The sequence below is a fragment of the Salmo salar genome, chromosome 11 (genome assembly GCF_965601325.2).
Source record: "Salmo salar chromosome 11, fSalSal1, whole genome shotgun sequence".
Taxonomy (NCBI): domain Eukaryota; kingdom Metazoa; phylum Chordata; class Actinopteri; order Salmoniformes; family Salmonidae; genus Salmo; species Salmo salar.
In genome coordinates this window covers 87,492,382-87,745,512 of record NC_138301.1, presented here as the reverse complement: position 1 = coordinate 87,745,512, position 253,131 = coordinate 87,492,382, and the positions used below count along the sequence as shown (strand labels likewise).

Sequence of the window (253,131 nt, the reverse complement as noted above, 5' to 3'; positions counted from 1 at the left end):
CTTCCCCTCTCCCCGGCCTCCCTCCCTCCACAGCGGCCTGATAGTGAGAGCCAACTGCCTGGCTGGCTGGCTGGCTGCTGGGCTGACTGGAACCCGATCGATTCTCCCAGCAAGAGGTTATCTATACGCGGTATTTTAATGTCAGGGAGTCAGCCAAATTGATAGTGATAAATATTTGCCGGAAGATTAGGTGAGGGGAGTGTGTCGGTGGTGCTCTATCTCAGACCTGTAACCTCGGCAGAGCCGTCCCTCTCTGTGGCGGATTAGCCCCATCCATCCAGTGTCAATGCCTGTCTTGTTGAGAAAATCAGTGAGTAAACACGGCTGACAGAGAGGGGAGGGGGGGATGGGGGGCGCTGATTACTCATACAAATAGACTGCAAACTCCGCCAGGACGCGCCTGCCTGCCCGCCCCTCCCGAGATGCGTTTTTTCCTTTTCCCCTGTCCTCTCTCTCTCCCTCTCCTCCTTTTTTTCCCCGCGTGTTGACAGCGCGCGCTGTCTCCAAGGGTCCCCCTGTCCTGCTGTTCCCACTTTGTCCGCCATCAATCACTCCGTCATTGTGTCCTGGATGTTATATAGAGTCACTTAATATCCCCTCCTTCATCTCTATTCACTCCCAGAATGATTCTCCATAAGGGCCAAGCGCCGCGCGGTCTGGACTGGGGGAGGGGGAAGAGGATTGACACCCCAAGAAACAGAGACAGAGAGAGAGAGAGAGAGAGAGAGAGAGAGAGAGAGAGAGAGAGAGAGAGAGAGAGAGACTCAAAAACAGTAATATCAGATATTGGACAAGACATGTAAGCCTATCTGCGCTTTATTGAGACGTCATGGACTAACTGGATAGGGGGACCACTGGCCCGGTTCCTCTCGAGCTTCATAAAAATGAAAGACAAAATAAAGTAGAACATTTTGGCCCACCACAGTGAAACATAACTTATAAAAATCTGTTCTCTTCCAAAATGGATTATGGGTTGAAGAGGAACATGGGGATATAGGCCTATGTGGTTAGTAAAGGAAAAAAAGAGAAATTATTCATGCAGTGAAAATGTACATTTTACAAAGTCAATCAAAAGGCAATTATTCCTATTAGTATCAAAGTGGATTTATAATTATTGACCTATACCAAACAACGCTAGATCAGTGAGAAGCAGTGACAAACGGCCAGTTTTATTTGAATAGGCCAACATCTGAAATATTTCTAACAAATAAAAAAATGTACCTTCTAATGAAGAGAGTAATTTCTGAACGTATGCAAACACTTAAGTCATTAAGAATACATTTTAGTTCATTAGAACTCAGTAATTTTTCAATTAGAAATTACTTAGCGACTATGGTGGTGAATTAAAATGCACGTGCATGCTTTTAAATGTCTATATGTGAAAGGATGATTTATACTCCTACAGCTTGAGAAGTTTTGAGTTCTTAAATTGGCGGTTAAAACCTTTGGCCTATTACCTCGCGCCTCAGTCGAATCCAAACGCGTGATTATTTGGGCATACAGGTCTACATACATGTCAAGCCTTGGAGTTAAAAACACATTAGGCTATGACTGATTGTTGTTGTTTTTTCCCCCTATAACATACTGCTAGGCCTATTACAAAAAAAAAATGATGGTAGGCCTATATTTCCCAGTTAATGTTGTCCTCTAACCGTCTACCCTCTGAGCCTCTTCGTGCCCTCTGCGTAAAAATAGAGACGTCAACTCTCCAATCCAGCCGACTATTCTATGAAGGTTCTCTGACAAATAGACCTCGGCGCTACACTTGGGTGGCCACCTTTATTCTGCCCTGGTCTTGTTTACATAGCGCCAGAACCATTCCCCTGGATTAAACTAATCACCGCCCGAGGGGGAGACCCATAACCCGCTAACGGGTCACCAGCCAGACAGTTATAAATGCTGGTGTCTGCTGGTTAGGTGGGATAGATGTCCGTGTCCAAAAATGACCTTCCTCGGCGCACAACACCGGCGCTTTCAGGTAAAGTGTGTGTGTGGGGAGGGGGGGTCTGTTCTGTTGCCTCTTGTTTCTTATTTCAATATTAGCTCTGCTATAATTTGGAACAAATTGCCAAATATGTGTAAAAACGCCAACTACGTTTCACCGTTAAATCCATGCAGCCCGGTTCAGAGGAGAAACCATAACTTGGTTATAAAATAAAATGTGGGCCATCATCTTTAATCAGCTTTAACGACAGCCAGATCTCAGATGGGAGGTCTATGACACCTAAAATCATAGCAGGGGATAGCCTAATTTTCCGCAAATAGAGAGGCCGAGGAAAGAAATCCGGAAAATATTGTATAGATCTTGAACCTATTAATTTCATCATTCTGCATTAGGGCGTTATGAGTTGTTCAAATTTGATAACAAGCACTCAATTCACTTCGTTAGCTATGTAGCCTAAGTTAAATTAGACTTCAATAAAAAAATATTGCAGTGGCATTCAGTGGCTCCTTGAATAAAATGTAGGCCTAATTTGTGTTAGAATTTGTTGTATCTGTCACAAATATCCCCAATTAGCTGCAGTAATTATTTGATAGTTTCTGCAATTACGGCTTAAACGGGTGAATTTGGAACTGTGCGGGACCGTAATTGGTCTAAATGTGATATTTTGCATATTTGCATAATGAGGAAATTGGTATAAAATTGTGTTCATTCATTTGTGAAAAATCCTATGAATTTTATGAATTTGAAAGGTCTGTTCCCGCAGTCTGTGACTTTGGCTGGCTGATCCCGGAGGAGTCAACTGGAAAGTAGGGCGCAGGCACGTCGCCAAGTGTGGAGGAGGAGGAGAATGAGAGAGGGAAGAGAGAAGAGGAGAAGCGCAAGGAGTGGAACATGACAATCTCAACTTACGATCAAGAGGGAAATGCGTGCGCACCGTGAAGCTATGTGAAGCGGGCCTTTTCTCGCGTCAAGCCAAGAATGTCTTGCCAGGTGGAACTTTTAAGTGTCAAAATAGTAGGGCCTATCGATTTTAGGTTTCATGATTTGAGCTATTTTACGTGAACTCCGGGTTCTCTGGAACGTTCGGATATAATCAAACTATTGTGTGAAAATGTTATAAACAGGAAAATTCAAACATCCTTTCTCGCAGCACAAAAGGAATGTTGTTTTTCTATCACCCCGAAAAACCCGCGGATCTATTTTGATTGAATACGGTCCTTCTAGACTTGGCTACATTGTAGGGGGGGTTAATGTGCGAGAAGGCAGGTATAGGCCGTTATATGGTTATAGGGGCAGAGCGGAGACACGGTCACTTACGGTGCAGTTAAAGTGGTTTCAAAACCGCATACGGCCAGCTCTTAAACGCCGTGGTATAAATGGTCTTAGGAACCTCAATTACTTTTTAACATACTGCGATGAATGACACTGTAGTGAATGAGACCATAGGAGGCTAAGTGAGGTGTAGGTAATTGGCAATAAATAATCTAATTTCAGTCATTTGCAAAATCACAGTATTTTTCGTTCAACTAAATCCTAAATTACGGTGCTATTAACCTTCCTTGCCTATTCTCTCCCACGCTCTGCTAGAATGACGGATAGTAGTAGTGGGTTACAGCAATGCACACATTCTTACCTCCAGCTGAGTGATATTGAACTTTGTAGGGAGTAGATTTGTTCTACCTTTTTAGTTTACCACGAGCAAATTAGAGCAAACTTAGTTTAGAATACCTTGCCATTTTTTGGACTATTTGAAAGGAAATCAATAAAAGGCTACTAAATTGCGTAATCTCTCAGCGAGAACACACACAAAACATCTGATGTACGAACGTAACAATTGGCTGCATGTTTTGAAATGTAATAAGGCTCAGCAAATCTTACAAAAAGACGGATATACTGTCTTCATTTACATATCTGGACACCTACTTATTCTCCATAGTGAAGTGTGTTCATGCAAAGACAACCTAGCAGAAGTGTTGAGATCAAACTTGCCTATATATATATATATATATCTAGAAAGCGCGCCAGAAATACAAGTCACTTCTTCGTAAGCATCGTAACATTCTTGTTTTAGTCAAATTGTGTGAGGAATGTTATTTTTGCCTCATTGCAGAAATGGGAGAATATCGTTTTTGGTTGAATGTGTCGACTATAAGCAAAGCATTGGCTGATATTTCCATTATCTTACACATCTCCAGGCTCGTAATTCTCTTTTTAATGAGTATCCAGTTGTTTCATGTTTTTGCTTTGAAGATGGTCCACATTAATCAGAATTTGAAACGCAATTAAAACAGTGGCTGCTGTTGATGTGATGGGACTACCACCAGGGGAAACGCATAAAAATGCACAACACTAGCTTAATGCAAAGGTTTATAGTAACACGCACACACACACGCACGCACGCACGCACGCACACACACACCTCCATCTCTCTTTTCTATACAGCCTCTCTACCACGCCCCAGCAGCCCATAAAGCTAGTAGATGATAATGTTGCTGCCATAGACAGTAATGATCCAGCCATTTCATGGGGTATTACACTATAATGATGATAGCCCTCCACATTTGCATCCCATCCTGCCTGCCTCCCGTGGCTGCGGTGAAGAGAAGCACCTCTGTCTTACCTGGCAGCCTGGTGGATTTATAAGGCTTGAGGACATGAAGACGCTGTCCTGGAATAATACAAGCCATTCTTACAGTCAAGCACCTAGATTTATTACAGTGCTCTCAAACCCAAAACGCAAACAGAGCAGCCGTGTGTGTGTGTGTGTGTGTGTGTGTGTGTGTGTGTGCGCGCGTGCGCGCGTGCGTGCGTGCGTGTGTGTGTGTGCATGGAGACAAAGCAGAGATGAGTTGAAAGGATAGACGGCGATAAAGACACACAAAAACTCACCAATGACAGCCCATAAAAGATGACTGGGGCGTGGGTCTGGGTGGAGGGTGAGTAGGAGGGAGGGTGAGGGACTGAGGGAAGGAGGAAGGGGTGAGGGAGGCAGAGAAAGAGGAAGGAATTGGGGGAGGGATAGTTGTTTGGAGGGATGAACAGGCCCTTGTAGAAACGTACCTCCACAACGACACCAAAAAAAACGACCATAAATGTGTTCTTTGCCAGATACATTTTCCACCGCCAACCTGTACAAACAAAAACACACACCACAGCACAAAGAAAACACACACACACACAATCACAAGCAACAACAACACAGAAAAGCCCGAACCCTGTGCGTATTTTACTCTGAGAGTTAATGGGAATGAAATACCTCAGTGGATGAGTGCAGATGTGTTTGATACAAATAGTCATTTTCCTATTTGCTGCCTCATTGAGCATGATGAATGATGGGAGTCAGGGAGGCGGCATGATGAATGGCAGCACCTTGGCTCCATTGCATGGCCTATTGATTCTCCTTCTTTATTACTCCTACAACCCAGCTGGTTGCTCCTGCCCTCCCTACACTCCCTCGCTCCCTCTCTCCATATACTCCCTCTCTCCCTCCTTCCGTCTCTCCTTCGCCCCATCTCTTCCTCTCTCCCTCTCTCCCTACACTTCCACTTCTGTCGCAGGTCCCTCATACAGGAAGAGGTGTGTGTGTGTGTGTGTGCACACGCCTGATTGTGTGTGTGTGGAAATGTGTTTTCTGATTAGCACTCATACTCAGGGCCAGCCAGCCGGCCAGCCAGCCAGCCAGCCAGCCAGTAGTCTCTAACAGGGTTGTGTCTATTAGAACCCTGGTTAGTTAGTTTGTTAGAGGAGCCTCTCAGAAGACCAGGACAGAGACAGGAAGTGAAGGTGCTGGGAACAGGATATGATGCGGCTAGAGAAGCCACAGGAGAGACACCCCAGCGGGCAAAATTTGGCATGGTACATTTCTTGGTTAAAATCTGTTTTGGATGGACATCAGATGACAAGATTACAACCAGGTTAAGACATATTTTTCAAGCCTACAAAAAATACGTTTGATTTAACTAAAACATGCCTAAAACAGTTGCCTACTTCTTAAAAATACAAATCGCCACAAGAGGCAAGTAAAGTACACAAAGGAGAATCAAACAACTTCCCAATGAGTCTAGTTTTCATCCCACACCCAACACAGTTGTCTCTGTCATAAGGCTTTCTACAGCGTGTGTGTGAGTGACAGTACTGTGTGCAGCGGCTGACTGATCTGTTATGGGGAACAGAGAACAGAGAATAACATCTTCCCAGAGATTGTAACCCTGGTCCCCAAGGCTCCGTCATAACAAAGGCCACTCGTTCTGTCCTTGTCCGTCCTCTTGTCTCGTTCCAGATCCGAGATACACACATACTTGGCCAGGACAGAGCGACATGTTGTCATTTCTGGCCCGGTGGTCTTTTCATACATACAGAAGTTGTCACTGGTCTGTCTGACTGTCTGACTCTGAGTGTGACCAATGACTGTAAAGAATAAGTCAAAGTATGAGAATGAGCTAAAGAAGGATTAAACAGAGGTCATGTCATTGTAGACATAAACACCTAGACCTACACCAATATGCCGACTACTTAAGTTTGTACGAAATAACTAAATGTCACACTGAATTAATAATAAACAAATCATATTATTGCTATTCAATATCCCTGACCTATCGTGAATTAGTCCTATTCAATAATGACTACATTTCGAGCTCTTTTACATACCCGCTCTCTTCCTACCCGGCTTGGGGTCAAACAACGAAAATCCAATTCCTGAGCTGAAAAACAATACTCATTGAAAATAATGGGCAATCTCTGCAGCTGATGAATTGCATTTCGATTCATTTCCTAAATGGGCTGAGTTGAAATAGAAGTGATCCAACCCCTTAATATGCATACACACATTACCCTGAGAGGTAAGGCCCCTGCTGATGCACACACACACACGCACGCACGCGTACACACACACGCACACACACATGCACACACCTCCTCCATCTCCTGGTCTGTGTGTGGGTGTGTGCGCGCTAGCTGCTTCAGCAGACTAAATTAAAGATGTTTCAGTGGATTGGAATAGCGGGACATAATGAAGCAGCGCCGCGCTCCGAGAGGTAATTACCCAGAAGCACCCTCTCCCTGCGCCCGCCCGCAAGCCCCAACTATGTGAGGGAGAGAAGATGAATAGCCAAAGTACAAAACCACTGACCCCTCAAAAGTTTCATTTACCGTCTCCCCTCTCCCCTCTATCTCCCTCTGGCTCCCCCATGCCTCCCCCCAGCCCTCCTCCTGGTTCTGGGCTGGTTTGGAAGAGGTAATCATCTAGGGACAGTTTTGGTGGCTTGATGAATGGTGTGTGTGGTTTTGGCGTTCGTACACACACACACAGCTATTTATCTGCTGCTGGTCCGAACGCAGTCGAGCAGCGCCGGGAGGTATGGAGCATGCTGGGACTTATTGAGTCACCAGGACCAGCAGAGCGGAGAGACAGACCAGGGAGGAGAGGAGAGGGGGGGGGGGGAGAAGGATAGGAGAGAGAGAGAAAGGAGAGAGGAGGAGAGGGGGAGGGTGTGAGAAAGAGATGGAGGGGATGGAGCGATGAAAAGGAGGACAAACTGGTTGGCCATGGAGGAGAGAACAGGGGGAGAGGAGAGAGGAGTTGGAGGGATGGATGGATGGAGGGATGGAGAACCAGGGGTTGGCCAGGGGACGTGGGAGCCGATCAATTCACTCTCCCAGTCTATCAGTCACGTCCTCTCACTCTGTCTGTTTCTGCTGATGACACACTTTCTATGGCCAGCCACCCATTTCCAGGCCAGGAGCTTAGGGGAGGGGAAGGTGTGTGTGTGTGTGTGTGTGTGGGCTTTCATGCATGTGCTAGCAAGTGCGTTTGTGTGTGTGTGTGTGTGTGTGTGTGTGTGTGTGTGTGTGTGTGTGTGTGTGTGTGTGTGTGTGTGTGTGCGCGCGCGCCATCCAACGGGACTCTCTGCCTTGTTTTATTGGTTCTGTCAAACCCTCCCCCCCCAGGAGAGATTGGGCAAGGAGCTGAGAACAGTCCAGATCCCAGTTAAGGCCCCCACAGGTAAGAAGGCCAATCCAGCCCTTCTCCTATCTCCCCTCTTCTCTCCCAGGCGTGCCAGCCAAGGTGGCAGCAGCATCCAGGTTCCAGGGCTCTGTCAATGCATAATGCATTAGAGGCCTCCTCTCCTCTGCTGTCTGACAGGCCCTCTGCCTCCCTCTGCCTCCCTGCTCACTCCAACAGCCTGCACACTAATCAAATACGACACATCCGAATGTCCAGACACACACACACACAGAAATGTACTAATCAAAAAGTGTATTTCCTAGAGGCCGACTCCCAGGAGAAATCCAGCTGGAAGAAATTGGAATAATTGATTAGCTTACAAGTTTTCGTTGACAGTTAGCGCGGGGCTATTTATCTCAGTAATCGAGATCAGCTCCAACGTGGCAAATTTGACCAAATCAAACAGCTTTGATCAGAAAATGAATCTGGCAAAAGCTGTCTGTTTCAAGGGTGTCCCGCGAGGCCAGAGAGAAACAAACACGACTGAAAGAGAGAGGAAGGAGAGAGCGGAGAGAGAGAGATTTAACAAGTGGCCAGAGAGAGTGAATGATAAGTTTACATTGCAAGTGAAATCTCTCAAAATGGATTATTAAATCCACAAAGGGTTTTGTCATTTCAAATGGAGGAGAGGGCTTGTGAAATGACGTGACAACATCAAACTAACTGGCGTGAGCTCAACACGCTCTCTCTCTTCATTGAGTTTGATGTGACAAAAAACGGTCCCGCTTTTTCACATTACCACAAGTGGATAACTAATACATTTTGTCATCCGCAAAAACAATGTTGCGAAACAGAAGAACCAAAAAGAACCTGTCTGACGGAAAATGAAACAGAAAGTGTTTTACACATAATTCTCTGTAGAGCTCTATCACATAGCTGGGGTAGCGAGGAAATGCCATGATGATCTTTTCCCCCGTCACATCCATTCTCATCTAATTTAATTAACAGGCCAACTACAGTTTGTTGAGACAGGAAAAAGTGACATGATTTGCAAGTTACAGCCGCAGGTTACAAAAAAATACACCTGGATTGCTGGCTAGATATAACAACGCGTTACGTCACCAAGTTCCCTCTCAGGAAATAACATATATTTGATTTGTATATGTTGCTTCCATGTTGCTTCCTCCTATTCCAAAACCTCTGGACATCCAGTTTGAACGAATAGGTCCTTTAGTCCCACCACATATAGCGTTTGTGAATATAAATGTACTGCTTTTCTGATGTTTCTTTGCAATGCGAACCATGACACCGATCACAGAGAGAACTGCTTCGCTCATTTTCTCTTCTCTCCTCTCTCCTCTCCCATCTTCTCTTTGTGACAAAGACAGTGAGCGGTGCTGTAGTGTAGAACGTGTTCTTGACATGTTCCTCCCTCAGTGCCTATCTGTTTGTTCCTCGGACTGACGGAGGGATTACAGGGTCGTCAGGCTGACACTGAGGCGAGACGTAAACACACGCCACAGCCGTCTCAATTAACAAGCAGCCCTCTTATCCACATTTCAAATACACACACATCACACTTTTCCCCCAGGCCCAGCTATCACACCTGACTCCGATAATCAACTATCTTTATTTTCAAGTTTAGAATGAAATTAGTTCAAATCAGGTGTGTTTGCTAGGGATCGGGGGGAAAGTGGGACACCAATCAGGCCCAGAGGACTGGAGTTGCCCAGGCCTATTCTAGCAGGACATACACGCCACACGTTTTTTTTGTCATTTGTAAACCGATGACAGCCCAGTCTTTATGACCTAAATACAGTTGAAGTCGGAAGTTTACACACACTTAGGTTGGAGTCATTAAAACTCGTTTTTTCAACCACTCCACACATTTCTTGTTAATAAACTATAGTTTTGGCAAGTCGGTAAGGACATCTACTTTGTGCATGACACAAGTCACTTTTCCAACAATTGTTTACAGACAGATTATTTCACTTATAATTCACTGTATCACAATTCCAGTGGGTCAGACGTTTACATACACTAAATTGACTGTGCCTTTAAAGAGCTTGAAATTTTTTTAAAATGACGTCATGCCTTTAGAAGCTTCTGATAAGCTAATTGACATCATTTGAGTCAATTGGAGGTGTACCTGTGGATGTATTTCAAGGCCTACCTTCAAACTCAGTGCCTCTTTGCTTGACATCATGGGAAAATCAAAAGAAATCAGCCAAGACCTCAGAAAAAAATTGTAGACTTCCACAAGTCTGGTTCATCCTTTGGGGCAATTTACAAACGCCTGAAGGTACCACGTTCATCTGTACAAACAATAGTACGCAAGTATAAACACCATGGGACCATGCAGCCGTCAAACCGCACAGGAAGGAGACGCGTTCTGTCTCCTAGAGATGAACGCACTTTGGTGCGAAAAGTGCAAATCAATCCCAGAACAACAACAAAGGACCTTGTGAAGATGCTGGAGGAAACAGGTATAAAAGTATCTATATCCACAGTAAAACAAGTCCTATATCGACATAACCTGAAAGGCCGCTCAGCAAGGAAGAAGCCACTGCTCCAAAACCGCCATAAAAAAGCCAGACTACGGTTTGCAACTGCACATGGGGACAAAGATCATACTTTTTGGAGAAATGTCCTCTGGTCTGATGAAACAAAAATAGAACTGTTTGGACATAATGACCATTATTATGTTTGGAGGGAAAAGGGGGATGCTTGCAAGCCGAAGAACACCATCCCAACCGTGAAGCACGGGGGTGGCAGCATCATGTTGTGGGGGTGCTTTGCTGCAGGAGGGACTGGTGCACTTCACAAAATAGATGGCATCATGAGGAGGGAAAATTATGTGGATATATTGAAGCAACATACTAGGATTAAATGTAAGGAATTGTGAAAAACTGAGTTTAAATGTATTTGGGTAAAGTATATGTAAACATCCGCCTTCAACTGCAGCTACACTCTCTCATCTAGCGACACAATGGAAAACCGTAATTAGAGCCTGTAGTTCAGAGGAGATCTCTGTACCTGTAGACCGACATTGGAGTTGACCCATCCTCCCTCTCCTCCTTTCCTCCACCCTTTTTCTCTCTCCTCTTACTCTCCGTCTCATCCTTCCTCCTCCTCTCAACCTCTTCCTCCATCCTCCCCCTTCCTCCACTCCTCTCTCAACCTCCTCGCAACCTCCTCCCTCCTCTCCTCGCCCCCTCCCTTTAATGAGTTTTTACCTGGCACAGCCTGCTGTAAACTCCATTTGGACCTGAGCCTACAATTACCTCCTCAGAGTCTCCAAAGTAACTGCGGCCGGCCTAATTAGTATGCATTATCAATTAACAAACTTAATAGCTGGCAGATTGATTAGATCCTCTGTAGTGGAGGGGGAAGAGGCTGGAGCGAAACACAGTGAAAAATCATCTCTGGTCTTGCACACTATTTCTCTCTTTCACTTAGACACACAGAGAAACACAGAAAGGCAAGCTTGCACACACACATATGCAAATGTGAGCGTATAGAGTGCCTTCGGAAAAGTATTCAGACCCCTTGCCTTTTTCCACATTTGTTATTCTAACTTTTTATTTGCATCCCTCATCAATCTATACACAATACACCATAATGACAAAGCTAAAACAGGGTTTTTAGAAATGTTTTCTAATTGATAGAAAATAAAAAACTGAAATATCACAGACCCTTACTCAGTACTTTGTTGAAGCACCTTTGGCAGCAATTACAGCCTCGAGTCTTGGGTATGACGCTACAATCTTGGGAAACCTGTATTTGGGGAGTTTTTCCCATTCTTCTCTGCAGATCCTCTCAAGCTCTGTCAAGTGAATGGGGAACGTTGCTGCACAGCTTTTTTAGGTCTCTCCAGAGATGTTCGATGTCTGGGCCACTCACAGACATTCAGAGACTTGTCCCGAAGCCACTCCTGCGTTGTCTTGGCTGTGTGCTCAGGGTCGTTGTCCTGTTGGAAGGTGAACCTTCTCCCCATTCTAATGTCCTGAGCGCTCTGGAGCAGGTTTCATCAAGGATCTCTCTGTACTTTGCACCGTTCATATTTTCTCGGTCCTGACTAGTCTCCCAGTCCCTGCTGCTGAAAACATCCCCACAGCATGATGCTGCCACCACCATGTTCCACCGTAGGGATGGTGACAGGTTTCCTCCAGACGTGACGCTTGGCATTCAGGCCAAAGACCTCTGTCAGAGTGGCCATCGGGTTCTTGGTCACCTCCCTGACCAAGGCCCTTCTCCCTGATTGCTCAGTTTGGCCGGGCGGCCAGCTCTAGGAAGAGTCTTGGTGGTTCCAAACTTCTTCCATTTAAGAATGATGGAGGCCACTGTGTTCTTGGGGACCTTCAATGCTGCAGACATTTTTTGGTACCCTTCCCTAGATCTGTGCTCTGACATGCACTGTCAACTGTGGGACCTTATATAGACTTATATAGACCTTTCCAAATCATGTCCAATCAATTGAATTTACCACAGCTGGACTCCAATCAAGTTGTAGAAACATCTCAAGCATGATTCATTGAAACAGGCTACAACTGAGCTAAATTTCAAGTCTCATAGCAAAGGGTCTGAATACTTATGTAAAAAAGGTATCTGTTTTTAATTTTTAATACATTTTCTGAAATGTCTGAAAACCTTGTCATTGCTGAGGATTTTTTTTAAATCCATTTTACAATAGCCAAATGTTGAAAAAGACAAGGGGACTGAATAATTTCTGAAGGCACCGTATATTTTTTGTATTTAACTCGGCAAGTCAGTTAAGAACAAATTCTTATTTACAATGACGGCCTAGGAACAGTGGGTTAACTGCCTTGTTCATGGTCAGAATGACAGATTTTTACCTTGTCAGCCCGGGGATTTGATCAAGCAACCTTTTGGTTACTGGCCCAACACTCTAACCACTAGGCTACCTGCGGCCTTTCAGGTTATGTCGATATAGTACTTGTTTTACTGTGGATATAGATACTTTTGTACCTGTTTCCTCCAGCATCTTCACAAGGTCCTTTGCTGTTGTTCTGGGATTGATTTGCACTTTTCGCACCAAAGTACATTTATCTCTAGGAGACAGAACGCGTCTCCTTCCTGAGCGGTATGACGGCTGCGTGGTCCCATGATTTTTATACTTGCGTACTATTGTTTGTACAGATGAACGTGGTACCTTCAGGCATTTGGAAATTGCTCCAAAGGATGAACCAGACTTGTGGAGGTCTACAATTTTTTTTCTGAGGCCTTGGCTGATTTCTTTAGATTTTCCCATGATGTCAAGCAAAGAGGCACTGAGTTTGAAGGTAGGCCTTGAAATACATCCACAGGTACACCTCCAATTGACTCAAATTATGTCAATTAGCCTATCAGAAGCTTCTAAAGACATGACATAATTTTCAGGAATTTTCCTAGCTGTTTAAAGGCACAGTCAACTTAGTGTATGTAAACTTCTGACCCACTGGAATTGTGATACAGTGAGTTATAAGTGAAATAATCTGTCTGTAAACAATTGTTGGAAAAATTACTTCTGTCATGCACAAAGTAGATGTCCTTACCGACTTGCCAAAACTATAGTTTGTTAACAAGAAATTTGTGGAGTGGTTGAAAAACGAGTTTTAATGACTCCAACCTAAGTGTATGTAAACTTCCGACTTCAACTGTATATACGCTCGCGGATCACACAAACACACACTTTTTTGAAACGCATTATCCGTACATATTCCATTAATCCATTCTCTGAAAGAAGCAGGAGTCATGATAAGATGCTTTACAGAAAAAAGGCCAATGGTCAGGCAGTAAACATACACACACACTGGCTTCAGAGGCCTCATTATGTTGGTCTATACAAGTCTCCCCATTCAGGAAATGTAGTTCCTAGTGAATGCACTGCACCATTTCTGTAATTCATAGGACTTTTAATTTGTAATTCACACAAATGATTGTTAAACAAATAAGAAAATATGAAGTGGAAGGAATAACTTGTATTGTGTTTGCAAAGGGTCCATCACATAATGAGCTTGTGTTGTTATGGCTTGCTTCACAAATACTGCAAAATAGAGAATAGAACCCTGCTCCCTAGAAGGTAAGTGGAGCTGTGGGAAGCATGTTAGGAAAAGGAAGGCAATTTGTCAGGGAAATGAATATTACAGTTAAAGCAAGCATTCATTTTCTGGACATTGACGTCGCCTTTAAATTGTGCTGTCTGACATAAATGTCTCTGAATAGATAGGAATGTCTAAATTTTTCACTCTCCTACTCTCCATTTATCTTTTTGTTGGCCTACTGTTTTTTTCTGCAATTACATTTTGACAAGGTGATGTCTTTTTGAACACCCGTTGGGGACAAATATCATCATTCCATGTTCAACTGCTCGATTAATTGGTTATCCTTCAACTGCTCATCTCACATTAAAAGTTCCTCCATTTTCATTACGCAACATAATAGGCCTGGCATGTAGATATAGCACCTTTATCGAAATATTGAGAAAAGAAAAGATTTAGAGAAACTAGAGAAACGAGAAAATAGTTCCAGGTTGGAGGCCAAGAGTCAGTCCTATTTACATCTAGGTTAAATTCATCATTACAAAGAATAAAAGTCCAATAATTCAGCCGAATGATAGAGCGTATGAAAGTCCCGTTACTGCGGAAAATCAAAAGCATTCAAATAACACCGAATGATTTATGACTACACAATGCGAGATTTGAGTGAGCAAATTTAGCCGAATGCGTCTCTTTTTTTGACGCATGTTGTCCATGGTGCTGAAAATTACTGTCGCCCTCATTTTCCACAAGCTAAATGAATTCCTGTGTGCTATTCAAACGTTTTCATCTATCTTAAATGATTGAATTAAGAATAGTTGATTATTTACATAAATATCAATAACAAAATATTACGCGAATTACCCGCCATACTGGCCACAAACCTTGTACGCCTGAAAATATACTTTATTTTCATTAGGAAGCATGAAATGCGATCATTATGCATTCATTAAAGGCCACTATAAACAATTACCCAGGTTCGCCTTTCCGTTATCCTGTAATGGGTCATTGTGGTGATGGAAGAAACTTCACAGTAGGCCTATCATTTTTAAACATGTCCACTAATACAGAGGCCATTTTAGCATAGTTAGGTTACCTTAAGGGGCAGAGATGCAACAAATGGAATACAAGTCTGCCTTTTGATGGGGCCTGTATCATTTCCGGCATGTGTGTATGCGTCTTTCTCTGATATTTTCCGCACAGCAGACGGGTCCGGCAGATCCATTACCTGGGCACAGTGGGCAGAGACTAACTAGTTGTCCAGATAGCTCATAGCGCGGTAAGAATGGGCAGGAGATTCGGGGAAGCAGCGGAATTGAGGAGTCACATACAATGAGTGTCACACCGCACGGAGGACAGTGGCGGAGGGGGAGAGTGGACCCCGCCGCGTGCTCTTTGGTGTCTGTCATCATGGTAACAACATTCTGAGGTGAGGGGGGACAGACAGAGAGAGGGAGGGAGAGAGAAAGCGAGTGTAGGCCAGGGGATCGACCTCAACATCAGTGACAAATCTGTAGTAGAGGTTTAGCAGTGTGTTTGTGCTGAGTGTGTTATATTACACAGAAGGAAACTGCACTTCTCTGCGGATTGTATCGTTTTACTGAAAAAGGGAAAAAGCACTGTGCGTTAATGCGGATCCATGATATTGGACTAACATGTTATTTGTTTGTTGGTATAAGCCTATATCTGGATACATTATTTCAGGGCTCTATAGACATTCTCCAATGATAACGTTTTACGCCATTTGCATTTCCCTCTCCACCCCCTGCCTGTAACTCGGGCCTGTTTGTAGGGACCGGCCTCACAAAAATACGTGTTGATGCTTATGCCTTAATTACGTAAATAAATTGCAATGTAAATGAATGAATTAGGCCAAATACAAAACAGCTGGATTAATAGCCTTCTTTTATCTGAAACGTGGAGGCGATTCAAAGCATCTGAACTTTTTCTGTGGTGTAGTTTTCTAAAAACTCAACCCTGCTTACCATTAGATGTTTTTTTAAATGTTTAATTTGACCTTTCGCCTATTTTAAGAGGGAGTCCCATTTGATATTTCAGTAAGCCTAATTAATGTCAATATGCAATGACATTAACTTTCCAGATATATTGTCACGGTCCCTTACAGACGTAGGTAGGACTAGGACCGCAATAACCTCCTAGTTTAACACAAGAGTTTCAAGAGAAGCCATCTGCTCCAAGGGAACAAGAGTGGCCTCGGCATACAAGTGTATCCACACAACAGAACAGAGTTCGGCTCAGCTCACACACAGCTTGCTACCACAGAACAGAGCATATGTTCCCGCTGTCTCCGGGCACGTTGCCTATATACCTATGAGCTTGCTTCAGCGTCAGTTTGCACTGATGTATATTTCGTTGTCCGCAAGCTTAATTTTGATTTATCGTCCGTCCATAAATTAGAAAAATATGTTTTAGAATTCCATGCCGCGGAAAAGCGGCGCGTGATGTCAGGGGATTGGGTGATATTTAATATGTCAGAAATACATATTGGATTAGCGCGTTTTGTTTCCTGGCAACAGCAGGTGTTTAATCACGGTTGATGGCTGAGGCGAAATGCGTTAGGACAGCGCAGGCCCAACACCGGAGCTGCCTTCCCCGGATTGCGATAAATCATATGGCCGAATGTTGCTGTTTACCCCCCCCCCTTATCAACACACACACAAACCGTGCATGGCAAGCTCTTGGAACAACAATAGCCTGTTTTAGAGGCGCGTTTTTTGTCGATGTGAAATATACCAATAGGACTACACTAGCTATCTCCACTGAGAACCACGCACAGCCCCCAAAAAGTCTCTCCTATAGGCCAAATTCACATTGTGTTGCTTGAATTCACTAACCCATGTCCGCTCGGGTTAAATCAATTGATATCACCAGTGTAATTGTTACTAATATAGTAGGCCCATCCATTATCAAGGCCTGGAGCCTGGGGTGATAACATCGGTGGAACAATTATGGCGAATATTAATCTAATTCTTTCTGTTAATCATGATTTATGTAACATAAATACATGTAGATAACTCGATTAAACTCGCGAAATGTGGACCCGAGGCACTCGGGCTCAAGGTGTGAATGAATTCTGGTTTCGATATGGCACTTTAGTTCAGGCAGGAGTCTGTTACAGTCTGCTGCAGCGTCAGTGCGCTAGAAGTTTCTCACACACAGCCAAGCTTTCTTCCCCGCGCACCATCATCGTTATCATTATCACCTTATAAAAATAGATGATTTTGCCAATACACGCTCTCCCCCGTTTCACACGGATGTGTATTTCCCCGGTAAGGCAGAAATGGATGAGAGGTTTGGAGGGGATGAGGGAGAGGAAAAGGGGAAAAGGGGGGGAGAGAGGGGAGAGAGAGAGAGAGAGAGAGAGAGGGAAGGAGCGGGGGAAGACGTTTAGGAGAGCAAACATTTTCAAGGTCACTTGGTGAATTGGAACGAGCGCGAGGAGATGCATTGCGAAAATAGCGCGTTTTGACACGAGCGCGCGGTTTGATTAAAAGGCAAAGTAATGGGTTTAAACACATGCCACGAGCATGCCGCCAGAGTCCATCGGCTTTTTTTCCCTTCTTCTCGCAAATTACTTAACGGTGCAGTGATGGAAATACGAGTGTAATGTTTGGTAATAGAAAATAAAGCCCGTATTCTTTTTCTTGCCTTCTTGTTTTCTGACATACACAAAATAAATCACCCAAGCTAATAGCCATGGTGAATGGGATTTTTTATTTATTTATTTTGTTACTCTTCTCCCTGAAACCTTCTGAGGGAATTCGAACGCGTTCCTTGCGGTTTCATTTTACATTCGTTATCTGGGAAGAATATTGGTTAAACTGATGAAATATCAAACACCCAATGTAACATTAACAGCTATGACTGCTGAGACAAAAAAAAAAGCTGGTGTGGCTTTGCACAACAAATAAGGCAACCTTGGAAAAATGAGGTTTGGAGCCTTGTTACAGAGCGCCTTAAATATCCCTAATAGTGGAACCAGAACGATGGGAACCCTCATGAGTGGAACCCTCCGAGCAGAACAAAGGGGGTTGCAAAACAAACTGCGGGATGATTTAATGCTGTATGCGTGGGGAAAACAACTAGGACCACATTAGCCAGCAGAGAAACGCGCTAATCATGATTACCTGCAAGTGGGAACGCTGCCAAGCACGAGCTCAAGTCACAATGGATATGTATCCAGGATTCTGAAGTAGGCTATGAAAAATAGACTATACCTGCAGGCCTAAAGTCAATGAATATTTTTTTTAGCTTTATTTAACCAAGTCAGTTAAGAACAAAATCTTATTTTCAATGACGACCTAGGAACAGCGGGTTAACTGCCTTGGCAGAACGACAGATTTGTACCTTGTCAGCTCGGGAATTCGAACATGCAAACTTTCAGTTACTAGTCCAACGCTCTAACCACTAGGCTAGCCTGCCGCCTCCATATAAGTCGATTGCTAATGACATAGGCCTATGTAGGCTATTTGAATATATTACAGGTGGAGGTTATTCTGTGTTTGACACCCAACCTCTGGTAAACCCTGAACAGCCATTCAGTCTCCTCCTCTCTGTCTATCGCTTTTCAAATCAAATGCGATTTGTCACATGCGCCGAATAAAACAGGTGTAGATCTTACAGTGAAACGCTTATCCTCCTCTCTTCTCTGTCTATTCTTCCTCTGTGTTTATCCTGGAACCACCTCTTCATTGAGGCTCTTAATTCGCCTCTAATTCTGTGTGTCAGAACAGTGTTCCCCCGCTGTCCCGCCATCGGCCCCTTGTCTCCCCGTTTTCAACCCTCTCTCTCTGCAGCGCTACACAGCCCAATGACACAAGGCAAATTGCGTTTAATAAATTAGCTTAATGGATCCGGCGATCGGTTAGCGGCAGCGATGTTTCCTCTAGTTAAGCAAAACATTTATATCCGCCACATTTCTCTCTCTCTCTCTCTCTCTCTCTCTCTCTCTCTCTCTCTCTGAGTGTGAGGGGAAACCGGGGAACTGGGCTTCGGGAGATGCACGTGCGCACAATGAGGGCCAAAATAAGACCTGAGTGCGGCACGCTCTCACTGCACTTTATTTTGCAGGGATAGGCTAGTTAGTTTGATCTTGTTCGATGCATCCTTGTCCGTTCATGGCAGTTAGAGCATGTTGATGGTAATCAGGCATAATGATTCATTGATTAATGTTGGTTTGGATAAATGTTTAATGCTGCTGTGCCAAACAGTTTAGATTCATGTATAATGGGGGGGGGGGGGGGGACATTTTCATGACATGTGCCATTTCATCATCATTACTATCATCGTCATAACCATCGTCGTCATCATCATCATCTGAGGAAGACGTCACCTTTAAAATCCTACCCTCTTCAACGTTAATGGCTAGGTGGCCTTATGCTGTGGGTTAAACGTCAATGACGATATGACACCCATCTCTCCATTCTCTCTCTCCCCCCCCCCCCCTCTATATCTCTCTCGCTCACCCGTCCCTTTCTCGCTGTCCCCCCCTCTCTTTCTCTCCCCCCTCTCTCTCGCCATCCTTTACGGCCTCTGCATGTTTGGTTGCGCAAAACAATCTCATCAGACATTATTGATGTTACAGATGTTATAGTAATCAAATTATCGGCGCGTGAAGGGCCTCCCTGTCACCGCGGCGCCTGATGAATTACGGTAAAGGTCACAGCATGCCGCGACTTTATGGGAGCCCTCTCCGGTTTGCACAGCAACGCTCAGGTGAGCTCCTCCAGGGCCGCGCGCCGCAGACACATTTCCGTTCAGGTTAACGGTGTTTCTCACTCGGAGGGGCAGAGACAGGCAGGGTGCCCTGAATGGCTTCCCAATGAACTTGAGCTATTTGTAGATGCAGTTTCACTGGAGAAGTCTGTTGCAATTATTCGCAGATACAGGCCTATTCCCTTTTCACAATTCGGAGGTTTAAACCAGTATGGATGAAGATAGTAGCACCGGGCGCCAACTCCTGGCTGTGTAGGCCTCTTCTCCCATTAAATGGGGTTTTCCAGAGAGGCCAGTAATTTGCAGCTTCACCTGAGACCGTCGCTGTCCACTGCCTTGTGTTGCTGAACATCAGACAAGCCACCAATTCTGTCGCTGGCCGTGGTTCTGAAATGGTAGCCTACAGAAACGTTTCAATGGAAAACAACGAATTGAAAGCAACCCCGCTTGCCTTTCTTGATGATTCAATACACCAAAAAATGTACCACTTGGGATCTCCACCATGTGGGCACAATAAACAACTCTGAATCAAAAGTAACAAAATAACAATATTGCACGTGTAAGCCTGCAGTCGTTTTGGTTGGCTCGAGCTCTGAAGCGAACAATATTCTAAGTTGATTATGTAATTACGGTAGTAGGCCTGCTTTTAATTATCTTGTTATAGATTGCTGAATTAATTAAGGAACCTGTCATAACAGTGGCGGGTCAGAGTTTGATCTGAACCGCCGTTTCCCCCCCAAGTGCTGTTTATATCACCGTCTTTTAAAATAAATGTAGATAGAAAAATTTACTCTAACCATCTGAGCATTCAAGTGTCTCCTGCCACTACACCTGACATTGTCTTTTGGGAAATGTTTTCGGATAGGCCATTCAAAGAATTTGGCAATACATGGGTCTGTCTATGGCCTATATTTAAAAATGTTCAGAATCGCTTCTCAAAATGTAATGTAGCCTAATCAAAGAAATGACCAATCGGAGATGGATTAATCGCTTTATTAAAAGGTCCGGGATCTTTGGGACGTCCCTACCCCATTGAAATTAAAATGTAAAGGGTTAGGTAAGGGTTATTGTTATGGTTATGGTTAAGGTTAGGGTAAGGGTAGGGGTTAAGGTTAGGGTTTTGAGTATTGACGTCCCAAGGATTAGCACATGTCCTTTTCAAAAAGGCCAGTCCTCGATTTAGGGTCCTGCTGTCTGGCTGGTGGTTATTGTGTCCGAGCGAGGGGTGGAGAGGAGGGAGGGAAGGAGACTGAGGCTTTACCGCTGTCACTCTCGACCACATTAATCCACACGCAATTAGGTGTCAGAGCGCGCGGGGCTTCTCTGTTTGATGATAGCCTTGGGCTGCGTGAGGCCCTAATCAGGAGAGTAAACTCCGCTATATTTCAATTTGGGAGAGCGCTCTTCCGCTAAGGGGGGCCCTGGCACGGCGATAAATAAAACGCCCATTTACTGCATCGCCTCATGGAGACATCCAAACTGCACTCGGCTCCAAGCCTCGCCACCACCAAGCCCCCTAATCATAGCCTACATTTAGAGACCCAACATAAATCATACAATTGGAAACGCCATGATTAGGGATGCCATATAAACTAAACCCGATATAAACGACACTGCCTGCTGTTTCCGCTTTTCCTTGTTGTTGTTTGGAAAAGTAGATATGAAATCATTTGCAATAAAAACTAGATGAAATTGACGATTAGTAACATTTTTCAATATATGGCTACTGTTTTATTTAGGCTACAGTGGACTTATTTTCTGGTAGTCCATTTATATGTGATTTGGAAGCAGGATTTATAGGCGTGATGAGTGACACAATTACAACTATTAAAGCGAGTAATCCCTGGTAGGCTATTATGACACATCTGTCATTCACCACGTGAGACGGTCTCTACCGAAGTGCCCCGAACTCCTTTCAAATGTTAACCAGCCTGTTCCTGATCTCGTTAAAGTGTTAATTGTCTGAATATAGTCCATTTATATAATCCCCTTGGCTTCGCCGCTGCCCTTCCAAATAGGTTACTTCTAATTCTCTAAACGGAGTGGATTTGAGTGAAGTGCCGTACATAATCTCTATTCAAATATTTCCATATGACAACTGCTTACCGACCACTTCAATTAAAGGCCAGTCACTTTCTATTTGAGCCGTTCTATGGAGAGCCAGGCGGGTGCGTGGAGAGAACAATAGAACCCTTTAAAAAGCGTTTCCAAAACTGCTGATCGACTGGACCGTCCCATGAGCCGCCTCTGAGATCCTCCAAACCGCAGGCCATGGACCTCAGGGATTAAGGGGTGGATAGGGAGGGATGGAGGGATATCAAAACTGTGCTTTTTTTTCTCTCTCTCTCTACACAAAAGTGCCTGGCTGTGCGGTGCATGCGTGCTCATCGCGTGAAAATGAGATGCGCATTTAAATCTGAGAGCGCTAGCAAGTCCACCGCCTGTGGCCACCGCAGGAGTAGGGTACCTGCTCGCCCCGCGGGTTAATTAATTGGTCCTGAATGCGACAGAGCACGAGGAGGAGCGGCCAGCAGCAGCCAGGGTTTGATACTCTACATCTGTGGTTTCTAGAAGAATCATTCCGTCCCCCCTACACACCCCATCCCCGCTCGCGAGGGTGGATTATAAATAGGAAATTAGCATTCAGATGAGAGCTGCATGGATGGAGGGAGGCACTGGGACGGGAGGCCCCACGCCTCTGAAAAGAGAGGGAGCAGGGAGGAGGTATATTAATGACTCTGCGCGCACTTCCGTGACATAATCTCCAGCCCCTCCATGCTAAAAATGGAGTTCTCCGCCATGGACACGCTATACAGCCTAGTCCCCTGCTGGATCGGTTTTAAGTTTTCACACAAATAGGCAATTTGTAAAACATATTCTGATCTGGCGAGGTTGGTGGGTGGTTGTGCTTGGAATGGGTTTGGCACTGTTTGAGCTGGTTGTTCCCACAGGCAGTTCAATCAAGAGTGACTTCGAAATTGGACGTCTATCCATGTCCTGAGGACGTCGGTAAATGCCTTCAAAACCGGCCACTAGTGGCAACAGTGAGCGCAATTACCATCAAGTAGGCTTGGGTTTTGCTAGGGTGTTGTGGATGGGGTGGAGGATGGGCGTAATCTCATGACTCTGGATCTAATCCCATGACTCTGGATCAGAAGGTTGTATGTTGGTTTACATTTTTTTTGTGTTAACCTTATCACAAACCTTAAGCCTTACCTTAACCATTCTGGATCAGAAGGTGGACAGCCTAGCAGTTAGAGCGTAACTGAAAGGTTAACCAAAACCTTACCCTTGTAAATTTGACATTTGGAGAAACGTGGATAAACGTCTAATTCTGCAGTGAGACTGTGAGAGCTTGTTGTGTTCTAAATTATAGCAGGCTAATGGTTTGTTCCCAATATAATTTCTAGTAATCTTCTCACCATTCATAGAGCGACTAACTCAAAATGTCAAATGCTCTGTCATATTGACCAACGTGTATCATCTTTACACACGATTAATATGGAACGAAATATCATGTTGTCCCTCATTTCTTGTCGTGTTGTATAAATGATAGACCATGAAACAACTTAAATTTGGTTAAGAAACATGTTAAAACATTTAATGCAACCCCATTTGAACAGTCCATGGATCTGACTGCACTGCTGCTTCCAGTCACGCTATGTACAGTACACAGTGTTCTCAGTTCACAAGACAGAAAATACACACTGAATTAACATGTGCCTTACATTAACATAGACATGCGCTTCTTTAATAAAATAAGCAGCCCATTTCCTTTTTCCTTTGGTGCAAATTAAAGTATTCTGTACCTTTTGTAGCCACTTTGTATTTTTTCATGCTTTTACACACACACACACACACACGATAACACACACTATACACACACACACACATGGATTTTGTGTTGTAGATATGTGGTATTGGAATAGGGTATTGAAATCTGTGGTATTGAAATCTGTTGTGAAATGTGATGTAATGTTTCAATCATATATAACTGCCTTCAAGGAAAACTCCACCCAAAAACAATCTTTTGGTATTTGTTTCAGTAGTCCATTGTTGACATGCTCCCAAAATATTTTGCATGTCAGCAATCACGTTTCCAAGATATGTAATGTTCAAAATACAGAAATCGTCCCTGTATAATGTATTTTGCATCATATAATGCAAAACGTAGCACCATATGATGCAAAATGCATCACATGGAGATGATTTCTGTATTTTGAAAGTTACATATCTTGAAAACTTGACTGCTAACAAGCAAAACATTTTGGGAGCATGTCAACAATGGACTACTGAAACAAATACCAAAATATAGTTTTTGGGTGGACCCCAGGAAGAGTAGCAGATGCCTTGGCAGCAGCTAATGGGGATCCATAATAAATACAAATACACCAGACACACACACACACAAACAAGCTCTCACAGTCTCACTTCAGAATCCAACGTTTGTCCATAAACGTACAATTTCGAAGGTTAAGTTTAGGCATTCGTTCCGAACGGTTAAGGTAAGGGTTAAGGTTTGGGACAGGATTAAAACCCCCAAATAAAAATGAGTGCCTAGGACTGGGAAACCGACCCTCAGAGCCGGAGCGCGCATCTTATGCCCATCTGCCATCCCTGTTCACGACGCCATCGCAAACCGCTGGTCTGCTTGACAGTAATAGCGCTTACCGATGCCCCTAGTGGCCGTTTTTTTTAAAAGTCATCTCCTGATAAGGAGAGAAACCTGGGAGGACGTCGAATTTCACCTTGCCTCTTGAGCATGTGAGCGCACGCACACACACACACTTTGGTATCTCAGGTCAGAGCTTTAACAACCCTAATTGTCTATCAATGAGTCCCATAATTTAAAAAGCAACATGGCGGATCAACCCAAATAGATATTGCCTGGTTGTGTCTTATCGCTCTCCCTGCTGTGGCTTTTAGAGTCAAGAGTGAAGAGGGAGGAAGAGGCAGATGCAAAGTGCTTGTATAGGTCGGGCAGAGTACCAGCCCTGAGCACTCCACTCCGCTTTATTGTGTAGGTGCTGTGAAATACAGGTCTTCATTAGGGGCCTGCCTGGACAGGAGAAGCGCCAAGAGGCTTTTGTGAGCGTGAATCACAGAGGTTTATGTCTTTTGTGTCGCTAACACTCCACTACGTCCGACGGAGTCTGTTTTAGTGCAAGCCTTTATGGGCCCAAATTGCTCCTGAATAGGACAGGCAAGCACTTTAAAAGGCACTCACCTTCCTCTCACCCCTTTTAACTTATTAACTTACATTAACTCATTTTAACCTGTCAGGGGCCTCGTGCCTGAGATCCCCGCTGCTTGCAAATAAATGATGGTCGCAAGAAAATAAAGTGAGTGTGTAGGTGAGGCACAAAATGTGTTTACCTCGGCTTGAATCAACACACTCAAGCTTTTTACTTCCCCCATCCGTGTTAATGAAGCCAGTCTCCGTTTGGACTGCGTTGATCCCTCTTTAATGCACTCCGTTGGTTTTTACAGCACAATCAAACGCTAATTAAGAACTGGGTAGGGTGGAGGGGGGGGGGGTTCTTACAGAGAGCGATCATAAAGGCGTTCTGTGTTTCCATGGTGCAGTCACTTAGAGAGCAGAGAGAAGAGACACGGGCAGGAGAGGAGAGGAGAGGAGAGGGAGAATGCACCTGGCTGCATGCTGCTCCTCAAAAACCCGGGTTTGGTAACACTTCACATGAAATTGTACTTTCTAAATGGTTTATACGCCCGTTATAAAAGGAAAGTCGATACGCTACAGTAAAATAAAAATGTAAAGTTAAAATGCAACTACTTGGATTTTGTTTTTCTTCTACGTTGAACGTATAGCTCATGAGACTGGGTTGCTCTATCACTTCATGGACATTTCCATCAGTGTGTGAATGTGTGTGTGTGCGTGCAATGGGCCGCCGCGCACAAACACGTGCATGTGCACACATTCCATCAACCCCCCCCCTTATTCTTACAGAACATGTTCCTCCCCTACTCGTCTCCACACGGCAGACAGATATATGCGAATGCAACGAAAAGTAACAGCGGGAAAATCTAAAGTACTGAAAGCCTGAATGTGTCTTGTGGCCCTAACAAGGAGCTGATTGAACATTTCTGCGGGGGGACATGTAGTTCATTAGGCTCCACGCTTCAGAGCAGCATTTAAAATAAACTTCAGTGCAGGGAAGAAAAAAAAAAAATCTAATTACAATGAAAGGAGAGACACAATAAGCAGTGAAGCATCCATTTAAGACTAATCACCACAATCACCATCCCCAGGGGTCCCCTGGTTACAGACAAGAGATGGGTTTGGGGCAGAAGATTGTATTTGGTGTAGATATGTCATTTTCCACTTACCTCCAAACACACAGTATTCATTACACCCTATTCTGTTATCGCGCTTCTGTTACTGTTCCACTTTAGCTCACAAATGAATAAAATCAACATTTAAGTATTATGGTTTGTAAATTGTCCACGTATTGCCTAAAAGTGTGAGTTGTTGTTTGCAACTATTTCCCTTGGTTTGTTATCATATTTAGGAGAAATCAATGTGGGGAGTCTGGCTAAAACAAATGCAATTGAAAGAGAGGGACATTCAATGTACAGCTTCAAATACAGTTGCTGTAATAGATGGCTTGAGGTAGAGCTAGAATAAGTGGATGGAACGATAAGGAAACGCTTTGAAGTTGGTGACGAAAGAAGAGCAGGAGGTCTGACTGTGAGGAAGGCGTCTGGAGAGGAGGCCCCGTTTCTGTTAGTGTACGGATGAAGACCTAAAAAGGTTAAAACGTCACCTTTCAGTCCAGGTTTAGGCTTTGAAATGGCCCCATATTATACCGTATATTACTTATATACAAAGGTGCGCTAGTGCAAGCTGCTAGTGAAGGTGTCTTTGAATTGTAGTGTGTGTGTCCGCACATCTGTCTCCCTGTCATCAGATGATGAAGGCAGAGGGAGACACTGTGGTTAATTAGAAGTGCCTTCTCTGCTCAGGTCAGGCAGCCGTTTCCTTTACTGTCTGTCCGGGACCCTTTCTAGCCATCCTTCTACCCCCCCCCCCCCCCCCCACACACCTTCCCTCCATCCCTCCAGCAATAAGACAGGCGTTTCTTTTACCGGGACCTTTCTCTTTCCATCCTTCTCCCCCCCTCCCTCTCCTCAGACACCACGAAGAGTCCATATTAACAGGCCCATCATGTCACCGCTCTGCCGCCCTGAGAGAGCACAAAATCAAGCTGTCACCGCCGACCAGAGGGGTCGAGGAGGAATAGCGAGGCAGCCCCCCCCCCCCCCCCAGCCCATTATAGCTGGTGCCAACCTGGGAGAAGGATCAGACACACAGGGAGAGGCTACACACGCATCCACACTGCCACTGTAGCAACCCCTACAAGCTAGACTAGCGGTTGTACGTGTGTTCGCTCCCTCACGACGCCAGGACAGCGGAGTCAATCACCACCTTCCGGAGACACCTGAAACCCCACCTCTTTAAGGAATACCTAGGATAGGATAAAGTAATCCTTCTACCCCCCCCCCCCCCCCCCCCCTCCCTTAAAAGATTTAGATGCACTATTGTAAAGTGGTTGTTCCACTGGATATCATAAGGTGAATGCACCATTTTGTAAGTCGCTCTGGATAAGAGCGTCTGCTAAATGACTTAAATGTAATGTATGTAAATGTTCGCTTAGTTTGTCTACCTCAGCCTATATACAATTTCTTACGAGGGCTAACACTCAGTCAAAGGCATTGAATACAAGACCACGAGGGCTCCGCGTAGCTATTCTCCGTGTCGTTTCCATTCCTCTAGCTACAACCACACAACTCAGCCGCTGCCTACGTCAAATTAGGAAGGCGACTGAACTTTGAGATAGTAGATGTGGCGCTGTTGCCGTGGTGATCACAACAAGTAGACAAACAGCCACCGACGCCCGGTATAATTAGGACTCTGTTTACGTTCCAGTAATCAGTCAGACCATGTAGCCGGTCAGATGAAAACCATTATAAAAAAAAAAAATGTACAACATTAAATCACTACTTAGACTGTGACTGTTTGTAATACTGTTTGTAATATGTCATTAGAGTTACAGCAGACAAAGAAGAACATGCCTTTCAATGTATAGTAGCACATGTACAGAATGCATGATAATTTAAAATCGGGAAGAGCAGCCATTCTGAATAATTAAACAGAACACGGGTGTGGTAGTCGACCACCATGCTAGTCGAGTTCGCTTTATTTGGTTGTTATCACATGATAAATGACTACTCTCTTTCTCCCATATTTCATGATTTGTGTTTTAATGGGAAATACCAATCTAGTCAATGTACAGATGAAAGGTCCTCTCAAACACACAGACACACACTCCATTAGTCAAACAACTCTACCACTAAGATGCTCTTTTCTACACCGCACCTAATGACTGAATGTGAAGGGAAATTGTGTTCACAGTACTTAAGCGGGCTTACACAGTGTTGTGACCCGCAGTCAATCCCAGTTCAAACTCAGTCGCTCACACAAAGCAGATTACTATAAATTACTAACAAAGTGAATTTGAACATGAGAACATCTTAAAAACACATTCATCATAACAATACTGTGACTATCTTCATAGTGGGAGAAATATGGAAGGCAAACATACATGACTTCGGTTCAGCCTCACTAGGTCCGTGTACGTAACCAGCAGTCTGCCAGTGTTTGAAGAATACCGCTGATTTATAGAGCAACTCTAACACCAACTATAAACCGACCGTGGTGCTTATAGTCCGGATAGCATGCCTAATGTTCGACAGGATAGAATGGGTTGTTATGTGTTCCAGCCTAATGGCCTAGTTCCATTAGGACCAACAGAGTGGTGATGGAGGTGTGTTTGTGAAGACGACGGCAGAGTGAAACATTCGTCCCTCGCTGCCCGAAGTCGGTGTGTATCAGCATCAGACCGTTCCCTCTCTAAATGTGACATAAAAACGTCACCATGCCGGGAGTGTAAAAGCTCCAGATTTATATGCCAACGCGTGTGTGTTTGTAGCTCTGTGTGAGCTGGAAGTTACGGCTGCAGTAGGCCTTAACGGCTTGCGTCATAATGGAAGATCAAGCCTTTTCCCCCCACAGTTGCCAGCTACAGTAGCAGCACCCAGGGTGTCTGTCCGTGCAAGGGGACGACGGCATTAGGGTGTGTTAGTACGTTTATATTTTAGTGCATATGTGTGTACGTGCAACGGGGTATACTGTATGTAGAGGTGGGAATGCGGCCTGTCGTGTGTGTATCTACTGTCGAGGTGTGTGTGTGTGTGTGTGTGTGTATGATGTGCCATGGTGTGTGTTTGTGCTGGGAACAGCAGGCAGGGGGAATGGGTACGTAGGGAGAGGTGATGGATGCTAGCGGTGCAGTGCAGCACTGACAGATGATCTGACAGGTGTTCTCTACAGCCCTCGGAGACACCGCAAGCCTACCAGAGGAGCTAAATGCCTTCTATGCTCGCTTCAAAGCACGCAACATTGAACCATTCATGTGAGCACCAGCTGTTCCGGACGACTGTGTGATCACGCTCTCCGTATGCCGATGTAAGATTTTTAAACAGGTTAACATTCAGACAGACTAACAGGATGCATACACAGAGCATGCGTTGATCAGCTGGCAAGTGTCTTCACTGAGACTTTCACCCTGTCCCTGTGCCCAAGAACGACATGGTAACCTGTCTAAATGACTATCGTCCTGTACCACTCACATCTGTATCCATGAAACGCTTTGAAAGGCTGATCATGACTCACAACACCATTATCCCAGACACCCAATCGAATTCGCATACCGCCCCAACAGATAAAACAGTCTCTATTGCACTCCACACTGCCCTTTCACACCTGGACAAAAGGAAAACCTACTGTATGTGAGAATGCTGTTCATTGACTACAGCGTTCAACACCATAATGCCCTCCAAGTTCAGGACCCTGGGACTAAACAACTCCTGATCGGGTGGTGAGGGTAGGCAACAAAACATCAGTCACACTAAACCTCAACACTGGGGCCCCCTCAGGGGTGCGTGCTTAGTCCCCTCCTGCACTCCGTGTTCACCCACGACTGCGTGGCCGTACACGACTCCAACACCATAAATTAAGTTTGCCGACTCTACGACGGTGGTAGGCCTGATCACGACAATGTTGACAGCCTATAGGGAGGTCAGAGACTGCCCGGACACCAATCTCTCCCTCAGCAAGACAAAGGAGCTGATCGTGGACTACAGGAAATGGAGGGCAGAGCACGCCTCCATTCACATTACCAGGACTGTAGTGGAGCGGGTTGAGAGCTTCATGTTCCTCGGTGTCCACATCACTAAGGACCTATCATGGTCCAAACACACCAACACAGTCGTGAAGAGGGCACGACAACGGCTCTTCCCCCGCAGGAGGCTGAATGAATTTGGCATGGGCCATCAGATCATCAAAAAGGTCTACAGCTGCACCATTGAGAGCATCTTGACTGGCTGCATCACCGCCTGGTATGGCAACTGCTTGGCAGCCGACTGTAAGGCGCTAGAGAGGATAGTGAGTACGGCTCAGTACATCACTGTGGCCGAGCTCCCTGCCATCCAGGACCTCTAAACCAGGCGATGTCAGACAAAGGCCATAAAAAGGGTCAAATATTTCAGCCACAGACTGTTCTCTCTGGTACCGCATGGCAAACGATACCGGAGTGCCAAGTCTGGGACCAAAAGGCTCCTGAACATCTTCTACCAGTAACCCCAAGCCATAAGACTGCTGAACAGTTCATGAAATGGCTATCTGGACTATTTGCACTGACATCTTTATTTTTGCACTGACTCTATGCACACACACTACACTGTTCATTATCTATCCTGATTGCCTAGTCACTTTACCCCTACTTACATGTACATATTACTTCTACTTCGTACTCTTGCACATTGGCTCGGTACTGGTACTTCTTGTATATAGTCTCGTTATTGTGTTACTATTTTTTTGTAGCAAATTTGACTTTTTAACTCTGCATTATTGGGAAAGCGCTCGTAAGTAAGCATTTCACGGTAAGGTCTACTACACCTGTTGTATTCGTTGCATGTGACAAATACAATTTCATTTGACACTGCACACAAAGCCACTACACAGTTTTACTGCACCCTAATCCAACCCACACAGACAAACCGCTGCACAATCCCAAGATACAGCCAGTAACACTGCACTCCAATGCACCGCAACACACACACTCTATAAAGTAACCCTACACACAAACACACACCAGCATACGCACCGCCATCAAGAATCAAGAGACAACCACTGTTCGTTCACTTAACCATTTTAATAAATTCAGTTCTTTTCACCAATAGTGATACATACCTCAATGATTGATGAACACATTTTTGGTTACCTAAAAAAACATAACTTTCTTCATTTATAAAGGCACTTCACAGGTGTTGCTCCGTTGGAAACAATATGAGGGTTTGGAATGGATGAGGAACAGTAACAGTGGATTTTTTTTTTATATTGTCACACCAGATAGGTGGGGTGAAATGTGTTGTTTTACAGGGTCAGCCATAAGAGTACGGCGCCCTAGGAGCAAATTAGGGTTAAGGGCACATCAAATATTTTTCACCTTGTTGGCTTGGGGTATTCCAACCAGCGGCCTTTTGGTCAGTAGCCAAACGCTCTAACAGCTAGGCTACCTTCAGCTAAAAAGAAAAGCACTATCTTGTTTATATCAATGTCATACACTATATAGCATCATGGTAGTTCATTCGTCTTGGCTTTTGGCTCTTGAAACGCTTCAGGAGGTTTCAAATTCCAATAACAGTATTTAAATAAGGCTATAAGGAATCTAGGAGTGCTTTTCTCTAAGCAATACCATTTTTTTTTTTTCTGGAGACGATCTAAGATCTCCTTGCCTGCATGTAAGTGGGTATTTGTGTGACAGAGAATGCAAGAGAGGAAGAAAATGAGAGATCGGGAGAGAGAAAGACATTGCGTGTGTTTTTGGATGAATGAGTTTGAGATGTCATCATGGCAGCAGTATTTTTCTCTGTGTGTTGGAGGACTGGGGCTGGGGGGGGCTCTAGGCCTGGGCCAGGGCCCGTTTCAGGTCTCGGAGCAGCATGGGGCCCATGACACTCTTCTCTGTGTTGATGGTGATCAGAGCTGTAGACTCCTCCCTCAGCTCCACCGTCACCAGCACCACAGCTCCACTACTGGCCGTCTTACCAGCAAACCTACAGGGAACAGGAGATCGGAGACTGGGTTACTGACTGGATTACAGGACTGACTGAATAAAGGGTTACAGGGTAGCACGACCAAGTAGATATATGAGAGAGGGTTACAGAACAGGTAACATGGCGGACTAGATATACAGTAGAAGACAGGGTAACAGGACAGACTAAATACATGAGAAATGGTTACAGGAATGAGTAGATACAGGGTAAGATGACTGACTGGATACAAGAAAGAGAGAATTACTGAACACACATTTAGTCTTTAATCTGGGGCTAGTACTCCAAGTTCAGGGACCAAAGTAAAGGCTGAATAGCTGAATAGCTGACCTATAACTAAACTGCATGAAATGAAAAATCAATGTGGGGGCCAGCTGCCTATGCACACCGAGCCCGTCATAAATCCTCAACTAAGAAACATTCCAAAACATGACAAATCCTGCAATTACACAGCATTAATAAGAAGGTGTGTGAGTGAGTGGGAGGAGAGAGAGAAACAGGAGAGAGAGAGAGACAGTCTATTATCCAGCTAACTAAAAAGCCATTAGGGAGGAGACACACCATTCTGTCAATCAAACACATTCACCCCCTTTTTCCCCAGTGTGGGGAATCTGAGAGCAGGGTGTGGGCCCCTGAGGAACAGCCCCCACCCTTCCTTCCCCCTGGGAGAATTCTCAGCAGCCCAGTTTCCTAGGACACCAGCCCCGCAGACAGGGGACCAAAATAGGGTGCACATGGTGCCCATTGAGGGTGCTAACAAGAGCCAAGCAGGGGCCCTGACCCGGGGTGACCCAGCCCCTATTTAGGGTGACAGGTCTGGGCTGAGCCCCTTCTCTCCTGCTCCCTCTGGTCCTCTGGAGCCCCACGTGGCTGACAGGCTGACACCACCCAGCCATCTGCCTCCGTTTAGCACTACATCCCTGGGACAAAGACCCCCTGCGTGCCCCTGGTTAGGCCTCACAAATAACCGTTCTTAGGACTGACAACCAGGCCACAAAGACCCTCCTTCAGGCCTGATAATACCCCAGTAAAGAGCAGAGGAGAGAGGAGCCCCTCACAGCAGATCGAGCTGGAGCAGAGCCTGTAGGCTGGACCAGGGGTCACCAGCTGTCACCGTCTCCGGGTACAGATAAACGGCACGACCACCAATTAACACACACGGTGGCACGCACACACGCACACAGTAGTGTGTCTGGCTGTGCCCCTGGGGAGCGGCTAAATTACCATCAACAGAGGAGAGGGAGTTTATCAGGCAGCGCTCAGTCCTCTCAGACCTAATTAAAATATTAGCCACTTCAACAGGATACACACTCCACTGAAAACACCACTAATCCCTCGCCCCTCTTTCCCCTCGCCCATCTTGCCCCCTCTTCTCTTATTGTTAAATATTAAGTATTAGCCAAAAAGTGTGATGTAAGTTCAGCAGTTGTATAGGCCTCAATATGTAATTTTGCCAATTTTGTTATTCATCACAGGACATCACATGTAATTGCACAAACGAGCGTTTAAAAAAAGTCATACCTCGCCACTGTGTTCTTTGCTTTAGCCTCTCTCCATGCAAGCAGCCTGAGGTGTGTGTGTGTGGTGTGTGTGGTCCCTGTGGCTTAGTTAATGGGTTTAGGATATAAATCTATCATTAACACTAACACTGCCCCGAGGCTGCTCTTTGAGGCTGGGGGCTCTCTCTCTCTCTCTTTCTGGAGACACTGATTGGAACACTGCAGCCCAGGGAAGACTGTGTTGGAACCGGGGCAGACTGTGTTGGAACCGGGGAAGACTGTGTTGGAACCGGGGAAGACTGTGTTGGAACCGGGGCAGACTGTGTTGGAACCGGGGCAGACTGTGTTGGAACCGGGGCAGACTGTGTTGGAACCGGGGAAGACTGTGTTGGAACCGGGGCAGACTGTGTTGGAACCGGGGAAGACTGTGTTGGAACCGGGGAAGACTGTGTTGGAACCGGGGAAGACTGTGTTGGATTTGTCACTGGATGGTGTGCACTTCTAAGAGAGTTTGGTTTGTGTGTGTTCTCTGTACTTCTAAGCGAGTCTGTGTGTGTGTGCTCTGTACTTCTAAGAGAGTCTGTGTGTGTGTGCTCTGTACTTCTAAGCGAGTCTGTGTGTGTGTTCTCTGTACAGGTCAGTTTGGTAGTGGTGGACAATTACTTGATCCATTAGTTCTGTGCTGAAGGCCTCAGGGCAGGATGCTGCCTGGTTCTGATTTCTCACACACACACACACACACACACACACACACACACACACACACACACACACACACACCCCCCCCCCCCCCCCCCCCCCCCCCCCCCGACTAGAGGAGAAAAATCATAACGGGGCACACAGTGGAGACCCGAGGAGCATCCATTTACAAACCAGACGTGACCCAACTCTTTACTTACACACACAACCACAGAGAGAGCGATCAGCGGCGGTGATCGTGGTCTAAACCAGGTCATTGGTATGCCCGTGCTCTCTTCAGGCAGGCGTGTGTGGGGCTAAACACTGGATTAATTGCAGCGCATGAAAAGAAAATCATAACCCCTGGACTTAGAGGGGAGATTGGCATCGATCGCCAGGCTGCCGCTAAGCATCACTCTCCAATTATCTGCGTTTCTCCTCAGTGGAAAGAGCCTCACCCTGTTGCCATCTGCCTCCTACACCTCCATCCCTCCCTCCCTCCCTCCCTCCCTCCATTCTCCTCCACCATGCAAACACTAAGTGGGCTTCACCTTTACATTCAACCTTAGGCTGGGTGAGGAAGAACAAGGTTCAGTCTGCCACCCACCACAACCAACTGGCTTTGAGATGCTTTACAATTATGCCTGGTTGGATTTAGAAAAGCTTTTCCAGGTGCTCAAAGCACTTTGCATTTTGTGGACATATTCAACCAAAAAAACAAACATATGGTGTTTTGACTGGTTAGTTAGTGGTCAAACAGAAATCTATCTTAATCATGTGGTCAGACAGACAGCAGCTGCCTGGTGGACTAAACTAGGCCCTGCCTGGTGGACTAAACTAGGCCCTGCCTGGTGGACTAAACTAGGCCCTGCCTGGTTAAAACCCTTAACGCGGCAACGCGCTCCCAGCAACCCCACACTCTGTCCTGAATGAGCTTAGGTGGGCTTCACTGGCCACGTGATCCGACGAGTGTCCAAGACCAAGTGTCCTTCAGCAGGGTGGTCAGATCAGACCAGCTACAGCCAGACTCCTACTGTTATTAGCGCCTATTAGGAGAGCAGGACACTTCACAAGACACTGCCAATACGGTCACTGACTGACCACACTACGGCCCATATGGACACACCACTAGATGGAGGGAGGGAGAGGAGGGGAAAAAGAAAGTAGTGTCCACTTCACAAGGACAGTAGACAGATGTGTTAACTAATGCAGAGCTGGGGTTGGGGAGAGAGAGTACTCACACATTGTTATTGGTTATGTTCATAAATAACCATTGCTACCAGTGTTTTTAGGGGTTCACAGCAAAGCTGTGAATACCTATTGTTATTTTCTGTGGAATTTATTTTCTTTACACGGTCAAATAACTCATTAGGAACACAGAAAGTAGAGGCCATAAGCAATTTGGTCAAAAAGAATGGCACTGATTGGCCTACAGGGGGAGCTGTTACAACAAGCCTCACTTAAACCCTCATATCCGTCGCATCGTTTGACCTAAACTTAAAACTTTGTATGTAGGTGCTGAACGAACTTGCCTCAAGGTCCCATAAGGTCTGCCAGGATAGATTATCCTCCATCTTTGACATTTTTGAAAACCTTTGGAAAAACGTCTCATGAACCGTAAGTCCAAATAACACAAATTTGGTATGTAGACCCATGGTACATCTCTTAACTTAGCTTATCTCTAAGGTATTGATTAAATCAGATTTCACATTTCCATTCAAATCCTTTGTAAATCCCCTCCACAATGTTCTACAAAACTTGAAACGTTTTAAGGTCATCAATACATTATTATGATGAACCATGATAAGTTTGGCAATGATACCTTTAAAAAAAAAAAAATGAAGGAAACTATGACAGTCTAAACTATCTAATGTTAATGCTTAAAATCACATTTTTCTACTCATTGACTGAAGGTCAGATTCACTCCATATTTGGTATTTTGACTCATCACAACGCATTCAAAGATGGTCACACTATACCAGCAGACGCATATTAGCCATATGGACCTATGGTTCATGAGAATAAGGATTTTTGTATATTTAAGCACATTAGCACATTTGAGCATATTAGCATATGGCTAATATGCGTCTGCTGGTATAGTGTGACCATCTTTGAATGCGTTGTGATGAGTTAAAATACAAAATATGGAGTGAATCTGACTTTCAGTCAATGAGTAGAAAAATGTGTTAGAGTAAATAGCAGCCAGAGTAAATATGAAGTTGGTCACCCCTTTGTCGCTATAATAGCATCCACTCTTCTGGGAAGACTTTCCACTAGCTGTTGGAAAATTGCTGCGGGGACTTAATTCCATTCAGCCACAAGAGCATTAGTGAGGTTAGGCACTGATTCAGGAAGATTAGGCCTGGCTCGCAGTCAGCATTCCAATCCATCCCAAAGGTGTTTGATGGGGTTGAGGTCAGGGCTCTTTGCAGGCCAGTCAAGTTCTTCCACACTGTGGACCTCTCTTTGTGCACGGGGGCATTGTCATGCTGAAACAGGAAAGGGCCTTCCCCAAAATGTTGCCACAAAGTTGGAAGCACAGAATTGTATAGAATGTCATTGTACGCTGTAGTGTTAAGATTTCCCTTCACTGGAACTAAGGGGCCTAGCCCGAACCATGGAAAACAGCCCCAGACCATTAATCCTCCACCAAACTTTACAGTTGGCAATTTGTATTGGTGCAGGTAGCGTTATCCTGGCATCCGCCAAACCCAGATTCGTCCATCAGACTGCCAGATGGTGAAGCATGATTCATCACTCCAGAGAACGTGTTTCCACTGCTCCAATGGCGGTGAGCTTTACACCACTCGAGCCGACGCTTGGCAATCTTAGGCTTGTGTGTGGCTGCTCGGCCATGGAAACCCATTTCATGAAGCTCCCGACAAACAGTTCTTGTGCTGACTTTGCTTCCAAAGGCAGTTTGGAACTTGGTAGTGAGTGTTGCAACCGAGGCCAGAGGATTTTTAACACGCTACGCGCTTCAGCGGCCCTGTTCTGGGAGCTTGTCTGGCCTACCACTTCGCAGCTGAGCCGTTGTTGCTCCTAGACGTTTCCATTTCACAATAACAGCACTAACAGCTGACCAGGGCAGCTCTAGCAGGGCAGAAATTTGACAAACTGACTTGTTGGAAAGGTGCCATCCTATGATTGTGCCACGTTGAAAGTCACTGAGCTCTTCAGTTCGGCCATTCTATTACCAATTGTCAACGGATATCTATAGATATTTTTTTGTTGATGCAGCATTCAAATATGGCTGCACTGTACCTATAGATTTAGCATATACACTCAATGAATTAGCCTCTAAAGAACTTGAGAATCATTAGTTGCCGCATTTAAAAAAATGGCCACGCTACACCACGAGACGACACCATACCACACCAGGGCTATAAGAACTGAACCAACGGACATGGGGCCAACAAATGTGGTATGTAAACCTTATGTATATGTCCTTAGAAGCTGTGCGAATATAAAAAAAGGTCTCCGCAACCTTAGATTGGCACCAGTGGCATAACATATTCACACCCTATAAGAAATTAACCATAATGTGTGTTAATCCCACCTCGTTGCCTCTGGACGAATTGCCTTCAGAAATTCTGGAGAATCTCAATTGCCTTAACTAATTTTATTTTATTAAAGTCCCATAATTGAAAGATGACCGCAATACAGTGCCTTTGGAAAGTATTCAGACGCCTTCACTTTTTCCACTTTGTTACAGCATTATTTAAAAATGGATTAAAATAGTCCCCCCCATATCAATCTACACACAAAACCTCATTAATGACAATGTAAAGACAGGTTTTTAGACATTTTTGCAAATGTTAAATATTTTAAATAAAAAAACCTGATAACATTTACGTAAGTATTCAGACCCTTTACTGAGTAGTTTGTTGAAGCACCTTTTGCAGCAATTACAGCCTTGAGTCTTCTTGGGTATGACCCTACAAGCTTGGCACACCTGTATTATGGAGTTGCTCTCATTCTCCTCTGCAGATCCTCTCAAGCTCTGTCAGGTTGGATGGGGAGCGACGCTGCACAGCTATTTTCAGGTCTCTCCAGAGATGTTCGATCGGGTTCAAGTCCGGGCTCCGGCTGGGCCACTAAAGGACATTGAGGCTTGACCTGAAGCCACTCCTGCGTTGTCTTGCCTGTGTGCTTAGGATCGATGTCCTGTTGGAAGGTGAACCTTCGATCCAGACTGAGGTTCTGAGCGCTCCGGAGCAGGATTTCATCAAGGATCTCTGTCCTTTGCTCCTTTCATCTTTCCTCCCTTGATCCTGAATAGTGTCCCAGTCCCTACTGCTGAAAAACATCCCCACAGCATGATGCTACCACCACCATGCTTCACCGTATGGATGGTGCCAGGTTTCCTCCAGACGTAAAGCTGGGCATTCAGGATAAAGAGTTCAATCTTGGTTTCATCAGACCAGAAAATCTTGTTTCGCATGGTCTGAGTTCTTTAGCCAGCTTGGAGTTTGCCAAAAGGTACCCGTCATGTGCCTTTTACTGAGGGCTGGCTTCGGTTTGGCCACTCTACCATAAAAGCCTGATTGGTGGAGTGCTGCAGAGATGGTTGTCCTTCTGGAAGGTTCTCCCATCTTCACAGAGGAACTCTGGAGCTCTGTCAGAGTGACCATCGGGTTCTTGGTCACCTCCCTGACCAAAGCCCTTCTCCACCGATTGCACAGTTTGGCCAGGTGGCCAGCTCTAGGAAGAGACTTGGTAGTTCCAAACTTCTTCCAATTAAGAATGATGGAGGCCACTATGTTCTTGGGGACCTTCAATACTGCAGAAATGTTTTGGTACCCTGCCCCATGCTGACACAATCCTGTCTTGGAGCTCTACGGACAATTCCTTTGACCTCATGGCTTGGTTTTTGCTCTGACAACTGTGGGACCTTATATTGACAGGTGTGTGCCTTTCCAAATCATGTCCAATCAATTTAATTTACCACAGGTGGACTCCAATCAAGTTGTAGAAACATCAAGGATCATCAAATGGAAACAGGATGCACCTGAGCTCAATTTCGAGTCTAACCTGTTAGGGCTAGGGGGCAGTATTTGCACGGCTGGATAAAAAAAATGTACCCGATTTAATCTGGTTACTAATCCTACCCAGTAACTAGAATATGCATATACTTATTATATATGGATAGAAAACACTCTAAAGTTTCTAAAACTGTTTGAATGGTGTCTGTGAGTATAACAGAACTCATTTGGCAGGCAAAACCCTGAGACATTTTCTGACAGGAAGTGGATACCTGATGTGTTGTATTACCTTTAAACCTATCCCATTGAAAAACACAGAGGCTGAGGAATATTTTGGCACTTCCTATTGCTTCCACTAGATGTCACCAGCCTTTACAAAGTGTTTTGAGTCTTCTGGAGGGAGATCTGACCGAACAAGAGCCATGGAACGATGATGGCCCATTAGACACCTGGCGCGCGAGTTCATGTTGGGTACCCTCGTTCCAATACGTTATAAAAGAGTATGCATTCGTCCACCTTGAATATTATTCATGTTCTGGTTAAAAAAGGCCCTAATGATTTATGCTATACAACGTTTGACATGTTTGAACGAACGTAAATATATTTTTTCCCCTCGTTCATGACGAGAAGTCCGGCTGGCTTAGATCATGTGCTAACAAGACGGAGATTTTTGGACATAAATGATGAGCTTTTTTGAACAAAACTACATTCGTTATGGACCTGTGATACCTGGAAGTGACATCTGATGAAGAGAATGAAAGGTAATGGATTATTTACATAGTATTTTCGATTTTAGATCTCCCCAACATGACGTCTAGTCTGTATCGCAACGCGTATTTTTCTGGGCGCAGTGCTCAGATTATTGCAAAGTGTGATTTCCCAGTAAGGTTATTTTTAAATCTGGCAAGTTGATTGCGTTCAAGAGATGTAAATATATAATTCTTTAAATGACAATATAATATTTTACCAATGTTTTCTAATTTTAATTATTTAATTTGTGGTGTTGACTTGACTGCCGGTTATTGGAGGGAAACGATTTCCTCAACATCAATGCCATAGTAAAACGCTGTTTTTGGATATAAATATGAACTTGATAGAACTAAAAATGCATGCATTGTCTAACATAATGTCCTAGGAGTGTCATCTGATGGAGATTGTAAAAGGTTAGTGCATCATTTTAGCTGGTTTTATGGTTTTGGTGACCCTGTCTTTGAATTGACAAAACATTACACACAACTCTTGTAAATGTACTGTCCTAACATACTCTAAATTTATGCTTTCGCCGTAAAACCTTTTTGAAATCGTAAAACGTGGTTAGATTAAGGAGATGTTTATCTTTCAAAGGGTGTAAAATAGTTGTATGTTTGAAAAATTTGAATTTTGACATTTATTTGGATTCAAATTTGCCGCTCTTGAAATGCACCTGCTGTTGATGGAGTGCACCACGGGGGGGACGCTAGCGTCCCACCTAGCCCATAGAGGCTAATAGCAAAGGGTCTGAATACCTATGTAAATAAGGTATTTCAGTTTTTTTTTATTATTAATACATGTGCAAAAATGATTTAATCAATTTTAGAATAAGGCTGTAAAGTGACAATTTGGAAAAGGGTAAGGGGTCTGAATACTTTCCAAATGCACTGTATACCAATACACTAAGATTGAAATATTTTCACAAATCTTAACCTAAACCATCAGTCAAATTTACCCCAGAATTGGTATATAAATGCAATACTTTAAGAATGATTACCTGCTTCATCAAACCTACAGACTAAACTTCACTTGCATCATCCTTGTGGTATTGAGAGAAACGTAATGCTTTCACTGATTGCACATTAAGGAAGATAGTTCCTACATGATAGTGCTTGCTTTGTTACCCGAATAATATTTTTTCCCTTTGTCATCCTGTGAATCCCATTCATTGCAGCTCACAGCTATAATTATTTGGTTGCACATTCAGCAATAAAGTTCACAAACCCGACACAAATTGGATGCCGCAGAATAATAAAACAAATAAATATTATTACGTCATGAAAGTTCTTTAGACTGCAAATTGTTGGTATTAGAAGTGCTAATCAAATAACAATTATGACAGTTATAATGGTTATTTAAATAATGGAATAACATATTCAACATCCTCATTCATTTAAGACTAATGGAACAAAAAGTTTACTTGTATTTAACGTCATATATCAGTTATCACCAAATGGAAACAAAACTGGATATATGAATAGATTATATTGAAGCAAAGCGAAAACATAGCTCACAATTCCAAAGGTGCACTTTTAAAAATGAAGGTCTCTAACCAACCAAAGCATACAAATACAATCAAATTTGCTTTCAAACTGAGTGAAAAATAGAGCAGATTTATTCTATTCCTCCTGTTTAGACATAAACAAGAACAGCTTTTTCTACATTTGCTTTTCTGCTTGATTTATTGCCAGCCTCCTTTCCAGCAATCAATTGGGCTGTGTTGAAGTGGTGGTTAGGGTTTCCTCAGTTACAACAGGGCTGCACCCTGCTGGTGATCAACGGGACTACATGTCTGAGAGGTAGAGGTGTTGACACACACACACACACACACACACACACACACACACACACACACACACACACACACACACACACACACACACACACACACACACCAAAGATAACCGGAGATATGCAGTAAAGCACCCCAAAATAATATTCAAATAGCCACAACAAATGTAACATAGTTTTGTAGCTAATAGCACCACACAATATAAATGGTATCACATGATACCATTTTCAGATCATTATTTCTACATTAAGTCTGAACCTTGACCCCCAGGCATGGATGTGCTGGTGCCCAGGCCAGAGAGGCCTGTCCCTGGGGAGAGGTGGTGAGGAGATGGGGTCCTAGTGGAGGTCACCTCCATCACAGTAATATTAATGAAAAGTGACCTCCACAATGAGCTCTCTGTGTGTATCCACTCATATGGATCCCTCTCATTCCTACTGTGTGCGTTTGTGTCAGCATTAGTCTGTGGTGTCTGTGAGCACTAGTAGTTGTGCAGCATCGACATACCTCACCTATGAGATACCACCACCCATGTGGGATTTTTACATCTGAAGGAAACCGTAGATGGCTCCACCTAACCTTCCAGTATATACCTAACCCCTTGAGCTCTGCAGACACAGAAGGGGAGGCTCTTCAGTAGGATTTGGTGGTATCCAGATTTTCATATTGTCATACCATGCTTCTCCCATACAGGAATTGATGGTATTACCGGGATAGCACCCAAGGGGGCGCTAAAAACGCTAGAAAATCCCATTAGGCTTCTAACAGAATACTATCCAAATCAGCACAAACTAAGAGCAAAATCACAGACGCTGTTAGTTAAAGAATTTGCAAAGACAAGCAAATCCCGCTCATAAATTTATACAAGAAGAGCTAGTTGCTATCAAATAAAATATTCGGTGAGTATGGCCATTTACAAGAAAAAGTGAATGAGTGAAATTCTGCAAATGAACAAAGTTGTGACGCATGCTTTTCTGAAGGAAGGGCAGCATGTGTACACGAGAACAGAGGAGAAGAAGAAAAAAACACTAGTTGGAAGTACAGGGGAAAAAATGACAACTCAACCAGAGCTCTTTGACTTCTGGCAGAAAGCCATAAGATATGATGGCAAATATTTAGTAGTGACTTGCATACAAGTGTAACGTCATCATCTCATGTGCGCCGCACAACAGAGACTTGCAGATAGAGCTTCAAGTTCCTCGGCGTACACATCACTGACAAACTAAAATGGTCCACCCACACAGACAGTGTGGTGAAGAAGGCGCAACAGCGCCTCTTCAACCTCAGAAGGCTGAATATATTTGTCTTGGCACCTAAAACCCTCAAACTTTTACAGATGCACAATTGAGAGCATCCCGTGGGGCTGTATCACCGGCTGGTACGGCAACTGCACCACCCGAAACTGCAGGGCTCTCCAGAGGGTGGTGCGGACTGCCCAACGCATCACCGGGGGCAAACTATCTGCCCTTCAGGATACTGACAGCACCCGATGTCACAGGAAGGCCAAAAAGATCATCTAGAACAACCACCTGAGCCACTGCCTGTTCACCCCGCTATCATCCAGAAGGCGAGGTCAGTACAGGTGCATCAAAGCGGGGACCGAGAGACTGAAAAACAGCTTCTATCTCAAGGCCATCAGACTGTTAAACAGCCATCACTAGCACATTAGAAGCTGCTGCCCTATATAAAGTTGATGTTGGAAGTTTACATACACCTTAGTCAAATACATTTAAACTCAGTTTTTCACAATCCCTGACATTTAATCCTAGTAAAATTTCCCTGTTTTAGGTCAGTTAGGATCACCACTTTATTTTAAGAATGTGAAATGTCAGAATAATAGTAGAGAGAATGATTTATTTCAGCTTTTATTTCTATCACATTCCCAGTGGGTCAGAAGTTTACAGACTCAATTAGTATTTGGTAGCATTGCCTTTAAATTGTTTAACTTGGGTCAATCGTTTCGGGTAGTCTTCCACAAGCTTCCCACAAAAAGTTGGGTGAATCTTGGCCCATTCCTCCTGACAGAGCTGGTGTAACCAAGTCAGGTTTGTAGGCCTCCTTGCTCGCACACGCCTTTTCAGTTCTGCCCACAAATTTTCTATAGGATTGAGGTCAGGGCTTTGTGATGGCCACTCCAATACCTTGTCGTCCTTAAGCCATTTTGCACAACTTTGGAAGTATGTTTGGGGTCATTGTCCATTTGGAAGACCCATTTGCAACCAAGCTTTAACCTCCTGACTGATGTTTTGAGAAGTTGCTTCAATATATCCACCTAATTTTCCTCTCATGATGCCATCTATTTTGTGAAGTGCACCAGTCCCTCCTGCAGCAAAGCACCCCCACAACATGATGCTGCCACCCCCGTGCTTCATGGTTGGGATGGTGTTCTTCGGCTTGCAAGCCTCCCCCTTTTTCTCCAAACATAACGATGGTCATTATCCGGTTCAAGTCTGGGATCTGGCTGGGCCACTCAAGGACATTGAGACTTTTCATCAAGGATCTCTGTACTTTGCTCCGGTCAGCTTTCCCTCAATCCCGACTAGTCTCCCAGCTTGCTCAGATTAGCCAGGCGGCCAGCTCTAGGAAGAGTTATGGTGGTTCTTAACTTCTTCCATTTAAGAATGATGGAGGCCACTGTGTTCTTGGGGAAATTCAATGCTGCAGAAATGTTTTGGTACCCTTCCCTAGATCTGTGCCTTGACACATTACTGTCTCGGAGCTCTCCAGACAATTTCTTCGACCTCATGGCTTGGTTTTTGCTCTGACATGCACTGTCAACTGTGGGACCTTTACATAGACAGGTGTGTGCCTTTCCAAATCATGCCCAATACATTTAATTTAACACAGATGGACTCCAAGTTGTAGAAACATCAAGGATGAAAAATGGAAACACCTGAGCTCAATTTCAAGTCTCATAGCAAAGGGCCTGAATACTTAAGTAAATAAGGTATTGCTGTTTTTTATTGTTATATTTAAATATTATTATTATTATTATTATTATTATTATTATTATTATTATTATTATTATTATTATTATTAATAATAAATATATATTTTTACTCCTTTTTCTCCCCAATTGGCAGTTACAGTCTTGTCCCATTGCTGCAACTCCAGTACGGACTCGGGAGAGGCGAAGGTTGAGAGCCGTGCATCCTCCGAAACACAACCCTGCCAAGCCGCACTGCTTCTTGAGACACTGCTCGCTTAACCCGGAAGCCAGCCACACCAATGTGTCGGAGGAAACACCGTACAACAGGCGACCGTGTCAGCGTGCATTCGCCTGGCCCGCCATGCCACAGGTGTTGCTAGAGCACGATGGGACAAGGTCATGTTTTACACATTTGCAAAAATGTCAACAACAACAAAAATATTTTTGCTTTGTCATTACACAATCAACATGTAGACTGATGTGGTAAAACATGATTTAATCAATTTTAGAATAAGGCTGTAATGTCACAAAATGTGGAAAAAGTCAAGGGGTCGGAATACTTTCCGAATGTATACAGTATACTGCACAAGACTACCGCTAGGCCTTGGGTCGTATACAGGAAGCGTTTCAGAGTCGAAGTGATAATAGAAACATTTTACTCCCGACTTTTACGGGTAAAAAATAAAAGCTACGCAAGCCTCTTCAGCCACAAGAGTCTCACCTAGTCGGTAGGTAATTATGGAGACCTCATGAGCCATACTAACCAGTGAAAAAGACACCTTCCAGGCTGGAGTGTGATGAGACTATGGACATGTTCTGAAATGTGGAGGGGTTGGATTGTGCACCGCCTGCCCTTTAAATACGTCACTCATCGCTTCAACTCACACCCACCAAACGGAGCAAACGTACCAGTATGTTCAAGAAAGCAGAAAAACTCTGGGAAAACTGCCATGCAGTGTAGAAAACGTTTAAAATCCTGCTTGTAACAACCATTATACTGTATGATTCAGTACAATATGCCTCACATTATTCTAAATATTAGAATTGGTTAAAAAAAAATTAAAAGGTTATGCATGCCAACATATTAACCAAAAATTAAGAGTAGGCAAAGTGGTCGTGTCAGGTGAAAACAATATCAAACGGTTTACCATCGCTACATTTGGATGTACATTCACAATCAAGCTGGCGATGCCTCATCGGGATTGGTTATTCCCCATCATTTGCAACAATGTCAATTAGCACCACTGATTCTATTTCGATCAGAGAGGGAGAAGAATATAGATGCTCCTTGTATCTTTGGTTGTCACCTTTCCTTTGCGATACCTAAAAACTGTCGTGATGACCAGCTGAGATAATTTTAGGAGGTGATTTTACTCCTGGCTCAGTGTCTGAACCGTTTGTCTGAACATCCTAAAACCTACTCTGAGGTGGGATTCCTTTTGTCTTAAAAAACAGGTTAACAGGATTCCTAGGAACTTTTCTGAGACCCTTTGTGGATACAAGCCCAGGTCATCATTGTGAGACCAGAAGAGAGCGTGTCATCATTAAGGGACGGTGAGTAGAGTGCAGCTTCCTCACCAGTCGTCAGCCAGCCAGGAGACAGAGATTGATAGTCCAGAGTCATTTGTCCTATTGGTTATTCTAAATGAAGTATGGGGTTATTGGAGGCAGGCCTCTCCCACCGGCTAACATTGATTTCCACTGATTCTCCTCTCCTCCCAGCTCCCTGTAACCTTGTGCTGGTGTCTCCTATCATCTCCCTCCCACTCTCCTCTCTTCTCCTTCTCACCTTTTATACCCCCCTCTATTTTTCCATCCACTTCTCTTTCTTCTGCTCTCGCTCTCTTATTCATCCTCTCCCTCCCTGTTTCTCATCCTCTCTCTCAAACAGAAAGAGACGGGGGAGACAAAGGGAAGGAGGGAGAGAGACGGACATTCAGTCAGTGGGATACAGAGACAGACAGGGAGGTAAAGATAAAGTGAAAGAGGGACAGAGTGGGAGACAGAGGGAAAGATAAAAGGAGAGACAGGAAGAGGGACAGAGAGGAAGTGAAAGAGACATAAGGAAACAGAGAGCGAGAGAAAGAGGGAGGGGTAATTATCCATCAGGTGTGTGGGTGTGCGTGACAGAGGAGGACGCTCATTAGCACACCATGTGTACACCAATTACACAACAAGCCTTGACACGCACACACATCTCACCTGTGGATGTCGTCTTGACCGGATGGAACCACTCCCAGGTTGGCCACGGTTGCCACCTGTCTGCTGATTGGTTGGCTGATCGTGTTCTCTGCTGCCATGGTGATGGTTGCCGAGCTCTCGTTCATGCCCAGCAGTTTCCCTGATTGGGTGAGAAACAGAAACAAGTGAAATGATGCACTCGCATCACATCGAGGAGGTTGCGCTGCAGGTGCGCTGAAGAAGAATCCTCACTAACTGTTCACTGTGCTCAACACACACAGCCAGTCTGATTGTGACAAACGACAGGAAATTAACATAGTGCTGAAGAGCTTGACTGTGAAGAAGACGAAGAAAGAAAGCGCACTTTTGGACAACACAAGAGCTCCCAACACTCCAGAAAGAGCATTTAATGAGGACCGGGGGAGGGAGGGATGGAGTTTAGAGTGAGTGGGCTGGTGGGGGTACAAGTTAGCTAAGGGAAAATACCCCATTCAGGTCGAAATAACAACAAATCTGTTTCTAAAGACCACCTGAAGAGAAGTAAAGTGGTTTGGTTGAAATACTCTTCTTTTAAAAGAGAAGGGCGGGTTAAATCTAGCCGTTCGGTCTCCTATCCTCTTCCCTCTGATTGCTATGAGGAGGAGAGCCCAGAATAGGACTAGAGTGAATGAAGATTCGTTAATGAATTAACAAGACGAGGAAGGCATTTAGCAGGCACTTAAGAGCGCTGCATTCTCTCAATGCCTCTTATATTCACAGGAGAGTGAGGTGTGTGTGTGTGTGTGTGTGTCTGTCTCTCTCTGCGTGTGTGTGTAAAAGATATTCAACCGCTCTTGGGAGGCGAATCAAAGCTGAATGTTTCTTATTGATTCAATTGATAGAAAGCCTCCATTGAAAGCAGGCCAGTAATTATTGGCCCCACTTATGAAGCCATTACCTACATACTACATATGTTGCTGCTTGGACTAAGGCACACATCTTTAACAGTGACTAATCCTAAACACCCGTGATTGGTCACGGTGACGATAAGGCAGCTAATGTTCTGTCTGATTGTGCAAGATAAGGATTTGGATATTTTTGGGGGGAGTTAACAGCGTATGATAACTTACCTTGCTCCTTGAGGAAGTCCTGTTCAGTCATGGTGACGGGTAGGAAGAGCTCTCCTACGGCAGGCTGGATGGACACACTGAACTGGTCCTCCTTCGTACTGATGGACAAACAGGACGACAGACCAACAAGTCCCTCTTTGAAATTAGTGGTGTGTGTGTGTACAGCTGCGTGTGTGTTTGACGTTTTCTCCATCTCTGTTGCGATTGTCATGCAAAACACACTGGGCAATTGGCATTTTAGGAAAGATTGATTGGCTCGGTCCCAAACAGGTTCTCTGATCAACCTATTGATCAGCAAGCAGAGCAGAGACATGGATAAGAGAAGAGGTTCCTTCTACAGCTGGAAGAAAAGCAGGATAGGAACAAGGAAGAAGAGGCTATAGCTGTTTCAGCCTCACTGTCTAGAACGACTAGACGCCAGAGTATCTTACCACAGCTGGAAGTTGGCCGCTTGTGTTGAGTCGTTGAAGTCGACGCCCAAAGACACAGTCACCGAGGCCTCTGGCAGCAGACACTCTGAGAACGGAGAGAAGGAAGGAGAGGAGGATGAAAAGAGAGGAGTGAGCGACAAGGGCAGAGGAGGAAGGGGCAGAGGACGAAGAGAGGGAAAGGGGGAGGTCATTAGAGTGAAACAGACAGGCATGCAGACGCCACTAGTGTTTTCTACTTCACAAAGCAAGGCCACCGCGTGTGACAAATCCATCCTTCAAATCTCACCCTCCACAACGAGACGAAAGACAGAACACAAAAAAAATGAAGGAGTAGCATATTTCCAAAACAACAGGGTTGTCAAAGAGAATGTCAGGGTCTAAAGAGGAGAGCGAGAAATAGTGAAAGAGGGGGGAGATGGATATGTATAAAGGAGGAAAAGAGATTGGGGGTGAGAGAGATCTGAGAGACTGAGGGGGGAGAGAAAGACATGAAGCAGAGAGAGAGAGAGACAGAACGAGAGAGAGAGCTGAGAGACTGAGGGGGGAGAGAAAGACATGAAGCAGAGAGAGAGAGAGACAGAACGAGAGAGAGAGATCTGAGAGACAGAGGGGAGAGAGAAAGAATGAGGGAGAGATTGGCTAGGAGGAGACAGAAGGATCCTCGACGGTCTCCTGAGCAACCATGTGTTTCCCTGTGTCTCTGCGGAGTGGAACTCTGTCACACAGAGGAGAGGACCCTGGACACCAGAGCCATCATACACTCTCTCTCCACTCTCCTCAAAGCTGCTTTCTATCCCTCCATCACCCCTCTGTCTGCGTCTTCCCATTTCTCTCACTCTCCATTTTAGTTTAAAGAGAAACGTGGACTTTACTCCAGTAGGTGCTGACATGTAGAAGAGACAGATCTATTGTAACACACTGTGGGCTATGCTGCAGTAGGAATAGCCAAGTGCTAGTCTAACATGTCTTTATGAGGTTAAATACACTGTGGGGTAAAGTAAGGTATTCTGTCTGCATTCACTTTCTCCTGCTCAATATGAAAAGCAACTCCACTCTCACGCACACCCACACTCTAAGCTCAATCGATCCCAATTACCCAGTGTTTGGCTGCCGGAGTTCCTTCAATGCCCAATCAATCCACAGCCAATTGATGCTTTTAACGCGCTTGAGTGCACACCTTTTCATTTTGGTCCCCCCGTTTCTTTTGCTTTTCTTTAATGTCTGCGGTCAGAGGGATGTGTGTGTGTGTGTTATGAATGAAGACACACTATATAGACAAAAGTGTGTTGACACCCCTTCAAATTAGTGGATTTGTCTATTTCAGCCACACCCGTTGCTGACAGGTGTCTAAAACCGAGCGCACCGCCATTCAATCCCCATAGACAAACATTGGCAGTAGAATGGCCTCACTGAAGAGCTCAGCGACTTTCAATGTGGCACCGTCATAGGACGCCACTATTCCAACAAGGCAGTTTGTCAAATTTCTGCCCTGCTAGAGCTGCCCTGGTCAACTGTAAGTGCTGTTATTGTGAAGTGGAAACGTCTAGGAGCAACAACAGCTCAGTGGTAGGCCACACAAGTTCACAGAACGGGGCCGCTGAGTGCTGAAGCACGTTAAAAAAGGTCTGTCCTCGGTTGCTACACTCAGTACAGAGTTCCAAACTGCCTCCGGAAGTAACGTCAGCACAAGAACTGTTGGTCGGGAGCTTCATGAAACGGGTTTCCATGGCCGAGCAGCCACACACAAGCCTAAGATCACCATGCACAACGCCAAGCGTCGGCTGGAGTGGTGTAAAGGTCGCCGCCATTGGGCTATGGAGCAGTGGAAACACGTTCTCTGGAGTGATGAATCACGCTTCACCATCGGGCAGTCTGACGGACGAATCTGGGTTTGGCGGATGCCAGGAGAACACCACCTTCTTGAATGCATAGTGCCAACTTCAGTTTGGTTGACGATGAAAAATGGTTTGAGGCTGTTTTTCATGGTTAGGACCAGGCCCCTTAGTTCCAGTGAAGGGAAATCTTAACACTACAGCATACAATGACATTCTAGACAATTCTGTGCTTCCAACCTTGTGGCAACAGTTTTCGGAAGGGCCTTTCATGTTTCAGCATGACAATGCCCCCGTGCACAAAGAGAGGTCTATACAGAAAGTTTGTTGAGATCTATGTGGAAGAACTCAACTGACCTGCACTGAGCGCTGACCTCAACCCCATCAAACATCTTTTGGATGAATTGGAACGCCGACTGCGAGCCAGGCCTAATTGCCCAACATCAGTGCCTGACCTCACTAATGCTCGTGGCTGAATGGAAGCAAGTCCCCGCTGCAATGTTCCAACATCTAGTGGAAAGTCTTCCTAGAAGAGTGGAGGCTGTTACAGCAGCAAAGGGGGGGGATCAACTCCATATTAATACTCATGATTTTGGAATGAGATGTTCGACGAGCAGGTGTCCACATACACTACATGACCAAAAGTATCTAACTCACCTATAGTATTGAAGCATTGAATTACCAAAACATTTATCCAGCATTGAAGGTCCGCAAGAACACAGTGGCCTCCATTTTTAAACGTTAGAAGTTTGGAAACACCAAGCCTCTTCGTAGAGCTGGCCACACGGCCAAACTGAGCAATCGGTGGAGAAGGGCCTTGGTCAGGGAGGTGACCAAGAACCCGATGGTCACTGACAGAGCTCTTGAGTTCCTCTGTGGAGATGGGAGAACTTTCCAGAAGGACAACCATCTCTGCAGCACTCCACCAATCAGGCCTATATGGTAGAGGGGCCAGACGGAAGCCACTCCTCAGTAAAAGGCACATGACAGCCCGCTTGGAGTTTGCCAAAAGGCACCTACAGACTTTCAGAGCATAAGAAACAAGATTCTCTGGTCTGATGAAACCAACATTTAACTATTCATCCTAATGCCAAGCTTCACGTCTGGAGGAAACCTGGCACCATCCGTATGGTGAAGCATGGTGGTGGCAGCATCATGCTGTGGGGATGTTTTTCAGCGGCAGGGACTGGGAGACTAGTCAGGATCGAGGGAAAGATGAACGGAGCAAAATACAGAGAGATCCTTGATGAAAACCTGCTCCAGAAAGCTAAGGACCTCAGATGTGGGCGAAGAGTCACCTTCCAACAGGACAACGACCCTAAGAACATAGTCAAGACATCTCAAGAGTGGCTTCGGTACAAGTCTCTGAATATCCTTGAGTGCCCCAGCCAGAGCGATCAAACAAGTCAAGGGGTCTGAATACTTTCTGAATGCACTCTATAGTATTGAAGCAGTGTATTATGCTGTTATCTAACACACCTATAGTATTGAAGCAGTGTATTATGCCATCATCTAACCCACCTATAGTATTGAAGCAGTGTACTATGCTGTTATCTAACCCACCTATAGTATTGAAGCAGTGTATTATGCCGTTATCTAACCCACCTATAGTATTGAAGCAGTGTATTATGCCATCATCTAACCCACCTATAGTATTGAAGCAGTGTATTATGTTGCCATCTAACCCACCTATAGTATTGAAGCAGTGTATTATGCTGTTATCGAACCCACCTATAGTATTGAAGCAGTGTATTATGTTATCATCTAACCCACCTATAGTATTGAAGCAGTGTATTATGCTGTCATCTAACCCACCTATAGTATTGAAGCAGTGTATTATGCTGTCATCTAACCCACCTATAGTATTGAAGCAGTGTATTATGCTGTCATCTAACCCACCTATAGTATTGAAGCAGTGTATTATGCTGTCATCTAACCCACCTATAGTATTGAATCAGTGTATTATGCTGTCATCTAACCCACCTATAGTATTGAATCAGTGTATTATGCTGTCATCTAACCCACCTATAGTATTGAAGCAGTGTATTATGCTGTCATCTAACCCACCTATAGTATTGAAGCAGTGTATTATGCTGTCATCTAACCCACCTATAGTATTGAAGCAGTGTATTATGCTGTCATCTAACCCACCTATAGTATTGAATCAGTGTATTATGCTGTTATCTAACCCACCTATAGTATTGAAGCAGTGTATTATGCTGTTATCTAACCCACCTATAGTATTGAAGCAGTGTATTATGCTGTCATCTAACCCACCTATAGTATTGAAGCAGTGTATTATGCTGTCATCTAACCCACCTATAGTATTGAAGCAGTGTATTATGCTGTCATCTAACCCACCTATAGTATTGAAGCAGTGTATTATGCTGTCATCTAACCCACCTATAGTATTGAAGCAGTGTATTATGCTGTTATCTAACCCACCTATAGTATTGAAGCAGTGTATTATGCTGTCATCTAACCCACCTATAGTATTGAAGCAGTGTATTATGCTGTCATCTAACCCACCTATAGTATTGAAGCAGTGTATTATGCTGTTATCTAACCCACCTATAGTATTGAAGCAGTGTATTATGCTGTCATCTAACCCACCTATAGTATTGAAGCAGTGTATTATGCTGTCATCTAACCCACCTATAGTATTGAAGCAGTGTATTATGCTGTTATCTAACCCACCTATAGTATTGAAGCAGTGTATTATGCTGTTATCTAACCCACCTATAGTATTGAAGCAGTGCATGTTGAGTCCTGTGGGGCTCCTGTCTCCGATGTGGATCTGTTCCAGAGGGTGGTCTGAGGTGTTGGTCAGGCTGATCTGGACTGACACCATGGTGGGCTGGTAGAGACAAGGCTGTCTTGGGAACTGGTACTGGGCTGACAGACCTTTACCTGTCATACGGTGCAGCAGGTCATGGCTCTTCTCTGGGACAAACGCCGGGCCGCTCACCTGGAGGAGGAGGGCGGCACAGGAAAGGAGGACAGGGGGTGAGTATACAGAGAGAAAACAGAGAGAGCGAGACCACAGATAGAGCACAGGCACTATGAAGAAGGTATAATCTTAAAAAAGGTTGGTTGATAACTTTCTGACCGACATGGTCTTTGTAAAAAGGTACACGTACAAACACTTATTTACTCTTTTCATTTGTTGGTTGATAGCTTTAATAGCGTAGGCCCAGCACTCAATATTTATTCACCATCTACAATTCAGTGGTTATGCTATTCGATTTTTTTTTCGACCGCAAAAGAACTGAGGGTTTGTTGACAACTTAAGCTTAGCTCTGTTCATTAAAACACAACCTTTCTCCCTTGAAAAGGGCCCGTTCCAATGTCCTAGAAAAGCCCCATATAAACCCACTGTATTATTATTGGTATTATTCCCCAATCAGGCAGACTAGTAGTGAGTGGGTCTGATGGCAGGCTGAAGGACTGCTCAGGCTTAATGAATGGGAACACTAGAGGCCTGCCATTCAACTCTCCATTAAACAGAGCTTTTACCTTTTCACCAGCAGAAAATGGAATTACCATAGCACAGAAAGGCAGGACAAAACACCACGCCAGGAGGAGAAGAAACTTAGAGAGACATTCTTGGGTTTAAGTGGAGTGTTTTTCTTTTTCTTTATTTTCCCGCTCCCTGCATTAGCATGGTCCCGCTCTTATTCTGGTCCTTTCATAAACCGGCTCGACTCTTCCCTTTCTCTCTCGCTCTCTCGACTCATCCGTTTGACAGTGGCGACGGCCTCCTTTCGACTCAAGAGGACCTACCCTACATTAGCATTGTACATGGACTTGTACCAAAGCCGACGTGTTGTAGTACAAGTCATCTACTTCACAGACGAAGACGGGTGCAACAACAATTAAGCTACATGCAAAAACAAAGAGACCTAAGTCTGCTCGGTGGTTTCCTAACACTTTGCATAGGCACAAAACCACCCTCCATTGCAATATCCCCATCAACAACTGTTACAAAAATCAAAAAACTACTTTTTAATGAGGATTGAAAAGTAGCATTTTGTAACATTGATGTGTAACCCCTCATGTCGCATCCACGTGCAAATAAGGAAGTAAACTCATACAAATGTGACGTTGCTTTGTGGCTCAATCCTCATGAGCAGTAAAAGGCTGCCCTGGTGACACTCAGCCCAGCCATGCAGTATACACATAACTGTCAAACTATCAGGACGCGAAACAAACGCACACCTGTTTCGGCGAGGTGCTGGCTAACGGAGTAGAACACTTGAAAAATAAATAAGGGAGAGAGAGTCGCACACTCTAGGAGCTCAGCTGCAATAATTTTATAACCAACATTTCGACAGCCAAGCTGCCTTCAGAGTGTAAAGGCTGTCAAAACTAAATATGAGGACTGTCATGGCCATATATACTAACTAGGCTATAGAACGCCCATAACTCTACCAGCTTAACATGAACCTCTGTCAAACAGACACACAGATATCAACTGTGTTAATGAGAGTAAAGTGACAGAACGCTAAAACGAGTAGTTAACGCCCGAATCCCTCCGTTACACCTGTGGCTGCTGGTGCCACGCGTTCACCTCGACAAGCTGAGAGATGGAGAGGAAGAAAGGGGAAGGGATGGAGAGAGAGAGAGAGAGAGAGAGAGAGAGAGAGAGAGAGAGAGAGAGAGAGAGAGAGAGAGGGATGGAGAGAGAGAGCGCTCGAGAGAGAGCGAGAGAGGAACAATAGAAAGAGGTGAGAAATCTCACAACAAAACGTCAAAAGTGTCAAAAAGCAAGATAAAACGGGCCCAAGAAAACAAACGTGTGAAACGGTGAGAGTGAAATGAGGGGGCGAATATAACTCCTCATTTCTGAAATGGGAATACACACACACACGGTTCTGAGAGGTGTCAGAAACACGTTGTTTGACAGGAGATAAGGCGGGTCAGACGAAAGGAGAAGGGAGAGAAGAGATGTGTGTGAAACATTTCTCAGGGCTGTCATGGCGTGTGGAGAATCAGGTTTGAAATACAACAGGGTGCTGAAGAACTGGAAGCCAAAAGTGCCGTCTCTGGGGCGTTACCGCCCTGGATCCCTAACTGACTCAGCGTTCAATGACACTGCTTACTTTAGTAAAACAGAAACTGGCTAATCACAGTCAAAGGGTCTTCTTAATACAGACGGCAGGTAGCCCAGTGGTTAGAGCGCTGGGCCAGTAACCGAAAAGGTTGCTAGATCGAATCCCCGAGCTGACCAGGTAAAAATCTGTCATTCTGCCCCTGAACAAGGCAGTTAACCCACTGTTCCCCAGGTAGGCCGTCACTGTAAATAAGAATTTGTTCTTAACTGACTCGCTTTGTTAAATAAAAAATATACACAAAAAAATACAGTAGGAGAGGTGGTAATCTTCATACGACGACACAGAAGAGGAGGTTCTCAAACCTCCTACGGTAACAGTCAGCCTTGACGTGACGTTTCTGTGTTGCGTACCCTCAGACATCCTGGACACACAGACAGGAAGGGGGGGGGGGTCAAACAAACATTTGCCAGCGCCCTCACACTCGCCCGTCACGCCAACGAGGGAAATTTATCGGGCCACTTTTGCCCGTGTCAGAGCAGTCGCTGTCGATAAAGCTGGCCGTAACGTCTGCCACCCCGTCACAAAGCAGATTTACCTTCCTGACAAGCACATCCTTGCCTCCAACCCGCGCTCAAGGTCCTGTCTAACACAACCCGAGAAGAGGGAGCGATACAGAGAGGAGGGCAGGATAGGACAGGGCTTTAAAGGGCTTATCATCACCAATTTCACACAACGGACAGTGACGGCTTAACGCACACAACCCCCCCCCCCCCCCGGAGGCATCCCCCGGACCCAAAGTGTAAATAACAGCAGGCTAGGAATGTAACCTTGACTCCCCTGTGGCGTACACACAGGGTCTCTCTTTCTGGCTCTCCTGGACTTGAGGGAAGCTGACAATGGGGGGAGGAAGTTGATTGAGAGGCTTTATTATGTCTCAACTTAAAGGATGCTACTGTGATGGATGATACACACACGCCAGTCACCTTCAGGGCCCGGATACACACACACACACACAACGCGCTCACTCCCTCCCGGCATCCTCTCTGGTAAATGACCTGAAAATCCCGCTGACATATTCAAAAAGGGGCTAACCGTAACCGGGCGTCTGGCGAGCATGTGGACGCATAAGATGTCCAATTTAAAGAGAAAGAGTGCGTGTTAGGAGATGTACGAGGACGTATTGAAAATCCATTTCTGCTTTTGTGACATTGGCGGCTTGTTACTTCCGAAAGAGGATGTCATTACGTTGTGAGACTGCGAGAGAGAGAGCGATGGGGAGAGAGAGAGAGCGATGGGGAGAGAGAGAGCAATGGGGAGAGAGAGAGCGATGGAGAGAGAGAGCGAGCGATGGATGGAGAGAAAGAGCGAGCGATGGAGAGAGCGAGCGAGCGATGGAGAGAGCGAGCGATGGAGAGAGAGAGCGAGCGATGGAGAGAGAGAGCGAGCGATGGAGAGAGAGAGCGAGCGATGGAGAGAGAGAGCGAGCGATGGAGAGAGAGAGAGCGAGCGATGGAGAGAGAGAGAGCGAGCGATGGAGAGAGAGAGAGCGAGCGATGGAGAGAGAGAGAGCGAGCGATGGAGAGAGAGAGAGCGATGGAGAGAGAGAGAGCGATGGAGAGAGAGAGAGCGATGGAGAGAGAGAGAGCGATGGAGAGAGAGAGAGCGATGGAGAGAGACAGACGAAAGGTGTGTAAGAGACGTGTGCCCCCCCCCCCCTCAGTCAGTCAGGAGCTGACAATTAATTGAGTCAGTCTATCAGAAGACCTTGACTAGAAGGAGTCAACTCGACAACCATATTAAGCCAACAGGAGTTAGTTAGCCCAGAGCCCAGACAGAGGTTAGCTCATCTGGGGTAAATCATCACCGAATGTGATTTTGTTTTAAGTGATTCATCTGGTTACTTTCAAACCATCATGGATAGTTATGGTACAGTACACCAGTTTAATTGAAGCCTTTGCATCAGGGACTTGATTCAGAGACAGACAGAGAACCCGACACACTCACCCAGCCACATCCCATCAAAACCAAACGATTGCATATTGCACTATTTCCTACAGGGCATTTAAACCTATTTATACCCAGCCAGTGTGTGTGTGTGTGTGTGTGTGAGAGAGAGTGGCAGGTAGGGGTGTGTGGAGGGCAGGGCTGCTATATTCCAGCCTTTCCCAGTCCACTGCTGATTCATAATTAGACCTGAACCCATCGCGCCCACACCGGGGGAGGTCAGAGTGGGGAGACGGGGGAGGAGAGGCCCGTCTGATGGGCACCAAATGAACAAATTATGATGGCCCCCTCTGGGTGTGATGGGGTCAAACGGCCCGCGCCCTGCTGCTGACAGTTCAATTTCCCCCCAACGCAGCCCCATTCGCCCAATGCTAATTATGAATGAAAAGTTATCAGCCTTAGTCAACCCCCCCACACACACAGACACGGAGGGTGTGTGGCAGGGTGGGTTGGTTAAAAAGGCATTTGAGAGATTCTCTAATGTCAAAATGTTATTAGAGAGAGAGGGAGCATGAAAGAGAGAAAAGAGAGAAAGGGGAGAGAGAGAGAAAGGGAAAAAGAGGGGGGGGGGGGGGGGGTCAGAGACGGTGACCAGGGTTAATGTAAATATCTTTGATAACCAGGCAGTAATTCTCTAAAAAGGGCCGAAGCGCTCAGCTGAGACACACACCGCTTCTGCGGGCGGATTGGTATGATATAGAAAAGACACAGGGGTAAGTGTGTGTGTGAGAGAGAGATAGTGAGTGAGTGACACTGCGCGCGTGTTTGTGTGTGTGTGTGTGTGTGTGTGTGTGTGTGCGCGTCTGTTCGTACGCTTTTGAAAGTAAGTATCAATAGAGGGTTTTGAGGTTATTTACCCCCCAGTCTATGAATCCTGATGGCCATCATGTATGTATGCATAGGATTGACTCTCAAATCAGACGCTGATGCACAAACAGCCCCCTGTTTAATCTGCAATTCTATTCTCCATTACTGCCCGGGCTTTCACCTTTCAGTACACACACCACTCTGCATACAGACAGGCCTGGGAAGGGCTGTCAATCACACACGCACACACGCCTTGGACGAGTCATGACAGAACAATTCAAAAAGGACACAAAGACTGGCTACATGAGGGAACTTCTTCCCCGAGGGAACTTCTTCCCCGAGGGAACTTCTTCCCCGAGGGAACTTCTTCCCCGAGGGAACTTCTTCCCCTCTAACGGATTAGCTGATTGGTTGGTCACGCACGGTCCTCAGCTAAACTAGCGCGAGGCCAACGCGCACACAGGTGGAAAGAGACGGATGGACGGAGGGTGGCATCGGAGGCTGTATGAACAGGGCAGATAGAGAGACAGAAAAGCACAGGCATTGCACCTGGATGAGAAGGAGGGACGGGGAGGAGGAGGAGAGAGGAGTACTAAATATGTTCAGGGAGGAGGAAAAAAAAAAAGGTCAGTAGCCAACCTCAGGAGACATCTCAGCCACCGGAGAGACCCGACTCATTCAGAGACACTACTGGATGCTGTCTCTCTCGAAGCTCTGTCAACCAGACACACACAGGACCCAGTGGACTTACAGAGGGAGGGATAGACAAACCAACACAGACAGTACACACACCTGTATGGTGGAGGAGATGTTGGAGAGAGACAGGCCTTCCAGGTCTCCGAGCAGGCTGGGGGAGAGGACAGACATCTTGGGCCGGGTCATTGGTGTAGGAGTGACTACAGGACAAAGAGAAGGCCCGGGGACCACCCTTACGTAAAATGTATGCGCGCATTACTGTAAGTCGTTTAGGATAAAAGTGTCTGCTAAATGGAATATATATATAAATAAATAAATGGGAAATATATATTTTTTTTTTATTACGGCAGAAATAGGCTTAATTCCCACTGGAAATATTGTGACGACAACAGTTGATGTTGATGTTACGTGCTGTTACGTGCTGTAGTGCAGACAGAAAACGTACAGTCATCCAAATCCAACAGGGACACCTCCTTCGTTGACTTCACCTCCATCTAGGGGAAGAACAGATACCTACGTGAGAAACAAACTCTAGAGCATACAGATATCCACTGGCTTGGAGCAGGTGCTGGAAAACAAAATAAATACTCATTCAAATGTGCGACCCTTAGGTCTTTGTTGGATTGGGAAACAAATGTATAGTAAAACACACTTGGCAGAGGACAGAACGGTATATCATAACATATACAGTTTCCCTTTTTAGCTAAATGTTTCAACGTGAACGGCGAGACGAATGAAGGATATAGATGAAAGAGATAGAGGAACAAGTGGAGGAGAGAAAAGATGACAAGCAGAATATTGGAAATAAACGCCGTATGTATTGTTTAGGGGTGGGGGGGAGGGGATGTGGCCTACGCTACCTAATTTGACTGACAGCGTCAATCCAATGTAACATGACATTTCTAAACATATCTGCTATGTACATAAAATTCAATTCGAGATCAATTCTATTTCGCAGGCTGCTGTGCATGCACACAGTACATCTGAAGCGTGTCTCTGATCTGCATGGGCCAGCAGTGAGGCGTGTCCCGTCACAACCCGATGCACTCTAGTGACTACCGCCAACCGCCAGGCCAGGCTTGTCAAACGGCGACTCGGAATATTAGGACGTGCGTCGCCAGATCTACACTACAAACGGGCAGCATTAAAAACGCTCTTAAACATCCGAGCGCTTTTACGGCCCTCTCTCGCTCTCCATGCCCTCCTAACCAACCACGGCCCTGTTCACATCTTATAAAAAGAACCGTAAAATTACACTCTCCTTACTGCGGGATCCACTAACAGACAGACAGAGCGACAGAGAAGGTGTAATCGTGAAAACAAACAATGAAGTTCGAAGGCGTATCTTATCAAATCGTCTCTGATTGACGCTTGGTGGCGGTATAATAGAGAAGGAGCCCTTGTTTGCAGGCGGAGTGAGCGAGGTGAAAGAAAGTGGAAGAGCAAAAGAGAGATGCATAGGTCACAGAAGCAAAGTATGCAAAATGAGAATTTCATAGCGGAGAACGAAAGAGAGAGGGAAGGAAGGATGAGTGAAGGAAAAGAGGGGGGGGGGGGGGGGGGGGGTTGAGGTAGAAGCAGACCAAATCCTATTCCACTGTGTAGAATCTGATTTCTCGGCCTCCACTAGCTCGGAGAAAGACAGTGGGAGAATCTCAATAGCATACTCCCTCGCGTCCTCTCTCCTCACCACCTTCTCAAAACCCATTGGATGACAAGGCCAGAAGTCCCTGCCATCGGACCTTCTCCTCCAATGGGATTTGAGAAGGTGGTGAGGAGAGAGGATGCAATTGAGATTCTCCCACAGTTCACGCTAACACATTATATAGCGCTGTACTATGACAAACAGAAGGTTGGTTCAAACAGTCTTATTTACAGTGTGGAGAAGAGCTCAGATTGGCCACAAGTCAACAGAAGTTCAGACTCAGACCATGGCCTCAATTCAATCAGCTGCAGGTAAAGGAAAACCCCACTAGGGGTTATTTCTGAGGTGTTAACCATGTTAAAACTGACGCACCCAGCAAGCGGTCGCCCTCACGGTTGGTTGTCTCACCTTGGGTTTGGCTTTAGACTTGGTTTTCTTCTTGCGTTCGGTGCCTGAGTGGGAGTCTGCGTCGGAACCAGATTCGGAACCAGACGAGGTCTCTTCTGCAGACGAACTGCTGGCTTCTTTAGGTACGTTCCCATTCTCATCCGAATCACTGACACGGAGGAGAAATAACACGAAAGGGTGTTAGAGAGCTAAAACTGCCTAATCACAATACAACTGGGGGGCTGGTACAATTACCGTATAACCGACGGTTATGGATGAAGACAGTCATGAAAATAAAATAACCGTCGTGACTTTTGTGTTGTTGTTGTTGTGGGGACGACGGGATGGACATTCTTGTGGTTGACTCCGTTGTAACAATTTGTTGCTCCTAGCTGAAACCAGCGAGGTGTTGGAGCAAACAAGTCTTCGGTTGCCTAGGCAACGCCCCCCTTACCGCAGCAACAGCACACAGAGATAGAATGATTAAAAACTGGCTTGGTATCCCTTAACCCTGGCAATTTGACTGGTAAACTCGCAATGGCTGCCCGGTAATGTGATGCAATAATTTCCATGTAACATTTTCATTCAAATTACGTTTACTGATGCGGCTTGTGCAATGGAATGCATTTGTTTTGTTTCGTCAGTGGAGTTGAATCAACAAATCACAGCACAGATTGATGGGTAAACTTTTTGCTTTTACTTCCTGCTGTGCTCTTATGGGCTAGGTGGAAAATCTATAATTTCGCCTATGGGTATGCTTGCAACGGAGTAAACTGAAGTAAGCTTTATGCAATATGTATTTTTTTTGGTGCGGAACCATCACACCATTTGTTTGTCTGGGTTCGCGGGGTTTTTGTGCAGCGCCCAAGCTTCTGGGACAGCTCGGTGGTCCCCTTTTTATTACACTGGCAATGGCCGCCAGTCCACCCGTTATGCCATTAAACCATTATTAAACCATTATTAAACCATTGACTTTCTATGGCAGCACATGTAGCCAGGAGTTGCAGCAAAAAATTAATTGGCTGGCCAATAACCGTCATCCAAAATTCCATGAGCGTCTTCTATACGTACCTGTGAGATTAAGGAGTGCATCTTGAAGGCTTATTCCGTGGATGGAAAACAAAAAGAGTAATATTACAGCGTCAAAAGATGGAATCCTTAGTGGTGAAAACTGCCACTACCGTTTGCTATATAACAAACAAGTTATGGCAAACAATGAACACTGGGTTTTTCCCCACTCCGACATCATTGCACGCGTGATCAAACAGGAGAATATGTACCGAAATGACATTTGGATATGGCGTTGTGCGATGCTCCTCATCTCCACTTCGACAACAAAACATAACGGCCTTGGGGCAGACGGTGGCGCTGTTTCCCCTACCGCGGATTCCATCTACAAACACACATTGAAATATAACTAACTTGGGGTTTTCCTATATTAAAACATGAAAAGTTTCATTATAAAAAGGGGAACACGTTATGAATCTATCCATTAAAGGCACTCTAACCAAAACCCTTTCCACCCCCACCACGTACTGCAGTCTGCTGGAGCTCATGCTAAAAACTCTGTCAGAACAACCAAGATCAATCTGTTTTGGTTTGCCCACTTAATTTAATATCGCTTTCGTTGAAACTTTTTTCTCCTCCTCCCTCTCGCTCGCTCTCCTCTTTCCATCTCTCTCTCCAATTTGTCCTGATAATGAGTGTTTACTCGGGCTGCCTGGGATTTTCAGCTGTTAAATTAACGAGCAGAATTGTGACGGTAACTGGCTTTTTAACTTGGCCGATGATGAGAAGCCAGTATTAATTTGGCCTACAGATTTCATTTGTTGCGAACAGGAAAAAGCGATATAAATCAGAGCGGGCCTGATTAAGCCCTGCCTGGAATGACTGGGCCGTAATGAGGGCATTATGCTGTGTTTGTTGTGGAAGCACTGGGGTGAGCTGGGATAATTACTGTGGGTGTGTGTTTGAGAGCGAGATAGTGTGTGTGTGGGATAGTGGGTATAGCATGTGTGGGTGCGTGCGTGTGTGGAAGCACTGGGGTGAGCTGGGATAATTACACCCTCTAATGGAGGGAACAGGGTCAGCTGCCGGCCTGTCACACAGCGCGAGCAGGTAGGGTGTGTGTGTCTATGTGTGAGAGAGCATTGTGTGAGAGAGTGAAATAGAACGTGTCAGGAACAAAATTTGCCAGTGTGTGTCTGTGTTCAACAGTAATGTCTCAGATCTCATTCATTGCTACCACCAGGAAGCTAAATGACCAATCCACAGCTGCACTGCCGTATGAGAGCACTTTACAATGGAGCACAATAAAGCAAAGTTCCTCTTTTCAAAACTAGTTGAACGGCTATTTACCACAGGGGAGATGAATTACACAGTAAACAAATATCACTTGCCTCCAACCAAATTCATTTGAATTTCTTGGTCCTGTGCGGTTGTAAATCAAACAAAAACACCAAAAGTTTGAATTTCAACTTTTGAATTAATATTGAGCTGTGCGATTAGCTGAAACGTCGTTTTATTTCCTGTAAAAAAAACAACAACAAAAAAATCGACCAATGAGTCTAATGCCATTTAGTTCTGGTATTTTCTGTGAGCTCAAAGCACTGTGTTCGGACTTAGTAGGAAGTCGTCGTTTTCAAAAGGTTTACCGCAGAAAACGTGGTACTTAACTACAACGGCCATTACGTAGCCTTCTTCACACACTCAAGAAAGAGAGAAAAGCGTGACATGAGGGAGTGGGACAGAAATTATAACAGTTGCTTCATGAGGTAGCCCCATCTCTAGCCAATAATACATCTAATTGACTGATAGCTGGCATTAAAAACAGGTTTGAAGGTATGCCTTATGTACTTTGAAGAACTACTAAAATAGTGATTTCGTCCACCAGCTAGCTAGCCTAACTAGGATGACTCATTGGGGAGCAGAGCAATAGATGGTGGCTGCTACTGCCTGAGCAGAGGTGTGATGACTCGGCATGAAATACCAAAGTCATATGAAAATAATGGAATATTACACAACTGAAATGTGTTAAAGTCATGGGATAACAGATGGGTAGTCATTAGCATTGCTTTCATTAATGAAACTGCTACTAAAGTCATCATACTAAAACAAATATTTAACATACCCAACTAAAATAATTTTTTTAAGTCATGTGAAAAACCCCCCCCCGAATAAGCGATAAGCAGCAATGGGCTTTTATTAATAGTTGTATTCTGTGTTACAGAATTCAACTGACTTCATATATTTTTTTGCAATAAATGCATTAATCATAACCCAAATCAAAAACCGTGAGGAGTGTTCAAAGACTGAGCCGACCTCAGAAAGCACTAGCCCCTCAGCACTAAAATAGTGAATCGTACAAGGGTGCCAACATACCTAACCGCCACTGTACGTGTTGAATATTTCATTATAGTGTGGTACCTGTCTTTGACTGTCTTCTTCTGTGGTTTCTTCTGTTCAGAGTCGGACTCACTGGAACTCTTCTCCGATTGGCTGGAGGACTTGTCGGACTCTTCACTGCTCTGACTACTGCTCTTTTCCTCATCGCTCTCCGCCTCACTGCTTGACTCTGTAACACACACAAACACACAGGTTCATCTCGTACGATTATGAATACAACCTTGACTGGCATTGCAAACACTTACAAAATAACATTATACTTTATGGTACACACATGGACAAACACAGACCTTCACTACTGCTGCTGCTGCTGTCATCACTGCTACTGCTCCCTGAGGCCTTCTCCTTCTCCTCTCCAGAGTCAGAGTAGAACTTATCATCTGATGACTTGGACAGCTTGGACTTTCCAGTCTTCCCTAGCGACGGAGCCCACTCCTTCACCTGGCAACGGATTAGGAAGTGAGGTCAGAGGAAGGGAGGTACAGTAAGAGGAAGTAAGGAAAGATTGAAACAAAAAGTACAGTACCAGTCAAAAGGTTTGGACAAATCTACTAATTCCAGGGTTTTTCTTTATTTTTACTATTTTCTGCATTGTAGAATAATAGTGAAGACACCAAAACTATGAAATAACACATATGGAATAATGTAGTAGCCAAAAACGTGTTAAACATATCAAAATATATTTTATATTAGAGATTCTTCAAAGTAGCCACCCTTTGCCTTGATGACAGCTTTGCACACTCTTGGCATTCTCTCAACCAGGTGCACCTTGATAAAAGTTAATTTGTGGAATTTCTTTCCTTTGAGCCAAACAGTTGTGTTGTGACAAGGTAGGGGTGGTATACAGACAATAGCTCTATTTGGTAAAAGACCAAGTCCATATTATGGCAAGAACAGCTCAAATAAGCAAAGAGAAACATTACTTTAAGACATGAAAGTCAGTCAATTCGGAAAATTTCATGAACACAGTAGGTGAATGGATGATCTCCGCATGTGTGGTTCCCACCGTGAAGCATGGAGGAGGAGATGGGATGGTGTGGGGGTGCTTTGCCGGCGACACTATCAGTGATTTATTTAGAATTCAAGCCACACTTAACCAGCATGGCTACAACAACATTCTGCAGCGATACGACATCCCATCTGGTTTGCACTTAGTGGGACTATTATTTGTTTTTCAACAGGACAATGACCGAATACACACCTCCAGGCTGTGTAAGGGCTATTTGACCAAGAAGGAGAGTGATGGAGTTCTGCATCCGATGAACTGGCCTCCACAATCACCTGACCTCAACCCAACTGAGGTGGTTTGGGATGAGTTGGACTGCAGAGTGAAGGAAAAGCAGCCAACAAGTGCTCAGCATATGTAGGAACTCCTTCAAGAAAGCATTTCTCATGAAGCTGGTTGAGAGAATGCAAAGCTGTCATCAAGGCAAAGGGTGGCTACTTTGAAGAATATAAAATATAGTTTGATTTGTTTAACATTTTTTTGTTTACTACATGATTCCATAGTTTAATGTCTTCAATATCATTCTACAATGTAGAAAATAGAAAAATAAAGTAAACCACTGGAATGAGTAGGTGTGCAAACTTGTGACTGGTATTTTATGTGGACACTTGCTCATCAACATCTCATTCCAAAATCATGGGCATTAATATAGAGTTGGTCCACCCTTTGCTGTTATAACAAAGTTATAAGACCAACAGTCTTCTGGGAAGGCATTCCACTAGATGTTGGAACATTGCTGTGGGGACTTGCTTCCATTCAGCCACAAGAGCATTAGTGAGGTCGGGCACTGATGTTGGGAGAGGTCATTGTCATGCTGAAACAGGAAAGGGCCTTCAAACTGTTGCCACAAAGTTGGAAGCACAGAATTGTCTAGAATGGCAGTTTTGAACTCTGTAGGGAGTGTGGCAACCGAGGACAGACAATTTTTACATGTTACGCACTTCAGTACTCGGTGGTCCCGTTCTGTGAGCTTGTGTGGCCTACCACTTCGAGGGCTGAGCCGTTGTTGTTCCTAGATGTTACCACTTCCCAATAAAAGCACTTACAGTTGACCTGGGCAGCTCTAGCAGGGCACAAATTTGACGAACTGTTGGAAAGGTGCCATCCTATGACGGTTCCACGTTGAAAGTCACTGAGCTCTTCAGTATGGCTGTTCTATTGCCAATGTTTGTCTATCCTTACCGGCTCAATCACCTCCACGTTCCTCACTGATTGGTCAGGAGCCACGGCAGGCCAATCAGAGAGCTCCAGGTAGCCGCTGGCTTTGGTGTTGATGGTGTGGGACAGGGTTCCCAACTGGTAACGATCACGGTCTGACAGAGAGTGATGGAGGGGAGAGGAGAAATGGAGAAGACGGAGAGAGGGAGGAAGTAAAGGAAAAAGGGTAGACAAAGAGAGGGGAAAAATGTCAGAGGAGAAACATAATGAGTAACATTGGAGGAGGGAGAGGGGGTGAGAGGACGAAGGGAAAATGGTGGGGGGGATAGAGGGGAGAAAAGAGGGACGAGAGAAACATAATGAGTAACATTGGAGGATGAGAAGGGGGTAGAGAAAGAGAGGCAGGGGTCTCAATGTCACAGCAGTGCGCTCTCAATCAACAGGACAGAGTGTAATTGGCATTAAACACTCTGAAATGTCACTCTATACACACACACACACACACACACACTGCTGTTTAATAAAGGGTCCAGGAGCCCACACGCACAAGAGTAAAACGATTCTCCCTCCCTAATGGTCAATATAGGAGGTGTAATCAGTCAAAGTGCCTGGGGAGGTCGGCCTTCTCTAACGAAAAAGAGAGGGAGAAAAGAAATCAAGAGTTAAAAGGGCGAATATTAAGAATGACAGGAGTGGTAACGTTTTCCATAAACATCTAGTAGACGCAGAGACCACCGCAGAATAATAATGTTTCGGAGGCGGCTTCTGTCTTTCTCTCATTCAAGTTAACTGTGTGTGTGTGTGTGTGTGTGTGTGTTATCTGCATCTCAAAGGTTATCATTAGCCAGGTAATAATTCACCCATCTCATCAGAGCCGGGAGAGAGAGAGTGCCCTGGACCCTCTGCCATTCACAGACTCACACCAGCATATTAAAAACACCCTCGTCTCCTAAAGGGCACCCTATTCCCTGTTTAGTGCACTACTTCCAAAGGTACCTTTGTATGTGGACTCGAGGACGGGCGCTGGTTTGGGCGCCAGCAGGATGCGGCGGGCGTACTTGCCGAGTGCGCCGCTCTTCTCATTGGGCACGATGAGCTGGCGGATGAAGCGCGTGCGGTCTCTGATGTCATAGTTCTGGTCATATTTCCCCAGGTTCAGAATGTACTGGGTCAACAACTTGGTCTGGATGTTGGGAGAGACAGAAAGAAAGAGGGAGATATGGTGGGGGAGAGAGGGAAGGAGGAGAGGGAGAGAAAGATGGAGGGGAGGAAGCGGGAGAAGGAGCAGAGGGAGATCGGGAGAGAAGACGCCGCCAATCCAACATAAAACAAAAACACACAGCTCCATTAAGGTAAGCTCATGAATCAGTACGGCGCTTCACGCTACATTTTCTTCATACAAACACTGTTCTCCTCTAGCCTGCTCCCCCTCTCCAGCTGTATGAGTGACAACCTCTCTCTGTGCCAGGTGGGTTTATGGTCCGAGATGGGGAGCGCTTGCCTTTAACATATATTATTTAGGGAGGTATAAAAACAAGTTACTACCCCCAGAAGGACGACATTAGCACTCTCTCACACTCCCTCTCTCTCTCTCTCTTCATCCCTTTTTTTTTACCTCTTCCCTCGCCGTCCACCTCGAATCTCTCACCATCCCACTCCCTCTTCCCCCAGCCCTCCCTCCGTCCATCCATCCTCATCTCTCTGAAACATTAGCGAGGGGAAAGAGGTCTAATAACGTGCTCATTTGAGGAGGCAGCAGCAGCATCTGCAGTGTGGTCATAAACCCAGCCTGGCCACCATGTTGCTTTGCATCTGATAGAACGGATCTGTAGTTACCAAACAGAGGCAAGGCAATGGCACGACGCGCAACATTAAAGCTTGCTCTTAAGGAAGCGGGGAAAACTAGATCGCAGTAGCCAAATAACAAGAAACTGGAGGCTAATGACGTTTTGTTTTCTCCTCCACCATAATAAAAGTTGAATAAGATGAATTGTTTTAGGGCAGAATAATGCTGCGACGTGTACTGCTGACTCGACTGTTCTGTGTAGCTCCTGTTTAGCGTAGGCTAATGTACCTGTTTGGAGTTGGTGAGGTAGAGTGTGTAGCTCCTGTTTAGCGTAGGCTAATGTACCTGTTTAGCGTAGACTAATGTACCTGTTTAGCGTAGGCTAATGTACCTGTTTAGCGTAGGCTAATGTACCTGTTTAGCGTAGGCTAATGTACCTGTTTAGCGTAGGCTAATGTACCTGTTTAGCGTAGGCTAATGTACCTGTTTGGAGTTGGTGAGGTAGAGTTTGGCAGCCAGGTTGACAGTCTGCAGCTTGACGATGTCCTCCTCGGAGGTGAAGCTCTTGGCCATCTTGCGGAGGACGTCGGGGGCGATCTGAGGGACCCTCTCACAGTACTCTCCCATCAGCCACAGGATGCTGGCCCGCGCCATCGGCACCTTGACACACAAGAGGGGTTAGTCCTGTTTAGTTTTTTTTTTTGTGGGGGGGGGGGGCGTGCATTTTGAGTCCCGACTCGCTCGGGCGCAACAGCAAGTCCACAGACGCACGGAGGTCGCGGTAGACGTACAGCGATGTTGTCGAAGAGCTTGGCCATGTGTTTGATGATGTCACTGTGCTGGGTGGGTTGGGTCTGGAGAAGCTTCTTGATGACCACCACGCTCTCAGCCACCACCGTCTCTGTGAGGGGACAACACATTTCCAGTTCAAAACGTAACTAAAGGTAATGTAATATATATACGGAATCCCCAAAAAGTAGTTATTAATCATGAGGAGGGCCATAAACAATTACTAGTTATTGTTTATGGCCCTCATGATAAATCATAACTTTTTGGGGATCGTTGCTGCATACTCCAAGAAAGGTTCAAATCTCACCTTTCTGGTCATTTTTATCAATTGCTGGGTGTAGTCACAAGGAGGACACAAGCTGAAGTACACAGTACAAACATAATACAAATATTGTATATGATGTATTGCCTATTCAACAAAAGTATGAAAAAGGCTTGAAGTTACATATGTTTTCTAAATATAGTATAATAAATGTATAAAATGACTAACAATGAGATTTCACCTTCCTTATAACTGTAAAATACATATTTGTATATTGTGTTAGAGAAAATGTGCATAAAATGTGCAAAACGTCTGCCCCCATCGCGTCTCACAGAGCTCTAGCTTGGCTTCCTGAACTCGTCAGGGACTCGCCTTTCATCTCATTAATCTTGTCCCTGACAAACAGAAAGTTGTTTGTTTCAAAATCAATGAATCATTTTTTGATTACTGGCTATACATTTTTTTTTTTTTTTAAATCGATCTCTGAACGTGCCACAGCTACAAAACCAATCTCTCCTGCTGCATTACAATGTAAGGATTCCAGGCATATGCAATGTTAGTGGCTGTGAAGTAGTGTTCAGCCAGGTGTTGGACACTGGTGTTGGACACTGGTGTCAGATTTCACACCTTGCTTCACACAGGTAGAAGAGACATATAATCCTCTGTCCATGAGAAGCAGGGCTACCGCTCAATGCAAACCACTTCAAGCTATGGTGTCCACATATCCATTTAGAAGAACTTGTACCAGAACCACGCAAGTGCCTAAAACTGGAGACTTTACATCTAAGAGGTGAAAACAATACATACAAAAGAGAGGGTTTGACATATAGGTCCAACTTTGAACAGGAGCTGGACAAAGACAACCGATGGACTGATTCTCTGGACGAAGAGGACCAATCAGTCGGTCAGTGGTTCCGTACCGTCTCGGTTGGAGAGCAGCAGCACCAGTCCTTGGAGGCAGGTGTCTGTCACCTCAGAGATGTTGGTGGCACACCTGCCGATGGCCTGGATGGTACCGGCTGCAAACTGCTTGTCCTGGCTCTTCACATAAGTCTGTTCAAAGCACAAGGTGGAGCCATTCATTGTAGCTAAAAGGTGATAATATATGTGGAACTGCTGCCAGTGACGGAACGGGATATTGTGTATGGAGAGAGAGAGAGACAGAATGTAACAGAGAGAATCATAGAGAGAGAGAGAGAATGTAAGAGAGAATAAAAGAGAGAGACAGAATGTGACAGAGAGAATCAAAGAGAGAGAGAGAGACCGAATGTAACAGAGAGAATCAAAGAGAGAGAGAGACCGAATGTAACTGAGAATCAAAGAGAGAGAGACAATGTGACAGAGAGAATCAAAGAGAGAGAGACAATGTAACAGAGAGAATCAAAGAGAGAGAATGTTACAGAGAATCAGAGAGAGAGAGAGAGAGACAGAATGTTACAGAGAATCATAGAGAGAGAGAATGTAACAGAGAGAATCAAAGAGAGAGAGACTTACCTGGAACTCTCTAAGGATGGTTGAGATGTTGGCTTCGTTGGCCAGGCTGGTCAAGATCTCCAGCTGGGGAGACAAGATAGGTCTGATCACACACTCACACACACACACACCTGACCTCATGGTTTACTTTTACATTCACTTGGTCATCACGAGGGAGCTTACCTTGAGTGATTTGATGTGAGTGGCATCTGTGGATCTCACATAGAAACTCTTCATGTAAGGCTCAAACATGCCCTGGCAGGAGAGAATAAAACCAGAATGTTAATTCATAATAAAAGGCAGAGGCCGCGCGACTGGATTGAACTGCTCTGCCCACCGCTTTGTAATACTGCAATGTTATTCGTTCAAAACCGACGGCCAAGTTTGCCCAACGTGTCGTTTATTAGTCACAACAGAAGGTAGTAGTCCACGTCGTCACAATCGTGACGTTTACAACGGACAAAGTGCGTACAACATGTCGATCATGTGACAGGTAACACACACACCATTATCTGTCCCGCAGCAGACACTGAAGAGAGGAGCTTACCTTCCTCTGGATAGACATGGTGGCTATGTTCTGTAACACAATGTACTGCACCTCTCTGACAGGGAGAGACAGAGGGGAAACATTATGGAGTACCTTTTTTTTTTTGTCCTCACAATAGAGACAGACACACAGAGACGGAGAGAGAAAAGAAACAACAAACGTAAAGAGAGGGTTTGGGGTGTACCTGTGGCTTCGGAGCAGTCTGACCAGTGACTTGGTGATGACGCCGACCTCGTGTTTAGGAGCCAGGTGCCAGTACAGCTGAGCTACTGACACCACCACCTGAAATGACAGACGTCAACAGGTTTTTTCCCCCTCCAACATGGCCGCCCAGCCACGCCTCAAATACAGGCGGTTGTTTCTCAACTCCAGTCACGCCCTTCTAGCCTGGTCCCACGTTGAATTGGTGCGGTCTTGCCGAGTCCTGCGGTTATTGTCATGCCATTGTTTGGCGTCATAGACCCTAGGATTCGGCAAGACGATACAAACAGACCTGGGATCAGGCAGTGCTGTATCTACTCCTCGTGTAGGACGGGTCTTTCATCCTCCCTCAGGACACAAAGCTCTTTAGAAAGCTCCATATATCAAATAGCAACACCGAAGTCATGCGGTTTTTTATTTTTTTTACGTGAGGAATGTCATTTAGAAGGTAACAGACAGCCAGAGTAAGAAGGTAACAGACAGCCAGAGTAAGAAGGTAACAGACAGCCAGAGTAAGAAGGTAACAGACAGCCAGAGTAAGAAGGTAACAGACAGCCAGAGTAAGAAGGTAACAGACAGCCAGAGTAAGAAGGTAACAGACAGCCAGAGTAAGAAGGTAACAGACAGCCAGAGTAAGAAGGTAACAGACAGCCAGAGTAAGAAGGTAACAGACAGCCAGAGTAAGAAGGTAACAGACAGCCAGAGTAAGGACTGAGGAGTCACATTTGGAAGACGTGACGGTAAGTGTTGGTAAGATGGAGAGCCGCATCGCGTTCTCTCTGTTAAAAGACACAACACGTCACATTTTCAATCAACAAGCTCATTTGGGACCATTTTTCCTCCCGCTGCTACACAGCCGCACAGACCTTGAGTCTCCTGGGTGATGGAGACCTGCTCAGTGTGTGTGTGTGTGTGTGTGTGCGCGCAGCATCAGTCGTGGTGTAGCCTCGGTTCCGGAGACAGCTGTGCGGAAGGAGTGACAACAGAACCACATGCTCAGACGCCTTCATCAAGGCTGCCTGTATCCCTCACAGCCAGCAGGTTGAACAGTAGTCAACACTTTCACACACACACTTTACTGCTGCATGCGTGTGTGTTTATGCATCTGTTTGTGTGTGTGTGAGAGAGAGAGAGACTCGGACCAGTGTGCTTCAAAGCAGTGTGTGTGTGTGTGTGTGTGTGTGGTGAGACTCACAGCAGTGTTTCTACTCTGTAGTAGAGGCTTGGTGTTCCTGAGAAGCAGTCTGTGGTCGGGGTCCATCACGTAGGACTTCTTTTCGTCCCCATTTTTCGTCTTCTTCTCATCAGACTCATAGAACGCCGTCTCACTGTTCTCATCAAACAGGCCGTCCTGAAACACACACAGGTGTCTTTCATTCTGTTATTCACCGCAGACATGCCAATCTGATAGCACATCACCCGCATATTTACCTTCAGGTGCTATTTACCAACGCCTGCTAGCCAACGCCTGCTAGCCAACGCCTGCTAGCCAACGCCTGCTAGCCAACGCCTGCTAGCCAACGCCTGCTAGCCAACGCCTGCTAGCCAACGCCTGCTAGCCAACGCCTGCTAGCCAACGCCTGCTAGCCAACGCCTGCTAGCCAACGCCTGCTAGCCAACGCCTGCTAGCCAACGCCTGCTAGCCAACCCAAGCCAGATGCATACTCGCATCTAGAAGTTGCTTCCAGAAGTGCGTTTGCTAACTATCACTTTTTTACTGCGCTAACGTTTTGCTTTTCCGACCTTCGTCAAGTAACGACAAACAGATGGATACTGAAAGCACATCTTGAGTAGAGTTTTTGTTTATTATTGAAATAAGTTAATAGTAAATAAAAAATAAAAAAAACACACTGACTGACATGTCTACTTAGTCTTTTTTGATTCATTTACTGTAGGCTATATTTGACTCGTCACACTGAAGCAATAATGACATTATTACTTCAGTGTTGATGTTTGATAGATATCTGGTGTTTAGTCCCTAACTGAGCCCTTTCCTTGTTCGCTGATGAGACGTTCAAGAGAAGCCACTACATCTCAATCATCTCAAAACTAAATGAAAAAAAAAACGTTCATTAGAGCTCACGCCACACGACGCCGCTCTGACACAAACCACACATTCGCCTGCCTCGCGCTCGTTCGCCATCCCTCCATCTCGCACCACAGGCTGGGGCGCTGTGTCAACATGGAGCCGATGACCACCCCCCCATCTTTCTTCCTCCCATCTCTCACCTCTTTCCAGGGGCTGGTGAACTGCGTCCTGGCGTAGCGGGTCAACATGGAGATGATGACCACCTGACCCCACTCCTCCACGTCCACCAGCAGATTGCAGAGTTTACGGTAGTTCTTATGGATCAGGTCAATACGGTCCGGACACACCTCCTCAAAGGCCATCACCACGCTGCCCGCTACCAGCTATAGGAGGAGACGTTGGGTTACTGCTGAGCTAGAGTAAAAGCCTGCACACCCAGTAACTCTCAGGATCCGTCTTGAGCAGCCCTGCTTTAGCCAGAGTCCCATTGTATGTGTATTTATTTAACTAGGCAAGTCAGTTAAGAACAAATTCTTATTTCACAATGACGGCCTATGGAAATGCCTGGTTACGTCTTGGTTAGAAAGACAGTGTACTTCATGATCTAAGAGCAAGAATTTTGTTTATGAACAGTTAGCTATAATCTAAGAGCCAGGCACCAAACAGGACAGGAGTAACTGGGTGGAAAATGACCACATTTAAAGTCTTTACTGAACAAATCTAATTTGGCATCACCATGGTAAAAGGCAGCGTTCTAAAATCGCTCATACACATCCAAAACATTTCTCATATTTCACCACAGACTTTTAATTTTTCCTTCAGCTCATAACTAATTGAATGTTCTATTCGTGTGACAAGAGAAAGGGGGAAACGGGAGGATGGAGGGAGAGAGGGAGGAAAGGGAGGCAATCAAGTACATTTTATTGGGAGAAAAATCCATTTGTCTGGTCCGTGTTCTATTCCTATAGCGCTGCTGGCTGGCAGACTGACTGATTGACATGGCTGTGTATTAATATGCAAACAGCATTAACGCAGAGAGGCAAGGGGGGGAGGGGGGGACTAGGAAGGAGTAGGCGAGGAGAGGGGTAGCGGAATCCGGTCTCTCCCATCAGAAAAGACTGGCCCCTGGTGGCCCCTGTGGAAACCCTGTACATTTACCCATCATCCCTGCCGTGCAGCTGCATTGATTATGTAGGTGTGTGTGCGTATGCGTTTGAGGCCCTCTGACAACTGGGGAGCTGGGAACCGAAGCGCTAATCATTCAACAATCTGGACAGCTTTAGGGGGTAGGCTTCTAAATGACTGGTAAAACCATAGAAAAGGTGTGCGAGGTAAAATACGTGTTTGGAATTGGCCTAACTTGGCAACCAAAATTACATTTTTTTTAAATTAAAAACAAGCTGTTCGTTAAAATTATTATTTTTTTTTTAAATGGGCGAAAACAAATCAAAACAGAGGCAAGGAACACATTGTTTAAACACTTGGTTTAGCAAGCAATTAAGAAACCCACAGGCAATAAGAAACCTCATATAAGCAGAGTTTAACGGACGTGCTTGTGGTTTATAATTGGAAAGGGGCCTAGTTGGGAAATGTATGTGTGGATTTTAATTGTTATGCACAGCGTGGATGGTCTCAGAACTAACAGATGCTTGATGTAAAGTTCCAACTCCGCAAACCTCATCTAGTGCATAGCCCTTTATATTGGAGTAAAGTACTGACAGGAATGAACAGGAATTTTGCGAAAATTGTGCCTGTGTGAGTCAACGGATACACTGAGGTTCCTAGTATCTCAGCCCTGTTTTATGTTCCCTTCGACGTGTCTCTCTCTCTCTCTCTCTCCCTCTTAGCCTATTACAGTGTCTCTGGGCCTGCCTCCGCCTCTCTTTGTGCATTATCCCTCCATCCCCCACCTCCCTCTCAACTTCCCCCATTAGACGCAGGTAAACTACATGCGCCATCAACAAAACTGACACCCCAATCTATGGAGTCCACAACCATCCCTCCCTCCCTCACCTCCCTCCCCCATCCACTTCCACCGTATTATCTACACTACGTGACAAGCCAGTAATGGAAAAATCACACTAAGCAAATGGTTCCTCTAATAACAATAAATTTCGTATAAAATTATGAAGGGCCCAAACCATTTCCTTGCATCTATTTTGTCATGAATTCTAATTAGGGCGCCAGGGAGGCGGCGAGTGCTGGGTCATCACGCCAGAGACGGCGCGCCGCCTTGATTGATGGCACGGCGCAGGGTCGGTCGGCCTACCCTCCCTGCCTTTTCCATCTCCTCCCTCCTCTTTCTCTTAAATGAATGGGCATCCCACCTAGCCCCTAATCATACCACACACTACCACACACACTCCTCCCTGTTCTCATTTCAATTTTGCAGGAGGTGCAGGGAGAGGCAGGGCGGCGGGATGGGAGGGATCGATCATTTATCTTGTAATGGCTGGATAATAGATCCATCACAGTAAAACAGCTGCACAACCTCCTGTGTTGTGTTTCTCTCCCCCCCCCCCCCCCTCTATAGCCCTTCTCTTCATCCTGTCTTTAACCAGGGGTGTCATACTAATTTAGCGTAAAGGGGCCATCACCGTTCAGACCAATGTCACGAAGGCTACAACAGAGACAGCTAAATATATATATATTTTTTATATCTCTCCAAATATACTTACATTGTAACATACCCAACATAACTGTGATTTCCCCACCTTGGTGATAATTCTTATTTTTACAACGCACAATCATTTCTAATAATCGTGGAGGCTAGTTTTGGGGCACAGGTAGGGGACACATAAGATCTGATGGTGGTGGGCCACACTTGGCTCCTGGGCCGCATGTTTGGGACACCTCAGCTTTATATACTGCCCTAGACACTCATGTGACACAGTCCATATCTACATGGTCAGCCTGTGATTCTCACTCTCCAGAATGATAGGAAGTTGCCATCTCAAAGTGAAGGGGAATATAAGCTTAAAGCTTTATTTTTCCTCCAGGCAAAAAAAAAAAAGCCTAGTCTGCCAAGTGTATATTGTATGACATCTTGTGTAAATGCACTTAAAAAAAAGTTTGATTTGAAATACTACTGTGGGATGAACGGTGATAAAACAGGTAATACAAGGCATTTGTAAAACACATTCAAAGATGGTTCTTATGATGCTCTGGTCAAGATCAAGGGAATTTTATCCATATAAATGCAGATGTCCTTTGAATAACAGGACAGACACAACACGATGGATCACCGACAGAAAGCAAAGAGCTAAAACTGGCAGTAAATAAATTGGTATAGAAGCTCTCTGAAATTCTAATAACAAATCATAACACAACAACAACTATTCCAGAAAAGACATTAGCATTCCGGTCTTATTAATCTTTTTCTTCCAGTCCAAAACACAGCGCACGGATTGTGTGACTGTGCCCTTTCTCAGTGTCCCCCCCAGCCAGCCAGCCTCATTGAGAGAGTGTTTCAATGGGGAGAAATCATCCATCTTCGTTAGTGACTGAAGCTAAATATGCTATGCATCTGGTCCTGGGTCCCCCCCCTTTTAGTGCTACGGGTTATTTTATATAATGAGAGATGCATGCAATGAATACCTAATTGCAAGAGAGAGAGAGAAAGACCGTGTATGGCTTGTATTTACTAACATGCACAGGGCATTCTATATGCTAACTTCAGCACGTGCACAATTTTCATTATTTTAACTAGCCTTTATAGGAGCATATGCATTTATAGTGACCTTCTGGAGAATATGCGCCATCTATTAGCCTAATAGTGGAAGGAGACACTGTATTTGTGCTTCAAAACACTGGACTTGGAGAATGCCATCAGGCTAATCTAGGAAGAAAAAAAAATAACTTGCCTTAGAAAGCAAATTAAGGTGACACCAGCATCAGTGAGAGAATGCCTTTCTAAATCGACAGTTAACTAGGAGCATCTGAAGATGTGTGGATTTAAGTGGGCGCTAACAAAGCATGGCATTGGTGAATGAGCTGAGAGAGAGAGGAGAGAGAGGGATAATGATGAGGAGGGGACTGTTCTGTTGGACTGGACTACCCTCTGGTGGCTGGATGGGATTACTGCACCTAGTAGACCAGTGACATCATGGATTTGGTTTGACTGAATGCATTGAGTACTGACTGCTGAACCCGGCTGATATCAAATGAATGAAATGGACGTAAACCTACCTATCTGATTCAGAGTGATTACAGTTGAATCCATACTTATTACTGCTTTGTTCAGATTATGCGGTCTCCAGTGTTTCCCACAAAGATTTTTTTCCAGCAGCGGTGGCAAAGTTAGCGTGGGGGGGGGGGGGGTTCCTCTTGGTAGCAGAGACAAAATGTTGCTGTTTTAAACCTAATTTCCTGCAATTCTACATATTTTGCCATGGGGCGGAGAGAACATTTAACAGTTTTAAAATTGGTTTCCTAGGCTCCTAAATTTTTTGTCATGTTCTTTCACCATCTGAGTGACTCAAACAATGAGGGCCCCCACGTAATGACATTTGGGGAATTTTAGATTCTCCCCGACTGTCAAGTTTTTATTTCGGTGATCGTTAGTCTCAAAGATAATCTTATAAAAAGATATATAGCTCCATTATCTTTCTACATACTTTATATCTGGTTGTAGTCGTTTATGTTTACAATGAAAACATTTGACCATCCCAAAACTTATTTGGATTAGCTGGTAATGGGAGCTGGTTTTACTCACAGTGCTTTTGTCCTTCAGCAATTTATCAATGACTTCTATCAGGTGCTCCTTCTGATCCGGATCCAGGCTGAGGAGAAGGAAAGCTTTGAGTCAACGCCCAGTTCCAGTGCTTTACACACACACACACACACACACACACACACACACAACCTGTAGAGTTTCTGGATGGCGTGGGCGGATGTTTTCCTGACGTAAGGGGACATGTCAGAGGCAGCCTCCTTGATGGCCAGCATCATGATGGGAACGATGATGGGGACTCTGATACTGGACAGAACCCTCAGAGCACTGGCTCTGATCAGCTGGTTAGGGTCCTGGTAGAGGACAGATAGGGGATATAAGGATAATATTAACACACATTCACGAGCGCACACACACACACACACACTTCCACAAAGATGTACACATTGAGACAGAGTGAGGAAAGTAAAAGAGAAAAAAATAAAAGGACTGGGGACATAAATCTCATGTGGTTTGGGTTAAGAGATACTGAAGATATGATACAGTACCACACACACACACACACACACACACAGGGAGGAAGTGAAGCATGGTGTAGAGCTAGCAGGGGCTGAAATGGGTTTTCCAGCTCTGGGTCCTGAGACACATCAGGGTGACGGGGTGGGCTGTCTAAAAAACAACTCTGTTGTCCATAGAACTTACACAGAGACAGACAGCCTCTCTATAAATGGCTCAATAGTCCTACAGACACACACACACACACACACACACTCTCACACCTTTATACATGTACATACCAAACATGACACTTTCCTCCAACACCTGTATGAGTGTGTGGGGATTCAAAATGGTAAAGAAAAAAAACGCTCTGCATCAAAGCCTGCTGTGCACACACACACACACCACGTGTTACCTTGAGCGCCCTCTGAAAGGTGCTGATGGACAGTAGAGCCAGGTCCTGCTGCTCCTCTGCATACCTCACCAGGTACACATACACCAACTTCTTCAGCTGGAACACACACACACACACACACACACACACACACACACACACACACACACACACACGTTGAATTTAGTCAATGAAGAAATCCCAAGTCTATTGATTCACTTCTGGGTTGAGCTCAGTACACATTCCAAAATGTTTCGGTAACACTATTCTTTCACACAGTGGAGAGAATGGGGCTTTGGCTAGACCACGGATGTATTTCTTTGGCTGGTTGTTTTAGAGGGGGGAAAGCGGAGGTTGAAAGTGTTCCTGTTGGATATTATTACAGTCTAGATGGCATGTTGTTTCGGGGAGAGCAGAGAATAAGCTAAAAAATAAAAAAAATTTAAAAAAAAAATAAGTTATTTGACTTCAGAAAGTTTCTGAAAGTTTTTGTTTGACTTCCTCCCCCTCTTCGCTCCTCACACGTAGCGGAGACTGAGCTAATATTAGTCCAGTGTCCGACTGAGTTAAAAAGGATACTTCTGGATTTTGGCAATGAGCCTGAGTGCAGCCCCCGCTCTCCTCCTGCCAGCTCCTTCAAAACACCCATGCCCTTTATCTACTTCCAGAGTCAGATGAACTTGTGGATACCATTTTTAATGTCTCCAAGTCTAGACTCTAGTATGAAGGAAGGTGCTAACTAGCGCAACTGCTAACTAGCGTTAGCGCAATGACTGGAAGTCTATGGGTATCTTGCCAGATACCGGCTCACGAAATGACCTCTTACTTCCTTCATACCGGACAGACACAGACAAATGGCATCCATAAGTTCATCGGAATCTGGTGGATGTAGATAAAGGGCCGCACTGGCAAAATCTCTAAGTATCCCTTTAAAGGTTGGCCCTGATTCACTTCAGTGTTATTCGGTGTACAGCTGTGGTTTTCAATCATCATTGCTGTAATTAGTGGGTGAATTAACATCATTACCGAGTCTAAGAGGGGACATAACCCATCTGGCCTCGTCTGAGGGGAATCACGTCTTATCGAAAACGTCGCAGAAAATAGATGCTCAAAATTAGGAATAGTAATCAAATATGCTAGTGATCTCATTTCTATTATTTGATCAGTTATCAAATGCCAATAACCGTACTCCGTATAGCCCTCCATCCCTCTCGCCCACACACCTCAAGGCTTTCAAGTCTCGGGTTGTTGTTGCTAGCGCTGGTTGAAGTAAACAAAGCATCCTGATATTAAATCACACTAGTCCGTCAATACTCTGTGTCCTCCAGTGCTGCTTTCTGATTAGAGACAATCAATAACACACAGCACAGCAGCAGAGGGGGGGGCAAGAGAGACAGATTGACTGAGCTGCCCGCAGAGAGGTGAAGAGAGACAGAGAGGTAGAGAGAGGTAAAGAGAGAGAGAGGTAAAGAGAGAGAGAGGTAAAGAGAGAGAGAGAGAGGTGGAGAGAGAGAGAGAGAGAGAGAGAGAGGTGGAGAGAGAGAGAGGTGGAGAGAGAGAGAGAGAGAGAGGTGGAGAGAGAGAGAGGTGGAGAGAGAGAGACACACACACAGAGAAGGACCTAGCACTACCCTAGCAGCTGGTATGTGTGAGGGGAGAGAGAGAGAGGAGACGTGGCCACGGGCTCTCCTCTGCCAATTACCCCCACCCACATGCTCCAGTTCCCTACCATGGGCTGCCCTGCCCCACACACACACACACACACACACACACACACACGCCCCTCGTACAGCCTGTTTATTCTGCTGATCAATATTACCAGGCAGTGGTTCGGTGGTCTCCTCCTGGCAGTGGGAGGGAACTCATCCATCTTGTCTTAGATAGAATCTACTAAACGTTATGCAAACAGAATGGAACTCATACCTCTATATTCTTACTGGCCACGTTCTTCACCACAGCTGGGAACAGCTCGGAGGCATTCTTCCCCTTGGCGATCAGCTGTTGACACAACATCACTTGCATGTTTCACAGTATTCAATGTGTTATTAACAATGTACCGCACTGTAAATTGCATTTTGGAAATTGTCCATCAATTCTTCAAAAGGAGGAATTTACAATTGGCCTAATTTAATTGAGACGGGAACACCGAAGTACACTTGAACTGAGAATGCACGGCACTGAGCGGAAGTGCACTCATCAGGCCTGGAATGTGTGTGCAGGTGGTGCTCACCGCAATGATCCTCTTCATGGCGTCCAGTTTGAGGGAGTCCTTATTGCTCTCCAGCATCTCTTTAAGGTCATCATTCCTGGTGGAGAAGAGAAAGAGATCAGAACATGTGCTGTAGGCTGTTTAATATCAACACACTGCTTTTTTTGTTGCATAGCGGACTGCCTTCTTTACGCCTGACAAACTTCCACCGGTGTAAAATCCATTAGGCTAATGGAGTTGAAGAACGTCATTGAATTGGGACTGGAAAACTGCGGTACACTTATAACAGAGATTTGAGTTATTTGATCAAATTACAATCCTATCGCACAAAAAAAAGAAAAGAAAAGAAGAGATGCAGCCTGACTTGATCGATCTCTAGCCGTGTCCTTGGTGGGAGACAGGCCAAAGGTCTGCCAAGACCCAGACTAATACTGATCTATGGAGAGCATTATGTCCTGCATTAACTTGGCTCCTGCTAGAAATTGGTAGTCATGTGGAGAACCTCTCCGCAATAAACAGCCATTTTCAAGAGAGTGTAGCTAACACATACCGGTAGGAGAACGATTCTAGTTCCATCAACGTCAACATAGGGTCTCAGATGACCTATTCTCTGAGGATACTCTTCCACGCGGTCTACGAAGCTCAAACTATCAACAACCGCTTCAACGGTTCATCCCTTTACCGTACCGCCACATCTCAAGTGGACGCATTGAAAATAGCACAGCGTCGCTATGGAAACGCCGTCAACCAGGAGAAAGAGCAGAATCTCACGTGATGTTCACCCAGCCAGGCCTACACAACCCTTACACAGAAGAACGTGAAGCCACACGGCAGGTCATTGTTTGTATGTATGTATGTATGTATGTATGTATGTATGTATGTATGTATGTATGTATGTATATGTATGTATGTATATATATGTATATATATATATATATATATATATATATATATATACATAAATACACACACACACAAACAATCAATGACCCTATATATATATATATTGCTCAAAAAAATAAAGGGAACACTTAAACAACACATCCTTGATCTGAATGAAATAAATAATCTTATTAAATACTTTTTTCTTCACATAGTTGAATGTGCTGACAACAAAAATCACGCAAAAATAATCAATGGAAATCCAATTTATCAACCCATGGAGGTCTGGATTTGGAGTCACACTCAAAATTAAAGTGGAAAACCACACTACAGGCTGATCCAACTTTTAATGTAATGTCCTTAAAACAAGTCATAATGAGGCTCAGTAGTGTGTGTGGCCTCTACGTGCCTGTATGACCTCCCTACAACGCCTGGGCATGCTCCTGATGAGGTGGCGGATGGTCTCCTGAGGGATCTCCTCCCAGACCGGGACTAAAGCATCCACCAACTCCTGGACAGTCTGTGGTGCAACGTGGCGTTGGTGGATGGAGCGAGACATGATGTCCCAGATGTGCTCAATTGGATTCAGGTCTGGGGAACGGGCGGGCCAGTCCATAGCATCAATGCCTTCCTCTTGCAGGAACTGCTGACACACTCCAGCCACATGAGGTCTAGCATTGTCTTGCATTAGGAGGAACCCAGGGCCAACCGCACCAGCATATGGTCTCACAAGGGGTCTGAGGATCTCATCTCGGTACCTAATGGCAGTCAGGCAACCTCTGGCGAGCACATGGAGGGCTGTGCGTCCCCCCAAAGAAATGCCACCCCACACCATGACTGACCCACCGCCAAACCGGTCCTGCTGGAGGATGTTGCAGGCAGCAGAACGTTCTCCATGGCTTCTCCAGACTGTCACGTCTGTCACGTGCTCAGTGTGAACCTGCTTTCATCTGTGAAGAGCACAGGGCGCCAGTGGCGAATTTGCCAATCTTGGTGTTCTCTGGCAAATGCCAAACGTCTGCACGGTGTTGGGCTGTAAGCACAACCCCCACCTGTGGACGTCGGGCCCTCATACCACCCTCATGGATTCTGTTTCTGACCGTTTGAGCAGACACATGCACATTTGCGCCTGCTGGAGGTCATTTTGCAGGGCTCTGGCAGTGCTCTTCCTGCTCCTCCTTGCACAAAGGCGGAGGTAGCGGTCCTGCTGCTGGGTTGTTGCCCTCCTACGGCCTCCTCCACGTCTCCTGATGTACTGGCCTGTCTCCTGGTAGCGCCTCCATGCTCTGGACACTACGCTGACAGACACAGCAAACCTTCTTGCCACAGCTCGCATTGATTTGCCATCCTGGATGAGCTGCACTACCTGAGCCACTTGTGTGGGTTGTAGACTCCGTCTCATGCTACCACTAGAGTGAAAGCACCGCCAGCATTCAAAAGTGACCAAAACATCAGCCAGGAAGCATAGGAACTGAGAAGTGGTCTGTGGTCTCCACCTGCAGAACCACTCCTTTATTGGGGGTGTCTTGCTTATTGCCTATCATTTCCACCTGTTGTCTATTCCATTTGCACAACAGCATGTGAAATTGATTGTCAATCAGTGTTGCTTCCTAAGTGGACAGTTTGATTTCACAGAAGTGTGATTGACTTGGAGTTACATTGTGTTGTTTAAGTGTTCCCTTTATTTTTTTGAGCAGTATATGTATGTATGTATGTATGTATGTATGTATGTATGTATGTATATATATATATACACACACACATACACATAGACATACATACATATATATATATACACACACACACACACACACACACACATATATATATATAGACATACATACACACATATATATATAGACATACATACACACACATATATATAGACATACACACACACACACATATATAGACATACACACACACACACATATATATAGACATACACACACACATATATATATATATATATATATATATATATATTATATATATATATATATATATATATACATACATAGATACACACACACACACACACATATATACATACATACATACATACACACACACACGTGAGTGAGAGAGAGAGAGTGAGAGAGAGGGTTAAGGCCACTCAATGAGAGAGGTATGGTCAGAGAGACAGAGACAAAATGTTTCTGCATCAGAATGGACTATTGGGTTCAACAACACACCAGGCAGATGTTTCACATTGAACAACAACACGAGGACGCATGGGTAGAGAGCGAATGGAAAAACAACACAAATTAACCATATTGGGAGTTGTTGCCAGGCACAGAGGAAAGAAAGTCACATTATGACTCAAGATAATGTCACAATCAATAATCAGCTTAGAGAGATGAGGAAACTAGGCGAGTTGGTATACTTGAAAAGACACACACAAGCATGTGATACTACTGTAGAGAACCCTTTGGCGAGTGCCTCGTCGGGGCCTCCGTTGGCGTGCGCTGCTCCTCCTGGCGAAGTTCGGTCTTTAAGGTGAGCTGGACGTTCTCAGCAGACACCAGAGCTGTCCTCACAGTCCCCGCGAGTCCACACACACGTTTCCTGACTGTCAGCTGGCAGTAACGATCGCTGTGGCTACTTCCCTCCAACCGCTTTTGCACTTCACAGGCAGCCTCAGCACCGAGAAAAATCACGGTGACCGTTCTGCTACAGCATCTACAGGCCCGTCTGTTGCTCTCCTCTCTCTGTCCATCTTCCTCGCTCCCCCTCCTCCTTTCTCAGCTGATAAGAGAAGTCACAGGATGCCCTCTCTGCTGGCTAAAGCTCCGGCCCTCACCCTGGCACAGACAGAGCTCCCCCTGGCCAGCCGGTTGTACCCGCGAGTCCACACACACACACACACACACACACACACACACACACGCACGCACACACACGCACACACACACACACACACACACACACACACACACACACACACACACACACACACGCACGTTTCCTGACTGTCAGCTGGCTGTAATGTTCGCTGTGGCTACTTCCCTCCAACTTCACAGGCAGAGACCAACTGTAGTGGTCACAGGATACCCATTCTGCCGGCTAATGATCTAGCATTAGTGGTTCTGCTACACACACAGACAGACACTAGTCATGCTCTCTCTGGTATGCTCTCTCCCTCTCTGTAAACTGAAGCTGTGACTGACAGCACCTTCTCCTTAATCTAACGTATCAGGCTACTAAGCAATTAAGGGACCACCACATCCTTAGCTCTAAGATGATAACGGGAGTGGCAAGATGAAGTGGCCCTCTTTTGAAATGGCTACTAGTAGGCTTTGAGTCTTCGTTGCTTGTAAATGCAATCCAGAGACGGGTTGAAGTTGCCTGCCTGATGGATCTGTAGCTCTCGGACAGGAGCTACTTTCTCCTTCTCTTCTCTGACCGTACTGTAGTTCTCTGCGTCTGTGTGTAGCTGGGTGGTAGTTTGGTTCTCTCTGCCTGTGGCCACTTCCTCCAGGGGAAACAGGAAGGCCTTATCAGCCTCGGGGGAAACAGTGAGCAGCTTTCACCACCTCTGTCCAGTCCACAGCACAACGCTTCACACCTGCCCAGGGCCCTTCAAGGGAACTGCTGCCAGGTCTAGATAAAAAAGGCCCTGCCAGCCTCACACACCACCAGAAGAACCACACAGAGTTAGAACGACACCCAACAACTCTACATGTCTCTCTTCATGTTTAAAACCAGCCTAGTCTCTTTTTCCAGGTTTTCAAGACTGGCAAGCAAGTCTACTACCAACCAGCCCGGGAAGATTCTCTGGTCATTCATTCACATAATGACCAGTATGGTAAAGCACTGTAAACAGCTCCAATCAGCTTACACTATTTAGCCTACTACTGTGTGCCATGTCCTCTAGTGTTTATAACCAGGATGATAATGTTGTCGGACATGTCTCAGGTGATATAGCCTAATAAATAATCTGACTTCACGTGGAGGCCCTATAAAAACATGGCAAACTGAACCGCAGTGAAATAATATGGCGTTTTAGGAAGCAGGTGATCACTTGGGGACAACCAGCCAGTGACATGTTGCTGTGCTTCTGTCAAGGCCAGAGCAGTAAAGTGGACCGTGAGGTAACAAGAGCCCAGCCAATACAGGATAATCTACAGGAACGTGACTTTGACTGACTGTGTCACATGACATTATTCAAACAGCAAACTGACTGTGGTTTCATTTCATTGGAGAAAGCGGACTAACAAAAAAGGCCACCTATCGATATCTTTATGAGCAATAAAGTGCAAGAGAGGATTAAGCTTACGGGTGTTACATGCATATACGTCAAAGGCAAGTAAAGTAACATTGACGATAGCTTCATTTAAAAGAAAAAATGAAAGCTCCATCAGCTCTTCGCTGCTTTCTGACTTACCATTCAAGGCTGCCATCTAGTGCTATGGTGCAATCACAGCAAGATAGAGAACTACACAGAGCAACATATTCTCAGAAATCAACCCCATGACCCTCCTCTGAAGCTATTCCTGAAGAAATAATAGGATTGAATGGGTGTACCCAATATGATAAAAACCTCCACCATACCTTAGGCTTACATCCAGCCATTTAATTCAGATCTACGAGCGATGTGGGACTACTGGGTTGATTTCATAGAACAACACTATCAGTCACTGACTTGAGCTTGGGGAGTACAGAAGAAGAAGAAAAAAACACTCTTCGTTTGAAAACTATAATGGAAAGGGAATTAGGCTCATGGTGAATATAGAGCGAGTGAACTTATGAATGCCTGACAAACACCTAGATTATGTTAAGATGTGATACTGATAGGACAGACTCCCTACTATATCTCATAGTACTGCCGAGGTTATTGTATGTCATAGTTTGTGTGTGGACAGTGGAATCATTCACACACACACCCCCCCGGCAGGCTCCAGCAGCCCAACCAAGAGTCATCTAGTCTCCATTACCAGACCTGGCCTACTGGCCCTGCCTCGCTGCTCAACAGACCAACCATCTGATCATGTGAGAGGCCTTAAGAGACTGCCTTAGGGCCAAACCACGTTAAATATTAGGCTGACGCAAGTCACTGCTCGACGGAGACAGATGGTTGAAAGTGTTCTACTGCCCGCTGCTATGAAGAGCAGCACTAGACTACATGGAACAGACATACCAGTAAACATTCCATTGTATAATGATGACACGAGCACAATGCAAACATTTTCAATGAAACCTTTCTACGGGTGGGCTACCTCTTAAAACTGATAGAACTGATAGATAAGGGAAACAGACCCAAGTGTAGAGAAAGAGACAAACTAACAGTAAGTGGATAAGTCAAAGCTTCCATGATAAATCAGGTTAAATAAACTTTCATATGATAATGGCTGACTGTTGGGGAGACTTTGCGGGAGAAAATGGCCTTCAGAGAAGACAGTGCCTTGAGGCCTTGTCTGGAGCCAGCTGGGGAAAAACTAACCTACTGATAGTGAAATTAGAACTGATCCCAACTCCAGTTTGGGAAACACTGATTCACAGTAAACCCAATCCTACAGCTGAGTAAGTCAACTACTGGGCATGTATTCAAAATCATAATGAAGAAGATTAGGCTATATGTACCTGATCCTAGGTCAGCACACTTTCTCTGAGATCCAACATGAATACAGGCCCTGATTTACAGTAAGAGACACATCATGACTACAGGATGAGGATGGCCGACCTAGTGATGGAACTGCCCTCTAGTGGTATCATAACGTGATGTTGATTGATGACATAGAGCACATTTCACACGTAATCAGTTCCTTGTCATCTCACTTTTTACCATTTATTTAAAATGGGTTGTTTACAAGGATTTTAAACAATATTTCAATGATATGCTACTGTTTGGCACTTATCCTAATCACTTGAGTTTATGACAGTGAGGGGGAAAAGATGGGGTATTTTTTTTACCTGCGTTGTACCGAGGACCTTGGAGGACCACGTCAATTGACTTGGGTAGCCAGACCAACTACAACAGAGCTTAGCCTATGTGCATAGCACAGCTAGCATTATGTCCGTGTAGATGTTCATTTAGAATACATTGACCTCGCACAACTCTCGCACAAACACAAAACGACGTGGTGGAAAAACATTGAATGTAAAATATATGTATGTTAGAGAAAATGTCTGGTGGTGTCTCTGTCAACGTGTTGCTTTTTTGTTCATGTAAACATGTATTCCTTACACACGGCATCTTCGATAAATGAAACATTGCTTGCTGTCAACAAAAGCGTTTTAAACCGTGAAGCTACCAGCTCCATATCTAGCCAACTAGTTACCACTAGCATCCATCTTAGATAGAAAATTAAGTTGCAAACACAGTTTACACACAAGTAGGTTAATAAAATGTTTCCTTGCTAGCTAATTTACCTACTTTTTAAAGTTGGTGCTGAACAGGCCAAATCCAGCTCCAGCATTGGAGGAGGTCGGGGTAGTCTCCTGACCAACCTCCACCGCTGAATCCGATCCTCCTTGGTCGTTATACGACAAGTTGTTCGTCGACATGCTCAACATTTGACGTTTCACAAATGTACAGAATGTTTTATTGTATAAAGTAAAACTATCGGAACCAAAATCCCAGTCGTTAACAGTTTGTTGATGCCAATTACAAAGAGAAACGCAAAACAAAACTTTGTCCTGAACGTGCAACTTTTTTCCGCTTATCCACGCAGTACCGGAAGTATGAGTTGGATACGTTGTGTCAGAGTCACATGACAGGGGGAAGAGAAATCTGTCGTCCCTAGTTGCTACAGTCACAAAGTCATAAACCCCGCCTATTTCTTCAATTCTCTACTTAAAATTGTATTTTAAACTTAACCCTAAGCTTAACTTAACCCCACTGCTATCCGTATGCCTAACCCTAAAATGAAGACCAAAAGGCTAATTTTAGTTTTCATACATATTTACGATAGCCGATGTTGACTTTGCAGCTGTGGTAGCCCCGTTGCCATGGCAACTTTGGCCGCAAGCCAATCAAATGAGTTATGGGGGTATACTCAGTGACGCGCGTGCGCGCTAAACGAAAGCGTCCAGTACTTTTGTTTTAGCGTTGTCACAAGTAAACGTCAGAGCTAGATGGTTAGCTGTGTGTCTAAATACCTGCATCTTGCTTCCACATGTAGCTAACGTTAGGAGCTTGGACTGTGAGTGGGGCTGAGAAAATGGCTTCATGTTCCAGATCATCTCTTCCAGAGGAAGATTTCACCTGTCCTGTGTGCTGACATCTTCAAGGATCCCGTCCTCCTACCATGTAGCCACAGCTACTGTAAAGTCTGTGCGCAGCACTGCTGGGAGTTGAAGGGGTTTCGGGAATGCCCCTTTTGCAGAAAGAGATTTTCAATGGGTAATCCTCCCTGTAACCTGGCACTATAGAACCTGTGTGAGGCCTACCTTGAGGAGAGTCTAAAGTGCTCAGCAGTCTGCATGGTGAGAAATTCAAGTACTATTGTCTGGAGGACAGGCAGCCCATCTGTTTAGTGTGTCAATCTTCTAGAAAACACAAGAGTAATGACTGCTGCCCCATAGAGGAAGCTGTTCAGGACCTCAAGGACAAGGTACAACGACGTAAAGACATGCGTTTTACAGAGTCACGTTTTTATTGAACATAATACATTTTCTATGTGAGGTGTTTATAAATACTGTATACAGATTATTCTACTGTAAGATAAGATGTCCTTTCGTTTCAGGGTGAACTCCAGAGAGCACTAAAACCCTCACAGGAGATGCTGAAGGTGTTCAAAGAAGCTACAGAAATCTGTACTCCCACAATGCCTCACATTCAGGTAGGACGACATTGAGTCTAATATAAGAGAAAGCAGCAATAATGTATTAGATCAATATTGAATTACGTTTGCATTTGGTTGCCAAATGTTTGATAGAGATGGCTAAATCATAATTTTGCACAGCTAGACTCTGTAGTAGGACTAATTAATTCACTACTGTACTGATGGCTAGCTAAAATCAGACCAGAGTCCGTCAACCAAACCAGGGAATTGGTTTTCTGGATGAAATGTGAGAATTCCAGTAACGTAATGTAATAACAGTTCTCCCACTGTCTCCAGAGACAATTCCAAGACACAGAGATGGAGATCAAGCATGAATTCAAGGAGTTTCAGCAGTTTCTTAGAGATGAAGAGAAGGCCAGGATTGACACACTGAGGCAGGAACAGTTTGTGAAGACTTCAGCAATGGGTTAATAGGATTGACCAGTGGAGACAAGAGATGTCATCACTTGTAAACACAATTGAAGCTATAGAGGATGAGCTGTGAGATGAAGACACCTCATTCCTTCAGGTCAGGACTGCTCTAAGTTAACATGATTTGTTGGTGCATTTATACTGATAAATAGTGATAGATAAATATCGGAATTGAATCTGGTAGTTTGTTCTTCTGCATAACTACAATACTATAATGGAAAGGTAAGTGAGCTGCATCCTGTCTCTCTCTTCTCTGTGTGTTCGGAACTGCCACAGCACAACCCCCACTGACTCCTGAAGATTCTTCCAGTGCACACTGCCAGATCCAGATACACAGCTGGTCTCAGGAGCACTGATTGACATGGCTAAACATCTGGGCAATCTGCAGTTCAAAGCTTGGGAGAAGATGCAGAGGAATGGGATTGTCACTTACAGTTTGTATACATTTTTTTATCTTAGTAAATACTGGTGGTGGACACCAATATTGATAATTCGATATGATATTGATATGATCAAGGCATATCGTGATAGGTTTATTATTCCTGTTAACCTGACCTGGCCCAATGGGCAATCCGCAAGCAGTTGTCTGGACTTCACAGAGCTGTGGAAGTGAACAGAAAAGTGAAAATGTTATATAGGGCTGTTAACGTTAATAACCTGTTAAGGAATTACATGTTTTTTTGGCCGCAATTTTTTTTAATGCCATTAATCACGTCTCCATTTCTTCACCACACAGAACTTTTTAAGCGCACGTGTTTCCGCACGGGCCCTTTTAGGCGCAGAACACGACACGGAACACAGCTACAGCAGAGAGGAAGAGAGGTAAAAAATTATGGATATACTGACAAGATTCATGTCTCTCCGCCCTAACGATGGGAGTTGTTGTCCAAAAATCTCCTGCCTATCCATTTTTTGGATTGGTGGATACATCTCATTATTGTAAAACTTTTTTGAATACTCAATGAGGGTTGTTGAGGTCAACCGCCTGTATTCAATGGAGAGGTGCTTTGCTACTATCCTCATACCAGATTTTCGGCGGAAAGCCTGTTACCCTCCAACAGGGGGCGTTTTTTCTCTCATTTTTTTGCCCACCAGGTAAGGAGTTTTTGTATGGAGATCAATGAGAGTGTCGAATTTGGTCAACAAAAAACTGAATGGCTTATTTGCCTCATGAGGTTTATTTGATCGAATAGAAGTTTCTTAATGCCAAAGTTGTTACGAGTGTACTGATGTGTGTATGTGCAGTACCGTGGTCTGAATATTTTCTGAATGCACTGTATATATACAGTGCCGGTCAAAAGTTTGGACACACCTACTCATTCCAGGGGTTTTCTTTATTTTTACTATTTTCTACATTGTAGAATAATAGTGTAGACATCAAAACCAAGAAAAAACACATATGGAATCATGTAGTAACCAAAAAAGTGTCCACCCTTTGCCTTGATGACAGCTTTGACATTCATGAGGAATGCTTTTCCAACAGTCTTGAAGAGTTCCCACATATGCTGAGCACTTGTTGGATGCTTTTCCTTCACTCTGTGGTCCAACTCAACCCAAACCATCTCACTTGGGTTGAAGTCGGGTGATTGTGGAGGCCAGGTCATCTGATGCAGCACTCCATCACTCTCCTTCTTGGTCAAATAGCCCTTACACAGCCTGGAGGTGTGTTTTGGGTCATATTGTCCTGTTGAAAAACAAATGATAGTCCCACTAAGCGCAAACCAGATGGGATGGCGTATCGCTGCAGAATGCTGTGGTTGTCATGCTGGTTAAGTGTGCCTTGAAGTCTAAATAAATCACAGACAGCGTCACCAGAAAAGCACCATCACACCTTCTCCTCCATGCTTCATGGTGGGAACCACACATGCGGAGATCATCCGATCACCTACTCTGTTTCTCACAAAGACACGGCGGTTGGAACCAAAAATCGCAAATTTGGACTCATCAGACCAAAGGACATATTTCCACCGCTCTAATGTCCATTGCTCGTGTTTCTTGGCCCAAGCAAGTCTCTTATTATTATTGGTGTCCTTTAGTAGTGGTTTCTTTGCAGCAATTCAACCATGAAGGCCTGATTCTCCCCCGAAGATGTGTCTGTTACTTGAACTATGTGAAGCATTTATTTGGGCTGCAATCTGCAGTTAACTGTAATGAACTTATCCTCTGCAGCAGAGGTAACTCTGGTTCTTCCTTTCTGTGGCAGTCCTCATGAGAGCCAGATTCATCATAGCGCTTGATGGTTTTTGCGACTGCACTTGAAGAAACGTTCAAAGTTCTTAAAATGTTCTGCATTAACTGACCTTCATGTCTTAAAGTAATGATCGACTGTCGTTTCTCTTTGCTCATTTGAGCTGTTCTTGCCATAATATGGACTTGGTCTTTTACCAAATAGGGCTATCTTCTGTATTCCACCCCTACATTTACATTTACATTTTAGTCATTTAGCAGACGCTCTTATCCAGAGTGACTTACAGTAGTGAATGCATATATTTCATACATTTCATTTAATTTCATGCATTTTATTTATTAATTTATTAATTTATTTTTTGTACTGGCCCCCTGTGGGAACCGAACCCACAACACTGGCGTTGCACACACCATGCTGGCGTTGCAAACACCATGCTCTACCAACTGAGCCACAACACTACTAATTGGCTGAAACACATTAAAAAGGAAAGAAATTCCACAAATTAACTCTTCACAAGGCACAGCTGTTAATTGAAATGCATTCCAGGTGACTACCTCATGAAGCTGGTTGAGAGAATGCCAAGAGTGTGCAAAGCTGTCATCCAGGCAAAGGGTGGCTACTTTGAAGAATCTCAAATATAAAATATTTTTTTATTTGTTGAACACTTTTTTTGGTTACTACATGATTCCATATGTGTTATTTCATAGTTTTGATGTCTTCACTATTATTCTACAATGTAGAAAATAGTCAAAATAAAGAAAAACCTTGGAATGAGTAGGTTTGTCCAATCTTTTGACGGGCACTGTATATATACAGTGCATTCAGAAAATATTCAGACCACTTTACTTTTTCCACATTTTGTTACATTACAGCCTTATACTAAAATTGATTACATTCCCCCCCCCCCCCCCCCCCAATCTACACACAATACCCCATAATTTCAAAGCAAAAACAGTAAAAGTAAAAACTGATAACATTTAAATAAGTGTTCAGACCCTTTACTCAGTACTTTGTTGAAGCACCTTTGGCAGCGATTACAGCTTTTAGTCTTCTTGGGTATGACGCTACAAGCTTGGCACACCTGTATTTGGGGAGTTTCTCCCATTCTTCTCTGCAGATCATCTCAAGCTCTGTCAGGTTGGATGGGGAGCATCACAGCACAGCTATTTTCAGGTCTCTCCATAGATGTTAGATCGGTTTGAAGTTCGAGCTCTGGCTGGGCCACTCAAGGACATTCCGAGACTTGTCCCGAAGCCACTCCTGCGTTGTCTTGGTTGTTTGCTTCGATTCAGTCTGAGGTCCTGAGCGCTCTGGAACAGGTTTTCATCAAGGATCTCGCTGTACTTTGCTCCGTTTATCTTTCCCTCGATCCTGACTAGTCTCTCAGTCTCTTCCGCTGAAAAACATCCCCACAGCATGATGCTTCCACCACCATGCTACACCATTGGTATGATGCCAGGTTTCCTCCAGATGTGACACTTAACATTCAGGCCAAAGAGTTCAATCTTGGTTTCATCAGACCAGAGAATCTTGTTTCTCATGGTCTGTGAGTCCTTTAGGTGCCTTTTGGAAAACTCCAAGCGGGCTGTCATGTGACTGAATAAATTTGACTTGGCACCTAAAACCCTCACAAACTTTTACAGATGCACAATTGAGAGCATCCTGTCGGTCTGTATCACTGCCTGGTATGGCAACTGCACTGACCGCAACCGCAGGGCTCTCAAGAGGGTGGTGAGGTCTGCCCAACGCATCACCGGGGGCAAACTACCTGCCCTTCAGGACACCTACACCATCCGATGTCACAGGAAGGCCAAAAAGATCATCAAGGACAACAATCACTCGAGTCACTGCCTGTTCACCCCACTATCATCCAGAAGGCGAGGTCAGTACAGGTGCATCAAAGCTGTGACCGAGAGACTGAAAAACAGCTTCTATCACAAGGCCATCTGTTAAATAGCCATCACTAGGCGGCTTCCACCTGGTTTACATAACCCTGCACCTTAGAGGCTGCTGCCCCATATACATAGACTTGAAATCACTGGCCACTTTAATAATGGAACACTATGCCACTCCGACATTGCTCATCCTAATTTTTATGTTTTCCTTAATTCCATTCTTTTACTTTTAGTTTGTGTGAATTGTTAGATATTACTGCACTGTTGGAGCTAGAAACAGACGCATTTCACTACACCCGCAATAACATCTGCTAAGCATGTGTATGTGACAAATAAAATGTGATTTTGATTTGAGGAGTGGCTTCCGTCTGGCCACTCTACCATAAAGGCCTGATTGATAGAGTGCTTCAGATATGGTTGATATGAAATGTGTCTGAATACTTATGTAAATAAGGTATTTCTGTCTTTTTCTTTTTAATACATTTGCAAAAATGTCTAAACCTGTTTTCACTTTGTCATTTTGGGGTATATTGTGTGTAGATTGATAAGGAAATAACATAATTGTATCTATTTTAGAATAAGGCTGTAACGTACCTTGAATTTTTTTTCACATTTTTGTTGTCTGAATAATTTCTGAATGCTCTGTATATGACACGTGACATCACGGCAACTTTGAGAAAAAAACACTTTATATTGGAGTTGTCTCCAGGTGGCTATGCATATTCGTAGTATGAGGCTAGTAGGATAGCGTTTATCTCCATTGAATACAGGCGGTTGACGTCAACAACCTTGATCAAATATTCAAAAAAGGATTACAATAATGAGATGTATCTACCAATCCAAAGAAAGGATAGCCGGGAGCTAGACATCCTGCTGTTCTGCTTTGTGGACTACGATTCCCATTGTTAGGGCGGAGAGACGTAATCTTGTCAGTATATCCATAGTCTTTGCCTACAGTCAATGCTTGCGCCTTTACATGATTGTGTCTATAGTTACCACAGCCACAAAGTCAAAATTGGCTTAACCACACCGCTAACCTTATGCCTAACCTTAAATTAAGACCAAAAGCAAATTTTTGTTTTCATTCACTTTTACGATATAGCCTTTATATCGTAAAAAAATGTTTGATAACAAACATTTGCTTTCATGAAAACAAAAAATTGAAATAGGTGGTGTTTATGACTTTGTGGCTATGGTAACTAGTGACAACCCCTTTACATTTCTGAAGACTGTGTGCCTCTTGCCAAAATCATGTAAAAGTTATGCCCAATATTACCGGAGATATGTTTTTTTTCTTTCTGTCATGAATTCATGAGCATGTCGCGGGCCGTTTTAAACTAGTCGCAAGCCGGTATTTTTGAGTTTGATAATAAACATTTTATCTAGCTAGTCATGTTACCTAGCTAGCTAGCAACCCGATAACTTGACCACTGACTAGGCGATGCACAAATTTGGATGGCACAGGAAGAACTGAAAAGGAATAGGCTACTCAAAAAAAAGGAGGGTGGTTTATCGGGGTGGATGTATGACGCGAATGTCTAGCAACCCAAAGGTTGTGAGTTCGAATCTTGTCACGGACAACTTTAGCATTTTAGCTGATTAGCAACTTTAACTACTTACCACTTAGCATGTTAGCTAACCCTTCCCCTAACCCTTTTAGCTAACCCTTTAACCTAACTCCTAAACTTAACCCTAACCAAGCTAATGTTAGCCACCTAGCTAGAATTCGTAACATATTGTACATTTAGAAAATTTGTAATATAAATCATATATATATAAATGTGAATTGTAATTTGTAACATATTATACTAAAAGGGTGATGGACAACCACAAGTGAATACAGACCATACGAAATGTAACGTATCATACTAAATGGAGTGTATTGGGTTTACTTACAGAATAATGAAAGCTAGAGTAAGTGAGAGAGCGGGTGTGGGAGGGAGGGAGAGAGTGTAAGACTAAAATGATCGGAACAGTACAGATTGCTACAGAGTTTTCATAACATTGTTGGACAAGTTTAAAAGCTCCTGGTTCTTTTGTATCCATATAGCAATTTCTTTTTTTTCTCCTATAGTCACACTCATTTAGAATGCCTAAAGCTTTAACAGTACTTAAAGCTGTGTGTGTGTGTGTGTGTGTGTGTGTGTGGGGGCTGTGCACAAGTGTTCAACTTCAAGAACATTGATAAGAGGAAGACGGCCTACTTAAACATTGGGAGGATTAATAGCTGTATGTTACAGTGACATTTGTGTTGTTAATGGTAAAATTCTATTAACATTTAGATGTAGATAATTTAGTTGTTCCGTCCCTTACTGTCAAAACATAGTATGCCTGTAACTCAATGCATTGCTTTTTTAATGGGAAAAATTTTAGCAAATTCTAAAATTGCGACTAACTAATGCCATTAACTCGACAGCCCTAATTTTCTACAAACCGATATGATCTTGATATCGATTTTTTTCTTCTTCCATATCGGTGCCCATCACTCTTAAATACTTTTCCCACGGAAGTTTATTCCTTCAGAAAAATACTATCACTGGTATGTGCCTTGGTACCCAGGTGTACACATTAACCAACAGCTATCTGTGCCTTTGCCTAAGGCTTAGGGCATACAAATGTTACTATGTAATGTACACGCTAACTCCATCACTGAGAGTAGGGAACTACCCTGAATTACACAACTACTATGAATTTGACTCGTTCATTGTCGCCTCAACAAGAAGACCGAAGAGGGTGCAAACAACGAGAAAACCAACCACAACAAAAATCACGCACTGATTTAACACTAAAGTATCTCTGATCTTTCCACTCAGCTCCTGTGATTCTGGACCCCAACACTGCCCACTCACAAATTGTCCTGTCTGATGATCTTACCATTGGCACACACTTGGAGCACAGCATGCAGCTTCCTGACAACCCAGAGAGGTTTGATAAATGGCCCTCGGTCCTGGGCTCTGAGGGCTTTGACTCAGGCTTACACACTTAGGATGTTGTGGTTGTGGAAAATGAAGAGTGGATGGTGGGTGTTCTATCAGAGTCTGCCCTGAGGAAGGGAGAAATAAAGACTAGAGACCAGTCCTGGGATTTAACACACTTGTATGGTACATACAAAGCTTTTCCCCCACCAAATGACCAAATCCTCCTCACTGTAGACTATACCAGGACAATTAGAGTGCAGCTGGACTGTGACAAAGGAACACTCTCATTCTCTAACCCTGATAATGCCACACATAATATACACACGTTCACACACACTTTTACTGAGAGAGTCTTTCCACATCTTGGTAATAACAGCAAATACCCTCTGACGATCTTACCTGGGGAGGTAACGTTAGTGATATCACCTGTCAAGTGTAAAGCTGATCCAGACTCTGAGAATGAAGATGAATTGAAGAAGAATGCTTCTTTGTCTGTCATTTTCAGATCACGAAAACTGGTGTCTTTTGATGTTTTTTAGTGGAACTGCAGTCAGAACCAGCTGATACAAGTTGCATTTGTTGTAAGCAAAATGCTCTGTTCATTTGGATTTTAGTTGATGTTTCATGTTGATATGTTACCAAGATATATTTTCATTGTGCCATTTTTTTGTCTTGAGAGAAGAGAATATTTTATGTAAAGGTTAATGAGTCCATTAAGACATGATTAAAACAATTCATTTTTAACCGGACGCAAGTCACTCTTTATTAATATTATTATTATTCTGATAAATCTCTTCACGCTGCCATCTGGATCTGAGCTCAGCATAATACTGTTTCACTGTTTCATCAATGAAACTGTTTGTTTCCTGAAGAATGTCTGTTACTGTAGATGGCAGCAATGGACCAGTATTTGATTAGGCATGACTGCAAACTGCTGACTTAATTTGACTGTGAAATAGAAGCACATTCAGCCAGCCATGTTCACCAACATCATCAAAAGGAGAACAGAAGATACTGACCCTACCATTATGCTTTTTTAGTGAGCTGCACTGTGGTCAGAATGCAATCATGGTTACATTAAGACACCGTGAAGCCTGGCGTGAGATATGGGTCGGAAAACGTACTTCAGTGCAGGAATGGGATATGCCTCTGTACTCAATGTTACCTTTATCCACACTGATACATCGAGAAGCTTGAAATACTGCTGGTTTTCCCGGAAACTGCCCTTTTTGTCCTTATGCTAGCTAACAGTAGCCACCGCAACCATTTTGGAACATTGTTCGTTGCGACGTGCTATTCCATAATGTCTGCTGTGGCTACTGATAGCTAGCAGTATTTCAATCTTCTGGATGGAGCAGTGTGGATAAAGGGATCATTTTTTCGGAACATATCTGGTGCCGGCTCCACAGTGTCTTAATGTAACCATGAATGCGCTACGACCCAGTGCAGCTCAGTAAACAAACGTACTGGTAGTGTCGGTATCTTCTGTGCTGTAACATTTGGATACTCATTGATTTACCCAGTTTTTTTTTTCTTCAGTTTCCTCTTGCTTGAGGCTAGCTAGGACTTTCTTGGAGATAGCCTGTGGTCACCCTTCTCTTGTGACCAGGCTGCATCTAGATAGATTGGAAATCGCTTCCTTGTTTCCTTCTGAGAGAACTGAACAGATGATGGTAATTTCATATTAGACTTCCTGTCCCATGTTTCCAGATCAGTGCAGATGAAGGAAATTAGAAAAAATTGGTATTGGGATTGCGTCATCAAAGATACAGTACATTGCTCATATAGAGATTACTATTTTGTTATATTTCATTGCCACTGTTTAATGCATTTAATAATTCCCTGAAGAATACTCCATGTAGCCCTCAAAATAACCCTACAATTATGATGATTCAATGATTAGCTGGCCAGTGATTGAGTATGTTTACATGCACACTAATAATTTGATATTAAACTGATTATGGCAGTAGGCAGAGCATGGCAATAGTCATTAAACCACTTTACTCTGCTTATCTTAATCGGCGTAAAAGGTCAGAAACAAAGCAAGCGTACGCTGATTAAAGCACCTGGTTTTCTGAGCAATCTTTAGAATTATTAGGACATGTAAACAGATGAATCAGCATTCTAGCTGTGTATTTGATCTGCGCATGTGCCAGCACCGGTAGTGCATGCCTCCCTCTTATTAGCCTAAGCAGCTGGTAGTGGGCGCTAGAGCTGCACTATTGTCTAGGATTTATTGCCGGTAATAGGTGTCGCCGTAATGGGCGCCCCCCCTACACTACCTCCTTGCCTTTCCAAATATAATATTGAAATATTTATCATTTATTTGACTGAGACGCACAACAACAGAAAGATGCATCAATCTAAGATAAAGCATTGAGCGTGCGAAACAGCACCCCTTTGTCTCAGTGTGTGTAGACCATGTATCTGATGCTCTGGTGGACATTCCTGCAGTCAGTATGCCAATTGCACGCTCCCTCAACTTAAAACATCCGTGGCATTGTGTTGTTTGACGAAAATGCACATTTTAAATTGGCTTTTTGTCCCTAGCACAAGGTGCACCTGTGTAATGATCATGCTGTTTAATCAGCTTCTTGATATGCCACACCTGTCAGGTGGATAGATTATCTTGGCAAAGGAGAAAAGCTCATTAATAGGGATGTAAACAAATTTGTGAATAATAAGCTTTTTGTGCGTATGGAAAAGGGGGAAAAAATTTCAGCTCATGAAACATGGAACCAACACTTTTAGATTTTTGTTCCATGAAGAATTGATGAAGAATTGAAGAATTGATCAAAATACAAAAGTACAATTAAAGGGCAAACAATTCACAAAATGAATGCACAAAAGTGTCAGGGCTCTGTGCTGGCCAGCCAAGTTCTTCCAAACCGATCTGAACAAACCATTAACTTGTTTCTGTATGGACCTTGCTTTGTGCATGGGGGCATTGTCATGCTGAAACTGGAAAGGGCCTTCCCCAAACTGTTGCCACAAAGTTGAAAGCACGGAATCGTCTAGAATGTCATTCTATGCTGTAGCGTTAAGATTTCCCTTCACTGGAACTAAGGGGCCTAGCCCGAACCATGAAAAACAGCCCCAGTTGAAAGTCACTTAGCTCTTCATTAAGGCCATTTTACTGCCAATGTTTGTCTATGGATATTGCATGGCTGTGTGCTCTATTTTATACAATTGTCAGCAATGGGTGTGGCTGAAATAGCCGAATCCACTAATTTGAAGGGGTGTCCGACCTCCGAATCAAATAGGCTTTGCAAAAAATAACATGGTCGCTGTGGTGGAATGTTTATTTTGATCAAGTGGTCTGATTTCAGATGTGTCCATGTAAACAGCATTATTAATAGGGAAATCCGTCTTCTTGCAAAGCATGTACACGAACTATTATTTTAATCTGACAATCCACAATAATTATATTATTCTGTACATGTAACCGTACTCATTGATGTTGATCACATTTTACAGGGGCAAGCAAAGCAGACATCACTTCCGAGATCCTGCCATTTTGCTGCTGATGCTCAGAGCAAGCCGCGTCCAGACTAGCTGGTGCTGGCTGCAGCCATTGTTTTGAAGTACAGCCGATTTTTTTTTTTAACAAGACTAAATCAGTTTTTAACAATTGAAGACGTCATCAAAGTAGAATGTCAGATTTCGACCACAACCCGTTCGCGGACCCTGAATTCAATAACCCTTTTCAGGTAAGTGAAATAGCTAACTCACAGGTCTGTCATTTGTCTATGCTAATTTGTTAGCCTGCTAATGTCAGTTATGTTTAATTGAATTTAGCTCGCTTTCTAGCGATGACAGTGTCAAGCCGTTTCCTTTGGCATGACAGCAGTTACGCCAGCGGTGTAATCATTAGTTGAAACAGTTGCTTTTGCATTTAAAACGATAGTTTCTATTGAGAAAATGCAGGTAGATCCCTCCCGGTTTCGTTTGCTTCAAAACGTTTTGTAACAGAAGCGGCGTAATGAATAACTTACGCCCAAACTAACTAGCGAACGTTCATTATAAACGGAGTGGTTCGAGCCCTGAATGCTGATTGGCTGACAGCCGCGGGTATGACAAGTATTTTTACTGCTCTAATTACGTTGGAAAGCAGTTTATGATGGCAATAAGGCACCTCGGGGGTTGGTGGTATATGACCAATATACCACACCCCCTCGTGCATTATTGCTTAACTGTAGCACTTGCTAACAAACGTTTAATGTCAGCAAGTCGTTACTTTCAACAAAGAGAAAGTTGTATCAAGCAATTTATTTACAAACTATAGCTAACTAGCAAGCAAGCTAGCTGATGATGTCGCTTATTGCCATTCAATTGTGGAGTTATCACTTTGTGTCCTGTTCAGCCAGGCATCATTTTTCTAGTTGCTACTTCTAGCAAACGTTAGGTATTTTATGACTTGTCACCCATCTCTCTGGGTACGTCTTGACACCTGAAGTTTAACATCTGATAGTTAACTAGGGTCTGACATTACTCACACAAAGGTAACGTTAACTGTTGCCTCATCTCTTGATGATTCATTCACTAACGTTTACATGTGAGTTTTTCAATTTAAGGAGGACAACTCATTGACATTGAGGTTGGTAGGCAGCTAGCCCAGGGCCTACATGATGAGACTTCATCAGACCTAATTGTAGCTTGTAGTGGACTGTGTGCCACTGACAAATTGTATAGTTATGGGGCAACAATGTAGCTTTATACATGTCCAAAATACACCCTTTCCCGACTGACACAATGCAGGTTAATCTTCAAAATCAAAATTTGTCACATGTTTTGTAAACAACAGGTGTAGACTAACAGTGGAATTCTTACTTACGGGCCCTTCCCATCAATGCATGGAGAAGAAAAATAGAAAAAATAATAACACAATTATTACACAATGAGTAAATATAACTTGGCTATAAACACGGTGTACCAGTACCGAGTTGATGTGCAGGGGTACAAGGTAATTGAGGTAGATATGTGCATATGGGTAGGGATAAAGTGACTGGGCAAGAGGATAGATAATAAACAGTAGCCGTATTGTATGTGATGAGTCAAAAGAGTTAAAAAAAAAAAATCAATGCAGATAGTTAAATAGTGTCACTGGACAGCTCGTGGCTGGGTTTCCCTTTGTAATACGTGATAGTTTGCAAGCCCTGCTACATCCGACGAGCGCCAGAGCCAGTGTAGTAGGATGCGTTCTTGGTCCTGTATTGATGCTTTGCATGTTTGATGGTTTGTCGGAGGGCGTAGCTGGATTTCTTATAAGCATCTGGATTAGTGTCCAGCTCCTTGAAAGCGGAAGCTCTAGCCTTTAGTTCAGTGCGGATGTTGCCTGTAATCCATGGCTTCTGGTTGGGATATGTACGTATGGTCACTGTGGGTTGATGTCGTTGATGCACTAATGAATGATGCCGGTGACTGATGTGGTAAACTCCTCAATGCCATCAGATGAATCCCAGAACATATTCCAGTCTGTGCTACCGAAAAAGTCCTGTAGCTTAGCATCTGCTTCATCGGACCACTTCCGTATTGAGCGCATCACTGCTACTTCCTGTTTAGAGTTTTTGAATGTAAGCAAGAATAAGAGCTATGGTCAGATTTGCCAAATGGAGGGTGAGGGAAATCTTTGTATGCATCTCTGTGTTTGGGTCTAGAGTTTTTTTCACCTCTAGTTTCACAGGTGACATGCGAGTAGAAATGAGGTAAAACGGATTTCAATTTTCCTGCGTTAAAGTCACTGGCCACTAAGAGCGCCGCACCTTGGTGAGCGTTTCCTTGGTCGCTTGTGACCCTATACAGCTTGTTGAGTGCGGCCTCAGTGCCAGCATCGGTTTGTGGTAGTAAATAGACTGCTACGAAAAATGTTGATAACTTTCTTGTTAAGTAGTATGGTCTACAGCTCATCATGAGGTATTCTAACTCAGGCAAGCAGAACCTTGAGACTATCTTTATATTAGAGTTCACTCACAATGTGGCCTGTCCTGGATCCCCGGCGCCACCGTTCTGTCCTGCCGATTTTATATAGACAAACCAGCTAGATTTTTATCTTTACCATGTTCATTTACCCTGTAAACAAGTCTACAGATTAGAAGTCTGAGCACAATCCTCATGCTATGGCAATGTGTGTGTGATTTATTTGAAATAAATAATCCAAGGGATTTGAAGAGTGGGTGAATGGAAGCATTGCGGGGAGACGGGCTTTTGTTGTCAGTGGTTCTGGGAATGATAATCCCACTTTTTGGGACATCAATCGTCCCAGCTGTTGTCTTGGAATCCAGGACAGGCCACATTGTGATTGACAGGTGAAATACTCTATTCCAGTCTCAGCCATTTCTTCAAAACAACATGATGTGACGGATGCCAACAGTCATTTGATGTTCTGTCATAATGTCACATCATATTCTGTGATCCCACCACATTTTCTTTCCAGGAAACCACGCTTTGATACCAGCTTCTGCGGCGGTTGTAAAATGACATGTTGCATTGGTTTCATTATGAAAATGGTATTACTTAGAATGTGTCTTTGTAGACAGTGGCTCACCGGGGAGAAACTGTCTTTGATCCTCATAAACTAAGCTCCCCCTGTCTGCTTTGTGTTGTTTAGGTTAGGCTACTTTCCAGGCTCGTTGGTGTTCCTTGTTTTAGTATCCTTTATCTCTTTCTCGCTCTGTCTCTCTCTATATCAATTCAATTATAGTTTTCTCAATGCAAGGTTGCTCGCTGGCTCTCGCCCTCTGACATGCACACCTTTGCACTTTCTGGTCCTTTAATCACTGCTCTATCACTCCAGGAAGCTGCGGAGTTGCCCTCAGGAAAATGGGTCCCCTCCTCCTTGCTGTTTGGATGATTATGGCTCGGTCTGTAGGTTGATGTTTATGTGTAAGGATTATCGATAATTGATCGTAAGCATGGGTTTTATTGTTAGTGAATGAATGAACAGCTAGCCTGACTGTGCTGTATAGAAATGTGTGTGTAACTCAACACTAGAGCTGCCGCTGACCACCGCACCACGTAATTATTTAGGAACCCTACGTGTGTGTGTGTGTGTGTGTGAGAACAAACAAGATTGGTCAGATATTAGAACCGTCAGGTTTCAGAGCTTGAAGGCCGTCGTGTAACCATCTGAAGTCGTTCAGTCTGTTACTTCAGTGTCTTGGAAAAAGGACATGGGTGTCTGCCTGACTCCGGTCCTAGTGGGTCGCTGCCCTGTTGGTTGTTTTGGTTCCTCCCTGTCACTTCATGGGTCAATAAATTACAAGAGTGCACAGCACACACCTAGTTTCTCTGAAAGTGATTGAAAGGCATGTATGAAAACCAGCAGACACTGCAGTCCTCAATGACCGGATCTCTGTATCCCCTGTATTGGGTCTAGGCTAACCTATCAGGGGGAAAAAAAACATTTCTGAAACTGTCTGTTAAGTAGAGCCCTATAAAATCTGCAATGTGGACAGGATCACGGAATCCAGACATTCAAACGAAATTCAACAATATTCCAAAATGTATTGAAGTTATTAGAAAATGAATATGCCCAGGATTATCATAAAACATTAACAAAATGCATCAGTGAATCGTATTTTCCTTAAACTTTTTGAAGATGCAACGCAGGAATGCCCATGTCTGTGTTTGAGCGATTGTCTACCACTTTGTGTAACCTAGCCGTTAGCGATGATGCTACATTTACATTTTAGTCATTTAGCAGACGCTCTTATCCAGAGCGACTTACAGTAGTGAATGCATACATTTCATTTCATACATTTTTTTTCTCCGTGCTGGTCCCCCGTGGGAATCGAACCCACAACCACCATGCTCTACCAACTGAGCCACACGGATAATGATAAGCATCTTCCGGTAGTTGGAAAGGCTTTCCCAAATACCTTCTAAATGAAATGTTAACTACAAAGTAGCCTATGCCTACCTGGTATCATGATTATTTGCATGAATTCAGTGGCAATTTGTTTAGCAAACTGCTACATGTGTGCTACACAAACACTGCCAACCAAACAAGTCTCTTGCTGGTGCTCATGTGAATTGAAGGGTATCGACACCCAAAAATGTATTACATTTTTTCCCCCAGACCTCAAACTTGGTCTCCTGATGTAGTTTAAGCATTTTGGGGACTTAGAACATCCAACTCTTGTATTTCTTGTGTGATTATGAGAGAAAACGGAATTTGGGGAAAAATTTAACTGTTTTTTAGGGCCCTAGTTATGGCATTGTTAGTTGACTCCCCGTTTCAGCACTGCGGCCAGTAGCCTAATGATTCATGCATTGCAACTCCGGGCTCTCTTCAATAGTTCATGAAATCATATGGTGCTGTCATGGCGACAGCCGGTGCTTAGTGTTACATCAGCTGCTTTCCCCTGAGTTACTCTCTGTTCCTTCCTGGTAGTCTCTTATCAAATCAATTGCGCTCATAAAACCTATCTACCGGACATTCAGTACACACAGCAGTGTCCGTGTCACAGCGAAATGGTTGTGGAGGGAGAGAACTTGTAGGCCTATCTAACACACACACACACACACACACGTTTGTCTTTCAACGTTGCTGTTTTCTCTTTGCGAGACGCCCCCCCCCCCAGAGCAATAGATCTACTAACAGCTTCTAGTGGAGCCCCCTCCTTTATCTCTAATATTAACAGAGCGAGTGTTGTTGTTCACATAAACTCAACAGGTTGGCCTAGCGCATTATTGGCCCAATCTATATCGTAATGTAGCCTATCCTGTAGTTCCGTGGGGTGTACCGAGCTTGTACGTGAGCACTGTGTGTCAATCTGGCTGTGCATCAGGACCATATTAAAGTTGCATCACGATGCACTCTGAAGTATTGATGACATGCCTGTCCTCGGGACAAGGCACAGCCTGCCTCCTGTTACACACAGACATGAGCCTCCCAGTCAGAACAGAACCTCACAGCCAAGGAGAGAGGAGAAGGGTTGGACTGGGACGGACTGACTGATACTGGAGCGTACTGGCTGTAACTGGACTATACTGGTCTACGCTGGACTGCTATACTGGATTTATTGGACAGGCCTTCTTGGGCTGCACTGAACCGAAGTACCGTCTGAGTTGATGCTGCATGCGTGAACTAGTCATGGTGAGCTAGCCACCTGAAATACACCTCACACACACACGTATCCATGTGCACAGTACGCACACACGGCGATGATGGGCTACACCACTGCAAGCCACACCTTAATTCTCCGTTTCAGAGAGGACGGCATCACACACACCTGTAGACACCGTCGACACACACTAGTTAAACAGTGCGTCAGTCCCGGGAGGTGCACATATAGGCCTACACTTTCAAATAGCTTACTCGTAGCCTCCCGGATTCACATGGAGATTGGAAAGTGGCCTATGAAACGGAGATTTGTACTCGCTGATACCAACCTAGAATCTGCATAGCTTGAATAAAGGTTGATTTTAAATAAAACAATTAGCCTAGCCGGTGTCTGTACTTCAGCACAGCGAGTCCTTTGTCCTAGCAGAGGAAAGTGTTGTCTTTAACTCGTGGGCTCAGCCCTATTTATAGCTCTGTGTGGCGGTGAAAATGATTGGAATCATCTCGTCTTTGCCAGTTTCAGAGTATTGAGGCCTAATAAAATCCACGAAGCAGAGAACGCGGACATTAAAACGCATTTTAACAATATTAAGAAATGTATTGCACTTAGTAGGAAAACAACTACATGTATTGAACTGATTAGAAAATGTATTAATATGCCCAAGATTATCATAAGACATGAACAAAATGCATCAGTGATTCATGTTTTCCTTCAACTCTGTAACGAAGGAAAGCCGCTGTCTGTGTGCGTGTTTGTCGACCACGGTGTTGCCATTAGCGATAATCAAATCGAATGTTATTTGTCACATGCGCCGAATACAACAGGTCTAGACCTTAGAGTGAGAAGCTTACTTGCATGCCATTAAACAACAATGCTATAAAACATTAAGAAAAATGTGTTGGGTATAAAAAGTAACAATTAAACAGCAGCAGTAAAATAGCAATAGTGAGGCTATATACAGGGGGTACCAGTACAGAGTCAATTTGCGGGGGCACCGGTTAGTCGAGGTAATTGTACATGTAGGTAGAGTTAAAATGACTATGCATAGATTATAAACAGAGAGTAGTAGCAGTGTAAAAGAAGGGTCTGGGTAGCCCTTTGATTAGCTATTCAGGAGTCTTATGGCTTGCGGGTAGAAGCTGTTAAGAAGCCTTTTGGACCTAGACTTGGAGCTCTGGTACCGCTTGCAGTGCGGTAGCAGAGAGAACAGTCTATGACTAGGGTGGCTGGAGACTTTGACCATTTTTAGGGCCTTCCTCTGACACCGCCTGGTATAGAGTTCCTGGATGGAAGGAAGCTTGGCCCAGTGATGTACTCTGTAGTGCCTTGCGGTCGGAGGCCGAGCAGTTGCCATACCAGGCAGTGATGCAACCAGTCAGGATGCTCTCGATGGTGCAGCTGTGGAACCTTTTGAGTATCTGAGGACCCATGCCAAATGTTTTCAATCTCCTGAGGGGGAATAGGTTTTGTCGTGCCCTCTTCACGACTGTCTTGGTGTGTTTGGACCATGTTAGTTTGTTGGTGATGTGGACACCAAGGAACTTGAAGCTCTCAACCTGCTCCACTGCAGCCCTGTCGATGATAATGGGGGCGTGCTCCATCTTCCTGTAGTCCACAATCATCTCCTTTGTCTTGATCACGTTGAGGGAGAGGTTGTCCTGGCACCACACGGCCAGGTCTCTGACCTCCTCCCTATAGGATGCTAATAATGTTAAGTCTTCTGGTAGGTGGAAAAGCTTTCCCAAAAATATTGTCAATTAAATGTTAACTACAAAGTATGCCTACCTGATATCATGATTATTTGCATCAATACATTGGCGATTTGTTTAGCAAAATGCAATTACATGTGTGCTACAGAAACGGCGTGAACCAAATGAGCCTCTTGGTGGTGCTCAGTTCAACTTTTTTTCTCCTCCAGATCTTAAACTTGGTTTAAACATTATTGTGGACGTTTAAAAAAATATATATATAAAAAAAAAATACAAAAGTTGTTTTTGAGAGTGAAAACCTGAAAAAACGGAATTCAGGGGAAAAAACACAACTAGGCAAAAAAAAAACATTTTATCGGCCCCTAGATTATAGACCATGAAGGGTTGACAGTGAAGGGTAGCCTGCTGTTAGGGTCTTTCTGTCTGTGGAGGTATTCTCTTCTTCAGATGAAAAGTACTTGTCTGTCTGACTTCATGTTGGCTTTTAGTGCCTATTATTTCGACTTGGGTTACTACATGGGAGTGTAGCCTGTTGACGGACTCTCTCAAGGCTCCTCATCCTTACTATAGAACGGTGTGCCATATGTAATGAAGACTGAGTTTCTCTCGTTCCCTCTCCTCTCAGGATCCGTCGGTGACCCAAGTCACACAGAATGCTCCTCCGGGGTTGGAAGAGTACAACCCCTTCACAGATGCCAAGCCGGTGAGTACAGTGTAGTGTAGTAATATTTGACGTGTGTATGTGTGTGTGTGTGTGTGTGTGTGGGATACTGTAAAACCTCACATGCGACTCGTAATTAGCCTACTAAAATGTGTATCTGACTCCATAAAGATCATTTTAGCAATATGGAAGAACACTAGGGTTGCATTACAGTAACGGAACGCTAGGGTTGCAATACAGTAACGGAACGCTAGGGTGGAGTTACAGTAATAGACAATGGAAAAAATGTCTGAGGATGGAATTCTAAATAAAAGTCTATTTAAGTACTTTGCTAAATGAATGGATTCACATACAAGGCATATAGCTTAACTTGCAAATCATTACAAGGCATTATTCTAAGCATGATCAGAGAACGAAAGCCAGGGACGACAAAACCCTGGCTTGTGCCATGGCCCAAGGTAGCCTAGTGGTTAGAGCGTTGGGCCAGTAACCAAAAGGTTGCTGGATCGAATCCCCGAGCTGATAAGGTAAAAGTCTGTTAACCCACTGTTCCCCGGTAGGCCGTCTTTTGTAAATAAGAATTTGTTCTTAACTGACCTGCCTAGTTAAATAAAATGTAATGAATTGCTCATGGGAGAAGGGATCTCACCACAGAAAGTCAGCAACATGTAATAGAAAGAACAATGAATCTAAGACCCTCTTATAAGCATTTGAGTTGTTTGGATTCAGTCTGAGTTGTTGACCAATAGCATTACTATAAAGTTAACCTCCAATCAGATATCAGACCTACGGGATGGAAGCTCTGCTTCTCAGAGGTGAGACAATGGGGGTTGGTGAGATCAACACAGAGGAAAATCCTGCGTACAGTTGATAAGTCACAGTGTGAGAGGAGAGGTGGCGGGTAGGTGTGAGAGACCATTGATGAGAGCAGTCTATGTACAGACTCAGTGAGCATAGCCTTGCTATTGAGAAAGGGTATGGTTTGAGACACAGCCAGCGTGGGATTGTTAAAAGATGTAGCACATTTCTTTCTCTCCCAGGTCCACCCTGGCCCAGCGCCTAAAGTACCGGCCCCCACCACCAACACACAACCAGCCATCATGAAGCCTACTGAAGAACCTCCTGCATACTCGCAGTCACAGGTACCCCACACGTGCCTCACATCCTGTTCTACCCTTTCACTCCGTGCTATTCCCCCCCCCCCCCTCTGAAGAAAGAGGGCTCAATGTAGCGTTGCATTTCCATAGAAACACCATGCACGCACGCACACACACCCTGCTCTGGTGGGTTTGTCAGCAGGCTCTCCACAGAGCGTGGCGTGCTCCAGATAAAGCTGTTTGTGACAGTGTGGAGATGCTTCTAAGCCACAGAGACACTTCATAAACATGAATGTGGGCTCCACGCCTCGGCTTTCTGAGGGACATGTGTAACTTCGTGTTTGCAGCTGAAAAGAGAGCGATAGAGAGACCTCAGCAGACAGGTAGCACAGGAAGACTATTCCTTATTCTACTTCCTCTTTTTCTACCTCTACTGAAGCATATACCTTCTTTTATGTTTGGGCATACACACACACACACACACACAAAGATTATATCAGGATACTGCAACCTAGATCGGATATACAGCTTAAGACAACGCCGTCGCAAATCTGGGACCAGCGCCGTTGCTAACTACCAGCGCCGCTGCAAACTAGCATAACTCCTTGCAACAATGGAACTATGGGATATTAGAATCCCTTTGTCTTAACCGTTGTCATCTTCAACCCAGGCTGCAACTAGGAAGTTGGCAATAAGGCATGTGACTACTATCCTGTCCCTTGCCCTATTGAAAAATCTTCCTACCTTTTTAACGATTGGGGCCTCCCGAGTGGCGCAGCGGTCTAAGGCACTGCAGGTCAGTGCTAGAGGCGTCACTGCAGACCCTGGTTCAATTCCAGGCTGTATCGCAACCGGCCGTGATTGGGAGTCCCATAGGGCGGCGCACAATTGGCCCAGCGTCGTCCGGGTTTGGCCGGGGTAGGTCGTCGTTGTAAATGAGAATTTGTTCTTAACTGACTTGCCTAGTTAAATAAATGAATAAAGAAGTTGCATTGGGCAGCATTTTTGTCAGTAGTTTGGCTAGTGACATCAAATACAGCCATTGCTTCACCTGCAGTTGTTGCTTGCTAGAGGTGGGACGGGCACACACACACACACACACACACACACACACACACACACACACACACACACAAACACTAGCGAAGCCTGCACAGCGATTTGCCTTTAGTCAAATTAAAAGTGGAGTGTAAATTATTCTGAATCGCATGGAAAGAGAGGAGGTAGAGACGACTACTGGGACTGTGCTGTGTGCTGGTACAGTAGTCTGCCGAGCGCGCGCGCGCACACACACACACACACACACATTACTAAAACAAAAAGTCAGCTGCCTCAATGTCAGTTTCAAGTTGACTTGACGTTCACTGTTTTCGGTCAAATCCACCTTGTCAGCCATGTGGAGTGTGATCTAGCCTGGATAACATCTAAAACATCTCTCTGTACTGTATATCACTTGTTTGTTTAGTGTAGTGTTAGTGGGCACTGTTTGATGTGTGTGTGTGTGTGTGTGTGTGTGTGTGTGTGTGTGTGTAGGAGCAGGCGTGGGCGGCTACAGAGCTGCTGAGGAGACAGGAAGAGCTAGAGAGGAAGGCCGCCGAGCTAGACCGCCGCGAGAGAGAGATGCAGTCGCTCAGCACATCAGGAGGTTGGCACCAACCTTCACACAACATTCAATCAATGGTCTTGCGCTCAAACTACCTAGAAGCTTTGTCAAGCCCAAACCTTCACGCAACGTTTGGCAGAATCATTCAAGCGTTGCTCCTTTCTCTCTGGCTCAGGTAGGAAAAACAACTGGCCTCCTCTTCCGGAGAAGTTCCCCGTGGGCCCATGTTTCTACCACGACATCACAGTGGACATCCCTGTGGAGTTCCAGAAGACTGTGAAGATCATGTACTACATCTGGATGTGTGAGTGACCTCTGCCCTCTTGTCAAGTCATCTGCCCCCTCCCCACCCTCACCCATCCCGCTCAGTGCTTGTAACGTCGGAAAACGGACACTAGTATGGTGAATGTACACTTTAGAATTGTTCTTTCAATATGCCTGAACCTTTGTCTTGAGTTTTGTTGTCAGCTTCGGAAAATACTATTTTTTTTGTTGACAGCCAGTCTGTTAAATATGAAAAGGCCATTGAGAGGGATTCTAAAGGAAATGTGTTAGACATGGGCCAATCGCACAGCTTGCAATTCCATCACCACATGGTTAGGTCATGTGCGGTTATGCGGCCGGGTCAGGTGACTCTGTCTTATCTTTCACTCGTCCTCGCTCTACCCTCATTGTGGCTCTCACCCCCCCTCACTCACCCTCTCCTCTACCTACACGTGATGTATTCTCTCTCACCCAGAGTGTGAGTGTTAGATGCCTCAGTATGGTGCAGAATCCTGCCGATCTAGCTATATGCCAAAGTGACTGTGGACTGCAGCACACCAGACTCTCCACAATGCCCAGAGGCCTGCCATTATTACAGCCCCAAAGTAGAGTTCTGCTCAGTGTGTGAATTATTTAATTGACTGTGCGTACGCGCACCACCAGGCTCCGTGGTGTTCAATTATTAAGCAGCCATCTTTCCTTGTCCTCCTATTCCTAACCTCCTGTTCTTCGTTAGCGTGACTTGGCAGGACCCTGACGTAGCCTATCAGGGCCTCCCTTTCAGATAGAGATGGAATGGGATGCGGCATAGGACCTGTCTCAAGTACTCTCTCTCTCTTTCACATAGAAATTTAACTTAGAGAGCTGATGCACATCTCTATTCTACTCAACTGGCATTTCTATCTGCAACGTTTTAATTGAAACTAATCAGAGGTATTGTGTTTGTCGTTCCCCTCAAGTCCACACGGGGACGCTGTTCGCCAACATGTTTGGCTGTCTGGCCTGGTTCTGTGTGGATGCGACCAGGGGAGTGGACTTCGGTCTGGCCATGCTCTGGTTCATGATCTTCACCCCCTGCTCCTTCGTCTGCTGGTACAGACCCCTCTATGGAGCTTTCAGGTGGGTGTACAAACACACAGACACACAGACATACACACACATGTACCCAAAATACACATATGTACACACACTTGGATGCCGTTCATTAAACGGCAGTGTCTTTCTCTCTCCAGGAGTGACAGCTCGTTCCGTTTCTTTGTATTCTTCTTCGTGTACATCTGTCAGTTTGGCGTTCACGTGATGCAGTCCGTCGGCATCTCCGGCTGGGGCGCCAGGTGAGGACAGTCACTGTCACAGACATTAACAGGAAGTGACGTGGCCACACGGTTCTCTGACATCACCCGGAATCGACGTTATTCACCCTGTTTATGGATAGAGATTCAGTACCTAGCATCCTCTCTCTGGTTGTCCTCTCTCTCCAACAGCGGGTGGATCTCCGCTCTGACTGGTCTGAATAAGAGCATCCCTGTTGGCATCATCATGATCCTCATCGCTGCTCTTTTCACCGCCCTGGCTGCCATGTCGCTCATCATGTTCAAAAAGGTACTCCCACACACACACACAATCCCTCATCATAATCATAAAGGTGTGAATGCAACTCTGCCTTTCAGCAGGTTTGTGAAGATTAGACTCAAAGGCATCAGAACATCAGGCATCATCTTTGAGATGACGAACACTTGGGGTATTCATAGACCTCATTTCAATAATCGCCTCTCCTCCTCTCTCTTCGTTGCTCTCCCTCTTTCCCTCTCCTCTCCTCTGTCCCTCCTCTCCCTCTTATCCCTCCAGGTCCATGGCATGTACCGCACCACAGGGGCCAGCTTTGAGAAGGCCCAGGCCGAGTTCGCCACGGGCGTCATGGCCAACAAGACGGTCCAGACCGCCGCTGCTACCGCCGCCTCCAACGCCGCCAGCGGAGCCTTCAAGCAACAGATCTGATTGGCCCCTGGAGCTCGCCCTATTTCTTCACTCTGTCTAATCCAGCCCCCCCCCCCCCCCCAGCCAAGCTCAAGCTTCCCTGCCCTCCTAACCTAGCTCTATTCGCATGACTAGGATGAGACCATAGAGAGAGGTAGAGGGCTCGTCTCTGCATCTGTGGCGTTGTAGTCGTCTGTGACAGCATGGGGCAGTGCCATTGAGGCTACAACCCATTAAAAAAAAATACCGACCCAGTTGACTACTTTTTGTTTTCTTTAACCCCCTTATGTCGCTGTCCGCGCCCCCACGGAAATGTAATTAGCATTAACATAACAAGCGTAACAAAAGAATCCCCGTAAAAATGTGTCAGTTTAAGCCAGGGAGATCGTGTATTGGCTGCGTCTCAGTCCACCGCATGCGCCCATGCCACACTTCCGCATCTGCGGTGAAAGGTGACGGAGCTAGAGCGGTGTTTGTCAGACCAAGAGACGTCCTGAAAAATGGTTCACCTCACAAAATCGTCCGTAGCGTCCGAATGGTTTGGCCTAGAAAACTATCTATGGAAAGATGGGACTCTCACGAACACAATGTTTATTTTTTTGCTCTACGACCCCCGTCACAACCATCTTGGGACTCGTCTTGAGGTCGGTACAGCCGATCTGCCAACTTCTGTCTGTAATTTCCGAACAGTTTGGGCTACACATTAATACCCCTCTGTGGAAAAGCGGTACTCTCATGATCACGAACATGTCGGTTGTTTTTCTCTAGGACGCCCACAGGCCTCACAAGACTCGTCTGAAGGCCCCGGTACAAGTTTAAAATATTTATGGACGTATATATGGAGACTGTTTAGTGCCAGAAATAAGGGGTTAGATGCATGTAATAAAAAAGAACATATTTCCTGATCTTTCTAATATCTCTGATATAGGACAGACACAACAAACTTCTGTTAGATTTTTTGGGTGGGACTGTTGTTCCATGTAATGAATGATATTCAATGCGTTTGTATGGGCTAAGAGCACTAAGGCTCAAAACATTTAATAAAAATTATACTTCAAGGGGTCTTCACATTTAAAAATCAAATAACAAAATCATCCTTGGTATGACCTCTTAAAACAATTCCATATAGCTTAGTAGAACCCCCCCCCCCCCTCCCCTGGCTTAAAATGGCAGAAGCACTCAATGGCGCTGCCCATGCTAAAACGGGCTCTTGGCCAATAGAGGCCTCTATCATTCTCTATGGATGAGACCTAGAAGGATGAGCCCAATGATGTCATAGTAGTTGGAAGCAGGAAGTAGACATGAGAGGCTTGTGTTTAAGTGGTTTCATTCAGTTCCGTCCAGCTCCCAGCGCAGATCTACATCCTGTGGAATCTAGAGGTTTATGACATCACCTTCTTATCCTTCTCCTCTCATCCATCAATCCCCGCCTCTCTCTTGCCCCGAGGGCTGTAACTCCGCCCACCCTAGTGGCTTTATTAATACACTCCTGTCTCTGTGTCTGTCTGACCCCACACCACTTAGTCATGTCACCATACAAGTGTTTGCAAACTTTCCTTGAAGTGTGTGTGTGTGCATATGAATATTAGTGTCTCTCTATATGTTAGTGCCGAGGCCTATACATTGTGTACATTCCACATCCAGTTTCTGTCACTCCCTCTGATGCAAGTCAATTCCCTTCACCAAGACTCTAATGGCTGTAGCTATCAATAAACGTACACGACTCATTTATTCACTGGATTTATCCAAATACCGTTAGAAATGTTTAACCCTTAATGAAAACAAAACACTTGTTCTGAACCCTGCACCGGTCCGGTGGAAATGGCCACCAGTCAGTGGTCAGTCTGCTCTCTGGTGGTGAGACCTGGTAGTGTTGATGAGTGCTGCGCATTCCACAACGTTGTCACCTCGGGAATCGTCTAGACTGATTCATCTCAAGAAGTGAGTGTAAACCCATCCGTTTTCTAAACAAGGAAGTGTCTCAGAAATCAGGTTTGGCGTCTTGGTTCGATTTTTTTTTCTTCCACGTTCTGTCTCACAGCCTTGTGGTAGCTTTTAAGTCTGGCCTTTTGATAACATCATTTGTACTCAAAACACCTTATAATATAAACAAAGAGCCAGATGACAGCGACCTAAATGTCAGCCTCTATCCTTGTCCCTTGCTTTAGTGGTAACGTTGCACTTAACGTAGACACCGCATCACACACGGACGTCTGTATACATATCCACCCACTCCCCCAAAAGCCCTATGCTCTCAGACCTGCAAATGCACGCTAGTTGAGCTGTATGCTAACAACTGACTCCAGTGAGAGAGAGCTAGCTCGTCTCCAGCCTTGGTTTTCTAGCGGGGATATATACAGTACCTCAGTTACAGTTAACACTCCTTAGGATAATATCAAGATATTCAGTGCTCTTTACGTGCATGACCAAGCTCGCTGATCTACAGGACACCGCTCTGGTCTAGGCCTCTCTGTATTATATAAGGCTATGGTTTGTGAGTGAACTGATTGTCTTGTTTTGACGTTAAAAATGCTGTGCATTTAACTGAACCGGTCCAGTAATCCCTGTTTCTCCAAACGCCCCAAGAACAGGCGAAATCTCCCAGTAATATCATTGGTCTATGCTGTATGGATGTGTCGACGCTGATAGCCTGAGTATTCGTTGTATGATTGAGTGAAAAGCAATTCCCCCACCCACCCACAAGTGTTTTAGGCCTTCTGATCCCGAGAGTGGCTTGTTTATCTTTTTGTTCTGTGTGTCGTCCTCTTAGTTGTATTTTATTCATTATCGTGTTGGCGAGAAGGTCCTGCATAAGCTCTAACTTCCTTGTTTTGAGTGTAAACCGTGAGCCTGCCTGTGACTTTCACCCTATTGAGTGTGACATGAAGAGGGGTTGGGGGGTCGTTAGAGAAGGGTGGATGCACGTGTGTTTCAATCAAATCAAATGTATTTATATAGCCCTTCTTACATCATCTGATATCTCAAAGTGCTGTACAGAAACCCAGCCTAAAACCCCAAACAGCAGGTAATGCAGGTGTAGAAGCTCGTGAAGTCAAAGTGAAGTCTTAACAAGGATAACTGGCTGTTCATTTGAATACTATTGTGGGCAAGGCAGAGACAGGTGAGATATTCCTTTCTGTTGCTGCAGGATACCTGTTGTTTTTCTGCAAATTTTTTTAGGCTCCTTTTTTAAAATATATACCTTCTTGTTTTCCTTTTAGACTGATAGTCAGTCATCTCTTTGTGGTTTGTTAGTGTCTTGAGTTTATGCCTGTGAAAGTTTGTGTGCCTGCATGTGAGAGAATGTTTGTATGCTGAGCTACTTTGTTGTTCTTCCTCTTTTGAAAATCTAAACGAATGGCACCTGAATGTTCCTGTTAATAATTTGTTGGCTTGAAAACAATGGAGAGCAAAAAAATGCATCAACTGCTAAATGTGAGAGAGTCAGTCGGTGGAATTAAGCGTCGTGAACTGTGCTTGTTTTGAGATGGGCTGTGGCTTGAACTTGTACTTTTGAATCAATGACACAAGTATGTAGTAGAAAACACTGAGAATCAATATGAAATTGGTCTCGCTCATTTCTGACAATGGTATAAATTGAAGTTATTTAAAGAAAGTGAGCAGTCTTTAAGGGATGTTTGTATATTTTGTAAAGTTTGACGGCTGGTGCCCTGAATTTCATTTTACTGTACAGAAGCTCTGTCTCTCCTTCAAGTTGCATGTTGAGTAGTTTGTTTTGTATATTGTATTAACGCTAAATAAAATTCTAAAGTCAACTCCACAGCCTCCTTTGTTCTGAATGGTGTTTTTCTGGAAAGGTGTTCGAAGCTGCACTACTAGTTGTAGACAAGAAGAGGTCAGTAGAAATCAAAGGAACTGGAGGAGAGTTCTGAACGTAGTTGATCAGCTTGTTGTGGATCATAATCCATCATAATTTATCTTTTGATTGACCCAAAATTTTTTTTTTTTGTCTTTAACAGATGCGAGGTACAGACTTGGAGAAACAAACAAAAGGACAGAGCGAGACTGGGACAGATTGGCAAGTACCTCAACTCCTCCACAGAGTTGATCGCAGACTGAACCAGTATCATCTGTACGATGCGACCTCTCTTAACGCCCAGGAAGCTGAGTCAATCTCACTCACCAGCTCGGCAAGCGCTATAACAAAATACGTTAGTTGATCACCAAATATGGTGTTTCGCTAGGCAACTATCTTCATTTGTAATCCTGTTAGGGACTGAGCCTTATGATAGGGGATACCTGCAGAAAATCTGATTTCTCTTCAGTAAAATATATTTTTACCCGACCCTCCCCTATACCCAAAATAATAATGAAATCAAAGTGGATAGCAGAGAACCTACCGTTTTTACTCTTACTCCTAGGACAGACACTAGAGCCTTAGATATGCCGTTTTAGAAACGGTTATTTCTTTTGTAAGCATTAGAAGCCAAAGTAGCCAGAAGGTTGTGGATTTACAGATGTGGATCAGAGAACCAGTCAGTATCTGGTGTGTGTGACCACCATTTGCCTCATGCAGCGCCGCACATTTCCTTCACATAGTTGATCCGGCTGTTGATTGTGGCCTGTGGATTGTTGTCCCACTCCTCTTCAAAGGCTGCACAAAGTTGCTGGATATTGCCGAGAACTGGAACACACCGTTGTACACGTTGATTCAGAGCATACCAAACATGCTCCATTTCTGGCATGTCTGGTGAGTATGCAGGCCATCGAATTGTGTACAGATCCTTGCGACATGGGGCAGTGCATTATCATGCTGAAACATGAGGTGATGGAGGTGGATGAATGGCACGACAATGGGCCTCAGGATCTCGTCACGGTATCTGTGCATTCAAATTGCCATCGATAAAATGCAATTGTGTTTATTGTCCGTAGCCTATACCTGCCCATACCATCACTGCCACCATGGGGCACTCTGTTCACAACATTGACATCAGAAAACCACTCGCCCGCACAACACAATACACGTGGTCTGCGGTTGTGAGGCCGGTTAGACATACTGCCAAATTCTCTAAAATGACTTTGCAGGCGGCTTATGGTAGAGAAATGAACATTACATTCTCTTGCAATGGCTCTGGGGGACATCCCTGCAGTCAGCATGCCAACTGTACACATCTGTGGCATTGTGTTGTGACAAAACTGAACATTTTAGACTGGACTTTAATTGTCCCCAGCACGAGGTGCACCTGTGTAATGATTACGCTGTTTAATCAGCTTCTTGATATGCCACACCTGTCAGATGGATGGATTATCTTGGCAAAGGAGAAATGCACACTAACAGGGATGTAAACAAATTTGTGCACAAAATTTTAGAGAAATAAGCTTTTTGTGCATACGTAAAATTTCTCTGTTCTTTTATTTCAGCTCATGAAACATGCGACCAACACTTTACATGTTGCGTTTATAACATACTTCACAATAGGTTTCTTAAATGACAGGTCACAGCCTTGAAATAATAATAATTCATTTTTGTTCTTTCTTGGCTACCTGGCTTGCTCCTGACTGATTTCAAGTTAGACATTTCAATAAGCTATTAAACAACATACTAACATCAATTGATTGTGACAGAATCGCACATTAGGCTACTTCCCAAGCAAAGTCAATGTTGTGTCTCCTATAGAAGGTAGCCTCTGAATATCATAGACATTTGCAGCTTGTTTTTAGCATAAAGCATTGTAGACTAAAGCCTTGTTTATAGATCAAAATCCTAAGCTTTCTGTAACAAAAGCCACACTACCCTCACATACCCCCTCAATTCGAGCTCTGATTTTTAACATGACACACCAAGCTCTTCACTGACACAGATATTTAAGGAGTGCATGGAGACTAGGGTTAAGTTGCGGAACTGGGTTACAGAGATTTACCAAGATTGCTCGCCCAAACCCACTCCCTTTTCCAGGAAAAAAACAACTGAGAAACCGGTAAATTATGAAACGTTATTTATATGAACAGCATGACATAAAACGGAACTGTTTAAATGATATACACGTCTTAATCTGGCTCCTCTATGTCCTCCTCTCCGCTATCTGCATGATAAATCATCAATGATCAGGCTGGGGACAGACGGCCCATCTCAGTATGGAGCGCAGTTCACAATGCATGTAGACCTTTCATCTCGTCATGGTAACTGTTTTTCTAGTGACAGGTAGGCCTACATTTGCTGCAGCATAGCCTATGATACAGTAGTATAAGGACTGAATGCCAGTCTAATTTACATACTGTATATCCATCTGGCTTTGGGGGGGGGGGGGTCTCATTTTTTAATTGGAAAGATTATTATTTTAAATTGCAGCTGCAGAGTTAAAAAAAAAAAAACAGCCTATCGCTCAAATATCATTGCTTTAAATCAGTGCACTCTCTCGCAGCCCTTCTTTCTCTCCATCAATTCCATTCAAATGGCATCCTACTACAGTATGTAATCCTGTTCAGGTTTAATATATACAGTACATGTCCTAGACTACCTCTTTCAGATAATAAATTCAATGCCGTATTAGCCTTATGTTTAGCTAACGTAGTACAAAAGGGTAGCAAGAGGAGAGCAGGCCGGGGCTCATGGTTGGGGACGCCATTGCAGTGTGTAATGCAGTGTAGCCTATATAAACCATCCCAGCAGTGCAAAAACTCATGAATAGAGGTACATTTTCTTATATATAAAAAATAGGGGGTGGATCAGCTTTAATATTACAGATAGATTGTTGCTTCCATCAGTGTAATTGTCTGCATCATTTCCAATCCCCCATATATTTCTGGGGTAAGTATATATACACTGCTCAAAAAAATAAAGGGAACACTTAAACAACACAATGTAACTCCAAGTCAATCACGCTTCTGTGAAATCAAACTGTCCACTTAGGAAGCAACACTGATTGACAATACATTTCACATGCTGTTGTGCAAATGGAATAGACAACAGGTGGAAATTATAGGCAATTAGCAAGACACCCCCAATAAAGGAGTGGTTCTGCAGGTGGGGACCACAGACCACTTCTCAGTTCCTATGCTTCCTGGCTGATGTTTTGGTCACGTTTGAATGCTGGCGGTGCTTTCACTCTACTGGTAGCATGAGACGGAGTCTACAACCCACACAAGTGGCTCAGGTAGTGCAGCTCATCCAGGATGGCACATCAATGCGAGCTGTGGCAAGAAGGTTTGCTGTGTCTGTCAGCGTAGTGTCCAGAGCATGGAGGCGCTATCAGGAGACGTGGAGGAGGTCGTACGAGGGCAACAACCCAGCAGCAGGACCGCTACCTCCGCCTTTGTGCAAGGAGGAGCAGGAGGAGCACTGCCAGAGCCCTGCAAAATGACCCCCAGCAGGCCACAAATGTGCATGTGTCTGCTCAAACGGTCAGAAACAGACTCCATGAGGGTGGTATGAGGGCCCGACGTCCACAGGTGGGGGTTGTGCTAACAGCCCAATACCGTGCAGTACGTTTGGCATTTGCCAGAGAACACCAAGATTGGCAAATTCGCCACTGGCACCCTGTGCTCTTCACAGATGAAAGCAGGTTCACACTGAGCATTTGACAGACGTGACAGAGTCTGGAGATGCCGTGGAGAACGTTCTGCTGCCTGCAACATCCTCCAGCATGACCGGTTTGGCGGTGGGTCAGTCATGGTGTGGGGTGGCATTTCTTTGGGGGGCCGCACAGCCCTCCATGTGCTCGCCAGAGGTTGCCTGACTGCCATTAGGTACCGAGATGAGATCCTCAGACCCCTTGTGAGACCACATATTGGTGCGGTTGGCCCTGGGTTCCTCCTAATGCAAGACAATGCTAGACCTCATGTGGCTGGAGTGTGTCAGCAGTTCCTGCAAGAGGAAGGCATTGATGCTATGGACTGGCCTGCCCGTTCCCCAGACCTGAATCCAATTGAGCACATCTGGGACATCATGTCTCGCTCCATCCACCAACGCCACGTTGCACCACAGACTGTCCAGGAGTTGGCGGATGCTTTAGTCCAGGTCTGGGAGGAGATCCCTCAGGAGACCATCCGCCACCTCATCAGGAGCATGCCCAGGCGTTGTAGGGAGGTCATACAGGCACGTGGAGGCCACGCACACTACTGAGCCTCATTTTGACTTGTTTTAAGGACATTACATCAAAGTTGGATCAGCCTGTAGTGTGGTTTTCCACTTTAATTTTGAGTGTGACTCCAAATCCAGACCTCCAGGGGTTGATAAATTGGATTTCCATTGATTATTTTTGTGTGATTTTGTTGTCAGCACATTCAACTATGTAAAGAAAAAAGTATTTAATAAGATTATTTCTTTCATTCAGATCTAGAATGTGTTGTTTAAGTGTTCCCTTTATTTTTTTGAGCAGTATATTTATTTATGTACATACATACAGAGAATGTGAACCCTTTGTGATTACCTGGATTTCTGCATTGGTCATCAAATTTGATCTGATCTTCATCTAAGTCACAACAATAGACAAACATAGTGTGCTTAAACTAATAACACACAAATTATTGTATTTTTCTTGTCTATATTGAATACATCATTTAAACATTCACAGTGCAGGTTGGGAAAAGTATGTGAACCCCTAGGCTAATGACTTCTCCAAAAGCTAATTGGAGTCAGAAGTCAGCTAACCTGGAGTCCAATCAATGAGACGAGATTGAAGTTGATGGTTAGAGCCGCCTTGCCCTATAAAAATACTCACAAAATTTGAGTTTGCTATTCACAAGAAGCATTGCCTGATGTGAACCATGCCTCGAACAAAAGAGATCTCAGAAGACCTAAGATTAAGAATTGTTGACTTGCATAAAGCTGGAAAAGGTTACAAAAGTATCTCTAAAAGCCTTGATGTTCATCAGTCCACGGTAAGACAAATTGTCTACAAATGGAGAAAGTTCAGCACTATTGCTACTCTCCCTAGGAGTGGCAGTCCTGCAAAGATGACTGCAAGAGCACAGCGCAAAATGCTCAATGAGGTTAAGAAGAATCCTAGTGCCAGCTAAAATCTCTGCCCCAATGGCAAAAAGTGTAGAATTGCAGGAAATTAGCTTTAAAACTGCAACATTTCAAATAAAATGTGTAGAACAGCGTTATAAAAGTGATTATAACCCTTGCAGAGCTGGTGAATATGAATCAGCTTTCTGGGCGTTAGAGAGCTGGTTTAAGCCCGGATACTGGTTTAAGCCCGGACTAGAGTTTAAAGAAAAAAAGATTTTATGATCCTTGACTCATTTGAGTTACTATGCACAGATACTTCAAAAATTTCAACTTCAACACTCGCTGTGTCGTTGTTTGTCCTCTGTTGTTGCATTGCGTTGGTTGCTGAGATTCATACTTAAAACGGTGATCAAATAATGAAATACAACCACCGTTTGCTCATTGCTGCTGCTCTAAAATGGCAATTCGGCGTGAATGCGCACGTGCCAATTTAATTTCAAGGAAACAGTCGGTGGTTGTATTTGATTAACGTTGTAAAAGTATTGATTTCAGCAGACAAACAAAGGCACACAATGACAGAGCTACATGGTAAGGGTTTAAGAATTGACATTTTTTAAGTATTGACGCATAACGCCTTGAAGGGGTCAGAGGTTCATTTTAAATAAATAAAGTGGTAGTCTGCACTCAACGTTGAGGTACTTGGCAATGACAGCGACGAGAGAGAGAAACAAAGATGACCGGAGATCATATTGCCTCGTGGCAAACTGCATGCAGGATTCCTGTTCCACCTCACAGTGATAATCTTGTGCTCCATTTCTAACCAGTGGATGAATAAAGGTAATCTGGAGCCCATTAGGATGTGTCCTCTCTGTCCGCTATACACACACACACACACACACACACATTCATGGCTCCTCTTTTACGGTTCTCGGGACCAGTTGTGCAAACACATCTTGTGTGGCAAGATAATCCGGGAAGAGAGTTTTATGTTTGTATGCCGTCTAACCTGTGCGTCTAGAAACAGAGATGTTACTTTATGTTCCTTGGCTACGCACGTGTGCGTTTTGTGACTCCTATCTCTGTCTGTGATTCTCCGAGTCTTAGAAGGCCTGATTTGACCTCCTAAACCACACCTACTGACCTACAGTACTGTGTCAGCAACACTCTGGGGTCAGGGGTCACCTAGTGTTACACTCATCATGGCTTAATAAGGAAGCGGAGCTGCCTTCACAAAACACACACACACACTAAATGTTGCTCAATTGCTTACAGCAGGTAACAGTTAAGTTTAGAATGGGGATCTATGATCAAAGTTTATCCTCAGTTGAGTTGGTCATTTTGCCATTGTCATGCACTTTGGAACTAGAATGTTCAGAGCCAAGCCTGCAGAACCAATCAGACTTTAATATCCGATTAGAAATAAACTGGACTGAATGTTGCTGAATTGCTCAGAGTTGTTCATGGGTCTCAACAGTATCATAATGCGGCTATAAAGAAGTACAGGAGTTCCATTGATAACCGCCTTCATGTTATCTACAGTTCTCTATTGGACATGCATGGAGGAGAGAGGCGTGATAGAGAAGAATGACTTTATATGAGGCTGTATCTGGTTTAAGTGAAAGTCTGTAGATTTCCTGTATAGGCCTGAACTGCGGAGTATTCAACGAAAAGGTTGTGAATATATGTCTGTAAAAATGGGTTTGTGTACAGTATATTTTTCATGAATAGTGAGGCAGTGTTGAATGTAAATCAACTTTTTTTTGGATTCTGAAGTGGAGGACGTGAAGACGTGTAAAGGTATGGAGAGATCTCAGTATATTCTAGTCTAAACTAGACACAACACTCCTGTTTTAAAACCATTAGGACTGGAGGAGGAATAGATGTGTGTATCTTTTTAGCTCGAGAACAATACATATAAACTTTCTGATGAATAAATGGTGGAGTTGTGTAAGTATAAATGTTTTCTCTTTTGATTGCAGGTAAAATGTCCAGAGTTCATAGTAAGTCACCGTGCTCAAATTCATTTTGAGCTTTTCGTACACATTCCTCTGACAAAAATACTAAACCAATTCTGTAAAGTGAAATGAGTTTTATGTGTAAAAATGTAATTGGATGAAATGTGCTTGTAAGATCAGGAGTTGACGCTGCGCGCTCCACAGTGACCTCTACCTCCAAACATTTACTTTCAATTCCCGTAGTGTATTCACGTTCTGCTATCCTATATTTATCATTTCCGTCAGATAAATAAGTCTGCCTGGGATAGTGTCTTTGTATTTTAGAGGTTAATATTGTCCCTGTCATTTTATGCCTATCTTTCTTTCTTTTATTTTGCATGAATATACTGATAGTATTTGTGTACCTGACAAAGATGACATTAAGCCAGAAAGATGACATTAAGCCAGAAATGTTTTCTCTCTCTCTGAACAGCTGACTTTAAACTTACCACCGCTGAAGACAGTGAGAGGGTTGGTCCTGGTGATGATGTCACCCTCCACTGTCACCTCTCCCCCAAGACCAGTGCTGTTGTCATGACGATCCGGTGGTTTAAAGGGACAGAGTTCATTTACCTGTATAAGAATGGCCAGGTGACAGAGAGCATTGGCTACGAGGGCAGAGTCAGTCTGACCGCGCCGGAGCTGGAGGGAGGCAATGTGTCCCTGAGGCTGAGAGACTTCAGGAGGTCAGACGTAGGACGGTACAGATGTCAGGTCATCCATGGAGAACAGAAGGAGGAGGCTGCAGTGGGTTTAGAGGTTGCTAGTGGTAAGGGCTCTGTAACCACAGTACATGTTAATATACACCTAAGTAACAATAACAACCAGTCTGTTTCCCTGTACAGCACACTGCTACTTCCTCATGTAGTTAGGAGTTCATAGTAAGAGTTAGAGATTGGACTAGATGGATTCTGACCATCAACTCATAATAATGCGTATGATAATCACTCTGAGCTTTGAGCTTGATGTCCTAAACTAAAGCGCTTGAACCATTCCAGCGTAACTGGTCACGTCCCTTCCTTCTGATTAGTAATGCATGTGACGAACACTCATGACCCCTTTGATGCATATCACATCATCCTGGAATTTGATTGGATAATCAATGATTTGAAGGTATTAATAATAACTAATCCGTTCATTTTTTTTAAATCATTACTCATGACTCTCCATCTTGGATAATGAAGGATCACGATTGGACTTTGGTGAGTGATTACTTATTTGGCTGCTTTGTTTATTGACACCCAATAAGACAAAACCAATAGACCAGAGTGTTTCAGTCTGATACCATACAGAAGGAGTGGCCTTGTAAACAGCAGTGAGTGCATAAATTCTTCAAGGCTCCTGAGTACTCTACACTTATCAGCACTCTTCCCAATTGTTCCATTTATGATACATATCTAGATAATATCTAGATGTCCTGCATTTACATAGCCCTGCCTCCTCCAACACGATCTCTGCCTTAGAACTCAACATTAAACACTTCCAAATGAATATAGAATCAGCTTGAATTTAGCTTGATGTCCTAGTATGAAGCATTTCAGTCACTCTAAGACTGCTCACAGTCACACTGCTTACATCCCTTTCCCTTTATGCAAATTAGTAGTGAATTTGATGAACAGTCATTCCAATTTTATGCATGGTATTTGATCGAATGATGTAATTTATCAGAAATGGAATTTAACGAGTGTAACAATGATAACTAATAGCCTGCATTCTGTTTTACATGATCATTATTCATGGATCGCCATCTTGGATAACGGAACGATTAGCTAGGTTATATGGTGAGTAATAATGTATATATGTCTGTTCTGATTATTGATAACAAAGAACCGACCAGTGTTGCAGTATGATGCCATAACGAAGTAGAGGCTTTGTGAAACATTCAGTCATTCTAAGACTGCCCATATCCCTTTCCCTTGATGTACAACATTAATAAACGTGATGAACACATTCCAATATGATGCAGGAGCGGCTTGGGGACGGGTCTCTGAAGTGGCCCAGCCAGAGCCCGGACTTGAACCCGATCAAACATCTCTGGAGAGACCTGAAAATAGCTGTGCAGCGATGCTCCCCATCCAACCTGACAGAGCTTGAGAGGATTTGCAGAGAAGAATGGGAGAGACTCCCCAAATACAGGTGTGCCAAGCTTGTAGCGTCATACCCAAGAAGACTCAAGGCTGTAATCGCTGCCAAAAGGTGTTTCAACTAAGTACTGAGTAAAGGGTCTGAATACTTATGTAAATGTGATATTTAAGTTTTTTATTTTAATACATTTGCAAAAAATTGTAACCTGTTTTTGCTTTGTCGTTATGGGTTATTGTGTGTAGATTGATGAGGGGGGAAAAAACTATTTTAATAAATTTTAGAATAAGGCTGTAAAGTAACAACATTTTGAAAAAGTGAAGGGATCTGAGTACTTTCTGAATGGACTGTAACCCAGCAAGTCAGAGAGAAAGAGAGACTACTGGAGGACACTACCAAAGGGGACGAGAAGAGTAAGAGAAGTGGGTGCATTGGAAAAGGACCTGCAGGACTCGAACAGCCAAGTAGAGAACTTCAGAGTCCAACTGCAGCGTCATTCCCCCTAAAAACAAAGCACAAGAAAGAGGATTTCTGACAACCACCATCTCAGATTGTTCTAAAATCCTTTCTGTAGTTAGAAACAGATGAGATTAGCATTTCTGAAACATTATTTTGTTGAAATATAATTTGATCTCTGAGAAATGAAGCTAATTGATTGGCCATTTTTATTTAAAGCGTTCATATAATCTTCAATAAATATTGTACCTAACATCCAATTTGGACAATAATTATTCCTAACAATGAGCAAGACACGAGGAATCCAATAAGGATGATCAAATGCCACTCACAGCCCCCCCCCTCCCCCCACACACCTCATGCCAATCCCACCCCAACAACCAGTATACAGCATCCCACACCTTCCTTCTGTTCCTACCAGTGGAGCACTCCAAAGGGGACGATAGAGGGGTGCTGGAGAGAATGGAGGAGCTGTTTGGGGAGGGTTGTTGGGAACACACTGTGATTCTATTCACCCATGCTTGATGACCTGAAAGAGCAGAGCATTGTGGAGTTTCTCCAAGCAGGGAGTCAGGGACATCCAGCTGCTTGTACAGAAGTGTGGGAGCAGGTACCATGTCCTCAACATTAAGGACAGGGCCCTTGGCACTCAGGTCCCAGAGCTGCTGGTGCAGGTAGAGGAGACAGTGGTAGGAAACAGAGAGAGCCAAACCTACCAGGAGGCAGAGGCCCAGGTTAGAGAGATGGAGGGAAAGATCCAGAGGGGGAGAGGAGAGGAAATACTCTCAAAACTCTGTCGTCAGAGAGAGACGACAGAGAGAGTTTTGAGAGAGAGATGCGTGACTCTCTGAAGAAGATAGAGGGAGTGATCCAGGAGCATGAGGGCGGTATCAGAACACACAATGAAGTAACCACTCTACTGGACAGACAGGAGGAGAAAGAGGCAGAAGAGAGGATGAATTATAGAGCGAATGAGTACTCTTTCATTGAGGGGTTAGAGAGGAGAAAAGGTAGAGAGAATCAGACTGGATTTATCCCACAATGTAGCGGCAAAGTGGGAGCTTATTTGACCACACCCACTGGGGACAGACGTCAATTCAACGTCTATTCCACGTCGGTTCAACGTCATTCCGTTGAACTGACGTGGAAACAACGTTGATTCAAGCCGTGTGTGGTAAGTGGGCAATTACTCCGTTTTTTTGCCCCCTTCTATTTGTTTACCTTCATCCCAGAGAGATGAAGGGACTGAGACCGACTGAGTGATCTTAGTGGAGATTTCTTTAGAAGAGGTCTACATAACTAGTCTGAGACGTAGCTCACATTTATGGGGAAAGGTAGCAGGAGAAGGAAGAGAGGGAGGGGATGGTTAATTGGAGGAAGGGTAGGTTGGAAAAGACAACTCCTTTGTTAAAGGGGTTAAAGGAGAGACAATTTAGAGAGAATCACATTGCATTTATCCCACAATGTTCATTGTAGATGTCTTACTGACCAAAGAGTCCTTCCATTGTTTTCAGTTAGTATATTTTCAGTAAAGGATCTATAAGTAATGCATGTTTATTGTACAGTGTTTGTTATGTGGACCCATTTGTAGTAAGAGATGTGAATGAAACGGTTGTCTTGTCTTTTGTTCATTCAAATGATAGGTCCAGTGCCATTTCCTGTCCCACCCAGATGATTTGAATGATTTTCCTGCTGTTATTTATCCACACGGCCAGAAGATGGCAGTGTTTATTCATCTGAACTGATTTAAACAAACTCAACGTTGTACAAATCCTCTTACAGATTGTGTGTGTGTGTGCATGTGCGTGCGTGCATGCGAACTCTGTTATCAGGTTACCTTCCCCACACAAAATGAAATAAGCATCGACTCTCGCTTTCTCTATGTCTCAGTCAATAGAGGGGTAAACCCAGGCTAAGCTGACTTGCTGACAGTAGACGAGGGGCTTGGAGTCTCATACTGCAGCCCTCTGGAGAAACAGGGAGATTTGTCAAGTGACATGGAAACACTGTCCAATCTGGAAGTCATCAACTGCTCTCTCGCTCTGTTTGTGAACATGATGAGCGACATGGCAGCCAACAGGGATGCTCTTATTCTCTCTCACACACACACACACACACACACACACACACACACACACACACACACACACACACACACACACACACACACACACACACACACACACACACACACACACACACACACACACACACACACACACACACACACACACACACACACACACACACACACACACACACACACACACACACACACAAAAAAAAACTCCTCTTTCACTGTTCTCCTATCAAGACCAGTAGGGCAAACACATGATGTGTGGGAAGATAGTTCGGGAAGAGAGTTTGTTTGTGTGTTGTTGGTCTGTGTGTGTGTCATTTTGTTATTCTTATCAGTCTGCGATTCTCCAGGTCTTAGAAGGCCGTTTCTAAAGCTCCTATTCTAAACCCCAACTACTGACCTACAGTACTGCGTCAGCAACACTCTGGGGTCAGGGGTCACCTAGTGTTACACTCATCATGGCTTAATAAGGAAGCGGAGCTGCCTTCACAACTCTGTTATCAGGTTACCTCCCCCACACAAAATGAAATAAGCATCGACTCTCGCTTTCTCTATGTCTCAGTCAATAGAGGGGTAAAACCAGGCTAAGCTGACTTGCTGACAGTAGACGAGGGGCTTGGAGTCTCATACTGCAGCCCTCTGGAGAAACAGGGAGATTTGTCAAGTGACATGGAAACGCTGTCCAATCTGGAAGTCATCAACTGGGGGGGGGGGGGGGGGGGTGAGAGTGACTCATGCACATACACACTGGCGGTCTGGAGTGTGGTGAGGGGGTAGGTTGGAGCTGGCGATAGTGAGCGAAGACTCTCACCACTTCTTTCCCTCCCTCACCCATCCTTCCAGACAATTCATTACATAGAGCCCCACAGATAGGAACTTCGCTGGAGAAAAACCCAGAACACCTTGTCTTTTTCTTTCTGTTTTTATTGGTTTGGCAGAAAGACAGACTGAGGAGCTGGGAAAGTGGGATGAGCATACAACAACGCACGTTTCAACAGTTTCTCTCCAGCGCTGTGGCTGGTGTCGCAGGAATAACAGTCCTCCCCTGGTGTTGCCGGAATAACAGTCCTCCCTTGGTGTCGCAGGAATAAGAGTCCTCCCTGAAACAAGACACTCATCTGAATACTAGTGTGTTGTTGTCCAAGTCTTTGTCCATAGATTATAGGGAGTCGGCTGAGGAGGACCTCAACGAGGCCAGGCTAGGGTCATTAGAGATGGGGGGGGGGGGGGGTCCAGGCAAAATCATCTCAATATTCGAAAAAGGAACCAAGCACGGTCTCTCACACAATAACAAACACACACACAAACACACCACAGCTCTCTCTTAGCAAGCTCATGCAGTCCGTGTGAACCATGGCTGGTGTAGGTGTCCCATCAATACATTTCAAGGGTCCAAGAAGACATACATTGGTCATTTCAATTGACAGTACATTCTGTAAGCTTTAAGGACATCATGATTCCATGCTAAACTAAGGCCATGTCTGAGAGTAGTTTACTTGACTGAGTAGTGGTTCCCTTGTAGAGTTACTCACACCTGGCTTAAGTTGGCGCTTGTAGAAGTTCCCTCTAACCGCTGGTCCAGGGTCAGATATTATTTGATCCTCCCCAATAGGTTCAGGTTATGATTTGGGGTTGGGAAATCTGATCCTAGATCTGTAGCTAGGGGCAACTTCGATCTGGAATTTTAAGTTATAACAGAAGACTAGCACCAGGTAGGCGGATCTTCAGGTAGTGACATCATCACACCAGGATCCAAGGCGAGAGTGACATCATTTAAAACACAGCCTGAACAGAGCTGAGAGGACCACCATTCTCAGATCATCATCATCATCATCATCATCATCATCACTCACTCATCCCCGTACAGTATATGCACACTTATTTACAATACAAACTTACTGGTGTCAGGGTAGCTGGTACTGGCACACATTACAAATAATAACACACAGAACACAGACAGCACCTCTGGTGGCGAAGAGTGGAAATACACTGAAACACACGTTTGTGAAAAGCTTGGCACTGTAGATTTCTCCCACATCAACAATAACAACAATACAGGGTCAAAGGTCAGAGAGTCAGTCTTAGTGGTAAACAATAGGGGGGGGGGGGGGCTCCGTTTGATTGACAGCTGGGCCCCAGAGTGGAGACGAGGGGGGAAGGACATGACATTCCTCCTCGTCAGCCTCAGAGCAGGCAGATAAGGCTCTTGCCCTCCTCAATCTCCTCCTGCACCTTGTCTGAGGACGTGGCGATCTCGGCCTGGGCGGAGAACACAGCACAGACGAAGGTGAGCACGGTGCCCCCCATGGCTGTGTAGAAGGCCCAGCCCATGGTGCACAGCCCCGACCGGTAGGGAGCCGCGTCCTGACCACAGTACAGCTGCACCTTGTCTGAACCCCAGCCTGCAGGGTATAGCATCAGACCCAGGATCAGAAACAGACCTGGACCACAGAGGGGGGAGAGAGAGAGAGGCAGCATTAGTTCATCAGTAACAATATAAAGCATTAAATAGACCTAGAAACAGCAAACATATGTGTGTGACTGATTGAATGTGTGTTTTAAATTTAGCTGCCGAGAAGCGTGGAATGACAACAGCACATTCTCCAAAGTCCATCCACAGAACAGCTAACAGCTACATTCTCTGGTATCAAAACACTTCCTGTTTCAATAACACGTTAGCATTCTGATTTCCCGTTGGTCAAAAATATTATACTGGGCTAAAATGATTTCCTTCACCATCCCTTTCAGATGGGACTCCTACTCCATTCCATTCTAACAGTACACCTGGCCAGTGTCAACTCTCATTGCAACAAAAAGGCCTGATGCCCATCTTTCCTCAAACATGCCCCCGCATCGCGACCCTGAGGTTACAGCACAATGTAACCCTGGGGTTATGGCACAATATGACCCTGCTGTCAGCTCTGGATCCCCGGGTGGGGGGTAGTAGGGGTTTACAGCAGGAACAACAGGAAAAGGTAGCCAGAGGGGTTTCCTCCCGCCAAGTCACTGAAGTGACCGACCGACTAACCCTGTCTCAGATTCCTGTATCTCCCGCTGTTGGAGGATGGAGCCACTTCCTGTGGGGGCGGGACCGACTTCTAACACCACACCGATTCTGTTACAACACCCCTGCACTGTACAATATTCCACTTTTAACAGAACACAGATTCTGTTACAACACCCCTGCACTGTACAATATTCCACTTTTAACAGAACACAGATTCTGTTACAACACCCCTGCACTGTACAATATTCCACATTTAACAGAACACAGATTCTGTTACAACACCCCTGCACTGTACAATATTCCACTTTAACAGAACACAGATTCTGTTACAACACCCCTGCACTGTACAATATTCCACATTTAACAGAACACAGATTCTGTTACAACACCCCTGCACTGTACAATATTCCACTTTTAACAGAACACAGATTCTGTTACAACACCCCTGCACTGTACAATATTCCACTTTTAACAGAACACAGATTCTGTTACAACACCCCTGCACTGTACAATATTCCACATTTAACAGAACACAGATTCTGTTACAACACCCCTGCACTGTACAATATTCCACATTTAACAGAACACAGATTCTGTTACAACACCCCTGCACTGTACAATATTCCACTTTTAACAGAACACAGTCGACCGATTTGCCTTTTTAAAATTATTTTTTTTATACCTTTATTTAACTAGGCAAGTCAGTTAAGAACACATTCTTATTTTCAATGACAGCCTAGGTACGGTGGGTTAACTGCCTTGTTCAGGGGCAGAACGACAGATTTTTGGCACCCCAATGGTGGAATAAGCTCCCTCACGACGCCAGGACAGCGGAGTCAATCACCACCTTCCGGAGACACCTGAAACCCCACCTCTTTAAGGAATACCTAGGATAGGATAAAGTAATCCTTCTAACCCCCCCCCCCCCTTAAAAGATTTAGATGCACTATTGTAAAGTGGTTGTTCCACTGGATATCATAAGGTGAATGCACCAATTTGTAAGTCGCATTTAAGTCATTTAGCGTCTGCTAAATGACTTAAATGTAATGTAAATGTAAATTTTTACCTTGTCAGCTTGGGGATTCAATCTTGCAACCTTACGGTTAACTAGTCCAACGCTCTAACCACCTGCTTTACATTGCACTCCACGAGGAGCCTGCCTGTTACGCGAATGCAGTAAGAAGCCAAGGTAAGTTATTGCTAGCATTAAACTTATCTTATAAAAAACAATCAATCATAATCACTAGTTAACTACACATGGTTGATGATATTACTAGTTTATCTAGCCTGTCCTGCGTTGCATATAATCGATGCGGTGCGCATTTGCGAAAAAGGACTGGCGTTGCTCCATCGTGTACCTAACCATAAACATCAATGTCTTTCTTAAAATCAATACACAAGTATATATTTTTAAACCTGCATATTTAGCTAAAAGAAATCCAGGTTAGCAGGCAATATTAACCAGGTGAAATTGTGTCACTTCTCTTGCGTTCATTGCACGCAGAGTCAGGGTATATACAACAGTTTGGGCCGCCTGGCTCGTTGCGAACTAATTTGCCAGAATTTTATGTAATTATGACATAACATTGAAGGTTGTGCAATGTAACAGGAATATTTAGACTTAGGGATGCCATCCGTTAGATAAAATATGGAACGGTTCCATATTTCACTGAAAGAAAAAGCATTTTGTTTTCGAGATGATAGTTTCCGGATTCGACCATATTAATGACCTAAGGCTCGTATTTCTGTGTGTTTATTATATTATAATTAAGTCTATGATTTGATAGAGCAGTCTGACTAAGCGGTGGTAGGCACCAGCAGGCTCGTAAGCATTCATTCAAACAGCACTTTCGTGCGTTTTGCCAGCAGCTCTTCGCAATGCTTCAAGCATTGCGCTGTTTATGACTTCAAGCCTATCAACTCCCAAGATTAGGCTGGTGTAACCGATGTGAAATGGCTAGCTAGTTAGCGGGTGTGCGCTAATAGCGTTTCAAACGTCACTCACTCTGAGACTTGGAGTAGTTGTTCCCTTGCTCTGCATGGGTAACGCTGCTTCGAGGGTGGCTGTTGTCGATGTGTTCCTGGTTTGAGCCCAGGTAGGAGCGAGGAGAGGGACGGAAGCTATACTGTTACACTGGCAATACTAAAGTGCCTATAAGAACATCCAATAGTCAAAGGTATATGAAATACAAATCGTATAGAGAGAAATAGTCCTATAATTCCTATAATAACTACAACCTAAAACTTCTTACCTGGGAATACTGAAGACTCATGTTAAAAGGAACCACCAGCTTTCATATGTTCTCATGTTCTGAGCAAGGAAATTAAACGTTAGCTTTTTTACATGGCACATATTGCACTTTTACTTTCTTCTCCAACACTTTGTTTTTGCATTATTTAAACCAAATTGAACATGTTTCATTATTTATTTGAGGCTAAATTGATTTTATTGATGTATTATATTAAGTTAAAATAAGTGTTCATTCAGTATTGTTGTAATTGTCATTATTACAAATAAAAAATAAAAAAATTGGCTGATTAATCGGTATTGGCTTTTTTCCCGGTCCTCCAATAATCGGTATCGGCGTTGAAAAATCATAATCGGTCGACCTCTAGTTACAACACCCCATGCACTGTACAATATTCCAGTTTTAACAGAACACGGATTCTGTTACAACACCCCTGCACTGTACAACATTCCACTTTTAACAGAACACGGATTCTGTCACAACCCCCCTGTACAACACCAGAACCTAGAGGAGAGCCTAATCGAAGCCTGGACTGAAGTAGCAGTTGAAACGTTTGCCCGAATCCCACACTTGACCAGTGAAGTTTCGATGGTGCAGGTCCCTGTAGTGTCTTGTGTTCAATATCTCTGTATCCTTGCGCAGACCATCTCCATCCAGAATGACGTTGTAGGAAAAGGCAGTGATCCTGTTACTGGTTCCCCCGGCTTTGACACACACCAGGAGACGTTCCGTCACGCAGTTGGCAGCTGGGACTGGAACTACAATATCAGAAGTCTACTACTAGAAGTCTACTACTGGGAGCTCTGTTAAATGGAACTACAGTAATACTGGATGTCCACTCGAGTCTAGATTGGGAACAGTGTAACTACGATATGTCTACAGGCACATATCACTACCGTAAGGCCACTAGTGCAGAGATTTCAAGACTTGTCTTGCATGCCTCTCCTGCTCCTCTCCCCTCCCTACCGTGGGAGCGGATCACTCAGGCAGCCTGAGGGTCTGCAGCCGTCTGCATCTCAGTAGGAAACAGTTAGAATAATACGATTAAAATGAAAGGCCAGAGAGAGAGCGATGGAGGGAGGGAGGGAGGGAGGGAGGGAGGGAGGGAGGGAGGGAAGGGTAGGGTAGGTTAGGGTAGGGAGGGAGGGAGAGAGAGAGAGATGGAGAGAGGGGGTATGGAGAGAGATAGAAAGAGAGAGGGGCCATAAATGGCCTCTTAGGTCTCCTGCACCTCTATATCAGACCAGCACTCTAAGCCTCCCTCCCTGCCTCACTCCCTGCCTCCCTCCCTGCCTCACTCCCTGCCTCCCTCCCTGCCTCCCTCCCTGCCTCTGTCTGCCCCAGTCACTCGCTTCGCCAGGAGATGAAAAAAAAGTGCAATGCCGACACCAGCTTTCCTCTCTCTCTCTTTCTCCATCTCCCTCAGAGCAGACCAAAATCGTATTAAATGCGGAAATGAAAAGTAGGTCATAAATTGCTTCCACATGTTGCTGCGTTGCCTTGACAGCCAGAGCAGCTCTGGTGACGGACTGGAGGTATGGTTTCAATTCTACTACCCCTCTACCCCCACACTACCCCCCTACCCCCACACCCCTGCATCCTTTTTCACCCCTCTTTTTCACCCCTCTCTGTGTCGAACCAGTGTTTCCTAACTCCAGTCCTTGAATACCCCCAACAGCACATTTTGTTGTTGTTGTAGACCTGGACAAGCACACCGGACTCAACTTGTCAACTAATCATCAAGGCCTCAATGTGTTGAATCAGGTGAGTCTATCCGGGGCAACAACAACGTGTGCTGCTGGGGGTACTCCTCAACTGACCTACACTCCTCAACCCCCTTCTCTACACTCCTCCACCCCTCCTCTCTTCCACCCGGCCGTTCTACTCCTGGTTCCCAGAAAACCGGGGCGTTCACCTCCTCTCAACTCCAGGAAATGGTGTGAACGTACCGCGACAGAGCCTGAGGTAGAGAGGGAGTGGTCTTCCCTGTGGCTTAGTTGGTAGAGCATGGTGTTTGCAACGCCAGCATGGTGTGTGCAACGCCAGGGTTGTGGGTTCGATTCCCACGGGGGGCTAGTACAATTTTTTTTTTTTTTTTTTAAATGCATGAAATGTATGTATTCACTATGTATTCACACTATGTAAGTCGCTCTGGATAAGAGCGTCTGCTAAATGACTAAAATGTCAAATGTAAAACTGAGTGAAAGTGGGACAGAGCCTTAGGAGAGGGCGTGAGAGTGGGACAGAGCCTGAGGTAGTGAGAGTGGGACAGAGCCTGAGGTAGAGAGGCAGTGAGAGTGGGACAGAGCCTGAGGTAGTGAGAGTGGGACAGAGCCTGAGGTAGAGAGGCAGTGAGAGTGGGACAGAGCCTGAGGTAGTGAGAGTGGGACAGAGCCTGAGGTAGAGAGGCAGTGAGAGTGGGACAGAGCCTGAGGTAGAGAGGCAGTGAGAGTGGGACAGAGCCTGAGGTAGAGAGGCAGTGAGAGTGGGACAGAGCCTTAGGTAGAGAGGCAGTGAGAGTGGGACTGAGCCTGAGGTAGTGAGAGTGGGACTGAGCCTGAGGTAGAGAGGCAGTGAGAGTGGGACAGAGCCATGAGGTAGAGAGGCAGTGAGAGTGGGACAGAGCCTGAGGTAGAGAGGCAGTGAGAGTGGGACAGAGCCTGAGGTAGAGAGGCGAGTGAGAGGCGTGGGGGACTGAGCCTGAGGTAGAGAGGCAGTGAGAGTGGGACTGAGCCTGAGGTAGAGAGGCAGTGAGAGTGGGACAGAGCCTGAGGTAGAGAGGGAGTGAGAGTGGGACAGAGGGTGGGAGAGAGAGAGAGAGATGCAAGAGTTTGTGTAGTCTTTCTCATATTTCTTGCCTCTCCACACATTTAACTCTCCACAAATATTAGAGTGTAGCTTTCCAGGAAAAAGGGAAGAAAAGGGAGAGAGGGAAGGAGGAGGTTGGGACTCTTACTGGAAACTTCCAGGCTGCTGTGATTGCCAGGTAGAACTGTGAGCCAAGAGTGTGAAGAACTGGGTCTCCTCACTCTCCTAAAGACACTCTCTTCAATAACTACACTGACTCTACTCATCCGCTGCTCCTCGGGAACCTTCATCAGCTGAATCAGGTGTCTTAGAGCAGTGCTGGATCAAAATCCTGCATACCTAGTATCCCCTGCAGGAGGACGGTTGGCCACCGTTGCCTGCTAGAGTTAAGAAAATGGTTTCAGCAGTTAGACATGTTTTTTTTTCTGTGGGAAACCTGGGGGAGTTTTGTGTTTCTCTGTGTTTTTGCTCCACTGCTCCACTGGGGACTGTAGTGTAATAGGAGAACAGGCAATAATAGGGACAGATATGATATCCTGATTCTTTCCACACAGTCATACTGGAGCTGTTGCTGTTCCGTTGGTAGGAAGGCCTGATTCAGGATTACAGTAATATGCACCGTGACCGTAGACCGGACCTTCCATTCATGTCTATCAGCCTTTATCTACAATACACTGTCTTTCACCTGACTCTCCCCCTCTTTCTCTCTATCTCTTTCCCCCTCCCTCTCGCTTCCTCTCGCCCACACCTCTGTTGTAAACCCGCTCTCGCTCTCTATCTCTTTCACCCCTCCCCTTCTCTTCCTCGCACCCACACAGCTCTTTTGTAAACACTGCTCGTGATCGGTCAACATCTCAGACATTTGATTGGGTAATGAGATGTGAGTTCCAGTCAGTCCGGGCCAGTATTGTACTTTGGCTTTCTCTGTTTGCTCAACAGTAGAAACATCTAGACTAGTCGTCACGATCAGCCTGTTCCAATACAGTCATTATCATCTGGCCTGTAACAGTCAGTCACACTTTATCATATTGTATTTCCTCGTCAGCCATCACTCAGCCCAACCCTAGCACCCAGGTCAAAGGTCACCAGTGTGACAGTACTATACAGTTGAAACTATTTCTTAGAATAAAAAATACAAAAATAAGTTATAAGTAATTAAAATAAGTAATATTTGTAGCTACTTTTTAAGCAAATACCCGCAGTCCACTTGCGCAATACGTTAGGCGATAAAGAAGACCACGTTCTTCATTTCACCGGATTTCCCCAAGTCACATGGTGTTTGTTTACAAGCACACAACGAGGAGAGACAGGAGCCTTGTGAGTCACTCACTGTTGTGCAGCACACGCCAGGTGATCTAGTTACAGTATGGAATTCACAACTAAATGTTTACCAGCTAGATATCTTATAACTATTAAGTTGACTGTCTAAAATGTGCTAAATGCTCTACATTTGTGCATTTGGTTTTCTAATTTAGTAGCAAGTTAGTTAGCTATCTAGCTAAATGGTTAGCTTCTTCCAAAATCAAGCTTCGCTAGGTAACGGCAGAAAATCCCCTCCTGGATCAAGAGCTTTGCTTTCTAATATTTGTTTTCTGCATGCAGCAAACTGCGAGTAGCATTTTTTTGTTAATTGTATAACTTCTTTGGACTAGGGGGCGGTATTTTCACGTCCGGATGAAAAGTGTGCCCAAAGTAAACTGCCTGCTACTCAGGCCCAGAAGCTAGGATATGCAAATGATTAGTAGATTTGGATAGAAACCACTCTGAAGTTTCTAAAACTGTTTGAATGATGTCTGTGAGTATAACAGAACTTATTTGGCAGGCGAAACCCCGAGGACAAACAATCCAGGATTTTTTTTTGAGGTCACTCTCTTTTCAATGTGTTTTCAATGGGAATCTAGATTTCCAAGGCACTTGCTTGCAGTTCCTATCGCTTCCACTGGATGTCAACAGTCTTTAGAAATTGGTTGATGTTTTTCCTTTGAGAAATGAAGAAGCAAGGCTGTCCAGAACGAGGGACGAGTGAAGTGTACTGTTTGAAAGAGGCACGTGACCTGAAAGCACGCTCCACTTTGTTTTCGTCCTGTATTGAACACAGTTTATCCCGTCTTAAATTCTATCGACTATTTACGTTAAAAATACCTAAAGTTGTATTAGGAAAGTTGTTTGAAATGTCTGGATCAAGTTTACAGGTAACTTATTAGATACTTTGTAGTCATGTTGCGCAAGTTGGAACCGGTGTATTTTCTGAATCAAACGCGCCAAATAAATGGACATTTTGGGGATATAACAACAGAATTAATCGAACAAAAGGACCATTTGTGATGTTTAATGGACATATTGGAGTGCCAACAGAAGAAGATCTTCAAAGGTAAGGCATGAATTACATTTACATTTTAGTCATTTAGCAGACGCTCTTATCCAAAGCGACTTACAGTAGTGAATGCATACATTTCATACATTTTTTTTTTTTTTTCTGTGCTGGCCCCCCGTGGGAATCGAACCCACAACCCTGGCGTTGCAAACACCATGCTCTACCAACTGAGCTACAGGGAAGGCTATTATATGTTATTATATGTTATTTCTGATTTTTGTGTTGTGCCTGGCAGGTTGAATTATGATATTCATGTGTATGTTTGATGGGGTGCTGTCCTCAGATAATAGCATGGTTTGCTTTCGCCGTAAAGCCTTTTTGAAATCTGACACTGTGGCTGGATTAACAAGAAGTTCATCTTTAAACCGGTGTATAACACTTGTATGATTTATGAATTATTATTATGAGTATTTCTGTTTTTGAATTTGGCGAGCTGCTATTTCACTGGGTGTTGTCAAATCAATCCCGTTAACGGATCACTAAGAAGATAACTTTATGAGCTGGGATGTTGGTCCTGCAAATACTTTCATTTTTGCTAGCATTGCTAACCTTCGAAATACAGAAAATCAGTGGGGTTTGAAAATAGCGCCCCTTGTGTTCAGTGCCAGTATTACTGAACATCCCGTTATGGCACAAGGTCCGTATTATGGTCTGACAATCTGGATCTCGCCCAAGCCTTTCTAGTTATGTTACATCTCCAATAGATTTCGATCAGAGACACACAACCTTCCCAGTATGACATCAGTGTGTGTGAAAATTAGCTGAATAGAGTCAGGACCAGTCTCATGAATCCAGGTGGGATGACGTGACCACCGCTGGCTACACAACCACAATCTCTCCCTCTGAGGTCAAGCCTTTCACCAAAAAACATCTGCCACCTGATCCCAGTCTTGGTCACATTACGGTACAGTCGGTCTGCACACTTAGTGGAAATAATGATTGGAGGAAAGTCAAACTGGTGGAAAGGAGAGACAGATATATATATATATATATATATATATATATATATATATATATATATATAGAGAGAGAGAGAGAGAGAGAGAGAGAGAGAGAGAGAGAGAGAGAGAGAGAGAGATACAGAGAGAGGGATACAGAGAGAGAGATACAGAGATATACAGAGAGAGACAGAGAGAGAAAGAGAGAGATACAGAGATAGAGATACAGAGAGAGATACAGAGATACTGAGAGAGAGAGATACAGAGAGAGATACAGAGATACTGAGAGAGAGATATACAGAGAGATATACAGAGAGACAAAGAGAGATACAGAGAGAGAGAGAGAGATACAGAGAGAGTGAGATATACAGAGAGAGTGAGAGAGAGAGATACAGAGCGATACAGAGATACTGAGAGAGAGATACAGAGAGAGACAGAGATACTGAGAGAGAGAGACACACAGAGAGATACAGAGATAGAGATATAGAGAGAGATATACAGAGAGACAAAGAGAGAGATACAGAGAGAGAGAGAGAGATACAGAGAGAGAGAGATACAGAGAGAGAGAGAGAGATACAGAGAGAGAGAGAGAGAGAGAGACACATATAGAGAGAGTGAGAGAGATACAGAGAGGGATACAGAGAAAGAGATACAGAGAGAGAAAGAGAGAGATACAGAGATAGAGATACAGAGAGAGATACAGAGATACTGAGAGAGAGATACAGAGAGAGAGAGATACAGAGAGAGAGAGAGACAAAAAGAGAGAGAGATACAGAGAGAGAAATATAATGAGAGAGAGATACAGAGAGAGAGAGATACAGAGAGATACACAGAGAGAGAGATATACAGAGAGAGATATACAGAGAGAGAGAGAGAGAGAGAGAGATGCAGAGAGGGAGATATATACAGAGAGAGAGATATACAGAGAGAGAGAGATATACAGAGAGAGAGATATACAGAGAGAGAGAGATATACAGAGAGAGAGATATACAGAGAGAGATATACAGAGAGAGAGAGAGATACAGAGAGAGATACAGAGAGAGATACAGAGAGAGAGAGATATACAGAGAGAGAGAGAGATATATACAGAGAGAGATACAGAGAGAGAGAGATACAGAGAGAGAGAGATGATATCCCAGAATGCTGGCTGAGAAATGACCGCGTTTTCCATCCCTCTGGTCTAGGATACACGTGGAGGTATCACTGTCAATAGGAAAGAAATCTGAAGGAAAAACACCAACAGAAAAACGGCAACACAGACCGACTGCTTGATATGGTGTTGCTGTGTGTTTTGGTCCTTATCTCTTCCTGTAGCCAGGGCATTAAAGGAAAAATCCACCCAAAACCACCTATAATTTACAGTGTTAAATAACACTAGCATGTGATAACAATATTTTTGGTGAATATATGTTTCATTTTGTCGTTCTAATAATAAGGTTTGTAGCAACACGTTAAAAAACATTGTGAAATTCTGTTGCAGCTCAAAACCCACAACGCAATGCTCTCTCTATGGGCTATCTATCTAGGTAGAACACTTAGCTACACGCAATAATACCAAAGACGACATCAGCATGTGAAGTAGCTCGTTGGCTGTAAAGTCACCTAAACAAACTGCACTATCAATGTAGCAGTCTACAATCTCACCATGTTCAACCTGCAGACCGATGTGCCTCGCAGAGTAGAGTGTAACATTCACAACGACCAGGCAATGGCACTATGTAATGCACCGTAGACTGACGAGGCAGACAAATGGGAGAAATGTAGTGGACCCTCTGCTAAATGACACGTTTCTCAATGTAGGAGTATCGCCAAAAAATATGATCGATGGCTCATTCGAGAGAAGACGTCCTCCCGAGTTATGACATTGAAATCTGACATGTGTGATGGACGTTTTCGTAAACTAAATGCTGTGTTCCTATTCACTTCCAGTGTAGCCAGCAGTTCTAGCTCAAACCGGCTGTATTTCTACCTGCTTGAACAGCAATAACTCAGATACACATGAAAACATGAAATGACCCCGGGAATCGATAGAACATCACTCAGAGATGCAGAAAAGCAATATAACGTTCAAAGTTGATTCATCTGTCCTTTGGGTTAATGACCTATAGTCAACTCAGACGGGGCTGAGGGCCGGGGGCATGAAGGAAACGTCTCCCTGCTATTTCTGGTTTCCCCCTCGCCCCCTCTCCTCATCCTCATCCTCTTCCTCCCAGCGACCCACACGGACCCATAACGAGCAGCTCTGCTTTTCTAATCAGTCCAGTTGTGGAAGTCCTCTGACTACGGCTCAATAACAGCTACAATAACACTGGACTGTGTTTGACACTTCCACTAGGTCTGAATGTGGGTTACATTCTGAGGTGGTAACTGTCCACCGGTGTAGCAATCAACTCAATTCATTTCGTGCCAGAAAGTTGTCATCATGACCAAATTCTAACCTTAACAAATAGTGGGGAAAAGACATCAGATTAATCTTACAGTAGATATGTGTCTGTAGGGCGACTTCACCCTGACCGTCCCTGACCGTCTAAGGAACGAGTACAGGGGAGGATAGGAGAGAGGGATGAACGCTCAGGGAGATTCAGTCGGAATGACCTCACCCTCTCCTATGACTTCCTCCCATAATTCACAGCAGGTCACAGTGACTCCAAGATTCATACAGATACAAACACACACAGACGCCACACAGGTCACATGACGTCACCCCAGGCTGACTCAAGATGACAAATATTTGGTACCTTGTCACTCATGGCAACGACCTCGAGAGGGAGGTGAAGGTTGCTGTGCTTCCCGGATACCCGACCTATAGGGTTAATGGTCACCTAGAGCACACAGAGAGCCAGCTGAGAGTAATAGTTAATACACTCTCGGGGGCCTGTGTGTGTGTGTGTGGTCAGCGGGGTCTGATTGCTCTAGTAAATGTTTAAACTCTGAAGGTTAGAGATGGGACAGCAGCACTAAAGGTTAGATAGATGGGGCTGAATGTTGGCTGGTCAAAAGGCACCCACCCCTTCACAAGCCCCTCTCTCCCGACATTCCAGGGGTTCAACAGTCAGCCAGCTGTGTCTAACTACTACACTGCATAATGAAAACTACAACCAACCCACTGGCAACGCAACACTTCGCACAGCAACACTGGAGCAAGAGGGCCTGTGCATTTGTCTCACCTGCGATGGCCTGCAGCAGTCCACACACGTTGAAGATGCTCTTCTTCATGATGCTCTGGAAGCACATGGTGAAGACGGAGATGAAGGCCACGGCACACAGCAGCAGGATCCCCGCCGCCAGGAAGATGGACGCCGCCTGCCAGAACCCGCTGGCGATCTCCCCAAAGTGCACGGCGTACGGCCCGCACAGCACGCCGCGCTGCAGGTGGGGCAGCTTGATGCAGCGGCCGTAGATGCCCAGGGTGGGCCGGTAGGCCTCGCCGGCTGCAGTGGCGCCGTGAGGGCCGAAGACGGCGTCCGGTATCCGGGGGAAGCCCACCAGCCAATCGGTGCTCATGAAGGCGATGAGCTCGCCGAAGGCGACCACGATGCTGAGTAGAGTCCACAGCATGGAGCGACAGGTCACGATCACGTGACACATGGTGGTGGTGACGTTTGCAGTGCTTCTGAAGTGTTCCTGGTGTTGTCTGTTCAGTTAAGTTTGATGGGGTTGATTCCGGGAGAGGTGGACTGTCATCCAGGGGTCACACAGGTAGGGTCAAAGGTGAAGGTTCAAGTCCTCAGGGGTCTTCAGGAAGAGGGAAAAGGGTAGAGGGAGAGAGCAGAGAATGGGTTCCTGTTGTGACAGAGGTGTGGGAGAGAGTGAACAGTTCCAGCGCAGGGAAAGGAGGAAGGAGGAGGAGGAGGGTGGGAGAGGCTGGTTTGGAGGCAGGGCCTGAGGTCAATGATTCACAGTGTCCCTCTCTTCTCTGTTCTTATCTCCTCCTGGTGTCGTTCTGGCACTGCTGTTGATCTTGTTCCTTCTTTCTGCTCTGTCACTCAATCTTTTCTTTCCGTCCTTCCCACTGTCTTACTCACCCGCTTTCACTTGCGCTCTCTCTATCCCGTCTTGTGCGTAAGCGTGTAAACAGTATCGCTTTCGTCTTTCTCTCTCTCGTTCTCTCTCTTCTGGACTCTACATCGTAGTGAAGGAGTGTCTCCAGGGCCAGCCAGCTGGCTTCTCACCAACTACACACCTAGAGAGAGAGAGAGAGAGAGAGAGAGAGAGAGAGAGAGAGAGAGAGAGAGAGAGAGAGAGAAGGGAAAAGAAAGTGAGGATGTGATCATAATTTATGACAGACCATGGTAAAACTAATAGCTGTGACAAGCTGTATTAACAGTGTTGGCATCGAATGTTTCAGAAGTAGTGTTTAACTCCTCCCAACTCGCATAAAATGTAACTTTAATCAGCAAACACAAAACTGGGTCATGGGCCAACACAGCAGTTTTAAACAACCAACCATACTTTAAGACATGTTGTGTCAAACACAAGGCCCGCGGGCCGCATCGGGCCTGTGACACATTTCTATCCCGCCCGCGCAACGATTTGGGTTGTCAATTCATTTAGGCGCTGCACTACAAGTCACAGCAAGCGCTGCCAACGTGCTGCACGCCAAACGGCAGTGTATTGCCACACACCCACCCCTCCTCCCAGACCCCCCCCCCCCCCCCCCACACACACACACACAAACACACACAACTCAGCCAGTGCACTGGATAATTAATATCATCACTAATGGCACTGAATGAATCTTCTACCAGACCGAACGTTTAAATGTGTTGCAGGCTAAATGGCCATGCCACGTTTCAGTTCCAACAGGTCATTGCTGTATTCTACAGTACACGTCATCTTGATTGTCAATAAGTTATAAGATAAAGGATTCACATGCCAGTATAAATTACTACTAAAGGACAATAAGACACAAGCGAGTATAAAAAGAGTCGACAGTTGAGTCATCTACTTTATGAAATGACAGCCTGACGTGACCGCACGGGTGAACTCTATGTCAATTGAGCAGCTTTCGTGTGTCGGGTTTAGCGTGCGCAGCGGAGGAGAAGTGAACACAGGCACATGCCACCGTCCTAGCTAGGACACTAAAATGTTGCGACAAATCACCACGCTAAAGGAGAAGCATGTAGGTCTCGTACAGCAACATTTGAGCAGTAGCCTAGGCTGGCTACTCCACTACAAGACCTTAGAGTGAACCACACAGCAACGCGGCATTCAACCGTACTGGCGATGCGTGCAGTGCGAAACAAAAATGAAAAAGAGGTTTTAAGTTTAAATGTTACAACAACCTAGCCAAGTTTTTGTTATTTGGAGTTAAATACCTTTTGATTCGGGCTGCAGCATATTACGCACACCTGCAAGCATAGCAGCAAAGGCTGGACAAATAGCATTGATCTCTTCTTTTGTTTTAATATGTATTAAAAAAAATGCTACATACAGAATCTTATTGTAAAGGGATATTTTTTTTTCAAATAAAACAACGGCCAGTTTGGGTCGCAGTTTGTGGACACGTTTTTTTCCCGGTTATGTCTGGCCCAAGAATTCGTAGTGTTTTTTTTTTTCTTCCAATATGGCCCTGGTGCTGATTGAGTTCGACACCCCTGCTCTAAGAGTTAGTGGCGTAGCGCATGGTGAACGGGAACAACGGTGAATAAAACATACACAGACAGGGGGCTTGATTTTAAATGAGTCAACAACGTCCTTGTCAGGCTTAAACAAAGCCAGACCTGGAGAGGAAGAGAGGAAGAGACGAGGAGGTCGAGAGAGAGGTCGAGAGAGAGGAGGCCTGGTCACACAGATGTCTAGATGTGTGTCAGTGTTCGTTTGAAGTGGGGCCTCCTCTCCTTTCTGAGTGTGTTCATGTCTGAGAGCCCGGAGGAACCCGGCTGCTCTGCTCTCTGTTTTGGTTTCCCCCCGCGGAGCTCTGTGACTCACGGGGTCAGAAAGGAGAGATGTGGAAAGAAGGGATGATGGATTCTTTGACAAATGGATGCAGACGGAGGGGAAAAAACAAACGGCAGTCTCAGATGAAACAGCCCGCGCCGCTGACCTATGGTCAGTTACCAGCTGATAGCAGCCTGGCTTTCCAACCACCGCGGACCTAACACATAACAGATCTAGAATCAGCCTGCTTGAGATAACCCTGCTGACACAGCCATTGTATAAACACCAGCACTACAGAACTCACAAAACCCCAGTGTCACCATCACATAAAAGCTACAAAAACACTACCAGCATATATCCCAGTTACATGAACATGTCATAAGCTCTATCGATGTCGGGGGGGGGGTAACCCTATCTATCTTACACAGTCTGTCGCTCGCTGGAGAGTTGAATAGATAACCTAGTGACACTCTGACTGTCTCCATCTAACAACGCACCATTCACTACCGTCACTAGAAGGCTGTGGGATAACAAGCCGTGACATCATTTCACAACTCGGCCAGTCCACACACCATCTCTAAACAGGAACTAGATAGCTGACCCACACGGCTTGGTTTCACAGCATGGCCTTTAAAACAAATAGACAATAAATAAAGCGTGCCAACAGACGAGAGCTGAGGGATTGGTGTTTTTTGAGGTCGGTTCTGTTTCGGGTTTGGTTATTTAAAGCATTATGTGGGTTGAATGCTGTAACAACACTGAATAAAACAATAACCAAATAAAACAAGTCCTGTGATGGTAGTGACTGCCCCTTTCTGCGTATATCTTTTATTAACTACAATGTATTCACATTACTTTACTTTAATAAAATATGTTTTATTTGATGACTTTATTATTTCAGTCCAAGTCATCATCTCATGCCTAAAGAGCTGCTGCCTATGCTGTCTGCCAAAAATCACTATTTTAGTAGTTCTTCAAAGTAAATAAGGCATACTTTTATGACTGCTGAATACCAACTATCAATCACTTAGTTCATGTATTTTCAGGCTCGTGGAGCAACTGCTTTCTATCATTCTCTCCTCAGTCTCCTTGTCTGCTCCTCACAGACCGGACAAGTTTAAGCGGGTGCGCAATGGATTATGGTCATTGTAGTTCATTACCACGCTTTCTGCAGAATATTGGCCTGTTGGAAACTACAACTTCCCATTACATCATACAGTTCAGGCTTGACGTGATTTATCTCTACAGAAAAGCGCACAGTAAAAAACCCGAACTGGATGGACTAAACCGACGTTGGTCAATTAGTTGTTTAAAAACGACAAATAACCAACATTTCGGTTAATCACTCAGCAGTACAACAGACCTTGGAGAGATAACCCAGAGCAACATCAGTCAGAGAAATGATATACCCAATCCCACTGGCATTACTTCAAAAGCCAGGCCTTTTCACAAACATTTGTCTTCTATTATCTAACTGTTAGTTTACCTAAAAACACATGTTCATTTACAGTCCAACTTGGCACATAGACACTAACATAAGGCAGCTTAGCAGTTCATGTGAACCACCATATTCATGTAATAAAGCACAGCAAGGAGATCATGCTACAGAACATCAATGCAGCAGTAAATTACTAGAATGTAAAAGCTGCTGGCTTAGAAACCACACGTTGTATAGTTGATGAGACCAACGGCTAGATCACGTGTTGATGGCCTCCTACTCAGGTCAGGCTGAGGTTGTGTCTCTCACTGGGCCTCTGGATCTCCATGAAGTATCTGGGTCTACTGGGAATCTCTCACTCTCTCATAACTCATCTGACAGCTGAGTGGATCTTTCCAGGTGACATTTCGGCCTTTCACAGGAGTGAATATGGGAATGTTGAATCTGGAGCAAGAGCTGAGTTCATAACTTTATCTGGGTGGAACTTTTAAAGGGTCAGAGGAGAACGCACCTTATCACACACACACACACACACACACACGCACACGCACACGCACGCACGCACGCACACACACACACGCGCGCACACACACACGCGCGCACACACACGCACACGCACACACACACGCACACACACACACAATCCCTCATCATAATCATAAAGGTGTGAATGCAACTCTGCCTTTCAGCAGGTTTGTGAAGATTAGACTCAAAGGCATCAGAACATCAGGCATCATCTTTGAGATGACGAACACTTGGGGTATTCATAGACCTCATTTCAATAATCGCCTCTCCTCCTCTCTCTTCGTTGCTCTCCCTCTTTCCCTCTCCTCTCCTCTGTCCCTCCTCTCCCTCTTATCCCTCCAGGTCCATGGCATGTACCGCACCACAGGGGCCAGCTTTGAGAAGGCCCAGGCCGAGTTCGCCACGGGCGTCATGGCCAACAAGACGGTCCAGACCGCCGCTGCTACCGCCGCCTCCAACGCCGACACACACACACACACACACACACACACACACACACACACACACACACACAGGACGGGGATTTTTATTTATTTTGAAGTCGTAAACACTCTCCTGAGTGTGCTGAAAAGGACACCACTTACATAAGGTTCTACCTTCTCAGCAGGCTCACTAACTAGCGCTGCATTTTCCATAAAACAACTCCAGTCATGAGTTGACTCCTGAGCACATCAGTGTAGTAAAACTGTGTCTGGTATTGTGAAGCATTGTGACCGGAGAGATGGTCACACACACAGAGCTTTTTACTCTGTTCTCTGAACCACTACCTTCCCTCTCTCCCTCCCTCCCTTGCTTCCACCTTCCCTTCCTCACCAGCTCATGGGAATCCCTCAGCCCGTTCCTGGACAGTGTGTGGGGTGTGGGAGGGAGGCCCGGCGTGGGGGACATGGGGCCAGGCAGTCATCCAGTCTGGGGAGCATGGTAAGGAGTGAGGCTGCTCGTGGAGTAGTTAGGCTTCTCCAAGCTCTGATGTTACTGATGGTCATTAGTAGCCTACCAAACTTGCTAACTGCCTGGTACTCAGCACTCTATTGACCCTCTAATCTCTCTGACATCAATGCAAATGTAATCGAAGATCCAATCAATCACTTCATGAGAGTCCATGAGCTCATGTTGCTACAACATTTCTATAGGCTATGCATTTGTGCAACAAAATAGAGTGATGGCCTCTATTAGAAAGAGGAGGATCCCATCAGCTTTCTATAGGCCTGGCCTACTATTTATGTAGTAGAGTTAAAATGGTTATTCCATCAAACTTCAAATGATTACAATAGTACACAACGCAGAACAGAACAACCAGGTTGAGGGTCAGTGGCCCAAGTCCGCGAACAGGAACATTCCAAGTTCAGACAGAAGGGGGGAGTCAGATCGCTATGATCGCCAGGAACTTTACTTTTGGTGTCAATTTGAATTGTTGCGCTACTGGTGCTGCCTGGTGATGTTAGGTAGGAAGCTATAGTAGCTGAATGATGTTAACATCTTCGGGTTTTGTTTCATTAAATGTATTTTATTTGATCTGGGTGCTTGTGTCACCTACTAACACCCTGGTACTACCCGTAGCTCCCGTTCTCCTCAGTCCGAGAAAACACTGAGAGAGAAAGGTATGTGTTGCAGATTACTCCTTTGTAGAAGTCCATAACGTGAAATAAATAAAACATCCCAAGGTTAATGCTGTAGATATTGTTATAAGGGAGTGTGAGACTATTAAAACATGTAACTTTCAGAGTTTTATTGTTGTTATTAATATAGTTTACAGAGTGCTAAAAGTGTTGCTAGCTGGCATGCCTTTCTGTGATGCAGAAGGTTAGCTGAGCTGCCGACTGGTGCTGGCGTTGCATTATGGGAGATGTAGTTTGCTCCTCTAAGGTCTGAATGGGATAGAGGCGATTTCACGTTGTAACTTGTTTGTGTTGCAGTGTTTTTGTACATGAGTTGTTGTATTTTGGTACTGTCAACACTGAAAGCACCTAGCGATGTATTGGGGATGTGAGACAGGATATGTGTTTTACCTTTCTTCATGCTCCTGTGTAGAACAGCTTGTCAGATGGTGCATTGGAGACTGATGTGTTCCTGTCCTGTCTTTTCACAATACTATTGCAGATCTACATAAAAGCCTAAAAGACAGCCGTGGTGTCGCTCTTCATTTCCTGGTTCTCCTGTGGTACATAATAGACCCGCTACATTTATTTCTCAACTTAAGCAAATATTGAGCACATTGCTTATCTTCACAACAGGAGTATTGCCTACCTGGCTGGTATGAACATGAATCATGGGAAAAGCGTCCTCCATTTGCTATTTAAGTGCATAGATGACAGGTTTATGATAATAGTCCATTCTAAATCCTAAGAAATTTCACACATATATTATTTAGTATATGTAAAGACAATATTAAATCAAGAATAGTTTGATGGGTGACAATATTAGCCTATCACTTATATATATATATATTATCACTTATGAATTCCATATATATATTATCACTTGTGAATTCCATTGAAAATAAGAATTTGTTCTTAACTGACTTGCCTAGTTAAATAAAAAGGTAAATAAAAAAGTGACACCTAAAAAAGAAACAAAGTATTTTACATTTTTTTCGAATAGTCGCTCACCTCATGTAGCCTAGCACATAGGCCTATATGTTTTAATAAGGTTTGTATCACCCCTCATGTAGCCTAGCACATAGGCCTATATGTTTTAATAAGGTCTGTATCACCCCTCATGTAGCCTAGCACAGAGGCCTATATGTTTTAATAAGGTTTGTATCACCCCTCATGTAGCCTAGCACAGAGGCCTATATGTTTTGATAAGGTTTGTATCACAAGCAAAGTGGCCAAATAACTAGTAGGCTATGTGTGGAAGCCAGGAAATGCCAAGAGATGCTAAATGGGTTTATGTTAATTAACGGTCAATTACCCTGAGACCGACAGTTATTTGCTTGACAATCACCGGCTGATGAAACTTCATGACCGCCACAGCCCTAGTGGTGACGCGTGTGCTGCCTACGCTCTGAACCTCCTGTTCGTTTCGGTCACACGGCCCAAATGGAGAGGGTTAGTCTGCTCTGCTATGAGGTCACACTCCCTTTAGGGGGATTAGTGTGTGTGTTTAATTCATTATGCGTGAGCTAGGGAGATAATACAATGACAGCATACTGACATTTTGAACTCTGTAATCCTGTTGAAATATCAACAGCCCCCTGGCTTTCCTCCCTCAGTTTCATTCTCCTCTCTTCTTCCACTAAAGAGACAGAATGACCCAGATCTGTGGGTGGCTAGCGACTGTGTGTCGCGTGGTGCGTTTCCAAGTCTGGTGAGGTCATAAGAACAGGCGTAGGATTAGAATGACTTTTATTAAATCACAAATGTGCTTATTAACTAAACACACGCAAACAGTCCCAACGACCTCAACCCGGACAGGATTAGTCACTGTCTTGACGCAAAACAACCTTTCCAGTAACTCTTTCTACTTTTCAACACACACACACACACACACACACACGCCAGGTCGTTCTAGTTCCTAGTTGAGTCAGTCTCTTGAAACAAAAATCCATAGATGTTCTGACACCTGTGATGTTCCACAGACTCCAGTTCAAACAGCACCAAGAGGAAGGATTCTGGCTCAGTCATGCACTGAGACAGAGGTCAAACGTTTGCCGGCCAGTTGCAAAGACTAATTCCTCATTGGCGCACACACACACACACACACACACACACACACACACACACACACACACACACACACACACACACACATGGATGTTGTTTAAAAACACTTAAAAAGCAGAAAGGATCTGAAGCAGCTGGAGGTAGGTACACAGAGCAGAATCAATTGACCTGCTTTGAAGCTTAGGCCACTTGGCCTTTGACTCCAACCAGCAGGGGTGCCTGATTGCAGTGTGTGTGTGTTTGTGTGTTTGTTGGAGGGGATAGATAGAAGAGACAGATAGAGCATTGAATTGACAGAGACAGGGAGACAGAGGGACAGAGAGAGAAATGGAGAGACAACAACAGAGAGAGAAACAGAGAGACAGACAGAGAGACAGAGAGAGAGAAACAGAGACAGAGAGACAGAGGGACAGAGAGAGAAACAGAGAGACAACGACAGAGAGAGAAACAGAGAGACAGACAGAGAGACAGAGGGACAGAGAGAGAGAAACAGAGAAACAGAGACAGAGAGACAGAGAGAGAGAAACAGAGACAGAGACAGAGAGACAGAGAGAGAGAAACAGAGACAGAGAAACAGAGACAGAGAGACAGAGACAGAGGGACAGAGAGAGAGAAACAGAGAAACAGAAACAGAGAAACAGAGACAGAGAGACAGAGAGAGAGAAACAGAGACAGAGACAGAGACAGAGGGACAGAGAGAGAGAAACAGAGAAACAGAGACAGAGAGACAGAGAGAGAGAAACAGAGACAGAGAGACAGAGACAGATGGACAGAGGGTCAGAGAGAAACAGAAACAGACAGAAAAGTGATGAGAGGAGAAGAGGACAAGTCTGGGCATGTCTGGTCTAGGGATGGGCATGAGTAGTCAATTACTCTATGTCAAAACTCGATCTTTAACCAGAGATGAAATATTTTTCAAATACTGTCAAACTATTTGATGGAATGTGCTTTGTGGCTGCCCGAACTGGCAATTGAAAATGTGTCCCGATTAAATGAGTAAAAAATTAAGACAACGTTAATTTGGTTTGATTCTAGTGTTCCATTTGTACATGTGCATTTGCGGGTCACAACAGAAACGAAACCAAGCCAAGCGTCACACAGTTCTCCTCCCTAAGTTCCGACCGCTCCCTCTACAAACGCTGCTTGAGCACGCACACAAGCTCCCGTTAGGCCTACAGAAATAAATGCCTATAGAATCTATCGAACTGAAGGGATACACGAGCTACATTCTATGCCAAATGACAAGTTTTATCACAAATTCTAAATGGATTTTGAAGTAGGGAAATACATTGCCGTGGACAATTATTTGCCCCCTTTCCAGTTCTCTCTACTTTTGCATATTTTTAATACTGAAGGTTACCAAATCTTCAACCAAAACCTAATATTAGATAAAGATAACCTGAGTGAAGAAATAACACAACAATTACATACTAATTTCATTTATTTCATAAACAAAGTTATGGAACACCCAAAGTGCCTGTGTAAAAAGTAATTGCCCACCTTACACTCAATAACTGGTTGTGCCGTCTTTAGCTGCAATGACTCCAACCAAATGCTTCCTGTATTTGTTGTTCAGTCTCTCACGTCGCTGTGGAGGAATTTTGGCCCACTCTTTCATGCAGAACTGCTGTAACTCAGCGACATTTGTGGGTTTTCACGCATGAACTGCTGGTTTCAAGACCTGCCACAACATCTCAATTGGGATTAGGCCTGGACTTTGACTAGCCAATCCAAAACTTCAAATGTGTTGCTTTTTAACCATTTTCATGTAGATTTGTTTTGTGTGTTTTGGATCAATGTTTTGCTGCATGACCCAGCTGCACTTCGGCTTCAGCTCACGGGCAGATGGCCTGACTCTCTCTTGTAGAACTCTTTGATACAGAGCAGAATTCATGCTTCCTTCTATTGACCTTTCCACGTGTTCAAAATATCTCTAATGGTCACCCCAGTGTGAGTTGTTATATGAGCAGGATGTCAGAATGAACTCACTGTTCCGAAATGTGATTTTTACCCAACAGGACAGTTAACCTGCGCTGCCCTCAAACCAAGACACATGCTGTCTGCTAATTATCTATAGGCTAATATCAACTTGTGGATTTGAAATCATTTTCAAACAAGTTTTATTTTCTAACAACAGTTTGAATTGAGGTGTGTTCCGCCTCCTCATTAATTCACATAGAAGTAGGCCATTTTACTGTTGCGGACAATTTTCAGTGCATTCGGAAAGTATTCAGACCCCTTTACTTTTTCCACATTTTGTTACGTTACAGCCTTATTCTGAAATGGATTACATAGTTTTTTCACATAATCAATCTACACACAATACCCCATAATAACAAATCAAAAACACGTTTTTAGACATTTTTGCAAATTTATAAAAAAATTCATACAATTAAATATGACATTTACATAAGTATTCAGACATTTTACGCAGTACTTTGTTGAAGCACCTTTGGCAGCGATTACAGCCTCGAGTCTTCTTGGGTATGACGCTACAAGCTTGGCACACCTGTATTTGGGGAGTTTCTCGCATTCTTCTCTGCAGATCCTCTTAAGCTCTGTCAGGTTGGATGGGGAGCATTGCTGCACAGCTATTTTCAGGTCTCTCCAGCAATGCTCAATCGGGTTCAAGTCCGGGCTCTGGCTGGGCTACTCAAGGACATTCAGAGACTTGTCCCGAAGCCACTCCTGCGTTGTCTTGGCTGTGTGCTTAGGGTTGTTGTACTATTGGAAGGTGAACCTTGGCCCCAGTCTGAGGTCCTGAGTGCTCTGGAGCAGGTTTTCATCAAGGACCTCTCTGTACTTTGCTCCGTTCATCTTTCCCTCGATCCTGACTAGTTTCCCAGTCCCTGCGGCTGAAAAACATCCCCACAGCATGATGCTGCCACCACCATGCTTCACCATAGGGATGGTATTGGCCAGGTGATGAGCAGTGCCTGGTTTCCTCCAGACGTGATGCTTGGTATTCAGGCCAAAGAGTTCAATCTTGGTTTCATCAGACCAGAGAAATTTGTTTCTCATAGTCTGAGAGTCCTTTAGGTGCCTTTTGGCAAACTCCAAGTGTGGAAAAAGGGAAGGGGTCTGAATACTTTCCGAATGCAATGAATGTTTGAGGCTTTACTGAACCGGACAAACTTATCTCTTCGATGAAAGCCCAACCACCTCCACCTGTGTTTCCTCAGATCAAGTATGTATACATTTGCGCAGTCTAGCACAAGCTTTTTCCCCCTGGCACATTTTCTGGCTGGCGCTTGCATGGCCTTCATTGTTGTTTTCTTTACAAATAACTTTGGATATGTGTGCTTTCCTATCAAAGTAAATGCCTTGTCTGTATATCGTGTTGTCGTTTCTACTGTAGCATAAAGTATGTAGGTATGGAGCATAATGTATTTACTGTTTTATTTACGTTTTCAATTACTGGTGACAAATCATACATTCCGATTCTTGCATAGATTGTAATAGACACATATGACGTGTATAAAATACTTTTTTGAAGGTTTTACTGATTATAATGAGCTAATGCTAAGCTATTTGCCAGCTATGTGTGGAACCATGTTTGTTGACATTATACAATGCATTCTGGTTGTCACGTAAATGTCTGTCAGACCAAAGATATTAAAAACAAATGAGGTGAGGGACGGTTTGCTCCTCTTTCGAGTTAACTTACGGAAGTGAATGAAGGGAAGTGAATGATGGTAGACGACACATCCCCTTCAACATGCATACTGCAAACTGACCAAACTCATCTTGCCTCCTCTTCTTATCTTTAGTTGACCTCTAAAAAACAAATATGGCGGCGCGCACAAACTACCCATCGTCTGATTTATTTCGATTTTTCGAAAGTGTTTTACTCAATTATATTGATCAATGGTGAGCTCACCCGCGATGTGATGAATTGTCAATAGTCATTTCTATTAGTTAATTCATATTCTGATTTCTGTCAAGCAAATGTTAGCTAAATATGACGGCTTGTGTTAGGTCAATTTTTCCTCAGTTAGCGCTAGGACTAATGTAGCCTACATTTTACAGTTTGGATGATTGTGTATGCTGACTTCTGTGAATGTCTGAACATTGCATCCCTCCCCCCCCAAAAATAGTCACATTCAGGACATAACGTTGTAAGGACTGTTTGTGCAAAATGTTTCTGTGAAAAAATGTGTTGCCAGCTCCAATGCTGACTGTTACGTCAATCGCAACTGGGTGTTCTAAATAAGCATTCTAATCACACCGGTTTGAGCGTACGCTGCAGGGACCACTGTAGCATGATCCTACCTGTGTGTTGGTAGGCGTCAAAGGGTTAAGGCAAGTCATTCAGGTCCTGAGGCAACAACAAAGTGTTCAGTTTTCGCCGGGCATAACGTGACCCATGTCATCCAAAAAGATGACTCAAGTTTGCCAAAAAGCACCTGGATGATTAAAAAATATATATATTTTTCACCTTTATTTAACCAGGTAAGCCAGTTGAGAACAAGTTCTCATTTACAACCGCAACCTGGCCAAGATAGAGCAAAGCAGTGCGACACAAACAACAACACAGAGTTACACATGGAATAAACAAACATACAGTCAATAACGCAATAGAAAAGTCTATGTACAGTGTGTGCAAATGAGGTAAGATAAGGGAGGTAAGGCAATAAATAGGCCATAGTGGCGAAATAATTACAATTTAGCAATTAAACACTGGAGTATTGATGACACTTGATGATCATCAAGACTCATGGAAGAATGTTCTATGGACAGATGATTCAAAGTATAACTTTTTGGACGAGTGCCACTGCTGAGGTTATTGCCTTTTGAAGATTGTGTTCCATGATATAATATCACCAGTTGATATTCCGATTTCAATAAACCAATCTTAAATTGCACTTTTTTAGTGGCTGAATACACACTACCGTTCAACAATTTGGGGTCACTTAGAAATGTCCTTGTTTTTTTAAAGAAAATCACATTTTGCCCATTAAAATAACATCAAATTGATCAGAAATACAGTGTAGACATTGGTAATGTTGTAAATGACTATTGTAGCTGGACTTTTGATGGAATATCTACATAGGCGTACAGAGGCCCATTATCAGCAACCATCACTCCTGTGTTCCAATGGCACGTTGTGTTAGCTAATCCAAGTTTATCATTTAAAAAAAGCCTTCATTTCTCAGAACAAGAATAGACTGACGAGTTTCAGAAGAAAGTTTCTGGCCATTTTGAGCCTGTAATCGAACCCACAAATGCTGATGCTCCAGATACTCAACTAGTCTAAAGAAGGCCAGTTTAATTTCTTCTTTAATCAGAACAACAGTTTTCAGATGTGCTAACATAATTGCAAAAGGGGTTTCTAATGATCAATTAGTCTTTCAAAATGATAAACTTCGATTACCTAACACAAAACACAACTGGTATTTTATTTTGTATTCGAGTACTCAAGTACTCGAAATGAAGAACATGCGAGTACTGGAACAGTCAAAATTTCAAAGTCTGGTCAAGCGGAGCATCTGTAACTAAGATAAAACTGTAATATATGCTTACAGTCAACATATCTACTAGTGTATCATAAGGCAGTGTATAGTGTGTGTAGGAAGGTAATGTTAGGAAAAAGCCTACTTCGATATTCCCCTTAGAGACAGGTCAGATAGACCAGACAGGCACTGCTTCAAGTCGTTAGCTATCATGAGCAGAACTTTCCCAGCTGTGTGACGCATGGCAGTGACTGATGTTTATGATGTCTATTACCCTCTTTCAGAAGACAGAGGTAGGCTACGATTATGTTGGGATCATATTATTACACACACGCGCGCACACACACACACACTAGTGCTGAACGATTAGTGCTTTTTGAGGTTGGTTCTGTTTTGGGTTGAATGCGAAACAACTGCTCTCTATCCCGCTTTCTTCTCTCCCTCTCCGTGTCTGCCCCACACTAACCTGATGTAGCAGGCATAAAAGAAACACATAGACCGGACAGATAGGCACGCAATGGATTATGGTCATTGTAGTTAATTGCCACATTTTCTGTGCTAAACTATGTAGAATATTGGCCAGTTGGAAACTACAACTCCCTACTACATCGCACATTTCGGGCTGGATCTGACTTATCTCTAGAGAAACTGCTCATTGAGCTCACAGAAAAAAAACGGAACGAAATTACAATTTAAATAATTGAACAGACTTTGGTCAATTAGTTAAAAAAGGGGAAATAACTGACGTTTCGGTTAATCGCTCAGCACACACACACACACACACACACACACACACACACACACACACACACACACACACACACACACACACACACACAGATACCTAATTAGACCCCCTGCCAGCTGCACTGAACCTGTGACCCTAGACTTACAAACCCTAGGGTGTGTCTGTGTGTGTGTACACAATACCACCCCCGCTACACTTCATCTGCACTACAGAGGACACAATATCTCCCTGAGTCACAGTGTGACACAGTCTCAACAGCAGGGAGTCCCTCAGCACACTACCATTGACAGGAAACGATCTGCATATCTATGGTAATGCCACGGCTACGGTAAGCGTCTCCCGGACGACGAAGTGGTTCATTCTGGGTGGTGGATGGTGCATGGTGGTCTCTCAATCGCGTCTCTCTCCCTCCCTCCCTGTTTCTCTCTCCCTTCCTATTCTGTCTCCCACTCCCTGGGGATAACTGTAGGTCAAACACTCACACATACACATTCTGATGCTATTGATGGAATGACTATACAGTTAGATCCACACATCAGGTTTTCATCAGGAAGACCCAAATAACGTCATCCGTCCATCCACTCAGGGCAGGCAGGGGAACAACAGTATGTGTGTTTCTAGACATCCCCTAAATCCTGGTCCAGGGTCAGATTTCTTCAGATCCACCTAATGGTTAAGGTTATGATTTGGGGTTAGGCTTGTAACTATCCGTTCTTCTTGGGCCACAGCATTGCAACTTTGGCTAGTTTATGCTTTTTGCAACATGACAAGGTCTTCACTCTCCACTCCTGTCCTGAAAACCACTTTCAGCTGCTCTTGTACTGCGAAGCGACTTCTGAAACACGTGTTGCCTCTTCAAACACATCAACCATTACAATAGTATAACATTCCCATGGCCTATTATAGACCTACTGAAAAACAACTTGGAGTCATCAGTGTGAGTCAGGATGAGGAAGAGACCCTCTTCACCTCTGGCGTAAACACAAGATCAGGGGACACACACAGATGTATGCACATACACACTTGCACATACACCCCCCACACACACAACCTAGTCTTCTGGTAATAAAGTATATGACTTAACAATGGTAGTAGTGTCAGTGTTTTGTGACAAATGTCTGTAGTGCTCAACATTTCCATTGTGAGAATGCCAACCTTTACCAGGGCTACTGTGTAACCTGCTCAACACTACAGTTACATTACGATTCAGAAGAGGAACATAATATTTACATCCTATAGCGTTAGTCACCCCCTTTGTTAGACTTGGGAAGCATTGCCAATCAGGAAAAATAACACTTGAAACTGTCTTCTAAACACTACGAGGTAGAGGTGAGTGTGGAGCGCTCTCATTGGCTAAGCTAAGCTAAACATTACAACAAGTAATGTTCGTATATACTCTCATGATGGAACAACTGACACAAAACCAAATAGAAGATTATAAAAACAAAATGATTCAATCTGTTTGCCATATTCTCCTCCTTCAGTGAGGCTCTGCTGTAGATGTGTCCTGGTGGTTCTACCACTGGCCCCCACACACACCTAACCACTGGCCCCCACACACACCTAACCACTGGCCCCCACACACACCTAACCACTGGCCCCCACACACACCTAACCACTGGCCCCCACACACACCTAACCACTGGCCCCCACACACACCTAACCACTGGCCCCCACACACACCTAACCACTGGCCCCCACACACACCTAACCACTGGCCCCCACACACCTAACCACTGGCCCCCACACACACCTAACCACTGGCCCCCACACACACCTAACCACTGGCCCCCACACACACCTAACCACTGGCCCCCACACACACCTAACCACTGGCCCCCACACACACCTAACCACTGGCCCCCACACACACCTAACCACTGGCCCCCACACACACCTAACCACTGGCCCCCACACACACCTAACCACTGGCCCCCACACACACCTAACCACTGGCCCCCACACACACCTAACCACTGGCCCCCACACACACCTAACCACTGGCCCCCACACACACCTAACCACTGGCCCCCACACACACCTAACCACTGGCCCCCACACACACCTAACCACTGGCCCCCACACACACCTAACCACTGGCCCCCACACACACCTAACCACTGGCCCCCACACACACCTAACCACTGGCCCCCACACACACCTAACCACTGGCCCCCACACACCTAACCACTGGTCCCCACACACACCTAACCACTGGCCCCCACACACGCCTAACCACTGGCCCCCACACACACCTAACCACTGGCCCCCACACACACCTAACCACTGGTCCCCACAAACACCTAACCACTGGCCCCCACACACACCTAACCACTGGCCCCCACACACACCTAACCACTGGCCCCCACACACACCTAACCACTGGCCCCCACACACACCTAACCACTGGCCCCCACACACACCTAACCACTGGTCCCCACAAACACCTAACCACTGGCCCCCACACACCTAACCACTGGTCCCCACAAACACCTAACCACTGGCCCCCACACACACACCTAACCACTGGCCCCCACACACACCTAACCACTGGCCCCCACACACACACCTAACCACTGGCCCCCACACACACCTAACCACTGGCCCCCACACACACCTAACCACTGGCCCCCACACACACCTAACCACTGGCCCCCACACACACCTAACCACTGGCCCCCACACACACCTAACCACTGGTCCCCACACACACCTAACCACTGGCCCCCACACACACCTAACCACTGGTCCCCACACACACCTAACCACTGGCCCCCACACACACACACCTAACCACTGGTCCCCACACACACCTAACCACTGGTCCCCACACACACCTAACCACTGGCCCCCACACACACCTAACCACTGGCCCCCACACTCACCTAACAACTGGTCCCCACACACACCTAACCACTGGTCCCCACACACCTAACAACTGGTCCCCACACACACCTAACCACTGGTCCCCACAAACACCTAACCACTGGCCCCCACACACACCTAACCACTGGCCCCCACACACACCTAACCACTGGCCCCCACACACACCTAACCACTGGCCCCCACACACACCTAACCACTGGCCCCCACACACACCTAACCACTGGTCCCCACAAACACCTAACCACTGGCCCCCACACACCTAACCACTGGTCCCCACAAACACCTAACCACTGGCCCCCACACACACACCTAACCACTGGCCCCCACACACACCTAACCACTGGCCCCCACACACACACCTAACCACTCACTATCACTTGAGACGCCAGTCAGTAACCCCTCCCCCTGGACTCACAGCCAGCACTGATTGGTCAGACGCCGGAGCCACAACCCTGAGAGGGTCCACATTAAAGGTCCTCACAGGTCCAACAGGCCCTAAATTCCGAGATCCAACCTGGGACCTGAGCGGATCCGGGTCCTAAATTCTGACTTTTGTCTCGGATCTGGGTCGGGTCTGATACAATTGCCAAGGGACTCGGTTATGTGCAATTAAAATGTACTTACCGACTGGACCGGATTGGACCTGTCTTCTGTTAATTTACTGTTTGTGTGATGAGAACTGTGCAAGCTTGTTATCTGTGTCTGCCAATTGCAACTCAATAAAACGTATAGCTTAAATCCAGCTGAAACTGGTTCCAGTTGCTCACCACACGTGCGCCTGCTGCTGAGGTCAGAGAGAGAGAGAGAGAGAGAGAGAGAGAGAGAGAGAGAGAGAGAGTAAAGTTAGAGGAGAAAGTGTATAGTGAAAAGTAGCCGACAAGGGGAATGTCCTCGGGAATAAGTTTTAATATTGTAGTGGACAGAGATGAGAAGAACGTTGCCTAGGCCAAATGGACTGTGGTGCAACTCGCTATTCAGGTTTGATGCAATTTTCTACCTTTCATTTATTTATTTTACTTTTGATATTACCCTAATAAAGTTAAACAACTTTTGTGAAGGTTTGATGTGGTATGGTTATTATTAGGCTTTGATACAGCAGGCCTATGAAGGCTGAGCGCCTCAGGGTGCTCCAACTGACACCGACAACTGAGGTGAGGAAGAATGTTTTTACGCCGACCAGAGTTACTCCTTTAATCGAACCTTTGGCCATGTATCTGGACATATTGTATCTGGACAACCCTTCAAATGAGTGGATTCATTGATTTCAGCCACACCCGGTGCTGACAGGTGTGTAAAATTGAGCACACAGCCATGCAATCTCCATAGCCAAACATTGGAATTAGAATGGCCCATACTGAAGAAATCAGTGACATTCAACATGCCACTGTCATTGGATACCACCTTTCCAACAAGTCAGTTCATCAAATTTCTGCTAGAGCTGCCCCGGTCAACTGTAAGTGCTGTTATTGTTAAGTGGAAACGTCTAGGAGCAACAACGGCTCAGCCGCGAAGTGGTAGGACACACAAGCTCACAGAACGGAACTGCCAAGTGCTGAAGTGCGAAAAAATGGTCTGTGCTTGGATGCAACACTCACTACCGAGTTCCAATATGTCTCTGGAAGCAACGTCAGCATAATGACTGTTCGTCGGGAGCTTCATGAAATGGGTTTCCATGGCCGAGCAGCCTCACACAAGCCTAAGATCACCATGCGTAATGCTAAGCATCGGCTGGAGTGATGTAAAGCTTTCTGCCATTGGACCCTGAAGTAGTGGAAACACGTTCTCTGGAGTGATGAATCATGCTTCACCAACATCGGTGCCCGACCTCACTAATGCTCTTGTGGCTGAATGGAATCAAGTCCCCGCAGCAATGTTCCAACATCTAGTAGAAAGCCTTCCCAGAAGAGTGGAGGCTGTTATAGCAGCAAAGGGGGGGACCAACTCCATACTGATTTTACTGATCCATAATGATTTTGGAATGAGATGTTCGACGAACAGGCGTCCACATACTTCTGGTCATGTAGTGTACATGCCTATATCTGTACAGCAGTAGTAGCCCATCTGACAAGTATATAGAAATCCATGTCGATGATGGGAACATGGCGCCAGCATATCTTTCTCTCAGTCTCTCCAGGCCTAAGCTTGTCTCCCTTAATATGTGTTTTGTATATATTTTTGTATATAATATGTGTTTTTGTATATATTCATATCATACAGCAGATGCCTGGGCCCGTATGCAGGCAATGCCCTGATACATTTCGCGCTCAAATCTCCAACAGCTAAACCGCGAGGTGGACAATTGTTGCTGTAAGAAAGTAAAAATCGATAGAATTTTGAATATGCTACACATTGAAACACAACAAATCGTTTTTTTTGTCATTTGTTATTTGGCACTTTTTAAAGACACGTAAGTGTGGATCATTTGGCCAATATCGCTTGAGCCCAGTTGGAGGTTTCTTTCTCTCTCGGATCTGAACGGGTCTGTTTTCCACGGTCCTTTTTGGGAACGGGTCTGACTGTCATCGGGTCCATTCGGAACGGGTCTCTATTTATAAATAAGTCATTTATGCATATTGCGGGTCGGGTGCTAAACCCATGGATCGATTTCGGAACGGGTTCAACTTTTTGGACCCGTGAAGACCTCTAGTCCACATGGCGACCATACCTCAGCCCAGAATCTGGGTTCAAACAACAAACTCTGCAGCTAGCCGCACAGGGCCTCCTTCTGGGGTGTGTGTCCTGTCTGCTCCTTCTCTCACACACACATGCGCAGACTGCTAGCCAGGCTGCTGCCGCTAATAAGCAATATATGGCCATATATGGCCTTTGACACTCCCAGCCCTGTGACATCACCTAATGACCTCCAGTAACATAACTCGGACGGACAGACGGACGGACGGACGGAATGACAGACGGACCGACAGGTGGCCGGACTGAAGGATGGACTGACTAAGTTGTGTGCTGGTGTTCGGCGAGCCCCTTTTCAGCCAGCCTGATGTTCCAACGGGTGGATATCAGAGCAAAAGCTTTTCCTATTGGCCAGTTTTAGAGGCGCATCCTTCATGAGGATGATGTCAGGCCAGCGGTTCTTCTAATCCACCTAAAACATTTAAACCGATCGCATGAAAAAACAGATCCATGTGGTTCTTTGTGAAAGGAGTGGAGAAGGGTTAGAGAAACCATGCATGGATCCACTTGAGAGAGCAGAGCTGCAGAACACTTCCCAACGTCTGCTACTATAATCCATCTGCTTTCATCTTCAGCCCAATATCAAGACTGCTCTGTGACCCTGGGTGTGTGTGTTAGAGAGAGGTTAATGGTCTGTTTAAGGCCATACAGTGTGGTCTCAGTCTATAGTACCACACCAATGCTGATCTGGTTTTAATGCTGTCCTTGCTGCCATTAAAATGCCCATCAAATGTTGCTGTACCGACAACCCTTATAGCTTTGTGTAGCTGCCACTTGTGTAATTTGCTTGGGGTGAGCTGAGCCTGACACTGACAGACAGCCAGACACACACACACACACGTCTGACACGGTGTATCATTTTACCGATGGAGTGTGTATGGCCGGGCCACTCGGTGCTCTCAGGGTGATTCCTCTTGGCAGATTGTGGGTCTCCGACACTGAGCAGGCCTTCACATCAAAGACTGGAAGGATCAGAGGAGACTGCACACACACACACACACACACACACACACACACACTGCACTGCATCCCCTCTGCGCTAGCATGGAGCTCAGAGCACAGACTCACTGTACACGCGCACCCACACACACACACACACACACACACTAAGCCACAGACGGTGGGTCGTTTGTCTTCCTTGACACAGATCAATCAACAGCATACCATAGATCTAAACAGAGTAGGAGAGAGGGATGAGCTCTTAAAGAAGAGAAAGAAAAAAAGAGAAAACAGGTTTGTTGACAACAGACTGACCAGATCAATTTAGTTTCCTGACTTTGCTCCCTGGAATCAAGGTGCAGATAAAAAAACAGCTATTGTGACAGCAATATAGTGAATGACTATCAGACTATTGGGATGAAGGAGAAGATGAGGAGAGACCCCATATATACTATTGAGATGGAATGCACTTGAGTCCATTTTGTCTTGACTTAGGAGCCAGATCTCCGGACGCGCTTCACATAATATGACTCCAAGCAGGTAATACACGTACATGTGTGTTTTAGATCAGTGTGTGTGTGTATACGCGTTCTAAATCACCCCAGCCTCCAGCCAGCGTAGAAGAGGTTATCCAGAGTCCCCTCATAAAATCCCAGTGGAAACTGATGGACAGACAAATGGAAAGAAGATGGAAAGACACCTCACTGAGATTCCTGATGAGTCTATAGAGTTTCCAGTCTGGGAAAAATCCTACTAACGACAGGCCACTCTGCTCAGAGACTATTCCTGTTACACTGTCACAACACTGTGGTCCGGACCAGTTGTGATCTCTCCAACACTTATAGAGGCAGCCTATACAGTACAGTACAGCAGTGGTTCTCAAACCTCTCCCCTTCCATGTTTTTGATCTATTCCAGAGCCAGCATCTGATTCAACTAATCATCAAGCCTTTTGTCGCATTCATAACCATGTGGCAAGGTGGTAAGAAAAATCCAGTTGAACGGCCCCTCCAACTGGTAATTACTACTGGGAAAGTCGTCTATCATCCCTGAGCTCTAACTTCTCCCACATTGTAACCTCTGACATCATCTACTAAGGAAATTGTCTTATTTTTGGCAGTTAAATGTACCAACAAAACATTATTTATAAAAAGCAATCAATCAATTTGGTTTTTGAATACTATAATTTGTTAACAAGCATGATTTTGTTTATGGTTGAAGCAGCTTGTGGCCATTATTTATGACATCACAACTGGTAATTTCCACCATTCCACGTTCCCTCCTAGTTCAGGGCTACGACTAAACTGTGAATCATCCCGAGGTCCCCAAGGAAAGGTTACCGCAGGCCATTCCACGCCTGCATATCTGAGTCTACATACAGATGGTAAAGATACGTAATATGGTAAAGACACACACACACACACACACACACACACACACACACACACACACACACACACACACACACACACACACACACACACACACACACACACACACACACACACACACACACACAGCCATAAAGCTTACCTGACTGACCACCTTACTACTAGACATTCCTGCTTTACATAACGACAGCGTTGAAAAGCCACTGGAATGTCAAAACCTCCCCTGAAAAATAAACCATCCATCTGTCCATCAGTCCATCCATTTGGCACCTCTTAGGTCTCTTGTCTTCATTCCTGCGTGTAATGAAATGCTATTGTACTGACAAGACAAGCTGAAGCACTATCAACTTCAGCAGGCAGCAACTCCATTAGCACCTATGTCAGCTAGCCTCTAGGCTGAGTGAGGGGTCGTTCCACCTCAAAAAGCACAAGAAAGAGGATTTCGACATCCACCACCACAGATTGTTCTGAAATTGTTTCTGTAGTTAGAAACAGATGAGATTATTATTCCTCCAACATTATTTGTTGAAATGTAATTTGATCTCTGAGAAATTAAGCTAATTGATTGCATCCAAATTGTCAATTTTAATTCATATAATATTCAATATATAGTACCTACCATCCGATTTTGACCAAACTTTTTTCTAACAATGAGTTAGAGATGAAGAATCCAATGGTCAAAGGAATGGTCAGAAGCCACCCACAACCCACACAATTCCCACCCCAACTGGCAAGTAGTATGGAGCTGCGGCTTTGAGTATTGTTTCTCTATAATGTATTTCCAGTGAATTTGGTGATGTTTTTCCCCCTATTCAGAGGAATTAGTCATTGAAGTTAATATCTCATCCTACATCCTGATATTACCAGCTTCTGACCACTAGATGGTGCTGTTTTGGGTGTTTTATTGACCATTTATTTGGATTTCTTATGCCTTACTCATTGTTGGAAAAAAGATTTGTCCAAATCAGATGTTAGGTACTATATTTACTGAATATTATATGAATCCTATAAATTAAAATGCCCAATATGGATGATCAAATTATATTCCAACAAAATAATGTTGCAAGAATGCTAATCTTATCTGTTTCTAACTACAGAAACGATTACAGGACTATCTGAGATGGTGGGTGTCATGGCTTGCTGAAATGACATGGAATGACCCTGTAGTGAATGTCTAGTACTGCTATTAGCAGATATCGTGGCTGTATACTGTATCTTTTCATGTACTAGGGACTGAGGAGGTGTAAACACAGTGCTGTGTTGAAGGTGAGGGAGTCTCAGCTGTTTTGGAGTGTGGGAAAAAGACAAAAGAGAAGGAGGAAAGGGAAGGACATGTTGTTTTCTCAGCTGAGGGGCAGTGGTTGGATCCACCTGTCACAGAGGTCTCAATACCTTTCCTTATCTCTTCTCTTCCTCCACTCTCTTTCCTTCCTCATGTGTATATATGTATATGTGTTTGAATTTTGTGACGGTGGGGGTATTGGGCCTCAATACTCAAGCCTATTACAGAAAGAGACTTGGAGGGGGGGGGGGGGGGGTCCGGGTGTGTGTGCGTCTTCTTCTTCTCACATTGATATGGCCCTATAAAACTTGCGATGCGGAGAACACGGACGCAATCACAGAATCCAGACATTCAAAAATGTATTGATCTTAGTAAGGATTCAAGTAAATGTATTGAAAAGGAATTAATTTGCCTAAGTTTATCATAATATATGAACAGAATGCATGAGTGATTCGTATTTCCTGCAACTTTCTGAAGAGCAATGAGAATTCCCCGTCTGTGTATGTGCAGTGCGCACATCGACCACTTTGTGTAGCCGTAAGCATGATGCTAATTAAAAGTCTTCTGGTAGATGGAAAGGCTTTCCCAAAAACCTTAATTAAATGTTAACTACGTGCATTCGGAAAGTATTCAGACCCCTTGACTTTTTCCACATTTTGTTACATTACAGCCTTATTCTAAAATGTACGGTTTTTGTTTTGCAAACTCTACCATCACATGAACACTGCTAAACAGTCTCTGCTAGGTGGGCACTGGTATTAAAGGGTAACTACACCCAAAAATTGCAATTCTTTTTTCCCCCCAGACCTCAAAAGTGGTCTCCTAATGTGGTTTAAGCATTATTGTGGACTTACAACATCCAATTTAGTGGGGGTTTTTATTTTAAAAAGTGTTATTTTGAGAGCGAAAACCTAAAGAAACAGGGGGAAACGGAAACTTGGAGAAAAAAAACCTGGAGAAAATGAAATTGGAAAAAAACTACATGGAATCATGCAAAAAATAAAGCAGATTTTATACGGCCCTAAATTGACTGGCCTGTGGAGCCCAGCGCCTCTGAGGTTAAGAGGATGATGGAAAAAAATGACCATCTGACATATCAGAGTCTGCCGTTGTCTTAGTGGGTGGCCAACCAGCAACGCCCCCAGAGAGAGACAGACCGCCAGGCCACACCAGGGGGAGTGGAGTAGGGTTGTTTTGGACAGTCATCTTGTGGAAAGATCTCTGTCTGCTGTTTTGAAACAGGACGTTTTTCCCCAGTTCCTCTGTTTGCGATCTCTGAGCAGTTAGACTACACTGCTGTGATGTCATGCCTCCTTGGAGATGTTTGAAAGACACACACACACACACACACACACACACACACACACACACACACACACACACACACACACACACACACACACACACACAAATACACACACACCAAAAAATTAAAGCAACCAAACAAACCCAGATAATATGCTCAGCAGAATACAGCAGCTCTCACAAAGACTAGGAGAAATCAGAAAACTATTCAACAACATAACAGACTGACAAGAAAAAGACTGCTTTTTCAGTAAGGTCTTAAAACCCCACTTCCTACTGACCAACAGGCTCTCTAGGCCTTAACACTGGTCCCATTATACTTAACCATTTCCAGCCCTCCTTAACCCTTCACATGACCCCAGAATGAAAAGGGGGAGAGGAAAGTCCTTTACACTCCCAATCCTCAGCCAAACCCTCTGTGAATGCTTCTGTTTTCCCAACAGGGAGTCAGTAATGTTCCGGAGGGGTTGTGTCCTGACTAGGGGGTGACAGCAGTTTGATTTCAAACTAACTGACCTGAGGGTAACTAAAGAACCTCCCACTGAGCTCCCCAGTACAGAACACTATAGACCTGCTGCTAGCTGGAAATCTGTCTTAATGCTTTAGATCAACGGCCCTCAGGGCAGACCAGGGACTGTGTGTGTGTGTGTGTGTGTGTGTGTGTGTGTGTGTGTGTGTGTGTGTGTGTGTGTGTGTGTGTGTGTGTGTGTTATATAGGCCCTCTCAGGAAAACCTGATACTATGCTCCAATCAACAACAGTAAGCACTCCCTGGTCCACAGAGGTGTGGGAGAGTTGTACACTGGCTCAGAATCTCAGCCTTCCTATAATAATAAGAACATCAAGTGATATTGCGTCTGATACCTGCTCGCAGCTAAACAAAATAAAGGTCCAATGCAGATGGGTTTTTTTCTTCTAAAAAAATACAATTTCTGGGTCATAATTAAGTACCTTACTGAGATTGTTTTCAATTAAAATGGTTCAAATTGAAACAAAAATTGCTTGTTAGCAAAGAGCAATTTCTCAAGCAAGAATTTTGCTAGGACTGTCTGTGAGTGGTCTGAGTGGGGAGGGGAAAACTGAAAACTAGCTGTTGTTGGCAGAGAGGTTTGGAACTCCATTTCCTATTGGTCTATTAACTAATTTACCGTCACTAGGCAGGCCAAAATTCCATGCCACCAAAACAGGCTGACATTTCAGGCGGTCTTTTCAAACAGCTCTTACACTAAAAGGGCATTATCATCATTTTCACAATTTCACAATATTATTCCAACTTCATAGTGTGGAAATATAAAACACAGAAGAAACACGTTTTTGACTGCACTGGGCCTTTACGAGAGTGTGTGGGGGTGGAGATGGTGAAAGATGAGGAGAGAGGTAGAAAGGGAATAGGAAACTGAGGAAGAAAGACAAGGTGAGAAAGTGAGAGATGTGGACGTGTGTAGGTATTGTCTGGCTGGTTTCGGGGGTAAATTAGATGTGACATGGCTTTCAACTGGAGACAAAGGGAACGGTGTTACAGACAGTCACGCTCCAGGGAGAATACCTCTACTGCTCTCACTCTACTGTCTGACACACACACACACACACACATACCCCCACAGACACACACACAAGCAATTTGATGTCATCGCTAAAAATCTCACAGATAATAACTAAAACTAAAAAGATAACAACCTTTTGAACCTGAGCGATAACATTCCTCAGATCTACAGGCTGTGTGCTTAATCCTGTACACAGAGAAACAGGAAGTGAGCACCAAGACAGGTTCCAGATAACAGGAACTGAACCCCTGACACCCTCAGAAACCCCCTTATCCTATCCTCTCTATTCACTCTGCCCAGGCCGGTGACAATCAGCAGTGATTATTGTGTATATTGTTTCAGGGGCTTTCCTCGTTGAGATGACCTTCCCAGATGGTCTCAGCCAACCAGGCAGGCCAGAGCAGAGCAGTATCACTCACACCATTGTTTTCCCAACATATTGGAAAAACGTTGTCTTCCTCATTCCTGCCGGTTCCACATAATAAACAGACTGGACTGATCTTCTGTGTCAGGGGGGGAGATAATGAATACAGCCCGTGAACTTGGTGAGAGGATGAAGGGGGTTAGGAGGATGTCAGTGTTTCTCCTATATGCATTTAGCAGAGGCGCACTGCAAAACTGTGGACACCTGCTTGTCAAACATCTCATTCCAAAATCATGGGCATTAATATGGAGCTGGTCCCCCCCTTTGCTGCTATAACAGCCTCCACTCTCTGGGAAGACTTTTCACTAGATGTTGGAACATTGCTGCGGGGACTTCCATTCAGCCACAAGAGCAATAGTGAGGTCGGGCACTGATGTTGGGCGATTAGGCCTGGCTTGCAGTTGGCATTCCAATTCATCCCAAAGGTGTTCGATTGGGTTAAGGTCAGGGATCTGTGCAGGCCAGTCAAGTTCTTCCACACCGATCTCCCCAATTTCGTGATATCCAATTGGTAGTTACAGTCTTGTCCCATCGCTGCAACTCCTGTACTGACTCGGGAGAGGCGAATGTCAAGTGCCATGTGTCCTCCAAAATCACGACCCTGCCAAGCCACACTGCTTCTTGACACACTGCTCGCTTAACCCGGAAGCCAGCCGCACCAATGTGTCGGAGGAAACACAGTACAACTGGCGACTGAAGTCAGCTTGCAGGCGCCCGGCCACAAGGAGTCGCTAGAGTGAGATGGGACAAGGACATCCCGGGCCGGCCAAACCCTCCCCTAACCCGGACGACGCTGGGCCAATTGTGCGCCGCCTCATGGGTCTCCCGGTCACAGTCTGTAGTGATGCCTCAAGCACTGCGATGCAGTGCCTTAGACCACTGCCCCACTCAGGAGGCCTTCGACAAACCCTTTCTGTATGGACGCCGCTTTGTGCATAGGGGCATTGTTATACTGAAACAGGAAAGGGCCTTCCCCAAACTGCTGCCATGAAGTTAGAATTGTCTAGAATGCCATTGTATGCTGTAGTGTTAAGATTTCCTTTCACTGGAACCAAGGGGCCTAGCACAAACCATGAAAAACAGCCCCAGACCATTTTTCCTACAGTTCGGGCAGGTAGTGTTCTCCTGGCATCCCCCAAACCCAGATTCATCCATTGGACTGCCAGATGGTGAAGTGTGATTCATCACTCCAGAGAACGTGTTTCCACTGCTCCAGAGTCCAATGGCAGCGAGCTTTACACCACTCCAGCCGACGCTTGGCATTGTGCATGGTGATCTTAGGCTTGTGTGCGGCTGCTCAGCCATGGAAACCCATTTTGAAAAGCTCCCGACCAACAGTTCTTGTGCTGACGTTGCTTCAAGAGGCAGTTTGGAACTCGGTAGTGAGTGTTGCATCCGAGGACAGACCATTTTTCCGAGCTATGTGCTTCAGCACTCAGTGGTTCCGTTTTGTGAGCTTGTGTGGCCAACTACTTCGCAGCTGAGCCGTTGTTGCTCCTAGACGTTTCCACTTCACAATAACAGCACTTACTGTACAGTTGAACGGGGCAGCTCTAGCAGGGCAGAAATGTGATGAACTGATTTGTTGGAAATCAAATCAAATTTTATTGGTCACATACACATGGTTAGCAGATGTTAATGCGAGGGTAGCAAAATGCTTGTGCTTCTAGTTCTAACCGTGCAGTAATATCTAACAAGTAATCTATCAATTTCACAACAACTACCTTATACACTCAAGTGTAAAGGAATAAATAAGAATATGTACATATAAATATATGGATAAGTGATGGCCGTGCGGCATAGGCAAGATGTAGTAGATGGTATAGAGTACAGTATATACATATGAGATGAGTAATGTAGGGTATGTAAACATTATATAAAGTGTCACTGTTTAAAGTGACTAGTGACTAATTTTTAATTATTAAAGTGGCTAAAACTTTCCACCTTCTCCACTACTGTCCCGTCAATGTGGATAGGGGGGTGCTCCCTCTGCTGTTTCCTGAAGTCCACGATCATCTCTTTTGTTTGGTTGACGTTGAGTGTGAGGTTATTTTCCTGACACCACACTCCGAGGGCCCTCACCTCCTCTCTGTAGGCTGTCTCGTCGTTGTTGGTAATCAAGCATACCACTGTAGTGTCGTCTTCAAACTTGATAATTGAGTTGGAGGTGTGCATGGCCACGCAGTCATGGGTGAACAGGGAGTACAGGAGAGGGCTGAAAACGAACCCTTGTGGGTCCCCAGTGTTGAGGATCAGCGTGGTGGAGATGTTGTTTCCTACCCTCACCACCTGGGGGCGGCCCGTCAGGAAGTCCAGGACCCAGTTGCACAGGGCGGGGTCTCGAGCTTAATGACGAGTTTGGAGGGTGCTGAGCTGTAATCGATGAAATGCTGAGCTGTAATCGATGAGCAGCATTCTTACATAGGTATTCCTCTTGTCCAGATGGGTTAGGGCAGTGTGCAGTGTGCTTGCAATTGCGTCGTCTGTGTACCTATTGGGGAGGTAAGCAAATTGGAGTGGGTCTAGGGTGTCAGGTAGGGTGGAGGTGATATGAACCTTGACTAGTCTCTCAAAGCACTTCATGATGACGGAAGTGAGTGCTACGGGGCGATAGTCGTTTAGCTCAGTTACCTTAGCTTTCTTGGGAACAGGAACAATGGTGGCCCTCTTGAAGCATGTGGGCACAGCAGACTGGGATAGGGATTGATTGAATATGTCCGTAAACACACCAGCCAGCTGGTCTGCGCATACTCTGAGGACGCGGCTAGAGATGCCGTCTGGGCCGGCAGCCTTGCGAGGGTTAACACGTTTAAATGTTTTGCTCACGTTGGTCGCGGTGAAGGAGAGCCTGCAGGTTTTGGTAGCGGGCCATGTCGGTGGACCTGTATTGTTCTCAAAGCGAGCAAATAAGTTGCTTAATTTGTCTGGGAGCAAGACATCGTGGTCCGCGATGGGGCTGGTTTTCTTTTTGTAGTCCGTGACTAACTGTGGACCCTGCCACATACGTCTCGTGTCTAAGCCATTGAATTGCGACTCTACTTTGTCTCTATAGTGACGCTTAGCTTGTTTGATTGCCTTGCGGAGGGAATAGCTGCACTGTTTGTATTCGGTCATGAATCCGGTCGCCACGCCATGATTAAAAGCAATGATTCGCGCTTTCAGTTTTGTGCAAATGCTGCCATCAATCCACGGTCTCTCGTTGGGGAAGGTTTTAATAGTCATCGTGGGTACAACATCACCAATGCACTTGCTAATTAACTCGCTCACATCAATGTTGTTGTCTGAGGCTATGCGGAACATATCCCAGTCCACGTGATCGAAGCAATCTTGAAGCGTGGAATCCGATTGGTCGGACCAGCATTGAACAGACCTGAGCACAGGTGTTTCCTGTTTTAGTTTCTGTCTATAGGCTGGGAGCAACAAAATGGAGTTATGGTCAGATTTGCCAAATTTAGGGCGAGGGAGGGCTTTGTATGCGTCGCGGAAGTTAGAGTAGCAATGATGCAGAATGCTGCCAGCCCGGATCGCGCATTCGAAGTGCTGATAAAATTTATGGAGCTACGTTTTCAGATTAGCTTTGTTAAAATCCCCAGCTACAATAAATGCAGCCTTAGGATATATGGTTTCCAGTTTACATAGAGTCCAATGAAGTTCTTTCAGGGCCGTCGAGGTGTCTGCTTGGGGGAGGATATACACGGCTGTGATTATAATCGAAGAGAATTCTCTTGGTAGATAATGTGGTCGGCATTTGATTGTAAGGAATTCTAGGTCAGGTGAACAAAAGGACTTGAGTTCCTGTATGTTGTTATGATCACACCACGACTCGTTAATCATAAGGCATACACCCCCGCCCTTCTTCTTACCAGAGAGATGTTTGTTTCTGTTGGTGCAATGCGTGAAGAAGCCGTGTGGCTGTACCGACTCTGATAACATATCCAGAGTGAGCCATTTTTCCGTGAAACAGAGAATGTTACAATCGCTGACGTCTCTCTGGAAGGCAACCCTATACTCGGGAGCGGTGAGCGATGTGCCCGTCTATGGAGCCTGACCAGAAGCCCGTCTGCCCCTTCTGCGGCGCCGCTGTTTTGGGTCGCCTACTGGGATCCGATCCATTGTCCTGGGTGGTGGTCCAAACAGAGGTTCCGCTTCGGGAAAGTCGTATTCCTGGTCGTAATGTTGTTAAGTTGACGTTGCTCTTATATCCAATAGTTCTTACCGGCTGTATGTAATAAGACATAAGATTTCCTGAGGTAACAATGTAAGAAATAATATATAAAAAAACTAAATACTGCATAGTTTCCTAAGAACGCAAAGCGAGGCGACCATCTCTGTCGGCGCTAGTGTTATCCTAGGATGGTACCACATTGAAAGTCACTGAGCTCTTCAGTAAGGCCATTCTACTGCCAATGTTTATCTATGGAGTTTGCATGGCTGTGTGTTCGATTTTATACACCTGTCAGCAACGGGTGTGGCTGAAATAGCCGAATCCACTAATTTCAAGGGGTGTCCACATACTTTTGTGTATATAGTGTATGTAGAAAAGATAATGGAGCAATATATTTCATAAGATCATCTATGAGAACGTACAATCACCAAAAGAAAAACTAGACAGTCAGGGAGAATCTGAAATTCCAAAAATGTCATGGCATGGGGTCCCCACTGATTTTATTATAATGTTTGAATCACTCAGATAACATAAGAAAAAGGCATAAGCCATGGCAAAATGTGTATAATTGCAAGAAATTAGCTTTAAAACTGAAAATGATCTCAACCCCATGGAAAAATGTGTGGAATTGCAGGAAATTCGTTTCGAAACTAAACATTTTCTCTCAGCCCCATGGCAAATGTGTAGAATTGCAGTAAACTAGCTTTAAAAGGGTAAAATGTTCGCTTTGCCCCATAGTAAAATGTGTAGAATTGCAGGAAAGTTGCTTTAAAACAGCAACATTTTGTCTCAGCGGTAAAACCCCGCCATTGGCCAAGCCCACTGACTTTGCCACCGATGCTGAAACAAATCCTAGGGGAAACACTGGATGTTGCTGGGGTTTGGAGGTGTCATTGTCTTTGGGTTTATGGGGGTTATAGTGGTTCAACCAGCTATCACTACAGTATACTGTAATTCACTAAAGCACAGAGAACTAAAGTATTAGTACTGTAAACATACTACACCTAGGGCTGGAGTGCATTAGTGAATTAGAACTGGGGTTATGATCCCCCTAGCATATGTAACATTCACATGAAGATGATTCTTGTCTGAGACCTGAAGACCCCAAGTTAATGCCTATAGGTTTTAGCTCAGAGGGCCTAACACAGTCCTGTGGCACTCAGACAACCTGGGTTCAAATCAGCTGACACATGCTTACAGTTGAACAACAGGACCTTGGGGACAAGGCTGTCGTTCCATCAGGTTAGGACAGGTGCCAGGAACCCAATACAATAGCAACAAAGACAGGAAACCATGGCTCTGTTTGTTTGAGTGGACAAGGTTAGCGATGCAGTTGGGTAATATTATTATTATTATAATGATGATGCAACAGGTATTATTAGTTCTCCTAATCTGATTTGTTAAAAATACAATGGGAAAAGCAGCACGTGGCAGGTTATGCAAGTTATGCATGTTAAAGGGACAGTTCTGGATTTTGGCAATGAGCTCTTTATCTACTTCCCCAGAGTCAGATGAACTCATGGATACCATTTTTATGTCTCTGCGTCCAGTATGCAGGAAGTTAGCGGTAGTCATTGCGCTAACGCCTCATTAGCAACTTCCTTCGAACCGAACAGATACATAAAAATGGTATCCATGAGTTCATCTGACTCTGGGGAAGTAGATAAAGGGCTTAATTGTCAAAATCCCAAACTATCCCTTTACGTCTCAGAATTATGTTCTCCATGAGGTCAATACATCTATCCTGGAATCAGAATCGGACTCAGAATGATGTCAGATCTACTGTTTCGTATATTTCAGACCACGCCGTGTACAGAATGTACTAACCTTTTGTGTGGAGTCTTGAGGACGAGTCAGAGACAGGTTCACTTCAGACCTGGTTATGCAAGTCTTCTCTTCAGAACCTGTAGAGGCAGCAGAGATGATGCATTACAGAGTGACACACACGCTCTCGCGCTTGTGCACATGCCAACTGCTTATATTATGAAACCACAGCATCTCTAGAGAGACCACTGGTTAACCAGTCAGGAGCTCTGTCAGTTTCGGCTCCCTGACAAAATGAGATGCTATTTTATTTTCCACTCAACCTGAGGAGTCTGAGGAGGTGGTTTAGAGAGAGAGCCATGACACCTGGAGAGATAGGGAAACTGTTCAACAGAGCGTACCCTTTAATAAAAGAGTCTGCATCCCTCATCCAAAGCTGCAGCAAGATTGCATAATATAGGTTATGCTAGAAACATTAGCATAACGTTAAGCAAGGGAAGTTCCATTTCAACATATACTTGGGACGGCAAGTAGCCTAGTGGTTAGAGTGTTGGACTAGAATCCGCAAGATCGAATCCCCGAGCTGACAAGGTAAAAATCTGTCGTTCTGCCCCTGAACAAGGCAGTCATTGAAAATAAGAATTTGTTCTTTAACTGACTTGCCTAGTTAAATAACGGTTTTAAAAAAATATCATTTTGGTTGAAGGATCTACAATCACGCCTGACAAGACCAATGAAAACCGCGCTTTGCTGGAAGCCCCGCCTTCCACAGGTGATAAGTGTGGGGCTCGGATTCATTCCTTCAATTATTCCTCTCTTCACCTGGGTGTGAACAGGAACGATTCACGCCACTAAAACAAACAATTGGAACACGAGACTGTCTTACATTAGTCACCCCTTGGACGACGTGTGCCGAAGCCTGTATGGTTCTCATACGTTTCCTAATTGACACATTTTGATTTGCAATTCTTTTCAAATAATACAAAACATACACATACAAAAGACAGCATACAGAAAGAAGCACACAAACATCAATGACATCACAACTGCCCCCCTATCTCCCTTGCCTGCACTACTCTTTTTCAAGATAATTGAGCCCCGTAACAGGCGGTATATTTTAGCAATTACATTTACTTTTGATACTTAAGTATATTTAAAACCAAATACTTTTAGACTTTTACTCAAGTAGTATTTTACTGGGTGACATTCACTTTTACTTGAGTCATTTTCTATTAAAGTATCTTTACTTTTACTCAAGTATGACAATTTGTGTGAGAATCATTGGAGTCAACATGGGCCAGCATCTATGTGGAATGCTTTCGACACCTTGTAGAGTCCATGCCCTGATGAATTGAGGCTGTTCTGAGGGCAAAAGGAGAGGGTGTAACTCAACATAAGGAAGGTGTTCTTAATGTTTTGTACACAACCATCTTCACAAAGACAGTGCTTCTGTTTGCTGTTTTGGGGTTAGTGATGAAACAGGAGGACGAACAGCTGTATTAATAGCTTCCTGCACTCTGAATGTGAGTAGCCTACTATGAAGACATGTGTTTCAGAACACACCACCTTAATTGGAGAGAACGATCAACTCTGTTAACGGCTGGTTCAATAACCTCCGCCTGACATCCGATTCAAAAGAACACTTCTGTGTTCAGCCATCAGCTACAAAATGGCCAACTTAAAGTAGGAGCACTCTACTTAATGCCCAGTTCAATAATCAATATCCTGCCTTAAACGTATCGACGGCTACAGTATGTCATGATCTCAGCTTCCTGAGGAAAAAGGAACAATCCATAAACTACCGTTTTTTTCCCCCTATAGTTATTTTTTTTGACCAGCTCCTGATCGCAACGAGATAATGTTTGTTGTGTGGTAGGTCTGCTATTGTGATAGTGGGGCAGTAATGTTGTCTATGGGCTTTCTGAGAGGATAAGAGCCAGAGGAGAACTAGAAGTTCCCAGAAAGATGACTGGCATCCGACACTATGGGGGGGGGGGGGGGGGGGAGTGTTTGTTTGGGGGGGTCTGAGAGCCTTATTATCCGTTACTGAATCCAGCTGCTCTTGTGGTAACATCTGACCAACAACAGCTCTCAGCCAATCAGGTGAGTGAACAGCCTAATAGGTTTATCAGTGGGATATCTCCCACCCCTTTGGGTTATCAAGGTTATCAATAGATTGCCCTCGGAGAGCACTCAGGACTTCTTAAAACACTTGACACCTGCCTTGGCCCTGGGCCACTAGAACACAGACGACCATTGTCAGTTTGAAAGGAAAGTGCAATTCACCCCTTCAACTCAGATTTACTGAAGCAAAGTGGGGGCATCAGTCCTTCACCAACCCTACTGGCACCGCCTCCACCCAGAGTACCGTATGCCAAGTAGAGTGAGACATCATGTTCTTATCATCATACCGTAATGTTTTATGTCCAGTCAGCTGGGCTGATACAGTTACGCCCATTAGCAACTCAGGGTGTACACATACACTTCACACGTCCCCTCTGAAGGCTTTCTAGGTTTCCATTGTGTGTGTGTCTGAGTGTGTGTTCGTGTGCGTGCATGTGCCATTTGACATCGTTGCTCAGCTGAACCCGAACAGTGTAGATTCGAGGTTCTTTCAGAGTATTTTCCAATAACAGAGCTGAACACTCAGGTTACAGTAAATGACCCTGGCCTAGGGGCTTTTCTCCACTATTACAACCCAGTTACCCAGTCACACAGTTACTACACCTCAGTCAAATCGTACACTGTTTCTCTCCTGATAGTGGTGCATAGAAATGTGTGGCTGCGTAACATAGTATAGGGAATAAGATGTCATTTGAGATTTCCTATATAATATGTTCACCAACACCACCACAATGGGGTCTCTCTTACGGCCGTTAGGGGGTTCGGGGAAGAGGTGGGCTGTTTGGGGAAGTGAAGTGATGGAGTGGGGGAGGAGGGGGCTACTGGGGAACTCTCTCTGGTCCTAAACGTTTCTCAAGCTGTGACTGAATCGCTGAATGACAGAAGCGATGGTCAGTATTGCTCTACTCTCTTTCTCTTTCTCTCTCTCACACACACACACCTCACTTGGCTATATGTGTGTTTGAAAGACCAAGGGGTGAGAGAGAAAGCGAAAGGAGGCGGTAGGGATCAAAATGTAGAGAAAAGGCGGAGAGTCAAAGAGAAAAATTTCACAGGAACAGAACGCTTCCTCGGAAGATTCTTTCTGTATCCTATCTCCATCTGCTACACACTGGCACTCCTCTGCTCACTCTCACTGCTTTCCTGTGCATCAGATGAACGCTTACAGTGAACTGAACTGGGAAAAAAACTGTGTTACCCAACGTTTTTCATAGCACCTTGAGAGAGCTCTGTATCTGAGTTCATAGATACACGGTACATATTGTCAGTGTAAGTAGTGTTAAAAGTTCCACTAAATCTACAGGACATCACAGCTGCTGGGGACTATTTACACAACACCAAACACCATAGTTGGTCGTCTTGACCAACAGTCACCCTTTATGTACAGTTTGCGTCCATGTTTAAGTCTTGGACACACTGGCAATATCCATGGTAATTCAATGACTGTTTATTCCAGGTATGTGCTATACATTCATTGCACTGAAGACATACATACACTGTGAAGAATGTTTACACATGACACCATTAGGGTTGTGTAAAATGTGTTGCTATCGCTAATTGCGATACGTATGAAATGGGCTTTAAATAAAGTTTGATTTGAGTTGTTTATTCTGACTCCACTCTATAAGAAACGCCTGAAGACATTGCCAGCAGCATATCACCCTGCATCCCACTGCTGGCTTGCCTCTGAAGCTAAGCAGGGTCGGTCCTGGTCGATCTCTTGATGGGAGACCAGATGCTGTTGGCGGGCCACTAGGGGGCACTCTCTCTTCCAGTCTAACAAGATCCTAATCCCCCAGGGCAGTGAAGGGGACACTGCCCTGCACAGTGTGCTGTCTTTCGGGCTGAGACGATAAACGGTTGTCCTGACTCTCTGCGGTCACAAAACATCCCATGGCGCTTATCGCGAGAGTAGGGGTGTTAACCCCGGATACGACTGCATATCTCAGTATTTTGAAATACTGAGATGACAAACACAACCAATTATACTTCTGCAGAATAATAACCAAGCTATAAACTCTGTTCTGTTCCTACTCTGCTGGCCAGCTGTCTTACATTTAACACACATTACGTTGGGAGACCAGAGAGGAGACCAAGGCCTTTGAAAGCCTTGCCAGGAGCTCTTCAAAGAGACGAGAGGAGGAAAAGGAAAAACCTTTGGATTTGTGGTGCTGCTGAGCTTCCGTTTGGTGTCAGGGCTAGCTAGCTGCCTCAGAGAGAGAGAGAAAGAGAGAGTGAGAGAGAGAGAGAGAGAGAGCGACTGGGACTGAGGCAACATCGCTCTTAACTCAGGATGTGTGCTTTACATTTAGGCTGCTGTACAAAATAACATATACTGTTGCTACCTCGTATAGCTGGGCGATGTGGCCAAAATATCATATCACAATATTTTTCACATTTTTGACGGTATGATTTTGTTTTTTAATAATAAAATGTCTAAATATTCTTCACGAGTAAAGCATGATTCTAGGGTGGCAACAGGAATATGCTAAGTGTTTTAATGGGGCTTTCTCGCTTCTGATTGGTTTCTAATGTTCAATCAAACTTCAACATGAAAATAATTTTCTGCATTTTCATCAATTTCTGCATTTCCTTCACTAATTTGTTTTCATTTCCACACTGTAAAACATTTATTTTACTTACTTACATTTAAACACTATTCCTTTATTAATTATGCTCCTATAGAACCATGTATTTTCAATGGATTCAATGGCAGTTCTTACTTTAGTCACAAGGGGCATTGTTCTGATTTCTAAGGTGCTTTTTGGCACCTGCACTGTCACAAAGGTAAGATTCATGGCAAAAAAAGTACATGTCCACACCTTTTGCACCAGCATTGCCTCACAGGCACTATTCATGGCATAAAATGACATGTGCGCAGTGCAAACCCGAAGCTCTTGCTCGCAAATTAGCATGTCTCAACTGTTAGCAGTCTCTTACTGGCGGTAAGAACAGACGACGGCCATAATTCTTTGAGTTTCATCACTCAGATATTACATTTATAAAACATTTAACAAACCAAACATTGCAATACTGTTATGTAAGATAAAAATCCAAACTGGTCAGTGCATCAATACTGGTATATAGTAAAATGCGGTTTACTGCCCAGCCCTACTGCCCCAACTAAGGGGCATAGACTAAGGAACAAACTCGATGTGTGAGAGAAGTTCAACAGAAACTCATGTACAGATCCAAGCAAAACTCAATCCCTTTTAAATGACATCATGACTTCCACGAGCATTTAGTTGCCTCTGCAAAATCATCCTTGTTCGCCTGAATACACTCGCACCGTCACTTTCACCTCACTGCTGTGCAACTTGGGCCATTTAGACAGGACACCAGCTGTAATGTTGATATACAAGGTGCGCAAACCACCTTTAGGCAATATGCACGTTGTTGATTACAGACTTTGAGCAAAAGTAACGATTAGGCTAAACACAGACTCTAATTTCCTCTGTCTTTATGATGGTGTGTGTACGTATGCGTTCCTTCATGTGCTGTAGGTGTGTGTATTTTGCGTATGGTGCACTGTGCTTGCGTGTGTGTGTGTCTGTGCGTGCACGTGTGTGTTGCCCACAAGCGACCACACACAGAGACAGATTACATCAGCTTGCAGTGATGACTCTAATAGCTGAGTAGAGTAGAGCTTGTGGAGTTGCACAGATGGCTGGGCAGCATCAGCCTAACAATGAGGACCTGTCTCTCTCTCCGCCAGGCCTAGCTACTGCCTGATGGAAAATATCTGTAACAAAGACACAGTACCTTCCAGCAGCACACTACTCTACTTGCCAGGATAGGAGAGGAGGGTTATGAACTCAATGACTGGGGGGCTTCTGGCCTGTGTGCTGCTTAGTTGACTTCATTGTTCCAACTGAGAGAATGAGCTGACTTTCCTGATTGCATGCAGCCAAGGCAAGAGAACAGAGCATAAATATGCAACACAATACGACAGCAGAGGCAGACACACATACACACACACACACACACACACACACACACACACTAGTGAATACATTTGGCCTGCAGATTTAAAGAGTGCTGTGAATATGGGTCCCTGATGCCTGGAGTCAGGGAGAGACTAAAGCATGAAACACACCAAGAATCTCACTGCCGATAGACTGCTGATGGGTACTTATCAAAGTCGGAGGCCGTTCCTTCTCTTGCTAGAACAAAAGCGGTACCTGCTGCGTGCCGATCCGGTAGCGACGGACTTGCCGTTCCTGCATGTAGAATTGCAATGCTTGTCAATGGCCAACAACATGACAACAAAAAGGAAAAAAAGAGGGCATTTTCTCCGCACATCCACGGCTAAATGTCATGAGCCAGTCACATTTCATTTGCAGTGTAGGCTATGGGACGGGAGCTAGCTAAGTGCAAAGACGCAACGCACACAAAACAAAATAATTCCTCCAAGATTTTGGAGAGTAAATGAAATAGTTTCTTCGTCATCAGTTATCTAGCTGTGGCCGTCTGGCTATGATCATCAAGTACTTTCTACAAAGAAAGCAACGTTAGCGCAGTTAGCTAGCTACCATTGGAATCGAGACCATAAGCAACACACATTGCCAGACAACGTTACTGCTACCTTCTTGTTTGGAGTATTTTAACAAGGCTGAGAGGCTGACGACTTCAAAATTGCTGTGTGAACACAAAAGAGATTGACAGCCGACACACGGTTCAGAGGTGCTAAGTACCGTGGGGAGGCAAACGTTTGACAATCCCACCGGTGTGTCTGAGCAACAATGTGTTCTCTGATAGACTTAGCATGGACGCACACACGCAGAGGCATGGCTAATAACTGTCCTATAATAACGGATGGGAGGTTAACACTCCTGGAATGGACCTGGGCCAACCCTGACTCTCCCAGGAGAAAACACCCACTATTGGACCAAACACATTTCTTCTTTCCAGGTCGAGACTATTTCTGTTCTTCCTGAGTATTGACTGTGATCCGTTTCTATTGTATCCCCCCCCCCCTGATGGCTTTACATTAACAAGGCCATAATGGAGCCTGTAATGTCTTTAAATACACCTTCCAAACCAAGATGCTTTAGCACCGACCTTTCTTTATATACGAACGGTATTGCCGGCGACAAAGCCTCTACTTTTTTTTCTGCCAACCGACCTAGTCGGCTTAGTATGAATTGTAGCCGTAATGGCACACGCACACTACGCTCTTAAGCTCTTGATGGTTGCTAGGCAGCGCCCATTACAACTACCCTCCTGGCAGTTCTAAACTTCGCCCATCTCTTCGCACAGCCCACCACATGCACTGTTTCCTTAACCACAACTGAATGGATCCATAATGAATTACTGTGGGAATAAATCAGTGGTGTAAAGTACTTCAGTAAAAATACTTTAAAGTACTACTTAAGTCATTTTTGGGGGTATCTGTACTTTACTTTACTGTTTATATTTTACTTTTACTTCACTACATTCCTAAAGAAATAATGCATTTTTTACTCCATAATTTTTCCTTGAGACCCAAAAGTACTCATAACGTTTTGAATGCTTAGGACAGGGAAATGGTCCAATTCACTCACTTATCAAGAGAACATCCCTGGTCATCCCTACTGCCTCTGATCTGGCGGACGCACAAAACACACATTTTTTGTTTGTACATTATGTCTGAGTGTTGGAATGTGCCCCTGGCTATCCGTAAATAGAAAAAATAAAGAAATAAAATTGTGGCGTCTGGTTTGCTTAATATAAGGAATTAAAAAATAATTTATACTTTTACTTTTGATACTTAAGTATATTTTAAACAAAATACTTTTTGACTTTTACTCAAGTAGTATTTTACTGGGTGACATTCGCTTTTACTTGAGTCATTTTCTATTAAGGTATCTTTACTTTTACTCAAGTATGACAATTTTTGTGTGACAACTTTTTCCACCACTGGAATAAATATCACTGAATTATGAAAATATTGGAATAAAGTAGGCAATGGAAGGCATCCAATTGTTGCTAACTGAATCTCCCAAAGTCATCCAATTGTTATCATTCATTTGAAGTAATATGGTGCCTTCAAAAGTATTCATACCCCTTGACATATTCCACATTTAGTTGTGTTACAGCCTGAATTCTGAATGGATTACATTTATTTATTTTCTCCACCATCTACACACAATACCGCATAATGCCAAAGTGAAAACATGTATTTAGAAATGTTTGCAATACATGTTCGAATCCCATTTGCCAGTGATTACACCTGTAAGTCTTTCTGGGTAAGTCTCTAAGAGCATTGCACACCTGCATTATACAATATTTGCACATTATTCTTTTGAAAATTCTTCAAGCTCTGTCAAGTTGGTTGTTCATAATTGCTAGACAGCCATTTTAAAGTCTTGCCATGGATTTTATTGCCGATTTAAGTCAAAACTGTAACTAAGCCACTCAGGAGCATTCTCTAGTGTATATTTGGCCTTGTGTTTTAGGTTAGTGCCCTGCTGAAAGGTGAATATATCTCCTACAGTCGTGGCCAAAAGTTTTGAGAATGACACAAATATAAATTTTCACAAAGTCTGCTGCCTCAGTTTGTATGATGGCAATTTGCATATACTCCAGAATGTTATGAGGAGGGATCAGATGAATTGCAATAAATTGCAAAGTCCCTCTTTGCCATGCAAATGAACTGAATCCCCCAAAAACATTTCCACTGCATTTCAGCTCTGCCACAAAAGGACCAGCTGACATCATGTCAGTGATTCTTTTGTGAAGACAGGTGTGAGTGTTGACGAGGACAAGGCTAGAGATCACTCTGTCATGCTGATTGAGTTCAAATAACAGATTGGAAGCTTTAAAAGGAGGGTGGTGCTTGGAATCATTGTTCTTCCTCTGTCAACCATGGTTACCTGCAAGGAAACACGTGCCATCATCATTGCTTTGCACAAAAAGGGCTTCACAGGCAAGGATATTGCTGCCAGTAAGATTGCACCTAAATCAACCATTTATCGAATCATCAAGAACTTCAAGGAAGCGGTTCAGTTGTTGTGAAGAAGGCTTCAGGGCGCCCAAGAAAGTCCAGCAAGCGCCAGGTCCGTCTCCATAAAGTTGATTCAGCTGCGGGATCGGGGCACCACCAGTACAGAGCTTGATCAGGAATGGCAGCAGGCAGGTATGAGTGCATCTGCACGCACAGTGAGGCGAAGACTTTTGGAGGATGGCCTGGTGTCAAGAAGGGCAGCAAAGAAGCCACTTCTCTCCAGGAAAAACATCAGGGACAGACTGATATTCTGCAAAAGGTACAAGGATTGGACTGCTGAGGACTGGGGTAAAGTAATTTTCTCTGATGAATCCCCTTTCAACAGTACTCTAAGTGTGATAGGACCAGTGATTGAATTCAAGTAGAGTAGAGCACTGCAGGTTTATAGACAATTGAAGGGGGGAGGGGTTAACAGGGAATGAGGCAGGAGAGAGCGAGGAAGGTGAGCTTGAGGTGAAGCTAAAACTGTGTCAGTTCATTCTGTGTTTGTTTAGTAACTGAGAGTGTGTCAGTTCATACTGTGTTTGTTTAGTAACTGAGAGTGTGTCAGTTCCTTCTGTGTTTGTTTAGTAACTGAGAGTGTGTCAGTTCATTCTGTGTTTGTTTAGTAACTGAGAGTGTGTCAGTTCATTCTGTGTTTGTTTAGTAACTGAGAGTGTGTCAGTTCCTTCTGTGTTTGTTTAGTAACTGAGAGTGTGTCAGTTCCTTCTGTGTTTGTTTAGTAACTGAGAGTGTGTCAGTTCATTCTGTGTTTGTTTAGTAACTGAGAGTGTGTCAGTGCCCGGCTGTCCTTCACAGCATCTGAGATTTCACCAAACAGGATGCATCTGTTGATTAGGAGAGGAGAAGCTGTACAGTGGTGATATAACTGCTCTGGCTAATTCCAGCTAAATTCAATTAGTCCTGTATTCATGAGACAGAGGGATATGAGTTCTGGGGCCTCGGGACACTGTGCTGTTTTATGTGGGTTTAACTGGACGTACGGTCAGTGCCAAACAATCAGACTGAATCTGTCTCTGTCGGTTATTGGTTCAGAACTCACAGTTTGTCCTTGGGCAGTCTAACATGAACAATTGGAGACAATCTAAACACGCTTCATGTCATTGAATCTGCTAAGGCATGTGCATGTGTGAGTGTGTGTGTGTGTGTGTATGTGTGAGTGTGTGTGCGTGTGTGTGCGCACCTGCATTTGTCTATAGTCCCCTAGGTGCTGTATCATTATATACCGTCCCCTGTCCGGTCCAGTGTGAAAGCTCCCCAGTCACCTGCAGCAGCAGCAGCTAACCCTGGAGCCTCTTTCTTGCTGTAACAAATGCGTTCCCAGCTGCACACACCATTAATCCTACACTATTCATTACATGTATTACACAGAGAGACCTGGTACACACCATTAACCTGGCCTATACACAGTGACCGGGGCCCTTGGCTTCCATTCAAACAGTGGGCCTTATTCACTCAAAATACAATATCAAAACACCAGCTCTCCATGCTTCTTGCACTGAGAATATGATTATATTTGGATTGATTAGCCATAATAAAAGGAAATCAATCGAAAAATATGAACTATGTGAAACTATACAAAACTCAACTACTTTAATTCAATATAAGACTCTTGGTTGGTTAACCTTAGCCCTGACACTTCCACATCGACCCTTTGATTGAATAGTGCCCAGTGTGTGTAAGTCATTATCACCTATTGAGTCAGATCCCCTTCAACACCTAACTAGCAGACCCTGGTTTACAGTTGGAACTAACTCATAGACTTAGAGCTCTCGCACCTCACTGAAACACTATATGGCTTGAAAGATCATCTAACACTAGTCTGAAGGAGGACAGCCTGTTTTTAGCACAACTTAGTGGGCCAAGAGGAGAGAGAGAAAGAGAGAGATTCCCCCAACCAAGGATGGCCTATAGCAGCACCTAGATCTTCTGCACAGATTCTGTCAGATCTGGGCCCTGACATTACATCTCAGTAAGACTGGTGTTCCAAAAAAAGGTCCAGTTGCCAGTACCACAAATACAAATTCCATCTAGACACCATTGGCCTAGAGCACACAAAAAACGATACCTACCTCGGCCTAAACATCAGCACCACAGGTAACTCCCACAAAGCTGTGAACGATCTAAAAGACAAGGCAAGAAGGGCCTTCTACGCCATCAAAAGGAACATAAAATTTGAATCTGGCTAAAAATACTTGAATCAGTTATAGAACCCATTGCCCTTTATGGTTGTGAGGTCCGGGCTCCGCTCACCCATCAAGAATTCACAAAATGGAACAAACACCAAATTGAGACTATGAATTCTGCAAAAACATCCTCCGTGTACAATGTAAAATACCAAAGAATGCATGCAGAGCAGAATTTGACCAATCCCTGCTAATTATCAAAATCCAGAAAAGAGACGTTAAATTCTACAACCACCTAAAAGGAAGCGATTCCCAAACCTTCCATAACAAAGCCATCACCTACAGAGAGATGAATCTAGAGAACAGTCACCTAAGCAAGCTGGTCCTGGGGCTCTGTCCACAAACACAAACAGACCTCGGTTGGGTCTAATTGTGTTGCTGTTGCTGTCCTGGGGCTCTGTGAGGTAATTACTTGACACATTGGAAAGAATTTACCAAAAAACAGAGCAAACTGGAATGCTATTTGGCCCTAAACAGAGAGTAAACAATGGAAGAATACCTGATCACTGTGATTATGTACAGACTCAGTGAGCATAGCCTTGCTATCGAGAGAGGCCGCTGTAGGCAGACCTGGCTCTCAAGAGAAGACAGGCTACGTGCACACTGCCCAAAAAACAAGGTGGAAACTGAGCTGCACTTCGTAACCTCCTGCCCAATGTATGATCATATTAGAGACACAATATTTCCCTCAGATTACACAGAACCACAAATAATTTGAAAACAAACACAATTTTGTCCCATATCTATTGGGTGAAATACCACAGTGTACAATCACAGCAGCAAGATTTGTGACCTGTTGCCACAAGAAAAGGGCAACCAGTGAAGAACAAACACCAGTGTAAATACTAGAGGTCGACCGATTATGATTTTTCAACACCGATACCGATACCGATTATTGAATGTCCAAAACACCCGATACCGATTAATCAGCCAATTTTTTTTAATTTTTTTATTTGTAATAATGACAATTACAACAATACTGAATGAACACTTATTTTAACTTAATATAATACATCAATACAATTAATTTAGCCTCAAATAAATAATGAAACATGTTCAATTTGGTTTAAATAATGCAAAAACAAAGTGTTGGAGAAGAAAGTAAAAGTGCAATATGTGCCATGTAAAAAAGCAAACGTTTAAGTTCCTTGCTTAGAACATGAGAACATATGAAAGCTGGTGGTTCCTTTTAACATGAGTCTTCAATATTCCCAGGTAAGAAGTTTTAGGTTGTAGTTATTATAGGAATTATAGGACTATTTCTCTCTATACGATTTGTATTTCATATACCTTTGACTATTGGATGTTCTTATAGGCACTTTAGTATTGCCAGTGTAACAGTATAGCTTCCGTCCCTCTCCTCGCTCCTACCTGGGCTCGAACCAGGAACACATCGACAACAGCCACCCTCGAAGCAGCATTACCCATGCAGAGCAAGGGGAAAAACTACTCCAAGTCTCAGAGCGAGTGACGTTTGAAACACTATTAGCGTGCACCCGGCTAACTAGCTAGCCATTTCACACCAGCCTCATCTTGGGAGTTGATAGGCTTGAAGTCATAAACAGCGCAATGCATTGCGAAGGGCTGCTGGCAAACGCACGAAAGTGCTGTTATGAATGAATGCTTACGAGCCTGCTGCTGCCTACCATCGCTCAGTCAGACTGCTCTATCAAATCATAGACTTAATTATAACATAATAACACACAGAAATACGAGCCTTAGTTCATTAATATGGTCGAATCCGGAAACTATCATCTCGAAAACAAAACGTTTTTCCTGTCAGTAAAATACGGAACCGTTCCGTATTTTATCTAACGGGTGGCATCCCTAAGTCTAAATATTCCTGTTACATTGCACAACCTTCAATGCTATGTCATAATTACATAAAATTCTGGCAAATTAGTTCGCAACGAGCCAGGCGGCCCAAACTGTTGCATATACCCTGACTCTGCGTGCAATGAACGCAAAATGGCACAATTTCACCTGGTTAATATTGCCTGCTAACCTGGATTTCTTTTAGCTAAATATGCAGGTTTAAAAATATATACTTCTGTGTATTGATTTTAAGAAAGGCATTGATGTTTATGGTTAGGTACAGTCGTGCAATGATTGTGCTGTTTTCGCAAATGCGCTTTTGTTAAATCATCCCCCGTTTGGCGAAGTCGGCTGTCTTTGTTAGGAAGAAATAGTCTTCACAGTTCGCAACGAGCCAGGCGGCCCAAACTGCTGCATATACCCTGACTCTGTTTGCAAGAGAAGTGACACATTTTCGCTAGTTAAAAGAAATTCATGTTAGCAGGCAATATTAACTAAATATGCAGGTTTAAAATATATACTTGTGTATTGATTTTAAGAAAGGCATTGATGTTTATAGTTGGAGCAACATGTACCTAAGAGATTATATGCAACACAGGACAGGCTAGATAAACTAGTAATATCATCAACCATGTGTAGTTAACTAGTGATTATGATTGATTGATTGTTTTTTATAAGATAAGTTTAATGCCAGCTAGCAACTTATCTTGGCTTCTTACTGCATTCGCGTAACAGGCAGGCTCCTCGTGGAGTGCAATGTAAAGCAGGTGGTTAGAGCGTTGGACTAGTTAACCGTAAGGTTGCAAGATTGAATCCCCGAGCTGACAAGGTAAAAATCTGTCGTTCTGCACCATCATTGAAAATAAGAATGTGTTCATAACTGACTTGCCTAGTTAAATAAAGGTCTAAAAAAAGAAAAATCGTCCAAATCGGCGTCCAAAAATACCGATTTCCGATTGTTATGAAAACTTGAAATCGGCCCTAATTAATCGGCCATTCCGATTAATCGGTCGACCTCTAGTAAATACAACCCATATTTATGTTTATTTATTTTCCCTTTTGTACGTTAACTATTTGCACATTGTTACAACACTGTATATATACATAATATGACATTTGAAATGTCTTTATTCGTTTGAATATTCTGTGAGCGTAATGTTAACTATTCATTTTTATTGTTTATTTCACTTTTGTATTGTCTATTTCACTCGCTTTGGCAATGTTAACATATGTTTCCCATGCCAATAAAGCCATTTGAATTGAACAGAGAGAGGGGGGGACCGAAGAAGACAGACAGAGACTGCTATGGCAGTTGGTTCGCGACTGTGGCGCTACAATGGCCCTAGCTGCTGGTGATAATGATTGCTGAAGGCTTGCCAATCCAAACTGAAGTGGAGTAGTCATGGTGACAGGGAAAGCCAGGTCCTAAACAGAAGAGGACAGTTCAGTCATAAACTAACAGTTAGCTAGAAAAGAGTTTGGTCAGCGCTTGGTTAGACTTCTTGACTTCCACAGGAGGGGGGAGTTGATTTCTGTACCAGTGAGATATTAGATATTAATAAATGCGCTTTTGTTAAATCATCCCCCGTTTGGCGAAGTCGGCTGTCTTTGTTAGGAAGAAATAGTCTTCACAGTTCGCAACGAGCCAGGCGGCCCAAACTGCTGCCAGGTGTTTCTGCATTTATAGATATCAGATATTAACCAGCTCCGAACGAAAACACATAACATTCATATCACAAAGCCTGACGAACCACTACAGTCATGTAGCCTGTCATCTTCAACACCAGTACCAAACCCAACTCAAAGCACATCGTTCACAAACAGACGCACACCATATGATAATCTCCTTATCACCAGGCGCAGAGGGCCAGGTGTTTCTGATTGGCTGTAATCTCTCTCATCATTAGCATACAGCTGCGAGGCCTAGGCCCGGGTCACTTGAGTTCCAGCCAATCAATATCTATAAACCCCGGACAGAACGTCTGCTGCCACGGCAACCTAAGGATGCCTGAAAGGATCCTTCTACAAGGAACTCGGAATCCATAAAGGAAAGAATGTCCATTGTCCTCAAGTGTCATATCGGCAAAAAGGGAACCATTTTTAGTGGATCACCAGACTAGTATGTTACATGTTGGCTACACTGAGCATGTTACATGCAGAAATAAGAGATCTGCACATTACTTCCCACACAATAGTGGAAATACAAACAGCTAATCTGAATCTAATTTCTATGATAGACCAGCTGGGAACGGCTGATGTCCGTCTGTCCCTAGTTCCCTGAGACTGTCCCATTGACAGACACAATGGGACAAAACCCCAACTCGCCTCTGCTTGTTCAGCCAGACAGACTGGAACCTCCACGGTCCTGCCCTCTAACCTCCTCCCTCACCCACCTCCCCACCTTCCCTCCTGTCACTCAGTCTCCGGATATCTTATTCTTTGGAAGAGAGTGAGAGAGAGAGAGAGAGCGAGAGAGAGAGAGAAAGAGAGCGAGAGGAGAGAGAGCGAGAGAGACTTGAAATGTGTTTATCTTTTTCAACCCTTTGTGATGTAATGTTTACTGTTCATTTCCAACCGTTTTTTTGTTGATATTATTTTGTCTTCTCACTTTTGTTTACTGTGTATTTCACCTGCTTTGGCAATGTAAACATATGTTTCTCATGCCAATAAATCCCCTTTGAATTGAACGAGAGAGACAGAGAGAGAGAGAGAGAGAGAGAGAGAGAGAGAGAGAGAAAGAGAGGGAGGGGGTAGTTCTTTGTTATTGTGTGGGCCCCTCCCTGCTGGTTTCCCAGTAAAGGGACCAGGCTGGGGGCCGGTAGGCGCCAAGAGGGGGTCGGGAGTGTCTGTTGTACCCCCAGCAGAGCCTCATCTCTGGGAGCCACATGAGCCCAAAGGACGGTGGGAGAGGAGGGAGAATGTGTCAGAGTATGAAAGAGTGTAAAGCAAAGTACACTCAGGGAAAGGGAGAGAAATAGAGGAGAGAAGACAGACTCACTCCGACGCTGCCTAATCTTAACTGTGTGCATGACTGAGAGAGAGAGCAGAGCAGAAAGAGAGCGAGAGAGAGACAGAGAGTGAGAGAGAGAGAGAGAGAGAGGAAGAGAGACTGAGCGGCTGAGACAGAGAAAGAATGCGGTATTCACTATTCTATACAGTTCTACACATTACTATGATCTGTGGAAGATGGCTCTGAGGAGGATGAAATCTAAAAAGAAACTCTATTTCTTTCGACCATCATGGAAAAACTCCATCACCTTAACTGCTTCCACTCCTTTGGCCCTTTACACAGCAATGACCCGGTATAAAACCACTGTAAAGCATTTACACAGTGTGTACACACACACACACCACACACACACACACACACACACCCCCCCCCCTTTAGGCAAAAATAAAAAGACATCCTACCGCCCTACTTTTCCACTGTGCTCTGCTGACTAAAACCGTGTGACACTTTTTCATCCAGAGCCTACCATAGGAGAGCATCTCTCAACCCTCCCAACTCTCTCTAAAAGCCCTCGGACAGACAGACGGCTGCTTTTAATTCAATCCCAAAGTCTCCTTTCGGGAGGCTGTGACGGAAAACCTCCTAACGTAATGTGACCCAGTTAGTCAGTCAGTAGGTCTGCCTGCCTGTGTTCCAACGCAGCCCTCCCCAAAGTCACTATGGTGGTTTTACTGGCAATTAACTGATCTTCGGGAAACAAAAGGATGTTGAACAAAAATCTTCCTTTTGCGTGTTGGATTGCTAAGAGGGTTCCTGGGGGTTGTTGTTGAAAGGCTTCTTGCACACAAACATCAAAGAATATCGTAGAGGGGGTAAAAGAAAAAAACAAAGACTATGTCAAAACCAGATGCTGCAGTGAATCAGTGAAAGTGAAACTTCTCTTCTTTTACTCAATCCCCCTCCTGCTTCTGTAACATGTTAGTTTGAAGCAGTATGATGCAAACAGTGGTTGAAGGGGCTGACCAGTACTGAAAAAAACAGAAACTCTAACCTATTGCTTGAGTAACAGCATCTCTTATAGAACACCAGTTCTAAACCACAAACCCTAGTATGGTAAAATAAGAATTAAAGTTGAGTACGGCGTATTACTGCAACCTTTTTCATTCCCCTTCAGGCAATCTGATGCAAACCAAACAGCCATGTTATAAGGCCTATCTCCTCTAGTAGTGAGTGGTGGGGTCCTGTTGTGCCAAACTGTACACCAGATGTGGATCCCTGCCTCCACACTACAGCCTGACCCCTGACCCCACAGATTCCATTTAATCAGCCAATTTCACAGGCCTGTCACACCGAGCCTGTGGTCCAGCCTCGGGTTTCACACACACACTGATAGAGAAAGGATCTGATTTCAGCTAAGAACTGCCTCCAAATACTCTGTACTGGTACCCCCTGCATATAGCCTCGCTATTGTTATTTTACTGCTGCTCTTTAATTATTTGTTACTTTTCATTTTTTGTATTCTTCCTTAAATTGCATTGTTGGTTAAGGGCTTGTAAGTAAGCATTTCACTGCTGTATTCAGCGCATGTGACAAATAAAATTGGATTTGATTTGAAATATTGATGTTAACTTAATCATTGGAGCATATTTGGAAAGGGCCCGACCACTGGGGGCATTAAAAACGTGTGCACCAAACCCTCCAATTGAAAGTCGCTTTAAGTGTCGCCATGCCAAAGGGGAACATATTGACGAAAGCTATAAACTGAGGTCAGGGGCCTGGACTGATGACACACACATGTAGACAATGTCATCAAAGAGCAGAAAAGTTGAAGTTTGGAGAGCAGACTATGTGGTCTGTATGAACTGGTTGCCAGTCGAAGTCCGTGGAGTTTTTTATATGACGTTAAAAGAATCGCCAACTGCACTCACAGCACCAGGCAGGCCGCAAAAAAAGCAGAGGCTGGTAAGATTTTTTCCACTCTTTGATAATTCACCATTCTGTTTAGGCAAAGGGAGAAGAAGAAAAAAACAACAACATTAAAGAACTTTCCTGAAGCAACTGCTGCACTCCTAGCCTGCCAAGGCAGCCAGTAGGAGGAAGCGGATATTTTCCCCTTTTCCTGAGGCCAGAGCTGAACCGAGCAGAACAGTGGAGCCTTCTCCAGCAGGCCTATAATGATTGAATCCTGTTTGATTCCAGGTTTTTTTATTGGTCCAAACATGGAGCTCTGAGGGACACCACGTACTTCGGCCCTCCAGCATTAACCACAGCCAGTCTTCCACTCCACAGCCGGTCTTCCAATGGCTGCCATCTTTATTCTTAGACACAGGTGAGTCCCCATTCAATGATGTGGCAACTTCTGACCAAGACCACGCAATGGCTGTGCTGCAGCATGCCACTGCCACGCATTCAGGGTTGGCTATAGCGTGACAATGAATGGTAGCATATTTAGCGATTTACTTTAAAGGTCCGGTCTTTCTAAATGTGTCTTGGGTATTTCATGCAAGTACTGTGACGGGAAACATAGAAAAGGACAAGAGAAAAGTAACAGGGAGAAACTTAACACTAGGACTAGAACTGCTACTCTCTGTTGTTATCTATGCGTAGTCACTTTAATAACTCTTCCTACATGTACATATTACCACAATTACCTCAACTAACCGGTGCCCCCACATTGGCTCTGTACCGGCACCCCCTTTATATAGCCTCGCTATTGTTATTTTACTGCTGCTATTTAATTACTTGTTCCTTTTATTTCTTATTCTTATTTGTATTTTTTAAACTGCATTGTTGGTTAGGGGCTTGTAAGTAAGCATTTCATGTGACTAATAAAATTTGATTTGATTTGTCCTTAGGTGAATAGTTATTGATTCCCTACCGACTGTTGCTATAGACACTCCTTGAATGGCTTGAGCCTTGGGACAACAACAAGCATTCTCATTCAACACAGTGCCACATCCACTATTCACACAAATCAATATTTTAGTTTGGATTCTTTAGACAATTGTATTGGCAGCCAACTCCCCCTGCAGAGTTATGGGCTGGCTAACTAAGGAAAGGGGAGAGGTCCAGGCTGGCCTATATAGCAGATCTCATATATGAGATGGTTTTCATGGGACACAATCTCTATATCACTGCTATTATGAGGTTGACAATACAGGGGTCCAAAGGCTTCACCTTAGCCAGTAATATAATATTTCTTACCTCCCCAGGGCTCTCCCACACATAGGCTTACAGAAGTGCACGCGCTCACGCACACAGGTGGGATATGTTTTCAGGTTGTTGCTTTGAAGGGGGGAAGGGGGAATAGGGTCAGAAACAACAACAACAAAAACTCTAGCAAGCTATTTCTGTCAAGCCTATTTCTGACCACTTCAGTCTCAAAAGCCCCTCTAGGAAAGATTTGTCCTCTCCTTTTTGGACTTTTTTTTTTTGTTTGACATGAATTAGTCCTTCAGTTTGACAGGTCAGCATTCTAGTTGGGATACTCCACCAAAATCACAGTTCAGGGAGTTCCCTCTGGACCATTTAAGATCAGCCAAACTGGCCAGCCACTAGGTCAGAGAGGAAAACGCTACTTCTGCCTCAGTAACAACTCCTCCATTTGCATTTGTTTACATTATGAGTTGGATGTTTGCCAGGTATAAATAGGCTGTGTTTTAAAAAAAAAAATCAAATGTCGTTCATTCCCTTAGGAAAAAAAGATTAGAGCGCAGTATAACTGCAGTATGCTGCAAATACTGCCTTCAAAATAACACGTGTTTCTACTGCAGTAATTTTGCAGTGTAACTGCAGTTAAAGCGCAGTATAACTGCAGATCAACTGCATCTAAAATACAACAGTCCACTGCAGTTACTGCACTTTTACTGCAGTTTCAAACTGCTATCTTTTTTTTTTTTGTAAGGGCAGAATTTTTGTTGTGCAGGCATATACCTTGTCTGTGTGTCCTATTATTGACGTGTAATTTGTTCAAAGTAAATTTGACAGTTCATTTGACGGAAACCGCTGCAATAGCTCTCAGGCATACATACACAGGCCTAATAACATTGTAATAACACGAGAACAGGCACCGCGCTGATTGGATCCGTATACAGAAAAAGAATGAAAGAGTAGAATGTGAAACGTTGCCTGACAAACTATTCGTCAATCTGGTATCCCCACAACGCCGAATCAGCAGCTCCCAGACAAATGAAAACAATTACATTTACTATGACATTTTCTCTAAAGTAATCTAAGCATTGTTGAAAATACATTGTATATGAAATCAGTGTAAGTGAATAACGGGAATAGGCTATAGATGAAAAACGGATTGAATGGCAAAAGCTAAATAAATCATTATCCCTACCTACGGGTAGGTTTTCCACGTTTTGCAAAACGTCCAGCGATGAATAAGGGCGCTTTTAAAAAAAAAAATCCAATTGGCGGAAATAACTTTTTGAAAACCACTATCTTTGCGTTACAAGTTTCTTTGTGGATAATGCCGTGTGCTGCCTCTACCCACACGATTCCTTGGTCCAAGTGTATTTCTACCCCACGCTTTCACTCTTCGACCACGAATGAGTGAGGCGCAAGCGGTTTTCTCCGGACCAGTTTGCTTACATCTGAGAGCGAGTGACGTTATTCTCGTGTTACCGTTTAATCCCCCTCTCTCTTTCTCTCTCTCTCTCTCTCTCTCTCTCTCTCTCTCCCTTTCTCTTTCTCTTTCTCTCTCTCTCATTACGTTTCATTAAAACGTTTCTCGATTTACTGGAGGATGTTTGAGGGGAGTTATGCCCTGTTCTGTGTGCCCATATGGTTTAACCCTGCTCCATTCCTACATGATCTTATGCAGTGTACACCCATGTCGTAGTTGTGTGGTCAACACAAGCCAATGTCATTCAGGTTGAACACTTCACGTTCTTCAGAGGAGCCAGAGTATTTAGAGGTCATAGCCCTACTACATGCATTACTGCAGTGAAAAAGGCAACACTGAAATCCTAGTTGAACCTAATTGACTTATGTGAATGGTTGTACTGTGCCATCTCCCATTCACACATAGTCTCTAGTGCTCTGTTGTCTGGTCTGGTCTGGTCTGGTGTGTTAGTCAGAATGAATGGAGAGATAGAGCCCATTCATGGCAGATATCTCAGTTCAGGGTTGTGAATGCGCCCCATTGGAAAACAGGAATAGGAAGAAATAACAGCTTTTGTGTATTAGTTGACATTGTGTTAAGTTTACAGGGCAGAGGGGCAGGGAGAATGGGCTGTTGTGACTGGAGAAAGGGACAACTGGTGCCAGGAACTCTCGACCTTATAGTTGTGCTTCTTGAAATTTGAATGAAGCTGGGAAACAGTTACTGGTACAGGGACTTACTACTAAGCAGATTCAACCAAGGAGGTTTGAGGAAACCACATCTTAAAACCATTATCACCTGAGTAAAATGGTTGACAGGTTTTTATAGTTAGCTACTTTGAGTAGTTTCCTTTAAAAATATATATATATTTTGATGAAAAAAATTAACAACACCCTCAAAATAGCTTAAAATAAAACCACCATGTAAGTGGTACTTTTGATGTAACTTTTGATGAAGAAGTTAACACACACACACTCACATCAAGGGCATTCTTGACACAGTCCTTGTGACAGCAGAGAGATAAGGGCAGTGGGCTGTCTCCAGCTCGGTTTGTTTACAGTGGAGCAGAGCTCTGTGTCTTTGTTATGACTACACACACACACACACACACACACACACACACACACACACACACACACACACACACACACACACACACACACACACACACACCTGGAGGGCTTGGACGACCTAGCACTGAGTAAGTTCCTTTTCCTAAAAAAGCCTTACTGCTGGTAATTACTATTGTTTTACACAATGGTGTGCGTGTGCGTGTGTGTGTGTGTGTGTGCTGGGTTGGGTAGGTTACTCTCTAAATGTAATCCGTTACAGTTACCTGTCCAAAATTGAAATCAGTAATGGCCTTTTTTTAGATTACCCAAATTTAGAGACATAATCTGATTACTTTCAGTTACTTTTGGATTACTTTCCATTTAAGAGGCATTAGAAGCTAAACTTGATGCCCTCAATCTCACACAAATTATCAATGAACCTACCAGGTACCAACCCAAAGCCGTAAACACGGGCACCCTCATAGATATCATCCTAACCAACTTGCCCTCTAAATACACCTCTGCTGTTTTCAACCAAGATCTCAGCGATCACTGCCTCATTGCCTGCATCCGTAATGGGTCAGCGGTCAAACGACCTCCACTCATCACTGTCAAATGCTCCCTGAAACACTTCAGCGAGCAGGCCTTTCTAATCAACCTGGCCCGGGTATCCTGGAAGGATATTGACCTCATTCCGTCAGTAGAGGATGCCTGGTTATTTTTTTTAAATGCCTTCCTCACCATCTTAAATAAGCATGCCCCATTCAAGAAATTTAGAACCAGGAACAGATATAGCCCTTGGTTCTCTCCAGACCTGACTGCCCTTAACCAACACAAAAACATCCTGTGGCGTTCTGCATTAGAATTGAACAGCCCCCGTGATATGCAACTTTTCAGGGAAGTTAGAAACCAATATACACAGGCAGTTAGAAAAGCCAAGGCTAGCTTTATCAAGCAGAAATTTGCTTCCTGCAACACAAACTCAAAAAAGTTCTGGGACACTGTAAAGTCCTTGGAGAATAAGAGCACCTCCTCTCAGCTGCCCACTGCACTGAGGATAGGAAACTCTGTCACCACCGATAAATCCACTATAATTGAGAATTTCAATTTCAAAGCATTTTTCTACGGCTGGCCATGCTTTCCACCTCGCTACCCCTACCCCGGTCATCAGCACTGCACCCCCCACAGCAACTCGCCCAAGCCTTCCCCATTTCTCCTTCTCCCAAATCCAGTCAGCTGATGTTCTGAAAGAGCTGCAAAATCTGGACCCCTACAAATCAGCCGGGCTAGACAATCTGGACCCTTTCTTTCTAAAATTATCTGTTGAAATTGTTGCAACCCCTATTACTAGCCTGTTCAACCTCTCTTTCGTGTCGTCTGAGATTCCCAAAGATTGGAAAGCAGCTGCAGTCATCCCCCTCTTCAAAGGGGGGGACACTCTTGACCCAAACTGCTACAGACCTATATCTATCCTACCCTGCCTCTCTAAAGTCTTCGAAAGCCAAGTCAACAAACAGATTACCGACCATTTCGAATCCCACCGCACCTTCTCCGCTATGCAATCTGGTTTCAGAGCTGGTCATGGGTGCACCTCAGCCATGCTCAAGGTCCTAAACAATATCTTAACCGCCATCGATAAGAAACAATACTGTGCAGCTGTATTCATTGAACTGGCCAAGGCTTTCGACTCTGTCAATCACCACATCCTCATCAGCAGACTCAACAGCCTTGGTTTCTCAAATGATTGCCTCGCCTGGTTCACCAACTACTTCTCTGATAGAGTTCAGTTTGTGAAATCGGAGGGCCTGTTGTCCGGGCCTCTGGCAGTCTCTATGGGGGTACCACAGGGTTCAATTCTTGGGCCGACTCTTTTCTCTGTATACATCAATGATGTTGCTCTTGCTGATGGTGAGTCTCTGATCCACCTCTACGCAGACGACATCATTCTGTATACTTCTGGCCCTTCTTTGGACACTGTGTTAACTACCCTCCAGACGAGCTTCAGTGCCATACAACTCTCCTTCCGTGGCCTCCAACTGCTCTTAAATACAAGTAAAACTAAATGCATGCTCTTTAACCAATCGCTGCCTGCACCTGCCCGCCCGCCTGTCCAGCATCACTACTCTGGACGGTTCTGACTTAGAATATGTGGACAACTACAAATACCTAGGTGTCTGGTTAGACTGTAAAGTCTCCTTCCAGACTCACATCAAACATCTCCAATCCAAAGTTAAATCTAGAATTGGCTTCCTATTTCACAACAAAGCATCTTTCACTCATGCTGCCAAACATACCCTCGTAAGGATCCTACCGATCCTCGACTTCGGCGATGTCATTTACAAAATAGCCTCCAATACCCTACTCAACAAATTGGATGCAGTCTATCACAGTGCCATCCGTTTTGTCACCAAAGTCCCATATACTACCCACCACTGCAACCTGTACGCTCTCGTTGGCTGGCCCTCGCTTCATACTCGTCGCCAAACCCACTGGCTCCAGGTCATCTACAAGACCCTGCTAGGTAAAGTTCCCCCTTATCTCAGCTCGCTGGTCACCATAGCAGCACCCACCCGTAGCACGCACTCCAGCAGGTATATCTCTCTGGTCACCCCCAAAGCCAATTCCTCCTTCGGCCGCCTCTCCTTCCAGTTCTCTGCTGCCAATGACTGGAACAAACTACAAAACTCCCTAAAACTGGAAACACTTATCTCCCTCACTAGCTTTAAGCACCAGCGGTCAGAGCAGCTCACAGATTATTGCACCTGTACATAGCCCATCTATAATTTATCCCAAACAACTACCTCTTCCCCTACTGTATTTATTTATTTTGCTCCTTTGCACCCCATTATTTCTATTTCTACTTTGCACTTTCTTCCACTGCAAATCTACCATTCCAGTGATTTACTTGCTATATTGTATTTACCTCGCCACCATGGACTTTTTTTGCCTTTACCTCCCTTATCTCACCTCATTTGCTCACTTTGTATATAGACTTATTTTTGTACTATATTATTGGCTGTATGTTTGTTTTACTCCATGTGTAACTCTGTGTTGTTGTATGTGTCAAACTGCTTTGCTTTATCTTGGTCAGGTCGCAATTGTAAATGACAACTTGTTCTCAACTTGCCTACCTGGTTAAATAAAGGTGAAATAAATAAATAAATAAAAGAAGAAGACAAAAATAATCCATCAAACGTGTTTGGTGTGTCATCATAGTGGTCTCTGACTTGTGCTCAGACTTGCTCATGTGGAACAAACTTAAACTTGTGCCTTTTTTCAATGTTTAACTGAATGTCATTGAGAAAACAGAAAAGTGTCAATGTATTTTTTTGCAAACATCCTTTCTGAATTGAAAAGTAATCCAAGAAGTAATCATCTTGTGTTTCAAAAGTATCTGTAATCCAATGACAATATTTTTTACTGGTAATGTAACTGATTCGTTTTTTGTAACTGATTACATGTAATACAATGTGAAATCAGACCATTACATGTAATCAGTTACTCCCCAACCCTGTGTGTGTGAGAACCAGATTACATGTAATCAGTTACTCCCCAACCCTGTGTGTGTGAGAACCAGATTACATGTTATCAGTTACTCCCCAACCCTGTGTGTGTGAGAACCAGATTACATGTTATCAGTTACTCCCCAACCCTGTGTGTGTGAGAACCAGATTACATGTAATCAGTTACTCCCCAACCCTGTGTGTGTGAGAACCAGATTACATGTAATCAGTTACTCCCAACCCTGTGTGTGTGAGAACCACATTACATGTAATCAGTTACTCCCCAACCCTGTGTGTGTGAGAACCAGATTACATGTTATCAGTTACTCCCCAACCCTGTGTGTGTGAGAACCAGATTACATGTTATCAGTTACTCCCCAACCCTGTGTGTGAGTGCGTGCGTGTAAACCAGTTGATGGATCTGTAGGATAATGTTTTCTGAGCGTTGGGTGTGATGAGCGCTTGGATTTCCCCTGGCCTGCGAGCGAGTGAGGCTCAAGGTCCAACACATTCCTGCCTGCATTGGTCAGTAAAGGATTTCTAATCTGTTTTCACAGGCAGGCAGGCAGGCTGCACAGACACACACACACACACAAATATTCTTTGGAATTCCTCTCCCAGTCTGACTTCGCTATATGAGAGCTGAGAACTTCCCCAGGCTGGTGGATTTCATCCTTGTGGACATTCCAGAATGGAATCAAGGTGCGGTGCACATTCTATTCCGCATGAAGTCATCGTGGAAACATCTGAGTCTGACACTGGCGAGGCCAACGAGGGCCACCGTCATATCTATCAGGGGCATCGGGGCTGAGGAGGGGGGGGTCTGATCTCTGGCTTAGCGTTACCACAGCTGATAAAACAAACTTGAGTGGTGGGCCTACATCAGAGAGAGAGAGAGTGTGTGTGTGTGTGACTCTGTGTGTATGTGTGTGCCAGGGTGAATCAGATGGGCTTGATTCAGCGAGGCCACATTGGAGAGACGTGTGTTTATCACACCCTAAGGCAGCCAGCAGCACAGTGTGAAACAAAGACACTGAGGGGAGGAGACAGACTATGACGACACTGCGGAGAAACACTTGTTCATAATGACGAGGAGAAGAGGGAGGGGCTTTGTGTTTTTGTTTAGGGGATAGCTAGTTCCTGTATAACAAGGGTGTCAAACTCAATCAGCTCAAGGGCCATATTGAAAAAACAATAAATTCACAGCCCAGATATAGCCTATTACGTTTTTTTTTTTAAACAAAAAACAGTGCATACAACTGCCACCCAAACTGGCCATTGTTTTATTATGAAAAATATGTCATTTTATAATGTCCACTGAACAAAAATATAAACCCAAAATGTAAAGTGTTGGTCCCATGTTTCTCGAGCTGAAATCAAAGATCCCAGACATTTTTCACAGAAAATCCCTGTTAGTGAGCATTTCTCCTTTGCCGAGATAATCAGCTTCTTGATATGCCAAGATAACATGGATTAACAGAATGATCATTACACAGGTGCACCTTGTGCTGGGGGCAAAAGGCCACTCTAAAATGTGCAGTTGTAACAAAACACAATGTCACAGACGTCTCAAGTTTTGAGGGAGTGTGCAATTGGCATGCTGACTGTAGGAATGTTCACCAGAGCTGTTGCCAGAGAATTTAATGTAATTTCCATACAAATCATTGCATGAGCCTGATAGAAATGTGTCACGGGCCAGATTCTGCCTTGTTTGACACGTGTCATATAAAGTCTGCCAAATGTATTCCTACCTGTAGTTTGAAGTTGACCTGAATAAAAAATGTATGTCACCAACTTCAATGACCTATTCTCTTCACATCAGAAAACAGAGCAAACATTGAGTCAAATGTACAATTAATGCTGCAGAAGATTTAGATAGACTAAGGTTATTCGCTGCAGTGTGGTTATTAGTGAATTTCCAGGAATTGGAAAACGTACTAACTGTATATAAAATACAATGTGAAATCAGACCAAACTACAGAGGAACTCTTTGTAACAATATTCACATGTGAGTCTGGGACGAGCAAAGAGTCTACTTTCAAATGTCATGTCACACCTCAACTCTTCAGTCAAAAGCTATTAGCTTTAGTATGGTGGTTTGTAATGAGAGGAACCATGAAGATGACCTGTGACCTTTGTGAGAGCAGCAGACAGAATCTCGTGCCGGTCTTGGAAAATCCCAAGCATGCAGAACGCGACAACGCTCTTGTCTTGCTACATTCTTCATCTTTGTTATTTTTTGTTGTTGTACTTTTTACTCCCTTTTCTCTCTAATTTCATGATCTCCAATTGGTAGTTACAGTCTTGTCCCATCGCTGCAACTCCTGTACGGACAAGGACACTCTGTCCGGCTGTGACACAGCCCGGGATCAAACCCAGGTCTGTAGTGACACCTCTAGCACTGTGATGCAGTGCCTTACTTGCTGACTAGACTGGGTGTGCGCAAGTTGATTTTGTCCATCCACACCAGATGCGATCAAGACACGCAGGTTGAGACATCAAAACAAACTCTGAACCAACTATATTAATTTGGGGACAGGACGAAAAGCATTAAACATTTATGGCAATTCAGCTAGCTAGCTTGCTGTTGCTAGCTAATTTTTCCAGGGATAAACATTGGGTTGTTATTAATCCACAGATAAAAGGGTAAACCGAGTTCATTTTCAGACTTCTTATTTGGACTTTATATGACAGTGGGCAACCAACTTTAAGGTGCATTACCACCACCAACTGGACTGGGGTGTGGACCTCAGTTCATCTTTTAATCCCCCACGTGGGTATATGCTCCTAAAAACCAATGAGGAGATGAGAGAGGTGGGACTTGCAGCGCGTCAAGTGTCACAAATTGAACCAAGTTCTATTTTAGCGCCTGGCTAAGTAGACACGCGCGAGCGAGCAGTTTGTATGCAATGATTGAATAACATATACAGTTGAAGTGGGAAGCTTACATACACCTTAGCCAAATACATTTAAACTCAGTTTTTCACAATTCCTGACATTTAACTCTAGTAAAGATTCCCTGTCTTAGGTCAGTTAGGATCACCACTTTATTTTAAGAATGTGAAATATCAGAATAATAGTAGAGAGAATGATTTATTTCAGCTTTTATTTCTTTCATCACATTCCCAGTGGGTCAGAAGTTACACTCAATTAGCATTTGGTAGCATTGCCTTTAAATTGTTTAACTTGGGTCAAACGTTTTCGGTAGCCTTCCATGAGCTTCCCACAATAAGTTGGGTGAATTTTGGCCCATTCCTCCTGACAGAGCTGGTGTAACTGAGTCAGGTTTGTAGGCCTGCTTGCTCGCACACGCTTTTTCAGTTCTGCCCATACATTTTCTATAGGATTGAGGTCAGGGCTTTGTGATGGCCACTCCAATAACTTGACTTTGTTGTCCTTAAGCCATTTTGCCACAATTTTGGAAGTATGACTGGGGTCATTGTCCATTTGGAAGATCCATTTGCGACCAAGCTTAACTTTCTGACTGATGTATTGAGATGTTGCTTCAATATATCCAAATAAGTTTCCATCCTCGTGATGCCATCTATTTTGTGAAGTGCACCAGTCCCTCCTGCAGCAAAGCACCCCCACAACATGATGCTCCCAACCCCGTGCGGAGGTCTTGGCTGATTTCTTTTGATTTTCACATGATGTCAATCAAAGAGGCACTGAGTTTGAAGGTAGGCCTTAAAATACATCCACAGGTACACCTCCAATTGACTCAAATGATGACAATTAGGCTATTAGAAGCTTCTAAAGCCATGACATCGTTTTCTGGAATTTTCCAAGCTGTTTAAAGGCACAGTCAACTTAGTGTATGTAATCTTCTGACCCACTGGAATTGTGATACAGTGAATTATAAGTGAAATAATCTGTCTGTAAACAATTGTTGGAAAAATTACTTGTCATGCACAAAGTAGATGTCCTTACCGACTTGCCAAAACTATAGTTTGTTAACAAGACATTTGTGGAGTGGTTGAAAAACAAGTTTTAAATGACTCCAACCTAAGTGTATGTAAAGGTCCCGACTTCAACTGCGTATACATTTATTTTTGTAATGCGAGCGGTGTGGTCAGCATGTTAGACCGCTGCACCACAGGAGGCCTTCACCTTTATTCTGCCAGTTGTTCGCAATGATGAATGTCGGCTGTGAAAAGCAGACACACACTCTTGCGGTATACCCCATTCTCACTCTCACACACAATGGCAGGTAAAGTTACAGTTAAAAAGGCTCTTAATGAATGAAGGGAGAAAGGGATGAAAGAAGTGATGAGTAAACAGCACAGTTAGGAGTGAGAGAGATGTGTGTGAGAGAGAAAAGGGGGTTGTGGTTAGTGCTGTAGTTAGTGATATCACAGGCCTGCTACTGCTGTGTCAAATTGGAGTAATGGGAATGTTGAGGAGATAAGTGGGAGGACTACACTCTAAACTAAATCAATGTTTAGCCACAAAAGTGCTGTGCGTCTCCCTTCTGACATACAGAATATTTGAGGACGTCTTTCTTCCATTTACTCTTTGACAAAGGATGTATTGATGCGGTAAAAATCCAGGCCATGCAACTGTCATCTTTTGTTATTTCTAAACGTCACTAACGGTACAGTTTGTCCCTCTCCTGCGGTCAATCAGCTCACATGACAGGCCAAGTGTCAACGGTCACGTTGGTGACCAGGCCGTCGGCCCTCCGCAGGCGGCGTTTCCTGTGACTACCCAGCATGCTGCTGGCCTGAGGGAGGTCAAAGGGCGGGGTCATAAAGTGTCTGTAGAGGAAATGTGTTTCTTAGAGATGGAAATGGTCACTGGGGGAAATGTGTGTACATCGGTTTGTCATTCTGCACTAACAAGTGTACTACATATTAACATGATACTACGCTGAGAGGGTCTCACATGTTAATATGTCATTGGCTCGTTGAACCATATTCTCTTTAGACACCTAGTAGCACAGAGTTAGAGCTTCAAGTGAATCCAAACATCACACAAGGCCGCTCTCCGATAGTGAGACAGACAGTATGTGTGTGTGATTGGGGCGTGGATGTTATGTCTCTGGCCATACCAGCAGGATCTGGGACATTCCTCATGTTTCTAACCTCTGACCCCTAAAATACTCCTAACCCATTTAGCACCTATTTATAAACTCCTAAGACAACCACAGCAGGAGTTAACTGACCCCAATCATATGCTTGTTATTACACGAAGCTAAGTTATACAACTAGCGAAAGGATCTTACTGTTACCACATACCAGTATTTATATCCAAACCCACTTACATGAAACACATTCACACGATAAATCATACATTCAGGGATAAGTCAAAGTGGGAACCAAACCCACAACCCAGCTGTTGCTGATACCATGATCTCACCATCTAAGTATGGGGCTGAACAAGCCCGTGGGTTTCTTCCTGTTGACGTCCCTGTTTGACACCAACACAGGAGGGGACTGGAGCTTTGGTGGTAATACCTGAAGCATTTGGAGGGTTCTGACGAATCAGCGACATGTGGTAGCTAAGCCCTGTTGACGTAACGACTCGGACTCAACTTACCTAATGAACTACAGGGACACTAAACACGTCACATTAATTCAGGCACTAATGAAGTGTTACAAAATATTTATTAACCCTTCTTTTTTACTGCACACATAATGGAATAGTTATTTGACATGAAAAGGTTTCTTTGATGTAAGTTCACAGTCAGATGTAACGTTTGAAACATCTTCACTTTGACGGGTACTGTGTATTCCCTGTGGCTCAGTTGGTAGAGCATGGTGTTTGCAACACCAGCACGGTGTGTGCAACACCATGGTTGTGGGTTCGATTCCCACGGGGGGCCAGTACAATTTTTATTTTTTTATAAAAAAATGCATGAAATGAAATGTATGCATTCACTACTGTAAGTCACTCTGGATAAGAGCGTCTGCTAAATGACTAAAAATGTATTCCCTGCTTGGACCACCCATGAAATACATCAAAACTAGCTTCTATTTGGCAGGCAGCCTAGTAGTTAAGAGCGTTGGGCCAGTAACCGAAAGGTTGCTGGTTCGAATCCCCAAGCCGACTAGGTGAAAAATCCCCTGAGGCACTTAACCCTAATTCCTACCGTAAATCACTCTGGATAAGAGCGTCTGGTAAAACAACTAAAAGGGAAATGTATTTAAGGAACATCATGACCTGATTTGAGTTTTGTTGCACCATAAAACATCAAATGGTACCTTTTAAAGTGACTCAATAAAAACACCAGACAGGCTCTCTCACACAGACAACAGCACAAGCATATACAGATGCAGCATACCCACCCTCCCTCCCTGGGGGAAAAGTGATCATTGAGATCTTGAATACTCTTCATGTGTCTCTTCATAGCTGGAATCTGGCACTTTACACTTCTCCTTCATCGTCATCCCCACCATTGTGTCTATTCCCAGGGCCCCCAGGCTCCAGTGCCAGGGTCACACCTGGGGTCATCATCGGGGAAGGTGATTGGCTGAGACCTCCGCAGGTAGTGGCCTAGTCTCCTGAGGAGGTTGTCCACCACGTTGGGGTGTTGATCAGACACCTCATCCCTTTCTTCTGGGTCGGCCTCCACATCAAACAGCATCACAGGCTTCAGAGGATTAACAGAACGGATGGTTCCAGAAGTGTTCTCCAAGCCTGGACGGGTGAACCATCGGTCACAGCCTGGAGGAGGGACGGTGGAGAAATATGAAATATAGCAGGGACGTGTGTGTGTGGCTGTGCGTGTATCTGCGCGCATACAATCTGTAAATATACTACCCTCATGCTATAGTGCTACATGCTACAGAGATCGAAACTAATTAAAACCCAGTCAGGAGTCACACTTTACTTCCTCCGCCGACTAAACACACCCAGCAGTTGTGATGTGTCAGTTAGGAGGTGTCATAAGGGACAGAGACAAGCTAGTTACCTGGGTAGCCAGTCAGCAGCTTCCACTGCATGCTGCGGATGGCAGCGTGGATAGACACGTTGAAGCCTGAGTTGGACCAGGACCAAGGGTTGGAGGTGGAGCCTCCACCACTCACTGGAGCGTTAGACACAGGCAACCTCTGGGAAGCACTGCCTGGACCTGGGAAGAGGGAGGAAGGAGAGCGGGAGAAAGGGGAATGGAGAGAGAGAGAGGGGAAAGGAGGGAGAGAGAGATGTTGGAGAGGAGGGAGAATCAACAGAAGTGAAATAGGGGATGGACAATAATGGAAGCCAATCTATATTTCCCAAACACTCTAGTATAATAATAAGAGAGAGAAAGTGGAAATTGCTGAAAAACGTAGTAGTGGTCGACCGCTGGACACAAAGCGTTCACTGTAGAGAGACTAAATAGGAAGTGGAGAGGCCGAGACACTGAGCCCTGCAGCATACCTGAGAATGGGCTAGACGAGGGCTAGGCAGCCCGTATAGAAAGATGTGTGAAAATAAACAGAGCAATGAGAAAGAGCTCTTTCTTCCCCGCAGGCCAAACAATGAAGCAGCAGGAATGGAGAAGTGTTTTGTACTTTGAACGTTGCTAAAATGTGTAATTCAAGGTGTGAGATCTCTCTGGACTTGCACAATTTCTGGGGTCGGACTCGGAAGAATTCGCCCTTCCCTTTGATGCCAAAGTCAGCTACTGGGTATAGCAGAGTGGGCAGTCGGAGTACCAGCTTTGCTCACTTAAAACAGAAACGGCAACTTGTTTTGATTAAAATGAGAGAAGACTGATGTTTGGAAGGATTGAAACCAGAGAGTCCTTATATTACACAAATAACGGATTCACTGCTCCTCAAGTTAAGATCAAAAGGCTTCTACGGCCCTCGGTTTGCCTCATCAGATTCACCACATCAGCAGTACTTCCCCACTCCTGAGGTAAATCCACATTAGGCGGCTGGTAGCGAGCTCTGTTGTAGTCTGGGTACAAGTTCTTTTTTAGCCAACACTCCACTACTTAGAAAAGAATGCCTGTCGGTTTAATGCTGTTAAAAACAACCCTCCCAACATTCATTTTGTATGTGTAGCTACCCACAAGCCCTTGTTCTCCTCTCTCCGAGATGCAACAAGCACAAACTCATTTCATGGCTCCCTCGCTGCTGTAACATGACAGACATTTAAAACACGTCCCATCTCAGACCACATGACTAGCATTGCGACATTCAAATCTATTGATCCGCTTATGAGTGATGTGTGGCTTTTCCTCACAAGCTAATTGTTATCACATGCATTCAGTTATACAACTGCTGAATCCCTCACCCAGATTCTTAAGTGTGCTGTATTGGAGATTTGATTGGATCCAGCCAAGCGAAGGTTGAGTAAATGTGAAAGGGTTCGGGGTGATTTTGAGGTAGAGTTTTACGGTTTGTTGCCAGAATGCCAGTGCTTCACAGGCAGACAGAGGCCCGGAAAGTCCAAAATCATCCCAGCTATATCCATTATCTCCAACCCAAAGGATAGGATGGATTTAAGCAATATGGGGGAAACTGAACCTGTAGCCATGTTAGAAGTGAAGGTGAAAGTTGGTGAGAAGGTCAAGGGTCATAGGGGTAATGGGCTTGTATAATAGAAGACATGAATATGAAGGATTAGCCTGAATCATATATAGGGAGAACACTTAGAATACTAAGGAGACCAGAGCAGCCTGTTCTAGACTTTTCTGTTCCCTCCTTTTCCCTCCTCACACTCTGTTCTCCCCCCACATACTCTTTCATTCTTATTTTCCCTCTCTCCGCAGGAACGACAGAGTGCAGCAGACGGCCAGGGCCTCTACATCTGGATCCAACTGCACAATGGGACCAGTCCCAAATTGGACGGGGGAAGGAAGGAGGAGAGGGGGTGGAGAAGAGGGAGGAGGAGAGGAAGAAAGCAGGCGGAAGAGGTAGGGAGAGAAGGAGCGCAGGCGGAGAGGGAGAGAAGGAGGGTGCTAGGGAGAGATATGGAGAGAGTAGGGGGGAGATAAGAGGGGGAGAGAGAGAAGATGGGAAAGAGGAGAACGGGGGGGAAGAGGAGAGCAGGGGGAGAAAGAGGACGTAAGGAAGGTGGTGGACAGGGGGAGAGGGAATAGAGGGGAAGTCAGAGGGATTTGGGGTTTGGACGGAGTCCAGGACCTTGCTCTCTTTCTCTGCCTAGACATTTAGAGAACCCCCTCACTCTTTCTGCCCCACTTAAAGACGGAATCCCTCGGTCAGATAGGAAGAGGGAGGGGAGTGAGGGATTGAAAGAAAGACTGGGAAGAGGGGATTCGGCAGAGGAAAAGTGGGAGAAAGAGGAAGATGTAATCTGTCTTGTCAGATAGAGAAAGAGAGGGGAAATGTGAATTAGAGGAAGTGAGGGGGAGAGAGGAAGAGGGGGTAGGAGATTGACAGAGGAATGAGAGAGTGAAAACGGGAGACAGAATCCCTCGTCAAATATAGCAAGAAAGAGAAGGATGTGGAATGAAAGACAAGAAAGAAATCCCTAGAATGTGATGAATAAAGGAGAGTGGGGTGTCCTGCTAGAGACAACACAGGGAGAAGTGTGCTGGTCACTGTGGTTACAGTTAACAAGGGCTCCAACTTCCCACTAACTAATGAATGAATACATTAAGACATGAATGTATGGGGCAGAGAAGTTATTATAGTATGAGACATTCAATCCTTCAAGAAGTGTTTAAGTGTTTGATAGCTTTGGGGCACAACATCGGGAGTGTGTGTATTGGTTGGACTCCCCGAGTTGTGCATCGTTCTGGTGGGTGGCGACTGAAAAAAACCCTACCACAATATAGCCGGCTTCACCCCCCAAAAAACGTTTCCTGTCAACAAAAGCACATGTAGAATCTCTAGGAACTCTACTTACCAGACGTGAAGTGAAACATGTCCCTTCGCTATCAAATAAACATTTGAATCCAACTTTTGTCCAAACCGCACCATATTCCTGCTGTGGAAACAGTGGTAGATTGTGGTAGGAAGTCTCAAAGTGAAACGCATTGTCTAACTTTTCAGGAATATGGTGCGCCTCGGATTATACGTATGCTTTTGTCGACAAGAAACTAGCTTGCTCCACTCACTCCAAAGCCCTAGGAGATCAACGACCAAAATGGACACGAAAAAGTTCAGGCTCAAACTCCCTGATGAAGGACCAGCCTGATCTGCGTTTTTCTTCTTTTTTCCCGCCGCATACGTTTTGATTGACGAGACAACTGACGGAGCTATAGCTTGTCACTCTGTGAGCGACTTTAGATCTCAGGCAAGGTGACGCAACTGCACCATGGTGGCTACTAGCTCGTTTATATCTGCTACCTGCGTTGACATGACTCTTCTGAACAAGTCGTAGGATCAGTCTGAATTGTTGCGGTGTGAAGGCTTTCCTCTCTGTATCATAAACTCCATCATTTACTTCAGGATCAGTCAGCGAGGAAGCCAAAAACACCAGAAAGTCAATTGGCTTATGTCAGTATAGCTGTTCTTATGTCAGTATGGCTGCTACCTCCCAGGCACCTCAGTGTTGTAATTTCTAGACTCAAGGCAGGTATAAACCAATCATGTGGCAATTGCTTGAGGCCTTGCCTGGCTGGCTGGGAAACCCTGGGCCAAGGAAAGCAGTGCTAGCCTTGAACCGGTGGCCAGATCTCTGTTCTGAAAACAATAAAAGCCTCTTAATAACAATCAGGGGTTTGAAAGTTGGCTGGTTTCCTGTAGAACCTCCAAGAACCAATGAGCTGAGCTGCTAAATCTCCACGGAAACACCAGAAAGGGGGTCAACTCCAATGATGTCATACATACACATACAGTACAGTCAAATAAGGATGTTTCTGGTTAACTCACACTCTCCTGCGAAAGCGATGACCTAAGTTGGCAAAGTAGATCAAAGCGATGATGTCTGTGACATACAGCAGATTGTTGTATATCCTATCAGTTTGGTGATTGAAACATTTATGCTTGAATGACAGACAGACAAAAATAGTCTGGGGTATTTAAGGGATTTAAGCCAAGGTAGCCCCCGTTGTTGTCTAACTAGGTGTAGAAGAAGAGAATACGATCTCTAATCCACTGCACAGCCCTTTGTTCAACACAGTCAGACAGCCTGACCTCTGACCAGTGGCCCCACACCCCTATGAGCAGGAAGTGGTTAGCGCCACCTAATGTTAAGTGGTTAAGATGAGAATGAGAGTGCTCCATTGTGGCTCAAGGTGGGGTGGGGGGTCCGGCAGTCACAAGACCCATTTCCTGGAATCCCCCCCTACAAATCACACACACCTTCCCAAACATCAAGTATCTCAAGTTTCTACATTGTTTTGGTGATTTCATTGTTAACCTGTGTGTGTGTGTGTGTGTGTGTAGATTGATTGATCAAATCACATTTTATTTGTCACGTGCCAAATGCAACTGGTGTAGACTTTAAATGCTTACTTATATATACTTTCCCAACAATGCAGAGTTAAAAAGGAAAAATAAAAAAAGGAAATACTAACCTAATAAAATACCTATAACGAGACTATATTCGGAGTACCGGGACCGAGTCAATGTGCAGGAGTATGAGGTAATTGAAGTAATATGTACATGTAGGTCAGGGTAAAAATGACTAGGCAATCAGGATAATAAACAGAGTAGCAGCAGCGCATGTGAAGAGTGTGAAAGAGTGTATGTGTGAGTCATCAATATGCATGTGTGTGTGTTTTGTATGTGTGAGTGTATATAGTGTGTGTGTGAGTGGGTGTGTGCATAGAGCAAGAGTGTCAGTGACAATAAAAAGGGGGATCAATGCAAATAGTCCAGGTAGACATTTGATTAAATGTTCAGCAGTCTAATTGGTTGCGGTAGAAGCTGTTCAGAAGCCTTTTGGTCCCAGACTTGGCGCTGCGATACGCTTGCAGTGCGGTAGCAGAGACAGCCGTCTATGACTTGGGTGGCTGGAGTCAGACAATTTTTAGGGCCCTCTGACACCGCCTGGTATAGAGGTACTGGATGGAAGGGAGCTCGGAACCAGTAATATACTGGGCCGTACGCACTACCCTCTGTAGCGCCTGACGGTCGGATGCCAAGCAGTTGCCATAAACGGTGATGCAGCCAGTCAGGATGCTCTCAATGGTGCAGCTGTATAACTTTTTGAGGATCTGAGGGCCCATTCCAAATCTTTTCAGCCTCCTGAGGGGGAAGAGGCATTATCGTGCCCTCTTCACGACTGTGTTGGTATGTTTGGACCATGATAGATCCTTAGGGACGTGGACACCGAGTAACTTAACTCTCGACCCGTTTCACTACAGCCAATCGATGTGAATGGGGGCGTGCTCGACCCTCCGTTTCCTGTAGTCCAAGATCAGCTCCTTTTTCTAGCTGACATTGAGGGAGAGGTTGTTGTCTTGGCACCACACAGCCAAATCTCTGACCTCCTCCCTATAGGCGGTCATCATCATCGGGATCTGGCCAACCACCATCATGTCGTCGGCAAACTTAACGAATGTGTTGGAGCCTTACGCAGCCACGTAGTCATGGGTGAACAGGGAGTTCAGGATGGGACTAAGCACGCACCCCAGAGAGGCCCCCGTGTTGAGGGACAGTGTGACAGATGCGTTGTTACCTACCCTCAACACCTGGGGGCGGCCCATCAGGAAGTACAGGATCGAGTTAAAGAGGGAGGTTTTCAGTCCCAGGGTTGCGTCATCTGTGGATCTGTTGGGGCGGTATGCGAATTGGAGTGGGTCCAGGGTGTCTGGGATGATGGTGTTGATGTGAGCCATGACCAGCCCTTCAAAACATTTAATGGCCACAGATGTGAGTGCTACGGGGCGATAGTCATTTACACAAGTTACCTTCGTGTTCTTGGGCACAGAAACGATGGTTGTCTGCTTGAAACATGTAGGTATTACAGACTGGGTCAGGGAGAAAATGTCAGTGAAGACACTTGCCAACTGATCAGCGCATACTCAGAGTACGCTTCCTGGTAATCCGTCTGGCCCTGCGGCCTTGTGAACGTTAACTTGTTTAAAGGTTTTACTCACATCAGCTACGGAGAGCGTGATCACACAGTTGTGCAGAACAGCTGGTGCTCACTTGCATGGTTCAGTGTTGCTAGCCTCGAAGCAAGCATAAATGCATTTAGCTCATCTGGTAGGTTCACATCACTGAGCAGCTCACGACTAGGTTTCCCTTTGTAAATCGGTGATGGTTTCCAAGCCGTGCCACATCCAACGAGCGTCAGAGCCAGTGTAGAAGGATTCTATCTTAGCCCTGTATTGAAGCTTTGCCTGTTTGATGGTTCGTCTGAAGGCATAGCAGGATTTCTTATAAGTGTCCGGATTAATGTCCCGCTCCTAGCCTTTAGCTCAGTGCGGATGTTGCCTGTAACTTTGTATGCGTCTCTGTGTGTGGAGTAATGGTGATCTAGAGTTTTCGCCTCTAATTGCACAGATGACAAGCTGGTAGAAATGAGGTAAGACGGATTTCAGTTTTCCTGTATTAAAATCACCGGTCACTAGGGTGAGCATTTTCTTGTTTGCATTTTCTTGTTTGCACATGGCTCTATAGAGCTCATTGAGTGCAGTCTTGATGCTAGCATCGGTTTGTGGTGATAAACCCTTGGTAAATAGTATGGTCTACAGCTTATCATGATGCATAGAAAACAAACTCAAAGACAGAAGCAGAAACTGGAACAACTAGGAATATGACTAGATGTAATATTCATGCATCCAAAACAAAGTAAACTAGGTGGTACTGGTGGTGACTGGGTACTAGGTGGTACTGCTGGTGACTGGGTACTAGGTGGTACTGCTGGTGTTATTGGTGACTGGGTACTAGGTGGTACTGCTGGTGACTGGGTACTAGGTGGTACTGCTGGTGTTATTAGTGACTGGGTACTAGGTGGTACTGCTGGTGACTGGGTACTAGGTGGTACTGCTGGTGTTATTGGTGACTGGGTACTAGATGGTACTGCTGGTGACTGGGTACTAGGTGGTACTGGTGGTGTTATTGGTGACTGGGTACTAGGTGGTACTGGTGGTGACTGGGTACTAGGTGGTACTGGTGGTGACTGGGTACTAGGTGGTACTGCTGGTGTTATTAGTGACTGGGTACTAGGTGGTACTGGTGGTGACTGGGTACTAGGTGGTACTGGTGGTGTTATTGGTGACTGGGTACTAGGTGGTACTGGTGGTGACTGGGTACTAGGTGGTACTGGTGGTGACTGGGTACTAGGTGGTACTGGTGGTGACTGGGTACTAGGTGGTACTGGTGGTGACTGGGTACTAGGTGGTACTGGTGGTGACTGGGTACTAGGTGGTACTGGTGGTGACTGGGTACTAGGTGGTACTGGTGGTGACTGGGTACTAGGTGGTACTGGTGGTGACTGGGTACTAGGTGGTACTGGTGGTGAGTGAGTGGAAAACACACAAAGGGCAACAATGATAAACACACACTAATGTGATGCTGACCAGACCTGGACACTAAGTCCAGTCTATATAGACCCTCACATAGACACAGAACACACACACTGACCAATCTCCAACACACTAAAGAGGGAGAGGTGGACAGAGAGAGACAGAGAGACAGAAAGAGACAGAGAGATCGACAGCGGCAACGAGAGACAACGGCAGAGAGAGAGAAAGGCAGCAGAAAGCGAGATACAGAAAGGGAAAAGGGGGATACCTAGTCAGTTGTACAACAATGTATTCTACTGAAATGTGCCTTCCGCATTTAACCCAACCCCTCTGAATCAGAGAGAGAGAGAGGGCAGTTAAGTTCCCAGGTGATACATCAGTCTGAACATGTTTTATCGTCTTGTTGCTGTCAGAGTCTGTCTGATGACTTATGGCTCCAGGTATAAATTGCCCTCAGGCACAGATTTAGGACCAGCTGTCCCTCCCACACCCCAACTTTTACCATGAGGAGGAGTAAACACAAAACCGACCCTAGATCAGCATCTATTCAACTTCTTAATCCTGCATATGGGACTCAGTGTGTCTCCAGCAGAGAGTGAGACTGAGACTCTAAAGGCTGTCACTCCTCCCACCTGATCACTCACTGATGCTCAACACATCATCTACAGATCTGAGCAGCAGAGTCGAGATGTGGCTACTCTGTGATCAATCTCCCCCCTGATGATACGTTCATTTGATTCGAGTGTTGGGAAATAGGAACGCGGCTGTCACTAATGACGTGGACGGATACATCATCTATTAGTCAGAGTGGAAGCAGACCAGAGGTTAGGTTAGACTGAATCAGGCACATAACGAACATGAAATCACACGCGTACACACACACACGTTCTGGCTCGGAGGGAATGTATTGTGTGACTTCTCTGTTCCCCCCCTCTGGAGCGGAGCCTTTTCACCACTGCATTAATCAAAACTTTTATAGACATCACACACACACTGAAGGGGATTTGGGCTTTGTGTTAGGGAATCAGGCAGCCATACAGGAGAATGACATCATCTCTCTGTGAACCAAGCAGACCTTAATGATTGAAAGAGTCCAGTGGCGTGTGTGTGTGTACGTGCGTGCATGCACAGTGCTGCTCACGCACCGGGACACACACTTCTGAGCGAGTGTGTCTTGGCTGTGTTTTGTGTGGAATATGAAATCATAATGTAACGGTCCAATATGAATCATTTGAAACTAAACAAAGTAGTGGTGACGACTTCATTACCAGCAAGTACCCAACTGGCATACTTGAGTTAAAGTAAAGATGCCTTCATAGAAAATGACTCAAGTAAAAGTGAAAGTCACCCAGTAAAATACTACTTGAGTAAAAGTCGAACAGTATTTGGTTTTATATATACTTAAGTATCAAAAGTAAATGTAATTGCTCAAATATACTTAAGTATCAGAAGTAAAAGTATAAATCAATTCAAATTCCTTACATTAAGCAAACCAGACGGCACCATTTTCTTGTTTTTTTAAAGTTACGGATAGCCAGGGGCACACTCCAACACTGAGATATCATTTAGAAACTAAGCACGTGTTTAGTGAGTCTGCCAGATCAGAGGCAGTAGGGATGACCAGGGATGTTTTCATGATAAGTGTGTGAATTAGAATATTTTTCCGTTCTGCTAAGCATTGAAAATGTAACGAATACTTTTGGGTGTCAGGAAAAATGTAAGGAGTAAAAAGTACACCATTTTCTTTAGGAATGTGATGAAGTAAAACGGCTGGAGGTAGGAGGTAGGGCTTTCTCCTATAGAGCTCCATTTTTATGGAATGGTCTGCCTACTAATGTGAGAGACGCAGACTCAGTCTCAACCTTTAAGTCTTTACCGAAGACTTATCTCTTCAGTAGGTCCTATGATTAAGTGTAGTCTGGCCCAGGGGTGTGAAAGTGAACGGAAAGGCTGGAGCAACGAACCGCCCTTGCTGTCTCTGCCTTGCCGGTTCCCCTCTTTCCACTGGGATTCTCTGCCTCTAACCCTTTTACAGGGGCTGAGTCACTGGCTTACTGGTGTTCTTCCATGCCGTCCATGGGAGGGGTGCGTCACTTGAGTGGGTTGAGTCACTGACGTGGTCTTCCTGTCTGGGTTGGCGCCCCCCCTTGGGTTGTGCCATGGCGGAGATCGTTGTGGGCTATACTCGGCCTTGTCTTAGGACGGTAAGTTGGTGGTTGGAGACATCCCTCTAGTGGTGTGGGGGCTGTGCTTTGGCAAAGTGGGTGGGGTTATATCCTGCCTGTTTGGCCCTGTCCGGGGGTATCATCGGATGGGGCCACAGTGTCTTCTGATCCCTCCTGTCTCAGCCTCCAGTATTTATGCTGCAGTAGTTTATGTGTCGGGGGGCTAGGGTCAGTCTGTTACATCTGGAGTATTTCTCTTGTCTTATCCGGTGTCCTGTGTGAATTTAAATATGCTCTCTCTAATTCTCTCTTTCTGTCTTTCTCTCGGAGGACCTGAGCCCTAGGACCATGCCTCAGGACTACCTGGTATGATGACTCCTTGCTGTCCCCAGTCCACCTGGCTGTGCTGCTGCTCCAGTTTCAACTGTTCTGCCTGCGGCTATGGAACCTTGACCTGTTCACCGGACGTGCTTGTTGCACCCTCGACAACTACTATGATTATTATTATTTGACCATGCTGGTCATTTATGAACATTTTAACATCTTGACCATGTTCTGTTATAATATCCACCCTGCACAGCCAGAAGAGGACTGGCCACCCCTCATAGCCTGGTTCCTCTCTAGGTTTCTTCCTAGGTTTTTGGCCTTTCTAGGGAGTTTTTCCTAGGGAGTTTTTCCTAGCCACCGTGCTTCTTTCACATGCTTTGCTTGCTGTTTGGGGTTTTGAGATATCAGCTGATGTACGAAGGGCTATATAAATAAATTTGATTTGAAGTAAAAGCAAAAATTGTCCAAAAAATAAATAGTAAAGTAAAGTACAGAAACTCCAAAAACCTACTTAAGTAGTACCGTCAAGTATTTTTACTTAAGTACTTTACACTCCTGCAACGGACACTGAAACAGTATTCAAAGAGGAATTCAGTGTTCTGTGCCTTTAGTTGCGTTGTCCAGTCAATATGAACCACTGTGTACTGGATGAAGGTGAACATAATGACTGTAAAAGTAAAACATACGGTACGCGGTGGCGATCGAGCGGGTGACTCACATGGCGCGATGTCAACGTAGAGAGGGTCAATGTTGTGTAGCAGCTCCAGTCTGGGTGACGCGTAACCTTTACTGGAAGACAAAGAAACAACAGTCACTACACACTTTCAGTCCTTCTCTCGACTACCCCAGAAGGGTCTGGAAATCTAAAGCAGACATCTACGTTCATAAAGCGGTCACAGGCTTTGACCACACGGGACCACAGAGTGACCGCAGCGTCTGCTAATACACAGCAAGAATAACTTTCTCAATTCACATGTTGCTGAGCTTTCGGAGAGGGTAAAATGTTTCCAGTGTAAACTTAAATGAAAAAAAAAAAACGGATATAAAGTATGTAGAAAAGATAATGGCTCTGGCATTCGGAAAGTATTCCAACCCCTTCCCTTGTTTCACATTTTGTTACGTTACAGCCTTACTCTAAAATTAAATAAGATCATCTTTGAGAACCAAAATAAAAGCCAGTCAGGTAGAATTAAAAATTCCAAAAACAAGCAGTATGTATTTTGTTACTACGTTTGAGCAAAGGAACACAGGATTAGCCATTGCAAAATGTATAGAATTGCAGGAAATTAGCTTTAAAACGGCTAAATGTTCTCTCAGCACCATTGCACAATATGTAGAATGGCATGAAATATGCAACAATCTCACAGTTCCATGAAGAAAGTTGGCCACACCCCCTGCTACGCCCACCACCTACACCCCTTTTTTGATCCAGAACCCCCCTCCCCCACACACACAAACAAACAAATAAACACAAACAAACACAATCACACAGCACTCAAAGCAGACTGAGAAGAAGAGAAACAAACAAACAGGAATGTGTTTCAGTAGCCAACAGGGCCAAGGACACACTACGACACGTACACAGTCAAAACACACCAGACAAAAGGTAATGAAACAGTCAGGTGGCCAGCCACAGCCAATAGGAGAGAGGGCTGGACTGAGAGCAGTTGTTTGTGGGTAACCCCAGGCTGTAGGTTTCTGCTGCAGGCCTCAATTTAACCCACTTCATTGTGCCTGCTTTTAGTTTACGAATCTAATGTGTCACTCATGCAGAATGAAGGCAATGATAGCCTTAGTGATTTTGAAAGCTCCTGGCTAGCTTATGTAAGCCTTGTCCTGGATACCGCCGCCTTTAAGTGGTCAATCACTTTATCTCTAAAGAGTCACTTGAAAATACTTAAATGTACCAGCAATCAGCTAATACAAGGCAGAAAAATTGAGAAGTCACAGTTGATTTCAAGACGGTCGTCAAAACTTGTACGATAAGTCAGGAGTGACAGAGGGACAGGCGCTATAGAGGGAGGGAGGAGAGAGAGAGAGAGAGAGAGAGAGAGAGAGAGAGAGAGAGAGAGAGAGAGAGAGAGAGAGAGAGAGAGAGAGAGAGAGAGAGAGAGGAAAAAAGGAGCGACTCCACATTTGTGTGAAAATGAGTGATGGAATTTCCTTCTCTTTGAAGTCCCATCATCCCGGTAACAAAGAGCTTATTGAAAGACCAGAGAGAGAGACAGATCGGTCAGGGGGGAGGGAGGGGGGAAAAAAGAGAGGAGGAAAGGGGAGAGGAGAGGAGAGAGGACGGAGAGGCTGTCAAACACAAGGAAATATTTCAGATATCTGAGACGTATGAAACTCCTGAAGTGTCTGGCCAGAGCAGTGTAGGACAGACTCACATAAACAACTCAGAAATGATGACAAGGTGCGCACACACACCCCCCACTCCAGGCTTACCTGATAGCGTTCCACACATTATAGCCGTCCAGTGGCTTCGTCCCATTGGTCGATCCCCCGGCCAGGCCCACCAGTGTCGGCAGCCAATCAGAGATGTGTATGAGTTGGCGGCTGACGGTCCCAGGTTGTTTCAGCAGCGGGCTAGTCACGAAGCCAACGCCCCTAACCCCACCCTCCCACAGTGACCACTTCCTGCCTCTCAGAGGCCAGTTAGAACCCCCTGCCAGAGTCTGACCCCCGTTATCTAGAGAGAGAGGAGAGAGAGAGAGGGACATCATTTTACTTAAAAGTGTATTATGGTGTTTACGTAAATGCATTTTATAGAAAGTTTGATTTGATTCTGATTGCATATTACTGACAGAGGGTAAGAATCCCTCTCCACTGATTAGAGCAAGGCAGCCATTTTATTACTGATGACACGTGAGGGGAACAGATTACGGGTGTCATTGTCAAGTAACTGGAGAGCCAAACCAAAGATACCTTTCAACTCCTCCTCATAAAACCACTGTTTGTTCTGTCCCTTTCCACTGCCTGATGCACAAATGACACATCAATTCAAGATGATACATTAAATTCACCATGAGAGTACAGCATGCTTGATAAGCACTACTTACCACCATGACTAGATCTAGGAGTTCTGAGGGGATTTGTATACTGAGGCTTAACAGCGATGCCAAGTGGATTCATCCCATGAACAACACAGTGGTTAGACCTCTGAAGCACAACACTCATAGAGGAACTCCCTCAAGGCAGAGAGACAGGAGGGAGGTGGAGATGAAACATGGCCACCGTTTCTGAGATTGAGGAACTTCCTGGAAGCTGCGAGTGATTGTGGGTTGTTCGACCAATGGCCATGGCTCTTGGGGTTAGGGTTAATGGAACTGATCCATTCACAAAAGTTTGTTTGATGACTAAGTTCTAGCTTTACAAATACATTAAAAAAAATTAAAAATCTTTAAACTAATTTCTCTCCCTCTTCCTGTGTCTTTTCATTTGTCTATGCTTCTCAGACAGACAGACATTCTCCCTAGAGGCTAGTCCAGTATAAACAAAATAGACCATTCACCCTGAGCTCTCACTGTGCTAGGGAGATGAAAGAGGGAGCAAAGGAGGGGAAGAAAAAGAGAGGAGTGCCATGTGAGTTCAGGAAGTAGTCTCTGCAGCTTCCAGGCTGTTCTCGAATAAGAGCCCTCTCTTCACTAATTCATTTTCAAACTGTTTCTGTTCCTCCTCTATGCCAGCTCTCTCCCTCTTTCCTTCTCTCTCCCCAGCTCTTACTCACACACCCTCTCATATCCTTTCTCTCTCACACCCTCTCTCTCCCTCTCTTTCCCGTTCTCTAACACACTCTCGCTCCTATCCTTTCTCTCTCCCCAGCTCTCTCTTACAGTAAGACCCCAGTGCGCCAGTAAGCTAACAGAGAGTTTCATCGTTAAGGAATCTCTGAGTGCTCCTCCAAACCTTTCTAAACTGTGTGTTTATGTCTGAACAGGGCTGGGGTGAGACACACTGTGACTCAGCAAGCAGTAAGCCTTGATGGGGCATGAAACAGTAATGATTCATTCACAGTATATTCTAGACTAAAGAGCAGAACCATGAATATACAGGTTTTATCACCTTGATTCCCTCACCAACGTCATTTTTTATATGTAAAAGCGTTTGGGGGGGACACACAGAAGACAGTCACAATCTTTGCCCAACAAGCAGAGTTTAATTGTAAGGGTTAAGATGAGAACTAGCGAAGCAGGCCGCATACCTGAGCCCACCACAGACACAAACCTCTCCCCTACCCTTATAGCATTGTTCCTAACTTCTAATTAGCCTGTAAAGCCATGCTACTCCGAAGAAAAACAAACGTTATCCCCCCTCCAAAGCTGCATCTGACGAGAAGCTTCAGACACAAACCATTAACAGGCCCAGATTTAGAGGAAACCAACGAGCATCTCTGCTGTATCATGGCAACATAGAATCAATGGGTGACACAAGCATCTATTGATTGTTATATGGATCCATCTTCCTATTAACCAAAATCCAGTGCTGGGAACAGTGGTATGTACTGACAAGTGCTCTTCCCGTGTGGCTCAGTTGGTAGAGCATGGTGTTTGCAACGCCAGGGTTGTGGGTTCAATTCCCACGGGGGACCAGTACGGAAAAAAATGTATGAAATGTATGCATTCACTACTGTAAGTCGCTCTGGATAAGAGCGTCTGCTAAATGACTAAAATGTAATTTTTTTTAAATAATGTTAAATAATGGTAAATTAGGTCAATGTTGGTGGATTTTTGATTACACACCATTGCCTTTAACAGTAGGCGTCCTCAGCACATCTTGACTTCCCCTCTGCTCACACTTGTCTGAGGATCTGTGGCTGCTGGGAGCAGCTCAACTCAGGACTGTTTCCGTTTCCTCATGGCTCCCAGCCACAGAACAAACCACGGTCAGATACAAGGACATGCTGACCTCTAGTGGATACTCTGGAAATTACTGAAATTGTTCAGACTATCAGCATGGTATGAGTTTAGGGTGCGAGTCACTTGAAGCGATGAAAATAATACCTGCTGGAACTCTAGAAATATTACCCCCCACAGACGATGGTGACAAGTCTGCTCTGGTGAATCAAAAAGTGCTATGTAGCTAGTTCAACTGGCTGTGAAGCGCGGTGCAGAAAACAGAGTAAACGTAGGCTTTATCCACTAACTTTAAAGCCAAACTTCCCAGCTACTCCTGTCCCTCCATGTTAACTGGCTCTGTGGTGCTGATGGAAAACTCTGTGTCCTGCCCGGAGACATTAAGAGGCATTGCTCCGTCTTTAACTGCTCACAGAGTTGGGATCTGTTCACATCTGACACTTCGTAAAAACCCAGTGTTCCACAACCACATGTAAACTACAGAGAGTGGAGACACACACACACACACACACACACACACACACACACACACACACACACACACACACACACACACACACACACACACACACACACACACACACACACACACACACACACACACACACACACACACACACACACACACACACACACACACACACACACACACACACACACAGCAGCAGCAGCAGAAGAAATCAGCCTAAAAGATAAACGGTACACACTGGGGGAAAACAACAACTGGCATTCAGGAGGAACGATTAACACTCACACCCCAGCAACACAACATGTTACGATGGGGAAAGAGAGAGGGCCAGAATAAGTGAGACGTCAGCAGACCTATAAACATTAATTCACAGGATATGAGGCAGATAATCCTAACCGTTCTAACTCAGTCCTCCTGGGTCCTGGATTAATCCTGCTTTCACACCATAGGGTTTTCAAGGTAAGCACTGTTTGCTGTTGACTAAAGTGTGGGAAGGTTCAGGGACTATGCTCTATAAAATGTCTCTGTCTGAACTCAACCGTACACACACTAACTGCTGTTATGTACCTGTAGAGAAGACCAGTACAGTGTTGTCCCAGAGGCCTGTCTCCTGCAGTGCCAGCGTGATGTTGCCCACAGCCTCGTCCATAGCTGACACCATACCAGCATACAGCCTGCGGTTCGGGTCCTTTATGAAACTGTAGGGGGCGACGTAGCGCTCTGGAACCTGGAGAGGGGCGTGGACCGCTTGAAGAGCCACGTAGAGGAAGAGGGGCTGCAAGACAGGACAGGAGGAGAACACACACCGGCCATGAACATTATTCTAGTCTCGCTTCATTTTTCAAGGCTACACAGAGGAAGAAGGACAGACAGAGTGTGTGTACTGTTACCTTTTTGGAGTTTTGTTTAGCGATGATGCTGGTAACCCGGTCAGTAAACAGCTGAGTTGAGTAGGTCCCTGTGTATCCCGTAGCAACCTCCTCCCCCTCTCTCAGGTCCACGGCACAGCGGGTCACGTTCAGGGGAGGGACATAACTGCAGCGCTGGTGACTGAAGTAGTCCTCACTGCCTGTCAGATAGCCTGGTGGGGATGGAGAGACAGATACAGGGGGGAGAGGGGGACAGAAGTGGGACAGACACGTTTAGTCCAATATCTGAAATACTGTAAGACAGTAAATACCCTATATTGAGTACATGGTTCGATCTTGATGTACCTGAACTGTTCTCAGTGCTTTCAAGTGTGTAATGGTGTGAATCTGATGTTACACATAGACATGTAGCGAGCCCTAGCCACATCCTGATGAAGAGAAAACAGATCATGAGATGTAAGTGAAGTGAAATGAAATGGAGAATGACTCACACGACTGTGTGCAAAAGTGAACTTGTACGCAAGAGTAATTTTCATCACTGGTGACCAACCGGTGTGTCGTATTCCCAGTAGCATAACTAAGAGAGGCAACGTGGTCTATGTGTGTGTGTGCGTGTGTGTGCGTGTGCGTGTGCGTGTGCGTGTGCGTGTGTGTGTGTGTGTGTGTGTGTGTGTGTGTGTGTGTGAGCTGACGACCTACCGAAATAGGAGTCGAACCCTCTGCGTGTTGGCAGGCAGTCTTTGCGGTACATGCCCAGATGCCACTTTCCCACCATGTGGGTGGCATAGCCTGCCTCTCTCATCAGCTGTGGCAGCAGCTTCTCATCCAGAGGAACACAGTAGGGCTGGCACGGCCAGATGATCTGGTGCTGCATGCCTGTGCGGATCTGACAATCAAAGCCACAGACTTAGATAGACATTGCATTATTGTATCTGTTCTATTATGGCGTCTGCGAGAGCTTGGCAGTGCTATTGAGGCCATCTCCATTTTGAAGTAGTCCATTTTATTATTTTACTACTTCTATGAGTTGGCAAACAAACTCAAAGGGCGCATACTGCCACCTGTAGTGTGTTGTTTGCAGTGGCGTAAAGTACTTAAGTAGTACTTTGAAGTATTTGAACCTAAGTAATATTTTGGGGTAACATTTACTTCACTATATTCCTAAAGAAAATAAATGTACTTGTTACTCCATACATTTTCCCTGAAACCCAAAAGTACTTGTTACATTTTGAATGCTTAGCAGGACAGGAAATGGTCCAATTCACTCACTTATCAAGAGAACATCCCTGGTCATCCCTACTGCCTCTGATCTGGCGGACTCACTAAAACACACATGCATCGTTTGTAAATGATGTTCGAGTGTGCCCCTGGCTATACGCAAAATAAAAAAAAACAAGAAAATGGTGCCGTCTGGTTTGCTTAATTTAAGGAATTTGAAAACATTTATACTTTTACTTTTGATACTTACGTACATTTTAAACCAAGATCTTTTACTCAAGTAGTATTTCAAGTAAACTTTCACTTGAGCCATTTTACTCAAGTATGACAATTGGGTACTTTTTCTAACACTGGTTGTTCGAAAAGGTATAAGGTTTGGCGATTTTCTGCCACCTGCACTTATGGAATGTTTGCACACGAGTAGAATTCATTGGCTGATCCCTCCTGATGACCAGGATAAAATCATGTGATCCTTCCTTAACCAGTGGCGACCTGTCATTCAGGGCACCTGTTTTGAGCCAAACATTTTTAGCCCTGTTTTGCATGTTATTTTGGCATTAATACGTGTCACATATCAGTCTTGAGTAAGGCAGCTGCAAAATGAAGGTGTTTCAGCCTAGTTCTGTCTGTTGGGGTGGGGCAGCCAGCGGAAAATATGGAGCGTAGGTGTTGGTAATGTTCTCTAGTTGTGCCGTGATTGGCTGAGTGTTCTGTCACTCATGGGGACACTACGTCACCACCAAGTCTAACGGTAGAGCTCGAAAATTCAAGCCCCTTGGGTGCTGCCATAGAGGTACATGACTGTTAACATAACTGTTAACTGCTTTGCCCATCCAAGAAGGCTCAAGGTAAAATGTCAAATCACGTTATATCTACAGTAGCTTTGATTGGACTGATCATGTCAACATCATACTTTCAAAATCTTATCTAGCAGTTATCTACCGGGCACATTCTTTTTAATTCTTGTCATATGAAGAGAAATAATGAAGAGAAATTATAGATAAAATGTATCGTTGCTCATCGGCCATTGGAATTAAATATTACACAACAAGTTGGAAATCGCAAATTCAACAATGAGTGGTTTGGAAGGAATCAGTGGCTAATTGCAAGCACTGAAAAGCAATCACTAGTCAGCTATCCAGTGGAGCGGCTTTCTGGTCCCAAGTATTAAGGGTCTCTTTTCCAAGCTTAAAATGATAAACATTCAACATTGGCCATGCCGTCAATGAAGCATTATTTGTGCCGCACTCAAAACAACTGTTAACTCGGAACTGCAAAATTTGATTTCAGTGAGTTCAAGACAACTGGGAACTCTGGAAAAACTGGGAAAATACGTTTTCAACGGTCATCCAACTCAGAATTGTAAATCCAGAACTCAGGCCTCTTTCTAGAGCTTCGACCTGAGAACACTGACGTCATCATGATTCAACCTTGTTTTTCTTCCAGAGTTCCTAGTTGTCTTGAAAGCAACCTAAATCCAGAGAATGCCAGACTTTGATGACAAAGTTTGCCCACGAAGGACCGCCGCACCACCTTCCAGTTCAAGTGAGCACAGCACAAGTTGAGTCCAAAAATGTCTTGTATGCTTCTGCATAAATGATGTAATATGCCAGGGTGATATGCATACAGTTTGATGCATACGTTAGATACATCCAATGTATGCACCACACAGAACGCACTGCAACTGCCTCTGCAAAGCAATGCTGCAAGGCAAATGTAGTGTTCCGTTGGAAATGAATGTACTTCTGGTGTACCAAAATGCAATAACACTGTCGGTGTGATTGAGGTGTAAGGATGGTTTTGGGAAACAGCTCAGAGATGTAACAATGCTCCTACACTCAAAAAATGAGGAGTTCAACAAGGGTTCTTCTAAGATCCTCAAAGTTCTTCGAAGAACCTTAGGGTTCTTGGCACTGAAAAGGGCCCCCACAAGGTTCTTCCAAGAACCCCATAGAAGGTGGGGTTCATCGAGGAACCTTAGTTGGTGTGGGTTCTTGCAGGAACCTAACTGCCCAACTGAAACATTTGGATTTGAATTTGATAGGACAGCAGTTGCAGGTACTTAACTGAAAAATGTAAATTATCTCCTCAATTTAAGGTAAGGTTTGTTCCTTATATGATCTAAATTGCTATTGTTTTGTGCTGATACCATCTATCTTTTCATATTTGTGCAAATCTTTCCAAAACAGAAAATGGACACAATTCAATGGATATCAATCAACAAAGAGGTAAGAATATGTAGGCTATAAGAATATGCTGAAGGCTAGCTGTATAGCGTGCAGATGACTGAACTGCTCACTTTTGTGTCTGCAGGTATACAGATGAGGAGGCATGCGAAGGTATATCTATTGGTATGTTATACAGATCACGTACCATCCTCCTCGCCTTCCCTCGTCAATGAATATCCGATAGGCCTCTACATTATGGATATAGCATGTGTATGAAAACCATTATCAAAAAGTTTTTTTAAATTCACATTTACCATAAAAACCAAGGTATGAATTCTGTTGTGTGCATGTTTTGTTAATCATCTGTATAATTACCATTTTTGGATTCACAGACTTCACCCTCCCTACACCTCTGATGAATATAACAGGAAACCTGTTCGATCACCATGCACTGCAAAATCATTCTGGCTTTGGATACAGAGAACGTCAACACCCCAGAGGATATATCCATCGGACGTGGGGTTCTGCTGGGAGTTTACCTCATATTTGGATTTTTAAATTCTGCTTTGCCACTAAAATCATAATAAACACTGAGAACTAAAATATTGTGTTATTGTTGTTGTGCGTATTATTATTATTAATAATAATCAGGGGGGAGGGTAGTTCAAAAATGTACCTCAAAAGGTTATTTGATGATTCATTAAAAGGGTTTCTTTGAAGAACTTATAGGGGTTCCCCCACAGTTCAATTTGAAGAACCCCTAAAGGATACTCCAGGAACCTTTTCAGAGTGTACGAAGGTTCTAACAATAAACGTAGCATTAAGATGCTTTTGAGAAACTGGGGCCTGTTGTTTACGAAGTGTGTGACGAATACTATTTTATTTGATTTGAATAGCTCAGCCTTTCCAACATAGTGTAGCCTACAAACAGTGGTGGAAAAAGTACCCAATTGTCATACTCGAGTAAAATAAAAGAAACCTTAGTATAAAATGTCTCAAGTAAGTGCATTTTTATTTACGGACAGGCAGGGGCACACTCAGACATAATTTACAAACGAAGCGTTTGTGTTTAGTGGGTCCACCAGAGGCAGTAGTGATGTTCTCTTGATAAATGCGTGAATTGGACCTATGCTAAGCATTCAAAATATAAGCTGTAGGCCTACTTTTGGGTGTCAGGGGAAAGTATGGAGTAAAAATTACTTTTAGGAATGTTTTGGAGTAAACGTTTTTAGTGAAGTATTTTACACCACTGCCTACACACAGGGATGTCTCACCTGATATCTTCCGGTCATAAGTTGGTTCCTGGAAGGTGTACATAAAGGTTGAACGTAGTAATTCTCCAGCCGGACACCTTTAGCCGACAGTTTGTCCAGATTCGGCGTCTTGATCTCTGAACCGTGGTATCCAACATCGTTCCAGCCGAAGTCGTCAGCTAGAATGAATACTATGTGCGGCGGCTGTTTACCCTCTAAAAACAGAGGGCATGACAGCAAGATAATTGCAGTGGCAATCCTACAACTCAATGTTACAGGAAACATTGTCCCCCTTCCTCAAATCGAAGAACTTCGAAATAAATTATACTATTCGTGTCAACAAGGAAGTACTCGTGCAGTACATATCTACAGTATCTGCAACGCCTGAACGGCAGTCGAAAGCAAGATTCAAAAAGGTAATGTAGTTAACTTATTTCATGTAAAAGCAACAAATCACAAGATGTCGTGTGTTGATGAGGAAGTGCACGCGCAATATTGTTTCGCTGTCTTCCAGGTTGAATATTTTTAATTTCCTAGACAGTAACCAATCAGATGACTGCCGGTCACATGAGTGTCTTTATATGGGCATATAAGTCACACGCCTCAATGTATTGTCTAGCAAGCACACTAAAAAGAAAAGGTCCCTGGAGTATCAAATTGAAACTGTGGGGGAACCCCTATACGTTTTTTGAATAACCCTATTTTATTATTATTAATAATAACAATAATATGCATTACAGTAACAAAAATAACAGTATTTTAGTTCTCAGTGTTTTATTATGGTTTTAGTGCAAAGCAGATTAAAAAAAATCCAAATAGGAGGTAAACTCCCAGCAGAGCCCCAGGACCAATGGGTTTATCCTCTGGCGTCCATAATGTAGAGGCTTATGGGATATTCATTGACGAGGTAAGGGAGGAGGATGGTAAATGTGATCTGCATGACATACCAATTGACCTAATTTTGAATGCCTCCTTGTCTGTATACCTGCAGACACAAAAGTGAGCAGTTCAGTCATCTGCACGCTATACAGTTAGCCTTCAGCATATTCTTATAGCCTACATATTCTTACCTCTTTGTTGATTGATATCCATTGAATTGTGTCCATTTTCTGTTTTAGAAAGATTTGCACAAATATGAAACGATAGATGGTATCATCACAAAACAATATCAATTTAGATCATACAAGCAACAAACCTTACCTTAAATTGAGGAGATCGTTCCATTTTTCAGTTAAGTACTTGCACCTTCTGCCAAATTCAAATGTTTCAGTTGGGCAGTTAGGTTCCTGCAAGAACCCCCACCAACTAAGGAGGTTCCTTAATGAACCCCACCTCCTATGGGGTTCTTGGAAGAACCTTTTGGGGGCCATGTTCAGTGCCAAGAACCCTAAGGTTCTTCGAAGAACTTTGAGGATCTTCGAAGAACCCTTGTTGAACCCCACATTTTTAGAGTGTAGGACTTTCTGGGAGTGGTCTGAGTGGGAAGTGGGAAACTGTAAACTAGCTGGCAGAAAACTGGCAGAGAGGTTTGGAACTCTGTAATTTACCGCCTGGTGATGTCACCAAGCAGGCCAAAACTCCATCCCACCCCACTAGGCTGAAAGTCTTTTCAAAAAGCTCTTACGCTTCAATATATATTTTTTTAACGTTCACTTTGTTTCTGGAGGTTATAGCTTGCAAGTGACTTTCCCTTCGTCTCCAGCTCCAGAGCCATGCTCCAGCAGGGTCGTTTGAGTGGGCGGGATTTAGCGTAAAGACACACCTTGCCCAGAAGGCCAGCCCAAAGCAGCTCAGGACTCAACAGTTGGGACTAGTTACCACAGTCACAAAGTCATAAACCCTGCCTTTTTCTACAATTTATGTTCCTAAAAATGGGATTTTAAACCTAACCTTAACCCTAACCTCAATCACACTGCTAACCTTATGCCTAACCCTCCTAACCTTAAATTAAGACCAAAATGCAAATTTTTGTTTTCATGAATTTTTACAATCTAGCCAATTTGGACTTTGTGGATGTGCTTTTCTAGTGGAAACCAGGCTCAACCCCCTTGTTTTCGTTCAAGGTGAAAAATCAGCTTTAAGGCTAGGGGCATGTCTATATAGACTTCTCAAATTTTTGGGATAATTCAACGAAATGAGTCCCTTTTGCGTGCCTTTGATATTGAAGTAGAAATTGTGCATCAATATTTCATTTAAAAGCCTGTTATATTAAATGAAGTGCCCTTTAATATGGACCACATGGCCAATAAATCTATTTTAAAATATATACACTACCGTTCAAATTTTTGGGTCACTTAGAAATGTCCTTGTTTTTGAAAGAAAAGCAATTTTTTTAGCTAACACAATGTGCCATTGGAACACAGGAGTGATGGTTGCTGATAATGGGCCTATGTACACCTATGTAGATATTCCTTTAAAAAAAAATCTGCTGTTTCCAGCTACAATAGTCATTTACAACATTAACAATGTCTACACTGTATTTCTGATCAATTTGATGTTATTTTAATGGGCACAATTTGCTTTTCTTTCAACAACAAGGACATTTCTAAGTGACTCCAAACTTTTGAACGGTAGTGTATATAAATAAGGACTTGCTAAAGTGCCAAAATTCAGCACTTTGTCCCGCTGTGCACCCTCTGTGAATTTTCGAAAGATTTGAACCCACTTAATCCCCAAATTTCTCAAATTAAAATAAAATCAAAATAAAATGCAATTTTATTTGTCACATGGTTAGTAAACTACAGATGTAGACCAACAGTGAAATGCTTGCTTACGGGTCCTTAAGGTAAAAATGTTTTAATAATAATAATAATTTTGAAATGGTGACACAAGGAATAAATACACGGTGAATAACAATAACGAGTAAAAGTATCATGGCTATGTAGAGGGAGTATCAGTACTGAGTCGATGTGTTGATGGTATGAGGTAATAAGGTAGCTATGTCTATAGAAAGTATTCACACTCCTTGCCTTCTTCCACATTTTGTTGTGTAACAAAGTGAAATTGATTAAATTGTAATTTTCTGTCAATGATCTCCACAAAATACTCAAAGTGGAAGAAAAATTCTAATTTGTAAAACATGAATGACAAATAAAACACTAATACAGTGCATTCGGAAAGTATTCATACCCCTTCCGTTTTTCCATATTTTGTTACAGCCTTATTCTACAATGGATTAAAATAATGTTTTTCCTCCACAATCTATACACAATACCCCATAATGATAAAGTGAAAACAGATCTTTAGAATTTTTTTGCAAATGTATCAATTAAAAAAAAAATATATAATATTTACGTAAGTATTCATACCCTTTGCTATGAGACTCAAAATTGAGCTCAGATGCAACTTGTTTCCCTTGATCATCCTTGAAATGTTTCAACAACTTGATTGGAGTCCACCTGTGGTAGATTCAATTGATTGGACATGATTTGGAAAGGCACACAACTGTCAATACAAGGTCCCACAGTGGACAGTGCATGTCGGAGCAAAAACCAAGCCATGAGGTCGAAGGAATTGTCTGAGAGCTCCGAGACAAGATTGTGTCAAGGAACAGATCTGGGGAACGGTACCAAAAAAATTCTGCAGTATTGATGGTCCACAAGAACACAATGGCCTCCATCATTCTTAAGTTGAAGAAGTTGGGAACCAACAAGACTCTTCCTAGAGCTGGCGGCCGGCCAAACTGAGCAATCTGGGGAGAAGGGCCTTGGTCAGGGATGTGACCAAGAACCCGATGGTCACTCTGACAGAGCTCCAGAGTTCCTCTGTGGAGATGGGAGAAACTTCCAGAAGGACAACCATCTCTGCAGCACTCTACCAAACAGGCATTTATGGTTGAGTGGCCAGACGGAAGCCACTCCTCAGTAAATGGCACGACAGCCCACTTGGAGTTTGCCAAAAGGTACCTAAAGGACTCTCCTGAATGCCAAGCATCCCATCTGGAGGAAACCTGGCACCATCCCTACGCTCAAGCATGGTGGTGGCAGCATCATACAGTGGGGATGTTTTTCATTGGCAGGGACTGGGAGACTGGTCAGGATGGAGGGAAAGATGAACGGAGCAAAGTACAGAGAGATCCTTGATGAAAACCTGCTCCAGAGTGCTCAGGACCTCAGAATGGGGTGAAGATTCACCTTCCAACAGGACAACGACCCTAAGCACACAGCCAAGTCAACACAGGAGTGGCTTCGGGACAAGTCTCTGAATGTCCTTGAGTGGCCCAGCCAGAGCCTGGACTTAAACCCAATCGAACATCTCTGGAGAGACCTGAAAATAGCCATGCAGCGACGCTCCCCATCCAACCTGACAGAGCTTGAAAGGATCTGCAGAGAATATTGGGAGAAAGTCCCCAAATACACGTGTGCCAAGCTTGCAGCGTCATACCCAAGAAGACTCAAGGCTGTAATTGCTGCCAAAGGTGCATCAACAAAGTACTGAGTAAAGGGTATGAATATTTATGTAAATGTGATATTTCAGTTTTTAGTAAAAAACTTGAGAAACATATTCCCACTTTGATATTATGAGGTATTATGTGTATGTTATTGACCAAACGTCAATTTAATCGATTTTAGATTCAGGCTGTAACGCAACAAAATGTGGAAAAAGTCAAGGGGTGTCAATACTTTCTGAAGGCAACAGGATAGATAATAGACAGTAGCAGCTGTGTGTGTGTGTCTGTGTGTGTGTGTGTGTGTGTGTGTGGGGGGGGGGGGCGTCAGTATGCATGTGTGTACGTTGTATGTGTCTGTGTGTGTTGGGATGTCAGTGTATTTGTGGCGTCAGTATGCATATGTATGCGTTTTGTGTGTGTGTCTGTGTGTGTTGGGATGTCAGTGTAAGTACAGTATGAGTGAGTGTGTGGGTAGTCCAATGTGTGTGCATAGAGTCGGTGCTAGTGCAAAAATGGGTCAATGCAGGCCCGGATAGCCATTTGATTAGCTCTAAAGCAGTTGTTTATCAGTCTTATGGCTTGCGGGTAAAAGCTGTTCAGGGTCCTGTTGATTCCAGACTTGGTGCACTGGTACCGCTAGCCGTAAGGTAGCAGAGAGAATAGTCTATGGCTTGGGTGGCTGGAGTGTTTGACAATTTTTGGGGCCTTTCTCTGACACCGCCTGGATGGATGCCAGGGAGCCTGTAATCCATGACTTGTGGTTGGGGTATGTACGTGCGGTCACTGTGGGAACAACATTGTCAATGTACTTATTAATGAAGCCGGTGACTGATGTGGTAAATTCCTCAATGTTATCGGCTGAATCCTGGAACACATTCCACTGTGCTAGAAAAACAGTCCTGTAGCTTAGCATCCGCTTAGTCGGACCACTTCCGTATTGAGCGTATCATTGGTACTTCCTGTTTGAGTTTTTGCTTGTAAGCAGGGATCAGGAGGGTAGATTTATGGTATGATTTGCCAAAGGGAGGGTGAGGAAAGAACTTGTATGCGTTTCTTTGTGTGGAGTAAAGGTGATCTAGAGTTTTTTTAGTCTCTAGTTGCACAGGTGACATGCTGGTAAAAATGAAGTAAAACAGATTTCAGTTTTCCTGCATTAAAAACACCGTCCAGAAAAAACTTTGCCTCTGAGTGTGCATTTTCTTGTGGCCCTATACCACTCGCAGAGTGCGGTCTTAGTGCCAACATTGGTCTGTGGTGGTAAATAGACAGCTACGAAAAATATAGTATGGTCTGCAGCTTATCATGAGGTATTCTAACTCGGGTGAGCAAAAACTCAAGACATCCTTAACATTAGAGATTGCACACCAGCTTTTGTTACCAGGGCATCAGGTAGCCTAGCAGTTAGAGGGCTGGGCCAGTAACCAAAAAGTTGCTGATTCGGATACCCGAGCCGACAAGGTGACAAACTGTCGATGTGTTCTTGCGGAAGGCACTTAACCTTAACTTGCTCTATGGGCACCGTACTACTATGGCTGACCATGTAAAACAGCACATTTCACTGCACCTATCCAATGTTTTATTTGATTTTTTTTTTCTCCAAAGAGACACACCCCTCCCCCACTCGCCTTACCCGAGTCTGCCGTCCGATCTTAACGATGCATAGAAAAATCAGCGAGTTGTATATCCATGTCCTCGTTCAGCCATGACTCCGATCAACATAGGATGTTACAGTTTTTCAGGTTCCGTTGATAGGATAGTCTCGAACAGAGCTCATCTGACTGCACGTTTGCCAACAAAACAGAGGGCGATGGCGGTCTACTTCCTCGCTGAGGTTGTCTCGTCATGACGCCGCCTCGCTTTCCTCTTTCGCCGCCGCTTCCACTGCCGAGTCCCAGGGATCGGGGCCTGGTCTGGCGTAAGCAGAATGCTCAGAGCTGCCGACTCATTCAAGTAGAAATGTTCATCCAAATTGAGGTTAGTGATCGCTGCTCTGATGTCCAGAAGCTGTTTTCGGTCATAGGAAATGATGGCGGAAACATTATGTACAAAAACATTAAGATTGGCGTAAAAAAAACACAAAATGGGAGAATTGGTCAGGAGCCCTTAAGACGGCATTTCTAAACTCGTTCCTCCAGAGGTATGGCTACCTCTTGGGCACTGTTCTAAGGCATCTCCTTACATGAGATTTGCGTTATGGCATGTTAGGCCACCCCTCATACACTTAAAAGGTATTTACCTGTTGGTGCATACTTCCTCAGTCTCGGCACCTCTGAGGAGTGATGTTATTGGGACTACCCTGGCTTCGGAGAGCATGTCTGCAGTACAGGAGTTGGCCATATCCTAATGTGAGACATTGAAACAAGCATTTGGAATAGAACTCAGGGTTACACCTCGTTTCCCTGCTCACAAGACAGGCATGCTTGAGAATGACCAGTGGGCCAGCCACTGTGGGATTGGTTCTTCAAGCCCAGTGATCCGCCAAGCGAATCCCAATGTGAGACGTCTCACTCATATTATCATAGAACCGGGGTTACATAAGTAACTCTGAGTTATGTTATAGTGGAGAGACACTTGTAATACTCAGCCAAGTTCATGTAACCAATGTGCTTGATGTTGCTCCATACAGCGAGAGGGATGAATTATAGTGTTTGAAATATGCAGAATCATTATAAAACAGATGACAGCACAGGACCAAGCTTACCACTGGCTTTAATTAAGCAACGTTAAAATGTACAGACAATTTGACAAAATAATGTAAACACATTTATCACAATTTATTTTACTTAAAATACTGTTCCTTTTGGTTATTACTGTCCGTTAGTAGTTAGCTTGTCCTACCTTGTGCTTAGGTTATTACGTCTGCAATATGCCCGCCACGCTTTTAAGACGGAGGTTTGTGCAAAGCCTTATCAAAGTTCATTGTCTCTTCTATATAATGTACAAAACGATTACAGTAGACAGCATCTCTTTGGCCAGTTCTTGTGATAGGACAGCTGCAATAACGCTTCTACTAAGACTCTGCTTTTCAACCCCATAACCATTAATACCCGTAATTAAAAAAAGGCATTTAATTCCTTCATATAAAAACACATTATAACACCGCAATACTGAGAGATTAAAATGCCACCTATCAGTAATGATTGCCTTTGTTGCTAAGCAGTTATGGGTTGGATGGTTTCAAGACTCCAACCAAACAATCCATCCATGCTATTATGGACATTGGAACCTAGAGTTGAGCTCTTATGCACATTCTGGGTTACTTTAGTTGTTCCTGCTTCTTCCTAACCAGGTGACCAAATAGGAAAGAGGAAGTCATTTTTTATTTTATTTTTACATCACTGTCAAAGTCTCCATGTCAAATGATACCATATTCCCTGTATAGTGTGCACTACTTTGGGCCACACAGGGTAAAGGGTGTAATTTGAGTATTGTTCATCACATGTCAGTTGTTTTCATCATAAGTCACCATAATCATAACAGTAACACTGTCAACCAGCATAGTTCACATCACAGTGTGAGTGGTTGGTGTCAGTTCTTCTGTTTGGAGATTCTAAACGGACCTGGGTCGCAATTAGCACCAGACGGTAGCTAAATAAAGCACACCTTTCTGTAAATACTTGAAAGAAAACAGATCCTATTTGGATCCAGATCTGGTACTCTGGTTCTAAGCTGGGTTCTCTGTCTGTCCCCGGTGTGTAGGTCTTGCTCTTAGCCTTCTGCTACAGCCGGTTCCTGGTGGGTTAAGTGAGGACCAGTGGCTCCTAGACTACCATGGCAGGGTATTTCCTCCCCAACATCAACACCCTCTGCCCCACAGAACACAGTTCTACTGGCAGATAGGAAAATGCCAGGCTCCTCTGGGTGGTGTAGCTGTAGGCCCCTGGTGTAGTGTTGACAACCACCTAGGAGAGAGAAGAGGGCAATAAGCTATATGCTTTTCTATAGGATGGTTGCAGGTACTGTAGGAAAATGCTGGGTGGTGTAGAGTTTAGAAACAATTATTAAAGTGTCACTCCACAATGATACAATTATTGACAATACATATTACGCATTAAAAAAAACACATTGTGGAACATCCTATAATGCATTACATAATCTACATTGTTGGTAACACTGTTGGTGTAAGTGTATGCCTCTGTTGTGTTGCCTCTTTACCACCGCGCACACACACACACACACACACAGCTCACCTTGCCGTTGAGCCAGATGGTCCCGTCAACAGCTTCCTCTTCAGACCTTTAGCTTTGATCTCCTGCAGTGCTGTCTTACCGATGAAGACTGCTGGCTGGAGACAGGGAGAGAGATGTTTGTGTGTGTGTGTACTGTATTTAAACATAGCATTTATTAAAGAATACAGGTGTGTAGGAGACTTAGGATACTGGCTACATGGCCACAATTTCATAACATCTAAACATAAACCACAGGTTTCAATATGAACACCTCTACTTGAACACATAGACAGTGGCTGACTGGTGAGAGCCAATGTCTACCTTGTTGAGATTGATGAAGTAGTCCAGACCAGCTTCCAGAGGGTTGGTGTCACAGTTCATCTAATAAAAAATAACAAAACGTCAATCCATACCGCATGAGAGTACGTGTGTACCTCTGCGCCCCAGCCTCTGAAGCCCTTCTCCAGTCGTAGTGATGACATGGTGTAGGTACCAAAGTTGTCGATGCCCTCATCCTGTCCTGCTTCCATGATAGCCTGGTACACCGCTGTCATGTCCTGAGGTAGATACAGCTCCCAGCCCAACTCACGCAGTCAGTTACACTGTACATGCTACACATGTACTCTTAAACAGTTGTAAGCTTACACACACACACACACACACCCGTGTAGGAGATCCTGATAGCTCTGAGGTTGATGTCAGCCAGTTGAAGGGGTTTGCAGTGGAGGAACTTGAAGCATGCATTGCTCATCAAATAAAAACATCTACATTTAATTTAACCTTTATTTAACTTAGCAAGTCAGTTCAGAACAAATTCTTATTTACAATGACGGCCGACTCTGGTCCAATTGTGTGCCACCCTATGGGACTCCCAATCACGGCTGGATGTGAAACAGCCTGGGTTTGAACCAGGGACTGTAGTGACGCCTCTTGCACTGAGTTGCAGTGCCTTAGACCACTGCGCCACTCGGGAGCCGCTCATGTCCTCCTGAGTGAGTGTCACGCCCTGACCATAGTAAGATGTTATTTTCTATGGTAGAGTAGGTCAGGGCGTGACAGGGGGTGTTTTGTGTTTTTCTATGTTTTGTATATCTATGTTTAGGTTCTAGTTTTTCTATTTCTATGTTGTTTTTTGGGATGATCTCCAATTAGAGGCAGCTGGTCCTCGTTGTCTCTAATTGGAAATCATACTTGAGTAGTTTTTTTTTTTTTTTTCCCCCACCTGTGTTTGTGGGTAGTTGTCTTCTGTTTAGTTTATGTACCTGACAGAACTGTTTGTGTTCTCTTGGTTATTTTTCTTTAGTGTTCTGAGTTAAAAATAAATATTCATCATGAGCACTCGACTCGCTGCACCTTGGTCTACTTTCTACGACAGCCGTTACAGTGAGTTTCTGTAGAACGCCTCTAGTCTTTGGTCCAGCCACAGCCAACACCCTAATGTCCTCTGTCATGTTAGAAATGTCTATGTTATCCCTCCTTCTGTCTCCTATCCACCTGGGGTTAGAGAGGGATCATAGGGTTTTATGGTTATACTTACAACTTCAAGGAATAGAAACACCTGCACAATGTTGATTAAATTAATCCACCAATCAAAGTCTTCATTAAGGACTTGATCAGTTGAATCAGATGTACTACTGCAGGGCTGGAGCAAAACCCTGGACCCACATGGCCCTTGGTGGAAAAGATTGGCCACCTCTGCCTGCCCTGCCATAAGGCTGCAATGCAGATATCCTGACTGTCAGTGATCTCCTGATACCACTAGGGGGCGATATACAATACTAAGCTGTCTCAGGGTGTGTGAGAGAGCTGCATGAATAGGAGATTAATTCGTTTTTTAATGTGCTGTTCCCTATTGGAGCAGAGAGAGGGGGTGTTACAGTAACAGCTGCTGTGAGGAGTTGGAGTACAGAGTTATACTACCAGTGTTTTCTATGTGGGTTAGAATAATGTTATATGGGATGGTTTGACTCTACACCTGACCTGAGCCGCTTAGAGTATGAGAGGTTTTCATATCTGTCTGTCTCTGTGTGTGTGTGTTACCTGAGGTAGTGCAGTTCTGATCCGGTCCTGTGACTAGGAACTCTCCAGGTGCGAGCTGGGTAATGGTGACCTCAGTTTAGACTCTCCGAGTGGGGGGTCGACATATGGCTGATGTTAATTAGGCCCACCTGACAGGGGAGAGAGAGGAACATAAATATACTACCTAAGCCCAACAACCTCAAACAGGCCAGCATGTTCAAACTCAACACTGCCACCTGTTGGCAATAGTGAGATTCATAGGGACTGGGAGTCGTGCAGTGAGTTGTCTATGAGAGTGAATGAGTTTAGCCTGGTGTGATGCAGTGGCACATTCAGTTTCTCTCACCTTGGGCATAGTGTTGGTGAGATACAGTAAGATGTGATATAAGTGCACAGTGAGTACTAATACAGTGAGTTGGGCATAGTGTTTTCCTTACCTTGGGCATAGTGTTAGCAAACAGTCTGTCCAGTTGTTTCTGGGAGTCCTTCCCTTTAACCATGAACATGCGGAAGGGCGTAAGGTCCACGACCTCAACCTTCTCCATCACCAGGTTAGACTCCCTCCCCACTGGACCAAACCAGTTGGTACACCTGAAACTCGGCCTGGGGAGAACAGACAGACACTTGGGGGTAAGTTACTTGGTTTATTTCAAATGTAATGACTGAAAGTATTAACTGAGACAGCGGTTAGTTACTTCATATATTTAACAATTATATTTGAGTAAGTAAGTTGACTGAAAGTGAAAACACATTCACAGTAATGACTTGAGAGGAGGTGCAGGGGAGAGGAGATGCTTACAGACTAGCGGTTCTTGATAAACTTAACGCTGTGTTATAATAAAACAGTCATACAAAGATGGCTCTAGAAAGGAGACTTCACATAATGTTACGTCACTGGGCCCTTATACGGTAGGTTTCATAGTTTTACATATGGAAAAACTGTATTTTAATATACCATGGGCATCATTTCAGAAAGAAATCCCACAGATGGTGCTAAATTCTCAGGGCCAATTAAAAGCTTAGTCAGTCACTGGTAGATGGCCAACTGAAAGCTAACCGTGAGTTGGATTGGCAAACTAGATCCTAACCCGGAGTTTGAACATGTCAATTGGAACCTAACCCTGAGTTTGATCTCTCAAACACCTCCAGCTCTTAATTAAAACAAGTGGTTTCAGACCAACACATGATGATTATGTGGGACTGATATTATCAGACTATATAGAGTATTGAACAGTAAGTACAGAGCAGTTATCTCCCCAGGCATTACATGTGAATAAAAACTGGAAGCTGTCCAGCCTTTTCCCACCTTCCATCCCAAAAAGAAAAAACACCAAGTCCTCAAACAGTCTAACATACACACAGGAACACACAGCTGCACCGGGACAAAACACACACACAACATTGCTACAATGTGTGTGCGTGTAGTGTCTTCACACTCAAGGATGCAGAGAGTTACAGGCGCAAAGGAGATAGTGATATGCCAGACAGACATCTTTGGAATGGAACATTCCTAAAGCCACACTATGCTTTCCATATTTGTACACGTCATAAAACACATGAACCTCATGGCCAACTTCCTTCACTACTGTCCACTGGCATGATGGTCCAGCAGCAGCAGTAGTAGTTTAACATGATGGTCCAGCAGCAGTAGTAGCAGTAGTAGTGTAACATGATGGTCCAGTAGCAGTAGTGGTGTAACATGATGGTCCAGCAGCAGCAGCAGTAGTAGTAGTGTAACATGGTGGTCCAGCAGCAGTAGTAGTGTAACATGGTGGTCCAGCAGCAGTAGTAGTGTAACATGATGGTCCAGTAGTAGCAGTAGTAGTATAACATGATGGTCCAGCAGCAGCAGTAGTAGCAGTAGTAGTGTAACATGGTGGTCCAGTAGTAGTAGCAGTAGTAGTGTAACATGGTGGTCCAGTAGTAGTAGCAGTAGTAGTGTAACATGATGGTCCAGTAGCAGTAGTAGTGTAACATGATGGTCCAGTAGCAGTAGTAGTGTAACATGATGGTCCAGCAGCAGTAGTAGTGTAACATGATGGTCCAGTAGTAGCAGTAGTAATGTAACATGATGGTCCAGTAGTAGCAGTAGTAGTGTAACATGATGGTCCAGTAGTAGTAGTGTAACATGGTGGTCCAGTAGTAGCAGTAGTAGTGTAACATGATGGTCCAGCAGTAGTAGTGTAACATGATGGTCCAGAAGTAATAGTGTAACATGATGGTCCAGCAGTAGTAGTGTAACATGATGGTCCAGCAGTAGTAGTGTAACATGATGGTCCAGCAGTAGTAGTGTAACATGATGGTCCAGTAGTAGTAGTAGTGTAACATGATGGTCCAGTAGCAGTAGTAGTAGTAGTGTAACATGATGGTCCAGTAGCAGTAGTAGTAGTGTAACATGATGGTCCAGTAGTAGTAGTGTAACATGATGGTCCAGTAGTAGTAGTGTAACATGATGGTCCAGTAGTAGTAGTGTAACATGATGGTCCAGTAGTAGTGTGACATGGTGGTGCAGTAGTAGTGTAACATGATGGTCCAGTAGTAGTAGTAGTGTAACATGATGGTCCAGCAGTAGTAGTAGTAGTGTAACATGATGGTCCAGCAGTAGTAGTAGTAGTAGTAGTGTAACATGATGGTCCAGTAGTAGTGTAACATGGTGGTGCAGTAGTAGTGTAACATGATGGTCCAGTATTAGCAGTAGTAGTGTAACATGATGGTCCAGTATTAGCAGTAGTAGTGTAACATGATGGTCCAGTAGTAGTGTAACATGATGGTCCAGTAGTAGTGTAACATGATGGTCCAGTAGTAGTGTAACATGATGGTCCAGTAGTAGTGTAACATGATGGTCCAGTAGTAGTAGTAGTGTAACATGATGGTCCAGTAGTAGCAGTAGTGTAACATGGTGGTCCAGTAGTAGTAGTATAACATGATGGTCCAGTAGTAGCAGTAGTAGTGTAACATGATGGTCCAGTAGTAGCAGTAGTAGTGTAACATGGTGGTCCAGCAGTAGTAGTGTGACATGATGGTCCAGTAGTAGCAGTAGTAGTGTAACATGGTGGTCCAGTAGTAGTGTAACATGATGGTCCAGCAGTAGTAGTAGTAGTGTAACATGATGGTCCAGCAGTAGTAGTAGTAGTAGTGTAACATGATGGTCCAGTAGTAGTGTAACATGATGGTCCAGTAGTAGTGTAACATGATGGTCCAGTAGTAGCAGTAACAGTAGTAGTGTAACATGATGGTCCAGTAGTAGCAGTAGTAGTATAACATGATGGTCCAGTAGTAGCAGTAGTAGTATAACATGATGGTCCAGTAGTAGCAGTAGTAGTATAACATGATGGTCCAGTAGTAGCAGTAGTAGTATAACATGATGGTCCAGTAGTAGCAGTAGTAGTATAACATGATGGTCCAGTAGTAGCAGTAGTAGTATAACATGATGGTCCAGTAGTAGCAGTAGTAGTATAACATGATGGTCCAGTAGTAGCAGTAGTAGTATAACATGATGGTCCAGTAGTAGTAGTATAACATGATGGTCCAGTAGTAGCAGTAGTAGTATAACATGATGGTCCAGTAGTAGCAGTAGTAGTATAACATGATGGTCCAGTAGTAGCAGTAGTAGTATAACATGATGGTCCAGTAGTAGCAGTAGTAGTATAACATGATGGTCCAGTAGTAGCAGTAGTAGTATAACATGATGGTCCAGTAGTAGCAGTAGTAGTGTAACATGATGGTCCAGTAGTAGTGTAACATGGTGGTCCAGTAGTAGCAGTAGTAGTGTAACATGATGGTCCAGTAGTAGTGTGACATGATGGTCCAGCAGCAGTAGTAGTGTAACATGATGGTCCAGCAGCAGCAGTAGTAGTGTAACATGATGGTCCAGCAGCAGCAGTAGTAGTGTAACATGATGGTCCAGCAGTAGTAGTGTAACATGATGGTCCAGCAGTAGTAGTGTAACATGATGGTCCAGTAGTAGTAGTAGTGTAACATGATGGTCCAGTAGTAGTAGTAGTGTAACATGATGGTCCAGTAGTAGCAGTAGTAGGATAACATGATGGTCCAGTAGTAGGATAACATGATGGTCCAGTAGTAGCAGTAGTAGTATAACATGATGGTTCAGTAGTAGCAGTAGTAGTGTAACATGATGGTCCAGTAGTAGTGTAACATGGTGGTCCAGTAGTAGTGTGACATGATGGTCCAGTAGTAGTGTAACATGATGGTCCAGCAGCAGCAGTAGTAGTGTAACATGATGGTCCAGCAGCAGCAGTAGTAGTGTAACATGATGGTCCAGCAGCAGCAGTAGTAGTGTAACATGATGGTCCAGCAGCAGCAGTAGTAGTGTAACATGATGGTCCAGCAGCAGTAGTAGTGTAACATGATGGTCCAGCAGCAGTAGTAGTGTAACATGATGGTCCAGCAGCAGTAGTAGTGTAACATGATGGTCCAGCAGTAGTAGTGTGACATGGTGGTCCAGTAGTAGTAGTGTGACATGATGGTCCAGCAGTAGTAGTGTGACATGATGGTCCAGCAGTAGTAGTGTGACATGATGGTCCAGCAGTAGTAGTGTGACATGGTGGTCCAGCAGTAGTAGTGTGACATGGTGGTCCAGCAGTAGTAGTGTGACATGATGGTCCAGCAGTAGTAGTGTGACATGATGGTCCAGCAGTAGTAGTATGACATGATGGTCCAGCAGTAGTAGTATGACATGATGGTCCAGCAGTAGTAGTATGACATGATGGTCCAGCAGTAGTAGTGTGACATGATGGTCCAGCAGTAGTAGTGTGACATGATGGTCCAGTAGTAGCAGTAGTAGTGTAACATGGTGGTCCAGCAGTAGCAGTAGTAGTGTAACATGGTGGTCCAGTAGTAGTGTGACATGATGGTCCAGTAGTAGCAGTAGTAGTGTAACATGGTGGTCCAGTAGTAGTGTGACATGATGGTCCAGTAGTAGCAGTAGTAGTGTAACATGATGGTCCAGTAGTAGTGTGACATGATGGTCCAGTAGTAGTAGTGTAACATGATGGTCCAGTAGTAGTGTGACATGATGGTCCAGCAGTAGTAGTGTGACATGATGGTCCAGCAGTAGTAGTGTGACATGATGGTCCAGCAGTAGTAGTGTGACATGATGGTCCAGCAGTAGTAGTGTGACATGATGGTCCAGCAGTAGTAGTGTGACATGATGGTCCAGGAGTAGTAGTATGACATGATGGTCCAGGAGTAGTAGTATGACATGATGGTCCAGCAGTAGTAGTGTGACATGATGGTCCAGCAGTAGTAGTGTGACATGATGGTCCAGTAGTAGCAGTAGTAGTGTAACATGGTGGTCCAGTAGTAGTGTGACATGATGGTCCAGTAGTAGCAGTAGTAGTGTAACATGGTGGTCCAGTAGTAGTGTGACATGATGGTCCAGCAGTAGTAGTGTGACATGATGGTCCAGCAGTAGTAGTGTGACATGATGGTCCAGCAGTAGTAGTGTGACATGATGGTCCAGCAGTAGTAGTGTAACATGATGGTCCAGTAGTAGCAGCGGTAGTGTAACATGATGGTCCAGTAGTAGCAGTAGTAGTGTACCATGATGTACCAGTCCAATACCCTCTGTAGTGCCTTGCAGTCGGAGGCCGAACAGTTGCCATACAAGGCAGTGATGCAACCTGTTAGGATGCTCTTGATGGTGCATCTGTAGAACCTTTTGAGGATATGAGGACCCATGCCAAATGTTTTCTGTCTCCTGAGGGGAATAGGCTTTGTCATGCCCTCTTCACGACTGTCTTGGTGTGTTTTGAACCATGATAGTTTGTTTGTGATGTGGACACCAAGGAACTTGAAGCTCTCAACCTGCTCCACTACAGCCCTGTCAATGAGAATGAGGGTGTGCTCAGTCCTTTTCCTGTAGTCCACAATCATCTCATTTGTCTTGATCACGTTGAGGGAGAGGTTGTTATCCTGGCACCACACGGCCAGGTCTCTGACCTCCTCCCTATAGGCTGTCTCATCGTTGTCGGTGATCAGGCCTACCGCTATTGTGTTGTCGGCAAACTTAATGATGGTGTTGGAGTTGTGCCTGGCCATGCAGTCAAGGGTGAACAAGGAGTACAGGAGGGGACTGGGACAGGTTGAAAATGTCAGTGAAGACACTTGCCAGTTGGTCAGCGCACGCTCGGAGTACACCTCCTGGTAATTTGCCTGTTTAAAGGTCTTACTCACATCGGCTACGGAGAGCGTGATCACAGTCGTCTGGAACTGCTGATGCTCTCATGCATGCTTCAGTGTTGCTTGCCTCGAAGCGAGCATAGAAGTAATTTAGCTCGTCCGGGAGGCTCGTGTCACTAGGCAGCTCGCAGTTTGCTTTCCTTTGTAGTCTTTAATGGTTTGCAAGCCCTGCCACATCCAACGAGCGTCGGAGCCGGTGTAGTACGATTCAAGCTCAGTCCTGTTTTGACACTTTGCCTATTTGATGGTTTGTCTGTGGGCATAGCGAGATTTCTTGTAAGCGTCCGGGTTAGAGTCCCGCTCCTTGAAAACTGCAGCTCTACTCTTTAGCTCAGTGCGGATGTTGCCTGTAATCCATAACTTCTGGTTGGGGTATGTACGTACAGTCACTGTGGGGACGACGTCATCAATGCACTTATTGATGAAGCCAGTGACTGATGTGGTGTACTCCTCAATGCCATCGGAAGAATCCCATAACATATTCCAGTCTGTGCTTAGCAAAACAGTCCTGTAGCTTAGCATCTGCGTCATCTGACTACTTCTTTATTGACGAGTTACTGGTGCTTCCTGCTTTAGTTTTTGCTTGTAAGCAGGAATCAGGAGAATATAATTATGGTCAGATTTACCAAATGTCGGGCGAGGCAGAACTTTGTACGTGTCTCTGTGTGGAGTAAAGGTGGTCTACAGTTTTTTTCCTCTGGTTGCACATTTAACATGCTGGTTGAAATTAGGTAAACTAATTAGGCCACTAGAAGCGCTGCCTCTAGATGAGCGTTTTCCTGTTTGCTTATGGCCTTTTACAGCTCATTGAGTGCCAGCACCGGTTTGTGGTGGTAAATAGACAGCTATGAAAAATATAGATAAACTCTCTTGGTAAATAGTGTGGTCTACAGCTTATCATGAGATACTCAACCTCAGGCGAGGTTTATGATTTTGGGGTGGAGTGAAAGGAGTCCGCAACCTGCACTAATAAATTGGGAAACAATGCTTAACGCTCAGTGGTAGTGTCATACTTGTATTGATTGACTGATTGACCGGGTATCTTACTTGTATCCTGCAATGTATCCAGGCTTATAGAGCCAGTGTGGTCTTTCCCAGCCAGCATGGAAGCTCATGGAAGCCTTCCCCTTTAGTAGCTCATACACCCCACTGATCCTGTGGGTCGGACGGCCCGCAAAAACACTCCCCTTTAGAGTAGTCCGCTGAGGGAGGGAGATAGAAATTAAAACATTCATTTTCAACATTCTTTAGTAAACATGCCTTTACTTCAACCAGTAAAGATATCCCATTCATTGAAAACCCACTCACCCATTGTCCAAAATCCTTCTCTACTATAGGCCAGCCAGGGTAGTGAGTACTCACCCACGTTGTTGAATCCATAGGACTCTCTGGCCTTGGCACACATATAGGGTACAGTGGTCCATTTGCTGTAGCGGTTGGGGTCACACTCAATGAAGTCATAGGGGGGTTCCCCTGTCATGATCCAATCACTGAGGAACTTCCCGATGCCACCGGCGTGGATCACCCCATACCTGGGACATCACACACAGTCCGACCATGCGGTAATGCCTTTGACCTTCAACCTCCCACTCCCAGTCAGCCAAACATAACAAGGCTTACCTAGTTTTTACAGCAGGGAAGATAGTAAGACCTTCAGAATGAAGAACTTTCACACTACATCATCCAGTCACATCGATTTACTTCAGCATCCACCCCTGACCCCAACCCACTGCTCAGAGCTCCCCTCAAACAAACACACACACAATCCCACTCCTATGTTTACCCGAAGCCAATGGTGGTCCAGTGGTTGCGTGTGCCCTGGTGCGGTCTGACCATGGGCAGGAGGTCAGGGGGGGGAGGTGATTGGTCCAGACACAATGTTGATGATGTCAGCATTCTTCAGCACAGGTACCGGCTCCATGGCCATCTCCACATGGTCCATGATACGGTTCAGGTCTGACTCAAACAGCTCCTTACCAAAACATGTACAACACACACACATACACACACACACAGAGCAGTACAACTGAGGTTAGGCATACAGAGAGGGAGAGAGAGTCTGTGTGAGAGAGTGGGACAGTGAGAAAGCGAGAGAAAGATCAACAGACGACAGACCTGGTGGTACTCCATTTGTAACACAGGAGTCCTGCAGCACCATCTTCTCTCTCTCTAGCTACATAGCCGTCTTTGTATCAAAGATAGTTGTGTAGTTTAGAGTAATTAGAGTAATTATCGAGGTTAGGTAGCCAGCTATTTTCGTCCTCCTAACGTAGTCAACACTGCTAGCTAGCCAACTAGCCAACTTCTACCGACTAGCAGCACTGTAGAAACTATTGCATTACAACATTACAACGGAACGACTTGATTAGTGTAGTGTTAGCTAGCTACATAGTTGTCTTTGCTGTCTTTGTATCTAAGATAATTGTGTAGTTTAGAGTAATTATCGAGGTTAGCTAGCCAGCCGCGCCGCAACGCGACGCCGTTGTCCAGACTCCAGACTTAGTCAACACACCTAGTCATCATCAAACCCACTGCTAGCTAGCCAACCGTTACCGACTAGCAGCGCTGTAGAAACTAATACATTACAACGGAACGATTTGACTAGTGCAGTGTTAGCTAGCTACATAGTTGTCTTTGTCATAGCTTGATAATTGTGTAGTTTAGAGTAATTATCGAGGTTAGCTAGCCAGCTATTTTCGTCCCCCGCGATGCCATTTTTCCAAACCTAGCCAACTATTACCGACGAGCAGCATTGTAGAAACTAAATACATTACAAAGGAACGTCTTGATTAGTGCTATGTTAGCTAGCTACATAGTTGCTTTTGTATCATGATAAGGTGTAGTACTGAAACTATCGAGGTTACCTAGCCAGCTACACGTTCAAACAAAGTCAACAACGCAGCCACTGCTAGCTAGCCTACTTCACCAGCCTGCAGTACTGTATCATTTTCGTCGTTTGTCAATAAGATTTTTGCAACGTAAGCTTAACTTTCTGAACATTCGAGACGTGTAGTCCACTTGTCATTCCAATCTCCTTTGCATTAGCGTAGCCTCTTCTGTAGCTTGTCAACTATGTGTCTGTCTATCCCTGTTCTCTCCCCTCTGCACAGGCCATACAAACGCTTCACACCGCGTGGTCGCTGCCACTCTAATCTGGTGGTCCCAGCGCGCACGACCCACGTGGAGTTCCAGGTCTCCGGCAGCCTCTGGAACTGCCGGTCTGCGGCCAACAAGGCTGAGTTCATCTCAGCCTATGCTACCCTCCAGTCCCTCGACTTCCTGGCGCTGACGGAAACATGGATTACCACAGATAACACTGCTACTCCTACTGCTCTCTCCTCGTCTGCCCACGTGTTCTCGCATACCCCGAGAGCATCTGGCCAGCGGGGTGGTGGCACTGGAATCCTCATCTCTCCCAAGTGGACATTCTCTCTTTCTCCCCTGACCCATCTGTCTATCTCCTCATTTGAATTCCATGCTGTCACAGTTACCAGCCCTTTCAAGCTTAACATCCTTATCATTTATCGCCCTCCAGGTTCCCTTGGAGAGTTCATCAATGAGCTTGACGCCTTGATAAGTTCCTTTCCTGAGGATGGCTCACCTCTCACAGTTCTGGGTGACTTTAACCTCCCCACGTCTACCTTTGACTCATTCCTCTCTGCCTCCTTTCCACTCCTCTCCTCTTTTGACCTCACCCTCTCACCTTCCCCCCCTACTCACAAGGCAGGCAATACGCTTGACCTCATCTTTACTAGATGCTGTTCTTCCACTAATCTCATTGCAACTCCCCTCCAAGTCTCCGACCACTACCTTGTATCCCTTTCCCTCTCGCTCTCATCCAACACTTCTCACTCTGCCCCTACTCGGATGGTATTGCGCCGTCCCAACCTCCGCTCTCTCTCTCCCGCTACTCTCTCCTCTTCCATCCTATCATCTCTTCCCTCTGCTCAAACCAATCTCCTGATTCTGCCTCCTCTCCTCCCTTTCTGCATCCTTTGATTTTCTCTGTCCCCTATCCTCCAGGCCGGCTCGGTCCTCCCCTCCTGCTCCGTGGCTCGACGACTCACTGCGAGCTCACAGAACAGGGCTCCGGGCAGCCGAGCGGAAATGGAGGAAAACTCGCCTCCCTGCGGACCTGGCATCCTTTCACTCCCTCCTCTCTACATTTTCCTCTTCTGTCTCTGCTGCTAAAGCCACTTTCTACCACTCTAAATTCCAAGCATCTGCCTCTAACCCTAGGAAGCTCTTTGCCACCTTCTCCTCCCTCCTGAATCCTCCTCCCCCCCCCCCCCCCCCCACCCTCAACGATTTTGAAAAGAAGGTTGACGACATCCGATCCTCGTTTGCTAAGTCAAACGACACTGCTGGTCCTGCTCACACTGCCCTACCCTGTGCTTTGACCTCTTTCTCCCCTCTCTCTCCAGATGAAATCTCGCGTCTTGTGACGGCCGGCCGCCCAACAACCTGCCCACTTGACCCTATCCTCTCTTCTCCAGACCATTTCCGGAGACCTTCTCCCTTACCTCACCTCGCTCATCAACTCATCCTTGACCGCTGGCTACGTCCCTTCCATCTTCAAGAGAGCGAGAGTTGCACCCCTTCTGAAAAAACCTACAATCGATCCCTCCGATGTCAACAACTACAGACCAGTATCCCTTCTTTCTTTTCTCTCCAAAACTCTTGAACGTGCCGTCCTTGGCCAGCTCTCCTGCTATCTCTCTCAGAATGACCTTCTTGATCCAAATCAGTCAGGTTTCAAGACTGGTCATTCAACTGAGACTGCTCTTCTCTGTGTCATGGAGGCTCTCCGCACTGCTAAAGCTAACTCTCTCTCCTCTGCTCTCATCCTTCTAGACCTATCTGCTGCCTTTGATACTGTGAACCATCAGATCCTCCTCTCCACCCTCTCCGAGTTGGGTATCTCCGGCGCGGCCCACGCTTGGATTGCGTCCTACCTGACAGGTCGCTCCTACCAGGTGGCGTGGCGAGAATCTGTCTCCGCACCACATGCTCTCACCACTGGTGTCCCCCAGGGCTCTGTTCTAGGCCCTCTCCTATTCTCGCTATACACCAAGTCACTTGGCTCTGTCATATCCTCACATGGTCTCTCCTATCATTGCTATGCAGACGACACACAATTAATCTTCTCCTTTCCCCCTTCTGATAACCAGGTGGCGAATCGCATCTCTGCATGTCTGGCAGACATATCAGTGTGGATGACGGATCACCACCTCAAGCTGAACCTCGGCAAAACGGAGCTGCTCTTCCTCCCGGGGAAGGACTGCCCGTTCCATGATCTCGCCATCACGGTTGACAACTCCCTTGTGTCCTCCTCCCAGAGTGCTAAGAACCTTGGCGTGACCCTGGACAACACCCTGTCGTTCTCCACTCACATCAAGGCGGTGACCCGATCCTGTAGGTTCATGCTCTACAACATTCGCAGAGTACGACCCTGCCTCACACAGGAAGCGGCGCAGGTCCTAATCCAGGCACTTGTCATCTCCCGTCTGGATTACTGCAACTCGCTGTTGGCTGGGCTCCCTGCCTGTGCCATTAAACCCCTACAACTCATCCAGAACGCCGCAGCCCGTCTGGTGTTCAACCTTCCCAAGTTCTCTCACGTCACCCCGCTCCTCCGCTCTCTCCACTGGCTTCCAGTTGAAGCTCGCATCCGCTACAAGACCATGGTGCTTGCCTACGGAGCTGTGAGGGGAACGGCACCTCCGTACCTTCAGGCTCTGATCAGGCCCTACACCCAAACAAGGGCACTGCGTTCATCCACCTCTGGCCTGCTCGCCTCCCTACCTCTGAGGAAGCACAGTTCCCGCTCAGCCCAGTCAAAACTGTTCGCTGCTCTGGCACCCCAATGGTGGAACAAGCTCCCTCACGACGCCAGGACAGCGGAGTCAATCACCACCTTCCGGAGACACCTGAAACCCCACCTCTTTAAGGAATACCTGGGATAGGATAAAGTAATCCTTCTAGCCCCCCCCCCCCCCTTAAAAGATTTAGATGCACTATTGTAAAGTGGTTGTTCCACTGGATATCATAAGGTGAATGCACCAATTTGTAAGTCGCTCTGGATAAGAGCGTCTGCTAAATGACTTAAATGTAAATGTCGTAGGGTCCAAACAGCAGTCCGTCTCTCTCTCCTGTCTGAGGTAGTAGGAGCCCTCCAGGTCCCTGATCACTGGCAGCTCTGTCTTCAGGGCCTTCACCTAGGCACAACAAAACATTATCAAAATGTATTTAACATCTAATCAAACTTTATTATTCATCACAACACATGTTACTTTAAAATAGACACATTCAACAATTTTATGAAATTAATACCTCAGGCACTGTTGCTATGACAGCATACTGGTGATGGACAGGGATAGTGGGGTGCTCAAAGCCAATCAACTGGCCAACTTCCCGGGCCCAGATTCCTGTAGACCAATCAAAGAACAGTAATTATTTCATCATCTGAAAAGGTGCACCTTCAGTGGGGTCAATAGAAACCAGAAACATCCAGGGTTTTTTTTCAGGGGAAAGGAAAAGAGCCTGACGCAACTTCCGCTTTTGGATGTGCGCCTTGCTGTTTACAGTCCCCACCCCAGTGAAACATATCAGATGACTAAAAATAGCGCCCGTCTTTCTTTGAGATGAAGGCACTACATGCCAATTTTGTTGATGTCATTATTGCTAGATAAATCTAGCTAATATTTGGCTAGCAGCTAGCTACGGCACGTGTTTGCTTGCTCTCTGAAGTTGTTTCCATGCGGAAATATAAACAAGGCGATGTTCCATCTTAACTCCTCCTTTTTCCCCCTCGTCATGACCAAAATATGGGGTGTCCTGCTCAGGTGTTTATTTTACACCTTCTAGGTTAGGTTAGCATAGATGTTTTGAGGAGACCAGGAAGCAGACACCAGAGTAGGGAGAAAGACGCCAGTAGGGTGTAAACAGCCATCCCTGAACTGC

At 44.5% G+C, this 253,131-nt stretch overlaps 5 protein-coding genes, 2 long non-coding RNA genes and 1 pseudogene across 15 annotated transcripts in view; 3 read left to right on the top strand and 5 right to left on the bottom strand.

Annotated features, from left to right (window-relative positions):
• Positions 1 to 30,942: 30,942 nt before the first annotated feature.
• LOC106563041 (AP-3 complex subunit beta-1) lies at positions 30,943 to 88,637 on the bottom strand. Its single transcript, XM_014128254.3, has 27 exons — positions 88,325 to 88,637; positions 81,088 to 81,163; positions 80,781 to 80,855; positions 78,879 to 78,974; positions 78,158 to 78,318; positions 78,008 to 78,074; positions 73,494 to 73,676; positions 72,460 to 72,615; positions 71,248 to 71,345; positions 71,064 to 71,118; positions 70,700 to 70,771; positions 70,538 to 70,600; positions 69,964 to 70,096; positions 68,784 to 68,893; positions 68,476 to 68,652; positions 67,203 to 67,389; positions 66,231 to 66,361; positions 64,333 to 64,483; positions 64,064 to 64,211; positions 60,659 to 60,806; positions 59,051 to 59,099; positions 58,702 to 58,805; positions 52,784 to 53,012; positions 48,213 to 48,297; positions 47,782 to 47,879; positions 46,694 to 46,832; positions 30,943 to 31,861 (listed from the first exon to the last, which is right to left on the bottom strand). Exons 1-27 carry the CDS (start codon positions 88,462 to 88,464, stop codon positions 31,708 to 31,710), a joined length of 3,285 nt encoding a protein of 1,094 aa, XP_013983729.2. The 5' UTR covers positions 88,465 to 88,637; the 3' UTR covers positions 30,943 to 31,707.
• Positions 88,638 to 88,975: 338 nt separating this feature from the next.
• Positions 88,976 to 97,896, top strand: LOC106563042 (uncharacterized). Of its 2 annotated transcripts, XR_001319167.3 has the most exons (6): positions 88,976 to 89,504; positions 89,637 to 89,732; positions 90,012 to 90,243; positions 90,423 to 90,580; positions 90,883 to 90,968; positions 97,043 to 97,896. It is a non-coding gene; the product is annotated as an uncharacterized LOC106563042 (long non-coding RNA). The 2 variants fall into 2 exon arrangements; XR_001319166.3 differs by having other exon boundaries at positions 90,012 to 90,580.
• Positions 97,897 to 100,575: 2,679 nt separating this feature from the next.
• LOC106563043 (secretory carrier-associated membrane protein 1) lies at positions 100,576 to 113,777 on the top strand. 2 transcript variants are annotated; one of them, XM_014128255.3, is made up of 9 exons: positions 100,576 to 100,857; positions 108,547 to 108,624; positions 109,623 to 109,724; positions 111,213 to 111,324; positions 111,458 to 111,586; positions 112,506 to 112,665; positions 112,779 to 112,880; positions 113,031 to 113,148; positions 113,395 to 113,777. In XM_014128255.3, exons 1-9 carry the CDS (start codon positions 100,801 to 100,803, stop codon positions 113,542 to 113,544), a joined length of 1,008 nt encoding a protein of 335 aa, XP_013983730.1. In that variant the 5' UTR covers positions 100,576 to 100,800; the 3' UTR covers positions 113,545 to 113,777. The 2 variants fall into 2 exon arrangements, with proteins under 2 accessions (XP_013983730.1, XP_013983731.1); XM_014128256.3 differs by lacking the exon at positions 100,576 to 100,857 and adding an exon at positions 105,976 to 106,244.
• A 10,170-nt stretch (positions 113,778 to 123,947) lies between these two features.
• On the top strand, positions 123,948 to 126,808 carry LOC106596975 (butyrophilin subfamily 1 member A1-like). Its single transcript, XM_014188214.3, has 6 exons — positions 123,948 to 124,234; positions 124,417 to 124,437; positions 124,865 to 125,200; positions 125,616 to 125,633; positions 126,201 to 126,212; positions 126,398 to 126,808. Exons 2-6 carry the CDS (start codon positions 124,422 to 124,424, stop codon positions 126,523 to 126,525), a joined length of 510 nt encoding a protein of 169 aa, XP_014043689.3. The 5' UTR covers positions 123,948 to 124,234; positions 124,417 to 124,421; the 3' UTR covers positions 126,526 to 126,808.
• Positions 126,809 to 129,952: 3,144 nt separating this feature from the next.
• lhfpl2a (LHFPL tetraspan subfamily member 2a) lies at positions 129,953 to 197,223 on the bottom strand. 6 transcript variants are annotated; one of them, XM_082958127.1, is made up of 6 exons: positions 196,926 to 197,223; positions 195,785 to 195,865; positions 176,584 to 176,660; positions 161,645 to 161,801; positions 143,593 to 144,608; positions 129,953 to 131,490 (listed from the first exon to the last, which is right to left on the bottom strand). In XM_082958127.1, exons 5-6 carry the CDS (start codon positions 144,011 to 144,013, stop codon positions 131,234 to 131,236), a joined length of 678 nt encoding a protein of 225 aa, XP_082814253.1. In that variant the 5' UTR covers positions 144,014 to 144,608; positions 161,645 to 161,801; positions 176,584 to 176,660; positions 195,785 to 195,865; positions 196,926 to 197,223; the 3' UTR covers positions 129,953 to 131,233. The 6 variants fall into 6 exon arrangements, with proteins under 6 accessions (XP_082814253.1, XP_013983733.1, XP_045545863.1 ...); XM_014128258.3 differs by lacking the exon at positions 161,645 to 161,801; XM_045689907.2 differs by lacking the exon at positions 195,785 to 195,865.
• A 10,111-nt stretch (positions 197,224 to 207,334) lies between these two features.
• Positions 207,335 to 229,871, bottom strand: arsb (arylsulfatase B). Its single transcript, NM_001173652.1, has 8 exons — positions 229,411 to 229,871; positions 225,450 to 225,636; positions 224,772 to 224,962; positions 224,449 to 224,656; positions 221,005 to 221,248; positions 219,278 to 219,348; positions 208,661 to 208,819; positions 207,335 to 208,413 (listed from the first exon to the last, which is right to left on the bottom strand). The coding sequence occupies exons 1-8, from the start codon at positions 229,672 to 229,674 to the stop codon at positions 208,151 to 208,153; spliced, it is 1,587 nt and encodes a 528-aa protein (NP_001167123.1). The 5' UTR covers positions 229,675 to 229,871; the 3' UTR covers positions 207,335 to 208,150.
• Positions 229,872 to 236,471: 6,600 nt separating this feature from the next.
• On the bottom strand, positions 236,472 to 248,171 carry LOC106563097 (dimethylglycine dehydrogenase, mitochondrial-like; annotated as a pseudogene). Its single transcript, XR_014379436.1, has 8 exons — positions 247,952 to 248,171; positions 247,512 to 247,700; positions 247,216 to 247,350; positions 240,405 to 240,570; positions 239,989 to 240,116; positions 238,270 to 238,329; positions 237,970 to 238,064; positions 236,472 to 237,681 (listed from the first exon to the last, which is right to left on the bottom strand). The product of XR_014379436.1 is annotated as a dimethylglycine dehydrogenase, mitochondrial-like (transcript).
• Positions 248,172 to 250,475: 2,304 nt separating this feature from the next.
• Positions 250,476 to 253,131, bottom strand: part of LOC123725183 (uncharacterized) — a 4,205-nt gene continuing 1,549 nt past the window's right edge. The window contains exons 2-3 of the long non-coding RNA XR_006757631.2: positions 252,502 to 252,596; positions 250,476 to 252,386 (exon numbers count right to left, since the gene is read on the bottom strand). This is a non-coding gene — a long non-coding RNA (uncharacterized LOC123725183). The remainder of the gene's footprint in view (positions 252,387 to 252,501; positions 252,597 to 253,131) is intronic.

What these genes read in the sequence shown, in the direction of transcription:
- LOC106563041 (XM_014128254.3), bottom strand. Translation starts at nt 88,464, where the DNA reads ATGTTGAGCATGTCGACGAACAACTTGTCGTATAACGACCAAGGAGGA. An exon ending in TCACCAGCCCCTGGAAAGAG is followed by an intron (nt 72,616 to 73,493) that starts GTGAGAGATGGG and finishes TGTGTGTTTCAG; the next exon opens with GACGGCCTGTTTGATGAGAA. An exon ending in AGACTGCTCCGAAGCCACAG is followed by an intron (nt 71,119 to 71,247) that starts GTACACCCCAAA and finishes TCTCCCTGTCAG; the next exon opens with AGAGGTGCAGTACATTGTGT.
- LOC106563043 (XM_014128255.3), top strand. Translation starts at nt 100,801, where the DNA reads ATGTCAGATTTCGACCACAACCCGTTCGCGGACCCTGAATTCAATAAC. An exon ending in CCTTCACAGATGCCAAGCCG is followed by an intron (nt 108,625 to 109,622) that starts GTGAGTACAGTG and finishes TTTCTCTCCCAG; the next exon opens with GTCCACCCTGGCCCAGCGCC. An exon ending in CCCCTCTATGGAGCTTTCAG is followed by an intron (nt 112,666 to 112,778) that starts GTGGGTGTACAA and finishes TTCTCTCTCCAG; the next exon opens with GAGTGACAGCTCGTTCCGTT.
- lhfpl2a (XM_082958127.1), bottom strand. Translation starts at nt 144,013, where the DNA reads ATGTGTCACGTGATCGTGACCTGTCGCTCCATGCTGTGGACTCTACTC. An exon ending in ACTGCTGCAGGCCATCGCAG is followed by an intron (nt 131,491 to 143,592) that starts GTGAGACAAATG and finishes TCTGTGGTCCAG; the next exon opens with GTCTGTTTCTGATCCTGGGT.
- arsb (NM_001173652.1), bottom strand. Translation starts at nt 229,674, where the DNA reads ATGTTTCCTGTAACATTGAGTTGTAGGATTGCCACTGCAATTATCTTG. An exon ending in AGGGTTCGACTCCTATTTCG is followed by an intron (nt 224,963 to 225,449) that starts GTAGGTCGTCAG and finishes CATCCCCACCAG; the next exon opens with GCTATCTGACAGGCAGTGAG. An exon ending in TGTACTGGTCTTCTCTACAG is followed by an intron (nt 221,249 to 224,448) that starts GTACATAACAGC and finishes CTCTCTCTCTAG; the next exon opens with ATAACGGGGGTCAGACTCTG.